We start from the raw sequence: 288,358 nt of genomic DNA on the forward strand, positions 1-288,358 counted from the left end.
AGTCTTTATCTAAGTGCTTGTAGGCCAACCATAGCTGAGGATTCCAAATCTGTCAGTTTAGGGTGGTAATCCATAACAATATGCTGAGTCTTTCAAACCTGAATCCCACAGGGTAATGCCAGAAGAAAGTGTTGACTGTACAGAATTCAAGAGTTTAGGAACTTAACTCTACCTCTGCACTTATTAAGCGACACTTAAGAGGTTTATACTTTGTTTTCTCTGCTTGATTACCAGTATTTCACTTTCAATCATACAGAAAAAAATCCCCTCTTCCCTAGAATCCAAACCGCTGTACAATTGATACACTTGGACTTCTGCCAGACCTTGGAATACAAAGCTGCTTCTGATGCGGCATAAGCTTCATATCAAGGCACCTTTCTGCAAGTCCGGGGCTGCAATCACACCTCGTTCACGGCAGTACCTTAAAACTCACACCTTTCTCATAGGACATGAAATTCATTTTAACTCACTTTAGGTCTACAGAAATTCACTTTCTTAATGCCCATCTTCTGCTGGGAAAACGAAGGCTCCCTTTGCCCTTCTGCAACCTCCACCTAGAGTGTGTTTCTGTCAGTCCTGATGGAAGAAGTCTTTGCTACTGCCTCCAGTACAATGGCGACTGGTAGAAATGTGTCCCGGGAACTCTTCTGTTTGTGCTGCTACCAAGGGTGCAAGGTCTCTGGTGAAGCATTTATCAGGGGATAGCACGAGGACGTGGGCGCAAAGGCCTCTGGGTGGAGCAGTTAACTGGGAGTGGCACGAGGAAGCGAACGCCTCCGGGTGAAGCAGTTGTTCAGGTAAGGCCTCTGAGTAAAACATTTGGGAGGTGTTTCTGTTTCTTGGCCATGGAGATCTTTGGGGGCATCTCATGCCTTGCGCTCTGTGGGCTTCTTGCCAAAGGTAAGAAGGGGTTAAGTACAACAAAGATTAGAAATAGTCAATTATATAATGGTACACTATAATACAAGTACCATTGCCTGGGTCTTTCAGCTTTGTATATACCAAAACTTTGGGTCTATGATTACTTGGTTTAAAATAATCTATCTTCAGTAATTTCTCACATGTACACATTGTAATTAGATGAGGTTCATTTGTTTCTTCTGCCTCTAACTGCAACAGGGCACTTTCCTGTTAGTCAGGTGAAGTGAGTGCTGTCTCCCGTGCTTACCCCTTCAAGTAGCCAAAGCTTTGTTCTCCTGCTTCTTACAAATAATTTGGAACTCTTTGAAGTAGGTTACCTATGTTTTATAGATGTTGTTTACTAAAGGATATTGCCATATCTTAATGTCAATCAGTCCTGTTGGTTTCCAGTCTCCATAAGTGTGGGTAGCCAAGTCTGCCATCGCATAGTAAGGAAATCAGTGGCTTGAAATAGAAATTTATTGTCTAGCATCAAAGAGCTGAGGGGAAAAAAGGAACATGACTACTGCTAAATAATGTTGAGGAAAAAAATTATTATAGTGATGTGGTTGACCATAGCCAAGATGGAGTGCCTTCTGGAAAAAAATCTAGAAGAGACATGAGAAGACTGTCTGGGCCATCTGAGGAGAGGAAGAAGGAAAGAGGGGAACAAGTTGAAGCAATGAGGAGACACAAAGTTTCAAAAAGCAATTAACCAACATCATATTTCTATTTTATAGGGAAGAAAAGACAAACCCCTGGGGCTGGGGAAATTTAGGGTGTGGGCTGAGGCATGCCAGCCAGGAGAGACCAAATGACTGAGGGATGTAGAGAGAACCTGGCTGCCAGTTTGATCTTTTAAATAGACACTTTAGTTATATGTTTCAGGGTTTGAAACTTAACAGTTGCCTGGGTTGTTCAGCCAGAATGCTCTTAGAAACTAGGTTGCTACCACTTACCTTCAGCTGTTGGATGGCCATCCACAGTCTTTTGGTTTGTAGAGTCATTGTTTCCAATTCTCTCTTTGCATGCATTTTCTTTACTTCTGATTTCCCCTTACTCCCTTTCTGCTCTTCCTGTTGCAAATATTGCTTCTCCCATGAACATCAATTGTTTAGTGTCTGCAGACATATGACCTCAAGATGATTAAGCCTTCTAAGACCTTTACTTTTGTTAGACTTAAATGTCTCCACAGACTCATGTTTTAATTCTCAGTAGTCCCTTCCCTAGCTAGTATTGCTGTCTGAAGAGACTAAGGAAACTTTGAAATGTGAAGCCTCAATCCAATGAGTTGCTCAGTGGGAGATGGATCTTGGCTGTTTTTGATTTGAGATTGTTTTGGGGGAGAGGACACTGTTAGTCCTCTTTTTTTGTACTCTGAACCTCTGTCCTCTTCCCACACTCTCCTGCAATGGAAAGACATTCTCCTCAAGTACAAAGGGCCCACCTATATTGAATAAACCCTGTGAAAGTTAGTTAAAATAAATGATTTCTTAATTTTGTTGTGCCAGGCATTTTATTTCATCAATGATGAAGTAACTAAGACAAATCTAATTTCAAGGAAGGTCATAATCCTAGCTTTTGGAGGTAGGGCACCAATGAATTTTTTAGGAGAGCACTATTTAATCTACAGCAGCATACAGCTTACTGTTTTTTCCTGGACAGAAATAATTCCTCTGAAAACCCAGTTGAAAGTTCAGTTGGAACTGTGCTTTCCTCGCAACCATGGAAGCCTGACATTAATTCCCGTAAGCTTTGAGGAGGAGAGTGATGTTATGATTAATGCCTGTAATCTTATCACTGTACAATGGATCTTGCACTCATCACTACCTTAGAGACTAAGTCCTAGTAACCTAGAATGCATCCTTGTGGCATTAGGACACAGAATTAAAGTCCTTTCCCTTGGAGATATATAAGCAAGAGTGAGTTCAGTTGTGACTTCTGTCTTTTATGCTTTCTTTGTCTCTGATTCTACTAAAAGGGCATCTGTTTGTTTTTTTAATGGAACTGCGCAGAAATATCACATGAAAAATGATGGGAAACTTTACTGAAATATTTAACAGAGGTTTAAAATGTGATTAAATTCTTGGCTTCAACTGGCCAAGACCAAAAGCAGTAATGCAAATATCAATATTTATCAACCAATAACCAAATACTGAATTCAAAACGTGTGAGAGATTTTAGATTATTTTCAACGCTGGTATTTTCTGATTTCCCAAACAGCACACATAGTTTATTGCAGATCTTGGAACAACGTACAATTTAAGATTTCAGTGATGTATTGGCATAGGGTATAAAAGTTGTCTACATGGATGCAAGGAAGCTTGAGTGTTAATTGTTCTGGTAAAGAGGGTTGACTTTTAGACGGTTCGTTTAAACTGGGTTAAACACACAGCCGGAACTCAGAGTCAAATTGTGTTCTCGTGCTTTCAGTGATCTCTCGGTGAGTTATTGCCTGTGGAGTGAGGTCCTTACAGCTTCCATGTTGTAGACTGTTTCATTAGCTTTTCCAAACGGATGTCCACACAGACAGTTTAATTCCATCAGTGATCCTCAGTCCCTGATTAGGAAATTGTCAAAAGACAAAATGAACACAGGAAGGTAGACGGTCTGTGAGGAATGACAACTAAGTTTTACCACTGAGCTCTCAACATGGAAACATACATGTATGCACTGAAACCTACATGCTCATGAACACACACAAACCAATACAATCTCTCCTTATCACACAGCTTCTTCTGACTCTTCTTTTTTACTTTTGTAGGAGACAGTCTCAGGGTCTAGTGCTCATACTGAGTCTGGCGCTTTGATTGATTTTGTTTGGAATTCAGAGCAAGTGCACGTTCATCTCTCTCACTTTAATGAAATTCTCACTGTCTTTCAGGTCACAGAAAGCCTGTTGCCCCACACCCGAATACAGTGGTCGGCCCTTGGCACTAACTGGCCTGTCCTAGCGTTAGCACAGTGCATCACTGCGTCTTCTGTGATGCTGTGTTCAGCTGCTCCTGGTGATTCATTCTAGACTTTACCTCATGTCCCAGTGGCTACTTCTGAGTCCGGCTTGCTGAGACTCCTGTCTGAGGTGATGATTTTGATGGAAATTCTGTGCAATTCTTTTGATGATTTTCATGAACATTGGCATTCTTTTCATTGTGGTGCTAATTTTATTCAAATAATTAAGACACAATATTTTTTATAAAATTTTTTATTTATTTCAGGCATATGAGTATACTGTAGCTGTCTTCAGACACACCAGAAGAAGGCATTGGATCCCATTACAGATGGTTGTGAGCCACCATGTGGTTGCTGGGAATTGAACTCAGGACCTCTGGAAGAAAAGTTACTGCTCTTAACCACTGAAAAATCTCTATCTCTCCAGCCCCACAATCTTTTTAATATTACAGAGATTGATTGTAATTTAAATAACTAAGTAGAATTTTTATTGTTTTCTTTATGGAATTAGTGAACCCAAAAGCTGCTTGACATATTCTGAACTAGTTGCAAAAGTATCAGAACAACAGAAAGATTTTGTATATAAATTTAGCTAGATGGCTGCTCAAAGGCTGAACTGGAAAAGACACTTGTTTCCAAGGCTGATGATTTGAGTTCAATCTCTGGGAATCATCTACTGGTAGGAAAGAAAGGACTCCTACAAGGGAAATGGTAGAGTCTCAGAAGATGTCTTCATTGCTAGGAGAGAAGGTCAAGGATTGTTCATGATCTTTCTGTCTTGGTTCTGGTGATGGGTCAAGGATGAAAATTAGTTTTTATCAATAGCAAGAACCATTCCCACGACTAAAATGTCACAGACATTGGTTTTACCTGTAGAGATTAATTTTTTTAAATTTTATTTTTAAAATATTTACATACATTATTTGCTTTGTCTTTTTATATAGATTATTTCTTCTGCTCAAAAAGAATACTCAGGATGTAGCAATGGAAATAGAAAACTTCAGGAGTAAACTTGGATTGGTAAGTCCTAACCTGTATCTGTAAGTATGTAAAACAGGGATGTAGAGAAATTAAAATGAAAACTTTTATGAAAGCCCAGGAGTCCATATAGTAGAAGAATGAATTTCCAACCATAAACCCCATTGTCTTAGGTTCCACAGAAGTAGCATGCTGGTTGTTCCACCCTGTTTTCCTGAAGACATATCTGTAATTTTATTCTGATTTAATAACTATCAATTTTATATGATTATGGCATCAGTATTCCTTTATATACATGTACAGGTGTATTTTGGTCATGCACCCCTCCCCCATTGTTTCTAATACTGCTTCTAATACCTGGTAAACCTACAATTCTTCTCAATGAATAGCCTTCCCCTTTTCAGATCTTTCTTTGTTTTGTGTGTTTGATGAACTAGTTTTAAATAGGGTTGCTATGTGACTGGGGTTGGAGGTTATTCACTAGGACATAAACATGTCCCTCGGAAAGAGCACAGCATTGAATGTGGCAATCATTGAATGTTAAAGACTTTTCAGTATAGAACCTGACAAATGACCCCTTATTCTCATGTAGGTGGATTGATAAGTCTAATGGCCACATTCTCTCATAAAGTCAGTGCTTCACAGCAATTAGTCCCATCACCTGTAACTCATATTCTTTCTTCCCTCTTTCCATGGTGTCTTCTTAGCATTGAAGGATAGCTATTCATGTTCTGCTTAAGGCTGGGCACACAATGGTTGAATACTCCCAGCACTTTAATCATTTTTCAATATCATTATGATTCAATAATCAATAATATGTTTATTGTTGTCACCAATTTCCTTTGCATAAAATACAACAATCACCCATGTAATGGAGAAAGGGAAGGTGTGAGAAATCATTCCACCCTTCTCCAGCATTCTAGTCAGAGAGACATTTCAGAAGCCTTTAGGCATTAGTGGGACCACAAAACCCAATATCAGATCCCTCCCAAGTGACTCAGCGTGACCAATAGCAGAATCACCAGCATCCCTCAAAATGGGAACTCCATTCTAGCCCTATTGGTTGATGGAGAACCATCAAGTTGACTGTCTGAGTATGACCATTCACACAAGATCTCCAATCTGCTGCCGAGTGTCTTTGAGTCACAGTGTGATTTACTGTGAAACTATTTGGGCAACTTGGGGAGCTGATGGAAGCCAGAACTTTTGCATCTTAAAAACATGCATGCACAAATTAAGGATGCTTTTATTTTTAACGGTCTGAGGGTTGTACTCCCTTGTCTGTTTCCTAGGCCTTACCACTCTCTGTGTGTGTTCTGGCATGCTGGGAGGTCATGTCTTCTATAAACATGTGAGGTGACCACTCTTGGCATTCTGCAGTCTGGCGCATTGACAATCTGGTAGCTGGATATGGATGAAGAACCTGTGGAGAGGGGACAGAAAAGGTGGGCAACTTTTGCAATGTGAATAAATAAAAATCTTAATAATAATCTTCATTATTATTAATGATATTATAAAGAAAAAAGGGCAAATAGAGCCTTGAAGTTGTCCGCTGGCCTTCACATGCAACTGCATCATTGCTACATTAACATTCACAAATTATTCAATCTAAAAGGCATTCTGATAATTAAGAAATAAGGAGGTGTAAAACTTTTACACACTGTGATATTCTACCCTGGTGTTCTTAAAAAGAGAGCTAAAAGGTTGTCAAATGAATGGTGACCAGTGGGAGGGGCAAGTAACTAGGGTGGGGCAATTAAAGAGGAAGGGTCAAATAAGGAGTGACTGTAAGGAGCATCGCATGAATTATTTGAGACAATGGCACTATTCTTTCTCTTGATCACAGCAGTTTTCATACAATTCTATTTGTTTTGATTCACAAAACTGAATTTGAAAAGGTCCAATTTTACTGTGGATTACTGAAAATAAACTTGAGGTGAGCATCCTGTCAGAGTCACTGGGTCACAAATATACAAGCACTATTATTGAAATAAATAAATAAATAAATAAATAAATAAATAAATAAATTTTATTAGGGAACTGAAGTCTCAGATAGAATAGCCATAAAAGTCAGAGGTCAATGAAATGAATTCTTTCTACGCCAGTTCTATCAATTCTGTATCTTTCCCCATTTGATGTCAGTTTTGAGTATTTTCTTTTGTGTTTATAGTATCAGATGGTAATAAGTGCCACCATGGCTCCTGGGGGAAGGAAATGTCATACAAATAGGATGTAGTAACCAACTACCAATCCATACTGCCTAGTAACAACAAGATCTGTGGAGGACAAATGAGGGATCTTCCATTTTTGATTCTAGAAGGAACTAGAGTATCAGGAACCTGGGTAGAGGATGTGACAAATCTTTAAATTTATACTAGGGGGAATTAAAGTGGCCTACAATGTTCAGGAAAGTTAAAAGATGAGAAGATAGAGTTCTCTGTGTTAGGCAGATAAGGGCACTTGGTATAATCCTCATGACTATAATATTTTGAAATTTCAAATAGGCCAAACATAGTGAGAAATTCACAAAAGAGTGAGATTTGGAGAAAGTGAAAAGGATGAGAAGGATCAGAGGAAACACACAGAGAATCACATGGAAGGGAAAAAAATCTATAAATGTTCACAGAAGACACAATTCTAGAGGGAAATCCATGTTTAGAAAGAAAGGAAACAATATCCTTCAGGAGGGTAACGCTTTTTTTGTTTTGTTTGTTTTTGTTTTTTGTTTTGTTTGTTTTTGTTTTTTGTTTGGTTTGTTTTTGTTTTTTGTTTTGTTTTGATCTTTGTTTTGTTTTCTGAATCAGACTCTCACTACATAGCTTTCTCCATCCTGCAACTTTACTATGTGGACAAGGCTGGCTTGGATTCACAGAGATCTATCATCCAAAGGAGGGGTTGACATCAAGTGCCAATACTTTAATAGATGTCTTTTGGCTTCTAAAATAGCAGTTACAGATTTTATGAGGAAATATCTCTCTGTAACGGTGTTGTTTCTTTGTTTTATGTTTTGGTGTTTGCAGTATTTTATCACTTTGCTGACTTGCTCATGGTAGCTAACATGGAACCGTTTATGTACCATGTCTGTGAGATCACTGAGAAGGGCATGGGCAGAGCTTTAGGCTCTTGTGATATTGCACTGTGTCCTAAGGAGCTAAGGGTCAGGCCACGACAGATGAGACACTCTGTGGAGAATGGCTTGGATACCTGAGCCACAATATTAATACCCCAAGCATACAATGTGTATGCTTTTTTTAGTGCAGTCATAACACAGACATCACTACATGCGTGCATGATGCCCCCAAGAACATACCATTAACTTAGAAATGGCTAACACATTCCATCAGGTGCTAGGCCTGTTATCAAGAAGCCCAATATAAGAAATAGGGTAAGATGTGAGTTTACAGCACAAGCCCAGTTGCCATGGGTCTAGAAGAAGTAAGTTTTAGGTTGACCTCACAATGCTTTGAGTGAACTGGTAGCCAGGATGCCACTGGAATAAGGCCCAATAGAAGAAACGCAATACTTAGCAGCCCAATGGCATGCTGCTCCATTGTTGTCTGGTTCATGGGACACCAATCCCATGCTGACATCAGGGAGGACCGGTAGCCATGCACAACAGGTACGCCTCCTGTACCTCCTTGGCAATAGAGGGTCCCATAGCATGGTGATGTCTAATACAGGTCGAGTACTCAGGATCCCATGTCATAGTGGTCTGCAGGCTGTAGTTCTAAAAGCACAGGCACTGGCAGACCAAGGACACTCTACATGCAGTGCTCTACATGAAGGATTGGGGAACGCAACACTTTCATTTAGTCTATGCCTTCTTTATCTAGCAAAACTCTCACCCATTCCATCCATCTATCCCTCTAGGTGTCTGTTTTCCTACTCTCTTCCTAATATGTTCTTGTCTGATGTCCTAGACATGTCTTCTCTGGTATCCCATTACCTGGCTGTTTCCCAAACTGTCTGTATTCAAGTCTACTCAGAGCATTAGCTGATAAATGGTCTCTCCAAACTATGATACCCGATGACATCTACATTTACAATCTAATTTAATGATTACTGATAGATTCACTTGTAGTCATAGCTACCATTGTGAGAGATTCAGTACCTGGACATTAGATGGAAGTGTGCGGTTTCAGGACACCTCACCCCAGGGTGCAAACAGGAAGAAAAACTTTCCATTTATGTATTTATTTGTGTATTTATCTATCTATCTATCTATCTATCTATCTATCTATCTATCATCTATCTATCTATCTTCACCTTTACATTTGTACCACAGCACCCCTTTCTTCCCAATCTCATCTCACAAGTCACTGACAACTCCCTGCTCCATTTTTTGGAGCGCCTTCATGAAGACCAAGGTGTAATCTGTTACTTATGACTTGGAAGGGCTACGTCCAGTCCATGTATATTGTTTGGTTAATGGTTCAATCTCTGGGAGCCCTCAAGGTTTGAGGTTAGTTGAGTGTCTTGGACCAAAATATGAGCTAGATTGAATATTTTGTACTCCGCACCAATGAAGAGACCATTAATTCTTTTTCTGTCTCTGTAACGCCTCTATTATTTTGACAGGTATGAGACATGGTCCAGGAATGGAGTCCTGTGAGAAGACTTCTGAGTGCTTGTGAGAATATTTCTAAGGGTCCGATGGCCTTGTGACCAAAGTTTCTTCAAGATCCCAAATTGTCCATGGACCATGTTTTCATGCTCCTTCCTGGTGTTTTGGAATGAGTTTACTTCACATTTCTCATTATTGCTTCCTGTTGAAATTTAACTAAGTGTTTAAACTACCCTTTATATGCCTTTATGGAAAAACATAATTTGGCAACTTGTAGCTAGTTCTTGTGATTGTACACAGCTTGAACTCAGGAGAATTATATATTGAACTTGAGAGTGATTCCAATATCTGAGGCTTTGAAAGAAAATGGCTTTAGTATAAGCCTTTAATACACGTTATGTTGGGGTCCATTCTCCTAGGTCCCACTGCCTGTAGAGCACTGGCAGACAGGTGTGAATAAACTGGGGAAACAAAGCCCAGAGGCAGGAGGAACTTAAGGTTACATCGTATTTTAGTATTGAGCTCCTTGAAAACACACAGGTATTATATTTTCAATATTAATGGTACTAGGGCTGCACTATCAATTCATAATTTTACATTGGGTGACGGCAAATGTAAACATTTTTATTGTTAGGTCACAATGCTGTATTTGTCCCTGCCCTTAATCTGCATGTTGGGATGACAGTGACTCTGGAGGAGTTGCAGCACTTGTTATGGGACGCTTACTTTCGGCGTTAATTTTAACAAAAATTAGTTCTATTATTGTCTTAGTTAGGCTTTGACTTCTGTGAACAGACACCATGGCCATGGTAACTCCTATAAGGACAATATTCAATTGGGGTTGTCTTACAGGTTCAGAGGTTCAGTCCATTGTCATCAGGGCAGGAGCATGACAGCATCCAGATAGGGATGGCACAGGCTGAGCTGAGAGTTCTCCATGTTCATCTGAAGGCTGATAACAGAATACTAGCTTCCTGGCAGCCAGGATGAGGGTCTTAATTCCCAAACCCAGAGTGACACACCTACGTCAGCAAGGCCATGCCTCCCAACAGTGCCAGTCCCAGGGCCAAGCACATAGAAACCATCACAGTATAGTTTTGCAATTATAATTACAGTATTTCATCATGTAGCCATCTTTATCTTTGTTTAGACTGGAGTTTGTTCTATAAACCAGGATTCCCTCAAGTCACAGAGCTCCATCTTCCTCTGCATCATGGTTCAGTTCTTCATTTATTGATTAAAGTCACTGCTCCATAGCACACTCATATAAAATAGCACTGTGGTCACTGTTAGTTTCATGTATGATTGTCCCTGTCAGTTTATAACTTTTTCGCATCATCTTATTGAGAACTTGGCGTCGCTTCCCAGGTCTACTGTTAGAGTAAAACCCGTAAATTCTCAGTGCCCATGTACACAGCAGGTGAGGGGGTGGAGAGAGGGGACTTGAGCATCACCCTACACGGACTTGGCTCCTGCCAGGGCAGAGATGCATCGCCCTCAGTGAGGAAGGTCTGCAAACTTCCAGAGACAGTGTCCTTCTACAACAAGGGGGCAGAGTCAAGGGCTGGATGTTCCAGGAACCAACAGCCATTTTTATTTTTCTTGTGTTGCTTAGTTCATGGACTCGTGAGCATCTGGATCTGGCCTTCCTTCTAGGTGAGGATGTAGTAGCCTCTTCATTCAAAGAGACCTGAAAACATGGGTTTACAGTAAAAAGTACAAAGTGTTCTGTTGTCCATTCTGTGTAGTAGGCCACCGATTTCTATTGGCCTGAGCCAGGGAGCAACACCTGAGTGCCTCTCTTCCACTCAGGGTGTATCATTCAAAGAGTTAGCTGTATCTCTGGCCTTGTTTATGAGGCTGGTCTCAGGCTTTGGCAATGCTGTGTGTTGTTGTTGATGATTTTCAGTATCTCTAGCATGGACTTTTGGAAAGTTCATATTTGTGTAACAAAAGTATCTGTTTATTCATAGTACAATAAAAAGAACAATATAGCAGTAACAGTCACAGCACCAGGAGCAGCATCAGGAGCAAGGACATTGTAATTGCAAGATCCTTTGTGGTACCTATGCAAATATAAAAAAAATAGTTGTTCTACACATATGTCCCAGGAGGCAGAAAACTCCATTTCCAGCTAGATATACTTGAATGTATCTGTGTCTTTTCATTTGCTGGAAGTATGACAAATCACTATGTCCTACCAGCAGTAAGCCACCTAGTCATAAGAGGGGACCTTGCTGTTTTCCCACCTATAATTCCCCACCCCTCTGTTGTCTCCTGTGACTGTCTGCATCCTCAGCAAGTTGCTCTCCGCTCTGTGGTATCAGCTCCAGAGACTACAGCACCTCCTACAACACTTGACACAGACACATGGAAGGGTCTCTTAATAGAAATGTGCAGGACTTAAGCTCTGGCTGTGCTGGCTCTGAGCTGGGTTTGAGTCTCTAATTCCTCCTGAGTGTTCCACTCTTTCCTTCACTATATTTACCTCCATCCTCCACAACTCTAGGGCTACCATCCTCTGCTTTCTACATCTCGTTCAAATATTTTAGGACTCCTGTTAGGAGTAAGGACAGGATGGGTTTTTCTATCTGGGCTATATCAATGAATGAATCTTGCTGATACATTATCAACACCTATATTTATGTCACGAATATAGGATTCAAAAAAGAATCCAGTATTCAAAGCATACATGACTAAGTAGAAAAGGGTTTCATTACCATATTACCTACATGTGTTAGCTGGTTTCTCTGTGACCTCCCTCATTTGCTGCCATGATTTTAATTCGCTCAATAGTTGTTAGGATTTTGATTGTTTTGTTTTATTTTGTTTTATGCGTGGAGGCATTTTAAATTACTATTGATGGTACCCTTTTTCCTGCTTTCTCAGGGCAAGACCAAAGTTGAACATGACACACTGATATTTGATATGCTCCTGAGGGTCTGTTTCCCAGGAGGATGGGCGGCTGTCCTCTGAGCAATTTAAGCTGGGTTCCCACCATGGGCTTTCTTGCTGGAAAAGAAACACAAGGAACATGGGCTTGGGTCTAGATTCTGAGTGTTATCCATGCAGTCTGGTAATCATGATTTGTGAAGACGTACTTAATGATTATACACCAGAGCAGACACTAATCTCAGTCCCTCTCCAAGTTCTCTTCCTGAAGTGAAGCATATGGACATTCTAGTGTGCAATTTGCCTGGTAAATTTCCTCTTCGGGAAAGGTCCTCTTCAGTAAAGAAAGTGGGGGGAGTACATTACGTTTTCTTCAGTCTTTTCTCTCCAGACCGATCAGGTAGCTGGTCCAAGAGAAGGTGTGAAGGGAGGGTCCCTCATCCTTCTTTTAATGCAGAGGAAGGTTCGGAGCTTATTCAGGGGATATTAGACAACCCTAGCCTCTATTGTAATTACCTTTTCACTGACAGGTGGACTTCTTTTGTATAATGATGGGATACTTTTTGTACCCCATGAAAAACATTTTGAAGGCAACATTGAGATCTGGTTCCCTTAGGATTTTGACTGACAAAATCTTTGACGTGTGTCCATCAAAGAACAAGCAAGGGTGTCCAATACACATATGAATGTAGGCACTTCATGACACTCACTGCTATTAGTATTTGATGTAGTATAAATGTATGTGTTATGCAAAACAATCCAGGACTCATATTTCAGGAAGAAGTCTGAGATTGGGAACCCCAAATTCTGTCTTTCTGATAGGGGTGTGAATGCTTACTAATTCTTAGAGGACCACTCCAAGGCTCAACTTGTAAATGTGATCTAATTCTGCTCCTTAGAAGCAGAGAAGGTTGGAGAGGTCATGAATCCGTCAGGGTTCATCCCTGACTTTTATGGTGTTCAAATTTGTGCTGCCAATAAGGTCATCTTTTCCAGGATTAAGCAGGTTTTCTTTTCGTGGTTTTGTTGCTCAAAAAGGCCTTGATCTTTTGTATTCCCTATCACATTAAGAACATTTCTAATGCTGCCTTTGAGCAATGTCCCTATGGATTTTCTCTTAAAAGAATCATTGATGATTTTACATGACTGGGCATGCACAGGTGTGTCGTGATATGATGATTGTTGCTCTCCTTGTAGCCTCATTGTTGGTATTTCATTAAGTGGATCTTCCAGCTCTTAAGAGAGTTTACTGTGTGAGTATATTTAAAAAAAACAATATATATTGTTCATGAACAATACCTGTTATTTGAATTTCCTGTCACTGTGAATGTAAATGCATTGTCACTAAAAAGCAGAGGACGACCGAAAGGCCCAAGGTATCAGTGGGAAGCCCTTCAGATAATGCTCCTCACCACCCATGCAGCACAGTATTTGCCTTATTCACACCATTGCACAGCCATCAAAGTTGCTACTCATGATCTGTTTCACTGGAGGATGCGTGCTGTCTGTAAGCATTCTACGCTTGTGTTCTTACTCTGGACGTCTTCACTAGAAAGGGCCTCAATGCACAGAGGAGCCTGTGGTTGGCCTAGGTTCTTTGTGCTATCAGTGATCATAGTTTGAAGTCGGTAAATGTGTGCTTGTTGATAATAATCCCTTAGATCTCAGGATCCACCCAGTCTCTCTGCGAGTCCTGTTTTGTGACAAGTCTTAAGTGATAAGGTCAGTCTTTTTCTGGTAGTGTCCTCTTTACCATGTTTAGGGTAGTAGCAGTGGCAAGTGTAGACACACTGGCTCCCCTCTTGAGAAGCAGAGGGAGCTCAGGAGGTTTTACCTGGGACTTTGTTCCCTCTGTCTATTGTGTTCAAATATTCATTGGCAAATCAAATAATTATGTAGGATTAAATGTGGTTCAATGTATTTTGTTGCTTGAGGGTCTACTTGATACCCTGTATTTCGCACCGCATTTAATATAATTATTATTGCAGGTTTCCTTTCAGGTTTTTTTCTGTGGCCCTTCTTCATATGTCTTCAGCCTGGTGTAGCTACAGGCATGCCAGGACTTCCAGTATTATGAACCTGTTCTGGCATCCTCTGCAATTTACTGATTGTGTAGGTCTTCAAGCTCTGGGGATAGATGATGTGGGGTAGAAGTTTCATGAACATATCTACCCTTCAGCCATTGAATTCTGTCTCTATGTATGGGACATGTATAGAGTTCCAGCATTTGTGCTTCTGAGCACCTGAGGGACACAATATTCAGTTTAATACAAACCATGATTTAACCATGGAAGTGCTAGAGAGGGCATGTTTCACTGGAGGACAGGCTTCTAACATTTGAAGGATTTATGCTTGTTTTCTTCCTATGGGAATCTTCCCTGGATAAGGACCCAATGCCCCTGTGAAGGAGGATGTGATTTTCTCTAGGTTTTGAGTGGAGAGTGGTCACATATTGGGGTTTTTTGTAGTGGAAAGAAAACTCTGAAAGCATTCTTTTTTTTTCTTTATTAACTTGAGTATTTCTTATTTACATTTCGAGTGTTATTCCCTTTCCCGGTTTCCGGACCAACATCCCCCAACCCCACCTCCTCCCCTACTTTATGGGTGTTCCCCTCCCCACCCTCCCCCCATTGCCGCCCTCCCCCCAACAATCACGTTCACTGGGGGTTCAGTCTTAGCAGGACCCAGGGCTTCCCCTTACACTGGTGATCTTACTACGATATTCAATGCTACCTATGAGGTCAGAGTCCAGGGTCAGTCCATGTATAGACTTTAGGTAGTGGCTTAGTCTCTGGAAGCTCTGGTTGCTTGGCATTGTTGTTCATATGGGGTCTTGAGCCCCTTCAAGCTCTTTCAGTTCTTTCTCTGATTCCTTCAACAGGGGTCCTATTCTCAGTTCAGTGGTTTGCTGCTGGCATTCGCCTATGTATTTGCTGTATTCTGGCTGTGTCTCTCAGGAGAGATCTACATCCAGCTACTGTCTGCCTGCACTTCTTTGCTTCATCCATCTTGTCTAATTGGGTGGCTGTATATGTATGGGCCAGATGTGGGGCAGGCTCTGAATGGGTGTTCCTTCTGTCTCTGTTTTAATCTTTGCCTCTCTATTCCCTGCCAAGGGTATTCTTGTTCCCCTTTTAAAGAGGGAGTGAAGCATTCACATTTTGATCATCCGTCTTGAGTTTCATGTGTTCTAGGCATCTAGGATAATTCAAGCATTTGGGCTAATAGCCACTTACCAATGAGTGCATACCATGCGTGTTTTTCTGTGATTGGGTTACCTCACTCAGGATGATATTTTCCAGTTCCATCCATTTGCCTATGAATTTCATAAAGTCATTGTTTGTGGTAGCTGAGTAATATTCCATTGTGTAGATGTACCACATTTTCTGTATCCATTCCTTTGTTGAAGGGCATCTGGGTTCTTTCCAGCTTCTGGCTATTATAAATAAGGCTGCTATGAACATAGTGGAGCACGTGTCTTTTTTATATATTGGGGCATCTTTTGGGTATATGCCCAAGAGAGGTATAGCTGGATCCTCAGGGAGTTCAAAGTCCAATTTTCTGAGGAATCTCCAGACTGATTTCCAGAATGGTTGTACCAGTCTGCAATCCCACCAACAATGGAGGAGTGTTCCTTTTTCTCCACATCCTCGCCAGCGTTTGCTGTCACCTGAGTTTTTGACCTTAGCCATTCTCACTGGTGAGAGGTAAAATCTCAGGATTGTTTTGGTTTGCATTTCCCTTATGACTAAAGATGTTGAACATTTCTTTAGGTGTTTCTCAGCCATTCGGCATTCCTCAGCTGTGAATTCTTTGTTTAGCTCTGAACCCCATTTTTAATAGGGTTATTTGTCTCCCTACGGTCTAACTTCTTGAGTTCTTTGTATATTTTGGATATAAGGCCTATATCTGTTGTAGGATTGGTAAAGATCTTTTCCCAATCTGTTGGGTGCCATTTTGTCCTAACCACAGTGTCCTTTGCCTTACAGAAGCTTTGCAGTTTTATGAGATCCCATTTGTCGATTCTTGATCTTAGAGCATAAGCCATTGGTGTTTTGTTCACAAAATTTTCTCCAGTGACCATGGGTTCGAGATGCTGCCCTAGTTTTTCTTCTATTAGTTTGAGTGTGTCTGGTTTGATGTGGAGGTCCTTGATCCACTTGGACTTAAGCTTTGTACAAGGTGATAAGCATGGATCGATCTGCATTCTTCTACATGTTGACCTCCGTTGAACCAGCACCATTTGCTGAAAATGCTATCTTTTTCCATTGGATGGTTTTGGCTTCTTTGTCAAAAATCAAGTGCCCATAGGTGTGTGGGTTCATTTCTGGGTCTTCAATTCTGTTCCATTGGTCTATCTGTCTGTCTCTGTACCAATACCATGCAGTTTTTATCACTATTGCTCTGTAATACTGCTTGAGTTCAGGGATAGTGATTCCCCCGGAAATCCTTTTATTGTTGAGGATAGTTTTAGCTATCCTGGGTTTTTTGTTATTCCAGATGAATTTGCAAATTGTTCTGTCTAACTCTTTGAAGAAATGGATTGGTATTTTGATGGGGATTGCACTGAATCTTGTAGATCGCTTTTGGTATAATGGCCATTTTTACTATATTAATCCTGCCAATCTATGAGCATGGGAGATCTTCCCATCTTCTGAGGTCTTCTTCAATTTCTTTCTTTAGAGTCTTGAAGTTCTTATTGTACAGATATTTTACTTGCTTGATTAAAGTCACACCGAGGTACTTTATATTATTTGGGTCTATTATGAAGGGTGTCGTTTCCCTAACTTCTTTCTCGGCTTGTTTCTCTTTTGTGTAGAGGAAGGCTACTGATTTATTTGAGTTAATTTTATACCCAGCCACTTTGCTGAAGTTGTTTATCAGCTTTAGTAATTCTCTGGTGGAACTTTTGGGATCACTTAAACATACTACCATATCATCTGCAAATAGTGATGTTTTGACCTCTTCTTTTCCGATCTGTATCCCCTTGAGATCCTTTTGTTGTCTGATTGCTCTGGCTAGAACTTCAAGAACTATATTGAATAAGTAGGGAGAGAGTGGGCATCCTTGTCTAGTTCCTGATTTTACTGGGATTGCTTCAAGTTTCTCTCCATTTAGTTTTTTTTTTTTAATAAGCAAAGGCGAGGTTTATTATGGAGATCTATTACAGGGATCTCCGGGTCGACACGTATCCTGCGCAGGAGACAGAGGTGTCGACCCCGAAGCTCAAAAGTCAGGGGTTTATATAGGGAAGGCTAGGGGGTTTGGCGCGGTTACACACAATTGGCTAATTTCTGGCGTGGCTACAAGTGATTGGCTCATTTAAACATGGCAGTGAGATTACAACACAGCAGGAGAGTACGTATTGACTGGAGCATACAGGATTTTAGGAGCTAGGGGCGTATCAGGGTTTGAAGGACATCTGGTTAAGGTGTGACTCTGAGTAAGCTGGGGGAGGTGCCCTTCTGCCAGATGGTTTGGGTCAGTCCTGATAACTCGGGCTGGTTCCTGCATTCCTTTTCTTTATCTTCATGGTCTGTTAGTCCTAGCGGCAGGGCGGGGCTGCCTGGACTTGCTTTTCACAGTGTTTAGTTCTGAGTCTGAATTTTGAAACTTATTCTTTTAACTTCGTATTTTTAAACCTTAAATCTGTATAATTTTCCTTTCATTCCCCTCTTCTTCTACTAAGTAATTCTAATCTTAGAATTTTGATATCAAGTCTCGTATTTGGTCTCACCAGTTGTCCTAACTGACTGGTACTGTTGTCTCAGAACCATCAACCGCACAGCACCCACTCGATTTTTAACAAAAGCAATTAACCTGTATGTCACGCAGGGTCCAAAAACTAAAACCAAGAAAATTACTAGTAATGGCCCAGCTATATAGCAGAAAGTAGGGTAGTCATCCAGGAAGACCGAGTGAACCAAGACTCAAACCAACCTTGTTGAGCATCTCTATCTTTTTGTAGGAGTCAAACCTATTAACTAGTTTCTTTAACACACATGGACCTATAATCAGAAGCAGAAGCAAAACTAAGAAGGGTCCCATAAGGGAAGATATCAGAGTAGTCATCCAAGGAGATCTACTAAACCAGATCTTGAACCATCCCTGATGCGCTCTGACTTTTGTCTAACCTTTCTCTAAGTTTATTCATGGAGTCTTTAATTACTCCTGAATGGTCTGCATAGAAGCAACATTCTTCTTTCAGTATAGCACACAGACTCCTTTAAGGAATATCAGGTCTAATCTTCTCCTATTCTGAAGGAGTACCTCTGAGAGGGAGGTTAGGTATTCTTGGAGGTCAGCTAAAAAGTCTTTCACTCTTTTTATATCTGAGTCAATGGCAGTTCTGAATTCTCTATAAGCCTTGCATTGCAGGGCAATGGCAGATGTCCTTGTGCTGCCCTTGCAGCACCCAGATAGCCTTAAGTAATTCTCAACTCTTTTTTTTTCTAAGTCTTTAGCATCAGGATTCCAATCTGGACACTATCTAAACCTACACACCAAGGTCATGACTAGCTTTTAGAACTTCTAAACTTATACAGATTGTGATCCCTGAGGCACAGTCCCAAGAAGTGTTAGGAGTACTAACATATGCAATGTTACATCATTTGTAATAGAAATCAAGCCTATCCCCACAGCTATCTCGATAGAACCCAGGGCAAACATGAAATTAAGTCTAGGGAGCTTTTTGAAGATCTGAGTGTCCCTCTAGGTCCCAGCTCTCAGCCCCAACAGCTAGTACTCGGCTGGTGAGGGCTGAGAATTGATGGCTGTCAGGGTGGTCAGCAGCACCAGGTACTGTCCTTTCCAGTGAGGCTCGAGTATCTGGGTTTGGTGCCATCGTATGTAGCCGAGTCTCCGACCTGGAACTGATGAGATGTCTCGGGGGTCCCCAGGGCATAGGCTGCTGCCAGCTCTGAGCAGACTTCTTTCTATATCACCTGAAGGTCTTTTAGCCTGGCATACAAATCATTATTACTATGACATGTTGGTTCAGCAACATCATCTAATACAGTCAGAGGAGCTGAGGCCCCATATAAGATCTCAAAGGGGGTAAGGCTGAATCTGGAAGGGGTATTTCTTGCTCTGAAGAGAGCAAGAGGGAAGGAGTGCCACCCAGTCTGTGCCAGTCTCCATGGTCAATTTAATTTGGTCAGGGTCTCTCTTAGAGTTTTATTTATTTACCTGTCCTGAACTTTGAGGTCTGTAAATACAATGTAATTTCCAATCGACCTCTAAATACTTGGCCATACCCTGGCTTACCTTGGCAACGAAAGTAGGGCCATTGTCTGACCAGATTACCTTGGGCATTCCAGACCTGGGGAAGATTTCTTCCAGTATCTTCTTGATGATTGCAGAGGCCATCTCTCGTTTGGTGAGGAAAGCTTCTATCTATTCCTGAAAAAGTATCTACAAGCACTAGGAGATACTTGTGATCATATTTTCCTGGTTTTATCTCAGTGAAGTTCACTTCGACTTTTCACTAAACTCTCTAGGTCTCTTTGCCCTGTTTGCTTGCTAAGCATTCACTTATTGACATACCTTATACTTTTTACTGCTTTGACATACCTTATACTTTTTACTGCCTCTCTGGCTAAAATCTTAAAATCTATTACATACACTTAACTATTTGGACAAACTTTTTATCTCCTAAATGAGTCCATTTCTGTATTTGGCAAAGTGAGTCTTTTGTTTGTTCTCTGAGGAATATCGTTTTCCCTCAAGAGTGCCATTGTCTTTTTTTCATTTAAGCAATTTGGGCCTTTTCTTCTGTTGTACATTCTAAGTGAGGCCATCCCTTAGTCCAATCCCAGTTCCCAGTGGCTGTCTCTTGCAGGCCTGTAACCAGGATAGGCTCCTGCATAGCCATTTCCCGAGCCACTTTATCTGCTTTGTTACTGCCCCATGCCACTGAATCTCTTCCCTCCTGATATCCTGAGCAATGAATAGTACTCACAGTTGTTGGCTTCACCAGGGCATCCAAGAGATGGCAAAGACATCTGCAGCACTGATGTGCGGGGGGGTTGAGGTTCAGCCATCCCAGATGACATTGTGTTGCCCACCATGGCAGCACCCACTTATCTCTGACCTTCATGAAGAGAACTGTTCCCGTCTGTGGACAAGGTCCTCGGCTTTCAGCAGGGGTCAATCAACCAGTCACAGAGGTCTTTCCTCCACCCATGGGCTTCTGCCAGTGCTTGACACTCATGTTGCAGAGGCTCCAGGTCAGGATTGGGCAGCAAGGTGACCAGATTGTCCCCAACCAGTGGAGAATCTAGTCCATCGCAGCTGACCAGTGGTCCCATCTTTTGGGACATTCTATTCAAAGGCAAAATATCAGCCACTCTATCACAGTTTAAGTCCTGGATTGGGTGATAATTGTCAGTGCCTGGCTGGCAGGAACGGTGTGTTCCAGGCAGACCGGCACTAAGCCATACATCTCCCAGCATCAAGTACTGGTGCACTGAGACAGGTCTTAAGCCCCACGTACACAGTCTGCAGATATGCATACACATGGCCTCACCCTTCAGCCCACGCAAGTCATTTTGGAAAGCAAATTTCTCATGAGCAAGGGATGGGGGCAGTCAGGGATGACCATGAATTAGTGGGTTACCCAGCCCATGCCAAGGTCCACTGTTCTTCGGGCAGTCCATAAGTATTGTTCGTTACCAGTAGCCCCCTGTACTCAAGGTCTTTGGATACTGGGCCACTGGGGGGGGCATAGGAATACAGAGCACTGGGTCCCTGTATCCACACTTCTCTTCTATCTCTGTGCATAGCCAGCACTCTAGGACCAAGAAGCTCTCCAGTGGCCCCTCTTGTTCTCTCTTGGGCAGTCCCTGATCCAGTGTCCTTTTTCTTTGCATTAGGCACACTGATCTTTAGCCAGGAATTCTCTTCTGTTGCCAGGTACTATCTTCCTAGGCTCCCTAACTACTGTGGCCAGTATATGTTCCTCTCCTGTCTTTTATCTCTCTTTAGCTCTCTAGCTTCCTCTTCTTTTTGTCTCTTTTCTTCCCTAGCTTCCTGCTCTTTTTACCTTCTTTTCTCTTTCTAACTTATACTAACTCTCAGCAACTTAGCTTAACCCTTCAAGTTTCTGTAACTTTCTCTTCATATCTTTTCCTTATCTTAGCCAGATTGGTGGGGCATTTTCCAGCCCCCCGGAGACCCACCCTTGGAGCCTGGGGGCAGACCCGGAGCACTCCCTACCTTTAGGGGTATTGAAGTCAACAGGCAGAAGTGAGGGCCTTCCATCCATGTCTGGAACATTCTTTCTGGCCTCTAGTAGGATTCTGTCTTTCCTCAGTGGTAAAGAAGACCTGTAACAGTTACTAACAAGCATCTCAAGTGGGATGGTGAGAAAACAAGAAGGTAATCTTGAGACTCTCCATTTAGTTTAATGTTAGCAACTGGTTTGCTGTATATGGCTTTTACTATGTTCAGGTATGGGCCTTGAATTCCTATTCTTTCCAGGACTTTTATCATGAAGGGGTGTTGAATTTTGTCAAATGCTTTCTCAGCACCTAATGAAATGATCATGTGGTTTTGTTCTTTCAGTTTGTTTATATAATGGATCACGTTGATGGTTTTCCGTATATTAAACCATCCCTGCATGCCTGGGATGAAGCCTACTTGATCATGGTGGATGATTGTTTTGATGTGCTCTCGGATTCGGTTTGCCAGAATTTTATTGAGTATTTTTGCGTCGATATTCATAAGGGAAATTGGTCTGAAGTTCTCTTTCTTTGTTGGGTCTTTGTGTGGTTTAGGTATAAGTATAATTGTGGCTTCATAGAAGTAATTCGGTAGTGCTCCTTCTGTTTCAATATTGTGGAATAGTTTGGATAGTATTGGTATGAGGTCTTCTATGAAGGTCTGATAGAATTCTGCACTAAACCCATCTGGACCTGGGATCTTTTTGGTTGGGAGACCTTTAATGACTGCTTCTATTTCCTTAGGAGTTATGGGGTTGTTGAACTGGTTTATCTGTTCCTGATTTAACTTCGGTACCTGGTATCTGTCTAGGAAATTGTCCATTTCCTGCAGATTTTCAAGTTTTGTTGAATATAGGCTTTTATAGTAAGATCTGATGATTTTTTGAATTTCCTCTGATTCTGTAGTTATGTCTCCCTTTTCATTTCTGATTTTGTTAATTTGGACACACTCTCTGTGTCCTCTCGTTAGTCTGGCTAAGTGTTTATCTATCTTGTTGATTTTCTCAAAGAACCAACTTTTGGTTCTGTTGATTCTTTCTATGGTCCTTTTTGTTTCTACTTGGTTCATTTAGGCTCTGAGTTTGATTATTTCCTGCCTTCTACTCCTCCTGGGTGTATTTGCTTCTTTTTGTTCTAGAGCTTTTAGGTGTGCTGTCAAGCTGCTGACATATGCTCTCTCCTGTTTCTTTCTGCAGGCACTCAGCGCTATGAGTTTTCCTCTTAGCAAGCTTTCATTGTGTCCCATAAGTTTGGGTATGTTGTACCTTCATTTTCATTAAATTCTACAAAGTCTTTAATTTCCTTTTTTATTTCTTCCTTGACCAGGTTGGCGTTGAGTAGAGCATTGTTCAACTTCCACATATATGTGGGCGTTCTTCCCTTATTGTTATTGAGTACCAGCTTTAGGCCGTGGTGGTCTAATAGCACGCATGGGATTATTTCTATCTTTCTGTACCCGTTGAGGCCCGTTTTTTGACCAATTATATGGTCAATTTTGGAGAAAGTACCATGAGGAGCTGAGAAGAATGTATCTCCTTTTGCTTTAGGATAGAATGTTCTATAAATATCTGTTAAGTCCATTTGGTTCGTGACTTCTCTTAGTCTGTCTACGTCTCTGTTTAATTTCTGTTTCCATGATCTGTCCATTGTTGAGAATGGGGTGTTGAATCTCCTACTATTATTGTATGAGGTGCAATGTGTGTTTTGAGCTTTAGCAAGATTTCTTTTACGTATGTAGGTGCCCTTGTATTTGGGGCATAGATATCTAGGATTGAGAATTCTTCTTGGTGGATCTTTCCTTTGATGAATATGAAGTGTCCTTCCTTATCTTTTTTGATGACTTTTAGTTTAAAATTGATTTTATTTGATATTAGAATGGTTACTCCAGCTTGCTTCTTCCGACCATTTGCTTCGAAAGTTGTTTTCCAGCCTTTCACTCTGAGGTAGTGTCTTTCTTTGTCTCTGAGGTATGTTTCCTGTAGGCAGCAGAATGCAGGTTCCTCGTTGCGTATCCAGTTTGTTAATCTATGTCTTTTTATTGGGAAGTTGAGGCCATTGATGTTGAGAGATATTAAGGAATAGTGATTATTGCTTCCTGTTATATTCATATTTGGATGTGAGGTTATCTTTGTGTGCTTTTCTTCTCTTTGTTTTGTTGCCAAGATGATTAGTCTCTTGCTTTTTCTAGGGTGTAGCTTGCCTCCTTATGTTGGGCTTTACCCTTTATTATCCTTTGGAGTGCTGGATTTGTAGAAAGATATTGTGTAAATTTGGTTTTGTCATGGAATATCTTGGTTTCTCCATCTATGTTAATTGAGAGTTTTGCAGGATACAGTAACCTGGGCTGGCATTTTTGTTCTCTTAGGGTCTGTATGACATCTTTCCAGGATCTTCTGGCTTTCATAGTTTCTGGCGAAAAGTCTGGTGTGATTCTGATAGGTCTGCCTTTATATGTTACTTGACCTTTTTCCCTTACTGCTTTTAATATTCTTTCTTTATTTTGTGCGTTTGGTGTTTTGACTATTATGTGACGGGAGGTGTTTCTTTTCTGGTCCAATCTATTTGGAGTTCTGTAGGCTTCTTGTATGCCTATGGGTATCTCTTTTTTTAGGTTAGGGAAGTTTTCTTCTATGATTTTGTTGAAGATATTTACTGGTCCTTTGAGCTGGGAGTCTTCACTCTCTTCTATACCTATTATCCTTAGGTTTGATCTTCTCATTGAGTCCTGGATTTCCTGTATGTTTTGGACCAGTAGCTTTTTCTGCTTTACATTATCTTTGACAGTTGAGTCGATGATTTCTATGAAATCTTCTGCTCCTGAGATTCTCTCTTCTATCTCTTGTATTCTGTTGGTGAAGCTTGTATCTATGGCTCCTTGTCTCTTCTTTTGGTTTTCTATATACGGGGTTGTTTCCATGTGTTCTTTCTTGATAGCTTCTATTTCCATTTTTAATTCCTTCAACTATTTGATTGTGTTTTCCTGGAATTCTTTCAGGGATTTCTGTGATTCCTCTCTGAGGCTTCTACTTGTTTACTTATGTTTTCCTGTGTTTCTCTAAGGGAGTTCTTCATGTCTTTCTTGAAGTCCTCCAGCATCATGATCAAATATGATTTTGAAACTAGATCTTGCTTTTCTGGTGTGTTTGGATATTCCGTGTTTGCTTTGGTGGGAGAATTGGGCTCTGATGATGACATGTAGTCTTGGTTTCTGTTGCTTGGGTTCCTGCGCTTGCCCCTCGCCATCAATTATCTCTGGTGTTACTTTGTTCTGCTATTTCTGATAGTGGCTAGACTGTCCTATAAGTCTGTGTGACAGGATTGTTGTAGACCTGTTTTACTGTTTTCTTTCAGCCAGTTATGGGAACAGAGAGTTCTGCTTTCGGGCGTGTAGTTTTTCCTATCTATAGGTCTTCAGCTGTTCCTGTGGGCCTGTGTCTTGTGTTTACCAGGCCGGTTGCTTGGACCAGGAAGGTTTGTCTTACCTGTGGTCCTGAGGCTCAAGTTTGCTCGTGGGGTGTTGCTTATGAGCTCTCCGTGGCCGCAGCAACCAGGAACATCTGCGCCGCCCTTTCCAGGAGCTTTCGTGCACCAGGGTTCCAGATGGCGTTTGGTGTTTTCCTCTGGAATCAGTAATGTGGGCATAGTGTAGTCTCTTCTGGTTTCCCAGGCGTGTCTGCCTCTCTGAAGGTTTAGCTCTCCCTCCCACAGGATTTTGTGCAGAGAACTGTTTATCTGGTCGGTCCCTTCAGGTTCAGGCAGTGTCTCAGACGCAGGGGACCTACTGCTCCTGTGCCCTTATCTCCAGGAACCCAGAGGCCATATCCAGTTTCCTCTTGGGCCAGGGATGTGGGCAGGGGTGGGCAGTGATGGTGGTCTCTTCCGCTCTGCAGTCTCAGGAATGCCCACCTGTCCGGACTGTGAGCTCTCTCTCCCAAGGGGTTTGGGAGCAGTGATCTGCTGTGGGCAGGGATCCGTGGATTTGGGAATCCCGCTAAAATCCGGAAGTATCTGGTCCTAGAGGAATTTTGCCTCTGAAAGCATTCTTAATCGCAGAGAAAGATTAAAGGGGATGCTGCTCTCAATATTTCACGAATACTATCTCTGAGGTGAGGATAGTGTCCATGTTGTTGGGAAGCTTTAGTTGTGAAGGTCTTCAGGGAAGATACAGTAGAAGGCACACTCTGCCTTCATGTCTTTTTTTAAAGCATAGAATAGAGTTTATTCAGGGCATAGGGAGGGAGTTAAGAGGGTAGGGCAGAGACAGGCAGAGAGAGCTGGAGGGAGAGACAGAGACAGAGACAGAGAGAAAAACAAAGAGACAGAGAAAGAGAGAAGAGAAATGTAGAGAAGTAGAGAAAGAGAAGAGTAGAGGCCGGCGATGAGCACATGGAGAGATGGAAGGTGGAGAGAGAAGGGACAAAGGGGCAAGAGGATAAGAGAAAGAGAGCAAGAGAGGAGAAAAAGAGCAAGAGACCAAGAGGTGCCCTCATGTTTTTACTTTTCAGCTCCGGGCAGTTTAACTAGAGTGGTTGGCATAAAAGTGTGAGTGGAGGGTCACTTGTACTCTCCTGAAATGCAGTGGGGAATTGGAAATTGTGCATGGGGTCATTGTACAACTCTACTGTCTACTGTGGTCACATTGACACTGCCTGGTGAAATTCTTCATAATGAAATATTTTCTGAAACACGGTTGGACTTTGGTTGCTTTAAAGTACCTCTGACTTACTTTATTTAGCAACCCATTAAGTTTTTCTAATGCCAGGTAGGTGTCTGGTATCCCTTTGGATTTCTTCTGAGGAAATCTTTGTTGTGTTCATTATGGATCAGCCATGGGTGTGCCATAATGTTCAGAATCACAGGACAGTATGTGATTTTCTCTTTAATTGTTGATGTAGTAGATTTTTAAACTCTTGGGAGAGGTGATCAGGCAGAGAAGTTTGCATTTGGTAAACCTGGCTTTTTGAGTTTTGAATTCTTTCTCTGACATGGGAGATATCATATAACTAAGTAGTATAGTATCAATACAGGCCACAGCCTGTCAAGGGAAGCCCTTCATACTCTGTGTGCCAGAACACCTTGGGAAAACCATATCTAGTGATGGCATGAAGCTTGGGACCTTTCGATTTGTAGAGGAGAGCCCTTTCTAATCTACTGAGATATTGTCATGTGTATAAAATTAAAAGTTAGACATACCTAAAGAAGTAGTGAAAATACAACTGAAGGGCTTGGGAATATAAGAGCAAATCAAGGCCAAACAGGAGTAAATAATGATCCTAGGATCATAATTTTATTGTTTTAAACCATATTTTATATCCTGTATTTCACACTCACTCCATATTAATTATTTATAATTCAGACTTGGATTCTGGCTCCCTCTGGATTTCTTCTAGAATCCTTTCTAATTGTCTTCAGCTTGGTGTATCTACAGGTGTGCCAGGCCTTCCATTATTACAATTCTCTTTTTGACATCTTCTGTCTTGAACTGATGAAATTCATCATGAAACTCTATTTGGTGATGTGATAATAGTTGAAGTGGGGGTACAAGATTTCAGCATGAAATCTACCATTTATTATTTGAATTTTCTGTCAATGTGAATGGGAGATACCCAATTAGTTCCCAGTACTATACACCTAAACTCCAGATGTCAGTGGTAATTACATCCAAATATGTGCAACACAGCCTTTCTGGAATACAATATTCAGTCTAATACAAACCCTGGTTCTAATCCTGTATGTGATCCAGAGGGTGTGTTACTTGGAGGATGGGCTGCTAACATTGGAGGCTTTTATGCTTGTGCTCTTACTCTAGTCTATTTCCCTAGAAAATGAAGCGATCCTCCTCTAAAGGGGGACATGCTTGTGTCTAGGTTCTGAGCTATGAGTAGTCACATCTTGGGATTTTTCATATTTGATGTTTGTGAAGATGAATACTCTGTAACCTTCTCAGTATCAGTGAATCCTTAGAGCTGTTGCTGCTGCTGTTCTCTGTCTCTTGGGTTCTCCTGTTCCTCAGAAAAGGACAATATCCATGCTGTGGGAAGCTTTTGCCTTATACATTCTGTTAAAGAAAGAAGGAGTAGACATCACAGTGTTTCCTCATGCCATTTCCTCCCATCTCCAGGCAGCTCTGGTAGACCAGGTGAAAAGAAGGTTTGAAGGAAAGGACACTTCCCCCTCAGAGTCAATGGGAAGTTGGGAGGTTGTGTGTGTGATTGTCTACAACTCTGCCCACTTCAATTTGCACTGCTCAGTGACCTCCTAACTTTTAATTCATTGTTTGCCATTACAGGGACATATTGTTGTTGCTTTAAAGAATTTTGGACTTCCTGGGTTCAGTAACCCTTTTAAAAGATTCTAATGGGATCAGGGTTACTTTTAGAATTCTTCTAAGGACCTTTGAATTTTCTGCATCTACGGTTGAGAGGTATCCAGTCTCTAAAACGTAGAGGATCAAAACAAGTCCTGTATTTTCATAGATAACCCACTGTATTTTGAACACCGCAGGAGATCAAAATGCAGAGGTTCCACTGGAGAGCTGAGTTTTCTCCTCACACCTAAATCACTAAATTTAAGGGGCTCTTTATAAGCTACTGAGATGTTTTCTTGCTTAATAACTCACTTAAATATATGGTGGATATGTGAAGGATAGACATATCCACAAGTGTCCCCTACGTAGCATATTGCAGCCTCCTCCTCTTCCTCCAGACACCCATATTTAGTGCCACATATCAGAAGGTTAACTTTGCTTCCTCTTCCACATCCAGGTAGGATTTTCATCCTTGTCTCGATGACCTGCATCAGTTGTTTGATATGAGAATGATGTAGTGATTTCAGGACCTCAGTATCGGACATGATCAGGGAGTCTATATTTGCCTTCTCTAAGAATTTGGATGAACACAAGGTCTTAGTCCTAAGATAGAAAGCCAAAGGTCCCTGAAACAGTGCCCATGACATAATTTTTGGGAGATGTTTTCTTCAAAGGAACTGGCCTTAAACTCATTTCATATTTTCACTATTTCCTTCTCTTGGTAGAAGTGATAAGGTATACAAGTGAATAAATATATAGATAAATGATGTCTTCCTGGAATAAATCTGTTCTAGGAATGATTATATTTACAAATCCTAACACTACACATCAGAGATACCTAAATGAACTGTAGTGCTAGGGAACTGCTAGTGATACCCCCATATCCACCAAATAAAAGACAGGAGCTGTTCTGGTGCAGTTCTCACAGCAGGGCCTTTATTTTATATGAGCTAGCTCGGGCCCCTCAGCTTACTACTAACTGACAGGGAGGTTTTGCATGTAGAAAGGAGCCCTGAATGTCTACTGGTCAAGGCTTTATAATAAACTGCAAGCGGGGTGGGTTGTGAGTGTGCAAGCATTGAATTGGACAGCTACCCTGGCCTTTAACATAATTGGCTGGTGCTCGGGATCATATCTTAAACTTAATTCCTGCTTTCCCTGCATTGTTGTTCCTTAGACAGGGGCTGTGCTTGTAATCTGGGGGTGTGTATTTCTTGGGAGAATAATCTGGAGACACTGGGCTTGTTGGGGTTTAAACCTGGAGCCACAGGTCTTGTGGCTAGTTAGCCTAGAGTCTGAAGGTAGGCTCAGGTTTTCTTCAGGGATGGTAACTTGGAAACTAATGCCAGGTATCATCCTTTTAGTTTACCTGAGTTCAAACTTAAGTCAGATCCTCCAAAAGGACATCTGAATTTAAAAGATTTGGCCTCTCCTGCCCCCCATTTCCCTTATGACTAGAAGGCCCAACCATGGGCTTTTATGAGAACAGTTACAGGGCTACGTTTTGTGCTGTCACTGGAGCATGGGCAGGAGCTCATCAGTGGGAGACAGCAGGGAGTTCTGAGGTTCAATTCTCCTCCTGCTATCCAGGCTATTTCCAACTGCAAATGGATGTGCAGTGCATCCACACTGTAACTCTGTAGCACATGAACCCTTTCAGTGACTCTAGTGACTCCTGGCAGTGTGTGTTGACTATGGCCCAATCTCCAGGTTATAGGTGGTGGAGCTCCAACTAGACAGTTGGCGTATTTTATGGAAAGCACAAAGTTTAAGCCAAACATATTTGTGTACCCACTGGATACCCTCGAAACCATATAATAATTAGTACTCATCTGCTTCTGTTACAACTTCTGTAAGTAGGTGAACTGAACATAACTTTAAAATGTGTGAGCCCCATCTAGTATGGGGAGTTCTGTACTCTATAGATAATTAAGAGAAGAAGAGTCACCCAGTTACTGTTAGTCTTTAAGATTAATTTAGCTAAGGTCTCCAACAGTGTTTATTTTATCTTCTCTACCTCTCCTGAACTCTGGGGTCTGTAAGCACAATGAAGTTTCCAATTAATCACCAGAATATTAGCTAATCTCTAATTTAACTGCGACAAAAATATAGGTCGATTATTTGACCCTACAAGCTTAGAAAAACCATATATTGCAAGAATTTATTTTAGTATTTTATATAAGCATCTGCACATTCTAGTATTTGGTGGGGGAAAATCTCAGTCCATCCTGAAAAGTTATCTATATGCACCAGAAATACTTGCATCTGATTTTTCCTGAGTTTACCTCAATAAAGGGTGTTTCCTGATAGACTCCTGTTTTTGTGCTCTGCTATTGAGTACTAAGTTTCTGTTAACTGGCAACCACATAGGTCAATTGACAGGCACAGAGTGAATGTTTTCTGATCAAACATGTTGCCATTACATGCTCTTAAATTTGTTTCTTAAGGCATGCCTTATTTCCTGTTTTATTATCTCATCAAAAAGCATCCTACTGAGTGGTTGGGAATTTTTTCCTTTGTTACTCATTGTGAAGACATTGGTGATGTGTCTTCTTCATGGCTTAGCCATGGGTATGCTATGACCTTAATAACAGTGGACCCTCTTTGTGTCATTCGAAGTCAGTAATAGATTTAATAGATTTTTATAAGAGGTGATTCAGAATGCAAGATTCAGGATAAATTCTGCCAATTGTTCTTGGAATTCTTCGACATCCTGAATGGGACATGGCTCAGCACCGATCACCCCAGGGATGGACATTGCAATAGGAATCGTTTCATGCTTTGTGCTACTAAATCCCCAGCGCACAATACGCACTCCAGGGCTCGCTCTGGTACTCCTAGCACAGGTGCTCCTGAGCGTCTGTTTCCCTGTATGAGAAGATGCTGAGGCTTCTCAGCTTGCGCGCTCACCCAGAGACACTTGATACTTGCTAGGAGGATGTGCTTATGTCTAGGTTCTCAGTGCTATCAGTGATGACATCTGGGATTTTTCCTGTTTTATGTCTGTGGAGATTTTCTTGTTGACAATAAATCCTCAGAATTCATGATGCTCTAAGTCTTTCCTCAAGTTGTGTTCCTGAAAGGAGGCTCATGTACATGGTGGGATAGGTTATGTAAGGGAAGCTCCTCTTCAAGAGGACAAAATGAGAAAGGTAGGGGTAATGGTTCAGTCCCTTAGAGGCAGAGGCGAGTTGAGAAATTGTGTCTGTTTTATTGTACAACATATGTAGAGTCCTATCCTATACAGTACTCAGATTTGATCTGCCAGACTGACTTCATATTCGTGATTAAATATATTCCCTTTACATGCTCATATTCAAAGTGCTTTGAAGCACTTTTTTTTTTTTTATTAACTTGAGTATTTCTTATATACATTTCGAGTGTTATTCCCTTTCCCGGTTTCCGGGCAAACATCCCCCTCCCCCCTCCCCTTCCTTATGGGTGTTCCCCTCCCAACCCTCCCCCCATTGCCGCCCTCCCCCCATAGACTAGTTCACTGTGGGTTCAGTCTTAGCAGGACCCAGGGCTTCCCCTTCCACTGGTGCTCTTACTAGGATATTCATTGCTACCTATGGGGTCAGAGTCCAGGGTCAGTCCATGTATAGTCTTTAGGTAGTGGCTTAGTCCCTGGAAGCTCTGGTTGCTTGGCATTGTTGTACTTTTGGGGTCTCGAGCCCCTTCAAGCTCTTCCAGTTCTTTCTCTGATTCCTTCAATAGGGGACCTATTCTCAGTTCAGTGGTTTGCTGCTGGCATTCGCCTCTATATTTGCTGTATTCTGGCTGTATCTCTCAGGAGCGATCTACATCCGGCTCCTGTCGGTCTGCACTTCTTTGCTTCATCCATCTTGTCTAATTGGGTGGCTGTATATGTATGGAGCACCTTTTATATCCTGGATTTAGTATTCAATTAAAAATATTCTAGTGTGATTCTGAAAGTCCTCTCTCAGAATTGCTTTTGAGGATGATGGATTTTTGTTGTGTTTTTATTGCTTCTGTTTTTGTTTTTTCCTAGCACATTCACATTTCTTATGGCTTATATGACTATGGGACATTTTGTGGATTCAAATATTCATAGCTGATTAGTTAAAATGTCCTCCAACTTGTAGACAAGATAGGGAGAATTGAAACTTTGAACAAAAATTGCCATTCAATTTTTGGGTTCCTTGTGATTTTAAGCAGAAGTCATACAGTAAAAAAAAATACAGGATGACAGTGAGCTTTGCAATATCAGTGGAAAGAACTTTATACTGTGTGCCTCTGGACACCTCTATTGAATATTATTCAGTATAACAAACACCCTGGCACAGTCATCAGATGTCATCATGAGTGTGTGTTTCCATGAGCATGGGCTGACATTTTCTAAGGCTTCTATAACTGGTCTCTCATCCTGAAGTTTCTTGCTGCAAAATACAATTGAGCCTCCCTAGGAGGATAAGCTTGTGCCTAGGTTCTGAGAGTTCCTAAGGCTCACAACTTGGATTTGTTGAGACGGCAGCAAAGGAGAGATAATCTTATAAAGAAACTAATGAAACATGAAAAGGGAGACGTGACTAGTGTCCTCCATCTGAACTTCTGGTTTGGCCAGGAAAGTGGGTCAAAGAGCAGATGGGAGAGTGGTAGGAAGAGCAATGAAAGGTGCACTTCAAGTCCAAGCTATAGTAGGAAAAGAGAGAAAAATCTATAATCCAACATGCAGTAAGGTCCCTAACATTGGTCTCTTACAAGAACTTATGGTCATCAGAAAGTTCTCAGCTTTTGAACTGCTGGAATAAAAGAGGCTTTTAAACAAGGAACAAAAGAGCTTGGTGCCACCTAACTCATGGTGCTACAGGAAAAGATAGGAATTAAATATAATCAGTGTGAGTGCTGGGAAAGCTGAGTAATGTAACTTTCCACCATTCCTTAAGGCAAAAAAAAAAGTAACCCGAGACTGTGTGAGGGAAACAACTCATTACTGGTTTGACAAGTCAAATCCATTAGAATCATATGGTTAACTCCATGGCATGCCCTAAATATCAGGGAATGGAAGACCGAAAGAGAGGGACAAAATCTTCTGTGAAAAATCAGAAGAGACTGTGTTTGGCTCTTTTACTAGGACAATGAAATTGTATTCATTTGACTCCTAAAAGAAAAGGTTTATCCAGTGGACTGATCCAGTGTATTATAAAATGTTAACAACCTTGCTGCCCCTTTAAAAATAGTCAAAGCTTTTGCTGATCTGAATGTGTTAGAGGAAGAAGGAAACTGTCTGGAAAATGAGAGGGCGCCCTTGATGAGCTAAGACTATGGAAAAGTAGAGGAAGAGGTCTGTCTGGGCTCCTTAAAGAAAAAGTAGAATGATTTGTATGAAGTAGGCATTCTATCCCTCAACAGCAACAACAAAAATACTCACTCCTGGAATGGCAAATTTTGTGCTAAAGGGCTTCTGGATTGCTTAAAATTCCAAGGAACAGTAGGCTGATGGCATCTGTGAGAGAATATTTAGGTGAAGATTATCAGGTCAGAGGCAAACATTCCCAACGAATAAGCAGTGTGTATTTCCTTCTTGGAAAGGTTCAGGATAGGCGTGGGGATGATTTGCTCAGGTATAAACTCTGAAAGAGTGACATTTGTGGAATGGGGGAAGCTAAAGCTATATGAGACAGCTACAGTGCTAACCAAGCACTCCACACACATATGAACCTAGCGGGTACAGCAGGCAAGAGCACAGTCAGCTGTCCCTTTGTTCCTGAGTAGGTTGATCCCATTAAGTCAGACCTACTGAGCTAACAATGGATGGAGATATGTAGATGGCTCTATGAAAGAGCTCCAGGATCTAGTAATCTAACAGCTCAGAGAAATGACTGAGCATTACAGGGAGCTAAGTCAGTTAGCGGCTAATGTCATTGTTTTATACCTACTTTAATCTGTGGAGGAAGTGATACTGATACAACTGGATAAAACGTTTCCATAGTGAGTTAGACTTTGCTTATGTTCAACTTTAGTATCTTCTAGGTTGTGAACTTCTGAGATTCATGGTCCCGTGCTTAGAATAGATGAAAGAGACAGTTTGAGTGCTTCAATAAGGTCATTTTTTAATCCCTCGGTTTGGTAGGGGATGCTGGTTCATGGCCTTCTCCTGCCCATCCTCTGGAAAACATTCTCTTACATGAATGACACAAGGGTAATCTTTGAGTGTTTTGCAAGCTATTGGAGAGCCACCCAAGTACATGGGTAATTCTGTCTACCTCACAGTCCTAGTGGGGCTCGGTTAATTGAAAGTTAAAAGTACAAATGGTATCTTACCTGTATAAAAAATGATACTCCCAGAAGGCATGTGGTAACTAAATGTAAACCCAGTGCAACGGATCAGCAACACACCTGAGAGTTGATGGCCATGGAAACCCTTGAGGGCCCACAAAGCATACATTCTATTGCTACTAATGCAGGTTATATGCCAGAAGTAAATAGAAAGACAGTTTGCTGAAGACAATTTGTTGACTATACGACATAGGAATGAAGCTGGGACTGATCTGGTAGGTAATCATAGTGAAAGAGGGTGCCATGCAGGTTGTTGGTAGAGATCTGTCACCAGCATTCCTGTTTCCCTATGTACCGTGCTGTTAAATTAGTGACAAGCCAAACAGGATGTTCCTCTCATTCTGTAGTGGCTGGGTTAACATGAAGAAGTCCAAATGTCTTCTGATTGGAATAAAGGCCCACTCAATAAGAGGGGGTTTATCTGATACTGTAAGTCTGGACATAAACCTTTAGATGTGCTGGTCACAGGTCAAAATGGGGAACAGTTTCTGTTCTTTTATTAGATGGATTAGATGTTGCTGCCATATTGCCTTCTAAACAAGAGGGCTTTTAATGCCATACATTGTCAAATTGTCAGCATCAACTCAACCATCAGTGAAGCTCTTGAGATCAAGGGACTGTTTCTGTGATACAGTGGCCTAATTCTTAGCCATAAGTAGATAACTGTGACCTTCCTTCCAAGGCTCAGGGACCATTGCAGAAGAGGTGGCAGAAAGAATGTGAGAGCTGTAGGATGGGGATAGAGTGCTATATTGCTGCTTCCTGGGTGTTTGAACAATTACACCCTACAGGGATGCTCCTTATCCAGAAGGTAATCAACAAATTAGCTTCAGAAAGTCCCTGAAATGAACAGACTCACTAGGACACCCCTCTCCAGAGTAAACATTATTGGTTACTGGGAGTTTCTTCAATGATGCAAGGCTTCTAAGAAGACTTGCAGTCAAAGCAAGCTCTAAAGACTCTCAGATCAGATCAGGTGCCTTGCAGAAACAAAGTAGCTGAACTAGCTACAAGAGGTACAGATGAACTGAGTCACTTTATAGTATATGCTGAGCTTCCTCACAGAACACTCTCCCACTTGTGATATCTGTAGGCTGTGCAGTGTACTGCCACTTCCCAGCCTTTGTGAGATCTCACCTATGCTTTGTCGTGCTTGATGATGACTCTGTATTTGAATAATTTCTACTTCTGTAAGTAATTTTTCCCCTAGAATTCTGTAAGTAACCCCAATAAAACTCATTGTTCACCAAGATGGCATTTGTTCCTATCTATTCTTTGTTCTGTCCTGTGCTCCATATCTGGGATAAATAGTCATTTGAGTTGTGTCTCAAAAGATATGCCTCACTCTAACTCCATTTCAGTTCCACTATATGTATGGTAAGGCACAGCACAAAATATGGCACATTTTAAAGGACTTAGTCAGGTGTATTGCATCTTTAATGCCAGTATGTAGTAAGAGGAAGGAGGAGGATCATACATGTTAGGCTAGAACACCTGCCCATTTCCTGCACAAGCTGGAAAACCACATTTGCACTTCTTCCCCAAACCTGATTCCACAGAGAAAACTCCCTGCCAGTTGCAGCAAACTCTGGACCAACATATCATCAAGCCTAATCTCTTTAGTTTCCAGCAAACCACCCAGGAGTGCGTACACAGGGGTTCAGTTTTTTACCACATTTGGACATAATCCCAGCTCTTACCTTCCAAGTCACCACCACGCCAAGACCCATAAGAGCCCTCCCTTGTCTTGCTTTAGCCTAGAAGCATGAGTTCCCTCTTTTTCCCCTGTGAGATCTCGGACAGCCGGTGTTTTTATATGTTTTTATCTACTACTAATCTGCCCTAATCTGGCCTGTATCTGTCTCACTGAGGGACAGAACAAGCCATTTAATAAACTTGGGTCAGTCTGAATTTTATACCCAGTTCCATGTCAGTCTTTTCTGTGAAGTGGCACCCTGTGTCAATCACAAAAAGAAACAATGAAAGAAAATACCCTAGACACAGGACTTTAGGAAACATAAGTTTCTTAGATGACCACACAAGAAAAGGAAAGTGAAGAAATCTTCAATATTTCCTGAATTTATTATACAGTTGAGATTCTTATCAACTCCATGTAGATAGGGACCAAAGTACAGAGCTCAGCAGAAGTAAGTTCCTATACAGAATGAACCCTACAGATCTTTTTCAAACATTTCTTTTTGTTTCATGTGCATGTGTTCTTTGCATGTTTACATGTGTGCTGCCTTGACTAACCCATGCTTGCAAGGCTAGAAAATGGCAATGCTCATTGAAACTGACATTATAGAGTGTTGTGATCTGTATGTGTGTTTCAGGTGTTGATTCCAGGTCATCATCATCGTCTTCTTTTTCTTGGATATTTCTTTAATTACATTTCAAATGTTATTCCATTTCCCAGTTTCCTGTACATAAGCCTCCTATCCCCTCCCTCTCCCCTTCTTCTATAAGGGTGTTCCCCATCCCCATCCCCATCCCCCTTTCCTGCCCCCCCACATCAATGACGGGCTGCAGAGTACCTGGACGAGAATGAGGGACAAGAGACTCAAAGAAGGACACCAAGACAAGAGTTTGATCAAGGCGACAATTTTATTTTTCCCCAAGGCTGAATTTATACCATAACATGGGTAACAGAGGGAGGGGAGAAGTAAGAAACATTTACGCAGGCCAAGGACCCAATATTCGTGTGGTCAGGGAATAGGCTGATGTTGACAGGATGTCAGAAAGGTCACAGGTTTGTCATATCTATTAGTCAGCAGGATGTTGGTTTTTCAGAAAGGTTACAGGTCATCACATTGGGTATCTTGACGAATCATATTATTATTCATTTTGACCACCAGATTTGTATTAGTCTTCTGCAGCTGGCTGGGGATTTTCCATGAACCCAGTCATGCTTAATTCTAACCATAATAATAACATCAACAATGGAGGGCTTCAAGGGTATCGCTCCCAACACCTCCCCCAAATTCCCTTACACTGGAGGTCCAACCTTGGCAGGATCCAGGACTTCTCCTTCCTTTGGTGCCCAACAAGGCCATCCTCTGCTACTTATGCAGCTGGAGCCCTGGGTCAGTCCATGTATAGTCTTGGGGCAGTGGTTTAGTCCCTGGGAGCTCTGGTTGGTTGGCATTGTTTTTATTATGGGATGCAAGCCCCTTCAGTTCTTTGGGTCCCTGAGCCCTTTCTCCATACCTTGTCCATCACAACAGTACTGTATCCCCATGTGGAATGTTTACAGAGACTAGAGACAGAAAGGGTCTACTTTCCCAAGGAAACTACCTTGCAGAGATGCACAAAGGGAAAAATCATTCCAGCTGATGACACAAAAACCTTTTTGCTTCTGAGCAGTAAACAACTGGCCTGTGTCATGGTGTAATAGTCTCACATCATTTTGTTTTCTTTCCCTTCGGCAATAGAACATATTTGTTAATCACTTATGCATGTATACATGCTTTATAATAGCATTATCTGTGTGTGATGGTCATATACAGCATGGATTTTGTGTATGTGCAGTGAAAGCACAACTGAAGAGAGGTCATCTAGATTAGAGGCAGGGGCCTTTATCTGTGGAGTCATCACCAGAAGCCTTGATTTTATTTCTCTTCATCCCACCCACTTTGTCTCTCTCTCTCTGTCTCTGTCTCTGTCTCTCTCTCTCTCTCTCTCTCTCTCTCTCTCTCTCTCTCTCTCTCTCTGTTTTTGTTTCTGTGTATTCAGGTGCTTGTGCTTTTTGTTGTGTGTGTGTGTGTGTGTGCATGTGTGTGTCTGTGTGTGTGTGTACACATCCTTCTCTAGTTGGGTGTGCATACTGTGTGGTTGGAAAGTACATTCAAGGGTGTAAATAGTCCATGACAGATCCCTAAAATCATAGGATAATTTTATAGAATTTGTTTTTTCTTTTACCTTTACATGGTTTCAAAAGATCAAATTTCTCTCACCAGACTGAGCACCAAGGATCTTTATTAACATAGATTCCCTGCAAGGCTCAGAAATTAGATGCTTATAACACAGTTGGAAATCATGGAGCAAAAATATGTAAACAGTAATAGGAAAAGGATATGTCCTCAACAGATAATACACACTGTACTGTCAGGCCCATTGTAGTACTTACTACCAATAAACACAAATTGATTCTACATAATAAAATTATGAAACCACATGTCCTATCACATTCAGGCTGCTGCGGACAACATTCTATGACAAAAACAAATATAAATAAGTGTGAATTGGTCACACAAATAAACGGCTGAACTTACTTTAGTCATTTGTTGTTATCTGGTGATCTCAAGAATCAGGCATATCTAGGAGTTACAGAGAATACTCACATCTCAGAGCAGATGGTCTCACCAGTTAACTGACCTTCTTTGTAAACAGGGACCTACACCATATCTTATACCTGTTGTAATATATGCAACTCAAGATAACCTACTCACTCACGTTTATATCACCAGCATAGCTTCCACTGGGCAGTAGTATACTGAAAGTTAAATTTGGGAGAGTCAGATCTTACACGCACATTTTCAGCTCTAGCAGATTTTATGCCTCCATTTCCTGCTCTTGATCATAGTCATCAATTATATCAATGATAATGTGATATAAAGACAGATCAAAAACTTCAGGTGAAAGATTGTCAGAATGGAGAAGAATAAGATCCAACTCTGTCCTACCTAGAAGAAAGAGAGCTGTAGGAAAAGACGTCTATTGTTTTGAATTGTGCTTTGATGCTTCAGTCCTACATTGGGGACACAGGACAGTCAGGAGAGGTGGAGGGAGAAGGGAACTGGGAGAGGCAGATGAGTGGGAGATGAGGGGGAAGATATAAGGGGGCAGTATCTGGTACTGAGGGGATCTGAGAGAGGTACAGAGGGTCAGGAAATCAAATAAAAATATGTAGCAGTAGAGGATGAGAAAAAGGGGGTAGTGACTGGAGGCTCCCAGATACCAGGGAAGGAGAAGGCTCCCTGGACCCCAAGAGGCTGACATTAGCCAAAATGCTCAGGGAACAGGAGACAGAACCTGTAGAGAATACCTCTAGGTATTGTCTCCCCCAGTCAAGGGATAGGGCCACCCACCCATCTCAAAGTTTTTAACCCAGGAATGTTCCTGTCCAAAGGAATGACAGGGACAAAAAACTAGAACACAGATTGAAGGAAGGGCCATCACAGGACCACCCCACAGGGGATTTATCCTGTATGCAGACACCAAACCCCAAAACTGTTGCTGTTGCCAAGAGGCACTTAGCAACTGGCCAATGCAGATATAGTCCCTTGGAGCCATCCATCAGACTGAGGTCAGGGATCTGGTGGGGGGCTGGCAGAAGGTCTGGAGGGGCTGAGGAGGATTACAACCTTGTAGAAAGAACATCAACTGGCTGGACAACCCAGAGCTCCCAGGGACTAGACCACCAACCATGGAGCATACTGCAAGGGATTCCAGGCTGCAGATCATAGGTAGCAGAGGATTGCCTTGTCTCATATCAATGGGAGGGGAGACCCTTGGTCCTGTGGGATTTTGGTGCCCCAGCATCGTGGGGAAGCTGGAGCAACAGGGCTGGAGAGGATGGTTTGTGGGGTAGTACACTCACATAGGGAAGGGGACAGAGGAGAGGGCAGATACTGGAGGAAGTGTTTGTGGAGGGTAACCCGGAAGTAGGATAACATCTAAGATGTAAAGAAGTGGAATGATTAATAATAACAATAACAACAACAACAACAAATTGTGCTTTGCAAGCTATAGCAGCAACTGCTGAGCAAGCAAGATGTGCTTAATTGATATTAAACATGATTTTGCTGTGACCAGGAGAAAGAATCTGGTCAGGCAGGTGACAGGCAGACACCTTAAAATAGTAGTTCTATACTTTTTCATCATTCAGAAGTTGGGATTGTCCAGCAATTCTGTCCTGGCTGTAAGGCTGAAGTGCAAATAGTGTTTAGGAACTCAGGCTCTGATTTCTGATCCTCTTTCCGACCCTTTACACAGGAATGACCACAGCATTATGGAAGATACATGTGAGGGTGAGACTGAAACTCTAGACCCGACACCTTTCTAGGTGCCTTTCTTAGAGGCAGCACATAGTTGATTGCACTCTTGTTCCCTCTGACAGGCTTTAGAGCATCTTCATATGAAGAGATCAGAGAAGTACTGCTCTTCTTGGACTTGAACAAATCCTGAGTGGACAGATGTGCTGACCAACATACCTGCCATGGTCTTGTCAGGAAAGCCCTAACAGGCCCTAGAGCAGCACCACTGAGCACAGTGCACCACATCTTGGCAATGGCTCCTGGCAGACAGCCTTGCTTGCTTCCCCTCCTGAGTGTCTTACTCCAGTCCTACAACAGTGTTCTTTCTAAAATCCCTTGTCTTTGGCCTTGAAAGTCATTCTTCACATATAAGATACTTGCCAAGGGTGGATTTGTAATCCTAGATAAAATACAGGATTGAGGTCAAATTAGTATGAATATGCAACATAAAATAGATTATTTTATTCATTGTGATTTGATTATGGTTGAACATCCTGCAATTCATCCCAGATCCTCCCAACCTTCCCACTTATCCAAATCCATACCCTATCCCTATATCTTCACAAAACGAGCAGCCATCTAAAAAGAAATAAGATGATTATAAAAAAGCAAGGCAAAGGAGGTTGGGGATTTAGCTCAGTGGTAGAGCGCTTGCCTAGCAAGCGCAAGGCCCTGTGTTCGGCCCCCAGCTCCGGGAAAAAAAAAAAAAAGCAAGGCAAAATTAAAACATCACAGTAGGACAAAACAAATGGATAAAAAAGAAGCTAAAGAAAAAACTTAAGAAACACATACAGATACAGAAACACACACATTTGTATGCACAAACAACCACCCACCCAAACACAGAATCAAAATCCTGTGTATGTAAGCAATAGTCCCACAAGTTAAAAAGACTAAAAGAAAAACAAACAACTAAAGCAAAAACCTAAACCAAAGCCTTGTGAAACAAGCAGGCAAGCAAGCAAGCAGCAATTCCTAAGAAGCACTGAATTTATTTTGCATTGTTTGCCTAGTTTTGGGCATTGGATCTACCCTTAAACATGCTTCGTAAACCCACTGACACTTATTTGGAGAGAACTAATCTTTTTCCTATGTAAACTGTTATCAATGGGAGATAGTTTCTGGGTCATGCATAGAGGTTTCTGTCTATTTCTCCTCACAGCCCTGAGACACCATGTGGTCCTGATATGTGCATGCATGTCGTGTCTGAGAGTTCATATGTGTGTCAAGTTGTTTTGCTGAACAAGCTTTGTTTTTTTCTTTAGTTTGTCACTAATTTTATATTCACTTTACATCCTTATCGATGTCCCCCTTTGAAACCTCCCTCACACAGGTCCCCTACACTTCTATTGTGACAAAGTAGAGCCCACCTCCCCCTCCCATCTCCTTAGACTGGCACATCAAGACTCTGCAGGTCTTAGCACATCCTCCTCTAAAGAGGCCAATGAAGGGCTTCTTGTTAGGGGAACTGGATCCACAAAGAGGCAACAGCTTTAAGGACAGCCCCCACTTTAGTGTTTGGGGGTCCCACAGGTAGACTGAGCTGCACATCTGCTACATATAGATTTGGTAGAAACCAGGGGAAAGCTCTTGGCATTCTGCTTTCACATCCAGGTAACTAACAAATTCCAGTAAACAGAGCAGGCTCTGTTAGGTCAAAAATACAAAATGAAAGAATTTAAATAGTCATGTTATTAATTAGTCATTTAAATAATATGCTCTTTTTTTTAAGGAAAACATTCAATTAGTGCTAGCATAGAGTTCAAAGGTTTAGTCCGTTGTCACCGTGGTGGCGTGTAAGGTGACACACAGACTGACGTGATGCTGGAGAAGGAGCTGGGTCTACATCTGGATCAGCAGGTAGCAGGAAAAGAGAATGAAACTGGGTCTGACTTGAGTGTCTAAAACCACAAAGTGCAATCCCATGACACACTTCCTCCAACAAGGCCACATGTACTCCAGCAAGACCTCATCTCCAATATTGTCACTCCCTTTGAGTCTATGGGAGCTGTTTTCATTCATATTCCATACCCCAGTGTGAAATCATAGGTGCTACATACAGCTACTACACTTGGCTTCTATGTGCTTGCTGAGAATTGAACTCAGGACCTTATGCTTGTGCAGCGAGTACTTTACTGACTAAGCTCTCTCCCCAACCCCATGGGGCAGCTTATGTAAGTGGAGTAAACCCCAGGGAGGAAGCTCTGAACTCATGATCTAATGGCACACAAGGGTACTATCTGTTGAGACCATCACTCTGGGGCAGAGTCTCAACATACAGCTTTGAGGAACAAAACATTCAGACCTGGGCATCCCTAACTCACCAGAGAGAGACCTGGTAAGCACTTACACTGCTTCTCCCCTCCCTGCAGTGGCTTGAATGTCAGATGTCCCTCAGGCTCAGATGGTCCCCAGTTGGGAGCACTGTTAGAAGTGCTGCCCAGTTGAGGAAATGAGTCCCTGGTGGTGAAACTGGAGATATTACAGTTACATGAGAAGGGACCTGGGAGAGGAGTGTGTGTGTGTGTGTGTGTGTGTGTGTGTGTGTGTGTGTGTGTGTGTGTGTGTGTGTGCTGTGATCAGGATGTAAAGGGAATGAATAAATAAATTAATACTAATATGACAATTTCCACTTTCTGTCTGCTTTCTGCTTCCTAATGAGACACATTGTGACCTCACATCACTGCTATTGTGCTGATCCCTACCCTCAGATTATAAGTGAAAATTTGCCCTCTGCCCTTAAGTTGCTTAATATCAGCATTTGGTTATGGTAAACTGAAAAGTAAGTAACTCACTCCCTGTCCTGGAATGTCAGATTCATTCTGCAGGATCTGGGAATGACATACACAGAATATTTAATTATTTGGGGTGTGTGAGAGAGAAGGTGAGAAAGATTGGTGGGAAGGATAGATATGGAGGCCATAGGCAGGAGGGGAGCCAGAAGACTAAGTATTGAGAAGAGTGTGGGGTACAACAGGGTCTGCTTTCTGGGACTGATCAGATTCCACTCTCTCCTCTTAGATTCTCTGTAGAATGTCAAACCTCAGCTGCCTTCATGGAGAAGACTCCTGTACTGTGTTCACATCCATGGTCCAGAGGCCCTTTGCCAGGCAGCTCAGCCCACACCAGGTTCAGGATGGTGGGCAGATCCTCTAAGACAGTGATTCTCTATTTGGGAGTCGCATATCAGGTATCCTGCATATCAGATATTCACATACTATTCATAACATTAGCAAAATTAAAGTAATGAAGTAGCAACAAAATAATTTTACAGTTGGGGGGTCACCACAACATGAGGAAGTGTATTCAAAAGTTGAAGCATCATCAAGAAGGTTGAGAACCATTGCTCTACGGACTAGAAGAGCTTTAGGCCCATGCTAAACCCAGTGCAGACAGTTGTCTGAGGGTGGCAGATGTCTGAGGGTTCCTCTTCCTCCCAACGTTCATGCAGTGGGAAGGATATGAAGTGGGCCCAGGACTCAGCTAAGTACAAGACCCAGTTGCTAATGGAGACATTCTGGGTCCACTGGAGAAAAGGGCCTAATGGGTCAGGATTTGGGATCAATCCAACCTATAGAGCAGTACCCACTCTAAGATGAGCAGCATGAGTGACTTTGGGGAGGAAGGGAAGGCAGAGAGCAAGAGTATCCTGGCCCACAGATGCTAGTGTCTTTCTAAGATCAGTGGAGCCACACAGATCTGAGGAAGAACTGGACTGGGCCTATCTCCACCATTGACACAGAGCTTGTTAACATTCTTTCTAGGCTCCTCCTAGCAGTTACCTGGCGTTAGCCAGTTAGGTATGGCTTACTATGAAAGGGGCTGTTTGAACCCCTCCTCGCTTTCTTATTCTCTCTCTCTTCTTTCCCTGATTCTACTCTTTTCTATATTTTTATGGTTAAGGAAATTATTTGTTACATTCATGAATACACATATATCAATAACACAAGGAAGAGCCAATTAGAATGATTAGTAAGAATTCTATACAGTTACATAAGAAATCTGTTAGAGATTCGCAGAGTAGAAAAAGAATAGAGTTAGTAGGAATTTATGCAAATGTAAAACTAATGTGAAAGAACCCCAAAATGCTCAGTAGGATTGTTTGTACCTCTCAATACAGTGGATATTTCCCACTTTTATTAAATAAAACTGGTTTTTTGTTTTTGGTTTTTTGTTTTTGTTTGTTTTGGGTACAAACTGACAGGCAATTTTTCAAGGTTTAAAGTTACTCCCCGCGCCCTCTCACTCTCTGCTCTCTTTCTCTCTCACTCATCTGCAGCTTGGGGCTGCACACTCTGCAATCCCTTGTGCACTCTGCTTTTGTCCTTTGTGCTTTTCTTTTCTCAAACTTCCACACTCACACACCCCTCTGCTCATTACTCTTTCACTCTCACACACACCCTTCATACAGACCTTACACGTCTCTCCTTTTACTGTCACACAATCTTCACACACACACACACACACACACACACACCTCACATTCTCTCTTCACTCACTCCTCACATGCTCTTCTCTCTCTCTCTCTCTCTCTCTCTCACACACACACACACACACACACACACACACACACATACACACACACACAATCTCATGTACACATCATTCTCTCTCTACTCACTCCCACGTGTTCCTTACATGCTTGCACATGCTCATACATGCTCTCATTCTCTCCCTCACTTGCTCCCTCACTCGCTCTCGTATTCGCTCTCTAGCCTTTCTCTTGCCCCAGTCTTTTATTGATGCTCCAAAAGCAGGGAGCAAAAAGACATTGCATAATCATTGCCAAATCAAATTCAAAAGAATAACCACATCCCACAAAAGATTAAGAATTACAATTGTTCCCCAAAGTCTCAAGCGTCCCCTATTCCCAGGCCTGTGGCCAAAATAATGATTGTAAACTTGTCATTATTGAAACTTTAACTTTTGACTTATTATACTTCAGAGCTCAGAGCTCCAAGGTCAGCTGCTTTCATTCTCCTGGGAAGCCTAATGATAAATGACATGGGCAAAGCTGCCAGGCAGTGACTAGAAAGAATCAGTTAATCCTTAACTCAGTAGCTCCACTACCTTTCTGTTCCTTTACATTGCACACAATGACTCTTGCCAGAGTCAAAGTATTTTGACTTAGTTTTACTAGAAACTTCCTTATCCAGGAACCACTCTCAAATGTTATGAAAAACTTATATCCTAACTTCAATAATTTTCCCTTTCTTGGGGTCTCAATATTGGCTGTATTTCATTTTCTTTTCCTTTTCTTTATATTGGATTTTTTTATTTACATTTCAAATGTTATTCTCTTTTCCGATTTCCTGGCCATAAGCCCCCTATCCCATCCCCTTCCCCTTCTTTTATAAGAGTGTTCCCCTTCCACAACCACATCCCTTTCCTGCCTCCCCACCCTGACATTCCCCTACTCTGGGGAGGTCCAGCCTTGGCAGGACCAAAAGCTTCTTCTCCCATTGGTGCCCAACATGGCCATCCTCTGCTATATATGCAGCTAGAGTCATGGGTCTGCCCATGTGTAGTCTTTGGTTGTGATTTTGTCCCTGGGAGCTGTGGTTGGTTGGTATTGTTGGTCTTATGGGGTTGCAAGTTCCTTCAGCTCCTCAATCCATTTTCTAATTCCTCCAATGGGAACCCTGTTCTCGGTTTAATGGTTTGCTGCTAGCATTGCCCTCTGAATTTGTCACACTCTGGCAGAGCCTCTGAGGAGACAGCTATATCAAGCTCCTGTCAGCATGCACTTCTTGGAATCTGTTTCCGTGGAGGACGCGTGGCTAATCTTGAGTCTTGTATGCTGCTGTGCTTACTCTGAGATTCTAAGACGGAAAGGATATAATGCAGGACTGTGGACAGGAAAGTAAATCACTTTTCATTGAAGCCTTGAATACCAAGGAAAGACCTCTCTGGCCCACTTTCCTCTGCATCTGGCAATAGTAGTAGATTTTTAACTCTGAAACCGGGGCCATCTTGACTGAGGAATGGGTCCCTTGTGAGCTGATTTCTCTTTTCATTGGATATTTTTTATTTACAGTACAAATGTTATCCCCATTTCCCGGTTTCCCATCCATAAATCCCCTACCCCCCGCTTCTTGTATGAGGATGTTCTTCCACCCAACCACCCACACCTCATACTAAATTATTGGTGGGAAAAAATATAAAATTTGAACTCACTTAATGTCTTAGAAAAACATTTATGGAAAATGTTTGAGATTGATAAATGCAAGTAATGAAAATTAGAGGATGTAAAGCAACTTGAATCGGTGATTTAAAAATAAAAATGCTTCAGATGAAAGATGTTTAAAGTTGGTAAATGAAAGTTATAATTATTTTAGGTTCTAAAACATTATTTTAAGGCATATGAAGTTATAGAGATATAAGAAAGGTATAAAAAATGGGAAAGGGTTCATATTTCCACTGCATACTATTGCTATTTCAAATTCCAAATTTTATCATTGAACAATGGGTTGGGGATTTAGCTCAGTGGTAGAGCGCTTGCCTAGCAAGTGCAAGGCCCTGGGTTCGGTCCCCAGCTCCAAAAAAAAAAAAAAAAAAAAAAAGAAAAAAAGTATCATTGAACAATGGAGTTCTGATAAGATAATGGAACGCTGGCAGTTTTCATTTCAGCCACAAGCTCAAGATGTTCATTTCAATTTGGTTGTGTTTTGAATATAAACAAACAAAAAGATGCTTCTACTTCTGCTAAAAACTTCTCTGTTCAAGCTTCGTATGTGGCTTTCTGTCAGGACAAGAAAATGTTCTGTGGCTTTTTTTTTTTTTTTTTTGGTTCTTTTTTTTCGGAGCTGGGGATCAAACCCATGTTCTGTGGCTTTTAAGCCTATATCTTTTACTAGGTCTTAGAGGCATGAGTTTACTTCTAGTTTATAACAAACACAAGTTACTTACTGTTTCTAAAACATGGATTTCAATACAATGGCAAGAAATTATGTTTATCCTTTAGTAAGCAAAAGTTAGCACAAACTTCAGGAAATCAAGAAACCACAGACGTGGATCTGCCTACCACAGATTAAATGGACTCCAGATCAGCATCCCTGCTTAATTTTTTTTACATTAAAAAATGACATTGTTTTATTTTCCCAATCAGGTGTGGGCTGCATGTGTGGTATGTGTGGTAGGCTTAGCCCAGGTGTGGATGGGGTGTGGGGGTGCAGAAGGTGATGACTTGCTGGCAGGAAGTGAATGGACAGGGTTAGATATTCTTCTTGGAAGTCTGAAGGAAAGACTCATGGCATGCTATAGCTAAGCCACCAATAAGGTTGGGAAACTCTTGGGAATCTAGGTGCCCATCACTGTTGAGGTCCAGCTTATTCATCATGCAGTCAAAGACACTGGGGTCTTTCTGGTTCTTCCTAATGGTGGCCAGCTCTGTGTTCATGAAGGAAAGGAACTCAGTTTTGGAGAGTTGACAGCTATTTTTATCCTTCCCATTGTACTTTTGGAAAAGAGCAATCAGGGACTCAATGCATCTCTCTGTCTCTGTAGGCATTAGTGCCAAGTTGAGGAGCAAGGCACAGCTGCAACTGAGGTTGATGGTGACTGGGACAAAACCCCTGTTTATTCTTAAAAATGGGATTTTCCTCTTGGTGTTGGGATTTCTTACCTTCCTCAACTACTAGACAATTTCAATTTCTGTTGCGAGTCTGCACTCATCTCAGCACTCTTTCACCTGGCTGACAGACTCCATCCAGGGATCCAGGGATCACCTGTGGGACTGCTGAACTCTGGAAATGCTAAAAGCTGATGTTAACCAGTCCAGCTGGTGTGATAGTTCCTTCTCTTTCATCAGTACCAGCGTCTGATAAATCCCCCATTGACTAGCATCTCAGCCTTCCAGTATCCCTTTGCCCATCCTAAGGTTGGCAGGAAACAGATACAGAGGAGTGATATGACATCCATTGTCCCACTTTACAGGCTGAATGCTAGATCACAAAAGAAGTTCCCAGGGCACACCGTGAAAACGAGCCCTCTTCATGATCCTGTTCATCCTGATGGCTGTGAAAAAAGATGGAACCCAGTCCCTGACTCATCATTCTCATTAGAGTTTGCTTCCTGGACCCATCAATGAGTCGGTCATCAGACAACACTCCCAGGACACGTTAAATATCAGACTGGCAAAAGTTCTAGGGACTAGTTTTCTATTTTGTATTTCTCAAGAGGGGTCAAGGACACCACAAAAATCCATAGAATAAAAAAACCTGAGGTCAGACACCCTGAGACTGTAGGACAGACTGCCACTTCTGCATACTCCTGCCCACATCCCTGGTCCAATGGGAAACTGCACAGTGCTTCTGGACACAGGAAAACAGGAACCAGTCAGTCCCCGGTACCTGCGGTTCTGGTCTGCCCGAAGGACTGAACTGAACCGGCCAAAGAACTCCCTGCACCCAAATCCTGTGGGAGAGAGAGCTGGATCCTCAGAAGTGCAGACACTCCTGAGAAATCAGAGGAGACAACCCTCTTCCCACATTCCAGACCCAAGAGGGAATCACCTAGTACCAACTGTGCCTTCTGGGTGCAAGGACCTAGGAACAATCAGGGACAGGACCCTTCTGATTCCTGCCCATGCCTAGAGCTGAAAGACAATCAACAGGCTCCTTGTTTAAAAAAAAAGTGCTGACTGTCTAGGATCCTGAGAAGCAGGCAACACATCCCTCCAGGGGATCCACCATCTGAAATAAGGGACTGCCTGCAGTAGGCCAGGAAAGAGACATCTCAGTCTCCAGGACAGCTCTTTGTAAAAAACAGTTGTTTCCATTTCTCCTAATCAAAGCCCTGGACTACGACTTTATAGATTTCATTTGTGTGTGACTTCTTTACAGTGGGCCTTGGTGTGCATAATTATCCTATTATATCTGGCTTTCCTATTTCTTTTTCCTTCTGCTCTGGTGAATTCTATGAAACTAAATGTTCCCTGATGTAATGATTCTTAAACAATTAAAAATTGAGGCTTAGGGGTATAGCACAGCACAGTCCTAATGGCCTAGGTGAATGCTATGTGTTCTCATCTTGGAAACAATCTAATAATTGCACAATGGTAGTTACAGGTTAATGCTTGACTTGCAAAGAACGTGTGAAGAAATTATTAGAAAATGAATTAAAGCAAACATTGGGATCCCCGAAAAAGGGAAAAAAACTATTCAAGTTATGAAGTAAGTTTTGCACAACATTTGAGAGTGGTTCCTGGATAAGAAAGTATAGAATATGTAAAATCTTATGCTAGCACAGCTAAGTCAAAACACTGGGACTCTGAAGAGAATCATTGTGTGCAATGGGCAGGAGCAGAAAGCTAGTGGAACTTCTGAGTAAAGAGTTAACTTGATTCTTTCTGGCCATTGCCTGGCAGCTTTGGTCCTGTCATATATCATTAGAGCTTGACAGGAAAATGCAAGTAGCTGACCTCAGAGCTTTGAGCTCTGAAGTACAGTAAGTCAAAAGGTAACGTTTAAATAATGATAACTTTGCAATTATTATTAGTTTGGCTACAGGCCTGGGACTAGGGGAAGCTTGCAACTTTGGGGAACAATTGTAATTCTTAATTCTTTGTAGGATGTGGTTATTCTTCTAAATTTGATTTGGCAATGATTATACAATGTCTTTTTTACCTGGTTTTGGAGTCAATAAAAGACTGGGGCAAGAGAAAGGCTAGAGAGATAGTGAGTGAGGTGAATGTGGAGAGCATGTGTGAGCATATGAAGAGCAATTGGAGAGCAAGTAGAGAGTGAGGGGTGTGTATGTGTGTGTGTGTGTGTGTGTGTGTGTGTGTGTGTGTGAGAGAGAGAGAGAGAGAGAGAGAGAGAGAGAGAGAATGAAAAGAGCATGTGAAAAGTGACTGAAGAGAGAGTGTGAGGTGTGTGTGAAGAAGTATATATGTGAGTGGTGTGTGAGGTGTTATGAAGAGTGTGTGGGAGTGAAAGAGAGTTGAGTAGAGGTGTGTAGGCGTGTGAAATTTTGAGAAAAAAAGAGAAAGAGCACACAGGATAAAGCAGAGTGTACAAAAGAATGCAGAGTATGTGCAGCCTCGAGCTGTGATCAAGTGAGAAGGAAAGAGAGCCGAGAGAGAAGAGAATAACTTTGTGTTGAAAAACTTCCTGTCAGTTTTTACCCCTCCCAAGAAAAGGCTGTGCTTGTCTGAAAGTGAAAGCGTGGTGGTAGAATCACTGTGTCTGTGGGATACACACACACACACACACACACACACATATAGATAAATACATAGATAGATAGATAGATAGATAGATAGATAGATAGATAGATAGATAGATAGATAGAGATATATGCATACACACATAGTATTATCACTAATGTCAAAATAACAGGAACTAACAATCCTTAGCCATGTATATCTCTCAACACCAATGGACTCAACTCCCCCAATATAAAGACGCAGGTTAACAAAGTATATGTATAAACAAGATCTTTCACTTCGCTACATATAAGGAAACACTCCTCAGCACCAACAGTAGACACAACCTCAGTATAAAAAGGGCTGGAAAAAGGTTTTCTATGCAAGTGACCCAAGAAACAAGCTGGAATAGACATTCTAATATCTAATGTCTAATAAAATAGACATCCTGGCCTACTGCACACAGTCCCTTATTCCAAATTACAGGTCACCTGGAGGGATGTGTCTCCTGCTTCTCAGGATCTCAGACAGTGTCCTTTTTTACAAGGAGCTGCTGTAAACTCCTGAGAATACCCAGCAACCACATGGTGGCTCAGAGCCATCTGTAATGGAATTCAATGCCCTCTTCTGCTGTGTCTGATAATTGTATACATAAAATAAATGTTTTTTTTAAAAAGGAAAGTATCTTCAACAGCTGAGGCTGATCTTTTTGGATTTTTGTGTGTAGAACAATGCAATTAAATGCCTATTTGTCACTGCACAAAAATCCAGTCTAATGGATCAAAGACCTCAACATAAATCACGATACACTGATTCTAATAGAATAGAAAATTGAGCATAGGCATCCATTCTGGTATAGGAAAAAACTTTGTGAGCAGAACATCAATGTTTCAGTCACTAAGATCAATAAATAAAGAAAACCACAAGAAACTGAAAAGGAAAAGGACACCAACAATAGGACAAAGTAGAAGACTACAGAATGGCAACTGACATCCAAAAGAGGGCTAAAATCCAAAATACATAGGGAGTGCAAGAAGTTAGACACCAACAAATCCAATAACCCAATTTACAATGGGGTACAGAGCTAAATGGAGAATTCTCAAAAGAGGACTCCCTAATGGCTGAGAAACACTTAAATGTTCAATGTCCTTAGTCATCAGGGAAATGCAAATAAAAATAACACTAATATTTATCTTTATACCCATCAGAATGGCCAAGATAAACTCAAGGGACAGCACATGCTGGTGAGGGTGTATAGCGAAGAGGACACTTCTCCATGCTGGTGGGAGTACAAAATTGTACAACCACTCTGCGAATTAATCTGGTGGTTTCTCAGAAAACTAGGAATAATTCTACTCATGACCCAGCCATACAACTCCTGAGCATACACCCAAAATATGTTCCACCATACCATAGGATCCATGCTCCATTCTGTGCATAATAGCTTTATTTGTAATAGTCAGAATGTAGAAACCATCCAGATGTCCTTCAACAGAACAGTTAAAAAAATGTAATTTGTACAATAGACTGCTATTCAGATATTAAAACAAGGAAAAATAATGGATTAAACTATAAAAAAATCAGACAACCTAGTGAGATAACCTAGACTCAAAGGGACATACCTCAATTGTACTCACTTATGAGTGGATTTTAGCCACAAATTATAGGATCGCCATGGTACAATCCACAGACACAAAGAAGCTAAATTACAAGGGTAAAAGGAACAATGCTTGACTCTCACTCAGAGGGGGAAATAGCAGTCTTTAGTTGTGAATGGAGAGGGGCAACTGTGTGGGAGAGGGGACGTGAGGGGAAGGCTGGGGGAACATTGCAGGGGGAAGAGGTGGAGAGCTGCAGCTGCAGGCTGATGGAGGACATCTCTAGGATGTGGCAGAGATGTGGAATGGGGGAAGGCTGTAGGGAGTCCAGGAGGATGACTGTAGCTGAGACTCACTCCTAGCACTGGGTGATATGGAGCCTGAGGTGACCACCTCCTGTAGTCAAACAAAACCCCTAGTGAAGAAATGTTGATACCAACTCACTTACAAAACCTTTTGCCTACAGGCGGTGCATAAACAATGAAGGAGGAGAGCCTGAGGGCATAACCTACCAATGACTTCACACCCATCCCATGGACAAGAAGCAATCCCTGACACTGTCAACGATATGGTCATGCTTATAGACCAGAACCTAACGTAAGTGTCTTCTTACAGGCTCCAGACAGCAACTGTATAAGTTGAATCTAACCCCCAAACATTAGAGAGAGCTCCAACAGTCTTGTGGAGGATTTGCATGGGGGATTGGGAAACCCAGAGTGCATAAGAACTCCACAGTAGAACAACAGAGTCAACTGACCTGGACACTTGGGTGTCCCCAGAGACTGAACCACCAATCAAAGAGCACTCATGGGCTTGTATTGTGTAGCATATGTGCAGCTTGATATTCAAGCAAGATCCTCAAGAACTAGAGCAGGGAGAGTGCCTGACTCTGTTGCCTGCCTGTGGATACTAGTCCCAAAACTAGGCTGCTTATTCTTATGGAAATGACAAAAGCAAAAAATGACTTCCTCTTTACAGTCTGAAAAAGAAGACAATATTTTACTGCTGTAATGTTGTAATGTTACAGCTAATATTATTTGCACATCAACAAGATGGCTCAGTAGGAAATGTCTAAGATATACAATGCTGGCAACCTGACCTTGATAATCATATAATGATGACCAAAATAGATAATGGTGTTACCCAGTCTCCACATACCTGTCATGGCTTAAAAACCCATAATCACATTATATATATATATATATACATACATACATACATGTACACACACTGGCACAAGGAGAGGGAGAGGGAGACAGGGAGAGAGGGAGAGAGGGAGAGAGGGGGAGAGGGGGTAAGAGAGAGAGAGAGAGAGAGAGAGGAGAGAGGGGGGGGGAAATGCTTTATTAAAAATAACTCTTGGTGCTATTTCATTATCTAGCATCTCTAATCCCCCTGGAAGGCACACTTCAAGTTGAAGTGCCCAATGGTAACAATGGGAACATGAAGAGGCATCAAATGCTATGTGCACATCCACAACAGGGAAGCTATGCTGTGGGATATACAGCTGATGGCGAATCATCTTACTTCATTATATCTCTGGCAGATAGATGAAAAACTATTTTGAATACATATGAAGAATACAATGTTTGCTATATTCCCTTCTATTGAGCATTTTAACATTAGAACTGTTAAAATGTGTTGATAATGGAGCACACATTAGGGTACATATTCTATATTTTATCTTGTATTCAGGAGGCTGACACATGAGAATCAGGAGTTAAAATGTAGCCTTGACTAATGATTGACATCCATTTCAGGTTAGATAACAGCACATCTGAAGAGAGTTTGTGACAATAGTGTTGCCACTTTGATGGTGATCCCATCCTCCTCTGAAACTGTAAGCAAAATTAAAATCTTTTATGAAGTGCCTTAGACACTGTGTTTTATCACAGCGACAGAAAAGGCACTAATACACACCCATAAAGTTTTACACCTGAACGAGTAACTCATGTAATGGAAGAGCATTGCATCAGCAAGTGCAAACAAAATAAAGAGGGGCATCATATCATAATGCTTGAATAAATTGTTGGGACTTGTCACATTTTATTCTTCAGAAAAAATTTGCCTTTTTAATTAAAATATTATATTTATTTACATTCCAAATGTTGCCCACATTTGTGTTCTTCCCCCACCCACATGCATTCCCTGCACCCAATCCCCACAACCTCACCCTCCCCCCAGCATCCCAGTTCCATGGGGCAGCAAGTCTCTACAGGATCAGACTCCCAGAAACCAGACCAGGCAGTCCTTTGCTATATATGTGTCTGGGGCCAAGGACATGCCCATGTATGCTCGTTGGTCGGGGTCTTAGTCTCTAGGGGCTCTGAAGGTCCAGGTTAGTTGATACTATTGTTCTTCCTATGGGGTTGTCACCTCCAGCTTCTTCAATCTTCCCACTAACTCTTCCATTACTGTCCCTGACCTCTAATGGTTGGCTATAAGTATGTACATCAGTCTTAGTTTCTGGTAGAGCCTCTCAGAGGACGGTCAGGCTAGACTTCTATTTGCAAGCACAGCATGGCATCAGTAATAGTGTCAGTGTCTGATGCATGCCCATGGGATGCGGCAGGTCACTCGATGGCCTTTCCTTCAGTCTCTGCTCCATTTTTATCCATGCACTTCCTTTATACAGGAACAATTCTGGGTTACATTTTTGAAGATGGATGGGTGGGCCCATCTCTTTTGGGTATATGGCCATGAGTGGTACAGCTGGGTCTTTAGGTAGATCAATTTCCAATTTCCTAAGTAACTGCCAGAATGATTTCCAGAGTGTTTACACCAGTTTGCAATTGTACCAGCAGTGGGGGAGTGTTCCTCTTCCTCCACTTCCTCACCAGCATGTGCTGTCACTTAAGTTTTTGATCTTTGCCATTCTGATGGGTGTAAGGTAAAATCTCGATCATTTTGATTTGCATTTCCCTGATGACTAAGGATGTTGAACAACTCTTTGCTTCTCGGCCATTCAAGATCTGTCTGCTGAGAATTCTGTTTAGCTCTGTCCCCATTTTTTAATGGGGTAACGTGTTTTGGAGAGCTCAACATAAAGCCAGATACACGGAGTCTAAAAGCAGAGATATTGGATATAGCCTCAAACTCGTTGGCACAGGAGAAAATTTTCTAAACAAAACCAATGACTAAGGCTCTAAGATCAAAACTAGACAAATGGGGCCTTATAAAACTGAAAAGCTTCTGGAGGGCAAGGACACTGTCAATAGGACAAAACAGCAACCTACAGATTGGGGAAATTTCTTCACTAACCCTGTATCCAATAGACAAGTAATATACAAAATATATAAAGAATTCCAGAAAAATCTTGTGTAACTTAATGTAAGTGTGTCAGCTATAGATATTACCAAATCCTTTATAGTCATAGTCTCCCTTCAATAAAAGTTGGTTAGGTCCTCAAAGACGACTGTAATATGGAAAGGCTTTAAAAGATGGATTATACATTAAGTGTTTTACTCTTGTATGAAGATACCATGAAGTACAAAATAATACCCCACTGATTACAATGATGACTTTCTTTGCAGTATAACATTTTTTCATGACTTTTCACACTACTACATCAACTAATTAATCAACTGTATATTCATAAGATTCCTATCCAGTATATGTTCCTTTATGTATTTGCAAAGAGCTGTGTTGTGAAAAGTCTTTATCACATTGATTACATTTGCATGGTTTCTCTCCAATGTGGTTTTTTTATGTATTCAAAATGACTGTGATATATAAATGTTGGGAACAAGCAAAAGAAATATGTCCTAAGTATTGCCTTTTTGTTATCAACTTCTTTGTAATCATAAGGTGAAACTAAGTTCAAATTCCCAGGCCCTAGGGCAGCTGGAGACTTCCAAATAGTAGACCAGCTTCCATTGAGCATCTTTTGTTCCTGAAAACATAATGAGTGCCCCTAATAATTTCTTGTTCTATTCATCTGTTACTCTTCAAAACATAATGCCTGTTCCTAACCACAATAGAACAGTGGATATGATTGATTAGATTGTAACACCTACGTTCTGTATCAGATGACATAGTAAACTCCATGAACAAAGCCCCTATCACTAAATCCTGTTTGGTGGGGAAATGTAGCTGTAACTTGGCACAGACCTTTCTGGTTTTCACTGTGGCTCAGTGTGAGGAGGTGAATTGGGAGGGTCACAGTTCAGCCTTCAAGTATGTTCTCTGGCCTTGATCCAGCAGCAGCAGCTTCACTACAATAAATTCTAGTCATTTTCATTGCATGAGTTTTGAGTTGTGTTGGATCTCAGCGGACCATATTACACATAGGCTTTTCCACATTGCTACACTCACAGACTTTCTCTACAGTGTGAGTACTTTCATGATGATGAAAACTGTAGAAATGTGCAAAGGTTTCACCATATTAAATACATTTATAGGGTTTCTCTTTGATGATTATGAAGACTTGTGGAATTTGAAAAGGCTTCACCATATTAAATACATTCAGAGTTTCTATCCAGTATGGATTCTTCCATGATGATGACTACAGATGTGTGCAAAGGCTTCATTGCTTGCACTCATAATATACATCTCCAGTAGATATTCTTTCATGTATTCAGAGAAGACCATGAATATGCAATGGCTTTACCACATTGGTTGCATTCAAACAGTTTCTCTCCAGTATGTGTTGTTTTATGTATTTGCAGACTAGGTTGGTTTGGAAAGGCTTTAACACATTGATTATATTCAAAAGGTTTCTCCCCTGTGTGTGTTATGTATTTGTTTATGATGCAGGAGACCACTTGTACATGAAAAGGCTTTACCACATTGATTACACTCATAGGGTTTCTCTCCTGTATGTGTTCGGTTATGCACTTGGAGACTATTATAATATGCAAAGGCTTTACCACAATGCTTGCATTCATAGGGTTTCTCTCCATTGTGTACTCTCTTATGTTGTAGGAGATGATTGTTTCGTGCAAAGGTTTTACCACATTGGTCACATTCAAAGGGCTTCTCTCCAGTGTGTGTTCTTTTATGTATATGAAGATGACCATAACGTTTAAAGGCTTTACCGCATTCATTACATTCATATGGTCTCTCTCCAGTATGTGTTCTTTTATGATACAGGAGACTACTTGGACATGAAAAGGCTTTATCACACTGACTACATTTATAGGGCTTCTCTCCTGTATGTGTTCTTTTATGTCTTTTGAGACTATTGTGACATACAAAGCCTTTACCACACTGATTACATTCATAAGGTTTCTCTCCTGTATGAATTCTTTTATGTCTTTGAAGAGAACAGTGTCGTGTGAAGTCTTTACCACATAGGTTACACTTATAGGGCTTCTCACCAGTATGTATTCTTTTATGTCTTAGGAGATGACGATTTCCTGAAAAGGTTCTACCACATTGGTTACATTCAAAGGATTTCTGTCCAGTGTGTGTCCTTTTATGTATTTGAAGATAACGGTGAAGTACCAAGGCTTCACCGCATGGAATAAACTGAGAAGACTGCTCTTCAGTATGACTTCTCTCATGTCTGCAAAGACAATTGGCAAATATGAAAGCTTTCTCACATCATTACATTGATGAATCTTTTCATCTACAATTTGTCTAATTGTAAAGAACAACCTGATAGTAATGTATTATCACTTTGTTTACACGTATGGAGTATGGAGTTCCCTTCATTGTGTGTTCTCTTGCATCTATGAAGATACATGGACTGGGAAGAGCATTGACTGCATAGCTGACATTTATAGGATCCTTTTTCTATATGAATTTGTTCACATATCTGAAGTGAACAGGAAGAACTTGGAGCTTTCCCACAATGATTGCACTCATAACTTTTGCTATGGTGACAGTAACACGACATTTGCAAAGTGAACCAAGGCAAACAGAAAATTTTTCATGTCCCTAATACTCATAGCAATAGTCCCCAGCAAGTTTGTTGGAGGTGCACTTATTTGTAAACTTGTAGCACATGTAGAAAGCCTACTCAAAGTGGGGAGTACTACGTTATATTCTAATTGTGCTGAAAGAGAGAGAGCATTGCTGCTTCTTTCAATATATTCCTATTTTCACATGGCGTGTAACATTGTAACATATAACATGCCTTTTAAATACCAATAAAGTCCCTCCACAGCAGCATTCTTGACTGTCATAAACCATCCATCTTCCTAAACTTAGCAACACTGTTACAAGTATATTATTGACACCAGCTTTAGTGTGGACTATTTGCTTATTAGAAGATTTTGGACATATACTTATCACCTAGTCAATATGTATATCCTTGAAATATCTAAGTTGTAGGAGATTAAACACACTGGCAGTTTACAGCATAGCTCTATTTCGCTATGATTTAAATGGTAAGATCTGTTAACAAATTGTTTTCTACTTAGAGGAATGGCTTGAAAACACAAAATGGATATCTGGCATGGACATATGTGGTTTGTCATTAATTAATAATCATCCATAACTTAAAGTAGTGCATTTTTTACCATGTTGCTTGTCTTTAAAATTTGCAAGACATACTAAAATTTCTTCCAAGCAATATTTTTATCAGTTTACACATGAAAATTACCTTCCATGTCTTCTAGAACTTTGAAAATGTTCTTCAATATTAAGATGTTCCCAAACGTAGCCTAAAATATAGTACCAGAGAATGTATGTTACTCTATTAGAAATTAGGCAAAATTTCAGTGACTAAAACTTCTGTGAATTTTAGAACCATGCCTGATTTATTCACCACATTTTTACTATTCTCAGCTGATATTACAAGAACAAGTAACAATAACAAAGAAACACTTGTCCCTACATTTTAAAAAGTGAAAGGAAATTCATTCTTACCTATAGCAGCAAGATTCCTATAGGTCTCCAGCATCACATCTTTGTAGAGACTCTTCTGAGAAGGATCCAGCAAAGCCCACTCTTCCTGAGTGAAGTTGACATGCACATCATCATAGGTCACTATACCCTAAAATATCCCATACATATGTACATAAGAAAACATATTACTGAGAACATTGTAAATGTATACTTCATTGAGAATATAGTCTTAATTTTGGGGATTACTCCTCTTAATTCCTGAGACAAATGCTCTAATGAAATCAAGTCATTTTAGAAGAAAACTTAATAATAATTAGGGTTTACCTCTGTCATTTCTGCACCCCTTGAATAGAATAAAGTCTTGCAAGAGAAATGGGAACTTACAGACATAAAGACAAACAAGAAAATAGTTCAACAGTACTGAGCACATATCTGACCAATTGTGATGATAATTACTAATAAGGAAGTGATGAGAAAACTGGTGCATTCACTCCGGCCTTTAATCCCAGTCGTCAGTGGCAGACCCATGGCATGGCAACCTGGTCTGTGCCTTAAGTTCCAGGACATCAACAGGTACATATTAAGATGCTAATTCCCCTGCAAAAATCAATCAATAAAAGAAACAAAAAGAAAAATAGAAAAAACCCAGAGGTCTACACTGAAGTACCTACAGAGAATTGTACATTCACTACAGGTCTGTAGTCATCTTCCAAAAACCTTAAGTAACCCAGTTTTAACAGTAAAATTAATAAGTTCTTAATAAAAGTGAATGTATGTTTAAAAAGTTACAAATGGAGAGAAGAAAATATTAGCTATATAAATCTTGATCATGAATGAGCAATATAGGGCAGAGATGTGGCTCACCAGAGGTATTCCCTGTCTTGCAAATAATTGGGGTAAGTTCCCAATATTTGCATGGAGGCACACAAATATCCATTAGACCAAGTTCAAGAGTTATAAAGATATCTTCTGCCTGCTGTGAGCATCAGGCACAAAGGATGAACTTACGCATGCGTACAGGGAAAATACATTCATTCAAAAAATTCAGAACAAAACCCACAGGTAGAAATGATGACACACACCTGTAATCCAATGAACATCCACATAGTACTAATGACATGAATGCCTGACACCCTGTGAAATATAATAGACTGTCTGCGAGTTTCACAGTTCAAGTGTACCTGAAGTTCAGCACATGTGCATATGCTTGCTCATACAAAATCTACATTCCAACCCAAACAGCTAACATAAAAACAAAACAAACTAGGCATTTTGCCCCACATCTAATTCCAGCACTCTGGAGAGAGAGGCAGACGGATCATTATCATCTGCCTGTTCAGCAAACCTACTTTCAGGACAGTCAAGGCCACACAGAAATACTTTTGTCTTCAAAATCAGAATCATAAACACAACTCAAAACATAAAAATGTCAGGCTAGGGAAAGGAATGTCTTAGCTCTGAATAACAGTCGCTTCTATTGCATCTTATGTGACCTAGGGACAGAGTCTGTAATGATGAGGACATGAGAGCAGAAGAAAGAAGCTGACTGCTAAGTTTCAACCACGACACAGTAGACATAAAGAACAGGAAGTGGGTCGAGTGTGTTGAGTATATTGTGACTCTGGTCACTCTAGGTTCATGGTCTTCCTCTCATGAAGCTATATATCAGGCTGGAGGTATGGCTCAGTGGTGACGAGCACTGACTGCTCTTCCAGAGGTCCTGAGTTCAAATCCCAGCAACCACATGGTGGCTCACAATCATCTGTAATGAGATCTGCTGACCTCTTCTGGTGAGTCTGAAGACAGCTACAGTGTACTTATATATAATAAATAAATCATATATTTTTTTTCAATGTTTACAAAAGCCTCCGAACTGTTCAAACTTCCAAAGAATCCTTTGACATTCAAGGCCATCTTGTGATTGCCACATCTTGTAAAATCAGACGACAAATGATGTTTTTCAAATATTTACTGGCACAATAAAACCTTTTCCATTCCAATATAGAGGAAGATTATACACTGGACCAAGACAAGAAACCTAAGAGGGCAAATACTAATTCCTGCAGCTCTGTCTCAGACACATGGGGCTTCAGGTTCAAAGTGCTCATCTGGCTCTGTCCCTGCAACTCCTCACGCACCTCTCAGTTCCAGGTCTTTCACTCCCTATGTGCATCCAATTGGGCGGCTGGGCTACTGCTTAAAGCATGAGAATGGTGCAACACTGGAGAAAATATTGACTGCTAAAAGTATCTCCTTCGCTTATGATAAAGAAAAGCATGTGCTTTGGGATCACTTAGAAATCATTTGTTTTCAGTGACTAATGACTGGATACAAGTCTGTACCAATGTGAGAAAATGCTAACTTTTAAAACCAAGTGCAAGTACGTAGACTTAAAAAAAAAAACCAGATTATGCTTTGTACTATAGACCTAAACAACTTGTTTTAAGCTAACTGCTGTATAAGTCATAGCAGTTTTGAAATTATATCTATTACCATTTTACGTGCATGTTTGTGAATAAGAGAGAAAAAATGCCTTCCATGTGTGCACAAATGATACACAAGGGAATAGGGTATCAGACCATTAGATCTGTAGAGCGGGTAGGTAAGAGCCTCCCAATTTGGGTTGGCTGTTGGCATCTGACCTCAGGTCAACCCCAAACTGAACAGTTGCTGACTGACCATGCACATAGTACATTTTATCAAAAACAAGCAAACAGTCTTTCATAGATAAACAACAAAAACCTAAGTAAATATAGAAGCAAATAAATGAGCCCTGGGAACCTGACGCCTGAGTATTAAGCGTTAGTAAGAAACTAGGTAAGATGCCACCAGACCGTCCCCATGTTCTGCTGCCTGAAACCCAAAACTCAAGGTTGCCCTTAGGACTGCAGCTTCCTCTCACATGTCCATGCTTCCTGTAGATACAAAAGAGCATTCCATCTTCTCTTCTTGTGCCATCTCTGTGTCTGAGCCCTCGATTATAGGCAGAAACTCCCTGCTGAAACAGGCCATGACTGCCAGAAGACTAGGCATTCTGTCCAAAGACCTATCCACTATGTTACCCCAGACCCAGTTCTCATAGCTGCTGAAGCACTGCAGCACAGGATCAGGGAAAGCTTCCTGTCCCAGTTTCCACGGTGCCAATAAATGCCACAGACAATCCCCCAGTGCCCTTCTTTTCCTGCCCTATCTGTCTCTGTGTCCCAGCTCCTGCTCAGCAAGACGCACCTTCTCAACCATGTGGCATGCTTGCCAGAAGACCACTGAGGCTGTCCTTAGCTCTAACACACGATCTGTCACCCTCGACACTACGTTTACAGCACTGGACAGGAACACAAAAGGCAGCTTCCCCTCTCTTCTGTTCAGTGTCCTGTGGATTACTAAGATCATCTTTCCCTTGAGTCTTCATCCCCCAACCTCCAAAACCAGCAAGCTTTCCGCCATGAGCACAGTCAAAAACAGAGCAGTAAATGAAGCAACACTCAGCCAATAAACTCTCTCAAAATCCAGAGAGCCAACAGAAACCGAGGATCGAAAGTCCCACCAAAAGAAGACAAACCCAGAAACCAGAACCTAGACCTATAATGACACCAAACCTAGATGCCTACATAGCAGCTTAGGAACATAACCAATGACAGCCAGGAAAATATGTCACCAAGGGAGCAAAGCTATCCTCCCACGGATAATCCTGAATATCCCAACAAAAATGAAAATACAAGGGAAAGACCTTAAACATATGGATGTGATAGAGGCCCTCAAGAGGAAATAGATAAATGCAGGAAAGATCATCAAACAACAGACAATACCAAGAAATTCCATCAATATAGAAATAAAAACAGGCAAACAGTTGAAGAAAATGTAACTGTTTATAATGGTAAAATGGAAATAGAAATATAAAGACAGCATAAAATAGAGGTTCTGCCCACACCCATACCACGTGGTTGCTCATCTCCATTCATTCTCCTGGGCCTCTGGGCTTCTTTCCTATCTTTCTCCCATAACTGATCCTGATCCCCTTTTCCTCTCTCCTTCTCTCCCACCCTGGTCTCTCCCTCCCTCTGCCTCGCATGATTATTTTGTTCTCCTTTCTAAGTGGGATTGAAGCATCCTCACGTGGGCCTTCCTTCTTGTTAAACTACATACTTTCTGTGAGTTGTATCATGAATATCTGAAAAGTATGGCTAAGATCCATTTATCAGTGAGTATATAACATGCATGTCCTTTTGGGTCTGGGTTAACTATCTCAGGATGACATTTTCTAGTTCCATCCATTGGCCTACAAAATTCATGATGTGCTTGTTTTTAATAGCTGAAAGTTCCAGAGACCTGTGATATGACAGGCTTTCAGGACTCAAATGCACAACAGTGGGGATAGTTAACCTGAAAAGACCACTCCGTGCTAGGAGGGTAAGGTGGGGGTGGGTGGGTACAAAGGGTGTGTGTGAGTAGGGGAGCATCCTCTCAGATGAAAAGAGTAAGGGGAAAGGGGTGAAGAACTCTGGGAGGGAGGACCATTAAGGGTGTCAATATTTGGAATGTAAATGAAAAAATAATTTAATAAAAGAGGGGAAAAGTAGTTTTCCTAGAGAAGAAAATGATACATCTCAACAATGTATTCAAACATTATGATATGATACCCCTCTTAATTTGGTTTGTACTTCCAAATACAATACTCTTCAATTACATGAAATTACTAATCCCGGTGTAAAACTTTATGGGTGTAGGCAATGGGGGTGGGTAGACGTTTGAGTGGGGAAGCACCTTCAGAGTGGCTAAGGAGTGGGATGGGATGAAGAACTCTAGGCAGGGGAACCAGGAAAAAACGCAACATTTAGAATGTAAATGAATAAAAAAAATAATAAGAAAAAGAATAATAAAAATTTTAAAAAAGCACAAACTGAGGGAATCCTGTAAGCCAAATTTTAGGACTGCAAAGAGGAACTACAGGGTAAAGGTTCACCCACAGAACACAGACGGAAGAGAGAATCTCAGACACGGAAGGTACATTAGAAGGAATGGACACAAGGACAAAGAAAACATTACATCTAAAAATTTATAACAGGGAAGTTGATTTCAAGGCTATATGTCATGTGAGAAAACTCACAATTCTTAATAGTATTTTGAGGAAATAGTATACACATTGACAGTGTGATTTCTGTATTTACAACAGAGATACAATAATCAAGAATGCATACAACATTTGTGAAAGAATGTGGGGAAGGAGAGAAAAGGCCAAAAATATATTCAAACATATAAAAATGTATTCAAGTTTTCATCAATACCTAAGGAAACTACACCAGGAAAAAGTTGAACTTGGCCAATGTTCCTTGTGATTGTATATGTAAAGAAATTAAATAAACACAGACTTCATGATCCCGATAAAAATAACCCAAAGTCACCTCCAAACTGTTATACTTCTATCCCTCCAGTGACTGCAGATCTGTCTTTCCAACTCCCCATGTTCTAGAGTTCTCTCTGTACATGAAGGTGATCAGGAAGGTGGGCTATGACTCTGCAATCCCTCATGACCCCTTATGACTTCAGGTAAAAGTAGCCCCACTGAAGTGCAATCTGTCTTATCCACATACCCAACACCATGGACACCTGAGAAATTCTGCACCTTAGAGACTCCTTTTGAACTCTGGAATTGAATTTTGGTGCATCATGCCACTGTGAGTGAAGGTAGTAGAAAGGTAGAAGGATCCTAACCAAATATTACTGAAGGATAATCCCTATCACCTCCTTTCTACTGATTCCTAAACTATTTGTCCCCCAGCACTGAATGTGGAAGGGTCAGAAATTTGAGAAACCAGACCTTCAGACTTCTAATATGTCTTCCTACTACACATCAAAAACAATGCTTGTATGTACAGCCTGGATAATGACATTATACATTATAAGCACCACAGATTTCCACAGTCAGTGTACTAGAGTGTCCCGCTCTGATTGTAATCCAGATTCAGTAAGGGTCAGAGGCCGAGGACCTCTGCTGAGATCACCACACAGACCTAATTAAAAAGAAAGTGTCTATGAATCTTATAGCAAGGAGCAGTTAATGAGAAGTGAATGAAAAAAAAGGATATGACTACTCCCAGGGATGATGGAGTAGAAAGATTATTTTATGTAAAAGAGAACAGAACAAGAGCTAGGAACATCTGGAAGATACAGAACAGATGTGAAGCTGAGCCATGAGGAGAGAGGGAGGAAGGGAGAAGCAAGATCCAGACAAAGAGATGAGGATGACAGATGAAAATGACCACGTAACCGTGATGGTTGGATTACAAACAGAATGGCGGCTGGGAGAAGGGGAGCCCTGCCCTGGGCTAGAGAGTGAGGTACGTCAGCCATGTGACATAATAGGTAGGGACTGAGGTCTGCTGAGAGAAGCTGATAGCCAGCTGTGTTTGATTTCTTAAATCCGCTCCTCAACCATTTATTCCAAGGTTTCTGAGTTAACAGTAGGGAGAAAAAAGAAAGAAACGATTTAATTATACTTTCGAAAACTATTTAAAAAACTTGAAACACTTTATGGTCCAGTATTATTCAGATACTAAACATATGTACTAGGGCACACCCAGTGTTAATCCTGTCTTTTCTCTCACATTGGGTATTTTCTAACAGGGAAAATAACATTCCTTTTAGGAACACAGCACTCGTTTGTCTAGATCGTGTGTTGCTTGAACTACTATAAATATAGAGATTTGGTTTCTAGAAATGAGTTCAGTCCTTCATCCAGATTCCTGATTGCCCTGTTCTGTGAAACCCCCCACCCCAGAGATGGCCAGTTTGGAATTTTACTGATTTCCTGAAATTGATTACCTGACTACTCATGGCTGTCCCCAACTACTGTCAGAGCAAAAAAGCCCGCACCTTCCCTTTGCCCCTCCACTCTGTGCTGATTATACCAGCTTCAAAGTTGGCCAGTGAAATGAATTTTCTTAAAGATTTATTCATTTTTATTATATGTAACACACTGTAGCTGTCTTCAGACACACCAGAAGAGGGCATCAGATCTCATTACAGATGGTTGTGAGCCACCATGTGGTTGCTGGGTTTCGAACTCAGGACCTCTGGGAGAACAGTCAGTGCTCTTAACCTCTGAGCCATCTCTCCAGCCCAGTGAACTCAATTCTCACACAGGTCCCTCTTTATTTGTAATCCCCTGACCCCAATCCAAGGAGGTTGGAGGACACTCATTCACTAGTCTCTATCTCTTCTCACTCAAGTGTCAGAGTACAATCAACACCATGCCTTAATGTTGGTTGTCACCTTATAAAGCTACCTTGAGCACCTTGTTAAGGGCCTGTTCTTTGCTATCTCATGAGCAGCCCAGTGCCTGACTGTAAACCAGAGTTGTCTCATTTGTTCTGGTTTGGAGACAAATGTCTGGACAATCCTGGTAAACAAACACATGCATACTGTTCTCTAACAGGCCCTGGTAGCATACTTTATACCTGTGGCTTACTGTTGAGGCAGTCTTCCCTCAGCTACAACCTACTTGGTGTCACTATAAGAATTGGGGGCTAACTACCCAATTCTTGACTGACCCTGGCCTCCAACCTCATAGGTAGCAATGAATAGCCTAGTAAGAGCACCAGTGGAAGGGGAAGCCCTTGGTCCTGCCAAGACTGAACCCCTAGTGAACGTGACTGTTGGGGGGAGGGTGGTAATGGGGAGAGGATGGGGAGGAAAAGCCCATATAGAAGGGGAGGGGGAGGGGTTAGGGGAACGTTGGCCAGGAAACTGGGAAGGGCAATAACAATCAAAATGTAAATAAGAAATACTCAAGTTAATAAAGATTAAAAAAAAAAAAAGAATTGGAGGCTAGAGAGATGGTTCCATGGTTAAGAGTACTGACTGCTCTTCCAAAGGCCATGAATTCAATTCCCAGCAACCATATGGTGGCTCACAACCAACTGTAATGGAATCCAACACCCTCTTCTAGCCTGTCTGAAGAGAGCAACAGTGTATTCATATATATAAAATAAATCTTTTTTAAAAGGAATTGGTAAATTCTACTCATCTACATCGCAGCTTAATATTGGGAGTGCTACCCAACATATGAGATGCCTCGTACAGCCTCCATAAAATTAATTCCAAATGCTACAGGCAGAACTTAGAGAAGATAATAGAGAAACTAGGGTTCTCAGATTTGACATCCTGTCAAGTGTTTTTGTGCACGCAACCCCCCTACCCCAAATGCTTTGTGGAGATGCAGCCCCCATAATAAATTTATTCAGAGGCCACCGCTGGGTCCAAGAAACCACAAAGTGGAACCATAAAGCACCTCACAGGTGGCCATATCTGTCTGGTCGCTGCTTACAGTCCAGCTGCTGGGAAGACACACACACCCCTTACTAAGCCGCTTGCTCCTCCCCTTTGTGGCGGATGACCCTTCCCTTACCATGTCTGGAGTTTCGAGCTTGTCTGAACTCCCTCACAGCACCCAGCAGAGGAACTCAGAACATAACACGCAGAAACGTTTGAGCCGGCTAAGGATCAGACAGGAACTTGCAGGCTTGGTGCCAGGAAGAGCCTCCTCCTCTTCTGACTGGCAGACCCGGTTGGAGGTTCTGATTGGCTAGTGAGTCTTGAGGGACATGACCACCACCCTTAGAACTCTAGCTTACTCTAGAGGAAGTACTTAGTGGTTCCAGCTGCGACCAGTTCTCCTCCAACAGATTTGCATTTCAGTAGTACTAATGTTGGAAAGCCAGGCGTGGTGGTAGACACCTGCAATCCCAGCCCTTGGAATGATACAGAAAGATCAGGAGTTCAAGGTTATCTTCACTACAGATTGAGGGCAGGCTAAGCTATGAGAAAGTGTCTTAAAAATACATAATATAAAATATAATGCAGCCATAAAATTATGATCAATAAGTACCAAAAGCATTTAATCAAGAAGCATATGAGTGGGAGCCACAAAACACTGGGAAGAGGCAATTTTGAATGAAAACATAGAGAGCGACTTGGGAGAATCCAGGCTGCGTGCTCGGAAGTCATGAGCACTGGACAAAATGAAGTGTAGCTAGAAGTATTGAGAAGCAGAAGAGCCTGGAGAAATGGACCTGAATCAGCAATCTCAAGTGTAAATGGCCTCAAGAATGACCAAGTAGCATTGGACACAACCACTGAGGTTTTCTAACAACTGGCCAGTAGCAACATCAGCATTGGGTGCCCCAGGAGACTGATTCAGTAGGGGTAGTTGGACAATGTCCTTGTCACTCTCTTCAGCTTTAGCAATAGCACCAGGTGTCTTGTGGCCACAACTAAAGCATTGGATCATTACTCTTCTGATGGGCACCAGGGTCGCTGTGCACAGCGACCAGCAGCCTTCAGGAAAGGTCTGCAGGTCCTGCCTGCAGTGTCTGTGGAGCACCGTTCTAACTCTTTCTTACTGCTCACTCCCTTACACTGCCTTTCAAACAGCTCAGATCTTGGAACAGTGCACATTCCCAGTCTTCAGATGCCCAGAATATGTGCTGTGTCTTTCTTAACCCCTCTCTCTCTCTCTATCTCTCTTTCTCTCTCTCTCTCTCTCTCTCTCTCTCTGTGTGTGTGTGTGTGTGTGTGTGTGTGTGTGTACAGATACCCCTATAGTACAGAAGAGAGTGATGGATCCCTTAGAGTTGGAGTTAGAGGCTGCTGTGAGCTGCCCCACATGGGCACTGGGAACTTAACTTGTGTCCACTATTATATTACCATGACAACACAACCAAAGTCACTCTTATGAAATAAAGCATTCATTTGGGGATTTACCTACAATTTCAGAAAGTTACTTACAATGTATTTACAATTTCCATGATAGGAAGCAGACAGGCATGGGGCTGTAACAGAAGTTGAGTGCGTTATAACTGTAGGTAGCAGAGGCGGGGGTGGGGGGGGGCGGGGACAGAGACAGAGAGAGAGGCTAGAACTGCTGAGGGCTTTTGAAACCTTACCCCAACTGACACATTCATTTCCTCTATCAAAGCCACACATTATAATCCTTCAAAACGTTTCATCAACTGAATACCAATAGGCAACATTCTCATTCAAACAACCCCAAGTCTATGATTCATTTGCATGTTTTTTAATTTGTTAATGCTGGAAAGCCCATGCTATACTAGGTGAAGCCATTTCTGGACACAGGATTCTGGATTGTATAAGAAAGTGGGCTGAGCAAGCAAGTCATGGGGAGCAAGCCAATAAGCAGTGCTCCCCCATGGTCTCTGCTTCAGTTCCTGCCTTGAGGTCCTATCTTGACTTCCTCTGGTGATGGATTAGAAGTGTAAGCCAAACAAACCCTTTTCACTACAAGATGATTTTAGTCAGCGTTTCTATCATAGCACCAAAGACGCAAACAAGTGCACATCCATTGCCCAGCACATAGGCAGATGTTTGCTGTGTGGATAGATGGGTCTCAACTAGCTCAAACATAATGAAAACTTGGGAATCCTCATGGGGTAGATCTGATAGGAGTGGACCCATCTACATTCAGAACCAAGATCAGAAAGACATTGAGCAAATGGGACCAGGAGAAGAAGACAACCATCAAATGCTGGCAGAGAAGATGCTCCGAAGGGAGGATTGCTGAAGACAAACTTCCTTTCACTACTAGCTTGGGTACCAGTCCTAACAACAACCAAGGCCCTGAATAAAAACATAGCATCATCAGACCACATCTCAGACCGATGGTGCAGTGGAGAAAGGATTAGTAGGTCCAGACCCAGTACTCAGCACACAGTGGGACAGTGTGAACTGACCCATCGATCCAGTGAGCCTTCACCTGCCAGGCTCTGTCCCTGGTATTCTGTATGTACAGTCAGGCTTCACATCCACAGAGTCAAGCAACTACAAGCTTAATATATTCAAAATAAAATGACTGAGTTTATACTTAAAAAAAGTCATGATTATATACGATCACATATATATATATACACAAATATATATTCACACACACATATATGTACACACACACACACACACACACACACACACACACACAGCAAAGCCAGCTGAGTAGTCAGTTAATGGGATCTCCAGGGAGGAAGCAATGATTAAAAAGGAAAAAGACAGGGCTGGACAGATGGCTCAGCAGTTGAGAGCACTCACTGGCTGCTCTTCCACAGGTCCAAAGTTCAATTCCCAGGAACCACATGGTGGTTTACAACCATCTATAATGGGATCTGATGCACTCTTCTGGTGTGTCTGAAGACAACTACACAGGAACCAGATGTAGATCTCTCCTGAGAGACACAGCCAGAATACAGCAAATACAGAGGCGAATGCCAGCAGCAAACCACTGAACTGAGAACGGGACCCCCGTTGAAGGAATCAGAGAAAGGACTGGAAGAGCTTGAAGAAGCTCGAGACCCCAGGTGAACAACAATGCCAAGCAACCAGAGCTTCCAGGGACTAAGCCACTACCCAAAGACTATACATGGACTGACCCTGGGCTCCAACCTCATAGGTAGCAATGAATAGCCTGGTAAGAGCACCAGTGGAAGGGGAAGCCCTTGGTCCTGCCAAGACTGAACCCTCAATGAATGTGATTGTTGGGGGGAGGGCGGTAATGTAGGGAGGATGGGGAGGGGAACACCCATAGAGAAGGGGGGAGGGGCTACGGGGATGTTGGCTGGGAAACCGGGAAGGGGAATAACAATTGAAATGTAAATAAGAACTACTCAAGTTAATAAAGATAAAAATTAATATAAAATTATTTTTAGACAACACTATAGCATGATCCAAGCTTGTTCTGAGGCTAAAGCAGGTTTTTTTATATCATTTGTTTTTATACCATTTTAAGTACATGCAAGTAAGGTCAATTTTAGATTAAAGGACACACAAGGCAATAAACAAGGCAAAAAATTCCTGCCTGAGCTTACTTTCATGTCCTGGCTAAATGTCAAATTCCTGCAAAGTTTCTAGAAAAGCTCTCCGTGTGTGTGTGTGTGTGTGTGTGTGTGTGTGTGTGTGTGTGTGTGTGTGTGTGTGTGCAGGTGTCTGCATCCACAGAAGCCAAAAAACTGCAGGAAATGGCTGGGAATGGAATTAGAGCAAAAGCATATTCTAGGGTGAAACCTGAATTCTTTTTAGCAACATCTTACCTTCTCAGCTATCTCTCTAGGCAGTTCGTTAATTTAAAATTTATTTTTTTCACCTTTTTATTATAATGTATTAGTTCACTTACCCCTTCTCTTTCTGGCTGCATCACTCCCCAAATTGTTTGCAGTTAATTTCTTCCTACTTAAATATGAGTGAGTAAGTATGCTCAAATAGGGGCTGGAGAGATGGCTCAGCGATTGAGAGCACTGACTGCTCTTCCAGAGGTCCTGAGTTCAGTTCCCAGCAACCACATGGTGGCTCACAACCATCTGTAATGGGATCTGGCACCCTCTTCTGGTGTGTCTGAAGACAGCAACAGTGTACTCACATACATAAAATTAATATTTAAAAAAAGAAAAAAAACAAAAAATGTATGCTCAAATATATGCATAAAGCATGCTGAGTTCATTTCTGTTGTTTGTGTGCATATGGTTGCAAAACTGACCACATTCTACTGGTTGTTTTGAATACCATAGAGGGGAGCTCATCTTTTCCTGAAGCTAATTGTCCCACTTGCAGGAGAGTTCTACTCTTTAATGAGCAACAGGATGGGATGGTGGGGCCATAAAGGTCCTTTCAAACACAGGTCACTAGGGAAAGCAGGAATGTTAAACAGGCAGGGTCCTCTTCACTATGATAAAATACCTACTTTCAATGCAAAAGACTGAGAGTGGCTTTTATCAAAGAACTGGGACCCTTTGCCATCCTTGGAGGCTGACCTCACCTACCTTTTGCTATAAAGATAGACCTAACTGACCCAAATTACCCAGAATGATTATCCCAGACTCTTGCTTCCTCAGACTCCTACCCATCATTAGGGGAGATGTCACGGTGTTTTATGGTTAGGTGACCTTTATGGTATTAGTCAGAGGACACAATAAATTCTAGGTCTTTTAGCTATAGAAACCATTCCCTTGGTCACATGTTCCTTGTCATTGTTTCTATATAGTCACACCTTCAGATTCACTGTATACCTGGAAGTATAATGATTAGACTGGTTGTGGCCTTTAAATCTTTCCTAAATTGTCCCGTGTTCTAAAGATGCTGGCAAAGATTCCTACGGTATTAGATTCCCCCAGGTCAGATCTCATTGACAAAGTCCATCCACACTGGGTTTCCATTCTCATCTCTTACCATGGTTTGCTTTCCTATCTGATAGCTGCAGGGATCCTCTCAACAGAAGTTAGACCCTAGAGTGACTTAGAATGCCTTGGAGAGAAAACATTACAAGGGATAGAAAACTTGGGATAGAAAATCCCTCAAAACCACACACAAACACATAGACACACACACACACACACACACACACACACACACACAGAAAGAAGAAACAAAATGAGTAACATAGATAAAGGGCGCACTGGAGAAGTGGAACAATTCAATAATTCTTTTTTTTATTAACTTGAGTGTTTCTTATTTACATTTTTGAGTGTTATTCCCTTTTCCAGTTTATAGGCCAACATCCCCCTAACCCCCCCCTTCTTTATGGGTGTTCCCCTCCCCATCCTCCCCCCATTGCCGCCCTCCCCCAAACAATCACGTTCACTGGGGGTTCAGTCTTAGCAGGACCCAGGGCTTCCCCTTACACTGGTAATCTTACTAGGATATTCAATGCTACCTATGAAGTCAGAGTCCAGGGTCAGTCCATGTATAGTCTTTAGGTAGTGGCTTAGTCCCTACAACCTCTGGTTGCTTGGCATTGTTGTTCATATGGGGTCTCGAGCCCCTTCAAGCTTTCCAGTTCTTTATCGGATTCCTTCAACGGGGGTCCCATTCTCAGTTCAGTGGTTTGCTGCTGGCATTCGCCTCTGTATTTGCTGTATTCTGGCTGTGTCTCTCAGGAGCGATCTACATCCGGCTCCTGTCGGTCTGCACTTCTTTGCTTCATCCATCTTGTCTAATTGGATGGCTGTATATGTATGGGCCACATGTGGGGCAGGCTCTGAATGGGTGTTCCTTCTGTGTCTATTTTAATCTTTGCCTCTCTATTCCCTGCCAAGGGTATTCTTGTTCCCCTTTTAAAGAAGGAGTGAAGCATTCACATTTTGATCATCCATCTTGAGTTTCATGAGTTCTAGGCATCTAGGGTAATTCAAGCATTTGGGCTAATAGCCACTTATCAATGAGTGCATACCATGTGTGTTTTTCTCGGATTGGGTTACATCACTCAGGATGATATTTTCCAGTTCCAACCATTTGCCTACAAATTTCATAAAGTCATTGTTTTTGATAGCTGAGTAATATTCCATTGTGCAGATGTACCACACTTTCTGTATCCATTCCTCTGTTGAAGGGCATCTGGGTTCTTTCCAGCTTCTGGCTATTATAAATAAGGCTGCGATGAACATAGTGGAGCACGTGTCTTTTTTATATGTTGGGGCATCTTTTGGGTATATGCCCAAGAGAGGTATAGCTGGATCCTCAGGCAGTTCAATGTCCAATTTTCTGAGGAACCTCCAGACTGATTTCCAGAATGGTTGTACCAGTCTGCAATCCCACCAACAATGGAGGAGTGTTCCTCTTTCTCCACATCCTCGCCAGCATTTGCTGTCACCTGAGTTTTTGATCTTAGTCATTCTCACTGGTGTGAGGTGAAATCTCAGGGTTATTTTGATTTGCATTTCCCTTATGACTATAGATGTTGAACATTTCTTTCAGTGTTTCTCAGCCATTCGGCATTCCTCAGCTGTGAATTCTTTATTTAGCTCTGAACCCCATTTTTAATAGGGTTATTTGTCTCCCTGCGGTCTAACTTCTTGAGTTCTTTGTATATTTTGGTTATAAGGCCTCTATCTGTTGTAGGATTGGTAAAGACCTTTCCCAATCTGTTGGTTGCCGTTTTGTCCTAACCACAGTGTCCTTTGCCTTACAGAAGCTTTGCAGTTTTATGAGATCCCATTTGTTGATTCTTGATCTTAGAGCATAAGCCATTGGTGTTTTGTTCAGGAAATTTTTTCCAGTGCCCATGTGTTCGAGATGCTGCCCTAGTTTTTCTTCTATTAGTTTGAGTGTATCTGGTTTGATGTGGAAGTCCTTGATCCACGTGGACTTAAGCTTTGTACAGGGTGATAATAATGGATCGATCTGCATTCTTCTACATGTTGACCTCCAGTTGAAACAGCACCATTTGCTGAAAATGCTATCTTTTTTCCATTGGATGGTTTTGGCTCCTTTGTCAAAAATCAAGTGCCTATAGGTGGGTGGGTTCATTTCTGGGTCTTCAATTCTGTTTCATTGGTCTATCTGTCTGTCTCTGTACAAATACCATGCAGTTTTTATCACTATTGCTCTGTAATACTGCTTGAGTTCAGGGATAGTGATTCCCCCGGAAGTCCTTTTATTGTTGAGGATAGTTTTAGCTCTCCTGGGTTTTTTGTTATTCCAGATGAATTTGAAAATTGTTCTAACTCTTTGGAGAAATGCATTGAATCTGTAGATCGCTTTTGGTAAAATGGCCATTTTTACTATATTAATCCTGACAATCAATGAGCACAGGAGGTCTTTCCATCTTCTGAGGCCTTCTTCAATTTCTTTCTTCAGAGTCTTGAAGTTCTTATTGTACAGATCTTTTACTTGCTTGGTTAAAGTCACACCGAGGTATTTTATATTATTTGGGTCTATTATGAAGGGTGTCGTTTCCCTAATTTCTTTCTCGGCTTGTTTCTCTTTTGTGTAGAGGAAGGCTACTGATTTATTTGAGTTAATTTTATACCCAGCCACTTTGCTGAAGTTGTTTATCAGCTTTAGTAGTTCTCTGGTGGAACTTTTGGGATCACTTAAATATACTATCATATCATCTGCAAATAGTGATATTTTGACTTCTTCTTTTCCGATCTGTATCCCCTTGACCTCCTTGGGTTGTCTGATTGCTCTGGCTAGAACTTCAAGAACTATATTGAATAAGTAGGGAGAGAGTGGGCAGCCTTGTCTAGTCCCTCATTTTAGTGGGATTGCTTCAAGTTTCTCTCCATTTAGTTTAATGTTAGCAACTGGTATGCTGTATATGCCTTTTACTATGTTTAGGTATGGGCCTTGAATTCCTATTCTTTCCAGGACTTTTATCATGAAGGGGTGTTGAATTTTGTCAAATGCTTTCTCAGCATCTAGTGAAATGATCATGTGGATTTGTTCTTTCAGTTTGTTTATATAATGGATCATGTTGATGGTTTTCCATATATTAAACCATCCCTGCATGCCTGGGATGAAGCCTACTTGATCATGGTGGATGATTGTTTTGATGTGCTCTTGGATTCGGTGTGCCAGAATTTTATTGAGTATTTTTGCGTCGATATTCATAAGGGAAATTGGTCTGAAGTTCTCTTTCTTTGTTGGGTGTTTGTGTGGTTTAGGTATAAGAGTAATTGTGGCTTCATAGAAGGAATTTGGTAGTGCTCCATCTGTTTCAATTTTGTGGAATAGTTTGGATAATGGTGGTATGAGGTCTTCTATGAAGGTCTGATAGAATTCTGCACTAAACCCGTCTGGACCTGGGCTCTTTTTGGTTGGGAGACCTTGAATGACTGCGTCTATTTCCTTAGGAGTTATGGGGTTCTTTAACTAGTTTATCTGTTCCTGATTTAACTTTGCTATCTGGTATCTGTCTAGGAAATTGTCCATTTCCTGAAGATTTTCATGTTTTGTTGAATATAGGCTTTTATAGTAATATCTGATGATTTTTTGAATTCCCTTGAATCTGTAGTTATGTCTCCCTTTTCATTTCTGATTTTGTTAACTTGGACACACTCTCTGTGTCCTCTCGTTAGTCTGGCTAAGGGTTTATCTATCTTGTTGATTTTCTCAAAGAACCAACTTTTGGATCTGTTGATTCTTTCTATGGTCCTTTTCGTTTCTACTTGGTTGATTTCAGCTCTGAGTTTGATTATTTCCTGCCTTCTACTCCTCCTGGGTGTATTTGCTTCTTTTTGTTCTATAGCTTTTAGGTGTGCTGTCAAGCTGGTGACATATGCTCTTTCTTGTTTCTTTCTGCAGGCAGTCAGAGCTATGAGTTTTCCTCTTAGCACAGCTTTCATTGTGTCCCATAAGTTTGGGTATGTTGTAACTTCATTTTCATTAAATTCTAAGAAGTCTTTAATTTCTTTCTTTATTTCTTCCTTGACCAGGTTATCGTTGAGTAGAGCATTGTTCAACTTCCACGTATATGTGGGCGTTCTTCCCTTATTGTTATTGAAGACCAGTTTTAGGCCGTGGTGGTCTGATAGCATGCATGGGATTATTTCTATCTTTCTCTACCTGTTGAGGTCCGTTTTTTGACCAATTATATGGTCAATTTTGGAGAAAGTACCATGAGGAGCTGAGAAAAAGGTATATCCTTTTGATTTAGGATAGAATGTTCTATAAATATCTGTTAAGTCCATTTGGTTCATGACTTCTCTTAGTCTGTCTACGTCTCTGTTTAATTTCTGTTTCCATGATCTGTCCATTGATGAGAGTGGGGTGTTGAAATCACCTAATATTATTGTGTGAGGTGCAATGTGTGTTTTGAGCTTTAGTAAGGTTTCTTTTACGTATGTAGGTGCCCTTGTATTTGGGGCATAGATATTTAGGATTGAGAGTTCATCTTGGTGGATGAATATGAAGTGTCCTTCCTTATCTTTTTTGATGACTTTTAGTTGAAAATTAATTTTATTTGTTATTAGAATGGCTACTCCAGCTTGCTTCTTCCGACCATTTGCTTGGAAAGTTGTTTTCCAGCCTTTCACTCTGAGGTAGTGTCTGTCTTTGTCTCTGAGGTGTGTTTCCTGTAGGCAGCAGAATGCAGGGTCCTCGTTGCGTATCCAGTTTGTTAATCTATGTCTTTTTATTGGGGAGTTGAGGCCATTGATGTTGAGAGATATTAAGGATTAGTGATTATTGGTTCCTGTTATATTCATATTTGGATATGAGGTTATGTTTGTGTGCTTTTCTTCTCTCTGTTTTGTTGCCAAGATGATTAGTTTCTTGCTTTTTCTAGGGTGTAGCTTCCCTCCTTATGTTGGGTTTTACGATTTATTATCCTTTGTAGTGCTGGATTTGTAGAAAGATACTGTGTAAATTTGGTTTTGTCATGGAATATCTTGGTTTTTCCATCATGCTAATTGAGAGTTTTGCAGGATACAGTAACCTGGGCTGGCATTTGTGTTCTCTTAGAGTCTGTATGACATCTGTCCAGGATCTTCTGGCATTCATAGTCTCTGGGGAAAAGTCTGGTGTGATTCTGATAGGTCTGCCTTTATATGTTACTTGACCTTTTTCCCTTACTGCTTTTAATATTCTTTCTTTATTTTGTGCATTTGGTGTTTTGACTATTATGTGACAGGAGGAGTTTCTTTTCTTGTCCAATCTATTTGGAGTTCTGTAGGCTTCTTGTATGCTTATGGGTATCTCTTTCTTTAGGTTAGGGAAGTTTTCTTCTATGATTTTGTTGAAGATATTTACTGGTCCCTTGAGCTGGGAGTCTTCACTCTCTTCTATACGTATTATCCTTTGGTTTGATCTTCTCATTGAGTCCTGGATTTCCTGTATGTTTTGGACCAGTAGCTTTTTCCGTTTTACATTATCTTTGACAGTTGTATCGATGACTTCTATGGAATCTTCTGCTCCTGAGATTCTCTCTTCTATCTCTTGTATTCTGTTGGTGAAGCTTGTATCTATGGCTCCTTGTCTCTTCTTTTGGTTTTCTATATCCAGGGTTGTTTCCATGTGTTCTTTCTTGATTGCTTCTATTTCCATTTTTAATTCCTTCAACTGTTTGATTGTGTTTTCCTGGAATTCTTTCAGGGATTTTTGTGATTCCTGTCTGTAGGCTTCTACTTGTTTATTTATGTGTTCCTGTGTTTCTCTAAGGGAGTTCTTCATGTCTTTCTTGAAGTCCTCCAGCATCATGATCAAATATGATTTTGAAACTAGATCTTGCTTTTCTGGTGTATTTGGATATTCCATGTTTGCTTTGGTGGGAGAATTGGGCTCCGATATTGCCATGTAGTCTTGGTTTCTGTTACTTGGATTCCTTCGTTTGCCTCTCGCCATCAGATTATCTCTAGTGTTACTTTGTTCTTCTATTTCTGACAGTGGCTAGACTGTCCTATAAGCCTGTGTGTCAGGGGTGCTGTAGACCTGTTTTCCTGTTTTCTTTCAGCCAGTTATGGAAACAGAGTGTTCTGCTTTCGGGCGTATAGTTTTTCCTGTCTACAGGTCTTCAGCTGTTCCTATGGGCCTGTGTCCTGAGTTTACTAGGCAGGTCGCTTGGAGTAGGAAGGTTTGTCTTACCTGTAGTCCCGAGGCTCAAGTTTGCTCGTGGGGTATTGCTTATGAGCTCTCTGTGTGGGCAGCAACCAGGGAGATCTGCGCCGCCCTTTTCGGGAGCTTCCGTGCACCAGGGTTCCAGATGGCGTTTGGTGTATTCCTCTGGAGTCAGAGATGTGGGCCGAGTGTAGACTCTTCTGGTTTCCCAGGTGTGTCTGCCTCTCTGATGGTTTAGCTCTCCCTCCCACAGGATTTTGGTGCAGAGAACTGTTTATCTGGTTGGTCCCTTCAGGTTCTGGCGGTGTCTCAGAGGCAGGGGACCTGCTGCTGCTGTGCCCTTATCCAAGGGAACTCAGAGGCCATTCTCAACTCTGCCATCTTGTCCTGCCACAATTCAATAACTCTTAAAGTCATTTCAAGTGTTTAGAACCTGTGCCATACAATCATTTTCAAAATGAATATTGCAAAGCCTGATAGCATGTGTTATCAGTCCCAGCACTTTAGAGATAAATTCCTATCCAGGAATGTTCTACATTGTCACTTGTATTGCATAACCCATCTCAATTATCAATTAGATTTTTTTCCAAAAAGGTTGGATATGGTTGCTCTGCCAAGAACTAGGGAACATCTAAAATGATGTGAAGTAAATTTTTATTTTTATTCTAGGCCAATATCGCAGGCTCCTTTGAATTAGGACTGAGAAAAAAATCCTGAGTAAATAAAGAGGAACTTTTTATATTCAAACTGGAGGCTAAGGTATATAGTAAGTGATTACTAAACTGGAATTGCTCTGCAGCTATAAATTCAATTAAATATCTGCCAGTTCTAAAAACATACAATGAACAATAGAAACAATTTATACTGTGTAAATCTCAAGATTATAGAGGAAAAACAAATCGAAAAACAAAGTGATCTTCAACTTGGAAAAATCAGGGAAAACACCATAGTTATCAATATGGAAATTAATCAAATTTTATCTTTAGGATAAATTAGGAATGAGAAGAAGAAAATGTCAGCTGGATCTTAATATATTTAATTTTGATTTGTTATCTTTGAGACAAGATCTCATTTAGAATCCCAGTTGACCTTGATTCACTAAGTAAACTGTAATATACACTACACACTAAATCTGTAATAAAGAGCAGTATATATTTAATCCTGCACTTTTGTGCCACCATTCCTAGCATGACAGATATTCCCCCCTTGGGATATTTTTATTGGATTTTGTTGTTGTTGTTGTTCTTTACATTTCCCGGTTTCCTCTCCATAAGACCCCTATCCCATATCCCTACCCACTTCTTCTATGAGGATGTTCTTTCTCCCCTTCCTACCCTGACAGGGGGAGGGGGAGGTCTAGCCTTGGTAGGACCAAGGGCTTCTCCTTCCATTGGTGCCCAACTAGGCCATCCTCTGCTACATATGCAGCTATAGCCATGGGTCTGTCCATTTTTACTCTTTGGGTAGTGGTTTAGTCCCTGGGAGCTCTGGTTGGTTGGCATTGAAACCCTTCAGCTCCTTCAATCCTTTCTCTAACTCCTCCAATGGGGACCTTATTCTCAGTTCAATGGTTTTCTGCTAGCACTCAAATCTGTATTTGTCATGCTCTGGTAGAGCCTCTCAGAAGACAGCTATATCAGGCTAGGTTATTTGGCCCTCTGGAGTCTAACTTTATTCTGATGGATGACATATTTTTATATTATCCTTACCATACAAGGGTGTTATTTTGTCTTTGCTTGTAATGGCATGCATTTGAAATTAAAATCGAAGTATGCTGCTTCCACTATTACCTTTCTTTCTGCCAACCCCTATCCAACAATTCCTCAACAATATCCATTCAGACAGTATACAGTCGTGCATCACAAAGCCTATCTACCAAGACCAAATAGACATTAAGTAGAATTTATCACTGAAATTCAGGGATGGTTCATTTAATCAAGCCAATAAATGTAATAAAAGACAAAAATATTACTGGTTGCTGCCGCCGCAGAGAGCCCTTGGGCAGCACCCCGCGAGCAAACTTGAGCCTCGGGACCACAGGTAAGACCAACTTGTCTGCTGCAAGAGAGCTGCCTGGTGAGATCGGGACACACAGAGGCAGAGTTCATCTAGGACCGGGCACGTCCTGTGTTTGCCGGAGGTCCCACGCCCGCAGATCCCGGGCCCGCAGCAGCTCTCTGCTCCCAGACCCTGTGGGAAAGAGACCTCACCGCCTGATCAGGTGGGCACTCCTGAGGCTGCAGAGCGGAAGAGACCACCAATACTGCCCACCCCTGCCCACATCCCTGGCCCAAGAGGAAACTGTATAAGGCCTCTGGGCTCCCGTGGGGGAGGGCCCAGGAGCGGCAGGACCCCTGCCTGAGACACCGCCAGAACCTGAGGGAAACAGACCAGATAAACAGTTCTCTGCACCCAAATCCCGTGGGAGGGAGAGCTGAACCTTCAGAGAGGCAGACAAGCCTGGGAAACCAGAAGAGACTGCTCTCTGTACATACATCTCGGACGCCAGAGGAAAACACCAAAGGCCATCTGGAACCCTGGTGCACTGAAGCTCCCGGAAGGGGCGGCACAGGTCTTCCTGGTTGCTGCCGCCACAGAGAGCCCTTGGGCAGCACCCCGCGAGCAAACTTGAGCCTCGGGACCACAGGTAAGACCAACTTTCCTGCTGCAAGAAAGCTGCCTGGTGAACTCAAGACACAGGCCCACAGGAACAGCTGAAGACCTGTAGAGAGGAAAAACTACACGCCCAAAAGCAGAACACTCTGTCCCCATAACTGACTGAAAGAGAGGAAAACAGGTCTACAGCACTCCTGACACACAGGCTTATAGGACAGTCTAGCCACTGTCAGAAATAGCAGAACAAAGTAACACTAGAGATAATCTGATGGCGAGAGGCAAGCGCAGGAACCCAAGCAACAGAAACCAAGACTACATGCCATCATCGGAGCCCAATTCTCCCACCAAAACAAACATGGAATATCCAAACACACCAGAAAAGCAAGATCTAGTTTCAAAATCATATTTGATCATGATGCTGGAGGACTTCAAGAAAGACATGAACACACTTAGGGAAACACAGGAAAACATTAATAAACAAGTAGAAGCCTACAGAGAGGAATCGCAAAAATCCCTGAAAGAATTCCAGGAAAACACAATCAAACAGTTGAAGGAATTAAAAATGGAAATAGAAGCAATCAAGAAAGAACACATGGAAACAACCCTGGATATAGAAAACCAAAAGAAGAGACAAGGAGCTGTACATACAAGCCTCACCAACAGAATACAAGAGATGGAAGAGAGAATCTCAGGAGCAGAAGATTCCATAGAAATCATTGACTCAACTGTCAAAGATACTGTAAAGCGGAAAAAGCTACTGGTCCAAAACATACAGGAAATCCAGGACTCAATGAGAAGATCAAACCTAAGGATAATAGGTATAGAAGAGAGTGAAGACTCCCAGCTCAAAGGACCAGTAAATATCTTCAACAAAATCATAGAAGAAAACTTCCCTAACCTAAAAAAAGAGATACCCATAGGCATACAAGATGCCTACAGAACTCCAAATAGATTGGACCAGAAAAGAAACACCTCCCGTCACATAATAGTCAAAACACCAAATGCACAAAATAAAGAAAGAATATTAAAAGCAGTAAGGGAAAAAGGTCAAGTAACATATAAAGGCAGACCTATCAGAATCACACCAGACTTCTCGCCAGAAACTATGAAGGCCAGAAGATCCTGGACTGATGTCATACAGACCCTAAGAGAACACAAATACCAGCCCAGGTTACTGTATCCTGCAAAACTCTCAATTAACATAGATGGAGAAACCAAGATATTCCATGACAAAACCAAATTTACACAATATCTTTCCACAAATCCAGCACTACAAAGGATAATAAATGGTAAAGCCCAACATAAGGAGGCAAGCTATACCCTAGAAGAAGCAAGAAACTAATCGTCTTGGCAACAAAACAAAGAGAATGAAAGCACACAAACATAACCTCACATCCAAATATGAATATAACGGGAAGCAATAATCACTATTCCTTAATATCTCTCAACATCAATGGCCTCAACTCCCCAATAAAAAGAAATAGATTAACAAACTGGATACGCAATGAGGACCCTGCATTCTGCTGCCTACAGGAAACACACCTCAGAGACAAAGACAGACACTACCTCAGAGTGAAAGGCTGGAAAACAACTTTCCAAGCAAATGGTCAGCAGAAGCAAGCTGGAGTAGCCATTCTAATATCAAATAAAATCAATTTTCAACTAAAAGTCATCAAAAAAGATAAGGAAGGACACTTCATGTTCATCAAAGGAAAAATCCACCAAGATGAACTCTCAATCCTAAATATCTATGCCCCAAATACAAGGGCACCTACATATGTAAAAGAAACCTTACTAAAGCTCAAAACACACATTGGACCTCACACAATAATAGTGGGAGATTTCAACACCCCACTCTCATCAATGGACAGATCATGGAAACAGAAATTAAACAGAGATGTAGACAGACTAAGAGAAGTCATGAGCCAAATGGACCTAACGGTTATTTATAGAACATTCTATCCTAAAGCAAAAGGATATACCTTCTTCTCAGCTCCTCATGGTACTTTCTCCAAAATTGACCATATAATTGGTCAAAAAACGGGCCTCAACAGGTACAGAAAGATAGAAATAATCCCATGCGTGCTATCGGACCACCACGGCCTAAAACTGGTCTTCAATAACAATAAGGGAAGAATGCCCACATATACTTGGAAATTGAACAATGCTCTACTCAATGATAACCTGGTCAAGGAAGAAATAAAGAAAGAAATTAAAAACTTTTTAGAATTTAATGAAAATGAAGATACAACATACCCAAACTTATGGGACACAATGAAAGCTGTGCTAAGAGGAAAACTCATAGCGCTGAGTGCCTGCAGAAAGAAACAGGAAAGAGCATATGTCAGCATCTTGACAGCACACCTAAAAGCTCTAGAACAAAAAGAAGCAAATACACCCAGGAGGAGTAGAAGGCAGGAAATAATCAAACTCAGAGTTGAAATCAACCAAGTAGAAACAAAAAGGACCATAGAAAGAATCAACAGAACCAAAAGTTGGTTCTTTGAGAAAATCAACAAGATAGACAAACCCTTAGCCAGACTAACGAGAGGACACAGAGAGTGCGTCCAAATTAACAAAATCAGAAATGAAAAGGGAGACATAACAACAGATTCAGAGGAAATTCAAAAAATCATCAGATCTTACTACAAAAACCTATATTCAACAAAACTTGAAAATCTGCAGGAAATGGACAACTTCCTAGACAGATACCAGGTACCGAAGTTAAATCAGGAACAGATAAACCAGTTAAACAACCCCATAACTCCTAAGGAAATAGAAGCAGTCATTAAAGGTCTCCCAACCAAAAAGAGCCCAGGTCCAGACGGGTTTAGTGCAGAATTCTATCAAACCTTCATAGAAGACCTCATACCAATATTATCCAAACTATTCCACAAAATTGAAACAGATGGATCACTACCGAATACCTTCTACGAAGCCACAATTACTCTTATACCTAAACCACACAAAGACACAACAAAGAAAGAGAACTTCAGACCAATTTCCCTTATGAATATCGACGCAAAAATACTCAATAAAATTCTGGCAAACCGAATTCAAGAGCACATCAAAACAATCATCCACCATGATCAAGTAGGCTTCATCCCAGGCATGCAGGGATGGTTTAATATACGGAAAACCATCAACATGATCCATTATATAAACAAACTGAAAGAACAAAACCACATGATCATTTCATTAGATGCTGAGAAAGCATTTGACAAAATTCAACACCCCTTCATGATAAAAGTCCTGGAAAGAATAGGAATTCAAGGCACATACCTGAACATGGTAAAAGCCATATACAGCAAACCAGTTGCTAACATTAAACTAAATGGAGAGAAACTTGAAGCAATCCCACTAAAATGAGGGACTAGACAAGGCTGCCCACTCTCTCCCTACTTATTCAATATAGTTCTTGAAGTTCTAGCCAGAGCAATCAGACAACAAAAGGAGATCAAGGGGATACAGATCGGAAAAGAAGAAGTCAAAATATCACTATTTGCAGTTGATATGATAGTATATTTAAGTGATCCCAAAAGTTCCACCAGAGAACTACTAAAGCTGATAAACAACTTCAGCAAAGTGGCTGGGTATAAAATTAACTCAAATAAATCAGTAGCCTTCCTTTATACAAAAGAGAAACAAGCCGAGAAAGAAATTAGGGAAACGACACCCTTCATAATACACCCAAATAATATAAAGTACCTCGGAGTGACTTTAACAAAGCAAGTAAAAGATCTGTACAATAAGAACTTCAAGACACTGAAGAAGGAAATTGAAGAAGACCTCAGAAGATGGAAAGATCTCCCATGCTCATGGATTGGCAGGATTAATTTAGTAAAAATGGCCATTTTACCAAAAGCAATCTACAGATTCAATGCAATCCCCATCAAAATACCAATCCAATTCTTTAAAGAGTTAGACAGAACAATTTGCAAATTCATCTGGAATAACAAAAAACCCAGGATAGCTAAAGCTATCCTCAACAATGAAAGGACTTCAGGGGGAATCACTATCCCTGAACTCAAGCAGTATTACAGAGCAATAGTGATAAAAACTGCATGGTATTGGTACAGAGACAGACAGATAGACCAATGGAATAGAATTGAAGACCCAGAATTGAACCCACACACATATAGTCACTTGATTTTTGACAAAGGAGCCAAAACCATCCAATGGAAAAAAGATAGCATTTTCAGCAAATGGTGCTGGTTCAACTGGAGGTCAACATGTAGAAGAATGCAGATCGATCCATGCTTATCACCCTGTACAAAGCTTAAGTCCAAGTGGATCAAGGACCTCCACATCAAACCAGACACACTCAAACTAATAGAAGAAAAACTAGGGAAGCATCTGGAACACATGGGCACTGGAAAAAATTTCCTGAACAAAACACCAATGGCTTACGCTCTAAGATCAAGAATTGACAAATGGGATCTCATAAAACTGCAAAGCTTCTGTAAGGCAAAGGACACTGTGGTTAGGACAAAACGGCAACCGACAGATTGGGAAAAGATCTTTACCAATCCTACAACAGATAGAGGCCTTATATCCAAAATATACAAAGAACTCAAGAAGTTAGACCACAGGGAGACAAATAACCCTATTAAAAAATGGGGTTCAGAGCTAAACAAAGAATTCACAGCTGAGGAATGCCGAATGGCGGAGAAACACCTAAAGAAATGTTCAACATCTTTAGTCATAAGGGAAATGCAAATCAAAACAACCCTGAGATTTCACCTGACACCAGTGAGAATGGCTAAGATCAAAAACTCAGGGGACAACAGATGCTGGCGAGGATGTGGAGAAAGAGGAACACTCCTCCATTGTTGGTGGGTTTGCAAACTGGTACAACCATTCTGGAAATCAGTCTGGAGGATCCTCAGAAAACTGGACATTGAACTGCCTGAGGATCCAGCTATACCTCTCTTGGGCATATACCGAAAAGATGCCCCAACATATAAAAAAGACACGTGCTCCACTATGTTCATTGCAGCCTTATTTATAATAGCCAGAAGCTGGAAAGAACCCAGATGCCCTTCAACAGAGGAATGGATACAGAAAATGTGGTACATCTACACAATGGAATATTACTCAGCTATCAAAAACAACGACTTTATGAAATTCGTAGGCAAATGGCTGGAACTGGAAAATATCATCCTGAGTGAGCTAACCCAAACACAGAAAGACATACATGGTATGCACTCACTGATAAGTGGCTATTAGCCCAAATGCTTGAATTACCCTAAATGCCTAGAACAAATTAAACTCAAGACAGATGATCAAAATGTGAATGGTTCACTCCTTCTTCAAAAGGGGAACAAGAATACCCTTGGCAGGGAAGAGAGAGGCAAAGATTAAAACAGAGACTGAAGGAACACCCATTCAGAGTCTGCCCCATATGTGGCCCATGCATATACAGCCATCCAATTAGACAAGATGGATGAAGCAAAGAAGTGCAGACCGACAGGAGCCGGATGTAGATCGCTCCTGAGAGACACAGCCAGAATACAGCAAATACAGAGGCGAATGCCAGCAGCAAACCACTGAACTGAGAATAGGTCCCCTATTGAAGGAATCAGAGAAAGAACTGGAAGAGCTTGAAGGGGCTTGAGACCCCATATGTACAACAATGCCAAGCAACCAGAGCTTCCAGGGACTAAGCCACTACCTAAAGACTATACATGGACTGACCCTGGACTCTGACCTCATAGGTAGCAATGAATATCCTAGTAAGAGCACCAGTGGAAGGGGAAGCCCTGGGTCCTGCTAAGACTGAACCCCCAGTGAACTAGACTGTTGGGGGGAGGGGGACCATGGGGGGAGGGTGGGGAGGGGAACACCGATAAGAAAGGGGAGGGGGGAGGGGGATGTTTGCCCGGAAACTGGGAAAGGGAATAACACTCGAAATGTATACAAGAAATACTCAAGTTAATAATAAATAAAAAAAAGACAAAAATCACATTATCATCTCAATAGAGGAATGAAAAGTCTTTGACAACATCCAACAAGGCTTAGTGATAAATGTTCTAGTCAATGGACTGAACAAACCTACAGCTTTTCTATGCACAAGCAACAAATACACAATTACATGCTGAACACAATACCATTTGCAAAGCTGCATAGAAAATTAAATACTTAAACCTCACCAAGGAAGTGAAATATGTCTACAATGATAAAGCATCTGATGCTCACTAATTGGTGAATTTAGTAATATGAAAATAATCATTTTGCATAAAGCTATTTAGTATAACCCTAATGAGTCACACATCATTCAGAAATAGAAGATTCTATCCTAAAACTTATATGGAACCAAAAAAGACCCAGAGAAGCAAACAATCCTGAACCAAATGATTCTGTAGAGGTTAATGTTCTATAGCTCCACATATATTACAGAGATAAAACAAAATTGCACTGGCACAACAACAGACACGAAATCCAGTGGAGGTAAGTTGAACACACAGATACGCGTACATGTAACCTCAGCTATTTAACACCTGATCAAGATGCCAAAAATATGAACTGGAGAAGAAAAGGGTGTTTAACAAATGATCCTGGGAAAACTGGATGTCTACACACAAGAGACCAACCATATTTAAAAATGTTAATTTTGAAATGCTTCCTAGAACATGATGTCACATACATTGAATACCTCGTGTGTGTATAGAAAAAATCATTTTCATCTACCTCGTAGATATGTATAAAGTAAGATATCCAGCAATCCACTGTACATCTCATAACACAGATGGGTGTTCTACGGGTATGTGTGTGTTATTTGATGCTGCTTCTTCATGTTCTAATTACTTATGCACTTAGCCCTCCATCTTGAAGAATTGAACTCTAAGGGAATTACGTAGACATGAGAGATAATGTTAGTGCCAAGTGATTTATTTTAAAATAGCCATAATGTTGGTGTGTGTGTGTGTGTGTGTGTGTGTGTGTGTGTGTGTGTGTGTGGTGTAGTGTGATCATGGGTTTGTATTCCATGACAGATATGTGTGGCATAGAAGAAAACTTTGTGAGGACATGTTGGTCTTCATTATATGGTGGTCAAAGTCAGGTTAACAGCATTGCATACCACAGTCATTTATCTTCCTAATGAGGCACCTCAAGTGCAATCACATAAGATTTGTAGAAACACTGATTCAGTAAAATATTCTCTCCTACTTACATAGCTATCTTGTCAAGCATATTGTCATTTAAGGATAGAAGGAACACCGGAAAAGTTTAATAAAAACGGTTTTTGCAAATGAACATGATATTTATACTGTACCCGCACACACACACTTTTGAGATTTTTGAGACAGTGTTTCTGTAGGTATTTCTGGCTGTCCTGCATCTCTTTTTGAGATCTGGCCGACCTCAAACTCACAATGATCCACCTAACTCTGCCTCCTGAATGCTGGGAAAAAGAAATATACTACCATGCCCTGTTGCCTTTTATTTTGTCATTGTTGTTGTTGCTGCTGCTGTTCTTGTTGTTGTTGTTATTTTTGGATTGTCTTAGTTTATTCTGAGGACTAAACATTTGTTCAGAACACTTTCTCAGACACACAAATGATGCCAGAGAACTCTTGACTCACTGGTTAAAGTCAATTGCTGCTTAAGCCTGATGACCCTAGTTCAATGTCTAGGGGATCCATAAGACTACTACATTTTCTGTTTCTTCAACACCTGGACTATAGCATGCACATACGAGCACACACACACACACACACACACACACACACACACCTACATACATACACACACACATACAAACACACACACACCTACATACACACACACATACACACACACACGCACGCGCACACACACACACCTACATACACACACACATACACATACATACAAACACACACACACACAGAATTTTTAGCTGAAAAATAGGGCCAATGGGGGGTCACATTCTGACAATATTGCTATTTGGTTTTGATCTCTAGAACTCACATAGAGGAAGTAATAATTGACACCTATAAGTTGCCCTCTGAGTAAGAAATACACACTATGGCACAAGACTGTACACACAGAACATTTTTTAAAGATTTATTTATTTATTATATATAACTACACTGTAGCTATCTCATTACAGAACTCATTACAGATGGTTGTGAGCCACAATGCGGTTGCTGGGATTGGAACTCAAAACCTCTGAAAGAGCAGCCAGTGCTCCTAACCACCTAACCACTGAGCCATCTCTCCAGCCCCCATGCATAACATTTTAAAAAGCTAAAATTACCTACAAATTTGCTTTATCCTGAGTGAGGTAATCCAATCACAAAAGAACACACATGGCTCTTTGATAAGTGGATATTAGCCCAAAAGCTCAGAATACTCAATATACAATTTACAGACCACATGACACTCAAGAAGAACAAAGACCAAATTGGATGCTTCAGTCCTTCTTAGAAGGGGAAACAAAATACTCATGTGAGGAAGTACAAAGACAAAGCATGGAGCAAAAATTGAAGGATAGGCCATCCAGAGACTGCCCCACATGGGCATCCATCACATATATAGTCACCAAACCCAGACACTATTGCAGATGCTAAGAAATGCATGCTATCAGGAGCCTGATATAGCTGTCTCCTGAGAGGCTGTGTCAGAGCCTGACAAATACAGAGATGGATCCTCACAGCCAACCATTGGACTGTGAACAGAGTCCCAAATGGTGGAGTTAGAAAAAGGATTGAAGCTGCCGCTGCAGAGAGCCCCTGGGCAGCACCCCACGAGCGAACCTGAGCCTCGGGACCACAGGTAAGACCAAATTTTCTGCTGCAAGAAAGCTGCCTGGTGAGCTTGGGACACACGGAAGCAGAATTTCTCTAGGACCGGGCACGTTCTGTGTTTACCGGAAGTCCCACACCCGCGGATCCCGGCCCGCAGAAGCTCTCTGCTCCCAGACCCGGTGAGAGAGAGACCCAACCGCCTGGTCAGGTGGGCACTCCTGAGGCTGCAGAGCGGAAGAGACCACCAACACTGCCCACCCCTGCCCACATCCCTGGCCCAAGAGGAAACTGTATAAGGCCTCTGGGCTCCCGTGGGGGAGGGCCCAGGAGCGGCAGGACCCCTGCCTGAGACACCGCCGGAACCTGAAAGAAACAGACCAGATAAACAGTTCTCTGCACCCAAATCCCGTGGGAGGGAGAGCTAAACCTTCAGAGAGGCAGACAAGCCTGGGAAACCAGAAGAGACTGCTCCCTGCACACACATCTCGGACTCCAGAGGAAAAAGCCAAAGACCATCTGGAACCCTGGTGCACTGAAGCTCCCGGAAGGGGCGGCACAGGTCTTCCTGGTTGCTGCCGCTGCAGAGAGCCCGTGGGCAGCACCCCACGAGCGAACTTGAGCCTCAGGACCACAGGTAAGACCAAATTTTCTGCTGCAAGAAAGCTGCCTGGTGAACTCAAGACACAGGCCCACAGGAACAGCTGAAGACCTGTAGAGAGGAAAAACTACACGCCCGAAAGCAGAACACTCTGTCCCCATAACTGACTGAAAGAGAGGAAAACAGGTCTACAGCACTCCTGACACACAGGCTTATAGGACAGTCTAGCCACTGTCAGAAATAGCAGAACAAAGTAACACTAGAGATAATCTGATGGCGAGAGGCAAGCACAGGAACACAAGCAAGAGAAACCAAGACTACATGGCATCATCGGAGCCCAATTCTCCCACCAAAGCAAACACGGAATATCCAAACACACCAGAAAAGCAAGATCTAGTTTCAAAATCATATTTGTTCATGATGATGGAGGACTTCAAGAAAGACATGAAGAACTCCCTTAGAGAACAAGTAGAAGCCTACAGAGAGGAATCGCAAAAATGCCTGAAAGAATCGCAAAAATCCCTGAAAGAATTCCAGGAAAACATAAATAAACAAGTAGAAGCCCATAGAGAGGAGACACAAAAATCCCTGAAAGAATTCCAGGAAAACACAATCAAACAGTTGAAGGAATTAAAAATGGAAATAGAAGCAATCAAGAAAGAACACATGGAAACAACCCTGGATATAGAAAACCAAAAGAAGAGACAAGGAGCTGTAGACACAAGCTTCACCAACAGAATACAAGAGATGGAAGAGAGAATCTCAGGAGCAGAAGATTCCATAGAAATCATTGACTCAACTGTCAAAGATAATGTAAAGCGGAAAAAGCTACTGGTCCAAAACATACAGGAAATCCAGGACTCAATGAGAAGATCAAACCTAAGGATAATAGGTATAGAAGAGAGTGAAGACTCCTAGCTCAAAGGACCAGTAAATATCTTCAACAAAATCATAGAAGAAAACTTCCCTAACCTAAAAAAAGAGATACCCATAGACATACAAGAAGCCTACAGAACTCCAAATAGATTGGACCAGAAAAGAAACACCTCCCGTCACATAATTGTCAAACACCAAAAGCACAAAATAAAGAAAGAATATTAAAAGCAGTAAGGGAAAAAGGTCAAGTAACATATAAAGGGAGACCTATCAGAATCACACCAGACTTCTTGCCAGAAACTATGAAGGCCAGAAGATCCTGGACTGATGTCATACAGACCCTAAGAGAACACAAATGCCAGCCCAGGTTACTGTATCCAGCAAAACTCTCAATTAACATTGATGGAAAAACCAAGATATTCCATGACAAAACCAAATTTACACAATATCTTTCCACAAATCCAGCACTACAAAGGATAATAAATGGTAAAGCCCAACATAAGGAGGCAAGCTATACCCTAGAAGAAGCAAGAAACTAATCGTCTTGGCAACAAAACAAAGAGAATGAAAGCACACAAACATAACCTCACATCCAAATATGAATATAAAGGGAAACAATAATCACTATTCCTTAATATCTCTCAATATCACTGGCCTCAACTCCCCAATAAAAAGACATAGATTAACAAACTGGATACGCAACGAGGACCCTGCATTCTGCTGCCTACAGGAAACACACCTCAGAGACAAAGACAGACACTACCTCAGAGTGAAAGGCTGGAAAACAACTTTCCAAGCAAATGGTCAGAAGAAGCAAGCTGGAGTAGCCATTCTAATATTAAATAAAATCAATTTTCAACTAAAAGTCATCAAAAAAGATAAGGAAGGACACTTCATGTTCATCAAAGGAAAAATCCACCAAGATGAACTCTCAATCCTAAATATCTATGCCCCAAATACAAGGGCACCTACATACGTAAAAGAAACCTTACTAAAGCTCAAAACACGCATTGCACCTCACACAATAATAGTGGGAGATTTCAACACCCCACTCTCATCAATGGACAGATCATGGAAACAGAAATTAAACAGTGATGTCGATAGACTAAGAGAAGTCATGAGCCAAATGGACTTAACGGTTATTTATAGAACATTCTATCCTAAAGCAAAAGGATATACCTTCTTCTCAGCTCCTCATGGTACTTTCTCCAAAATTGACCATATAATTGGTCAAAAAAACGGGCCTCAACAGGTACAGAAAGATAGAAATAATCCCATGCGTGCTATCGGACCACCACGGCCTAAAACTGGTCTTCAATAACAATAAGGGAAGAATGCCCACATATACGTGGAAATTGAACAATGCTCTACTCAATGATAACCTGGTCAAGGAAGAAATAAAGAAAGAAATTAAAAACTTTTTAGAATTTAATGAAAATGAAGATACAACATACTCAAACTTATGGGACACAATGAAAGCTGTGCTAAGAGGAAAACTCATAGCGCTGAGTGCCTGCAGAAAGAAACAGGAAAGAGCATATGTCAGCAGCTTGACAGCACACCTAAAAGCTCTAGAACAAAAAGAAGCAAATACACCCAGGAGGAGTAGAAGGCAGGAAATAATCAAACTCAGAGCTGACATCAACCAAGTAGAAACAAAAAGGACCATAGAAAGAATCAACAGAACCAAAAGTTGGTTCTTTGAGAAAATCAACAAGATAGATAAACCCTTAGCCAGACTAACGAGAGGACACAGAGAGTGCGTCCAAATTAACAAAATCAGAAATGAAAAGGGAGACATAACAACAGATTCAGAGGAAATTCAAAAAATCATCAGATCTTACTATAAAAACCTATATTCAACAAAATTTGAAAATCTTCAGGAAATGGACAATTTCCTAGACAGATACCAGGTATCGAAGTTAAATCAGGAACAGATAAACCAGTTAAACAACCCCATAACTCCTAAGGAAATAGAAGCAGTCATTAAAGGTCTCCCAACCAAAAAGAGCCCAGGTCCAGACGGGTTTAGTGCAGAATTCTATCAAACCTTCATAGAAGACCTCATACCAATATTATTCAAACTATTCCACAAAATTGAAACAGATGGAGCCCTACCGAATTCCTTCTACGAAGCCACAATTACTCTTATACCTAAACCACACAAAAACACAACAAAGAAAGAGAACTTCAGACCAATTTCCCTTATGAATATCTGCAGTCCCAACCTTGGCCATTGCTTTGCCTTGAGGAACAGTGTGTGGCTGCTTATGCATCAAACTTGCTTAGTAATAAAAATGGGCTGGGTCTTTGGGGCACTGAACTCACAGAGGTCAATTATTTGTGTGGCCTCCTGGTTACTGAGCTAACAAAGTAGTTAGTAGTTGTTCCTGGAGGCTACTTGACCTGTCCTGGGGACAGCAGATGCCCTAAATTCCATGGGTATTGTTACTACCAAGGAAGGGTAGTATCTGAGCAAGCCAGTATGAACTGGATCTGTCCTGAGGTCCAGCATCCAACTTTCAGGATACTAAGCAGTTGTGCTTGCATACGTGAGTGTGTGTGTGTGTGTGTGTGTGTGTGTGTGTGTGTGTGTGCACTTTTGTGGGTGCTTTCCTTCTTTTGGTTTTCTGTTGTACAATTTTTCCTGTGTTTATTTGTCTGTAGTTAACTTCCTTGGGTTGTACTTTTCCTTCTGGTATCTTTGGTAGGGCTGGATTTGTGGATAGGTATTGTTTAAATATGGTTTTGTCATGAAATATCTTCTCCATTTATGGTGATTCAGAGCTTTACCTGCTGTCATAGTCTAGAATGAATTCTGTGATCTTATAGAGTCTGCGAGGTAGCTATACAGGACTTTCTGGCTTTTAGAGTATGTCTTAAGAAGTCTGTTTCAGTTTTAAGAGAGCTGTTTTCAAACCTTACTTTGCCTATTTCCCTTGCAACTTTCAATATTTTTCTTTGTTATATATGTTTAGTGTTATGTTGTGGGAAGTCATTCCTTTCTGGCCCAATCTATTTGGTGTTCTATAAGCTTTTTATACATTTACATGTATCTCTTTAGGGGGGGAATAATTATAATTTGGTTGAAAATAATTTCCTTTGAGCTGGGAATCTTCTCCTTCTGTTTCTACTATTCTCACCTTTGGTCTTTTCATAGTGTTCCAGACACCCTGGGTGGTTTTAGGTTTAGCATTTTCTTTGTCCTATGTATCAGTTCCTTCTCTTGTATCTTTCCTCCCTTCCATCTCTTATATTGTACAGGTGATGCTTCTAGCTGCAGTTTCTGTTGGCTTGCTTACATTTTCCTTCTTTAAGATTCCTTCACTTTGTGTTTTCTTTATTGCCTTTATTTCCATTTTTAGGTTTTGAACAATTTTATTCATTTCCTTTACCTGTCAGTATTCTCCTGGATTTCTTTAAGGCACTTATTCATTTTATATTTAAAGGCCTCTATTGTCTTTGAAGGATTTGATTTGAGGTCACTTTCTTGTGCTTCATCTGTGTTGGAATATCCAGTGTTTGCTGTACTTGGATACCTGGCCTCTGGTGATGTCACATTGACATGGCTGGCTTGTCCTTACACTGGCCCCTAGTTTTCTAGGTTAACAGTTTTTATAGTTTTAGGTGCTGATTTCTGAGTTTATCTTTGTTAGATGGATTAGATGGACAGGGTTTGTTTTTTGGCTGTTTTTCCCCCTTGAATTATGTTTCTTTTCTGGTCTTTTGCTTTAGTGGCCTGCAGTTCTCATGACCAACTAGACGTCAAGTCCAGTAGGGTATCTCTACTGGGGTTTTTGTGCTTTGGGTTACCTCTGAGATTTGGGGAAACAACAGTGCCCCTGAGGTCCTTAGAACTGGCATGGCCTCAGGAAAAGCAGAGATTATCTGCTGAAGTTGTAGGCTTGAATATGTAACCCTGGAAATGGGTGTAGTTTAGGGTGGTTGGGTGAGTTTAAGGGGAGTTAGGGTGCAGGGGATGGTGTCTTACCTGTGACCCCTCATGACAACACTGCTTCCAGGAAAGCTGCCAGAGTTATGGGCAAGAATATGCAGCCTGTGGAATAGGGTGTTATTTGGGGCTTTTGGAGCAGTTTTAAGAGGGGGATGGTGGGCAGGGGATAGTGACTTACCTAGGGTCCCTGGTGCTTGCATGGTCTCTGGGAAAGCAGCCACAACTTGGCATCTCTTATGAAGAAACATTTAATTGGGGCTGGCTTACAGTTCAGAGATGAAGTTCATTATCATCATGATGGGAATCAGGATGCCATGCAGGCAGATGTAGTAATGGAGAAATAGCTAAAAGTTCTACATCTGGATTGATAGGCAGAAGTGAGTGACAGGGATGTTGGACCTGGCTTTAGCATTTGGAAACACAAGGCTCACACTCAATATCCCACTTCTTCGAGCAGGGCCACATCTCTTTTAACATGGCCACATCTCCTAATAGTGCTACTCCCTGTGAAGCTATCAGGACCATTTCCACTCAAACTACCACATTCCACTTCCTTTCTCTAAAAGGCCTATAGCCATATTGTAATACAAAATGCATTTACTCTAATTTCGAAGTCCACATAATCACAGTTACCCGCACTGTTTTAAACTCCAAAGTTTAGTCTTTTTTTTTTTAGTTTGATGCATTTTAATAGCAAACTTACAGGAACAGCACAGCACAGAAGACGACAGCATTAACAACATGTACTTGCACGTAGGACAACTCTGTTAGAAAAGTCTAGTGAATGGATGGAACCTACTGTATGATAAAACGCTACAAACAGCATTTAGTTTTCGTTAATAAGAAATTTATTTATTTAAAAAAATCCAAGTGCTGGCATTGTCAGAAAGTTTTATTTATAATTGTTATAAAGTTGAAGTGTTGAAATGTGTTCACTGAAACATTTTGCTTGCATTAATGCTTTACACCTTGCATTTATCTTAAAAATTCACACACAAATGAATGTGGAGAAACTACCAATACCTGATTCTGTCCCCTATGTTACCGCTTGCAATCATAAACTTAGGTACCTTTGACACCAAGGAAAAAATATCTAACATTCAGAACTACTGATAACAGGAATAAGTGGACAACACTTTTTTTGAGAATGAAATGTTTAACATCATAGTGGACACTTAAGCACGTTCTAAGCATATGGGGCGTGCTAGCTGGATATCTTTTGGCATAATTGTTCCAGGTTTGGCATGGATAGCGCACAGGTTGGTATCTTCAAAGGCAAACCAGATAGGCCTCACTTGCCTCCTGCAAAGCACCAATAGCTGCGCTCTGGAAGCGCAGATCTGTTTTGAAGTCCTGAGCAATTTCTCGCACCAGAAGGTGAAAGGGGAGCTTGGGAATCAGAAGTTCTGTGGGCTTCTGACAGCATCTGATTTCACTGAGTGCTACAATACCAGGCCTGCAATGATGAGGTTTCTTCACGCCTCCAGTAGAGGGCGCACCCTTATGAGCCAATTGATTCCTGAGTGCTTTAACACAGGTGGATTTGCAGGAAATCTGCTTTGTAAGAGCTATGGTATGGGCACCTCCTTACTTACCCCCCTTCTCCTTTGGTTGAACTCCGCAAGCAAGAGGCTGCTCTGGCCTTAGAGAATGGCAGCACGGCGAAGGCTGTGAACACAATTCTTAAAGTCTTTTCTGAGACCTGTGCAATCGCTTAACTGTATTCTCCTTCAAAATCAAGATGAATAAGCCAGTCACAAAATTCCAACAAATAATGGCACAGGGTAAACATCACCATTCTCAAGGCGTTTGAGTAGAGCATAGCGAGAAAATACTGGGTCAAGGCAAGACTGAAAACACTGCATCTCCACATCTGATGTCAGATCACTCATCAGCTCTTTTCAGCCTTGTTGACTGTAACATCCTTCTTTTCTTGGGCCGATTCAACCTCCTGTTATCAGCATTCCTTGGCAGGTAACCCAAGACTATGGAATCTTCAACATTTTAGGGTCTCCAAGGCAATCCATGCTTTGCTTTCAAAGATTCATGCAATTGGCTTCTTTAAGCCTCCATGCAGGAACACGCCTAACATGTTTGGCCTCAGAGACTTTCCTTAGATGTGGAGAGAGATTCCCCAACCCCTTTCTTCTGTCTTTGACACTAAACTCATAACCACATTGCTGAAGCTGCCAAGTTCTGTTACTTGCTAGAGCTGGTACATAGCTCCCTTATTAAAATACATTCTTCCTTTTTTCAAATACATTTCAACCAGCTTTCTGAATTTAAGTGGTTTTCTTCACTGCATAAGCTTGGATGTCCTGGAAATTGCTCTGAAAACCAAGGTGGCTTTGAACTCTAAGAGTTGTTTGCTCTGCCTCCCCAATGATGGTATTAGGTGTATGCCAAGCACTAACCTGTTCATAAACTCCTTTTCATAAGCTGAAAGCTTGGCTGGGTTGCATCTTACCTGGATGTAGATTACTCACTGAATAAAGCTTCTCTTTAATCCTTTTGGATCTTCAAACACAGGATATAGCTCCATTAAACTTTCTGGTGCTCCCTTCCTCAAATTGTACATTTTGTATTTCTCCCTAGATCAGTTTGCTCCTTTTCATTACAGAACATCATATGACAGGCCAATAAGAGCCACACGGCACAGTCAATGGCAGGCTGTTTTTAAATGTCTTCTACCAAAACATACATGCCAAAGTTAATGCATAACTCTTCAACTGAGTCTTGGGTGTGTTTTTGCAGCAATGGCAGAAAGTAGAGATGTTCCTAGCCAAAATATCATAAGAACTATCTCTAGGCCATATCATTCTCCTCTGCATCCTCTGGAGATGAGCTCTTACAGTTTACATAACCCTCTGGTCCACTTTCTTTCATGTTCCTCGTAGTGTGAACCATTAAGCCCTGCTTAAATTGTTCAATTGCACTTCTTTTACAAAGCCCCAAAGCTTTCCATATTCTTCCAAACAAAAGCATGGTATGGCCTATCACAGCTATGCCCTGGGCTCCCGTACCAATTTCTGTCTTACTTTGGATTTTATTGCAGTGAAGTAGAACTATAACGATGGCAACTCTTACAATGGAAAACATTCAGTTGGAGCTGGTTTATAGATCAGGTGCCATTATCATCATGGCATGAATAATGGTAGCAGAGTGGAGTTCTACATCTGGATTGTAAGGCAGCTGGAAGAGAAGGGGACAGTGGGCCTGGGTTGAGCATTTGAAACCTCAAGGCTCACCCCCAGTGACACACATCCTTTAACACGTCCACATCTACTCAAAAAGGCCACACCACTTAATTGTCACTCCCTATGAGTCTATCGTGGTCAATTTCATTCAAACCACCGCAGTGCTATCTCAAAAATGAGTATTTTTCCTCATCATCCTCCTTTCCCCCTTCTCTTCTTCTTCTTCTTCCCCCACCATCAGTCTTAAGTGGTACCAGCCAAAGATCAGGGATGCACTCCTGCATTCCTGTACACTCTGGATTTCCTCACACTTTATCTTTAGCTCTGGAACGCGCTTCTACCATATGATTTCTTGGTGATGTCCATGCAATAGGAATGGCTTTCTTCTGTCCTCTTCCTTCACTCTTTTTTTTTTTTAGATTTATTTATTTATTTTGTATATGAGAACACTGTAGCTGTCTTCAGACACACCAGAAGAGGGCATCGGATCCCCTTACGGATGGTTGTGAGCCACCATGTGGTTGATGGGAATTGAACTCAGGACCTCTGGAAGAGCAGTCGGTGCTCTTAACCACTGAGCCATCTTTCCAATCCCTCTTCCTTCACTCTTGTAGGAAGCTCCTAATATTTCCAGCTAGTCTGTCATCCTTTTCTCACAATACTTGGATAAAATTGTTCATGAGATTCTTTCAAGAGATTTGCTAAATTATTTTATTCATTTGACTAAAGACTCAAACACAAAGCCCTGATATGACAGCAACAGAGCATGAGCCTAACTAAGCCTTGATTTATGTATCCTTAATTCATATAAAAAATCCTTGACCTATTGCTATCATTTAAAACCAACTCTGTCAGGTAAATGTCTCCATATGTGAAAAGATCCCCCACTTTCACATGTCATTTTGCAAACACACTCATTGTTATAGTAATAAAACTATATACCTTTTACATTTTTATGTTTGTGTGTGTGTGTATGTGTGTGTGTGTGTGTGTGTGTGTTTATATGAGTTTTATGTGCACCAAGTGCTTACAGGAGCACCGGGAGGCCAGGCCAGAAGAGCAAATCTGGTCCCTGAAACTAGTGCTACAGGTAGTTGCCAGCTACCATGTGTGTGCTGAGGAACAAACCAGAATTTTCTTAAGACCAGGAAGTGCTCTGAACCACTGCACCATCTCTCTAGTCCCATTGTTTTATTGATGACAGTAGAACTTGAACTTCTATTTTTGGTAGCACATGTTAATTATACAAAGTGAGAGTGTTAAGTATGATAAATGCATGCAAGTATGTACTAAAATGGGACTATAACAACCCTTCTATTTCTTTCTCATAACCCTGTCTACATCCATAGAAGGTCCCTGCCACTTTTAAAATTTAAATTCTTTTGTTTCTTAACATTCCAAATGTTGCCTACTTCCTGGTCGCACAATGAAGAGTTTTTTTTAACCCACCTGTCCTCCCCTTTGTCTCTGAGAGGATGCTCCCTACCCACTTAACCACCTACCCATTCCCACCCTATACCCATAGCATTCCCCCTTTCCTGGGGAATCAAGTCCCTATGGGATTAGGCACATCTTCTCACACCGAGGCCAGACAAGGCAGTCTCTGCTGCTTCATATGTCCCAGGGGACACAGACCAACCCATGTATCTTTGCTTGGTTGTTAGTCTGAGGGAGCTCTGAGGGGTGGGTACAGGTTAGCTGACACTGTTGTTCTTCCTGTAAAGTTGCCATCACTGTCAGCTCCTTCAGTCCTTCCCCTAACTCTTCCATAGGGGTCCCTGACCTCAGTCCAATGGTTGGCTGTAAGTACTTGTATCTGTCTCCATTAGCTGCTGATAGAGCCTCTCAGAGGACAGTCAGGCTAGGCTCTTGTCTACAACCAGAAAATGGCATCAGTAAGACTGTCAGGGTTTGGTTCCTGTGCATAGCCTAGATCTCAAGTTGGCCAGTGACTGGAAGGCCTTTATATCGGACTCTGATCCATTTTGTCCTTGCATTTTCTCAAGACTGGCACAATTCTGGGTCAAAATTCTGAAGCTGGGTTGCTGACACTTCTTTCCACTGGGGGCTCTCTCTATCTACTGGAGGTGGTCTCTTCAGATTCCATATGCTCACTGTCGGGAATATGTGCTAAGAGGAAAACTCACAGCTCTGAGTGCCTCCAAAAAGAAGCTGAAGAGAGCGTGCACTAGCAGCTTGGCAGCTCACCTAAAAGCTCTAACAAAAAGAAGCAAATATACCCAAGAGGAATAGAAGGCAGGAAATAATCAAACTCAGGCCTGAAATCAACCAAGTAGAAACAAAAAGAACTATACAAAGAATCAATAAAATCAGGAGCTGGTTCTTTGAGAAAATCAATATGATAGATTAACCCTTAGCCAGACTCACCAGAGGGCACAAAGAAAGTGTCCAAATTAAGAAAATTAGAAATGAAAAGGGGGACAGAACAACAGAGTCTGAGGAAATTTTAAAAAACATCAAATCCTACTACTACAAAAGCCTGTATTCAACAAAACTTGAAAATCTGCAGGAAATGGACAATTTCCTAGACAAATACCAAGTACCAAAGCTAAATCAGGATCAGATAAACCATCTAAACAGTCCCATAACTCCTAAAGAAATAGAAGCAGTTATTTAAAGTCTCCCAACCAAAAAGAGCCCAGGACCAGATGGGTTCAGTGCAGAATTCTATCAGACCTTTAAACAAGACTTACGACCAGTACTGTCCAAACTACTCCACAAAATAGAAACAGGATCACTACCCAATTCCTTCTATAAAGCTACAATTATACTTATACCTAAATACACAAAGACACAACAAAGAAAGAGAACTTTAGACCAATTCCCCTTATGAATATCGACGCAAAAATACTCAGAAAAATTATAGCAAACTGAATCCAAGAACACATCAAAATGATCATCTGTCATGATCAAGTAGGCTTCATCCCAGGGATGCAGGGATGGTTCAATATATGGAAATCCATCTACATAATCCACTAAGTAAACAAAATCAAAGACGAAAACACATGATCATCTCATTAGATACTGAAAAAAGCATTTGAAAAAATTCAACACCCCTTCATGTTAAAAGTCTTGGAAAGATGAGGAATTCAAGGCCCATAATTAAACATAGTAAAAGCAATATACAGCAAAGCAGTAGCTAACATCAAACTAAATGGAGAGAAACTTGAAGCAAGTCCCTAAAAATAGGGACTAGACAGGGCTGCCCACTCTCTCACTAGTTATTCAATATAGTACTCAAAGTCTTAGCCAGAGCAATCAGAGCAAAAAGGATGTCAAAAGGATACAAATTGGAAAGGAAGAAGTCAAAATATCCCTATTTGGAGATGATATGATAGTACACTTAAGTGACCCCAAACATTCCACCAGAGAACCTAAACCAAATAAACAACGTCAACAAAGTGGCTGAATATAAAATTATCTCAAACAAATCAGTAACCTTCCTCTACTCAAAGGATAAACAGGTTGAGAAAAAATTAGGTAAATGACATCGTTCACAATAGTCACAAATAACATAAAATATCTTGGTGTGACTCTAACCAAACAAGTGAATGATCTGTATGACAAGAACTTCAAGTCTCTGAAGAAAGAAACTGAAGATCTCAGAAGATAGAAAAACCTCCAATGTTCATGGATTGGCAGGATTAATATTGTAAAAATGACCATCTTGCCATAATCAATCTACAGATTCAATGAAATCCCTATCAAAATTCCAAATCAATTCTTCATAGAGTTATAAAGAACAATTTGCAAATTCATTTGGAATAACAAAAAAACATAGGATAGTGAAAACTATACTCAACAATAAAAGAACTTCTGGGGGAATCTTCATCTCTGACCTCATGCAGTATTACAGAACAATAGTAATAAAAACTTTATAGTATTGGTACAGAGACAGGGACATAGATCAATCGAATAGAACTGAAGATCCAGAAATAAATCCACATACCTATGGTCTCTTGATCTTTGACAAAGGAGCTAAAACAATTTAGTGGAAAAAAGAAAGCATTTTCAACAAATGGTGCTAGTTCAACTGGCGGTCAGCATGTAGAAGAATGCAAATCAATCCATTCTTATCACCCTGTACACAGCTCAAGTCCAAGTGGATCAGGGATCTCCACATAAAAACAAATACAGTCAAACTAGTAGAAGAAAAAGTGGTGAAGAGCTTTGAGCATGTGGGCACTGGGGTAAACCTCCTAAACAGAACACCAATGGCTTATGCTCTAAGATCAAGAATCCACAAATGGGACTTTATAAAATTGAAACGCTTCTGTAAGGCTAAGAACACTGTCATTAGGACAAAACAGCAACCATTAGTTTGCCAATTCTACCTCCAGTAGAGGGCTAATATCCAATATATATGAAGAACTCAAGAAAGTTAAAAAAAATGGGATATAGAGCTAAACAAAGACTTCTCAAGTGAGGAATTCCAAATGGCTGAGAAGTACCTAAAGAAATGTTCAACATCCTTAGTTCAGGGAAATGCAAATCAAAACAACCCTGAGATTCCACCTCACACCAGTTAGAATGACTAAGATCAAAAACTCAGGTGAGAACAGATGTTGGTGAGGATGTGAAGAAAGAGAAACTCTCCTCCTTTGTTGTGGGATTGCAAGTTGGTACAACCACTGTGGAAATCAGTCTGGAGGTTCCTCAGAAAATTGGACATTCCACTACCTGAGGACCCAGGTATACCTCTCTTGGGCATATACCCAAAAGATGCCCCAACATATAAAAAAGACACGTGCTCCACTATGTTCATCGCAGCCTTATTTATAATAGCCAGAAAGAATCTAGATGTCCCTCAACAGGGGAATGGATACAGAAAATGTGGTACATTTAAACAATGGAATACTGCTCAGCTATTAAAAACAATGACTTTAGGGGTTCTGCTGATGGGCAGGCAGGAGCACAAGGCCACCCTGGAGTGGGAGAGTAGGTGCCAGTAGAGCTGGTGAGCCCTGCACTCCCTCCCCAGGCCATGGAGGCCATGGCAGGCAGGGATGGGCTCAAAGAGGGGCGGCTGAGGGCCTGGGACCTGGGGAAGATGAGCGCCCTCCTAGAGCAGAAGAAGCAACAGGAAAGGCTGCTGTAGGCAGCGGCCTTGCAGGACATTCAGAAATTGCAGAAACTGGTGCAGAGTGGGATGGATGTGGACTCCCAAAATGAGATCAAAGGCTGGGCCTGTTTACGCTGGGCACGTAAATGTAACCATGGGCAGATGGTATCCTACCTGTTATATTAGGAGCTGACAGAGAGATTCTTACAACAAAAGGAGAAATGCCTGTACAATTCACATCAAGTAGAGAAATCAGGAAGATTGTGGGAGTGGAAGAAGAAAAGAAGAAGGAGAAGGAGGACGAGGACTAGGACGAGGAGGAGGAGGAGGACGAGGAGGAGGAGGAGGGGGGAGGAGGACGAGGAGGACGAGGAGGACGAGGAGGAGGAGGACGAGGAGGAGGAGGACGAGGAGGAGGACAAGGACGAGGACGAGGAGGAGGGGGAGGACGAGGAGGAGGACGAGGACGAGGGGAGGGGGGAGGAGGGGGGGAGGAGGACGAGGAGGACAAGGACGAGGAGGACAAGGGCGAGGAGGAGATCCCCTAGCTGAAGAAGGAGTCAGAACTGCCTTTTGATCTTAACTATCTGACCAACCCAGCCTTCCCTCTTATCTACACCCCTGCAGCAGAAGGCTCCATCCAGCTGCAGAATGGGGTCCTCTCCCCACCTCCAGTGCCCGCCCCCTGCAGATGGCTCACCTCCGTTGCTTCCCCCACAGACCCCCTTCTACTTGGGGCCTTTCCTAGGGAGCCACACCTCTTTGGCACTGGTCCAGAATGTTGCTATTTCTAGCCCTTTTGCCATACTTAGAATACCACAAAGCACAAAACTTGGTCTTGTCTGTCAGCAACCAGTGGGGTAGAACCGCTCCCTGTTCTCTGTCCCATCCAAGACACAGGTGTCTCTAGAGCCACAAAATGCTGTACCATATGCAGGACCAGTGCCAGCATCCTAGCCACGTTTCTTCACCGGAGCACTTCCATTAAATATGCGAGAGCTGGTTCTCAAGGTGAGGTACAGAACCCATCTCTTCATGAAAATGAGTTCATTGAAAGTGAACTTGATCGATAGAAACTCACTTACCTAGAATTGTTCAGAGTGAGTTGCTGTGAGCTGAGTGTTAATCCAGACCAAGTGGAAAAGATAATAGTTACCCAATACTCTGTTAAGAAAGAACGAAGATGTTGCACAAATCCAGGACTTCCAGGAGCTGAAACTGGCTCTGATGATAAGTGAGAATAATTTTCTGTTTAGAAACGCTGCATCCTCCCTGACTGAGAGGCCTTGATACAACCCGAGAGCTTCAAACCTGACAAACTAATGCAGCAGGGACTTTATCACTGAGTATCATAACAGTATGTGTCACCTCTGGGACAAAGGACAAGCCATTGATCAAAAAGCCTTGGAGGCCCGCCAGGGTCCCTGGAGCCACTGCGTAGTGTTCACTAACATCCTGCCTGGGCAGGCGGTAACCTCATCCCCCAGCAACGGTGCCGCTCTTACAAGCCTCTTGGTGGACAATAACCCTATTGCTGAATCTTTGAGCAGCTGGAAAATAGTCTTGAGAGGCAGAAGCTGAAGTTACCAGAGCCAGTGTTTTTTGTTGTTGTTTTGTTTTGTTTTGTTTTATTATTATTATTAAATTGGGTATTTCTTATTACATCTCAATTGTTATTCCCTTTCCCGGCCTCCAGGCCAACATCCCTTCTAACCCATCCCCCTCCACTTCGAAGTCAGTGTTCCCTTCCCCATCTTCCCCCCATTACCGCCCTCCCCCCAACAATCACATTCACTGGGGCTTCAGTCTTAGCAGGACCAAGGGTTTCCCCTTCCACTGGTGCCCTTCTAGGCTATTCATTGCTACCTATGCAGTCGGAGCCCAGGGTCAGTCCATGTATAGTCTCTGGGTAGTGGCTTAGTTCCTGGAAGCTCTGGTTGGTTGGCATTGTTGTTCATATGGGGTCTCAAGCCCCTTCAAGCTCTTTGAGTCCTTTCTCTGATTCCTTCAACGGGGGTCCCATTCTCAGTTCAGTGGTTTGCTGCTGGCATTCGCCTCTGTATTTGCTGTATTCTGGCTGTGTCTCTCAGGAGAGATCTACATCCGGCTCCTGTCTGCCTGCACTTCTTTGCTTCATCCATCTTGTCTAATTGGATGGCTGTATATGTATGGGCCACATGTGGGGCAGGCTCTGAATGGGCGTTCCCTCAGCCACTGTTCTAAACTTTGCCTCCCTATTCCCTCCCAAGGGTATTCTTGTTCCCCTTTTAAAGAAGGAGTGAAGCATTCGCATTTTGGTCATCCTTCTTGAGTTTCATGTATTCTGGGCATCTAGGGTAATTTGAGCATTTGGGCTAATAGCCACTTATCAATGAGTGCGTACCATGTGTGTTTTTCTGTGATTGGGTTACCTCACTCAGGGTGATATTTTCCAGTTCCATCCATTTGCCTATGAATTTCGTAAAGTAATTCTTTTTGATAGCTGAGTAGTATTCCATGGTGTAGATGTACCACATTTTCTGTATCCATTCCTCTGTTGAAGGGCATCTGGATTCTTTCCAGCTTCTGGCTATTATAAATAAGGCTGCTATGAACATAGCGGAGCATGTGTCTTTGTTCTATGTTGGGGCATCTTTTGGGTACATGCCCAACAGAGGTATAGCTGGGTCCTCAGGTAGTTCAATGTCCAATTTTCTGAGGAACCTCCGGACTGATTTCCAGAATGGTTGTACCAGTCTGTAATCCCACCAACAATAGAGGAGTGTTCCTCTTTCTCCACATCCTTGCCAGCACCTGCTGTCACCTGAGTTTCTTATCTTAGCCATTTTGACTGGTCTGAGGTGGAATCCCAGTGTTGTTTTGATTTGCATTTCCCTTATGACTAAAGATGTTGGACATTTCTTTAGGTGTTTCTCAGCCATTCAGCATTCCTCAGCTGTGAATTCTTTGTTTAGCTCTGAACCCCATTTTTTAATAGGGTTATTTGTCTCCCTGCGGTTTAACTTCTTGAATTCTTTGTATATTTTGGATATACAAAGGCCTCTATCAGTTGTAGGATTGGTAAAGATCTTTTCCTAATCTGTTGGTTGCCGTTTTGTCCTAACCACAGTGTCCTTTGCCTTACAGAAGCTTTGCAGTTTTATGACATCCCATTTGTCGATTCTTGATCTTAGAGCATAAGCCATTGGTGTTTTGTTCAGGAAATATTCTCCAGTGCCCATGTGTTTGAGATTCTTCCCCACTTTTTCTTCTATTAGTTTGAGTGTATCTGGTTTGATGTGGAGGTCCTTGATCCACTTAGACTTAATCTTCGTACAGGGTGATAAGAATGGATCAATCTGCATTCTTCTACATGTTGACCTCCACTTGAAACAGCACCATTTGCTGAAAATGCTATCTTTTTTCCATTGGATGGTTTTGGCTCCTTTGTCAAAAATCAAGTGACCATAGGTGTGTGGTTTTATTTACATGCAGAATTAAATAGTTGTCCAAGCAGAAATTGAGAGCTCAGACCTATTTCTAGCCACTCCTGTTGACGTGCACCTGAAGGGCCGGGCACTTCTCCTTGGTGTTGCATGCTCATGACACTCATGAAATTTTGAACTGACTAGGGAGGAAGACTAAGGGAAAAGAAAGGAGCACAGGTACTGGACAAAGGGATTCCACTGTGTCCTGTGGCTGGGAGGTCTCATATAGCATATTTATAAATGTTACTCAGGTTTAAAGTATTTAAAATATAGTTACCTAATTGTAAATAGGAGGAGCTTCACCTCCTGCAGTTTTCTTTTATGACCACTCATGACTGCAGCTGTCTATTCAGTCATCTTTGCATCTCCCCTCTACAGTCACTAGGGGGCTCTCTAATGCTTTCCAAAGGAGCCACCACCTTGCTCAGAGGCAGCTCCTGTCGCCCCTATCTAATTGCACCATTCAAGAAGAGAACAAGTTCTGCTGGTCCATCCACCACTCTCACCCCCACCAGGAATGAAGAGCAGCTTTTGAGCCTGATTTGTTGCTGTTTTAAAGGTTATTGTGGGAAACCAAACTAAAGGAGTTAGCATCTTTATTTTTGTATCAAAGATAAAGGTTATTTTGGAAATGATTAGGGTTTTTGCATAACTCTGAAGTCTGTTCCTTTTGTATACAAAGTGTTCAATATCCCATTACAACCACAGTCAGTTGTGAGGACCTGATTAGACTCTAGAGTGTGGTGTACGGATCTTCTCCAAGAGTTCATTCAAGAGTCTTCGCTCCTCAGCATCATTAAAGTTGAAGCCTCTGTTGACTTAACTTTAAATAGGACCTGGCCCACCCAGGAGAGCAGGACTGGAGCAGTGGTTGTCCAGGATCCCTGCTGTCTTTAGCTTTTTCCCCACAGAGGCTATAGTTTCCAAAGAAACTTGACTTCCTGGGTATTAATTTTATTAGAACACTGCAGTAGACTGGAAAGATGCAGATGCACTAGAAGAGAACTTTGTTGAGGTAATGACCTCCCACTGTCGCCTGAGTGCCTAAATGAGTTTGAGTGTTCTTCAAAGCCAGTGTCATGGTGTCACTGTGGAGTAACTGCATGGTACCCACCCCTGGCACAGCCGGTGACTTCCACTGAAGAGTGTCTGCATAGCAGAGTGGCCATTGCTCACCACCCCTTTTCCCAAGTGCTTTACTGAAGAAACCTCCCTTGTGTTTCAACCAATCAGACACTACTTCTTAGAAATACTAACCATTTTTCCCGTCTCATTTGCTTTGAAAAACTTCAGTAATTCAGTTAAGTGTGATTCTATCTTAGAAGAAATAAACTCAGCTTTAATTCATGTATAAGTTCCTGGGGTTCAGACTCCTTCAGCCGCCCTAGTTGATTGGCTGGGAGGTGGGCTACACAAGAACAATGGAGAGCTTCAGAGTGACCAAAGGTCATGTCCCACATGGCTCTGCCCAGTGTCCCATCCTTTGCCACAGTTCTCTGGGGTCAATGTCTCTGGCAGTGGGAAGAAACTGCATGGTTGTTCTTAGGTGAGTCCCAACTTTTAATCTATGCATCCAGAGAAATATTTTTATATGCTTTGTGTAATTGATAACAAGGGATTTTCTTGTAACTGAATGCACCTCTCCTCCTCCACTGCATATTTAAAGCATGTGTTCACCTCTCTAAACCTTCACAGAAGACATTTCGTCATGTGTTGTTGACACTTTAAACATAACAGGTATTATTAAAATTAAATGTTAACTGAAAAATTACTTAATGAAATTCATAGGCAAATAGATGGAATTAGAAAATATTATCCTGAGTGACATAATCCAATCACACACACACAAAAAAAAAAAACCACAGAGGGTATGGACTCACTAATAAGGGGATATTAGCACAAAAGCTTGGATTATCCAATGATACAATTCACAGACCATGGAGCACAGGAAGGACAAACACAGTGTGGATGCTTCAGTCCTTCTTAGAAGGGGTAACAAAAATATTCATAGGAGGAAATACAGAGACAAAGTTTGGAACAGAAACTAAAGGAAAGGCCATTTAGAGACTGCTCCACTGGGGATCCAGCCCACATACATACAGCCACCAAACCCAGACAATATTGGGAATGCCAAGAGGTGCATGCTAACAGGAGCCTCACATAGCTGTCTCTTGAGAGGCTCTGCCTGAGCATGACAAATACAGAGGCAGATGCTTGCAGCCAACCTTTGAACTGAGAATGGGGTGCACAATGAAGGAGTTAGAGAAAGGATTGAAGGAGATGAAAGAGTTTGCAACCCCATAAGAACATCAATACCAATCAATCAGAGCTCCCAGGGGATAAACCACCATCCAAAGAGTATACATGACCAGACCCATGGCTCCAGCTGCATATGTAGCACAGGATGGCTTTTTTGGGCATCAGTGGGAAGAGAAGTCCTTGTTCTTGCCAAGACTCCACCTCTCGTGGTAAGGGAATGTCAGGGGACGTGGGAAGGAGTGGGTGGATGGGTGGGGAAACACCCTCATAGACGGGGAAGGGGCATGGAATAGGGGGTTTATGGATGGGAAACCATGAAAGGGGATAACATTTGAAATATAAAAAAAATCCAACAAAAAATTAAAACAGAGCATAGGATCATTTAAAGGACAAGGCACATAAAATATTTATTTCATAATTATATGGTCTTAAATTTGTCGCTTTAAGGCAAACTGTCCAACTTTCTTTTTGGTGTCAAAAACACAACATATGCTTATTTTGTTGCTTCCCCTGTAAATCCAGCAGACGGCGCTCTGGTTTCAGTCTTTCAATTGTCTTTGCTTCTGCAACCCCTTTCATCTCTATGTACTGATGTCCTGACTTCTCACCAGCTTTAGCTGCCCTGCTGTTCCTTCTTCCTTGCTCTCTTTGAAAGTGTGGTCTCCATCCTGGACCTCGGCCTGAGTCATTTTATTGTAGAATTCATCTGGACTTTTTTTCAAGACCCTTCCAGAGAGCTCTGAGAAATTCCTGTTTTTTGACGATAGCCATTTGCATGAAGTTTGTAATTTTTCTTTTTCTTCAGCTAACCCAGGCATTTTTAGAAAAACAGGCTTGCTTCGTTCTCGGTGTTCTCGCTGCTGAGTCTGGGCTGCCTTGTGAAAACCGCCAACATGCTCACTAAGGTCTAGGAAACGCTTAGCAAACTCCACCATCGCGACCACACCACCTAGTCTACTGTGTCTGCACCATGGCCTTATTTCATTGCTTTAAAGCTACTTTTACTTCTTGGATTTGGTACCAAATTCAAAATATTTCTGATGCTATTTTAGGAATCTTCTTTCGGGATTTCTTGTGAGGAAATGGCTGAGGTTTCCTTGATCATGGCAGATTCACATTTCCTAAGACTTACAGGATTGTGAGACTCTGTGACTTCCAACATCCATAACTGATAGATCTAACTAGATCCTATAACATTTTATAGATTTGACCAAGAACTCTAGCTTGACACAAATGATTCCAGGTTTGTCTCTGAATCACTTAGACATACCTCGTCCTCTGCGTTACCATACCCTTAGCTCCTCTAGAGTGCCTTCCCATTTTACAGATATTCTTTCCTTGATGAAATGAAAATTGAAATTCTGAAGAAAATCTGCCATTTAACTTTTGGGTTCTCCATCAATTAGAATAGAAATTGGGAAATAACCAAAATATATAGGAGAACTATAAGATTCAGAATGTCAGTAGAAAAACCTTCATACTGCGTGACCCTGGACACCTCTAGGGATAGTTATTTAGTATGAGAAACACTGTGGCTCAGCCATCTGATGTGATCATGATGGTCATTTGTATAAAGCATCTATTGAAATAGGAAAAGGGAGATGTGCCTAGCATCCTCCCCATCTAAGCCTGTGGTCTGGCCAACAAATTGAGGAAAATAACAGATGAAAGAAAGGTAATTAGGGAAATAGAATATGCTATTCGAGTCCAAATTTTAGTGGGAAAGGAGAGAAAAATCTGTAATCCAACAGGCAGTAGGGGCCTTACCATTGGTCCCGTACAAGAACTTGGGGTCATCAGCACATATTCAGCACTTAAACTTCAGGAATCAGGGAAAGTTTTTTAACAAAGAATAAAAGAGCTTGGTGCAACCTAGCTCAAGGGGCTTTGGTACAAGAAAAAAAATCAAATGGAATCAGGCGGGTAGCTGTGGAAGGAGGAAAACTGAGTAATGTAACTTTCCATCCTTCCTTAAGAGAAAGAATACATGACTTGAGACAGTATGAGGGAAATAAATCCCTAAGAGATTGGCATATGAAAGCCAGTAGTAATACTTGGTTAACTCCATCTGAAGTCCTCATAAGTGTCAGGGGCTAGAAGATCAAAAGAGGAGGGACAGGAGGTATTGAGGGACCTCAGAATAAGACACAGTATATTTGAACCCCAGTTCACCAGGACAGATAGAAAAGCATTCATATGAGGAGTTTAACAAAAGTTTGATCCAAAAAAAATTGACATTAGGAAAGAACTTTTAAAATTTTAATAAACAGTTTCAGTGGCAATAACTTTGTACAGTAGAAAAGGCTTTTGTAGATCTCAGGACTTGGAACATCAAGGAAAGAATATCTGTAAAATGGGAAGGCACTCTAGAGGAGCTAAGGGTATGGTAACGCAGAGGACGAGGTATGTCTAAGTGATTCAGAGACAAACCTGGAATCATTTGTGTCAAGCTAGAGTTCTTAAGAAAAACACTGCTGAAAGTGCCCAGTTAAAAGCTAAAGGGCTTCTTGAATGCTTTAAAGCAGGAGGAGTTGGCAGATGGCGTCTGTGATAAAATAGTTCAGGTGGAGATGATCAAACCAGAGGTAGGTAGGTGATTATTCCTGAAGACTAAGCAGAGTATATGTATTTTTAACAAAAGTTCATGCTATGGACCCACAAATAGTCAAATTTGTTCAATGGAGAAGCTAAAGCAATAGTAAGAGCTACAGTGCCAATCCTGCACCCTTCAGACCTAGGAATCTAGTGGGTGCAGAAGGCAAGAGCAAGGCCACATGTCCCATTAGTCCTGAGTAGGTCTAATCACATTAAGTCACACCGACTGAGTTGATTGTGGATGGAGAAATGTCTGAAGACTCCAGGGAGGAGCTCCGAGATACAGAAACATAACAGCTCAAAGGAAATCACTGAGAGTTACAGGAGCTAATGAAGTTAGCAGTTTTTCTCCATGTTTTGTATCCACCTTGAACTGTGGAGTTGATACTGACAAAACAGATGAAATCTTCCATACTGTATTTGATATTGCTTATGTTCAATTTTAGTATCTTCTTAATTGTGAACTTGTGGGGTCACCTGACACTTGTGTAGAACAGATGAAACAGACAGTTTGAGTGCTTCAACTGGGTCATCTTTGTAATCCCACTATTTGATATGGGACAGACATTGCTTTGTATTGTCCACCCTCTGGAAAATGTTTTGGTCCATGGATGACACAATGCTGAGGATTGAGTGTTTTGCAGAGTTGACAAGACATTGGAGAGACACCCAGGAACAATACAGTCCTACCAGGCTATGTTACTTGACAGGAAAAAGTACCAAAGGGACCTTACTTGTGTGAAAAATGATACTCCCAGAAGGCTCATGGTAACTAAATGAAAATCCCATTGCAGGAATTGGCTACTTACCAGAGAGTTGATGGCTATGGAAACCCTAGAGGTCCCACAAACCATAAAATTCTTTGCTACACTTGTTGGATTTATGCCAGAACTAGGGAGTAAGACTTTGCTGAAGACATTGCTTTGACCTGACCATCACCATATAGGACACACTGGCTGGGATTAAGATGGGACTCCCACCCTGCTGGTCCATTTCATAGTGTCAGAGGACAGCATGCGTGTTGCTGGTAGAGAACTGTCACCCACATTCCTGCTTATCTGTGGACCATGATTCCTAACATACTGACATTGCAGACAGAGATGAGGGGAATGCTCCTCTCATGTAGTAGTGACAAGGCTGTTACAGGTAAGACTAACAGCTTTCTGATTGAATTTAAGGCCCACTCCATAGGAGGGAGTTCATATCTGATACTGTAGGCCTGAACAAAAACCTCTGGATGGGGTGGTCACAACAGGGAGGCAACTTCTATCACTTTATTAGATGGATTATATGTGCCTGTCAAAATTCCTTTTAAATAAGCTTGTTTTTATGTCATACATCATAGAAGCTCTCAGCATCAACTCATAACCACCACTGCAGTTCTTGTGAACAAATAAGTGACTGTTGTTGTGGTACTATGGCCTAATTCTTAGACATAGCAGATATGTAAGATAAGTAAGTCACCCCTAATTCTTAGACGCAACAGATATGTAAGTCACCCTTCCAAGGCTCTGGGACCATTACAGAAGAGGTGGAAGGAAGAATGTAAGAGCTGCAAGATGGGGGTGGAAAGCTGTGGAGCTGTTTCCTGGGAGTTTGAACCATTACACCCTACAGGAAAGCTCCTTAGCCAGAAGGTAACCAGCACAAAGTAGCTTCAGAAAGTCCCTGAAGCTGAGTATATTCATGAGGGCACCCCTTTCAAGAGTAAAATAATTGCTGCAGAGAGTTTCTTCAGAGAAGCAGAGCTGCAGTGAAGACTCTTAGACAAAGCCAGCTGCAAAGGAGACAAACCAGACGAGCTGCCTAGAAGCAGAAAGCAGCCAATGTGCCTAGAAGATGTATAGACCAACTGAGTCACTTGAAAGGGCAACCTCCAACCAACCAAGCTACCCCTAAAGAATGCTCTCCAACCTGTTGAGGAGACTGTAGGTTATAAGGTTCCCAGGTTGTGTGAGATGTCACTTGTGTTTGGTGGACTTTGCTAATGCCTCTGTCTTTGAGTCATTTCAGCTTCTGTAAATAACCTCTCACCCATAATTCTATAAGTAACCCCAATGAAACTCATGGTTTACCAAGTTCGACTTTGCTGCTCTTTGTACTTTTTTCTGTCCTACTCTCCCTGTGTGGTGAATAGCAATCTATGTTGTGTCTGCTTCTACAAGAGACTTAAGTTCCATTCCCATCCCACCTCATTGAAAGGAAAAGCACCTAATACAGTGCATTTTAAAGGACTCAGCCTGGAGTCACACATCTGTAATTCCAGTAATTAGAAAGAGGAAGAAGATCATATGTTTGAGTCCAGTTTGTATTTTATACCAAATCCTATATCAATTTTTCCTATGTATGTTCACCCTTTGTCAATCACAAGAAAAGAAAGAAAGAAAGAACAAGAGAAAGAATGAAATGAAAGAAAGAAAGAAAGAAAGAAAGAACAAGAGAAAGAGAGAAAGAAAGAATGAAATGAAAGAAAGAAAGAAGGAAAGAAAGAAGGAAAGAAAGAAGGAAAAGGAAAGGAAAAGGAAGGAAGGAAGGAAGGAAGGAAGGAAGGAAGGAAACGATTAAAGAAAATTCTCTAGACACAGGACTTTAGGAGATATATCAGGTAAGTTTCCAAGTTGACCACGCAAGAAAAAGGAACTGCAGCATTCTACAACATTTCCAGAACTGAATTATAAAACTAAGAAGCTGGTCAAATTAGTGCAGACAAGGACCACACTACAGAACTCAACAGAAGACAGTAACTGAACAGAATGAATGCTAGAGTTTTTTTTAAGATTTAGCTTTGTGTGTGTGTGTGTGTGTGTGTGTGTGTGTGTGTGTGTGTGTGTGTGTGTGTTTTCTCCATGTTGAAACATGTGCTGCCTTGAGTACCTGTGCCTTCAAGGCTAGAAAAGGACAGTGCATCCAGTGTACCTGACATAGGTGGTTACGATCTATATGCATGTGCTAGATATTGACTCCTGATCTGCAAGAACAGCCAATGTTCCTAATTCCTGAGGCATTTCTCCATAACCAAGCACCTGTGATTCTACAGAGGCCACCTTAGGCATTTGTCAGATTACCAAAAAATACAGATGTATGAGAGACCAACTGAGGGTTTGAGACAGAACATCTGAAAAACTTTTAGGAAAATGTGTGATGCTCACCGAGGGAGTGTGCATTGTCATTAGATGGGATCAACAGATTCATAACCCAAAGGCCAAAGGGGAGACTGATCACACAGGATGTTCCTCATGTAAGAATGAACCATAGCCTGACCACAGTGCTTCCATAAATCACAAGCACTAAATCAGGAAGACTCAGCTGTCTGTAAGTAACTGTATTGCATCCCCATGTGAAATGTATACAGTGAAGTAGACACATAAAAGGTTCTTTTTCACAATCAAATTTGTTCACAGAGATGCACCAGAGGAGAAATCATGCCATCTGATGTCAGGTGACCAGTGCTGCTGACCAGTGACCCACATATAGATTGGAAGTATGTCACATGATAATATCTTTCATTTTGTTTAGTTTTAGTTTTGTTATTCATTTCCTTATGTATTTATAATTTTAAATTGCATTGTGTGTGTGTGTGTGTGTGTGTGTGTGTGTTGGGACATATGAAACACAGATTGTGTGTGGAAGAACAATTTGTGGGAGTCAATATGAACTAAGGTCATAATGATTAGAAGCAGGTGCTTTTGTCTGGGAAGCCATCAAAAAGAAAATAACTAGTATTATCTCTCTCTCTCTCTCTCTCTCTCTCTCTCTCTCTCTCTCCCTCTCTCTCTGTGTGTGGGGGGTGTGTAAATATATGCGCGGTTAGTTGTGTATAATGTGTGTGTGATTATAAAGTACATTACACAGTGAGCATGGTCCATGACACATACCTGAAATCAAAGGATAATTTTGTGGAGTTAGTTTTTCTTTCCACCTTTACATGGATTCAAATGATCAAATTCATGTCATGAGGTTGAGTGCCAAGTACCTTTACCACTAAGCTGATTGTCAGGCTCATAAATGAGATACTTAGAACATACTTGCAGATCAGCCATGTAGCCCAAATATATAACAAGTAAAGAAAGTGTATATCCTCACCACATAATATACATTTTACTACTGTCAGGCCCATTCTAGTATTTACTACCCCAAGATGCAAGTAGATTATAGATATTACAGTTTACTAAAACATGTCTCCCCTCACATTCAGGCTATTCCTGGTGCCATTCTATGTCAAGCAAACATAACCAAGTATGAAGGAGTCATACACATATACCTTGTGTTTATTTTAGTCACCTGTTGTCAGTCTGGTGAACTCAAGAGTCAGGAGTCTTTAGGAAGTCCAGAGAATACTCACATCTCAGAGCAGTTGGCCACACCAGTGAACTGACCTTCATTTTGCACAGTGACCTCTCCCACATCTTATTTTTCTGGCACCACTCACATTATATACAGCACATGGAATAACTTATTCATCAAAGTTCATATTATCAGCCCAACTTCCACTCAGCAGTACCCTATTGAAAGTTATATTTAGGATAGTCAAATTTTACATGCAGATTTTCAGTTCTGGCAGATTTTATCCCTCCCTTTCCTACTCTTTTTTTTTTTTTTTTTCTAACTCCTTCCAGTCTGTTCCCAGAACCTGACTTTTTTTTTTTTTTTTTTTTTTTATTAACTTGAGTATTTCTTATATACATTTCAAGTGTTATTCCCTTTCCCGGTTTCCGGGCAAACATCCCCCTCCCCCCTCCCCTTCCTTATGGGTGTTCCCCTCCCAACCCTCCCACCATTGCCGCCCTCCCCCCATAGACTAGTTCACTGGGGGTTCAGTCTTAGCAGGACCCAGGGCTTCCCCTTCCACTGGTGCTCTTACTAGGATATTCATTGCTACCTATGGGGTCAGAGTCCAGGGTCAGTCCATGTATAGTCTTTAGGTAGTGGCTTAGTCCCTGGAAGCTCTGGTTGCTTGACATTGTTGTACTTTTGGGGTCTCGAGCCCCTTCAAGCTCTTCCAGTTCTTTCTCTGATTCCTTCAATAGGGGACCTATTCTCAGTTCAGTGGTTTGCTGCTGGCATTCGCCTCTGTATTTGCTGTATTCTGGCTGTGTCTCTCAGGAGCGATCTACATCCGGCTCCTGTCGGTCTGCACTTCTTTGCTTCATCCATCTAGTCCAATTGGGTGGCTGTATATGTATGGGCCAAATGTGGGACAGGCTCTGAATGGGTGTTCCTTCAGTCTCTGTTTTAATCTTTGCCTCTCCCTTCCCTGCCAAGGGTATTCTTTTTCCTCATTTAAAGAAGGAGTGAAGCATTCACATTTTGATCATCCGTCTTGAGTTTCGTTTGTTCTAGGGATCTAGGGTAATTCAAGCATTTGGGCTAATAGCCACTTATCAATGAGTGCATACCATGTATGTCTTTCTGTGATTGGGTTAGTTCACTCAGGATGATATTTTCCAGTTCCAACCATTTGCCTACGAATTTCATAAACTCGTTGTTTTTGATAGCTGAGTAGTATTCCATTGTGTAGATGTACCACATTTTCTGTATCCATTCCTCTGTTGAAGGGCATCTGGGTTCTTTCCATTTTCTGGCTATTATAAATAAGGCTGCGATGAACATAGTGGAGCACGTGTCTCTTTTATATGTTGAGGCATCTTTTGGGTATATGCCCAAGAGAGGTATAGCTGGATCCTCAGGCAGTTCAATGTCCAATTTTCTGAGGAACCTCCAGACTGATTTCCAGAATGGTTTTACCAGTCTGCAATCCCACCAACAATGGAGGAGTGTTCCTCTTTCTCCACAACCTCGCCAGCATCTGCTGTCACCTGAGTTTTTGATCTTAGCCAATCGCACTGGTGTGAGGTGAAATCTCAGGGTTGTTTTGATTTGCATTTCCCTTATGACTAAAGATGTTGAACATTTCTTTAGGTGTTTCTCAGCCATTCGGCATTCCTCAGCTGTGAATTCTTTGTTTAGCTCTGAACCCCATTTTTTAATAGGGTTATTTGTTTCCCTGCGGTCTAACTTCTTGAGTTCTTTGTATATTTTGGATATAAGGCCTCTATCTGTTGTAGGGTTGGTAAAGATCTTTTCCCAATCTGTTGGTTGCCGTTTTGTCCTAACCACAGTGTCCTTTGCCTTACAGAAGCTTTGCAGTTTTATGAGATCCCATTTGTCAATTCTTGATCTTAGAGCATAAGCCATTGGTGTTTTGTTCAGGAAATTTTTTCCAGTGCCCATGTGTTCCAGATGCTTCCCTAGTTTTTCTTCTATTAGTTTGAGTGTGTCTGGTTTGATGTGGAGGTCCTTGATCCACTTCGACTTAAGCTTTGTACAGGGTGATAAGCATGGATCGATCTGCATTCTTCTACATGTTGACCTCCAGTTGAACCAGCACCATTTGCTGAAAATGCTATCTTTTTTCCATTGGATGGTTTTGGCTCCTTTGTCAAAAATCAAGTGACCATAGGTGTGTGGGTTCATTTCTGGGTCTTCAATTCTATTCCATTGGTCTATCTGTCTGTCTCTGTACCAATACCATGCAGTTTTTATCACTATTGCTCTGTAATACTGCTTGAGTTCAGGGATAGTGATTCCCCCTGAAGTCCTTTTATTGTTGAGGATAGCTTTAGCTATCCTGGGTTTTCTGTTATTCCAGATGAATTTGCAAATTGTTCTGTCTAACTCTTTGAAGAATTGGATTGGTATTTTGATGGGGATTGCATTGAATCTGTAGATTGCTTTTGGTAAAATGGCCATTTTTACTATATTAATCCTGCCAATCCATGAGCATGGGAGATCTTTCCATCTTCTGAGGTCTTCTTCAATTTCTTTCTTCAGTGTCTTGAAGTTCTTATTGTACAGATCTTTTACTTGCTTGGTTAAAGTCACTCCGAGGTACTTTATATTATTTGGGTCTATTATGAAGGGTGTCGTTTCCCTAATTTCTTTCTCGGCTTGTTTTTCTTTTGTATAGAGGAAGGCAACTGATTTATTTGAGTTAATTTTATACCCAGCCACTTTGCTGAAGTTGTTTATCAGCTTTAGTAGTTCTCTGGTAGAACTTTTGGGATCACTTAAATATACTATCATATCATCTGCAAATAGTGATATTTTGACCTCTTCTTTTCCGATCTGTATCCCTTTGATCTCCTTTTGTTGTCTGATTGCTCTGGCTAGAACTTCAAGAACTATATTGAATAAGTAGGGAGAGAGTGGGCAGCCTTGTCTAGTCCCTGATTTTAGTGGGATTGCTTCAAGTTTCTCTCCATTTAGTTTAATGTTAGCAACTGGTTTGCTGTATATGGCTTTTACTATGTTTAGGTACGGGCCTTGAATTCCTATTCTTTCCAGGACTTTTATCATGAAGGGGTGTTGAATTTTGTCAAATGCTTTCTCAGCATCTAATGAAATGATCATGTGGTTCTGTTCTTTCAGTTTGTATATATAATGGATCACGTTGATGGTTTTCCGTATATTAAACCATCCCTGCATGCCTGGGATGAAGCCTACTTGATCATGGTGGATGATTGTTTTGATGTGCTCTTGAATTCGGTTTGCCAGAATTTTATTGAGTATTTTTGCGTCGATATTCATAAGGGAAATTGGTCTGAAGTTCTCTTTCTTTGTTGTGTCTTTGTGTGGTTTAGGTATAAGAGTAATTGTAGATTCGTAGAAGGAATTCGGTAGGGCTCCATCTGTTTCAATTTTGTGGAATAGTTTGGATAATATTGGTATGAGGTCTTCTATGAAGGTTTGATAGAATTCTGCACTAAACCCATCTGGACCTGGGCTCTTTTTGGTTGGGAGACCTTTAATGACTGCTTCTATTTCCTTAGGAGTTATGGGGTTGTTTAACTGGTTTATCTGTTCCTGATTTAACTTTGATACCTGGTATCTGTCTAGGAAATAGTCCATTTCCTGAAGATTTTCAAATTTTGTTGAATATAGGTTTTTATAGTAAGATCTGATGATTTTTTGAATTTCCTCTGAATCTGTAGTTATGTCTCCCTTTTCATTTCTGATTTTGTTAATTTGGACGCACTCTCTGTGTCCTCTCGTTAGTCTGGCTAAGGGTTTATCTATCTTGTTGATTTTCTCAAAGAACCAACTTTTGGTCCTGTTGATTCTTTCTATGGTCCTTTTTGTTTCTACTTGGTTGATTTCAGCTCTGAGTTTGATTATTTCCTGCCTTCTACTCCTCCTGGGTGTATTTGCTTCTTTTTGTTCTAGAGCTTTTAGGTGTGCTGTCAAGCTGCTGACATATGCTCTTTCCTGTTTCTTTCTGCAGGCACTCAGCGCTATGAGTTTTCCTCTTAGCACAGCTTTCATTGTGTCCCATAAGTTTGAGTATGTTGTATCTTCATTTTCATTAAATTCTAAAAAGTTTTTAATTTCTTTCTTTATTTCTTCCTTGACCAGGTTATCATTGAGTAGAGCATTGTTCAATTTCCACGTATATGTGGGCATTCTTCCCTTATTGTTATTGAAGACCAGTTTTAGGCCGTGGTGGTCCGATAGCACGCATGGGATTATTTCTATCTTTCTGTACCTGTTGAGGCCCGTTTTTTGACCAATTATATGGTCAATTTTGGAGAAAGTACCATGAGGAGCTGAGAAGAAGGTATATCCTTTTGCTTTAGGATAGAATGTTCTATAAATATCCGTTAAGTCCATTTGGCTCATGACTTCTCTTAGTCTGTCGACATCACTGTTTAATTTCTGTTTCCATGATCTGTCCATTGATGAGAGTGGGGTGTTGAAATCTCCCACTATTATTGTGTGAGGTGCAATGTGTGTTTTGAGCTTTAGTAAGGTTTCTTTTACGTATGTAGGTGCCCTTGTATTTGGGGCATAGATATTTAGGATTGAGAGTTCATCTTGGTGGATTTTTCCTTTGATGAATATGAAGTGTCCTTCCTTATCTTTTTTGATGACTTTTAGTTGGAAATTGATTTTATTTGATATTAGAATGGCTACTCCAGCTTGCTTCTTCTGACCATTTGCTTGGAAAGTTGTTTTCCAGCCTTTCACTCTGAGGTAGTGTCTGTCTTTGTCTCTGAGGTGTGTTTCCTGTAGGCAGCAGAATGCAGGGTCCTCGTTGCGTATCCAGTTTGTTAATCTATGTCTTTTTATTGGGGAGTTGAGGCCATTGATATTGAGAGATATTAGGGAATAGTGATTATTGTTTCCCTTTATATTCATATTTGGATGTGAGGTTATGTTTGTGTGCTTTCATTCTCTTTGTTTTGTTGCCAAGACGATTAGTTTCTTGCTTCTTCTAGGGTATAGCTTGCCTCCTTATGTTGGGCTTTACCATTTATTATCCTTTGTAGTGCTGGATTTGTAGAAAGATATTGTGTAAATTTGGTTTTGTCATGGAATATCTTGGTTTCTCCATCAATGTTAATTGAGAGTTTTGCTGGATACAGTAACCTGGGCTGGCATTTGTGTTCTCTTAGGGTCTGTATGACATCAGTCCAGGATCTTCTGGCCTTCATAGTTTCTGGCGAGAAGTCTGGTGTGATTCTGATAGGTCTCCCTTTATATGTTACTTGACCTTTTTCCCTTACTGCTTTTAATATTCTTTCTTTATTTTGTGCGTTTGGTGTTTTGACAATTATGTGACGGGAGGTGTTTCTTTTCTGGTCCAATCTATTTGGAGTTCTGTAGGCTTCTTGTATGCCTATGGGTATCTCTTTTTTTAGGTTAGGGAAGTTTTCTTCTATGATTTTGTTGAAGATATTTACTGGTCCTTTGAGCTGGGAGTCTTCACTCTCTTCTATACCTATTATCCTTAGGTTTGATCTTCTCATTGAGTCCTGGATTTCCTGTATGTTTTGGACCAGTAGCTTTTTCCGCTTTACATTATCTTTGACAGTTGAGTCAATGATTTCTATGGAATCTTCTGCTCCTGAGATTCTCTCTTCCATCTCTTGTATTCTGTTGGTGAAGCTTGTATCTACAGCTCCTTGTCTCTTCTTTTGGTTTTCTATATCCAGGGTTGTTTCCATGTGTTCTTTCTTGATTGCTTCTATTTCCATTTTTAATTCCTTCATCTGTTTGTTTGTGTTTTCCTGGAATTCTTTCAGGGATTTTTGCCATTCCTCTCTGTAGGCCTCTACTTGTTTATTAATGATTTCCTGTGTTTCCCTAAGTGTGTTCATGTCTTTCTTGAAGTCCTCCAGCATCATGATCAAATATGATTTTGAAACTAGATCTTGCTTTTCTGGTGTGTTTGGACATTCCATGTTTGTTTTGGCGGGAGAATTGGGCTCCGATGATGGCATGCAGTCTTGGTTTCTGTTGCTTGGGTTCCTGCGCTTGCCTCTCGCCATCAGATTATCTCTAGTGTTACTTTGTTCTGCTATTTCTGACAGTGGCTAGACTGACCTATAAGCCTGTGTGTCAGGAGTGCTGTAGACCTGTTTTCCTCTCTTTCAGTCAGTTATGGGGACAGTGTGTTCTGCTTTCGGGCGTGTAGTTTTTCCTCTCTACAGGTCTTCAGCTGTTCTTGTGGGCCTGTGTCTTGAGTTCACCAGGCAGCTTTCTTGCAGCAGAAAATTTGGTCTTACCTGTGGTCCCGAGGCTCAGGTTTGCTCGTGGGGTGCTGTCCAGGGGCTCTCTGCAGCGGCAGCAACCAGGAAGACCTGTGCCGCCCCTTCCGGGAGCTTCAGTGCACCAGGGTTCCAGATGGTCTTTGGCTTTTTCCTCTGGCGTCCGAGATGTGTGTGCAGGGAGCAGTCTCTTCTGGTTTCCCAGGCTTGTCTGCCTCTCTGAAGGTTTAGCTCTCCCTCCCACGGGATTTGGGTGCAGAGAACTGTTTATCCGGTCTGTTTCTTTCAGGTTCCGGCGGTGTCTCAGGCGCAGAAGTCCTGCCGCTCCTGGGCCCTCCCCCACGGGAGCCCAGAGGCCTTATACAGTTTCCTCTTGGGCCAGGGATGTGGGCAGGGGTGAGCAGTGTTGGTGGTCTCTTCCGCTCTGCAGCCTCAGGAGTGCCCACCTGACCAGGCGGTTGGGTCTCTCTCTCACCGGGTCTGGGAGCAGAGAGTTCCTACTCTTTTTTATGATGATCAATTATATCAGTGATGATGCAATATGAAGACTAAAAACATCAGGTGAAAGGCTGTCAGACTGAACAAGTATAAAATCCTACCTGGCAGAAAGAGAGCTTCTATAAAAAGACTTCTATTGCTTTAACATTTGGTTTACAACATAGACACTAGGCAAAGAATGATGGAGCAAGAAGGGCTATATTGATATCAAATTGATTTTGCTGATACTAAGAGAAAGAAATTGGTCAGGTAGGTGACAGGTAGAGACCTTAAAAGAGTAAGTTCTACATTCCCTCCTCAGTCAGAAGTTGATATTCTCCAGCAGTTCTGTCTTGACTGTAAGGCAGAAGTGTAAAAGGTGATTAGGAATTAAAACTCTAATGTCTGGTCATCTTTCTTCCCCTTTACACAGAAATAACCACAGCTTTATGGAAGATAGATGTGAGTGTAAGACTGAAAATCTAGTCCAGACACCTAGATAAATGTGTCTTTCTTGTAGGCAGCACACAGTTGAGTCTTACGCTTGCACAGGATGACCTTTCTAAAAGTCCTCTGTAGTTGCCTATGAAAATCATTACTCAAACATTTGAGATATTGACCTGCAGCATTTATAATCCTAAATAAAGTACAGGGCCAAGATCAAATTAGTATGAGTATGGGATTTAAACAAAATTGACAATAGATTTTTTATACATAATTTTCTGATTATGGTTCAACGTCCTCCAATTCTTCCCAGATTCTCTATATATTCCCACCCTCCCAAGTCCACTACCATCTCTTCTTCAACAGAAAAGAATCAGGCATCTTAAAAAGAAATAAAATGATAATGACCAAAAATAAGACAAAATGAAAACAAATCACAATAAGAAAAAAGCAAACAAAGGGGCAAAACTAAAGCCAAAGAAAAAGCCCAAGAAATATATATAGACACAGAGACACACACATTCACATGCACAGAAAAATATCCCACAAAACCACAAAAAAGAGTATGTAGCAAAATTCCTGTAAGGGGGGTGAGGGTACGGGGCAAAACAAAGCACCAGGAAACAAACAAGCAAGGAAAGAAACAAAAAAGTCCTTCCAAAATGTCTCTGAGTTCATTTTGCATCAGTTATCTACTTCAGGGCATGGGGGTCTGCTCTTAAGTGTGTTTTGTAAACCCACAAAGACTCCTTTAGAGAGAACTAATTTTTCCTATGTAAATTTTTATGAACTGGAGATAGTTTCTGAGTTAGGAATGGAGGTTTGGGTCCACTTTTCTCACCTCTGGAATCTCATTCAGCTCAAACCTGTGCATGCTGCCACAGTCTATATATAAATATGTGTTTTTATATATAAATAAATATGTGTATATAAAAATAAATATTATATGTACATACATGTGTGTATACATATTTGTAGGGAGCTGCGATGTGCCGCGCCTCAAAGATGGCGCTGGTTTCCGCCTTCCACCCTCCCGAGGGTGAGCGCTCCTTGTAGTAAACAAGTCCTTATTTGGCTATGCCTGCCTGGCCTGCTAGCTTCCGAATAGTGACAGCCTATCTGCATGACCCACGTGGCTTGCTAGGATTGGCCAGCGCTAGCTATTTAAGTGTGGTGCGGGGGCTCCCGGGGTCAGAAGATTATATTGAGGTTCCTGAGTAAACTGCTTGAAGAAGATCTCCTCTGGTCGTGTCTTTCTTGCTGGTCGAGGTTGGGTGCGGCAAGTGGTGGCCCGTACGGGGACCTCCTGAGATCAGAACTTCTTGCAGTCAGGGCAGTGCTGGAAAATTCCCAAGGTAAGGTGTGACCATAGGGACCACAGGAAATAAGCGGCTATAAAGTCTCAGGGTAGTGAGCAAGTAAAGTTCGTGATAGCAGCGAACTGAAAGTAAAGTTCGAGGTAGCTGCGAACTGAAAGTAAAGTTCGCGGCAGCAGCGAACCAAAAGTAGCAAGACGCGCGGTGAATTTAGCTGTAGCAGCATAGAAAGTTTTTGTCATGGGGACCTCACAGTCTCGTCCAATTTTTCTGGCTCTTCAAGAGCTGTTTGAGCGAAAGAAACTAAAAATAAAAAGGAGCACCATAGAGAGATTTCTGAGCGAATGCGATGCCATTGCACCCTGGTTCGCAGTCTCTGGTAATCTTACTGTGGCAAGTTGGGAAAAATTAGGGAAAGACCTTGATTTTGCCTGGGAACAGGGGATTCTAAGACCTGGGGTCCGTCCAGTGTGGTGCTTAGTGTGTAGTTGCCTTGAGGATCAAAAATGTTGTCAGGCAGCTATAGAGAAGGGGCAAGTTGCCCTAGAAATGCTTCAAGAGGAGAGGTCAGAAAAGCAGGGAAGCACAAAGGAGACAGACTCAGAAAAGACAGATACAGAGGAGGAAACAGACAAAACAGATTCAGAAGAAGAGTTACAGGAGTTGATAGATCAAATGTGGAAACAGTCTCTAAGGAATAGATAGAAGAAGAAAAGGAAAAAGCCTAAAATGGCGGAGGAACCTCCTGGGTGGTTCCCCTCGGCTCCTCCTCCCTGCAATGTTGTAGAGGGAGGAAGTAGAGTTTCGGGTAGTACATTCTGCCCAGAAGTGTGGAAGGCAGTCGGCACAGAACTACATCTGGCCTATCCTGTTAATGTGGATGCTAATCAACAAAGGTATCATGAGCCTTTAGACTTTAAGGTGATCAAGTCCCTGGTGGAATCAGTCAGGACATATGGCATTACGGCCTCATTTACCATAGCTCAGGTTGAGGCCTTACACAGATTTTGCATGACTCCTAGTGATTGGACTAACCTTGCTCGGGCCTGTCTTAGTCCAGGACAGTATCTAGATTGGAGAGCTTTTCTAATTGAATATGCCAATGAATAGGCTGTTGCCAATTTAGCGGCAGGAAGTGGGCGGGCAGCCTGGGCAGAGACATGGAGACTTAGTTAAATTATTAGAGGGTAAGGGTTTGTTTATTGCCCCCAAAAAGGTACAAAAAGGCAATCTTGTAAATTATTTAGGAGCAAAAGTAAGCCCTTATACCATTATCCCCCAGAAGGTTGAATTGAGGAAAGATAATCTTAAGACTCTTAATGATTTTCAAAAATTATTGGGAGATATTAATTGGGTTACATGTTACTTAAAATTACCAGATTATGAATTAAAACCATTGTATAATACTTTGGTTGGAGATTCAGCCTTGGATTCTCCTAGACAATTGACTGATGAAGCAAGGGAAGCTTTAAAAAAGGTTGAAAAAGGATTACAAGGCGCAATTTTACATCGATGGAAGGAGGGTACAGACATTGTGCTATGCATTCCAGCCACCTACATGCAGCCTACAGGATTGTTGTGGCAAGATGGCCCTCTGCTTTGGGTTTATCCCAGAGCTTCTCCAGCTAGATCAGTAGAGTATTATCCAACAGCCGTTGCAGGATTAGCCCTGAATGGGATCCAACAGTGCATACAATTTTTTGGTGTTTCCCCAACCTCGATCATAGTGCCCTATACAGGTCAGCAGATGAAGATCTTGTGTGGCACTGTGGATGATTGGGCTATATTACGCTGTGTATTCCATGGAGAGATAGATAATCATTATCCAAAACACCCTTTGCTATCCTTCTTTAAGGAACATCCCGTGATCTTTCCTAAGGTTACCTCCAGTGTTCCTATACAGGGGGCGCCAAACATTTTTACAGATGGATCCAAAAATGGCTGTGGAGCCTATATGGTTGACCATCAAGAGCCAATTTTGTGTCAATATCAACCCGGCTCTCCACAAGTAATTGAACTCAAAATTGTGCTGGAAGTTTTTAAAAATTGTTCTTTTGCCTTTAATTTGCTCTCTGATTCATCATATGTTGTTTATGCAGTTAAGATGTTAGAAGTGGCTGGTCCTATTAAAATTAGTAGCACGGTATGCCAGCTGCTGAGGGAACCTCAGGAATTGATCTGGGAAAGAGGTCGCAAGTTTTTTGTCCAACATATTAGAGCTCATACAGGTTTGCCTGGTCCTCTCAGTGAGGGAAATGATCTTGTGGATAGATGTACCCAAATGGAGTTTATCTTCTTAAGCTCATCATTGGATCAAGCCCGACAGTTTCATCAACAATTTCATGTGCCTACCAAAACCTTACAGCAGAAGTTTCATCTGTCGCGAGCAGATGCTCGACAGATAGTTTTAGGATGTCAACAGTGTATCACTTTCCATCATCCCCCTAGTGTGGGGGTTAATCCCATAAGCTTACTGCCTTTAAAGATTTGGCAAATGGATGTAACTCACATATCTGGATTTGGGACTCTAAAATACATTCATGTTTCTGTGGATACTTGTTCAGGTGTTATTCATGCTACCCCTATGAGTGGGGAAAAGGCACGCAATGTTATTGGACACTGCCTAGAAGCCTCAGCTGCTTGGGGAAAGCCTCAACACTTAAAAACTGATAATGGCCCAGCATACACTGCCCAATCTTTCAAATCCTTTTGTAAACAGATGGATGTGCAGTTGAGCCATGGCCTGCCTTATAATCCCCAAGAACAAGGTATTGTTGAGTGAGCTCATCATACATTAAAGGAATGCATAATTAAACAAAAAGGGGGAATAGGCCATGGCAGAACTCCCAAGGAACAGATATCCTTAGCCCTTTTTACTCTTAATTTTTTAAATTTGGATGATGATGGCCTTTCTGCTGCTGACCGACATCAGTGTCGGGCAGGCATGTTGAAAGGTTATGTGAAATGGAAAGATGTGATCACTGGCTTATGGCATGGGCCAGATCCTGTGTTGTCGTGGGCAAGAGGGTCTGTTTGTGTGTTTCCTCAGGACCGGAAAGATCCGTTGTGGGTCCCTGAAAGATTGACCAGGAGATACAACAAGAATGAAGATCCTGCTGTTGCTGACACTTCTCAGTGTGACCCAAATGCTGGTCCAAACGGAGCCCCGGTGGAGGATACTATCAGTGTTTCCGAGACTCATGCCGATACCGATACCTCATGACCTTTAAGCCCACTCCTCTAATTTGTCTAAAGAGTTGTCAAGTTATCTTTTAGGTAATTGGACTGGAGAATTCAATTTCTTAATGGATCAGCTACGTGTAGCCATCGTGACCATGAACTCCACACGTGCGGATGCTAGACTGGCTACGGGATTGTCATCTTGGATTGCGCTGCTATGAATCATCTGAGGGAGTGGGTGGGTATGGGAGCCCTAGCTGGACTCTTGCTGCTGGTCTCCCTAGTGAGCCTGTGGTGTCTCTGTAGAATGAGGTTTGTTCAGAGGTGGCACACGGCTATGATAGTACAGGCATTTACAGCCATTGAAGCAGGACAGTCCCCTCAAGCCTGGCTTACTGTCATTCAGAAGACCTAGTTGCACCTCGCCCCTGAGTATGTGTGAGTGACCCTGCCCAGTGACAGGCAACTTCCCTTCTACCTAAGGCATGGAACCTTGTGGGCGACGAGGTGTCCTGAGATGGGTTTAATGAAGGGATGATCCTAAGACGAGGGGGTTGCCACGCTCAGCGGTGCCTTTGCCTGCTTGATTAATTAAACAAAAAGGGGGAACTGTAAGGAGCTGCGACGTGCCACGCCTCAAAGATGGCACTGGTTTCCGCCTTCCACCCTCCCGAGGGTGAGCGCTCCTTGTAGTAAACAAGTCCTTATTTGGCTATGCCTGCCTGGCCTGCTAGCTTCCAATAGTGACAGCCTATCTGCATGATCCACGTGGCTTGCTAGGATTGGCCAGCGCTAGCTATTTAAGTGTGGTGCGGGGGCTCCCTGGGGTCAGAAGATTGTATCAAGGTTCCTGAGTAAACTGCTTGAAGAAGATCTCCTCTGGTCATGTCTTCCTTGCTGGTCGAGGTTGGGCGCAGCACATATTTTTTCCATTTAGTCATTTACTTTTTATCTGGATCATTGCCCTCACTACTCTCATTCGCATCCTCACACAGTCCCTCCCTACATCATGCACTCCCCTTCTCCTCTGATCACTGGTGATGCCCCCAGACCTGATTATCTCCCACCTAAACATCAAGATCCTGCAGGGCTAGGCTTATCCTTTCCGCTCAGGCCAGGCGAGGTAGCCCAGTTTGGGGGACAGGATCCAAAATTACGCAACAGCTTTAAGGACAGCCCCTGCTCCAATTTTGGGGAGAACTGCAGACAGACTGAGCTTCACATCTACTACATAACTGTGTTGGGGGGATATGTCTAATGTGTGTATGCTTTTTCCTTGGTAGCTCAGTCTTTAAGAACCTCCAAGGGTCCAGGTTAGTTTACTGTGTTGGTCTTCCTGTGGGGTTTTCATCACTTCTGGGCACTCAGTCCTTCCCCCAACTCTTCCATAAGACATCCCTAGCTCTTTCTAATGTTTGTCAGTTGGCTTCTGAATGTGTGTCAGTTAGTTGCTGGGTGGAGCCTTTCAGAGGACATTTATGCTAGGCTCCTGACTGCAAGCATATGAGTATCATTGACAGTGTCAGAGTTGATGTTTGCTCTTGGGATGGGTCTTCCATTCCCACTGTCACTGCTCCATCATTATCACTGCATTTCTTTTACACAGGACAAATTTTGGTCGCAAGTTTCCTGAGTGGGCTGGTGTCCTTATCTCTCCACCTGAGGTCCTGCCGGCCTATAGGAGGTGCCACTGAGATCCCATTTGGGAGTCTCAGCTAAAGTAAACCTCATAGACTCTTGGGAGCCTCTCCCAGCCCATGTCCCTGGCACATTCTAGAGATGATCCTCCAATCCCTGCCAGTCAGCCACTGGTTTCCATTCATCACTCTGTCCCTTGGTCCCACTCTCCTGTCTCTCCCCATACGCCACTCTCCAGGCCACAGCTTAGCCTGCCTCCCACCTTGTTTTTTTATTTCTCCCAACCCCACATATTCTTACAATCTTTCTGCCTCCTCCACCACAGAGTTTCCTGTATGGGAGAAATTTAATTGAGACATTGCAAGTAGAATAGATTGTTTCAAGAATATCTTTGCACATTGTCCTTTTAGAGGTTTTATACTTATATTCTGTCATAGTACAAGAGGAAACTTCTCTAATGATGGCTGAGTTAGACACTAAAATATAAGTGTGTAATAAAGTCATTTTCTTGCTACATTTCTTTACCAGAACAGTTGTATTCTGTTTTCCCCTATGTCTCTGGTCCACCTACTTTCAGATTCCTGGTAGATGATTTCAGTATAACATTTTCTCTAATAGACAGATCATCTGGACCAAAACAAAACAAGAAACAAAAAATAGAAAAGAAACAAACAAAAACAACAGGGAAATATCAGAATTAACTGACATCATCGTTAAATGGGCTTAACAGTTATCTATATAATATAATACACAAACACCAAGGATTACACCTTCTCCTCAGAAGCAAATGGAAGCTTCTTTAAAACAAGTTACATCCTAGAAACAGAACAAACCTTTAAAATGTTGCAAAGACTGAAATAACTTTCTGTCTTAACTGACTAAATGTAGCAAAACTTAAAATTGAGAGCAAACAAATCTCTAGGAAATTCACAAACTTACAGATATAAAACAACTCATTACTGAATAGTAATTGGGAAAAAAAGGAAATAAAACATGTTGCCTGAACCAAATGAAATAGGGAATGCAAGACAACAAACACTGACACAGTCCCAGGAGGAAAACTAATAATCTACATGCTAACATTAAAAAAAAATTTAAGAAAATCATAAATAAATGACTTAATGATACAATATATTGTTTGAAATGAAATCAAATCATAACCCAGTGGATGGCAAGAAAGTATGAAAATCATGTACAAATCAAAGAAAACAATACAAAGGATGAAGAAATTGAGAGCTTATTCTTAGATTGACAGGTCCTGTGCCCAACTGGTCAATAGAACAAAGGGCCCTAATTCAACAGAATAGAAAATGAAAAGAGAAATAATACAAGAGGCCCCAACAAAATTCATCAATTATAAGGAAATACTGTAGAACCATGCATTACTTTAATCTTGAAAACCTAAAGGATTATTTAAATTTTTGATTCCACCAAAATACTTCACTTACACCAAGAAGTCAACAACTTAAATAGACCAGTAACAGGGGAAGAGTTTGAAGTTGTTAATAACAGGCCTTCCAGCTAAAGAGCCATTAAATATAAAAACCAGGGCCAGAGATCAACAACCAACCCTTCTTAAACTATTCATAAAACCAAACCAAACAAACAAACAAACAAAAACTCTACTAGAACAGAAGCAATACTCTCCTAACTGCTCCTATGAGTCCAGTGTCACCATGTTCCCTCTAATATCAAAACCATGCAAAGACACAGCATTAAAATAAAGTGCCAGGCCAACAACCCTGATAACCTAGGCACAAAACTGCTCATTAAGTCCTTGTAAACAGAGTGCAGACGTGCGTCACAGATTTTATCCACCATGATAAGTTGGTGTCCTCCCTGAGTGCAAAGGTGGCTAAACATGTGCATGTATGTAATGTAAGAAACCACATTAGTAAATTTAAAGACCCCAAACACAGGACCATCCTAGTAGACACAGGAAAGCCTTTTAGAAATCTTACATGCCTTCATGATGAAAGTTCTGGAGAATATAGAACCAGAGAGACTGTACCCCACTGTAGTAAAAGCTATGTATGAGAACCCACAGTCAACATCAACTGAAATTGGGAAAAGACTGCATCAGTCCCACTAACGTCAGAAATGAGATCCATGTCTACTACTCCCTTTTGAATGTGGTGCTCAAAGTACTCGTTGAATCTATAAGAAAGAGAAAAACATTGAACAGATAAAAATAAGAAAAGATGATCAACTATCTCCATTCACAGATGACCTGATACTATACCTTAGTGACCCCCAAAGTTCCACCAGAATACTTCTATGATAAAGTTACTTGGCAATGTGGCAAGTTATAGAATCAATATCTACGGGATATTAGCTTTTCTATACATCGCAGCAAACATAAAGAGAAAGAAATAGAAAGCACTCTCACTCTTCATAGACTCAAAGAAAATAAATTATATTGCAATAAATCAGACCAAGGAAGTGAAGGGAATCTATAATGGAAGATTTAAACCTTGGCAGAAAGAGAGGAAAAAACAGTTGAAAATGGACAGATAGCCTATGCTTCTGGATTGGCCCAGAGAATGGGAGAAAACCTTTGCCAATTTTCCACCTGACAGAGGGTTAATGTCCAGAATATATAGAGAACTAAGAAGAAAAAACCCATAAACATTCAAAAGTGAGGGTTACTCCTGCATGTAGGGAACAAGTAAGTCTTTGATTCTTCTGCCTCCCCTTAGGCTGTTTTACTTCTGTTGGGTTGCGTTGCTCAGACTAAATGTGGTAGTTTCGGTTTTATCTTATTATATTTTATTTTGTCATCTTTGGTTGCTGTCCCCTAGAAGCATTTTCTTTGATAATGAGAGACAGTAAGGATCTGCAGTGGAGGGGAGATAGAAAAGGAATGGGCAACAGAGAGAGGAAAAAGTATAATCGATGCATATGGTATAGGAAAAGAATCTATTTTCAATAAATGAAGAAAATTATAAATTGAGGATTGAATATAAACTTCTCAAAAGCCCAGTTTCTTGTTGATCTAGTCCCAAAAGACAGGAAATAGAAAAAAAAAAACCTGAATGTCCCTCAACAGAAGAATGAATAATGAAACTGTAGTACATATGTACAGTTAGCTCTAAAGAAAAATAAAATAATGAACTTACTGTATTGGACTAGAAACGTCCACAGTGAGTGACATAACCCAGATACGTAAAGAAAAAGTCTTATGCTCTCGTACCACAAAATCTTACTTCCAAGTGTTCAGATGTGACTATATATCCTGGAGTAACCGCAGAATATAGGAGAGAGAGAGAGAGAGAGAGAGAGAGAGAGAGAGAGAGAGAGAGAGAGAGAGAGAATAGTTAGATAGTTAATTTATTTACATTTCAAATGTTGTCCCCTTTGCAAACTCCCCATCTCCTCCCCTTTGCCTCTAAGAGAGTGCTCCTCCCCCACCCACCTACACACTTACTCTCACCTCACCCTTCTAGCACCCCATACACTAGGGCAACAAGCCTCCACAGGACCAAGGATCTCCCCTCCCATTGAGGCCAGAAAAGGCAATTCTTTGCTACATATGTAGCTGAAGTCGTGGATCCATCCATGTTTGGTTGGTGGTTTAGTCCCTGAGAGCTCTGGGAGGTCCTGTTAGTTGATATTGTTGTTCTTCCTATGGGGTTGCAGTCCCTTCAGTTTATGTTTTTATTGGCAAACATTAATTATACAAAGGGCAAGTTTTCATTATGATAAATGAACATGGGCATTAATGCAATTTGACAATATTTAACTTTTCTAATTCTTACTGACCTATCCTCATCCCTGGAAGGTCCCTGTCATTTTTTAATACTTCACTATCAGTTTTACAATGTATTTTGGTGATGTAAAGGGTTATAATTTACCCTCAATGTACAAAAATTTTCTTTTTCCTTTTCTTTTTAGGAAGGAACTTTTTTAATTAAAAAAAAAACATTAAACCTGAAGAACACTAGGAATACATATAAGCCTGTCCCTTTTTATGAAGCTACAAATTTGTCACTACCCACCCTACTCATAAAATTGGTATTCTACTTATAAGGTGTTTTCTCTACAAGAACATTTAATATTGAATGGAGCAACACAAAATGATAGAGAGTAGTAACCCCAGTAACATCATGACAATTGATACCAAACTTGCTGTTCACTGATGAAAAGGAAAACATGTTATTTGTGTTACTCTATAAACAGAAAACCAGCATGTGTTTGCTATTATCATTTCCATAAGAATAAGCTCTTCTAAAGGGGCTTGCAATCACAAAAGAATAACAACCAGAGCTCCCAGGGACTAAACCACTACCCAAAGACTACACATGGATGGACCCATGGCTGCAGCTGCATATGTAGCAGAGGATGGCCTCGTTGGCATCAATGGAAGGAGAAGACCTTGGTCCTGCCAAGGTTGATCCCCCAGTGTAAGGAAATGTCTAGGGGAGGGGATTGGGAAGGTGAGGGGGATGGGGAGGGGAATACATTTAGAAGAAGGGGAGGAGGATGGGATAGGGGGTTTATGTCTGGGAAACCAGGAAAGGGAATAACATTTGAAATGTAAATAAAAAATATCCAATAAAAGAAAAAAGACAATGATCTCTTCTTGGCACTAAACTGTATATGGAAATTGTGACCCAACCCCAAATGCCCTGGTCCGGAACACTACCACCTTTTCCATGCACTCTCCTTGCTTTAGAGAAGGAGCTCTATTTTATTCTCACTACATCAGAACCTTAGGGAAGCTCCCAAAGCCTAAGCCTCAGGCTGTTAATGGCACTGGAGAGTGAGAAGGAGCTGTGCCATTCTCCATACATGAAGGCCTCATAAGAAGCCTTGCTTGATCAGGCCAGTCCTCAACACAACACTGTTTTTAGTCTCAAAGAGTTGTCACCAGGAGTGGTTTTCCCATGTGGCAAAACTAGGCTTTTCTTAAGAAGAAACCGTACTCCAGACTCCCAAGTGCCTCCAGTCTGGAGTTGCGGCCTTCCCTGCTCTCCCCTGACCTAAACCTGCCCAACCATGTTTGGCCTGTGGAGAAACACTGTAATCCCCTTGAACCTGTGCCGCTGTTGCACTACCCTCTGCGGCTCTCAGGCAGGGATGGCCAAGGAGGCCCAGGCCCAGTGCAAGTAGGGAGGGGAGGCCGCTCTGCTGTCTTGCTCCCGGTTGTTGCTTGACCTCTGCCCATGGGCGCGGAGAACCCCGACCTCACCGCGTCAGCAGGGAGGCGGCTGCCCAAGTCCCTTGGCCTCCTCACGGTGCCTCCAGAGCAGATGGCCTCCTTGGCCACCTCCATCATGTCTCCAGAGGAGGAGCTGGAAGGGTGTGAGCCCGAGGTGCTCAGCAAATGCCCAGTGGTCCTGCCCCTACTGGAGCACGTGAGCGAGGCAGCTAAGAGCTCCAGGGCAATGCACTCCAAGCCACCCCCCACCCCCCACCCCCCCACTCCCCGACCCCCCGCCGCCTGAGCAGGAAACTGAGGAACTGTACAGCCAGTCGCTGGAGATCATCTCCTGCTGCCTGCGGGAGCAGAGACAGGCTCCAAGGACCTGAAGCCTCTGGGAGAGGACCCCGCGGGGCGGGCTGGAGGGCACTGGAGACCCTGCAGCGCATGGGCAACAGCACCCAGCTCAACCAGGAGACAGCCTTCCAGGGCATGCTTCTGAAACTGGACATTAAACACGAAGACAATGTTAAATCTTTTTCTCGAGTGATGACTCATGTTTTCAAAGATGGCGTAACAAACTGGGGCAGGATTGTGACTCATTTCTTTTGGTGCCTTTGTGGCCAAACACTTAAAGAGCTGAAACCAAGAAAGCTGCATCCACCTTTAGCAGAAAGTATCACAAAAGTTCTTGTTCTTGTAAGGACGAAGCTTAACTGGCTTGTGAAACAAAGAGGATGGGATGGGTTTGTGGAGTTCTTCCACTTACAGGACCTAGAAGGCAGCATCAGAAATGTGCTGCTGGCTTTTGTGGGTGTTGCTGGAGTAGGGGCTGGTCTGGCATATCTAATAAGGTAGCTTGTGAGTGCAATAGGTAACTCTAAAACCTCCAGCCACCAACTACATGCTTCCGTGAGAACAAATGTGTTTATGAAGGTGCACTTGAAGCTGCCTGGGATTTTAACAGGGCAGAAAGAAAGTGGCTACAGATTTGTGGCTAACGAGAATAAATACATGGGAAAAGTGCTCCCTCTGGAAGAGTCACTGTCTGAATGAAGTGAAGTTCGCTCTCAGCAAACTTTGGGAGGCCATGGAGGACTTCTAGAATGAATGAAAGGGTGAACAGAAAGGTTTGATTTCCTTGTCTGGAGATGGAAGAGGGGCCAGTCACCAGGTTGGTCCTAGAGTTCAATAAGTATGCAGCATCCATTACTCTGCTCCTAGTGCTGGCAGAGAAGCCCTGACAATGGTGGTGACTTGTGTAAAATGGATGTTTAACCTACAAGTAACCAATCTCTGGCTAGAAGCCGCAGTGCTGTACAAGAGGGTGAAGGAGGAGGCGCTCTAAGCAGGCCCAGGTATGCTTAAGTTTATTAGTCTAGTGATGGCCAAAAGGTACTTGACTCAATAAGGTTCATTAGTTAGTTATGAAACTGGACCGCCTCAATTTTTAAGAAAACTTATGAAATGTTTTTGTCTGTGAAAATTGTATATATTTTTACAGAAAGTCTATTTCTTTGAACATTAAGAAGGGAGTCTGGGGTTTAGGTTTTGCATGCCCTTTTGAAATTTGCAACTTCTCTAGTTAGAAATGTATTTCTTACAGGTTTTTAAAACTTTGTCTTGATCACTTCTAGTGTATATGCAGAGCCAGTTGTGTGTGTGGAATGGTTATAGTAGAACAAATCCGAGTTATAAATATGCAGGGTTGATTATCCAATCTGTTTTTGTATTTAAGGATCACAGGTAGATATAAGACATTTAATCCCCTGTTGACTTACTAAATTGTAAAATTCTTTGGGAAAGCAGACTAATCTTAACCACGGTGCTCTTCTCAGGGTTTACTTGTTTAACACAAGTTTAAGCTTGGTATGAATAAAACAAATATGTATTTCTTTTCTACAAGGAGAAGAAGAAGAAGAAGAAGAAGAAGAAGAAGAAGAAGAAGAAGAAGAAGAAGAAGAAGAAGAAGAAGAAGAAGAAGAAGAAGAAGAAGAAGAAGAAGAAGAAGAAGAAGAAGAAGAAGAAAAACAGACCTCGTGCCACACCAAACATTAATATTGGTGGTGACCATGTATTGCCCCCTTGAGCCACTTGTTAGAAGTCTGTTCTTTGATATCAAGATGGGCCTTATGGCTTATTATAAGCCAGAGTTGTCTCCTTTGTTATGGTCTGTAGACAAATATTAATCCTGGTAAAGAAACACATGTATACTAGCATTCTATTCTCTAACAGGCCTGATAAGCATACAGTGTATCTGTCCAGTGTTTTAGAGGCAATCGTCACTCGAGGCATTCTACTTGGTGTCACTCAATTTTGATAAATCCTTTCCATTATTAATTTTACTGTTCTACATCACAGCTTAATATTGGAGAGCTACCCAACATATGAGATGCCTTGTATTACAACCTCCACAAAATTAACTCCAAATAGATCTTACACCTTCATGTTAACAGCTAAACGCTAACTGCTAAGGCCAGAACTTACTGAAGATAGCAGAGAAACTAGGTCTCTCTGAGTTTGGCATCCTGCCAAGGATGTTTATACACAGAAGCCTTTTCCCCAAATACTCTGTGCAGATGGAGCCACCCTAGTGAACTTATTCACAGACCATCTCCTGATCCAGGGAGGGAACCAAACCACAAGGAACCTCACAAGTCATTGCTTCTGTCAGGCTGTTGTTTACCACAGAGCCCCAGGGACAACCCACCACACCAGCTCCCTCCCATTTGTTGGAGATGGCCCTGCACTTACCATGTGCTGACTTCTAAGCTTGCCTGAGCTCTCTGCGTAGCACCCAGCAGCTGTACTCAGAACAGAACAAAAAGAAACACTTCTGACTGCTCAGCTTCAGAGAGGAACTTGCAGGAAACCATCCAGAAAAGCCGACCTTTTACTCTGATTGGCAGGTCCACTTGGATGTTCTGATTGGCTAGTGAGTCCTTAGTGACACAAGCACCACCCTTAGGGTTAAAGTGTGCTGAGGGGACTCAGTGGAGTAGTTCCAGGCCAAGGCTACTCCTCACAGACCAGTCCCTTTGGAGATTTGCAGAGCTTTGCATTTCACACAACTTTTATCTGTTTTCCCACCCAGGTCCAGGGAGGACCCATTACTCCAGCTTCCAGATGTTCAGTCACCTGCTTCTCCCCTTTGTGGACAGTGCCTCTGTCCTCCCATGTTGCAGCTTTGGAACTTGCCTAAGCTCAAATCACAACACTCAGTAGGCACTTCCCCTTCTTCTACCTAGAATTAAGGCGCATAACTTGCACAGCCCATTTCTAAATTTGCAGTGAGGTTATCTGTGGTACCACCATCTGCATTGGTGCCCGAAATATTAATGATTAAGGAGCGATTTTTTTTGTTTTGTGTCTTCTTCTGTGTTCAAGTAAACTGCTAATCCTTTTTGCGTGATAGTCATGAAACAACCCTCAGAGCAAAGGAGGAATCATATGACCAACAGGGTGGAGCATTCTTGTTAAGCAGCACATCTTCCTCAGTACCATAAACAAACAAAGAACAACAACAAAACCCACAGCTATATTAGTAAAGATTCTCTAGATAAAGAGAACTGATAGATTCAATCTCTATCATTTTGCAAATGGATTTATTAGATTGGATTAAGAGCTGTGTTGTTCTACTAGACCACCTTTCCTGTCTACCAGTGAAAACTTGAAGAATCCAGTAGTGGTTTAGTCCATGTGGCTGCATGCTTCATCTGGTCTTCAGTATATATCAGAATTCCTAAGAAACAGGCTCTAATACCAGAAAAAAACAAACAAACAAACAAACAAACAACCTTCTTAGGCAGAGGTAGGGCAAGCAGACAAAGAGAACGAGGTATCTATCATCTTTAGTGTCCTTAATATATGTAAGCTGTGGCTCAGATTAAAGATGGATCTTATTAACTCAAAAGATCCAGATTAAAGAACGGTTTTCCAAATTCAAAAGCTTTAAGAAAATCCCCCACAATAACCAACAATTTTGTTTTAGATAATTTCTGATAGAGTCACGTTGAGTACTATGAATTGCCAGTCCAACAATCTAGACAGGAGTGGTGAGAAAGATTTTCCCTCCTGTGGCAGTTAAAGAAAGCATGGGAGCCATTTCCAAAGCAATGATTTTCTTCTAAAAGAGGAAGTATTTAGACTTAGTGAATGTGGATACCTTCACATATAGGTTTGCCTTTTCTTAGCATGCTAAGTTACATCCTCTTCTGTACACTGTTATAATGCAAAAGAATAAATATTTAGGAGAATTCTTAGCTCAAAGTCATGCAGAAACAAATGCAAATCATGAAAATGATGGACAACAGTGCCTTTCTGGAGTTTCCATCTTGCAGTACAAGGTCTTAGCTAACATCAAGCAAATGACATTGTAAAGCCTATGGCTAAAGAGCCAATGCTACTAATCATGACCTGTGATCTAAGCAATGACTATACCAGTGCCACTATTCTCACATATAAAAAGGACAAAGAACACAACAGCTAAGGACCAACCTTGAATAGGTCTGGGTTCCTAAGAGAAGGTTGTTTGAGAGCAGCAGGGAAACAAACAAACAACCTGAAGTCAAATCATGGGTCCAAGCTGGTGGCTTATGTTCTGCTGAAATGGTTTTCCTGGTGCGATGTGAGATGGATTCCTAGCACCTCCTCTGGTGTGTGTGTGTGTGTGTGTGTGTGGTGTGTGTGTGTGTGTGTGTGTGTGTGTGTGTGTGTGTGTGTGTGTTTTGCTCCACTCTAAACAGTTTTTTCTTGTTATTCTACAAACTCTCTGGTTTAGACAGTTAGCTTTCTGCAGAAGAAAGCGCTCTGCTAGTGAAAATTCTGATAGTTCTATGGATAGTTCATGGGTTTTCTGACCAAAGTCAGAAAAACTATTATCTAGTGGCCAAGTCAAAAAGAAAAATTCTAAAAGTAATTCTTAGGTTATCAAAATTAGAAAGCAAAAATCAATACTAACAACAATAACAATAATAAATCTGAAAGAGCTGTGTTCGCTCTTCAGACAACCTTATCTGAATAGCTGCTAGAAAACATTTAAGAGAGCTGCTTCAGTTGTCTAATACTTTGGAATTCTGACCTCAAAACTCCCATTAGCAAAAAATTATGGGGGAGATTTGTTTGCTCTCCAGAGAGATCTAGATAGTTCACTCAACTCAGTACAGAATTCTATGAGACCTTCATAGAGGACGTCTTACCAATACTGTCCAAATTATTCCACAAAATTGAAACTGACGGAGCACTACCAAATTCCTTCTATGAAACTACAATTACTCTTATACCGAAACCACAGAAAGACCCAAAAAAGAAAGAGAACTTCAAACCAATTTCTTTTGTGAATATGGATGCAAAAATACTCAATAAAATTCTTGCAAACCAAATCCAAGAACACATTAAAACGATCATCCATCATGATCAAGTAGGCTTCATTCCAGGGATGCAGGGATGGTTTAATGAATGAAAATCCATCAGTGTAATCCACTATATAAACAAACTCAAAGATAAGAACCACATGATCATTTCATTAGATGCTGCAAAGCATTTGACAGAATTCAACACCCCTTCATGATAAAAGTCCTGGAAAGAACAGGTATTCAAGGCCCATATCTAAACATAGCAAAAGCAATATACAGCAACCCAGTAGCTAACATCAAACTCAATGGAGAGAAACTTAAAGCAATCCCACTAAAATCAGGGACTAGAAAAGACAGCCCACGCTCTCCCAACTTATTCAATATAGTACTCGAACTCCTATCCAGAGCAATCAGAGAGCTAAAGGAGGTCAAAAGGATATAAATTGGGAGGGAATAAATCAATATATCACTACCTGCAGATGATATGATAGTGTACTTAAGTGACCCCAACAGTTCCATCACAGAACTACTTAACCAGATAAACAACTTCAGCAAAGTGTCCAGGTATAAAATTAACTCAAACAAATCAGTAGCCTTCCTCTACTCAAAGGATAAACAGGCTGAGTAAGAAATTAAGGAAATGACACTCTTTACAATAGTCCAAAATAATATAAAATATCTTGGTGTGACTTTAACCAAGCAAATGAAAGATCTGTATGACAAGAACTTCAAGTCTCTGAAGAAAGAAATTGAGGAAGATCACAGAAGATAGAAAGATCTCCCATGCTCATGAATTGGCAGGATTAATATAGTAAAGATGGTCATTTTGCCAAAAGCAATTTACAGATTCAATGCAATCCCCATCAAAATTCTTACTCAATTCTTTATGGAAATAGAAAAAGCAATTTGCAAATTCATTTGGACTATCAAAAAACCCAGGATAGCAGAAAACTATACTGAACAATAAAAGAACTTCTGGGGGAATCACCATCCCTGACTTTAAGCAGTATTACAGAGCAAAAGTCATATGGTATTGGTACAGAGACAGGTAGGTAGATCAGTGGAACAGAATTGAAGACCCAGAAATGAACCCACATATCTAGGGTCACTTGATCTTTGACAAAGGAGCTAAAATCATCCAATGGAATAAAGATAGAATTTTCAACAAATGGTTCTGGTTCAACTGAAGGTCAGCATGTAGAAGAATGCAAATCGATCCACTCTTATCACTATGTACAGAGCTTAAGTCCAAGTGGATCAAGGACCTCCACATCAAACCAGATACACTCAAACTAATAGAAGAAAAAGTGAGGAAGAGTCTCAAACATATGGGCACTGGGGAAAATTTCCTGAACAAAACACCAATGGCTCCTGCTCTAAGATCAAGAATCAACAAATGGGACCTCATAAAACTGCAAAGCTTCTGTAAGGCAAAAGACACTGTCATTAGGACAAAACAGCAACCAACAGATTGGGAAAAGATCTTTACCAATCCTACATGTGAAGGAGAGATAATATCCAAAACATACAAAGAACACAAGAAGTTGGACTCCAGAGAACCAAATAACCCTATTAAAAAATAGGGTACAGAGCTAAACAAAACATTTTAAGCTGAGGATTATCAAATGGCCAAAAAGCACCTAAAGAAATGTTCAACATCCTTCTTCATCAGGGAAATGCAAATCAAAACAACCCTGAGATTCTACCTCACTCCAGTCAGAATGGCTAAGATAAAAAACTCAGGTAACAGCAGATGCTGGTGAGGATGTGGAGAAAGAGGAACACTCTTCCATTGTTGGTGGGATTGCAAACTGGTATGACCACTCTGGAAATCAGTCTGAAGGTTCCTCAGAAAATTGGACATTGCACTCCCTGAGGACCCAGCTATAACACTCCTGGGCATATACCCAAAATATGCTCCAACATACAACAAAGACACATGCTCCACTATGTTCATAGCAGCCTTATTTATAATAGCCAGAAGCTGGAAAGAACCCAGATGCCCTTCAACAGAGGAATGAATTCAAAAAAATGTGGTACATCTACACAATGGAGTACTTGTCAGATAACAAAAACAATGACTTTATGAAATTCATAAGGAAATGGAATGAACTAGAAAGTATCATCCTGACCTGAGTGAGATTACTCAATCACAGGAAAACACACTTGCTATGCATTCATTGATAAGTGGATATTAGCCAAAAAGCTCAAATTACCCAAGATGCAATCTACAGACCACAGGAAGCTCAAGAAGAAGGATGACCAAAATGCAGATGCTCCAACTCCTTCTTAAAAGGGGAAAATATATGTCCATAGGAAGGGATATGGAAGCAAACTTTAGAAAAGCAACTTAAAGAATGGACATTCAGAGCCTGCCCCACATGTGGCCCAAATATATACAAAACTAGATAAGATTGATGAAGCAAAAAAAAAAATGCATGCTGAAAGGGACCAGATATAGATCTCTCCTGAGAGACACATCCAGAGCATGTCCAATACAGAGGTCAATGCTAGCAGCAAACCACTGAACTGAGAACAGGACCCCCTGAGGGGAATTAGAGGAAGTATTGAAAGAGTTGAAGGAGCTTGCAAACCCATAAGTACAACAATGCCAACAACCAGAGCTTCTATGTACTAAACCACTACAGAAAGACTATACATGAACTGACTCAGGGCTCCAACTGCATATATAGCAGAGTATTGCCTTATTGGGGCACCAGTGGAAGGGGAAGCCCTTAGTCCTGCCGTTGTTGAACCCCCAGTGCAGGGGAATATGGGGGTGTCAGTAAGGGGGGTGTATGGGGAAAATACCCATACGGGGGAAGGGGAGCGGAGGGGATGGGTGCTTATGGACGGGAAACCTGGAAGGGGAATAGCATTTGAAATGTAAGTAAAGAAATATATCTAATAAAAAAATAAAAGAAAATTTAGATGGGAAAAGATAATATCAAATTTAAATAAGGAGAATATTAAAGATAAAAAAAAAAAAGCACTGTTCATACTTTTTTCCTTCCCCAACACTCACATGGCAGCTCACCATGGTCTGTAAATACTCTTCCATAAGAAACATAAATCAAAATAGTTAGGTATACTCTAGCACTTGGGATTGACTTGTATAGTTTCATAAAGGATATGTTTTCTAAAAGTCCAAACATATAGATTCAAAATTTAGCGATATAAAAATAAACCTCTATTACCAAGGACCAAGAGGGATGTTCTAAAAGAAGGGATGTCTGGGAGCAGCAAAAACAAAGGAGTGACAGTCAAATCTTAGATCCAACCTAGAGGCCTATGCCCTGCTAGAGACAGCTTTCCAGCCTGCTTTCTCTCTGTTCTGCTTCCTCTGGAGATCTCCAGACAGCTCTCTCTAAGTTCTGCTAAAGACCCTTCTCCAAGCAGTTCTCTCTTGTTATTCTATCTCTGGATCCTCACCTCCTGCATATAAGCACAGGCTTTTCTATATATCAATTCAGTCCTTTTCACCTTTCCCTTTGACTATCTTAAGAATTAGCATCCTGTGACCCAGGCCCTTAATTCTTAGAAATCAGCAATTCTGATTTTCTTTTTCTTTTAACATTGCAAAAGCATTGAGAGATCTGCTTGCCTCCGTTAAGCACAGAGGCTAAACTAGCTGGGTGGGACCTAGTCCTGAAATTAGCATTTCTACCATACCTGGGCCTAACCTTGCTCTGTCCCAGGCTGATCCTGAACTCAGGAATTCCTCTGCCTTTGGAAGCATAAAGTAAACAACTTAGCTGGGTGAGACCTCCTGTGATCACCACTTCCTAATCTGTTTATCTCCTATCTCCTTTTTTACCATCTTTCTTGGCTCACAGCCTTACCTTTGTTCCTTTATATTTGTGAAGCCCCTCATAATTCATATTCCATTCTTATTTTTTCAGAAATCGTGTTATTTTGAATCCCTGGTTTCATAGGATTTTTCCACAGCTTTAAGGGCTGTCCTAAAGGTCCCAGCATTTACCATTTTGCCAAGAGATTAACCACACCCTTTCCTCCTGGACTTGTGTTGTCTCTGATTATCATCGAGTCATTAATATTAATAGGGAGGACATTCATTAAAGAGGAATGTAAAATATGTACTTTATTATACAAACAAGTCTTATGCCCATTGAAGCCACTGACATTGTTGGAGACCCACATCACATCTACTGCCCTGTACTAAGAGCAAGAACCATGTCATTCTGTCCTCACCTAGGCCATTCAGGACCTGGCACTCTGTCTTCTGACAGAATATGAAAATATTATTTGTTGAAAACTGTTTTCTGAGAGTAAATGGCAATATGTGACATAAGGAATGAAAGGTATATATTCCATTATGATAGGAGAGAATTGGGACAGTGTTGGAAATCTAGCTTGAAAAAAGGGAGGTGGCTCAATGGACTAGAACTGAACACCCAGAAAATAATGCACACATCTATGGTCACTTGATGTTTGACAAAGCCACTAAAACCATACAGTGGGAAAAATAAACAGCATTTTTCAACAAATGGTGCTAGTTCAACTGGAAATCAGCAAATCAAAGAATTCAAATTGATCCATTCTTATCATCCTGTACAAAGCTCAAGTCCAAGTCAACCAAGGACTTCCACATAAAAGCAGATACAATCAAACTAATAGAAGAGAAAGTGGGGAAAAGTCTTGAGCACAGTGGTGCAAGGGAAAATTTACTGAACAGAACACCAAGGGTTTATGCTAAAATAAAGAATAGACAAATGGGGCAGAAAGGAAGAAAATCACAGACATCTGTGAAGTCAGCAGAAACTATCACACCTTGGGAAAAACTTCAGGGGCAGAAAAATAAACATTACACAACAGAAACCTATGATATCTCAAGAAAATTATTGACCAAGCTCACAGTTGCATTCAAACTGATAATCAGAGTTCCATATTTTGGGAAGACTTGGGTTCTCAGAATCTGTAGAAACCTCTTCCTAAAGGTATTGTCCATAATCCATTACAAGCTTTCCTAAGCCTATTCCTGGTTTTAGGGAAGATATTTTGGGTTTGCTCTATGCCTCATAACCTTAGGGAATACTGCTGAGGTCTCAAGCTGTAATTGGTCTTTCCAAGGATGTTCTTGGGAACATCCTTCTTTGTCTCCTCATACATGCATGCTTAAGGCAAAGCCCTTGCTTGGTCAGTCCAGCCCTCAACACAACTGTGTTTTTCCTTTTCAAATAGGTGTCATCCAGCATCCTGTTGCCTATGTGTAAGAAACATGCTTTTATCAAAAAGGAAAGTGGACCTTTATGCCACACCAGGCCTTAACATCAGTTGTGATCCTGTAATGCCTCCCTGAGCAGTGTTTTAGAGGCCTATACTTTAATATAGATATGGGCCTAGTAGTTGGTTGTAAGTCAGTGGTCTCCTTTGTCAGTTTTGGAGACAAATGTCTTGAAATCCTAATGAAGAAACATGGATCTTAGTGACCTAATCCCTAACATATCTGGTATACTCATTATTTTTGGGGTATTTTATTTTGTGTAATTTACTATTTCCTAAACATTGACAAATCCTTTATATCATCAACTGTATTCTTCTACAACACAGCTTAGTAGTGTACTGCTACCCAACACATGAGAAGCCATTTACAATCTTCATAAACTTAACCAGAATGAAACTTACACCAAACTGTTAAATTCAGAGTGCAGAACTTGTGGAAGATACTGGAGAAACTAAGCCTCTCTGACTTTGTCAGTCTGCATATCTAGGATGCACCAAAAGCATGGTGACCTTAACTACAAGGGTATTTGTACACACAGCTCCCTCTGTCCAATACTCTGAAGATGCAGTCCACTGAGGCGAGATATTCAAAAGCTGGCAGCTGGGTCCAGGGAGATGTATGTACTGCTTGGAACCCACAGGATACTGGTTCTCTCCTCGGGTTCCCATCCCTCCTCAGGGAGGACCAGCCTCCCAAGTTCTCTTGACTTACCATAGGATCCTTCCTACCTGGGGATGGCAGTACCTTGCTTACTAAGCCATGGCTTTCAAGCTCACCCATGATTCCCTCAGATCTCCTGCAGCTGCACTCAGAGCAACACACAATCCCATTAGCACGGGCTCAGCTAACAAAGCCAAGCCTGCATCCTGGCTCTCTGAAGAACCTTGCATCACTTCAGACTGGTCTGACTGGAGGTCATGATTGGCTAATAAGGCCAGAGTGACATGAGAACTGTCCTTAGAGTTAAGTTACAGCAGGGTGAATAAACAAACACTGCACAATGATTCCTGGTGTTGGCTCCCACTCTAGACTACAACATTTTCAAATTCTGCAGGGATATCCTTTTCTATAGCACATGCCTATGGCCTCCAGTGGCTAATCCTTCTGTCTTTTTGCACTCCATCCCAACTTCTTTATCTTCCTTCTGGACACAATGTCACTAGCTCACACAGCCCATTATGTAACATGGAGTGGATCAGTTTCCCTGACCCACATGAGAAGGGTGTCCAGAATATTGATGGTTAATAAGAGTTTAGGACACAAAGGGTGATGTTTGTTCAGAGTTTTCAAGCAGTGGTCAGGTAAATTTGAAGGTTCTGTGTACCTGGTAATCACAGGGACTTCACACAATCATGAGGCCATAGCCAGGCCCAGGTGACAAACATAATGATGGATCTTTCTCCTACCAAGAATGTGGATGATGGCATCATTGCTTTGGCAGGTTTCTTTCTAAATTCAGGTCAATTTCTTGAAAAATAAACATTTGTAAAAAATGTATGGTTCATGATAAGTTGAATATTTAAAGAAAAAATGAAACAAAAAAGAATGCCTTTATGAATACTAATGTTAGCCAGCAAATCCCACAGTGGGTAGATAAAAATAACAGAGGTTTATTAGTCAAGATTACTCACATGAAGAGGACTGGTAAAATGAATACATATATTTAGAAAGTGCATTATTAGAATGTTTCAAAGGCTGTGGTTCAGCCAATTCAAGAATGGCTGTCTACCTATGGAAAGCTGAAGAATTTAGTAGTTGCTCAATACCTTAGCCTGGATGTCTCAGCTCGTCTTCAATAGGTACCAGAATTCAAACTAACAGACAAACAAACAAAAATAAACAAATCCCCCTACTTTCTAATGTCCATAAAGTAATGAACTTTCTTGCCGGATCTAATGCAAGAGTGCAGAGAGTGAAATCTTCCTTCTTAAATATTCATTATATATGTAGGCAGTCGATAGAAGTGTTGGCCTGGATTAAAGATTAATCTTATGATCTCGATGGATCCAGATTAAAGAAGTGCCTACCCACTTCAAAAGCTTTATTTAGTAAAAATCCCTTGCAATTGTTTGGGGTATTTTAGTTGATTCCAGATGTAATCATTTTGACTACAAGAATAGCATTCACAAGAGCCAAGACAGAAGAGCTAAGACAGATTTCTTACCTATAGAAGGGAAGGCGAACATGGGAGTCGTCTCCAAAACAATATTTTTCTTCCAAAAGAAAGCATGGGGATTTTACTTAGAGTGTCTAAACAAGTTCATGTAGAGTTCTGTCTATCCCTATCCTTGGTCAATTAAGAAATCCACTTCTGGACACGGTCACATAGTAAGAGCATAGGCACTTTTGGCCATTATTTGATTAAAGTTATGCAGAAACATATGTAAGTTATAAAAATGATGGACAGAAATGTTTCTAGAATGTTCATCTTGTAACAGAAGGTCATAGCTGAAAGTCAAGTAAATGACACTGAAAGTCGATTTCTTGAGATCCAATGCTACTTGCTAATCATGATGTGTGATCTAAAAGACAGATGTATTGTATCAGTGCCTCAATTAAACCTAATATGAAGGACAGAGGACACACATAGAGAAAAGCAGCAATGAAAAGTTACCTAACAGCACTGTGGACATTGCTAGTCTATCCTCAGAATAAAACTGCTTTTGCCTTTGAGCAGTCAGGCTCAGAAGATTGCCAAAGACTGCTTCAGTGAAAGATCATAAAGAGTTCATTTATCGAGACCTGGCTGCTGTCTGTCTCACGGCTAAGACATCTTTATAAAACTTCCCTTCCTTCCTTCCTTCCTTCCTTCCTTCCTTCCTTCCTTCCTTTCTTCCTTCCTTCCTTTCTTCCTTCTTTGCTTTTATCTTTCTTTCTTTTGCCCTTCTCTCTTTCCTTCTTTCCTTTTCTTTCTTCTTTCTTCTTTCTTCCTTCCTTTCTTCCCTTATTTTTTTAATTACTATGGTTGTTTGTCTGTATGTATTTCTACACCATGAAGAGTCCACAAAGAGGTAACAGATCCCCTAGACTAGAGATTGTTAGGAACCACAAATATTCTAGGACAGGACCCTGAGGATGTTAAACACCACTCAGTTCTATTGAATGCTGAACCTACTCTCTAACTCCTATTTTTATTTAGCATTTATGTTTTTTGAAATTCAAATATAGTATGGCCTTCCCTCTTCCTTTGGGGTTGCCAGAAGTGATTAAACCCTCCACCCCTTATGGAGGAGAGATCTGAGATAGTGAAATGGATAGTGGCTCAGACTCTGAGTCCTGGCACTAGCCAATGACCTATCTGTCCAAGAAATTAGACCAATTTACCAAAGCCAACCATTTGCACATCATCTTGTCCAAGGACCTTCTGGTCAAAGATGCTGCCAATCTGTCATTGAGCCAAATCCTGACCATCACCAACACTAGAATGATTCATTACTAGCCTCTCCTCTAAAATGTTCCCAGGATATCCTTTGAGGCACCAGCCTCCCTAAGACCAGCTCTCCTGCTGCCTGATACAGACCTTGATGGGTCTCTGCATAACTGCTTGGTTATATTGTCCCCCATCCATGGAATGAGACGAGATATTCAGGATACTCCCTTGATGGACAAAGAGGTTAACATGGTTCACCAATGACAACAGCTTCATTCAGGCCAGAGAGAGGTATACTGGGCCAGCAGTGGTTCCAAACACAGAGATCACAAGTGTGGGGTCACTCCTGGAAGGAATGTCAGCCCAGAAAGCTGAACTGGTAGCTTTAACCAATGCTTTAGAGCTGGGAAAAGACAAAATGCCTTTGCTACTGCTCATGTACATGGGCCTATTTATAGGGAGAGAGGCCTTCTGATGGCAGAAAGAAATACTATAAAACAAAATGCTTTCCCTACTTAGAGTCTTATTGGGGCCCAAAAAAGCTGGCCATCATCCACTGCTTGGGACACCAGAAAGGGAAGGACCTAGTTTTGGAGGACAACAATAGGGCAGATCAAGCAGCCAATCATGCTTGGACCTCTTATTCCCCTGACTGCCCTGGGTCTTGGGAATCCTATGCTCCATGACCACCCTGCTTATTCAAAAGATGAGATAATCCGGGCTAGGAATTTGCCATTCCACAACATTTTGACAGATGGTGGAGAACAGCAGATTACAAACTCATTGTGCCAGAAGAAATGGGACTGTGCATATTTAAGATCTACCACTCTTCCCATATTTGGACTGAGGAACACAGGATTTGAAAAGACATGCTACCATCAGGATTAGAGATGGCAACTCAAAGCTAGCTGGGATTGTCTATTACTGTAAAGCTTGCCAGTGAGGCAGGAGGCCTAGAGTCTACGAAGAGATAGAAGTCTCAGAGGTAAAACCAGAAATATTTAGATATAAATATTTACTGATGTTTCTAGATACCTTTTCAGGTTGGATTGAGGCTTTCCCCACCAAACATGAAACTATATCCTCAACAACAAAGAAGATCTTAAAGAACATACTGCCAAGGGATGGGATTTCTGAGATGATGGGGTCAGACAACAGACCACCTGTTGTATCCCAAATAAGTCAGAGACTGGCTAATATTCTGAGAATTGATTGAAAACTATATTGTGCATATAGATACCAGAGTTCCAGATAGGTAGAGAGAATGAACAAAACCTTGAGACCGTAACTAAATTGACCTAAGAGACTAGAAATGACTAACTTTATTTCCTTTAGCTTTCTGCCAGGTAGGAAACTCCCCTTACCAGATGGATCTCACTCCTTTTAAAATCATGGTCAAGATACCTTTCATAACCTCATTGTTATTAACATACGAGGAGAGGTCATCCCTGAGTTTGAGGATCACCAATTGCTAGACAATCTCAAAGATGTCCAGTAGGCTTATAAACATGTTTGGCCTAAACATTGTGTGCTCTATGAAACAGGTCCCCCTCCAGCCAGGGCTCATTGAGCCTCATTAAAAGACTCAGGTGTTACAAAGACCCAACAAAGAAAGAGAACTTCAGACCAATTTCCCTTATGAATATCGACGCAAAAATACTCAATAAAATTCTGGCAAACCGAATTCAAGAGCACATCAAAACAATCATCCACCATGATCAAGTAGGCTTCATCCCAGGCATGCAGGGATGGTTTAATATAAGGAAAACCATCAACGTGATCCATCATATAAACAAACTGAAAGAACAGAACCACATGATCATTTCATTAGATGCTGAGAAAGCATTTGACAAAATTCAACACCCCTTCATGATAAAAGTCCTGGAAAGAATAGGTATTCAAGGCCCATACCTAAACATAGTAAAAGCCATATACAGCAAACCAGTTGCTAACATTAAACTAAATGGAGAGAAACTTGAAGCAATCCCACTAAAATCAGGGACTAGACAAGGCTGCCCACTCTCTCCCTACTTATTCAATATAGTTCTTGAAGTTCTAGCCAGAGCAATCAGACAACAAAAGGAGATCAAGGGGATACAGATCGGAAAAGAAGAGGTCAAAATATCACTATTTGCAGACGACATGATAGTATATTTAAGTGATCCCAAAAGTTCCACCAGAGAACTACTAAAGCTGATAAACAACTTCAGTAAAGTGGCTGGGTATAAAATTAACTCAAATAAATCAGTTGCCTTCCTCTATACAAAAGAGAAACAAGCCGAGAAAGAAATTAGGGAAACGACACCCTTCATAATAGACCCAAATAATATAAAGTACCTCGGTGTGACTTTAACCAAGCAAGTAAAAGATCTGTACAATAAGAACTTCAAGACACTGAGGAAAGAAATTGAAGAAGACCTCAGAAGATGGAAAGATCTCCCATGCTCATGGATTGGCAGGATTAATATAGTAAAAATGGCCATTTTACCAAAAGCAATCTACAGATTCAATGCAATCCCCATCAAAATACCAATCCAATTCTTCAAAGAGTTAGACAGAACAATTTGCAAATTCATTTGGAATAACAAAAAACCCAGGATAGCTAAAGCTATCCTCAACAATAAGAGGACTTCAGGGGGAATCACTATCCCTGAACTCAAGCAGTATTACAGAGCAATAGTGATAAAAACTGCATGGTATTGGTACAGAGACAGACAGATAGACCAATGGAATAGAATTGAAGACCCAGAAATGAACCCACACACCTATGGTCACTTGATTTTTGACAAAGGAGCCAAAACCATCCAATGGAAAAAAGATAGCATTTTCAGCAAATGGTGCTGGTTCAACTGGAGGGCAACATGTAGAAGAATGCAGATCGATCCATGCTTATCACCCTGTACAAAGCTTAAGTCCAAGTGGATCAAGGACCTCCACATCAAACCAGACACACTCAAACTAATAGAAGAAAAACTAGGGAAGCATCTGGAACACATGGGCACTGGAAAAAATTTCCTGAACAAAACACCAATGGCTTATGCTCTAAGATCAAGAATCGACAAATGGGATCTCATAAAACTGCAAAGCTTCTGTAAGGCAAAGGACACTGTGGTTAGGACAAAACGACAACCAACAGATTGGGAAAAGATCTTTACCAATCCTATAACAGATAGAGGCCTTATATCCAAAATATACAAAGAACTCAAGAAGTTAGACCGCAGGGAAACAAATAACCCTATTAAAAAATGGGGTTCAGAGCTGAACAAAGAATTCACAGCTGAGGAATGCCGAATGGCTGAGAAACACCTAAAGAAATGTTCAACATCTTTAGTCATAAGGGAAATGCAAATCAAAACAACCCTGAGATTTCACCTCACACCAGTGAGAATGGCTAAGATCAAAAACTCAGGTGACAGCAGATGCTGGCGAGGATGTGGAGAAAGAGGAACACTCCTCCATTGTTGGTGGGATTGCAGACTGGTAAAACCATTCTGGAAATAAGTCTGGAGGTTCCTCAGAAAATTGGACATTGAACTGCCTGAGGATCCAGCCATACCTCTCTTGGGCATATACCCAAAAGATGCCTCAACATATAAAAGAGACACGTGCTCCACTATGTTCATCGCAGCCTTATTTATAATAGCCAGAAACTGGAAAGAACCCAGATGCCCTTCAACAGAGGAATGGATACAGAAAATGTGGTACATCTACACAATGGAATATTACTCAGCTATCAAAAACAACGAGTTTATGAAATTCGTAGGCAAATGGTTGGAACTGGAAAATATCATCCTGAGTGAGCTAACCCACTCACAGAAAGACATACATGGTATGCACTCATTGATAAGTGGCTATTAGCCCAAATGCTTGAATTACCCTAGATCCCTAGAACAAAGGAAACTCAAGACGGATGATCAAAATGTGAATGCTTCACTCCTTCTTTAAATGAGGAAAAAGAATACCCTTGGCAGGGAAGGGAGAGGCAAAGATTAAAACAGAGACTGAAGGAACACCCATTCAGAGCCTGCCCCACATGTGGCCCACACATATACAGCCACCCAAGTAGACAAGATGGATGAAGCAAAGAAGTGCAGACCGACAGGAGCCGGATGTAGATCGCTCCTGAGAGACACAGCCAGAATACAGCAAATACAGAGGCGAATGCCAGCAGCAAACCACTGAACTGAGAATAGGACCCCCGTTGAAGGAATCAGAGAAAGAACTGGAAGAGCTTGAAGGTGCTCGAGACCCCAAAAGTACAACAATGTCAAGCAACCAGAGCTTCCAGGGACTAAGCCACTACCTAAAGACTATACATGGACTGACCCTGGACTCTGACCCCATAGGTAGCAATGAATATCCTAGTAAGAGCACCAGTGGAAGGGGAAGCCCTGGGTCCTGCTAAGACTGAACCCACAGTGAACTAGACTATGCGGGGAGGGTGGCAATGGGGGGAGGTTTGGGAGGGGAACCCCCATAAGGAAGGGGAGGGGGGAGGGTGATGTCTGTCCGGAAACCGGGAAAGGGAATAACACTTGAAATGTATATAAGAAATACTCAAGATAATAAAAAAAAATAAAATAATAATAAAAAAAATTGAAAAAAAAAAAAAGATTCAGGTGTTTTCTACTTGACCACACCCACATCCCTGAAGGTCAATGTGATTGCATCTAGGAAACACCATACCCCCAATTGCAGTTGAAGACAACACTGATTGACAGGAAGAAAGAGCTGCATTACTCTCCCGTCTCCCATTGTTGGGCCCCTAGCCAAGGCCCAGGGACACCATGAGAAAAACAAACTTTATAATGGGCTGAGACAAATAATGTACACTAATATAAAAAAGCTTGAGACTATTCAGCTTAGGGTCATAAAGAGTCACTACCAGTCTCTCTATGACGACACCTATACGCTTTAGGAGCTCCCATGATGGGACCTTCTAATTACCAGAGAAAAGGGGAGAGACCAGAACTTTTGGGTTCAGACTTCATCTTAGAGAACCTGACATTAGGTTGACCTAACAGGCCCGTACATAGCACCAGTTTCCAGGCACAAGAAATCTACACCTCCAGGTTACAAGGCTACCCTTGACGTTTTACTTCCTAACAACCACCAATCAGGAGGAAAACAGAAGTTAAGTTTATGGTTTGTCTCCCAGCACCAGCCAATACGGTAAAGGACATAATGGCCCCCACAATCAGGTGTACCAGGCTACTTAACCCCTTCTTCCCTCTATAAATGCTTGCCTGGAGCTGGGCTGGGGGCTCCATTTTCCCATCTGGCTGTGTCAGTGCTGCCGTGGTACCCAAGCTCAAACTTTCAATAAGGAGACCCTAATGTGATTGCACCAGAATCAACTCCTTGGTGGGTTTTTTGGGGGGCGGTGCGGGGGGTTCACAGATGCTTCCTGGCACAGTAGGAGGACTGCCAGTCACTACTCAACAGCTGCAGGCAGCTGCTTTGAGTTTATTCTTCTTAGCCTTTTTATACTCCACAGTACGGTAGGAAGCAAAGACACAATGTAACAGAAACAATTGCGGAAATAAACATGGGCATCTGTTCCCATTCAAAAGTCTCCCTATTCCTTCCCCTCAGGAAAATAGAATCTTCAGCTCCTAGCCCTTCAGCCTTAAATGCAGATCCTATCACCATCCCATGGCTCTCAGGCCTGGAAATCTGCCCACAGGCTTGACCTGCCTTGACTCTGCCTGGTAAGTAGACTTTCTCTCTCTCCTTTCCCTGTTTTAGAGAAGCGGCAAACAACTTCCAACACCACAAATATACACACATGCATAACTAAGGCTATGTAACTGGCATTTTGTTTTGATGTATGTATGTATGCATGCATTTAGTTAAGTATTTATGTATTTATTTATCTATTTTGGTTTTTTGTGATAGAGGTTCTCTGTGTAACTGAGATCTGGCTGTCCTAGTCTCAATTTGTAGACCAGGACTGCTCCAAATCACAGAGACCCTCTGCCTCTGCCTCTGCCTCTTGAGTGTTCACATTTAAAGGATATGCTGTCATGCCCAGCCCACCTCATTTGATTTTAATGCTTTCTATTGATCAATATCACTAAATGTATGCTGAATTATTTGTTCAAATAGTTCCATTGGAAATGAATTACCTCAGTTCCTAGTACTCTTACTACAAAGAAAATGACCAAGTTATTTTTTCCTAAATGTATATCATATAGACAGTCGAATTTGTATGGTTGTCACAATTATTTGTGTTGCTTCCTTTTCACATCAAAATTAGTGAAGATGTAGTGCCCACGAGGACAACCTTCCACAAATCTTGTAAGTTTCCTCTGTATATAACAAATTGGATGTGATTATGGGCTTTTAAACCATGACAGATATGTGGAGACTGGATGACAGAATTATAGTGCCTACTTTGGCCATCTTCATGTAATGATCAAGGTCAGGTTGCCAGCATTGCATACCGTTGACATTTCCTACTAAGCCATCTCAATGATGCACAAATAAAATGAGCTCAAACATTGCATTAGTAAAATATTCTCTTCTTATCAGATGGCAAACAGCAAGTCACTTTTTGCTATTTCCATTTCCATAAGAAAAAGTATCCTGGTTTAGGGAGTAACATCCACAGGCAGGCAACAGGGTCAGTGACTTTCTCTGGTCTAGTTTCTAGGGATCCAGCCCACACACATACAGCCACCAAGCCAAGACAATATTGTGGAGGCCAAAAAGTGCATGCTGACAGGAGCCTGATATAGCTGTCTCATGAGAGGCTCTGCCAGAGCCTGACAAACACAGAGGCAGATGCTTGCAGCCAACTACTGAACTGAGAATGGAGTCCCCAATGGAAGAGTTAGAGAAAGGACTGAAGAAGCTGAAAGGGTTTGCAATCCCATAAGAACAACAACAATATCAACCAACCATACCACCTCAAAGTCTCAGGGACTAAACCACCATCCCATGAGTCAGAGGGATGGACCTATGGCTCTAGCTGCATATATAACACAGGATGGCCTTGGCAGGCATCAATGGGAGGAGAGGCCCTTGGTCCTGTCAAGGCTCAGTACATCAGTGTAGAGGAATGTCAGGGTGGGGAAGTGGAAGGGGATGGTTGTGTGGGTGGGGGTGCACAAAAGCAGGGGAAGTGGGGATGGGATAGAGGGTTTCTCCTGGGGAAATCTGGAAAGTGGATAATATTTGAAATGTAAATTTAAAAACAGCAAATGAAAGAAACATTTAAAAAACTTGAGGTACAGCAGCAGAAGCTGCCAAGGCCACTGCAGAATATCCTTCCGACATTTACTGAAGAGCTCCATGACTGTGCCCTAGAACCTAAGTCAAGCATCCTGTGGCCTGAAATGACTTCCCATCCTGAACAATGGACCATGTGTAGGAACAAACCGGGTGAAGCAAGCAATTAAACCAAAAACAACCTGAGTAATCACTGAGCAAGAAAAGTCACCAGATCCTGAGCAGAAAAGCTACCCATCTCTGATCTCCATAAGATCAAGACATGAAATTCTAGCAATCCTGATCCTGGAAATGCCTACCCTTAGAAATCTCTGCCCACTAAGGAATCCAATGTAAGCCTTGACTGCTGTTCAATTTGCTCTTGCTTGTTCATGGAGCAGAGATGTTTCTTTCCCCCCAAATCCCCCATGTGAATTTTGCTGTAATTTTACACATCAGGGTGGAAACACACACTCAACCACACACAAACACAAAAGTGCACACACACACACAGACAGATTGAGATTGAGAGAGACAGAGACAGAGAGAGACAGAGAGAGACAGAGAGAGGGGGACAGAGAGAGAGAAGAGAGAGACAGAGAGATCATATATATCTTGTTCTTTCCTGTCTGGAATCATCTAGATGTTTCCCAAAGCACCCCTATCTAAAACATTCTTTTTCACAGGAGACTAATGCTCCAGTGAGGGGGGACCCCAACATTCTGAGCAAATTCCTCATACCCTGAATCTAAATGAACTCTCTGTCCCTTAAGGTGCCTCTTGTCTAGTCATTGGTCTCAGTAAAATGAACAGCAACAGGTAGAGCCCCTTGATGCTAAGAAGTAAGAAAAGTCACTGTGGGTTATGCCAGCTCTGAGTGGTCACTAATGCTGTGATATCACAGAGAGCCATTGTGAGAAATGACCAACAGCTGATCATATAACTCACTGTCTGGACTGTTTTGTGTCCTTCTGTACAGAGAGTGGTTTGGTGGACTGTGGGACTTGGAGATTGGTGGTCGGATTGAAATTGGAGGTCGGTGATTGGATTGGATTTGGATTTGGTGACTGGAGTTTGACATTGATCATCAGCTACACTTACACCCACAGGGTGAGTTGTTTCCTGCTGTTTTCTTTCCACAAGCTCAGAGTTTTAGTTTCCTGTTTATGGGACTTTATTCATCTGTAGGGTTTATTTACAGTTTTGCCTTCTTGATTTTTGTTTGTTTAATTTATTTCATTTTGCTTCCTGGATTAGCATCCATTCTGTTTTCCTCCTTTCTTCCTTCTTTCTCTCCTTTCGCCTTTTTTCTTTCTTTCTTCCAGTCTCTCTCATTAGTTTGGTTTGGTTTTCTTGTTCTTTGGAGACTGAGTTTCATTGTGTGACTTTGGCTAATCTGAACTTTCTCTGTAGACCAGGGCAGCCTAAGAGATTTGCCTGCCTTGCCTCCCGAGTGTTATGAAATGTGGGGACAAACCTAAGTGGCACCCTGCCTACCTGTCTAAGTTAGGGTCTTATTGCTGTGAACAGACACCATGACCAATGTAAGTTTTATAATGGACAACATATAATTGGGGATGGCTTACAGGTTCAGAGGTTCAGTCCATTATCACCAAGACAGGAGCATGGCAGCACTTAGGCAAGCATGGTACAGGAGGAGCTGAGTTCTACATCTTCACCCGAAGAAAGCCAGGAACAGACTGAGAGCTTCCCCAGGCATTAGGAAGAGGTTCTCCAAGCCCACCGCCATAGTGACACTCTTCCTCCAACAGGCCACACCTTCTAATAGTCCCACTCCCTGGGCCAGGCATATGCAAACCATCACACTGGCCAACATCCGTATTTCTTTTCCTGACATCTCTTGACTTTGTCACTTTCTGGTACTCTACAGCTCATCCTACCTCTTATCCTCCAGTCCTCTCATAGTTCCCCTTTCCTTTAACTCTGCCACCAACCACCAAGATACTGCATATCAGGAAAAATTTGTGGTATTTATCTCTGTTGGGCTGTGTTATTCCATACATAGCAGTGACCTCAAGGTGAATCCATTTTCAGAAAAAAAATTGACAAATTTTCATTCTTATTCATAGGTGCTGTGCTACTCTTGCCCTCATCCCGTGTATATACTAGGGCAGCTTATATCCCTTACCTTTCTGGGTAAGGCTATCTTGATCAAGTGCAGCCTTTCACTCAGTGCTTTCCCTTCATAATGGACGTCTTAGGTAAGTTATTCAAAGGGTTGTCCTTTGAAATGGGGATCCTTGTTCTCCTGAGGAAAATGTTGTCTTCCATTGTCCTTGCTTTCTTTTTACTGTGAGCCTTCTTCCTTCTTTCCATCCACTGTGTTTGTCTTTGCTATGTTCTGGTTTCCCTGTGCCCTGGAGCCATAACCAGACTTTTTTTGAAGGTATCTCTGACAGTTAATTTTAGAATCTTAAGTAGTAAGTTTTCCTAGAAGTAATTCTAATTTGTTTCTCTGTCATCTTTACATGCTGTAGTTTCTGGGGACTCAGATGAAGATGAGCAAATTGTGATGAAGTCAGGGGAGCTTGAGGCCAGTGGCCACGAAGGGAACATCCTGGCACAGAATTACTATATACTGGGCACCCTAGATGAAGGGTCCTTCGCTCAAGTCAAGGTCGGTCTCCACCTTACGACCAAGACTCTTGTAGCCATCAAAATATTGAAAAGGGGCACAAGAATAGACTTCTTAGTAATCTCTGAGATTGACCTAATGACCTCACTATACCATAATCATATAATAAGTCTTCTCCAGATCATTGACACCGAGCGCAAAACTTTCCTTGTGATGGAATACGCAGCCCAGGGATCCCTGCGGAAACTCGTCAACAAGCGTGGGCATCTGGATGAGGAAGAGGCACGCAGCATATTTAGGGAGTTGTGCTTGGCCGTCAACTATATTCACAGTCAGAATATTGCCCACCGTGACATCAAGGCGGAGAATGTCCTATTAGATTGGGAGGGGCATGTGAAGCTTTCTGACTTTGGCTTAAGCAAAAGACTGACCTCTGGGGAAAAAGCCAAGGGCTTTTGTGGCACGGCACAATATTGTGCTCCTGAAGTGTTTGGTCACACACAATATGATATGCTCCCCGCCGATATATGGAGCATGGGAATTTTATTATATTACTTAGTTCTTGGAAATCTCCCATTTAGGGAGACAGTGCACAGCAAGATAAAGTATCAAATACTGTCCCGGAGCTGTTGGATACCATATCACCTCTCCCCACAGCTCCGAAACCTCTTGAAGAGATTAATGACAATAGACCCCACAATGAGACCATCTACAACAGAAATATTGGCCCACCCTTGGCTCTGCCATGATCAAGAGATATTGATCTCTTTAGGGGAAATCCCTAGATATCCTGAGTCCAACATTGCTTTTACCATGTTCCTAATGGGATTCAACATTCAAGAGCTCATAGATGCTTTGAGGGAAAGGAAATATAATGAAGCCATGGCTACATATCTTATTTTAAAAAAGAAATCACCCTGGCAGCCCCAATTTTATCATGATGGAGGGCAGAGTGGTACACTGGACCCTAGAGAAGCTGCCAACCTTTCTTGGCCTATAAGGAGAGTAACGAGTGCCCCTAGCCTTCCCGTGTTCACTTCGCACACATACTCTGAGGTGCCTGCAGGTGGAATAAGAGTCTGTAAGAGGAGGCACAGTTCACTTCCTACCCTTTCTTCACTTAAGACCAAATTCCTAGAAAACACTTCACCACTGCAGGTGCTTATGCCTCAAATCAGAAAGGGGACATGTAGAGAGAATGAGGGCAGCATCGATTCCACTGCTTCATCTCCAAGAGAAGGAAATGCAACAACACAAACAACAACGACGATGACAACGACGACGACAGAAACAACATCAACAACAATGACAATGATAACAACCACTACATCAGAAACCACTTCATTACTGTTCGCATCCTCACAAACCTCAACTTTTGAAAGCAGGCAACATGCAGTCAGTGAGAGCTCTGAGTCTCCAGACAGAAGTAGCAGCACATCCTCTTGGGGGTCCACAAACAGCAGCCCCTTCCCCAGTAAGAAGATCCAGGAAGAAAATACAGGCCCCGAATCATTGCAAGTGACCACATTGTCTTCCATAAACACAGACCAGAAGCAACTCAGAATGCAGTGCCAGGGTGTGCCCAGAGTCCCTCTGAGAAGGTCGGGATGGAAGGGCCTGAAGAAGAGGATTGGCAAAGCCCTAAGAACCTTGTGTTGTTGCCTCCCAGTGACAAATAACAAAATCATGGCAGCCAATGAAGAGAGCCGCAGAGATTCAGACTAAGACAAGTAGGTGGGGTGTGATGGGAAAGGATACACTCTCTAGTTCTTTCTTCCCTTGTCAGCATGCACATTGAGGGGTTTGGTGACATTGTAGCTATCATGCCAGAGTGAAAAGCCTATCCTGCCCTTCATCCTCTGAGGAGTCCTCCAAATCTTGAGCTACCTGTAGACAGCAGAAGACAGTGGCCCATTGCTAGGCAAGGATGCTGGAGAGGGATTCATGGAGCACGTGGGAAGAAGCAACCCGAGGGCCCATGTCAGCATAGGGAGAGCACAGAGAAGCATAAGTCCTACAAATCTATGCTAAGATTTTTTGTCTGTTTAAAGTGCTGTAGGACCCTCTGTGTTCCCTGGAGGATGACAGCAGAGAGTGGCGAGGAGTCTGCTGAGGATGCAGACAGTAGCAGGGAGGATAGAGTCAGGATGGAATTTCAAGTGGCTGTGTGACAGTGGGACAGAGGTCCATGTTGCTGACTTAAACTAGAGCCACAATGTTGTTTTTCCCTGAAGTCTGAAGGAAGATTCTGGGAAGAAAGTCTGAGTGTTGTTCCTTCTGCCTATTCTCTGCACAGAGTTCCACCCTGGGCTGCAGTCCCAGAATAGCCATGGTCCAGTACAGTGCTTTTCATAGCACTCAGAAGCCCCTGGAAGAAACATCCATGCAGTACTGGTAATTAGCAAGAAAACGGAGAAGAAACACGAGACTCCAAAGAACCTTCAAGCACAGTGAGAGTGTCAGCCCTGCTGCCTGTCTTCTGGTGTACTTGTGAGCTGAGGAGACAGTGGTCCTGGAGGCACTCAGAGGACTATGTTCCATGTCTCCAAGAGATCTGTGTGAACTGGTTACAGGCAGCAACAGGACTGAGAAGCAGCGAAAGCGCATCTGGAGCAGAGAGGAGAATTCAGAGGGTGCAGAGACCGCTCAGCCCCACAGCTCTACTGCAGTCCTCCATAGCACAGTCACGACGAGATGGATCCTGAAGCCCTCACAAATCTACCAGCTCTAGTCACTTATTTTATATGGTGCACTCAAATTTGAGTCATTTGATAGGTATTCTTTACATTCTATACACACACGCGCACACACATACACGCACACACACACACACACACACACACACACACACACACACACACACACACACACACACACAAATGCGTTTTATTTGAAATGGAGAGAATCCCCATTCCAAACCAGGTAATTTCATAATTTGAATGATTCTGCCTTCTGGAAACATTTCTCCAAATCAGCTTTCTCTTTTCTCCACTCCCTTCTGACACTTTAACTACCTATTGTACTGCTTTCTAGGAGTCATCGGAAGCCAGTATGGGTCTTGTTCCCCACTTTGGGCAAGGGCACCTAGCCATGTGCTAAGTGAGGCTTACCTATGGTCTGTCTTTTGAGGCGATCCAAGGTGAGGTCTGAAGTGCTTGAGTCCAGAGAAGGTGCTGGTAAGAAATATTGCGAGATGGGGTGGGGCAGGGATATGTTGATGGTAAAACAGATGAGATCCCCTGATATGACAGTGTGGAGTTTCCTCTGATTGGCCCATGGTGACTTGCCCCATTTCCACCAAGTACAAAGACACAGGGACCGCCAATTGTGTTAAGGAGGAACTGGATTTCTCTATCCTCTGGCCCCACTCTCTATTGCAAACTATTTGTTGTATATTGATCATTGTTACCACAGAACTTACTCTTGGCATGCTCAGATCCTTGCTACCTCTGCCACCCCTGCTGCTGCTGCTTCTGCTTCTGCTTCTGGTGCTTCTGCTTCATTGTTTTGTCCATTGCAGGCTGGGAAGGGCCAGGAGCTTCTGGAGCCTCATGCTCAGGAAACTGCAGAAAACACCAGTAATGTCACTCAACACAGAATAACCCTTGCAGCCAGCAGCACCTGCAGGGACTTGGGAAAGGCTATACCTTTTTGAGCAAAGAAAACCTGGGTGGAAGAGAGGCACACAGTTGGCGCTTCTTGGCTCAGGCCATATGGGAAGGGACGGCCATTTACAGATTCACAACTGGCCTTTTCTAATTCTTTGAATAACTCCTTATTTTCAGATCTCTTTCAGGGAAGAGGCTCCTGTTGATTGATACAGATGTAGGGCAATGGCAGATCCACAAGGGCATGGGTCAAGAAGTACAAGAAAAGAAAGATGTGTTCTGATTCCAGGAGCATATAGCACCTTATCCTGACCAGGGTGGATAGAACAGTGGAGAGAACACTATCTGAGGCAGCTTGAAGAACTTCCTCACTGGGAACAGTTCCTTTCTGTTCTGGCAAGATCCAAGTGACCAGGGTAAGGTCTTCTCATGTCCCATCCAACTATCGCCTCCACTCCTGTACGAATGGGACAAGGAGAGATAGCTGGGGGCTGTTGCAGTAAAAAATGAAAAAGGGTGGAACAGTTTCCATGAGTGCCCTAGTGCTCTAGCTAATTCAGTCTTCAGGAGGCCATTGGAACTGACACTAATTTATCTGAGTCTCCACGCTGCCCCCAAGTACTTTCTGACCTGCTGTCCATGAGCTGTTCCTTCCATTTTGGTACACTGGCAAGCCGCCCTACCCTCACTCGCAGCTCTCTTGGCAAGTTGCCACTATGCCAGCCATACGTATCCCAATTCTGTGGCAGGCCCGGTGTATCCCACCACCATATACTCTCTTGCACTCAACTAAGTTACCCCAAGAATGAACAGACCACACAATGTCCTCTGATCCAATAGTTAAGATATAATTTGCCATCTAGACAACATGAAATCCTGTACACACCCATCCCTTAAGAATAGTTATAACAACCTTTATCCATGAGCAGAGAAAATTCTTAATATCAGCTGCCATGTTCTCTCAGTTTTCCCTTCTCACTCCGTCCCTCTCTTGTCTTCTCCCTCCCTTCTAAAATCTGTTTTGGCCTCCCTTCTTGTCTAATGACAGGCCTCGTTTTGTCTTCTGTCACCTGCATAATGACATCAACCAACAGGGGGCTCTTTATGTTGGTACCACCCACAGCAGTGACATCACCACATGCATGCAGAACTGATCAGTTTTCAAAGGACCCAGAGTTTGAAAGCTGTGTGTTTATTTATGTGTGGTTTCTTTTTTCTATTTAGGCCTTGTGTGTCTGGGTGAAGATCAGCCACCCAGGATATGGACAGAGAGCTGGGCACCATGCTGTACCTGCAACAGAAGTGTGACCCACACAACAACCTGTAATAAAACTTTCTGCAAAGGAATGATGATTTCTTTTAAAATAAATGTTATCTGCTTAAGTTGCCCAATGCCACCACTAATTTTTAATATACCATCTCAGCATACGAGTAGACTTGGTGAACTGAACCCATGTAATTGATGAGAATCCACCACATTCATTGCCTGCAGTGTATCTCCTGACTTCTTGCTCTCCACTGGTTCATTTCCATTTTTATGTCAACATCTTCCAATCATTTTAGCATCTCTTTTTAGGTTGTTCTATTCAATATTTTCCTGGTTTTTTTTAATTGGGTATTTTTAATTTACATTTCAAATGTTATCCCCTTCCCAGTTTCTCTTCCATAAACCCCCTATCCTACCCCCTTCCCCCTTCTTCTATGAGGGTATTCCCCGACCCAACCACACACCCCTTCCCACCTCCCTGCCCTGACATTCCCCTACACTAGCTTAGCAGGACCAAGGGCTTCGCCTCCCATTTGTGTCCAACAGGGCCATCCTCTGCTGCATATGCAGCTGGAGCCATGGGTCTGTCCATGTGTACCCTTTGGATGGTGGTTTAGTCCCTGGGGGCTCTGGTTGGTTGGTATTGTTCTGATGGGGTTGCAAACCCCTTCAGCTCTTTCAGTCCTTTCTCTAACTCTTCCAATAGGGTCCCCATTCCCAGTTCAATGTTTTGCTGCTAGCATTCGCTTCTGTATTTGTCACAAGCCTCTCAGGAGACAGCTGTATGAGGCTCCTGTCAGCATGTACTTCTTTGGATTTGGTGGCTGAATGGGCTTGATCTCCAGGTGGGGCAGGCACCAAATGGCCATTCCTTCAGTCTCTGCTCCAAACTTTGTCTCCATATCTCCTCCTATGAATATTTTTGTTCTCCCTTCTAAGAAGGACTGAAGCATCTGCTCTTTGGTCATTCTTTTTCTTGAGGTTCCTATGGTCTGTGGATTGTATTTTGGGTAGTTCTAGCTTTTAGGCTAATATCCACGTATCAGTGAGTGCATATCATGTGTGGTTTTTTTTTTGATTGGGTTACCTCATTTGGGATGATATTTTCTAGTTACATCCATTTGCCTAAAAATTTCATGAAGTCATTGTTTTTGATAGCTGAGTAGTACTCCATTGTGTAAATGTACCATATTTTCTGTATCCATTCCTCTGTTGAAGGACATCTGGGTTCTTTTCCAGCTTCTTGCTATTATAAAAAGAGGTTGCTATGAACATAGTGGAGCATGTGTCCTTGTTATAGGTTGGAGCACCTTTTGAGTATATGCCCAGGAGTGGTATAGCTGGGTCTCAGGTAGTACTATATCCAATTTTCTGAGGAACCTCCATACTGACTTCCAGAGTGGTTGCACCAGCTTGCAATCCCACCAATTATGGAGGAGTGTTTCTATTTCTCCACACCCTTGCTGGCATCTGTTGTCACCTGAGTTTTTGATCTTAGCCATTCTGACTGGTGTGAGGTGGAATCTCAGAGTTGTTTTGATTTGCATTTCCCTGATGACTAAGGATGTTGAACATTTCTTTAGGTACTTCTCAGCCATTCAATATAGCTCAGTTGAGGATACTTTTTTAGTTCTGTGCCCTATTTTTAATAGGGTTATTTGATTCTCTGCACTCTAACTTCTTGACTTCTCTGTATATATTGGCTATTAGCCCTCTATCAAATGTAAGATTGGTAAAGTTCTTTTCCCAATCAGTTGGTAGTAATTTTGTCCTAATGACACTCCTTTGCCTTACAGAAGCTTTACAATTTTATGTGGTCCCATTTGTCATTGCTTGATCGTTGAGTATATGCCATTGGTGTTCTGTTCAGGAAATTTTCTACTGTGCCTTTGTGTTCAGGGATCTTCCCCACTTTCCCTTCTATTACGTATATCTGGTTTTATGTGGAGGTCCCATATCCATTTGGACTTGAGCCTTGTACAAGATCATACAATTTGCATTCTTCTTCATGCTGACCCCCAGTTGAACCTGCACCATTTGTTGAAAATGCTATCTTTTTCCACTGGATGGTTTAAGCCTCTTTGTCAAACATCAAATGACCATAGTTTGTGTGTTCGTTTCTGGGTCTTCAATTCTATTCCATTGACCTACCTCCCTGTTTCTGAACCAGTAGCATACAGTTTTTATCACTATAGTTCTGTAATATAGCTTAAGGTTAGGATGGTGATTCCCCTAGAAGTTCTTTTATTGGTGAGGATAGTTTTTGCTATCCTGAGTTTTTCATTATTACAAATGAATTTGTGAATTGCTCTAACTCTAGGAAGAATTGAGTTGGAATTGTGATAGGAATTGCATTGAATCTGTAGATTGCTTTTGGTAAATGGCCATTTTCACTATGTTAATCCTACCTCTCCATGAGCGTGAGAGATGTTTGAATCTTCTGAGGTTTTCTTTGGTTTCTTCAAGGACTTGAAAATCTTGACATATATTTCTTACACTTTCCTAGATAAAATTATACCAATATATTTTATATTATTTATGCCATTGTGAAGGGTATGCTTTTCTTAACTTCTTTCTGAGCCCATTTAATGCTTTTATTAAGGGCTACTGATTTCTTTGAGTTAATTTTATACCAGTCACTTTTCTGAAGCTATCACCTGTAAAAGTTCTGAGGTACAATTTTGGGAATCATTTATGTATGATTATATCTTCTGAGAATACTGATACCTCTCCTTTTTCTTTTTTAAAGATTTATGTATTATATAACTGTCTTCAGACACTCCAGAAAAGGGCAACAGATCTCATTGCAGATGGCTGTGAGCCACCATGTGGTTGCTAGGATTTGAACTCAGGACCTCTGGAAGAACAGTCAGTGCTCTTAACAGCCATCTCTCCAGCCCGACTCTCCTTTTTCAGTTTGTGTTCCCTTGTTCTTCTTTTCTTGTCTAATTGCTCCAACTAGAACTTCATGGACTATACTGATTTCGTAGGGAGAGAATGGCCATCCTTGTCTTTTCCCAGAATTTAGGGGATCACTTCAAGTGTCCATTTAATTTGGTGTTGGCTGTTGTTTTGTCCAACATTACATTTATCATGTTTAGGTATTTTGCAATGAATTCCTGATCTCTCCAAGACTTTTAACATGAGTAGGTTTGATTTTATTATAAGCTTTATCAGTTCTCTTGCTCATGCCCATATAATGCTCTCTGGACAGCACTGAATGTCAGCTCACGATTCTGATCCCATAGCTTTTGGAAATATGCTGTGGCAGCAGTCTTTACCCAACTGCTTGAATGCCAACAATAGCTGAGGATTCCAAATCTGTCACTTTATGGTGATAATCCGTAATGATAGTGTCTTGATCTTTCAAACCTTTCTGAGTATAAAGATTCCAACAAGGTAAACCCTCCTACACCAGAATAAAGGGCTGACTGTGTAATTCATGCGTTTAGCTGCTTATCTGTTACCTCCACCCTTATTAAGCAACACTGTGGGACGTTTGGACTTTCTCTGCTTGGTAGTCCGTATTTCACCTTCTATCGCACAGGACCAAATTCTCTCTTCCCTAGAACACAAACAGCTGTGCAACTGATACACTTGGACTTCCGCAGGACCTTGGAATACAGAGCTCTTTCTCACATGGCATAAGCGTCACATCAAGTCACTTTTGGTTTCTACAAGTCCATCGCTGTAATCACACCTCGTTCACTGGAGTACCTGAAAAAATCACACATTTCTCATAGGATATGGAGTTCATTCCAACTCACCTCAGGTCTTCAGAAATTCATCTTCGTAATCCCCATCTAACACTTGGAAATCTAAGGCTCCCTTTGCCCTTCTGCCACCTCCAGCTAGAGTGTGCTTCTGTCACTGGGATTGGCAGAATTCTTTGCTACTGCCTCTGGTACAATGGTGATGGGTAGAAATGTGTGCCAGGAACCCTTCTGTCTATGCTGCAACCCGGCCGCAAAGCCTCTAGTGAAGTAATTAGCAGGATATAGCACAAAGGCGCAAAGACCTCTGGGTAGAGCTGTTGACTGGGAGTAGCGCGAGGAAAAGAAGGGCGCTGGGTGAAGCAGTTGCTCAGGTACTGCACTAGGGTTCAAAGGCCTCTGAGTAAAACAGTTCGTAGGTGTTCCTGTTTCTTGCCATGGAGATCTGTGGGAGCTGTGGGCTTTTTGCCATAGGTAAAAAGGGGTTAAGTAAGAGAAAGATTAAAAATACTCAACTGCATTACGGTACTCTATAATACAAGTACAATTGCCTGGGTCTTTTAATTTTGTATGTACGAGAACTTCCGCCCTAAGTTACATTGGTTTAAAATAACTTATATTCAGTAATTCCCCACATGTACACATTATAGTTAGATAAGGTTCACTTGTTTCTCCGGCCTCTAACTGCAGCAGGGCATTTTTTCGTTAACCAAGTGAAGTGAGTGCTGTCTCCTGTAATTATGTCTTTAAGTAGCCACAGCTTTGTCCTCCTTTAAGGACCACATGGAAACATGCATGTGTGCACCAAAACCTACATAGTCATGAACGCATACAAACCAATACAATCTCTCCTTATCACTCTCTAACCCCGCGCCCTTCTGCTTTTTGTAGAAGTTCCTCGTCACTTATGCTTGTACTGAGTCCTTGAGCTTTCATAGATTTTGCTGGAAATCACATCAAGTAGGCTTTCATTTTTCCTTACTTTATTAAAATTCTTGCTGTCTTGCAGGTCCCAGAAAGCCTTTTTCTCCGCATTCAAATTCAGTGGTCAGCCCTTGGCACTAACCAGCCTGTCCTAGCGTTAGCACAGTGCATCACTGCGTCTTCTGTGATGCTGTGTTCAGCTGCTCCTGGTGATTCACTCTAGACTTTACCTCATGTCCCAGTGGCTACTTCTGAGTCATGCTTGCTGGGACTCCTGCCTGAGGTGATGATTTTGATGGAATTTCTGTGCAATTCTTTTAAAGTTTTTTTTTTATTTTCATGGATGTCTGCATCCTTTTCCTTGTGGTGCTAATTTCACAATCTTTTTAATATTGAAGATTGATCATAATTTAAATAACAGTAGAATTTTTATTGTTTTGTTGATGGAATTAGTGAATCCAGAAGTTGCTCGACATATTCTGAACTAGTTGCTAAAGTATCAGAACAATCGCAAGATTTTGTATATAAACTTATTTAGATGGCTGCTCAAAGGCTAAACCTTGATAGACATCTGCCACCAAGGTTTATGAGGGGACTTCAATCTCTGGAACTCGTTTATTGGGAGGAAGGAAGGGACTCCTACAAGTTTTCCTCTGACCTTCACAAGTGAACTGTGCCTGGTGTCCACCCACATACAAACAACTACTCACATTTATATAAGGAGTGAAAGAATTTGAAAATCTAATTAAAATAACCACTTTCCTTGCTTGCTTAAATGATGCTGGCCTCTTTTTGGACCACTCAATGATTTATTCACAGAGAATGATAGAAACATCATTTACAATCAATAAACAAATGAGGCTGGCCAAGCCCTAGATTACAAATTGATTTAAAGGGAATAATTAATCTAATCAATACCATCAATGCTGATAAACACGGTATCAAATTTGTTCTGGGTTAAACTGAACAGAAGATCCTATGATTGGTTCCCACAGGAGAACACACTGTGGTGTATGCTGCTAAGTGCTTTGCCATGAAATAAGGCTAAGGAATTTAATAACAAAAAATGAAATATTCTGGAACTAGACCAAGCTCCCTAAATGGCACTAACACAGATAATTTAAGGCAGCGTACACAGGTCTCAGAGCACAGTTGAGCCCTGCAGCTTAATTTATTAAGAGATGTGAGTGATTGACTTCTGAGGCAAGGAAATAGGAGCAAATAAGGGACTTCTCTTACAATCCCATAGGATATTTCTCTGGCAATGGATCGTCACAAACGTGTGAAATGTTTGCCTGGGGAAAACACACAGAACGAAATGTGATGCCAGAGCTTACTGCTGTTTTGTCACACGAGTGTTTTCGACTAAGATAAGCCAACTTCCCAGATTCCCAGAGAGGTAGGTATTCAGCGGAAATGACTTGGGTTTGGCACCTCTTAGATACTTAGTACTCTTTTTTTTTTTTGAAAAAAATTTATTGGATATTTTTTATTTACATGTCAAATGTTATTCCCCTTCCTGGTTTCCTGCCCATAAACATAACTGTGTCTTCATAGAAGGAATTTGGTATTGCTCAGTTTGTCTCTATTTTGTGGAATAGTTTGGATAGTATTGGTATGAGGTCTTCTATGAAGGTCTGATAGAATTCTGCACTAAACCCATCTGATCCTGGGCATCTTTTGGTTGGAGACTTTTAATAACTGCTTCTATTTCTTTAGTAGTTATGGTACTGTTTAGATTGCTTATCTGTTGCTGATTTAACTTTGGTACCTGGTATCTGTCTAGAAAATTGTCCATTTCCTCTAGATTTTCCACTTTTTGTTAGATATAGGCTTTTGTAGTAGGCTCTGATGATTTTTTTTAATTCCTTGAGTTCTGTTGCTATGACTCCCTTTTCTTTTCTGATTTTGTTAATTTGGAAAAAACTCTCTGTGCCCTCTGGTTAGTCTGGCTAACAGTTTATCTATTTTGTTGATTTTCTCAAAGAATCAGCTCCTGGTTTTGTTGATTCTTTGCACAGTCCTTTTTGTTTCTACTTGGTTGATTTCAGCCCTGAGTTTCATTATGTCTTGTCTTCTACTCCTCTTGGGTGTATTTGCTTCTTTCTGTTCTAGAATTTTAGGTGTTCTGTCAAGCTGCTGATGAATGCTCTCTCCTGTTTCTTTTAGCGGGCACTCAGAGCTATGAGTTTTCCTCTTAGCACTGCTTTCATTGTGTCCCCTAAGTTTGAGTATGTTGTGCCTTCATTTTCAATAAATTAGAAAATGTCTTAAATTCTTTCTTTATTTCTTCCTTGACTAAGTTATCATTGAGTAGAGAGTTATTCAACTTTCATGTAAATATGGGCTTTCTGTCGGTTTTTTTAGTTTCTTTGTTTTTTGTTTTTGAGAACCAGCCTTAGTCTGTGGTGATCTGATAAGATGCATGGGATTATTTCTATCTTCCTGTATCTGTTGAGGCCTGTTTTGTGGCTGATTATTTGGTTAATTTGGAGAAGGTACCATGAGGTTCTGAGAAGGCATATCCTTTTTGTTTTATGATGAAATGTTCTATAAACATCTTTAAAGTCCATTTGGTTCATAACTTCTGTTAGTTTCTCTATGTCTCTGTTTAATTTCTGTTTCCATGATCTGTCCATTGATGGGAGTGGGCTGTTGAAATCTCCTACTATTTTTGTGTGAGGTGCAATGTGTGCTTTGAGCTTTATAAGGTTTCTTTTATGAATGTAGGTGCCCTTGCATTTGGAACATAGATATTTAGGATTGAAAGTTCATCTTGGTGGACTTTTTTCTTTGATGAATATGAAGTGTCCTTTTTTTTTTTTGATGACTTTTGGTTGAAGTTTGATCTTATTCAACATTAGAATGGCTACTCCAGCTTGTTTCTTGGGACCATTTGCTTGGAAATTTGTTTTCAGTCTGTTACTCTGAGGTAGCGTCTATCTTTCTCTGAGCTGTGTTTCCTGTGTGGAGTAAAATGCTGGGTCTTCTTTACGTATCTAGTCTGTTAGGATATTTGGTACTCTTATCAGTGACTGTTAGGAACTTACTCCACAGGCAGCTTTCTGTCTCCCAGGATGAGGACATATATGTAAAATTCAGACATTGAGAGGAGCTATTCCTTGTGCTCCAAGCATCCATGAATTAAAAGTGTAAAGTCCCAGAGTATGTCTTCCTTGCTAGGAGAGAGGGTCAGGGATTGTGCATGATCTTTTGGTCTTGGTTCTAGTTATTGACCAAGAATGAAAGTTAGTTTTTAATCAATAGCAGGAGCCATTCTCTCACCTAAAATGTCACAGAAACAATGGTTTTACCTTTAGAGATTATTTTAAGCAAAATTCATTTTAAGCTATTTACATATTTTACTTGCTTTGTACTTTCATATAGATTATATCTTCTGCTGCAGATAGAGTACTCAGGATGTAGCAGTCGAAATAGAAAACTTCAGTAGGAAACTTCCTTTGGGAAGTCCTAACCTGTATCTGTAAGTATGTATAACATCTATGTACAGAAATTGAAATGAAAAGTATTATGTAATCCCAGGAGTCCACATACTAAAGAATGAATTTCCAACTATGGGATTGTCATGGGATCCAGAGAAGTCGCATGCTGGTTGTACTGCCCTGTTTCCTGAAGACATCCCTGTAATTTTATGCCCACCTTAATAGCAATCAATTTTATATACTTATGGCATCAGTATTCCTTTATACATGTATAGGTGTATTTTGGTCATGCCCCTCCATTGTTTCTAATCCTTCTTCTAATACTACTAAACCTCCAATTCTCAATGTGTAGCTTTCCAATTTTCAGATCATTCTTTATGTTTTGTGTTTGATGAACTTGGTTTAAATAGGGTTGCTATGTGAGTGTGTGAGTGTGGGTGGAGTTTATTCATGAGAACATAATACCACTCCAGATGAGAACAGCATCCCTCTTCTTACCAGTCATTGAATGTTAAAAACATTTTAGTATAGAAGTTGACAAATGATTCCTTATCCTCATGATCATAGGTGGATTCATGTGTGTCATGGCCATGTTATATCAAAAAGTAAGTGCTTCATAGCAACTAATCCCATTATGGGCTCTTGTATACTTTCTTCCCTCTTCCATAGAGTCTTCTTGCCATTGAAAGATAGATATCCATGTTCTGCTGGGCACTCAATGGTTGTATATTCCCAGCACTTTAATCAGGCATGAATCTGTGAATAGGTTTACTGTTTGTCACCTATTTTCTTTCCCTGAAATAGAACAATCACCCATGTGAAATGAAAAGGGAAGGTGTGAGAAATCATTCCACCCATCTCTAGGGTTCTCCTCTCAGAGACATTTCAGAAGCCTTTTGGCATTGGCGGGACCACAAAACCCAATATCAGATCCCTCCCAAGTGACTTAGCATGAACGGTAGCAGGATCACCAGCATCCCTTCTAAAGGGAACTCCATTCTAGCCCTATTGGTTGATTGAGAACCATCAAGTTGACTGTCTGTGTATCCACATTCACACATGATCTCCAATCTGCTGCCGAGTGTCTTTGAGTCACAGTGTGATTTACTGTGAAAGTATTTGGGCAATTTGGGGAGGTGATCTTTTCCCTCTTAAAAACATGCATGCCCAAAAGAACAAGGCTTTTTTTTTTCAGTCCGAGGGCTTATACTCCCTTGCCTGATCCCTAGACCTCACCAGTTTCTTTGTGGTAGTGTGTCCTGGCATGCTGGGCAGTCATGTCCCCTATATGTCAATAAGTCTTCTAGAAATATGTGCAGTCCTCATTCTTGGCCTCCTGGAGTGTGGAGCATTGACAATCTGAGATCTGGATAGGAGTAAAGAACCTGGGGAGAAGGTACAGAAAAGGTGGGCAACTTATGGAATATAAGAAAATATAATAATAATGATAATAATAATAATAATAATAATAATAATAATAATAATGAAAATGACACCTAGAGCCTTAAGGGTTAATACATGAGGGTGTCCTCTGGCCTCACATGCACCTGCATACATTGCAACATTTACATGCACATGCACAAATCATTGAATGTCAATGTCATTAAGATAACTGAAACAAATTCAGTGTAAAAACTTTTACACACTGTCTTTTTGTACTCTGATGATCTTCAAAAAAAAGAGCTATAAGGACATCACATGAATGGTGACCAGTGAGAGGGGTAAGTTAGGCATGTGTGGTAATTAAGGAAGGAGGGTCAAGTAAGGAGTGGTTGTAAGGTATGTCACAGTATTTATTTGGGATAATGGTACTATTCTTTTTCCTAATCACAGTGGAGTTCAAAAAAAATCTATATATAGTTTGACTCACAAAACTATATATGAAAAAGTTCAATATTACTGTGTATTAATGAAAATTATCATGAGGTAAGCACCCTCTTAGAGTCACTGGGTGACCATAATACAATCTGCACCGCTCTCACCAAAAAAAGAATAAATTTCAGTAGGGAACTAAGAACTCTGATAGAACAGCCATAAAATTATAAGGTCAATGAGATGAATTCATTGCATCCCAGTTCCGTCTTTCCCCATTTGATGTCAGTTTTGAGTATTTTCTTTTGTGATATATAGTATCAGATGATATAAGGGCCAACATGGCTGCTGGGAGAAGGAAATGCCATTCAAATGGGATGTAGTAACAAACTACCATCCATACTGCCTACTGACAATGAGATCTGTGGAGGACAAATGAGGGATCTTCCATGTTTGAATCCAGAAGAAACTAGAGCATCAGGAACCTGGTTAGAAGATGTGACAAATCTTTGAATGGATACCAGGGGGAATTAAAATGGCCTATGAAGTTCTAGGAAGGTTAAAGGATCAGAAGATAGAATACCCTGTGTTAGAAAGACAAGGGCATGTGGTATAATCCTCACGACTGTTATATTCTGAATCTTCAAACAGGCCACACATAGTGAGAAGTTCACAAAAGAGTGTAAGTTGGAAGAAGGCAAAGAGTTGAGAGGGGGTCAGAGAGGAACACAGAGAGAAACACAAGGAGAGGGGGTCAGAAAGGAACACAGAGAAACACAAGGAGAGGGGGTCAGAGAGGAACACAGAGAAACACAAGGAGAGGGGGTCAGAGAGGAACACAGAGAAACACAAGGAGAGGGGGTCAGAGAGGAACACAGAGAAACACAAGGAGAGGGGGTCAGAAAGGAACACAGAGAAACACAGGAGAGGGGGTCAGAAAGGAACACAGAGAGAAACACAAGGAGAGGGGGTCAGAGAGGAACACAGAGAAACACAAGGAGAGGGGGTCAGAGAGGAACACAGAGAAACACAGGAGAGGGGGTCAGAAAGGAACACAGAGAAACACAGGAGAGGGGGTCAGAAAGGAACACAGAGAAACACAAGGAGAGGGGGTCAGAGAGGAACACAGAGAAACACAAGGAGAGGGGGTCAGAAAGGAACACAGAGAAACACAGGAGAGGGGGTCAGAAAGGAACACAGAGAGAAACACAGGAGAGGGGGTCAGAAAGGAACACAGAGAAACACAGGAGAGGGGGTCAGAGAGGAACACAGAGAGAAACACAAGGAGAGGGGGTCAGAGAGGAACACAGAGAAACACAAGGAGAGGGGGTCAGAGAGGAACACACAGAGAAACACAAGGAGAGGGGGTCAGAAAGGAACACAGAGAGAAACACAAGGAGAGGGGGTCAGAACGGAACACAGAGAAACACAAGGAGAGGGGGTCAGAAAGGAACACACAGAGAAACACAAGGAGAGGGGGTCAGAAAGGAACACAGAGAAACACAAGGAGAGGGGGTCAGAAAGGAACACACAGAGAAACACAAGGAATGAAAAAAAAACATAAATGTTCATGAAGATTCAATTCTAGAGTGAATTCCTTGTTTTAGAAAGAAAGGAAACAATACCCTTCAGGAGGGTAAAGCTTTTTTTGTTTGTTTGTTTTGTTTTCTGAATCAGCCTCTCACTACATAGATGTCTGGAACTTTTATTATGTAGACAAGACTGCCTTGGGATTCACAGAGATCTGCCTCCCAAAGGAGGGGTTGACATCAAGTGCCAATACTTTAACAGATGTCTTTTGGCCTCTGAAATGGCAGTTACAGATGTATGAGGTAATATTTCTCTGTAGCTGTGTTGTTTGTACGTTTTATGCTTTGTTGTTTGCAGTATTTGTTCACATTGCTGACTTGATAATGTAGCTAATACAGAAACTGTGTTCTCTATATATCATGTCTGTGAGATCACTGAGAAGGGCATGGGGAGAGGCTTAGGCTCCTGTGATAGTCCACCCTGTCCTAAGGAGCTAAGTAAGGGTTGGGCCACCGCACATGAACCACTATGTAGAGAATGTCTTCGGTGCCTGACCTATCACATCAATGCCCCAAGCATACAATGTGCATGCTCCTTTAATGCAGTCATAACACATAAATCACTATGTGCATGCATGATGCCACCAAGAACTTACTGTTAGCTGAGAGGCTGCAAACACACTTCATCAGGTACTAAGCCTGATATCAAGAGGCCCTATATACAAAATAGAATAAAATATGAATGTACAGCCCAAGCCTATTTGCCATGGGTCTAGCTACCCATGTGGTTACTGGGAATGAAATGTACAGTGCTGAGCCATCTATCCAGCCCCCTGACTCAGGATCTCAGGCAGGTGAGAAACAGAGTGCCATTTAGTTTTCATCGATTGATGCAGGGAAAGAAGTCTACTAAGACTGACAACTTTATGCTATGAAACCAACAGTTAGGTTCTCTTCTTTCATTTTACAGTGGGCGAATCTAAGGTCCAGAAACAGGATACAATTTTCTCAAGGCATCGTATCTATTTCAGCAGCACAACCAGACAAAAATTTTGAGTTCTTGTTTAATACCCAAGGTATGATCTTCAAAATAATTGCTCAAATGAGTGTGGCTGGGACAGAGAGGCAGTCAGAGCATCTGCTGGAGTCGTATTGTGTTCTGACATCCTGCCCCTGTCAGGACTGATCCTTTACTTCTACTGCAGTCCATCATGCAGATGTGTGTGGAAAGGCTTTGGGAGCCTGGTGACTTGGTCCTTGCTCCACACAGTGAACACAAAAGGCAGAGAGGGCATGAGTGCTAAGAAGAGACACAGTACTTAGAAAGGCAGTGGAGACGAGTCTGGGACATGGAGCCATGGGAAACCTACCACCTTCCCATGGCTCTGGCCTTCTGTCACTCCTCTAAGTTTGTGGAAGTGATTTGTCTGTTCTTGTCACCTACAGGCTCTCATGATCTTCTCTAAGGAAGATCATGAATGTGAACACATTTACTATTCTAGAGCAGAAGAGCATCTGATGGGATTGGATGTGGTTTCGGGAGGGTTCTGAAGAACATGCATTAGGATCCTGTGTTCTCAGTCTTGAGTCTGTTTTGTGGGTAGATGAAGCACTTGTTGATAATTAGCAGTCAGAAAAAAATGGCACGATTCTGTCTCCATGTCCCTTCTCAGTAGGAGCACAGCTCTGTAATGAGAACCAACTGGAAAAGAACTACACAAAAACTTGCTACTGTGCCAAGCTCACCTTATCATGCTTATTACTCATTTATATTTAGTCCTCTTATGGAGACCCTGCAGCAGCGTGACAGAGGACTGTGATGCTCCCAGGTGATCTGTCTGGAACAGACATCACTGTGTTTGAGACATAGAGAAAAGGGGATGAGTTACAGATCCCTGCAGAGTACACACACAGGGACTTTTGGCTGTGCTCATATTGACCATAGGTAAGGGAAGGGAAACTAATAGCCTGTATGTAACACATTCTGCTGGGGCAAAAGTGCAGTCTGTGCAAGGAGATGAAGTGGTTTAAGGAACATGGATGTGCTGGCTAGTTATGGGTCAACTTGACACACACTAGAGTCATCAGAGAGAAGGGGGTCACAATTGAGAGAATGTCTCCGAGAGGAGGCCATGTGTTATCAGCCAGTAAGAAGCACCTGTCCATGACCTCTGCATCAGCTTCAGTGTGCAGGTTCCTGTGCTGTTTTAATTTCTATCCTGATTTCCTTTGATAATTTATGTAGTTTAAATATTATACACACACACACATATACACATACACGTGCACACATACGTGCACACACACATATATTCTTCACACACATACACACATATAATATGTACATATACATGCGTATGTATCTGTACCACAGAATAGTTGCATTTAGCTTATGTAGAAAATGAAATATTATTTCAAAAAAGGAACCTTACTATTGAAGAGGGACTTTGTTTTGTCTACCCTTTGTGTGACATTCTGGGTAGTACATCTATAGGGATAGTCTTGAGTATAACTCCCTGTGCATACCTCAGACAGCTTCTTTGAGATGCACAATTATATCAATTAATTGTATCAATTAAACAGTCACTGCATTCCAAGTCATTTTTAATGTTAATAAATGAAACAATTTTTTTTAAATTTCACACATTTTATTTTACTCTGTCAGAACCAAAACTTGAGCTAGATAGTCTATCTTGTATTCTGCTCAAATTAAGAGTCCATTAATTCCTTTTCTATCTCTAAAACTACTTTATCATTTTGACAGGTATCAGATATGGTCCAGGAATGGAGTCCTGTGAGAAGATTTCTGAGTGCTTGTGAGAATATTCCTAAAAATTCAGACAAAGGCCTTGTGACCAAAGTTCTTTCAAGATACCAAATTGTCCATAGACAGTGTCTTCATGCTCCTCTCCAGTGTTTTGGATAGGAATGAGTTTACTTCAGATTGCTCATTTTTGCTTGCTGTTGTAATTTATTTAAGTGTTTAAATGACCCTTTTTATGCCTTTATATGAGGCTTTGAATGAAGATGGCTTTAGCATAAGACTTTCATATACCTTATCTAGGGCTCCATTGTCCTATGTCCCACTGCCTGTAGAGCAGTGGCAGACAGGTGTGAATAAACTGGATAAATAAAGCACAGAGGCAGGAGGAAGTTAAGGTTAATTTGTATTTTAAATTGAACTCCTTGAAAACACACACACACACACACACACACATTCTCATTACTCATAGTCCTACGACTGCATTATTAATACATTTATTTAGCTAGTACAATTAAAGAACAAAATAATTTTGCAAGGGCAGATTGCAAATGTTAACATTTTTATCTTTAGATCACAATATTACATTTCTCCCTGTCCTTAATCTACCATCTGCCTGTTGAGATTAGAGTGACTTTAGAAGAATTCCAGCCATTTTTATAGGTGATGATTATTTTCATGGCTAATTTTAATGGAAGGCAGTTCTATATATTTTGCAACTGTAATTACAGTGATTCGATATGTAGTCGCCTTTTCCAGGAGTCAGCATCCATTTGTCTTTATCTTGTTTCTCTTAGTTCATTCACTTGTGAGTATCTCAACCTGGCCTTACTTGTATGTGAGCGTACAGGAGCCTCTTCATTTGAGGAGACCTGAAAACATGGGTTTTCAGTAAGAAACAAAGTGTTGTGTTGTCCACCGCTTGTACTTGGCCAATCATTGCCATTGGCCTGAGCCAGGGAGCAACACCTGACTGCCTCTCTTCCACTCAGGGTGTCCTGTACAGAGTCAGCCGTATCCCTGGCCTTGATTTTGAGGCTGGGCTCATGCTTTGACAATACTGTGTGTTGTTGTTGATGATTTTCAGTATCTCTAGCATGGACTTTTGGAAAGTTCATATCTGTGCGATGAAAACACCTGGTCATTCACAGTACACTGGACACAACAATATAGCAGTAGCAGCCACAGCACCAGGAGCAGCAGCAGGAGCAAGGACACTGTAATTGCAAGGTGAATGAAGGGTTGTGACTCCTGTGGAAAATATACAAAATAATTGTACTAGATGTGTGTTCTAGGAGGGAGAAAACTCTTCGGAGCTCGATCTACTTGAATGTACCTGGGTCTTTCAATGACAAAATGTGACAAATCACCATGACCTACCCGGAGCAAAGCCCCACAGTCAAAAGAGGCGACCATATATGTTTCCCACCAATATTTCTACCCACTCTCTCCTCTCCTGTGACTATTTGCATCCTCAGGAAGGTGCTCTCCAGACTGTGGTATCAGCTCCGGGGACCATAGCGCCTCCTACAAAATTTGACACAGACACATGAAAGGGTCTCTTAAGAGAAATATGCCTGACTTCTGCTCTGCCTGTGCTGGATCTGAGTTGGATTTGGTCCTCTGTCTGATTCCTCCTAAGTGATCCACTGTTTCCTTCACCACCATTTTCCTCCATCCTTCAAAACTCTAAGGCTACCATCCTCTACTTACTACATCTAGTACAAATATTTCAGGACTCCTGGTAGGAGTAAGGATGTGATTGATCTTTTTGGAGTTTTTTGGGGGGCGGGGTTTATTTTTTATTTGCATTTCCATTGCTATCTCCTTTTCTGGTTTGATGTCCATAAACCCCCTATCCAACCCCTCATCTCCCTGCTTCTATGAGGGTGTCCCCCACCCACTCACCCCTTCCCTTCTTCCTTCCTGACATTGAATCTTCCTGATACGTTATCAACACCCCTTCTATGAGGGTGTCCCCCACCCACCCCTTCCCTTCTTCCTGCCCTGACATTGAATCTTCCTGATACGTTATCAACACCCCCTATATATGTGTCTTAGTAAATATTTATGTTAAGAATACAGTATTCAAATCGACATGATTAAGTAGAAACGGGTATCATTACCATCCTACCTTACATGTGTTAGCTGTTTTCTCCAAGACCTCCCTTATTAGCTGCCAGGATTTTACTTTTGATCAAAAGTTGCTGGGGTTTTGTTTTGTTTTGTTTTATGCATGGAAAGGTAAAAACACAAGCTGTGTAGGCATTTTGAATTAGTATTGATGGTACCCTTTTTTTCCTTCTTTCTCAGGGCCAGACCAAAGTAGATCTTGGTACACTGCTAACTTAGATGCTCCTGAGGGTCTGTTTCCCAGGAGGATGGGCAGCTGTCCTCTGAGTGATCTAAGCTGGGATCACATCACAGGCTTTCTTTTTGGAAAAGAGACACAAGGAGCATGGGCTTGGGTCTATATTCTGAGTGCTGTCCATGCAGTCCTGTAATAGTCATGATTTGAGAAGCCATGTTTAATGATTATAATCCCTGGAGCAGATACTGAAGTCAGTCCCTCTCTAAGTTCTCTTCCTGAATTGAAGCATATTCTAGTGTGCAATTTGTCTTGGAAATTTCCTCTTCAGAAAGCAAGCCGTTGGAGGTACACTATATTTTCTTCAGTCTTTTCTCTCCAGACAGATCAGGTAGATGGTCAAGGTGAAAGTGTGAAGGGAGGGGCAACCTTCCTCCTTTTCAGGCAGAAAAATGTTGGGAGGTTGTTCAGAGGATAACATACAACCATGCCCTCTATTTTAATTACCTTTGCACTGCCATGTGTATTTCTTATTTATAATTAAATAACAACTCATTGCATAGTTGTATTTTTGTTGGTTTAAAGCATCCTTTAATTACTTTTTCTTATAACCCATCAAAAACATTTTGAATGCAACATTGAGATCTGCCTCTGTTAAAATTTTGACTGAGGAACTCTTTGATGCACCTACATCATGCATGGGTCTAAATCACCATAAGTGGGGATACTTTGTGGCATTCACTACTATTAGTATTCGCTGAACTATATGTATACGCTTTGGGGGAAATGATCCAGGACACAGGCCTCAGGAAAATGACTGACCTTGGATTCTTAAATTCTTTCTGGCTGTGCTGTGACTGCTCACTATACCTTACAGGACCACTCCAAGACTCAACTTGTAAATGTTCTAGTTCCAGTTCTGCTCCTTAGAAGCAGAGGAGTTTGGAGAGGTCATGAATGTTTCATTATAATGCCTTGACCTTTATTGTGGCCGAATTTGTGCTACCAATAAGGACTCCATTTTCAGGATTAAGTAGGTTTTCATTACATGGCATTGTTGCTCTATAGGGCCTGAGATCTTTTGTATTCAATACCACATTATGAATAATTCTAATGCTACCTTTGGACAAGGTCCCCATAGATTTTTTTCCTGAAAAAAAAAATCTTTGATGATTTTACATCCTGGGGCATCCACAGGTGTGTCATGTTGTGATGATTGTTGCTTTCTTTGTGGCCTCACTGTTACTATGTGGATCTTCAAGCTCTTAGTAGAGTTTATTGAGAGAATATTTTTTTAAAAAGCAATAATTTTTTCTCATGAATGAGAAATGTCATTTGAATTTTCTGTCTCTGTAAGTATAAATTCATTGTCACTAAAGGGCAGAGGATCTCTGCAAGGTGCAGGGTATTAGTGGGAAGCCCTTCACATTGTGCTCCTGACCACTGTGTAGCACAGCCTTCCTCCTTATCCCCACAGTTCCACAGCCACCAGAGCTGCTGTCTCTGAGGATTCTAGGCTTGTGCTCTTACTCTGGACATCTTCACCAGAAAAGGGCCTCAATACAGAGAGGAGCCTGTGTTTGACCCTAGGTTCTTTGTGCTGTCAGTGGTCACAGCATAGTATGAGGTTGGTAAATATGTGCTTCTCAGTAATAATTTCTCAGAGCTAATACTACCTACCCCTAGTCTCTCTGTGACTCCTGTTTTGAGACAAGGCTTAAGTGATGGGGTCAGGCTTTGTCTGGAAATGTCCTCTTTAGCATAGGTAGAGTAGGAGGAGTGGGAAGTGTAGACACACTGGCTCACCTCTTTAGAAGCAGAGGGAGTCCAGGAGGTTTTACCTGGGACTTTGTTCCCTGCATCTATTGTGTTCAAATATTCATTGGCAAATCAAACCCTTACACAGGATTAAATGGTTCCATGCATTTTGTTGCTTTAAAGCATATTGGATACCCTGTATTTGGTGCTGCATTTAAAATATTTATAATTCCATGTCTGGTTCCTTCCAGATATTTTCTGTGGACCTTCTTTATATGTCTTCAGCTTGGTGTAGCTACAGGTGCACCAGAACTTCCATTGTTATGAACCTGTTCTGGAATCCTCTGCAATTCATCGATTATGTAGATATTCAATCTCTTGCAGTAGCTGATGTGTGGTTTAAGTTTCATGAAGGTATCTACCATTTAGTCATTCAGTTCTGTCTCGATGAATGGGACATTCATAGAGACCCAACATGTGTGCTCCTTAGCACCTCAGGGACACAATATTCATTCAGTTCAATACAAACTGGTTCTAACCCTGGAAGTGCTCCAAAGGGTCTGTCTCATTGGACTATAGTCTTCTAACTTTTGGGGGGAGGGCTTTGTTCTCATATTCTTTTTTGAAAAAGGACCCAATACCTCTGTGAAGGAGAATGTACTTTTTTCTAGGTTCTGACAGCCCTGAGTGATAACATACTGGTTTTTTTCATGATTGAAATTTGTGAAGAAGAAAACTCTGAAAAGCATGCCTAACGGGAGTGAATCCTTAAAGTTGATGCTGCTCTCAGTTTCTCAGAAACTCCTATTCCTGAGATGAGGATAATGTTTAAGCTGTAGGGTAGCATTTGTTTGTGAAGTTCTTCTTCTCAGAAGATATAATAGAAGGCACACTCTCCCCTCATGTCTTTTCTTTTCATATGGCAGCTTAACAAGAGTGGATGGAGTGAAAGTAAAAAGGGGAGGGGCACTGGTACACTCAGAAGCAGTGGGAGATTGGGAATTTGTGCAGCGTGCCACAGTACAACTACTGTCTACAGTACAAAGTACTGTCTACTTTGGTCACATTGACACACGTAATGAAATTCTTCACAATGAATTATTTTCTATAACATGGTTGGACTTTGGTTGCTTTAAAGTATCTCTGACTTGCTTTATTCAGTAACCCTTTAAAGAATTTCTATTTCTAGGTAGGGGGGCTGGGTTCCTATTGAATTTGTTCTGAGGAAATTCTTATTGTGTCTTCATCATGGATCATCCATGGATGTACCATAACCGCCAGAATCACAGGACTGTATGTGATTTTAACTTCAGGTATTAATAAACCTTAAGCTCTTGGGAGAGATGATCAGGCATAGATGTTCGTATGCAGTAAACATGACCTTTTTTTTAAAATTCTCTCTCTGACATACTAGATGTCCTGTTATTAAATAGTATAGTATCAATACAGGGTCCAACATGTCAAGGGAAGCCCTTCAGACTCTGTATGCCACAATACCTTGGCAGAATGGTACCCACTGATACCATGAAGCTTGTGACCTTTTAATTTCCAGAGGAGAGTCTTTTTTTCCTAAGCAAACATCACTGAGTTTAATGAGCCCTTTCTAATCTACTGAGATGTTTTCATGGTCAGTATGTCACTGGGCAATATGGTGGCTATGCAAAGCTATGGAAGCCAAAGTAATTTCTGTAAAGATAGGATGGGTCTTTTCCTCTAGATATGAACCTGCAGTGATCTATTTCAGCAGAGTTCCCTATGCTGCATCTTCCATAACCATGTAGGATTTTTTCCTTGTCTCCATGGCCACAGGAGTTGTGTGATGTGAGGATGATGCAATGCTTTCAGGAGTTCAGGCTGAGAGCTAACCAAGGCACCTGGACATGTGTCACTTTTCAAAATTTTGATGGCCACCAGGTAGTCAGTGAAAGGAAAGAAATTCAAAGGGCCCTGAATCTAGGGTGTCATTTTGTTAAAATGTACTCTTTAGAGGAACTGGCCTTGAGTTCCCATATCAGCATCAGAATTGACTTTTGTTCAAAGACATGAAAAGTAGCAACAGCAAATATTGATGTTAGGGAACTGACATCTACACAGAATAAGTCACTTCATGGAATGTTCATAGATATAAATCCTAACATTAAAAGTCAGACATACTTAAAAAGCCTGTTAAAATAAAATTGAAAGGCTTTGGAATATAAGAACAAATCAAGGACAAACAGTGGGTGGTAATAATGAAGAAGGATCATAGTGGAAAATCAAGAAAGGGAAATAAAAATGAAAAGCCAGGCCAAAGAGTAATTTTATCTCATAGCACAAAAACTTGACAGTGTTAGCAAAGGCATCCCTCAACTAGGATAGACACTGATTTCAATCAAATTCTAGGAAATGATGATGTTGCATCAGATGTCACTTGAATCCAGGAAATCCTTGGAAAAGATTTTATAATTGAGACTCTTCTCGGTTTAAAAAAACTAAATAAGTTTATAGGCACATTGGATCTACTGAAATTGAACCAAGATGACAGAAAATGCTTATGCAGATAAATACAAGTCAGAATACCTCTAATAACAAAACCAAAACCTGTATCCTCAGAAAGGATACCCAAGACTAAATGCAGTCACCATGAATTCTCACAAAGGCTTAAAGAGCAGTGACAACATTTGATCCTCAGTCTACTCCCTTTAGTAGAAGGGAATGATGGCATCCATACACCCTCCACGAAGCCATTATTTTGCCAACTTCAAAGATGGATAAAGACAAAATAGGAAGCAAAATTATAATATAAATGCCTTAAAGAATATAGATGGGAAAGCCAAATCCTCAATACATGACTAAAGATGTTACTCAGTCACCAAAGTCCCTTCTAGTTAAGCATGAGCCCCAAGTTCAGCTCTTTAGCAGTGGTATAAAAAGTCAGGTGTGATGGATATACCACAGTGCCTACCAAACAGACCGTTGAGGTTAAAATCTAGCCACAATGTTTTCTTCATTATCAAATATTTATTCATTACATAATCATGCCTTTGTGTGATCTCAAGATTCGATCATCTCCAGAATTTGGTACCCAATTAAAACAATATTTTTAGCATTAGAGTTGTCTCTCATTCTCTTGAGACTTTTTCTGAGCCCGTGATTGATATTTCTTCATTATGGCACAGCCATTGGTATGCTATTATTTCTATGATGTTTGGCCTCTTTGTGGCATCTGAGTCACATCTCATTGTTTAGAACTTTCAGTTTTGACAGAGGTGATGAGGGATAAAAGCATTTCTGTACAAAAATAGCCATTTGATTGTTGAGTGCTCCATCTCTTTGAATGGGAGCAGCAAAGTCATTAAATGCCAGGTCCACACAAAGGCTAAGGATGTCATTGGGAAGCCTTTCATTCTTTCTGGTACTGAAACCCTCTAGGGTACAATATCCGTTCTTAGGCACTCAATGACCCTGTTGACATAGGAATTCCTGGGAGTCTGATTCTCTGGAAGATGGGCTGTTGCCATCTGAGACATATGCATTGGCTCTCACCCTGGGAATCCTTGTTGTAAAAATACATTTCATATATTTTAGGACAATGTGCTTGTGTCAGATTCTGAGAGCTTTTAGAGCTCACATCTTGGATTTGTACATATTTGAATTTTGTGAAGATGTGCTTGTTGATAAGCAATCTTTGTAATCCATTATTGTCTCACCTTTTCTGCAAGTTGTGTTCCTGAGGTGAAACATGTGCCCATACTGTGAGAAAGGTTTTAAATTGGAAGGTACTCTTGGGGAAGGAAGCAACTTGGGAGGCAGTTCAGAAGTTATTTTTCTACCCTGCCCTATAATATTGTCTAATTTCCACTGGTGCTGGGTGAATTTCTCATTCATGATCAAATGTTGGTGTTAAATGATCTTGAGCCATGTTTTATATTCTGGTTTTGGTATTTCATCAAATAGATTTTTAATGAGGAGCTGGACTTTTATTCCCTTGATATTCCTTGTGAGGACATGGGTGATGTGTCTTCTTCCTGACTCAGCCACGGGAATGCCTAGACCTGAATGTCTGTGGGCCTCTTCGTGTCATACAAAATCAATAATTGGTTAAAAAGAACTTTTATCTCTGGGGAGAGGTGATCAAGGAGACAAGATTTAGGAAAATTTCTGCCACTTGATCTTAGGATTCTCTGACATTCTGAATGGGATGTGTCTCAGCACAGAAATCTAGAGGACCTTTCAAATGTTCCACAGGTCAATGGAAAGCCTTTGATGCTATGTGTTACTGAACCAGGGGTAACTCACTGTAAGACACACCCTGGCACAGCCATCACAGGTGGTCCTGAGTCTGATTCCTTGCAGGATGGGGTGATGAGACGTCCATGCTTGTGCACTCACAAGAAAAGCCTTTCTCACTAGAAAAGATACTGTGCATCCTAGGAGGATCACTTTGTGTCTAGGTTCTGAGCACTATCAGTGACGACATCTTGGATTTGTTCCTACTAGACGTTTGTGAAAATGTGCTTGGTGAGAATAAAACCTTGGAACCCATGATGATCTCAGTCACCGTGCAATTAGTGTTCCAGAGTTTTAGAATATGTCCACGCTCCTGCCGGTGATGGTGGGAATGTTTTATATGGAAGCTTCTGTTCAAAAGATAAGACGGGACCCTGGTTCTGCTATTTGGAGACAGAGAAATATTGGGAGGTTGTGTAGTGGTTCATTGTACCTGCCCTCTACAGCAGCCAAATTTGCATTATCAGATGGACTTGTGACTCATGATTAAGTATGTTGACTTGCATGTTTGTAAATGTGTTATTTAAAGCATGTTTTAATATCCTGTATTTCATAACCCATTGACAATATTTCCAATAATGGGTAGTGATGCTTCTTAGAGAATTACTCTGACAAAATTCTCGATGTCTCTTGGTCAAGGCTCAGCTAGAGATATGCCATGATTTCATTGACTTTGGGCATCACTTTGGCATCCACGGTCCTTAAATGGTTAAGTATATCTATTAGCTTGGGGGAGAGGTGATCTGGGATACAAATTTTAGCATAAAAATCTGCCTTTAGATTTGCTCAGAGAAGACAGAATGGAAGAACTCTGTGCCTCCTAGAGCCTTTTCCTCTCTTGTCCAGATAGTTCAGATAGACTGGGTAACAAGAAGGGGAGAGGGGAGAAGAGAAAGGGAAGTGGATTTCCTCCTTAAAATTAGAAGAAGGTGGTGTGGTTGTGAATGTGACATTGTACTACTCTGTCCTTTATTGTGCTCAAATTTGCTCTATCAAGAGGACTTCATTTTCAGAATTAAGGTAAGTTGTCATTACATGGTTGTGCTTTTGACATTTCACAACCTGTTTGACATCCTTTATTACCAAACCCATTGAAATTTTTCTGATGCTACCTTTGGGTAGGGTCCATCTGGATTTCTTGTGCAGAAACCTTTGATGAGTCTACATCAGGAGACATCCACAGTTTTACTATGCACTGATGATTGCTAAGCTAATAGGTTTTTAAACGCTTGGAAGAAAGGATGAGCTGCTCATACAAAGAACAAATTCTATATTCTTATTTGAATTTTCTGTCTCCCTTAAATAAGAAAACTTATCCCTGAAAAGCAGAGGACCCCTCCAAGGCTGCAGATTTCAGTGAGAAGCCCTTCAGATTGTGTGATACTGTGTATGTGTGGCACAAAGTATTCTGTCTGATTCACCCCCTTGAACTGGCACCAGAGGTGCTCCTGAGCATCTCTTTCCCTTCAGGATGGGCTGTTGTCTTTTGTGGATTCTATGCTTGTGCTCTTCCTCCAATTCATCAAGGAAACCATGATTGTGCTTGGGTTCTTAGTGCTGTCAGTAGTAATAGCATTGGTGGAAATGTGTGACTACCGCTGGTTGATAAAAATTACTCCAAGCTTGTGCTCCACTCAGTCTCTCTGCAAGTCCTATTTTTGAGATGAGTCATAAATCAGATCTCTTTTAGGACTGCCCTCTTCAGTGTACATGAAGTAAGGGGCACCCCCTATCTCATACAGCCCTTTTTCTTGTCTCCTAACTGCTCAAGTAGAGGGTCCCTAGATATTATGGCAACTGGAGAAACACTGGTTAGCCTCTTTACAAGCCAAGGAAGGTTGAGAGGTTTTACAGGTGTCCTTGTTCCCTCCCCACAGTGTGTTAAAATTTTCAATGGCAGATGAAACTCTTACTTATGATTAAATATGTAGCCATGCATTTTTTCTTGTTTTGAAGCATATTTGATACCCTGTATCTCATACCAACTCCATGTAAATTATTTGTAATTCAGATTTGTAATCTGGTTCCCTCTGGATTTCTACTGAGGGTCTTTTTGTCTTCAGCTTGGTGCATCTGCAAGGTGTGGCAGGCCTTCCATTTTTATGGCGCTCTTTTGGACATCCTCTGTCAGGAACTAAGTACATTGTCAATGTCTATTTGGTGATATGATAGGTGAAGTAGAGGTAAAGATTTCAGGATGAAATATTCCATTTATTCTTTGAATTTTCTTTTACTCTGAATGGGAGATACCCAGTTAGTAGAGAATACCACTCCAAGGTTCCAGATGTCAGGAGGAAGTGCTTCCAAATGTGTGCCTTTCTGGGACACAACATTCAGTCTAATACAAACCCTGGTTCTAATACTGGAAGTGCTCCAGAGGGTGTGTTTCTTGGAGGATGGGCTGCTAACTTTGGAGTCTTTTATGCTTGTGCTCTTACTCTTGTCTATTTCTCTGGAAAATAAAGCCATCCTTCTACAAAAGGGAATGTGCCTGTGTCTAGGTTCTGAGCTATGAGTGGTCACACCTTGGGTTTTTCATGTTTGATGTTTGTGAAGATGAATACTCTGCAAACCTGCTCAGTATCAGTGAATCCTTGGAGCTGGTGCTGCTGTTCTGTCTCTCAGGATCTCCTGTTCCTCAGATTAGGATAATGTCCATGCTGTGAGGAGCTTTTGCCTTATACAGTCTTTTTAAAGGAAGAAAGATTGGAAGGCACATTATTTCCTCATGCCATTTCCTCTCATCTCCAGGCAGCTCTGGAAGAGTTGGTGAAAAGAAGGTTTGAAGGGAAGGACATTGTTTCCCCTCAGAGGCAACGGGAAGTAGGGAGGTTTTTGTGTGTACTTGTACAGCTCTGGCCTTTCTTGTAGTTACATTTACACTGCCAGGTAAACTTCTACTCTTTAATTGTCTGCCATTAAACAGTCATATTTTTTGTTGCTTTAAAGAATCTGTGAATTTATAGGTTCGGTAAGTCACTAAAAAAATTCTAATGCTTATTTGAGATCAGGGTTCTCTAGGGATTACTTCTGAGAAAATCCTTGTTGAGTCTTCATCATATCTAAGCAATGGATGGATCATAAGTCCAAGCATTATATGACTTTGTATGATTTCATCTTTAGTTACTGATTCATTAGGTCTTCAAGTTCTTTGTAGAGGTGATCTGACATACAAGTTGGCTTCCATTAAAAATCTGGCTTTTGATCTTCAAATTTTCTGCCTCTATGAATGAGTGGTGTCCAGTCTCTAAAAAGTGGAGGATCAAAACAAGTTCTGGGTTGTCAGAGGGAACCCCCCCTTTGCTCTTGAACATCTCAAGAGAAAAGTATTCAGTGGTTTCATTGACGTTCTTATCCCTTTACTCAGAGGTGAGTCTTTTTCCCATACCAAAATCACTAAGTTTAATGAACCCCTTCTAGGCTACTGAGATGTTTAGATGCTTAATAACTCACTTGGAAATATGGTGGATATGTGAAGGTTAGATAGCCATACAGACTTCACCAAATATCATTTGTGCCGCCTCCCCCTCCTCCTCCAGACACCCACATTTAGGGACATGTTTCAGAAGGATTAACTTTACTTCATGTTCCATAACCAGGTAGGATTTCTTCTTGGTCTCCATGACTTGTAGCAATTGTTTGGTGTGAAAATGATGTAACGATTTCAGGAGCTCAGTATCAGAGCTAATCAGGGAGTCTGTACACTTGCCTCCTCTCAGTATTTGGATGAGCACTAAGGTCTCAGTCCTAAGATGGAAAGCCAAAGGTCCCCGAAACAAGGATGCCCATGTCATAATTTTTAGCGAAATGTTTTCTTCAAAAGAACTGGCATTAAGCTCCGTTGACATTTTCAAAATTTGCTTCTGTTGGTAAAAGTGATCAGTTACATTATCAAATAAAGATGTAGATAAATACATCAGAATAAATCAGTTATAGGAATGATTATATTTATAAATCCCAACATTAAACATCAGTTATAACTAAAAGAAGTGTAGTGCTGAGGAAGTGTTTGTGATTCGTGATTCCCCCACACCCTTTCCACAAAAAGCACAGAGAGAAGCTGATCTGATGCAACATACAGCAGGGTCTTTATTCTGTTAGTCTTACCTCTGGCCCCTCAGCTCACCTCTGGCACTTGGGAAGGTTTTGAGGAGAGACAGGTGCCCTGAATATCTATTCAGGTAAGGTTTTATTAGTATGCAGGAAGCAGGAGTCAGTGTGAAAGCATCTCATTGGATCTAATTGGAGAACTACCCTGGACTTTAACATAATTGGCTGCTACTGGGACTCATATCATAAACTTAATTTCTGCTTCCTTACACATGTCATTAGGCAGGGGATGGGCTTGTAATCTGAAGGTACAGATTTTTGGGGGAATAACCTGGAGACACTGGTCTTGTTAGAGGTGTAACCAGGAGATGCAGGTCTTGAGGTTTAGCCTAAAGACTGAAGCTAGACTTGGGTTTTGTTGGACATTTACCTAAGTTCAAACTTAGGTAAGATTCTCTAAAATGCAGTCTGAATTTAAAAGATTTGGCCTCTCATCCCCCTCCCCCTGACCCTTTCCATTATGACCTAAAAGCCCAATAATCGAACTTCCTGAAGCTTTATGGAAAAGTTAGTAACAGGGCTATGTCTTTGTGGTGTCCCTGGGGCATGAGTAGGGACCCATCACTGGGAGACAGGAAAGAGTTCTGAGGCTGAATTCTCCTCCTGCTAGCCAGGGTGTTCTTCTACTGGAATCAAACATGCAGTGCACCCACACTGTAACTCTGTAGCACAGGAACCACTTCAAGGAGGCTCTAGTGACCCCTGGCAGTGTCTGTTGACTAGGGCCCAATCTCCTGGATAAATTTGGTGGAGCTTTAGAAGTAGACCTGTTTTATAGAAAGCAGGAAGTTTAAATGTGTACCCACTGAACGCCCTCAAATTCATATAATAATTCACAATAGTCTATAATAGTCTGTTTCTGTAATAAGTTCTGTCAGCAGGTGAAGCAAACATAACTTTCAAAGGGGTGAGTGCAATCTGGTATGGGGAGTTCTGTACTCTATAAAGGATTAAGAGGAGAAGAGTCACCCAGCCACACACAGTCTTTAAGGTTAATTTAGTTAGTCGTTTTTGAGGGTTCTTTTTATCTTCTGAATTTACCCTGAACTCTGGAGCCTATAAGCACAGTGAAGATTCCACTCAATCTCTAGAATATTAGCTAATCTCTAACTTACCTGGGATATAACTATAGGTCCATTGTCAAAGCCTGTAAGCTTAGAAAACCTATACCTTGGAAGAATTTTAGTATTCTCTTTGGTATCCTCTACACAGTCTCAAGTTTATGTGGGAAAGTCTCAGGCCATCCTGAAAAGGTTTCTATAAATACCAGCAAATATTTGTGTCCTAATTTTCCTGATTTTACCTCCATGAAGTCCATTTCCTGATATACTCCTGGCTTAGTGCTTTGATATTGAATAATGGGGTTTCTTTTACTGGCAGCTGCATTGGTCACTTGACAGACATTATAGTTTTTAACAATTTCAACTTTTTTTGAATTGGCATCTTGAATTCTGATATGGGACTGGTAGACTAGGTCCCGCATTCTCCAGGCCTCTCTGTATGAAGAAAATGGATCTTTTTTAAGTGTGCATAAACTTATTTTCTCTGGTACAATTAGTTTGTAGTCAGGTGTCCTCTGTCATCTTTTATGACACTCAGACATGGCCAGGATTTTGGCACAGATCATATATTCTGTGTGGTCAAAGAGTGTGGAATCTACTGGTTCTGGGGCAATCAAGGGCATGAAGGGCCCAATTTCTAGGGCCACCACTGGGATGTTGTGTTGCCCTTTGGGTTGGAGTTTAGACCTTCCTTCTGTTGTCAGAAGGCTTCTCTCCCTATAAATAGCACCATAGATGAGTGGTAAGAAAGGCACAATGGCTTTTTGTGTCTCTTGTTTTTCTCAGCACTTAATGCCTTGCTCAGAGCTCCAGTTCAGCTTTCTTGGCTGACATTCCTGCCATTACTGGCTTTGCCCATATGATCTCAGTTTTTTAATCCACCACTGTCTGAACATACTAATGTCCATCCTGAATGAGGCTGTTGCCATTAGTGAACCATGTTATCTCTGCATCCATTGAGGGGGTATTTTGGTCCCATGGATGCAGGCCAAAATGTCCAAGCAGTCATGCAGAGGCCTATAGATTAAGGTCAGGGTCTGGCAGCAGAGCAGCTGAAAAGTTATCCTGGGGGCATTCAAGAGTCTGGTAATGAGTCATTCTGGCATTATATTTAACCAGGAGGTGCTTACACTGATATGTAAATGAGATGGGAGGCAGCTTCTGGCAATTGGTTTCAGACTGACCATTAGTTGACACCAGAGCCCTGTGTCTGAGTATGAATCAGCTGTGTCTAGGAAGATCACCTATAGTTGGCATAGTGAGGCCTTCTTAGTGGAGGCTCAATAGTCCAAATTTTTCAGGATCTCTAAGAAGTCCCGTTTGTTTGTTTGTTTGTTTGTTTGTTTGTTTGTTTCATTTCTGTTGCCACCAGGAAGTCATTTATAAACTGATGAAGAGACTTTATCTTAAGGTTTTAGGTAGACAGGATGTTGAACTTTATTAATTATTAACAAAATTCTTATGGGTTTCCTTTTTACTTTTAGGGTTACTCTGGACTTGGAGAGGGGATCCCAATTCCATTCCCCCAATCTTCATCTTCTAAGGAAATGGTTTGGACAGCATTCTTCTTCTTAGGACATTCCCTGTCCCAATGGCTATCAGACTTACAATATGCATATTGTTTCTTTCTCAAGTTGGGGTATTCTCAATCCTTGTCCCACCTCCTTACCTCCTTCTTTTGATGCTATGCGATTTAGGAGTCTCCTAAGATCTTCTGGTTTGGCCATGGCTACCAACTGGATCTCTGCCAGGTTTTGAGTCTACTGCTTTCTGTCCTCTCATCTGATTCTTTTCTGAAATTTTTCTCCCATTAAATATTCTCTCTGCCACTCCCACTAAGTCCTTCAGACTCCTCTTTCGTAACCACCCAACCCTCTGGAAATTTCTCTTAATATATGGTGCTACCTGATTAATAAACCTAGAGCAACTGCTGCCTTTGCTTCCAGTGGTGATTCAGGGTTCATCGTGGTGCATTGTTGAAATGCCTCCATGACCCTCTCTAAGAAATCTGTGTGGCTTTCATTTTTCTCCCTGCCTAATGTCATACAAATTTGTGAACCATCTTGCAGTTGTGTTGAGACCTGCCAAGAGAGCCTGATGATGGACCAAGAGCTTCTTCTTACCTCTAATTGTATTAAAATCTCAGTCTGGGTGATTTAGGAGGAAGCAAGTATCAATAGCTGCTTCTTTGAGGGTAGGCTCTTCTATGTGGCCAGGAACCAGCTGCCTGGTCTCTTTTGTGGTGAAGTGAACTTGTAAAATATGGGAGAGGCAGACTGTCTCATGTTAATATGTTCTTCAAAGTTAAGTCACATCATCAAAGTCATATCTTAAGGAGAAACACAAACACAACACACAAAACTATAAATTTATATGCAAAGCCCCACTCCATAAGAAGGGGTTCATATCTGATACTTTAAGTCTGGACAAAAACCTGGAAATGTGGTGGTCATAAGTCAAAATGGAGAATAGCTTCTATTCTTTTATTAGATGGATTAGATGTTCCTATCATACTGCCTTCTGAACAAGTGTGGTTTTAATGCCATAGATTGACAAAGTTGTCAGGATCAACTCAACCACCAGTGAAGCTCTTGAGATGAAAGGACTGTTGCTGTGACACAGTGGCCTAATTCTTAACCATAAGTGGATAGGTATGCTACCCTTCCATGGCTCAGGGACCATTCTGAAAGAGGTGGCAGAAAGAATGTAAGAGCTGCAGGATGAGGGTAAAATGCTGTGTAGCTGAGAGTTTGAACCATTGCACCCTACACAGAAGCTCCTTAGTCAGGAGGCAAATTAGTCAAAGTAGCTTCAGAAATTCCTTGAAACTAACCAGATTGACTAGGGCACCCCTCTCAAGAGTAAAGAACAATGGCTGCTGAGAGTTTCTTCAGTGAGGCAAGCCTTCAAAGAATCCTTTCTGACAAAGCAAATCTGTAAAGACTCTAAGAAAAGACCAGCTGTTTCGCAGAAGCAGAAAGCAGCTGAACTGACTAGGAGTCTCTTCAAAGTACCTGTTCCAACCAACTGAGGTACCTCAAAGAACACTCTCCCACTTGTGGTGTCTGTAGGCTGTGGAGTGTGCTGCCACTTCCCAACTTTTGTGAGATCTCACCTGTGATTTGTTGTACTTAGTGATACCTCTGCCTTTGAACAATTTCTACTCCTGTAAGTAACCCCAATAAAAGTCTTTGTTCACCAGGGTGGAATTTGTTCCTATCTATACTTTGTTCTGACCTTTTCTCCCTATCTGGGGTGAATAGTCATTTGTGTTGTGTCTCAAAGAGTAAGTCTGACACAAAAGTCTGAAACTCCATTCCAGTTCGACCATCTGTATGGAAAGGCACAGCACAAAATATAGCACATTTTATAGGACTAAGCCTGGTGTCCCACATCTGTAATACCAGTGTTTAGGAAGAGGAGGCAGCAGGATCATAAGTATTAGGCTGGAACACCTGCTCATTCAAAACCCCATTTGCACTCCACCCCCAGTCCTACCTCACATGGAAAACTCTCAATGCCAGGTTGGAGAAAACAGTTGGGCCAACATGTCGTCACTCGTAGTCCCTTGACTTTCCATCAACCCACCCCAGAGTGCTCACACAGGGTCAGATCTTGACCAGGTTTGGCCCCAGCTCCTACCTTACACATCGTCACCACCCCAAGACCCATAAAACCTCCTTGCTTTTACCTAGAAGTGTGAGTTCACTGTCCTTCACCTGTGAGGTCTCTGAACACAATGGAGAGCTGCTTCCTAATAAACCTGCCTTTTTCTATTTTTAATATGCTCTAATCTGGTTTATGTCTGTGTCACCAAGGGAGAGAGAAAAAGTCTATCAACAATCTTGGGGCCAGTCTGAATTTTATACCCAGTTCCATGTTGATATTTTCTATGAAAGGTCACCCTGTGTTTATCACAAAAAAAAAAGGAAACAATGAATGAAAACACCCTAGACACAGGACTTTTAGAAACATATAAGGTAAGTTTCTAACACCACCACACAAGAAAAAGGGAAATGAAGAAATCTCCAATAGTTCCTGAACTGAATTATAAAGTTGAGATTCTGGTTAATGCAATGTAACAATTACCATGCCACAGAGCTCAGAAGAAGAGAGTAACTGCACAGAATGAACCCTCCGGGTCTTTCTTGAAATTTTTCTTTGTTTCATTTTTTTGCTCCATCTTTATTAAATTGGGTATTTCTTATTTACATTTCAATTGTTATTCCCTTTCCTGGTTTCCAGGCCAACAACCCCCAACCCTTCCCCCTCCCCTTCGATATGGGTGTTCCCCTCCTCATCCTCCCCACATTACCGCCCTCCCTCCAACAATCACATTCACTGGGGGTTCAGTCTTAGCAGGACCCAGGGCTTCCCCTTCCACTGGTGCTCTTACTAGGCTATTCATTCCTACCTATGAGGATGGAGACCAGGGTCAGTCCATGTATAGTCTTTGGGTAGTGGCTTAGTCCCTGGAAGCTCTGGTTGGTTGGCATTGTTGCTCATATGGGGTCTCAAGCCCCTTCACGCTCTTTCAGCCCTTTCTCTGATTCCTTCAACGGGGGTCCCAGTCTCAATTCAGTGGTTTGCTGCTGGTATTCGCCTCTGTATTTGCCATACTCTGGCTATGTCTCTCAGGAGAGATCTACACCTGGTTCCTGCCAGCCTGCACTTCTTTGCTTCATCCATCTTGTCTAGTTTGGTGGCTGTATACGTATGAGCCACATGTGGGGCAGGCTCTGAATGGGCATTCCTTCAGCCTCTGTTCCAAACTTTGCCTCCCTATTCCCTCCCAAGGGTATTCTTGTTCCCCTTTTAAAGAAGGAGTGAAGCATTCGCATTTTGGTCATCCTTCCTGAGTTTCACCTGTTCTGTGCATCTAGGGTAATTCGAGCATTTGGACTAATATCCACTTATCAATGAGTGCATACCATGTGTGATTTTCTGTGATTGGGTTACCTCGCTCAGGATATTTTCCAGTTCCATCCATTTGCCTATGAATTTCATAAAGTCATTGGTTTTGATAGCTGAGTAGTACTCCATTGTGTAAATGTACCACATTTTCTGTATCCATTCCTCTGTTGAAGGGCATCTGGGTTCTTTCCAGCTTCTGGCTATTATAAATAAAGCTGCTATGAACATAGTGGAGCACGTGTCTTTGTTTATGTTGGAGCATCTTTTGGGTATATGCCCAAGAGAGGTATGTCTGGGTCCTAGGTAGTGCAATGTCCAATTTTCTGAGGAACCTCCAGACTGATTTCCAGAATGGTTGTATCAGTCTGCAATCCCACCAACAATTTCATTAGATGCTGAGAAAGCTTTGGCAAAATCCAACACCCCTTCATGATAAAAGTCCTGGAAAGAATAGGAATTCAAGGCCCATACCTAAACATAGTAAAAGCCATATACAGCAAACCAATAGCTAACTAAATGGAGAGAAACTTGAAGTAATCCAACAAAAATCAGGGACTAGACAAGGCTGCCCAGTCTCTCCCTACTTATTCAACATAGTTCTTGAAGTCCTAGCCAGAGCAATCAGACAACAAAAGGAGATAAACGGATACAGATTGGAAAGGAAGAGGTCAAAATATCACTATTTGCAGATGACATGATAGTATATTTAAGTGATCCCAAAAGTTCCACCAGAGAACTACTAAACCTGATAAACACCTTCAGCAAAGTGACTGGGTATAAAAGTAACTCTTTGTTTCATTTCTATGTGTTGTTTACATGTTTACATATACACTACCTGCCTTGCCTACTTGATGCTGGCAAGGCTAGGAAAGGGCAACATATCCACTGGAACTGATGTTATAGATGGCTGTGATCTGTATGTGTGTGCTGGATATTGACCCAAGATCATCTTCATGAACAGCCAAAGTTTTATTTTTGTTTTTTTTTTTTTGCAATTTAAAAATTTTATTTTTCTTTGATATTATGTATTTACATTTCAAATGTTAACCCCTTTCCTCCCTCCCAAACCCCAACCACTTCCCCTGCTTTTATCAAATGCTCCCACACCCACCCAGCCAACTCAACCTCAATGACGGCATTACCATGCCTTGGGGAAACAAGCCATCACAGGACCATGGGCTTTTCCTCCTATAGATGGTGGACAATGCCATCCTCTGCTACTTATGTGACTGGAGTCATGGGTCCCTCTATATGTACTCATTGGTTGGTGGTTTAGTCCCTGGGAGCTCTGGTGGGGTCTGGTTGGTTGATACTTTTCTTCTTCCTATGAGAACGCAAACCCCTTCAGCTTCTTCAGTCTTTTTTTTTAACTCTTCCATTGGGGTCCCCTTATTCCGTCCAATGGTTAGCTGCAAGAATCCTCCTCTGTATCTGTGGGGTTCTGGCAGAGCTTCTCAGGAGACAACCATATCTGGCTCCTGTCAGCAAGCACTTCTTGTCATCAGGAATAGTGACTAAGTTTGGTGGCTGCATATCAAATGGATCCCCAGGTGGGGCAATCTCAGATGACCTTTTCATCAGTCGCTGGTCCATCTTTGTCCCTGTATTTCCTCCTGTGTATATTTTGTTCTTCCTTCTAAGAAGGAATGAAGCATCCACATTACGGTCTTCCTTCATTATTAGCTTCGTGTGTTCTGTGGATTGTACCTTGGGTAATCTGAGTTTTTAGTCAAATATCCACTTATCAGTGAGTTCATACCATGTATGATTTTTTATGATTTGTTTACCTCTTTCAGGATGATATGTTCTAGTTCCATCCATTTGCCTATGAGTTTCATGAAGTCATTGTTTTTGATAGCTGAGTAATATTCCATTGTGTAGATGTACCACATTTTCTGTATCCATTCCTATGTTGAAGGGGATCTGAGTTCTTTCCAGGTCCTAGATATTGTAAATAAGGTTGTTATGAACATAGTGGAGCATGTGACCTTGTTATATGTTGGAGCATCTTTTGGGTATATGCCCAAGAGAGGTATAGCTGGGTCCTCAGGTAGTTCAATGTCCAATTTTCTGAGGAACCTCCACAATGATTTCCAGAGTGGTTGTCCCAGTATTCAATCCCACCAACAATGGAGGAGTGTTCCTCTTTCTAGACATCCTCGCCAGTATCTGTGCTCAACTGAGTTTTTTTTTTTATTAACTTGAGTATTTCTTATATACATTTCAAGTGTTATTCCCTTTCCCGGTTTCCAAGCCAACATCCCCCTAACCCCTCCACCTCCCCTTCTTTATGGGTGTTCCCCTCCCCATCATCCCCCCATTGCCGCCCTCACTGCAACAATCTAGTTCACTGGGGGTTCAGTCTTAGCAGGACCCAGGGCTTCCCCTTCCACTGGAGCTCTTACTAGGATATTCATTGCTACCTCTGGGGTCAGAGTCCAGGGTCAGTCCATGTATAGTCTTTGGGTAGTGGCTTAGTCCCTGGAAGCTCTGGTTGCTTGGCATTGTTGTACATATGGGGTCTCGAGCCCCTTCAAGCTCTTCCAGTTCTTTCTCTGATTCCTTCAACGGGGGTCCTGTTCTCAGTTCAGTGGTTTGCTGCTGGCATTCGCCCCTGTGTTTGTTTATTCTGGCTGTGTCTCTCAGGAGCGATCTACATCTGGCTCCTGTCGGCCTGCACTTCTTTGGTTCATCCATCTTGTCTAATTGGATGGCTGTATATGTATGGGCCACCTGTGAGGCAGGCTCTGAATGGCTGTTCCTTCTGTGTCTGTTTTAATCTTTGCCTCTCTATTCCCTGCCAAGGGTATTCTTGTTCCACTTTTAAAGAAGGAGTGAAGCATTCACATTTTGATCATCCGTCTTGAGTTTCATTTGTTCTATGCATCTAGGGTACTTCAAGCATTTGGGCTAATAGCCACTTATCAATGAGTGCATACCATGTGTGTTTTTCTGTGATTGGGTTACCTCACTCACGATGATATTTTCCAGTTCCAACCATTTGCCTACGAATTTCATAAAGTCATTGTTTTTGATAGCGGAGTAATATTCCATTGTGTAGATGTACCACATTTTCTGTATCCATTCCTCTGTTGAAGGGCATCTGGGTTCTTTCCAGCTTCTGGCTATTATAAATAAGGCTGTGATGAACATAGTGGAGCACGTGTCTTTTTTATATCTTTTGGGTATATGCCCAAGAGAGGTATAGCTGGATCCTCAGGCAGTTCAATGTCCAATTTTCTGAGGAACCTCCAGACTGCTTTCCAGATGGTTTTACCAGTCTGCAATCCCACCAAGAGTGGAGGAGTGTTCCTCTTTCCCTGCATCCTCGCCAGCATCTGCTGTCACCTGAGTTTTTGATCTTAGCCATTCTCACTGGTGAGAGGTGAAATCTCAGGGTTGTTTTGATTTGCATTTCCCTTATGACTAAAGATGTTGAACATTTCTTTAGGTGTTTCTCAGCCATTCGGCATTCCTCAGCTGTGAATTCTTTGTTTAGCTCTGAACCCCATTTTTAATAGGGTTATTTGTCTCCCTGCGGTCTAACTTCTTGAGTTCTTTGTATATTTTGGATATAAGGCCTCTATCTGTTGTAGATTGGTAAAGACCTTTCCCAATCTGTTGGTTGCCGTTTTGTCCTAACCACAGTGTTCTTTGCCTTACAGAAGCTTTGCAGTTTTATGAGATCCCATTTCTTGATTCTTGATCTTAGAGCATAAGCCATTGGTGTTTTGTTCAGGAAATTTTTTCCAGTGCCCATATGTTCCAGGTGGGTCCCTAGTTTTTCTTCTATTAGTTTGAGTATATCTGGTTTGATGTGGAGGTCCTTGATCCACTTGGACTTAAGCTTTGTACAGGGTGATAAGCATGGATCGATCTGCATTCTTCTACATGTTGACCTCCAGTTGAACCAGCACCATTTGCTGAAAATGCTACCTTTTTTCCATTTGATGGTTTTGGCTCCTTTGTCAAAAATCAAGGGCCCATAGGTGTGTGGGTTCATTTCTGGGTCTTCAATTCTGTTTCATTGGTCTATCTGTCTGTCTCTGTACCAATACCATGCAGTTTTTATCACTATTGCTCTGTAATACTGCTTGAGTTCAGGGATAGTGATTCCCCCTGAAGTCCTTTTATTGTTGCGGATAGTTTTAGCTATCCTGGGTTTTTTGTTATTCTCTCTAACTCTTTGAAGAATTGGATTGGTATTTTGATGGGGATTGCATTGAATCTGTAGATCGCTTTTGGTAAAATGCCCATTTTTACTATATTAATCCTGCCAATCCATGAGCATGGGAGATCTTTCCATCTTCTGAGGTCTTCTTCAATTTCTTTCTTCAGAGTCTTGAAGTTCTTATTGTACAAATCTTTTACTTGCTTGGTTAAAGTCACACCGCGGTACTTTATATTATTTGGGTCTATTATGAAGGGTGACGTTTCCCTAATTTCTTTCTCGGCTTGTTTCTCTTTTGTGTAGAGGAAGGCTACTGATTTATTTGAGTTAATTTTATACCCAGCCACTTTGCTGAAGTTGTTTATCAGCTTTAGTAGTTCTCTGGTGGAACTTTTGGGATCACTTAAATATACTATCATATCATCTGCAAATAGTCATATTTTGACCTCTTCTTTTCCGATCTGTATCCCCTTGATCTCCTTTTCTTGTCTGATTGCTCTGGCTAGAACTTCAAGAACTATATTGAATAAGTAGGGAGAGAGTGGGCAGCCTTATCTAGTCCCTGATTTTAGTGGGATTGCTTCAAGTTTCTCTCCATTTAGTTTAATGTTAGCAACTGGTTTGCTGTATATGGCTTTTACTATGTTTACGTATGGGCCTTGAATTCCTATTCTTTCCAGGACTTTTATCATGAAGGGGTGTTGAATTTTGTCAAATGCTTTCTCAGCATCTAATGAAATGATCATGTGGTTTTGATCTTTCAGTTTGTTTATATAATGGATCACGTTGATGGTTTTCCGTATATTAAACCATCCCTGCATGCCTGGGATGAAGCCTACTTGATCATGTTGGATGATTGTTTTGATGTGCTCTTGAATTCGGTTTGCCAGAATTTTATTGAGTATTTTTGCGTCGATATTCATAAGGGAAATTGGTCTGAAGTTCTCTTTCTTTGTTGGGTCTTTGTGTGGTTTAGGTATAAGAGTAATTGTGGCTTCATAGAAGGAATTCAGTAGTGCTCCAGATGTTTCAATTTTGTGGAATAGTTTGGATAGTATTAGTATGAGGTCTTCTATGAAGGTCTGATAGAATTCTGCACTAAACCCATCTGGACCTGGGCTCTTTTTGGTTGGGATACCTTTAATGACTGCTTCTATTTCCTTAGGAGTTATGGGGTTGTTTAACCGGTTTATCTGTTCCTGATTTAACTTCGGTACCTGGTATCTGTCTAGGAAATTGTCCATTTCCTGCAGATTTTCAAGTTTTGTTGAATATAGGCTTTTATAGTAAGATCTGATGATTTCTTGAATTTCCTCTGAATCTGTAGTTATGTCTCCCTTTTCATTTCTGATTTTGTTAATTTGGACACACTCTCTGTGTCCTCTCGTTAGTCTGGCTAAGGGTTTATCTATCTTGTTGATTTTCTCAAAGAACCAACTTTTGGTTCTGTTGATTCTTTCTATGGTCCTTTTTGTTTCTACTTGGTTGATTTCAGCTCTGAGTTTGATTATTTCCTGCCTTCTACTCCTCCTGGGTGTATTTGCTTCTTTTTGTTCTAGAGCTTTTAGGTGTGCTGTCAAGCTGCTGACATATGCTCTCTCCTGTTTCTTTCTGCAGGCACTCAGAGCTATGAGTTTTCCTCTTAGCACAGCTTTCATTGTGTCCCATAAGTTTGGGTATGTTGTACCTTCATTTTCATTAAATTCTAAAAAGTCTTTAATTTCTTTCTTTATTTCTTCCTTGAACAGGTTATCATTGAGTAGAGCATTGTTCAATTTCCACGTATATGTGGGCATTCTTCCCTTATTGTTATTGAAGACCAGTTTTAGGCCGTGGTGGTCCGATAGCACGCATGGAATTATTTCTATCTTTCTCTACCTGTTGAGGCCCGTTTTTTGACCAATTATATGGTCAATTGTGGAGAAAGTACCATGAGGAGCTGAGAAGAAGGTATATCCTTTTGCTTTAGGATAGAATGTTCTATAAATATCTGTTAAGGCCATTTGGCTCATGACTTCTCTTAGTCTGTCTACGTCTCTGTTTAATTTCTGTTTCCATGATCTGTCCATTGATGAGAGTGGGGTATTGAAATCTCCTACTATTATTGTGTGAGGTGCAATGTGTGTTTTGAGCTTTAGTAAGGTTTCTTTTACGTATGTAGGTGCCCTTGTATTTAGGGCATAGATATTTAGGATTGAGAGTTCATCTTGGTGGATTTTTCCTTTGATGAATATGAAGTGTCCTTCCTTATGTTTTTTGATGAATTTTAGTTGAAAATTGATTTTATTTGATATTAGAATAGCTACTCCAGCTTTCTTCTTCCGACCATTTGCTTGGAAAGTTGTTTTCCAGCCTTTCACTCTGAGGTAGTGTCTGTCTTTGTCTCTGAGGTGTGTTTCCTGTAGGCAGCAGAATGCAGGGTCCTCGTTGCGTATCCAGTTTGTTAATCTATGTCTTTTTATTGGGGAGTTGAGGCCATTGATGTTGAGAGATATTAAGGAATAGTGATTATTGCTTCCTGTTATATTCATATTTGGATATGAGGTTATGTTTGTGTGCTTTTCTTCTCTTTGTTTTGTTGCCAAGATGATTAGTTTCTTGCTTCTTCTAGGGTGTACCTTGCCTCCTTATGTTGGGCTTTACCATTTATTATCCTTTGTAGTGCTGGATTTGTAGAAAGATATTGTGTAAATTTGGTTTTGTCATGGAATATCTTGGTTTCTCCATCTATGTTAATTGAGAGTTTTGCAGGATACAGTAACCTGGACTGGCATTTGTGTTCTCTTAGGGTCTGTATGACATCTGTCCAGGATCTTCTGGCTTTCATAGTTTCTGGCGAAAAGTCTGGTGTGATTCTGATAGGTCTGCCTTTATATGTTACTTGACCTTTTTCCCTTACTGCTTTTACTATTCTTTCTTTATTTTGTGTGTTTGGTGTTTTGACTATTATGTGACAGGAGGTGTTTCTTTTCTGGTCCAATCTATTTGGAGTTCTGTAGGCTTCTTGTATGTCTATGGGTATCTCTTTTTTTAGGTTAGGGAAGTTTTCTTCTATGATTTTGTTGAAGATATTTACTGGTCCTTTGAGCTGGAGTCTTCACTCTCTTCTATACCTATTATCCTTACGTTTGATCTTCTCATTGAGTCCTGGATTTCCTGTATGTTTTGGACCAGTAGCTTTTTCCGCTTTACATTATCTTTGACAGTTGAGTCAATGATTTCTATGGAATCTTCTGCTCCTGAGATTCTCTCTTCCACCTCTTGTATTCTGTTGGTGAAGCTCGTATCTACAGTTCCTTGTCTCTTCTTTTGGTTTTCTATATCCAGGGTTGTTTCCATGTGTTCTTTCTTGATTGTTTCTATTTCCATTTTTAATACCTTCAACTGTTTGATTGTGTTTTCCTGGAATTCTTTCAGGTCCCAGAGGTTGTGTTCCCTTGAAGGGCTGACTGCTAACATTTGAGGCTTTTTTTTTTTGAGGATATTTATTTTTTTTATTAACTTGAGTATTTCTTATTTACATTTCGAGTGTTATTCCCTTTCCCGGTTTCCAAGCCAACATCCCCCTAACCCCTCCACCTCCCCTTCTTTATGGGTGTTCCCCTCCCTATCCTCCCCCCATTGCCACACTCCCCCAAAAATCACATTCACTGAGGGTTCAGTCTTAGCAGGATCAAGGGCTTCCCCTGCCACTGATGATCTTACTAGGATATTCACTGCTACCTATGAGGTCAGAGTCCAGGGTCAGTCCATGTATAGTCTTTGGGTAGTGGCTTAGTCCCTGGAAGCTCTGGTTGCTTGGCATTGTTGTTCATATGGGGTCTCAAGCCCCTTCAAGCTCTTCCAGTTCTTTCTCTGATTCCTTCAACGGGTGTCCTATTCTCAGTTCAGTGTTTTGCTGCTGGCATTCACCTCTGTATTTGCTGTATTCTGGCTGTGTCTCTCAGGAGAGATCTACATCCGGCTCCTGTCGGCCTGCACTTCTTTGCTTCATCCATATTGTCTAATTGGGTGGCTGTATATGTATGGGCCACATGTGGGGCAGGCTCTGAATGGCTGTTCCTTCTATCTCTGTTTTAATCTTTGCCTCTCTAAACCCTGCCAAGGCTATTCTTGTTCCCCTTTTAAAGAAGGAGTAAAGCATTCACATTTTGATCATCCATCTTGAGTTTCATGTGTTCTATGCATCTAGGGTAATTCAAGCATTTGGGCTAATAGCCACTTATCAGTGAGTGCATACCATGTGTGTTTTTCTGTAATTGTGTTACTTCACGCATGATGATATTTTCCAGTTCCCTCCATTTGCCTATGAATTTCACAAAGTCATTGTTTTTGATAGCTGAGTAATATTCCATTGTGTAGATGTACCCCATTTTCTGTATTCATTCCTCTGTTGAAGGGCATCTGGGTTCTTGCCAGCTTCTGGCTACTATAAATAAGGCTGCTGTGAATATAGTGGAGCACGTGTTTTGTATATGTTGGCGCATCTTGTCAGTATATGCCCAAGAGAGGTATAGCTGGATCCTCAGGTAGTTCAATGTCCAATTTTCTGAGGAACCTCCAGACTGATTTCCAGAATGGTTTTACCAGTCTGCAATCCCACCAACAATGGAGGAGTGTTCCTCTTTCTCCACATCCTCGCCAGCATTTGCTGTCACCTGAGTTTTTGATCTTAGCCATTCTCACTGGTGTGAGGAGAAATCTCAGGGTTGTTTTGATTTGCATTTCCCTTATGAACATTAAGAACATTAACATTCCCTTAAGAACATTTCTTTAGGTGTTTCTCAGCCATTCCGCATTCTTTAGCTGTGAATTCTTTGTTTAGCTCTGAACCCCATTTTTTTAAAGATTTATTTTATTCATTATATCTATATCTATATCTATCTATCTATCTATCTATCTATCTATCTATCTATCTATCTATCTATATATATATATATATATATATATATATATTGATCTCTTTACAGATGGTTGTGAGCCACCATGTGGCCGCTGGGAATTGAACTCATGACCTCCGGAAGAGCAGTTGGGTGCTCTTAACCACTGAGCCATCTCTCCAGCCCCTGAACCCCATTCTTTAATAGGGTTATTTGTCTCCCTGCAGTCTAAGTTCTTGAGTTCTTTGTATATTTTGGATATAAGCCCTCTATCTGATAGGTCTGCCTTTATATGTTACTTGACCTTTTTCCCTTACTCCTTTTAGTATTCTTTCTTTATTTTGTGCATTTGGTGTTTTGACTATTATGTGACGGGAGGTGTTTCTTTTCTGGTCCAATCTATTTGGAGTTCTGTGGGCTTCTTGTACGCTTATGGATATCTCTTTCTTTAGGTTAGGGAAGTTTCCTTCTATGATTTTGTTGAAGATATTTACTGGTCCTTTGAGCTGGGTGTCTTCACTCTCTTCTATACCTATTATCCTTAGGTTTGATCTTCTCATTGAGTCCTGGATTTCCTGAATGTTTTGGACCAGTAGCTTTTTCCGCTTTACATTGTCTTTGACAGTTGAGTCGATGATTTCTACGGAATCTTCTGCTCCTACGATTCTCTCTTCTATCTCTTGTATTCTATTGGTGATGCTTGTATCTACGGCTCCTTATCTCTTCCTTTGGTTTTCTACATCCAGGGTTGTTTCCATGTGTTCTTTCTTGATTGTTTCTATTTCCATTTTTAATTCCTTCAACTGTTTGTGTTTTCCTGGAATTCTTTCAGGGATTTTTGTGATTCTTCTCTGTAGGCTTCTACTTGTTTATTTATGTTTTCCTGCATTTCTCTAAGGGAGTTCTTCATGTCTTTCTTGAAGTCCTCCAGAATCATGATCAAATATGATTTTGAATCTAGATCTTGCTTTTCTGGAGTGTTTGGATATTCTGTGTTTGCTTTGGTGGGAGAATTGTGCTCCGATGATGCCATGTAGTCCTGGTTTCTGTTGCTTGGGTTCCTGTGCTTGCCTCTCGCCATCAGATTATCTCTCGTGTTACTTTGTTCTGCTATTTCTGACAGTGGCTAGACTGTTCTATAAGCCTGTGTGTCAGGAGTGCTGTAGACCTGTTTTCCTGTTTTCTTTCAGCCAGTTATGGAAACAGAGTGTTCTGCTTTAGTTTTTCCTATCTCCAGGTCTTCAACTGCTCCTGTGGGCCTGTGCCCTGAGTTCACCAGGCAGGTCGTTTGGAGCAGAAAAGTTGGTCTTACCTGTGGTTCCGAGGCTCAACTTTGCTCATGTGGTGTTTCTTATGAGCTCTCCGCGGGGGCAGCAACGTGGAGGACCTGCGCTGCCCTTTCCGGGAGCCCCGTGCACCAGAGTCCCAGATGGCGTTTGGTGTTTTCCTCTGGAGTCAGAGATGTGGGCAGAGTGTAGTCTCTTCTGGTTTCCCAGGCGTGTCTGCCTCTCTGAAGGTTTAGCTCTCCCTCCCATGGGATTTGGGTGCAGAGAACTGTTTATCAGGTCGGTCCCTTCAGGTTCTGGCGGTGTCTCAGACGCAGGGGACCTGCTGCTCCTGGGCCCTTATCTACGGGAACCCAGATGCCATATACAGTTTCCTCTTGGGCCAGGGATGTGGGCAGGGGTGGGCAGTGTTGGTGGTCTCTTCCACTCTGCAGTCTCAGGAGTGCCCACCTGTCCGGGCAGTGAGCTCCACATTTGAGGCTTTTATGCTTGTGTATTTATTCTGAGCTTCTTTGCTGGAAAAGATCATGATACATCAAGAAGAATGTGCTTGTGTTTAGGTTCTGAGAGCTATGAGTGGTTACATCTTAGATTTTTCATAGTGGAAGTTTATGAAGATGAAAATTCTGAAAACATGATCAACAGCAGTGAATCCTTAAAGCAGATGCTGCTCTCAATCTCTCAGGAGCTCCTATCTCTGAGGTGAGGATAATGCCCATGCTGTGGGGAGCTTTTGTCTAAGACTTCTTCTTCTTCAGGGAAGAATGTGTAGAAGGCACACTTTGCTCTATACCCTTTCCTCTCATCTCCTACAGCTCTGCAAGAGTGGAGAAAGTGAAATCTTGAAGTAGAGGAGCACTGTTTTCCCACCTTAGAGGCAGTGGGTTGTTGAGAGGTTGTACAGGGATCTGGGTTCTCTTTGATTATTTTTTCCTCTGAGGAAATCCTTGATGGGTCTTTAGCATGGCTCAGCCATGGATGTAGCATAAGTACCAGAATTACAAAATTCCATATGATCCCATCTTTGGTAATTTATTTAGTAGATCTTTAAGTTGAGCAGAGAGGAAATCTTGCATAGAATTTAGCATACAGTAAAATCTGCCTTTGATTTCTGTCTGTCTGAATGGGAAGTGTCTAGTCACTAAAAGTGAGAGGACCTATCCAAGGCTCCACACGTCAGTGGAAAGCCCTTCATACTATGTGTATGCTACAACACATTGAGGGAACAATATTGTGTAATCCCATAGTAACTCTCATCCTTTTCTCGAGAGGTGAGTCGTTCCCAATATCCAAATCACTGAGTTTAATAAGCCTGTTTCAATCTACTGAGATGTTCTCATGCTTAGTAACTGATTGAGCAAAATTGTGAGTATGCAAAGGTTAAGTAGTCAAAGCCCTTTCCCTAAAGAGAGAATAGGCCCTCTTCTCCTCCAGATACACACAAATTTCAGCAGAGTTACAGCATCAGTAAGGGTTCTGTAGAGTCATAGAAACTAGCAAATGTCTCTACATATTAAGGGAATTTATTGTAATGACTTATAGTCTGCAGTCCAACTACCAACCCAACAATAGGCAGCTGTGAATGGAAAGTTCAAGAATCTAGTAGTTGATCAGACTCATGAGGTTAGTTGTTTCAGCTGATCTTCTGTATAAAATGTAATCCTGAAAAGGTAGGTTCCAAGAGACGTGTTGGCAAATAAATGCAAACAAGTGAAGAAGAATTAAGTTATTCTTCTTAAAGATGTCCTCATGTAGGCCTCCAGGAGAAGGTGTGGCCCAGGTTAAAGGTGTGTACCACCACGCCTTAATCTGGAACTTGCTTTGTCCCAGGCTGGTTCTGAGCTCAAAATTGGCTTACTTCTGTCTCCTGAGATTAAAGGCTTATACTACTTTGCCTGGTCCTAAACTTTCCATGGCCATTATGCCTCAAGATCTCCATGTTAAGATCTTTGTCAGAAGCCTGTGTCTTCCAGCCTCAAGAACTGGATCACAGATGTGCCCTCCATTTCTGGATTGTAGTTTATTCCAGATGCAGTAAAGTTGACAACCAGGAATAGTCATCTCAGTTGCCTTTGCAACATATTCCAAACCAGGTGGGTTTTATTCTGGTTTCCATGAACTGAAGCATTTGTGTGATGTGAGAATGATGCAATGCTTTTAGGAGCTTCATCTGAGAGCTAATCAAGAGGATTGTTTACCTCTTCCAAGTATTTTGATAGCTACTAGGTCTCAGTCATAAAATGGAAAGTCAATGGGGCCTGAACTGAGAGTTCCTATGATGTTGTTGTTTGTTGTTGTTGTTGTTGTTGTTGTTGTTAAGGGTTTATTTAGAGAAACTGGCCTTGAACTCCATTGTCATTATCACACTTTTCCTCTGTTCGCAGAAGTGATCAATAGCAACAGCAAAGAAAAACATCAGAAAATGGAAATCTACCTAGATGTCACTTGTATCGAGGTGATCCTTGGGAAAAGATTTTATAATTAAGAGTCATCTCAGATAGAAAATCTTAATAAATTTCAAGGCACATCTGACCTACTGAAACGGAACCAAGATGTTAGAAAATGCTTAAGCAAACAAATAAAAGTCAGAGAACTTCTAATAGGAAGAATAAAACTTGTATCCTCAGAATGGAGACTCCAAACTGGAAGTAAACACTATGAATTCTCCCCAAGGTTTATAGAACAACTGTGTCCTGTGCTTTTTGGGATGTTCCTTGAAGTAGAAAGAAAGGATAGCATCTATAGGCACTCCAAGAAGTCATTATTATGCCATCCCAAAGTTGGATAATGACAAAATAAGAAGCAAAAGTATAACAGTATACTTGAGCCCAATCCTCAATACATGGCTAAGGATATGAATCAATGACCAAAGTACCTTCCAGGCAAACATGAAGCCTCAGCTCTCTAGCACAAGTATAAAAAGCCAGATTTGATGGTCATTATACCACCTTGTCCATCAGACATACCCTTGTGATCAAAATTAAAGTGTGATTCTTTTTATTATTAAATACTTAGCCATTACATTATTATGTTTTGTGTGTATTCAGGATTCTTTCAGCTCCAGCATTCTGTATGTCACTGAAACAATATTTCTGGCATAATGTCAGAAATTTGTCTCTCTCTTGTTTTTCTGAGCTTATAATTGATATTTCTTCTCTGTGGCACAGTCATTGGTGTGTTGCCATGACTTCCATGACTGTTGGCATCTTTGTGGCATCTAACACCATATCTGATGGCTGAGAACCCTCAGTTTCTGAGAGGTAATGAGGAGTTAGTGGACTTTTCAACTTGATTTTTGAATTAAAATCTCCATTACTTTTAGTGTGAGCTGCCCAGGTACTGAAATTGTAGTTTCCCTCCAAGGCTTCCCCTCAGTGGGAAGCTCTTAATGCTATTTTTGCCTTAATGCTATAGGCTCTTAATGCCTATGAGGCACAAATTTCAATCTAAGGCACTCCCTGGTATGATAGCCATATACATTAATGAGGGTCTGTTTTCCTGGAAAATGGGCTGTTATCATCTGAGGTTTCTATTCCTTGGTTTTTACCCTGAGGTTCCTGGCAGCAAAAATGTAATTCTTATATTCTAGAATAATGTGCTTGTGTGTAGGTTGAGAGCTCTCAGGGCTCGTGTTTTGGATTTGTTCATATTTGAATTTTGTGAACATGGGCTTGTTGATAATAAATCCTTGTAATGCATAATGGTTTCAGTCTCTCTGCAAGTTTTGTTCCTGAGGTGAGCATGTGTCCATGCTGTGGGGAAGGTTTTGGATGGGAAAGTACTCCTCTTCCAGAAGATAGGATGGAAAAGATAGTAACGCAGGTCCCCCCACTCCCCACCTCAGATACAGGAAATTTTGGAATCTGTTCAGGAGTTATTGTTCCACACTGTCCTCTAATGTGAAATAATTTCCACTGGTTCTGGATCAGTTTCTCAGTTATGGTCAAATATATTGTCATTACATTGTCTTAAATATGTTGCTTTAAGACATGCTTGATATCCTGGGTTTGGTATTTCATCAAAAAAGACTTCTATGAGGGGTTAGGCTTTTGTTTCCTTAACATTCCCTGTGAGGACATTTGTGATATGTCTTTTTCATTGCTCAGCCGTGGATATGCCAAGAACTCAGTGACTGTGGGCCTCTTTGTGTCAACCAAAGTCAGTAATTATTAAATGAAATTTTTAAAAAATTATTTTATTCATTTTGCATCCCAATCGGTGCCCATTTTCCTGGTCCCTCCCCCATACAACTCCTCTCCTCCTCTGAGAGAGTGGAGGTCTCCTTGGGTATCTCCCTGCCCAGGCACATCAAGTCTCTGCATGATTAGGTGTGTCCTTTCCCAAGAGGCAAGACAAGGCATCTCAGTTAGAGGAACAGACTCCACAGACAGGCAAAAGCTTTTATGAACCCCCCCCACACACACACACACTATGGATGTTGGGGACCCACATGAAAACTGAGCCATACATCTGTATATATGTGCCTACAGCTTTGATCCAGCCCATGTATGCTCTTTGGTTGGTGGCTAAGTCTCAGTGCCCAAGGGTCCAGCTTAGTTGACTTTGCTGGTCCTCCTGTGGAGTTTCTATCCCTTTCAGGGTCCTCGATCGTTCCCCCACTTTTTCATAAGAGTCTCAGCATATGTTTCAGTCAGCTGCTGGGTGGAGACCCTTAGAGGACAGTTATTCTGGGCTCTTGTCTGAAAGCATAACAGTGAATCATTGATGGTGTTAGGATCCAAGAATTGCTGGCGCAATACCCCAGCCTCAAATAGTATGCAAAGGCCAATAGTGTTTATTCTGCAGAAATTACCAGCATGCAAGAGTGGCTTATAGGCCACCTTTTATGCAGGGGTGGGAGAATTTTCCAGAAGAGTTAGGTAACCTCTACTGCTATATATGTGCTTGGGGCCTCAATCCAGCCCATGTATGCCATTGGTTGGTGGCTAAGTCTCTGATGATTTTGATAGGAGGCAAAGTAAATAGGCATTAGTAGAGGTTTTGTTTTGATTTGATTTTTTGATTGGCTGCTATGTTAGTTCCATTATACTTGGTGAGCCCTTGAAGAATGCTGGAAACCAGCTCAGTTCTGGCCTTGTTATCTCCTCAGCCAGGTGTCCCAGGAGCTGACTCAGCTCCAGACTTATCGTCCCTAAATCAGGGCTGTCATTGACTAAAGGCCCTTGTCAGTGACTTCTTCTGAGGAGTCCATTATGCTTCCTGGGGAATTGAAAATGTTTATTACTTAGGTTGTTGGAGTTTTCAATATCAGACACTGGTGCTTGCCCATGAGTCTCAAGTTGGGCTGGTTATTGGTTGGCCATTCCTTCAGTTTCTGCTCAATCTTTGTCCCTGCGTTTCTTTTAGATGGGACTCATTTTGGGTCAAAGGTTTTGTGGATGGGTTGGTGTTCATATTTCTCCACTGGTGGTCCTGCCTGGTTAGAGGAGGTGGCTTCTTCAGGTTCCATATCCTCATGCTGTGTATCTCAGTTGAGCTCACCTGCTTTGATTCCTGGCAGCCTCCCAACCCAGGTCTCTGGCAGGTCCTAGTGATGACTCTAACCCCACCACCAGCTGCAAATTTCCATTCATTCTCCTGGCCTTCTGGCCCTCTTTTGCTTCTTCCCACCCTGATCCTGATGCCTCTTATTCCCCTCCTCATCCCCTCTGCTACTGAGTTCTCTCCCTCCACCTGCCTCCTAAGACTATTTTATTCCCCATTCTAAGTGAGATCCACTCATTTGAGATAAAATAATTCAGGTAAAGATGATCAAGGCAAGAGAGAAATGCAGAGAGAGAGAGAGAGAGAGAGAGAGAGAGAGAGAGAGAGAGAGAGAGAGCACATCGAGAGAGATGGAGGAAGGGAATGGGGAAAGAGTGGGAGCAGGAAGGCAAGAGCAAGAGAGCAAGGAGGGTACAAGCAGCCCCTTTTATAGTGAGTCAGGCATGCCTAGCTGTTGCCAGGAAACTGTGGGGTGGAGCTTAGACAAAATGCTAACAATGGATGTGCCTTGTCATGTTTGTCATTGCCATATTCCCCATTTATCTGGCTTGGTGTGAGTGGACACTGAAAGAGCTTCAGTGCTTATGTGGGTGTCATTACTTTCTGGCTGATAGTCCATTCTGTCGGTCAAGTTTCCCACAGATCAAAATGAAGATGAACTTTCATGGGATGACGCTGTTTAGATGAATTAGTAATTTTATGAAATTCATGATTTGATTAGTTGTTGGAAGCTAGATTGATTTGAATAATTTTGGAAAGTTAGAGTAGTTGAGGTGGAATCAAGAACAGAATGTGCTCCTTCCTCATAGAATGGGAAGAGCTTCAGAAGTTAGAGAATGGAGTAAAGTGAGCATGGCACCTTACAAGCACGTACCTGTAGTGGCACACAGGCATGGCAGATTTGGGGTTGAACGTTTTGTGGGTGGGTTGATGACACCCTCCCTTCTTTGGAAGTCCCACCTCACTACAGGAGGCACCTTCATATCCCCATATCCCCTGCTGCTAGGAACCTCAGCTTGGGTAATTGGCATAGACTCCCCTTAGCCTCCCCCATCCCAGGTCTTCAGTGAGTCCCAGAGGTGCCCCTCACCAATTTCCCTAACTCCTTACCCAAAACCTAACCCAAACCCTAACCTAACCATAACCCTAACCCAACTTGAGGTTCTTATCATACAAGTCTTTCACTTCCTTAGTTAGAGTTACACCAAAATATTTTATATTATTTGTGGCTATAGTGAAGGGTGTTATCTCCCTAGCTTCTTTCTCGGGCTGTTTCTCGTTTGTATAAAGGAGGGCTACTGATTTCTTTGAGTTAATTTTGTATCCAGGCATTATGGGGCAAGTGGACCATTCGACCAAACAGAGGAACTGACAAGGTTGAGTGAGACAAACCCTGTAAGCCTCAGACTTGAGAACGGTAGGAGTGGGGCCACTTCCTGCCTGCCTCTACACGCTCTGGAACAAGTCATCACTGACACTCCACTGAGAGGACCGTGGCAATCAGTCACATAGAACCTGGAGTTCTCCATACCTATGAGGTATCTTGATAGGCTCATTTTCAGCCAATGAGCTCCCCATCCTGGGCATCACTTCCTGCAAAAGTATTTAATCCCTGGTTCACCCTGAGTAAGGGGTATATATTCACATCCACCACCCAAAAAAGCAGTTTGAACAAGCAAGGACTGTCTCTTTATCAAGGACCACTGCAAGGGAGACCTTCATCATCAAGAGCTATGCCTAAATCTCCCAGAGAAGGCCTTCTCTCTCCCAGCCCCTGTATTGCCTGCACTCACCGGGAACCAAACTGGGCTCTGCCCCATCCCTGGCTCTGCCCCCTCCTTTCTGCCTGGTATGACCTGAAGGAAGTGTGAATCTCGCACTCCTATTCCCAACTCCCAGCACTATCCCTATGGCACCTGGATATATAGGAGACTGGGAAGCACAAAAATAGTCCCAGACTCTGCTGTTTCCCTCCCAATCCAAGGACCTCCCATTATGGACTGTTCTGCCTCCAGAGCTGTGTGTAGGTGGCACCAACACCCTTCTGGAACCATAAGCCAGATTTATACCTTTTGTAAGTTTCTTAGACATCGTGTTTTATCACAGCAACAGAAAAGACACTAATACACACTCATAAAGTTTTATGCCTGGATGAGTTATTTCATGTAATTGATGAGAATAGTGAAATCTAAAAGGATTACCTTATTGTTTAAATTCAATTCATAGGGCTTTGTTCATATTAGCACGCAAGTATAAACAAGGAGGGACAGCATCCTGTTTGAACAGATTGTTGACCTTGTCATGCTTTTTCCCTCAGAAACATAATTTTGTGTAACTGAATTGCCCAGGACCAGTTTCAGTTGTTTTGAGGGTCTTGAGACTGGATGGATTGGATCCACACGAAAGAAAGAGTCTCAGGCAGGGGTTGGGGATTTAGCTCAGTGGTAGAGCACTTGCCTAGCAAGCGCAAGGCCCTGGGTTTGGTCCCCAGCTCCGAACAAAAAGAAAAAAGAAAAAAGAAAAAAAAAAAGAGTCTCAGGCAAGGATGCAGGTGCAAACTGACAGTAACTCATTGTTGTTCTGAGGCTGTGCTCGGAGACAGCTTTCAGGTTCTCTCTCTGAGTTCACCTCAGTCTTTTATTGGTTACACATTTCCTTGTTATACAATAGTACATAATCAAAAGCCTTTTCATTATTTTCCTCAAACCCATTATTTTTTCTGAAAAGCCCTATGTAACTATGTCACCAGAAAGCACAATGCACTCAGTGTCTGCAAAAGCAAGTTATACGTTAACTTTTAACTCTCAGAAAACCCTCCACATCTCAGGTCATATGGGCACAAACTAGTGGTTACAGCATTGGCATGAGAATAGAAAGGTGCTAAACAGGTCAGGGTTATAGTAGTAATTTTAGCTTGTTTAACTTTGCAGACTCTCTTCCTCCAGTTTACTGAACTCCTCCAAATATCTATTTCTACAGTATATTTCAAACTCTCCCATATGCAATATTAATTTTTTTTTACAGCTTCCTGCAGGGCTCCTTCACAAGCTCAAATTCTATCTCTTAGAACTTGTACCCTAGTTTCTTTAGGTACGTGATGACAGGGGGTCAAATTAATATGTTCCAATCTTTCCAGGAAAGTCAGTTCACTAATCTAATGACCTGCTTGAGGGGTCCAAACACTTCTACTCCTCTTTTTATGTTTTGTATTATACATGTATCTTCCAATTTTCCTTAATAATATTTCTAAATCAAACTTTCTATTATTAGAAATCTCCTCTCGTGGAGACTCTCACCATTGCTCACTTATCCACTAGACCCAGTTTTTTTCTTCCTCTAACTTGTTCATTGTATGGTCATCCCTGTCCGTAGTGACTCAGGCACAGTGTTGCTTTTCCTTGGGGGTCTTCTTTCTTTTAACTACTAAACCTTCAGGTTTCTCAAGAACATTTCCTGCTTCGAATATTTCCTGGTACAACATAATCATCATAAGTTGGCAATAATGTCCCAGAGAACAATTAAGGCAGTCAACTTCCATACAATCCCTTGTCCCATTATGCCTGAAATGACTGCTTGAATAGCCAGGGCTAGAACAGTTTGTTCCTAATAGACATCAGAGTCATTTCCTTCTCTAGTAGTGGCCTCAATCCTTTTCCCAGAATTTTTTACCTGATTTGTATCTGAGGACAAATATGGCATAGAAAAAGTGCAATGACAGACAAGCATGCAAGAAAGAGCAATGCCATCTGTGTGCTAAAAGCCAGAGGTGCATGATTCAGACTGAAAATGCTCCCGCAGCTGAAACCGTGTTGTGCAGCCATAGTCACAACCATGTTGCACTTGGCTGAATGTAAGGGTGTTAGCTACAGATCTTAGCAAATGCTTAGTCATAGATTCTCTTCGGTATCAGTTCTTTAAGGTCCTCAAAGACTACTGTGATACGCAAAAGCTTTCAAGATTAATTATACTCTAAAGGTTTACTATTGTATAAAGATACTATCAAGTGCAAATATTACCATCCTGAGTACATTTTTGGGTTCCTTTGCAATATGTCGTTTAGTCATGATTTTTAAGACTACTGTTACATACAAAGGATTTACCCTACCACATTGCATATTCATAGGATTTCTCTCCAACATGTGTACTTTTATGTACATACCTGTGTTCTAAAACAGCTTTATCATGTTGATTACAACTTACAAGTTTCACTCCAGGGAATACTTTTAAGTATTCAAAAAAAGTGCCTTTGATATGCAACTGTTGGAAACAAGTAAAAGAAACCTGTCCAAGGTATTGCATTTTTTGTTATCAGCCTCCATTTATTCATAGGGTACACCTAAGTTCAAGTTCCCTGGCCCTGTGGTAGCTGGGGCCTTCCCAATAGCAGACCAGCTTCCATTATTCATATATGCCCATGAAAACATATTGACTGTCCCTAACCACAGCTTCTGTTATTCATCTTTTGTTCCTCAAAACATAATGGCCATTCCTAACCACAAAAGAATAAATGGATATGATTAGTTAGACTGTATCAATTGACATAGACCAACTAGATAAGGAAAGCCCTTATCACTAAATCCTGATTGACGGAAAACAAAATGGAGCTGTAACTTGGCACAGATATTTCTGGTTTTCAAACTTAAAAGCTCTATGCCATACTTGCTCTGAGTGGGGAGGTGGATGGGCAACATGTGACAGCTCAGTTTCCAAGTATGTTCTCTGACCCTGATCCATCCGTAGCAGCTTGATTGTATAAGTTCTTATCACTTGCATTACCTGAGTTTGAGTTTTGTTGATCTCAGAGAACCCCATAACACAAAGGCTTTACCACATTGCTTACACTCACAGAATTTCTCTCCAGTATGAATGCTTTCACGAAAGGCTTTGCCATATTAAATATATTCATAAGGTTTCTCTCTGGTATGAATTATTTCATGATTATCAGGACTAATGAACTGTGAAAAGGCTTTAGCACATTAAATACGTTCACAGGGTTTCTCTCCAATATGGATTCTTTCATGATGATGAAGGCTATAGAAATGAGCAAAGCCTTCACCATACTAAATACACTCACATTGTGGGTTCTTTCAGGCCTTTGAAAATTACTGACATGCAAAGGCTTTACAACATTGACTACATTCATAGGGTTTCTCTGCAGTATGTTTTTTTTATGTATTCAAAGATGACCATGATATGTAAAGGCTTTACTACATTGGTTACACTAATAGGGTTTCTCCACAATATTTTCATTTTTATGTATTTGGATATTACTGTTTTGTGAAAAGCCTTTATCACACTGGTTACACTCAAAGTGTTTCTCTCCAGTATGAGGTCTTTCATGCATCCGGAGACTACTGTAACATTCATAGTCTTTACAACATTGACTACATCCATCAGGTTTCTGTCCTGTGTGAATTCTCTCATGCCTTTGAAGAGAACTGTGACGTCCAAAGGCTTTACCACACTGATTACATTCATAAGGTTTCTCTCCTGTGTGAATTCTCTCATGCCTTTGAAGAGAACTGTAGCGTCCAAAGGCTTTTCCACACTGGTTACATTTATAGGGCTTCTCTCCAGTGTGTGTTCTTTTGTGCACTTGGAGACTATTGTGACACACAAAGGCTTTACCACATTGGCTACACTCATAGGGTTTCTCTACAGTATATCTTCTTTTATGATATAGGAGACCACTTTGATATGCAAAGGCTTTACCACATTGCTTACATGCATAGGGTTTCTCTCCAGTATGTATTCTTTTATGTATTAAGAGATGACTGTTTCGAGCAAAGGCTTTACCACATTGGTTACATTCAAAGGGTTTCTCTCCAATATGTGTCCTTTTATGTATTTGAAGATGACTGTGATGCACAAATGTTTTACCACATTGATTACAGTCATAGCTTTTTTCTCCTGTGTGAATTCTTTCATGCCTCTGAAGATGACTGTGGCGTCCGAAGGCTTTGCCGCATTGATTACATTGATAAGGTTTCTCTCCTGTATGACTTCTCTCATGCCTTTGAAGATAACTGTGATATGCAAAGGTTTTACCACATTGGTTACACTCATAGGGTTTGTCTACAATATGTGTTCTTTTATGTATTTGGAGACTACTGTGATGTGCAAAGGCTTCAAAATATTGGATACCTTCATAAGGTTTCTCTCCAGAATGAATTCTTTCATGTCTTTGAGGATGACTCTGATATGCAAAGTCTTTATCATACTGCGTAAATTCAGAAAGTTTCTCTTCAGTATAACTTCTTTCGTGCCTGCAAACATAATTGGCATATGTAAAAACATTTCCACACTCAATGCACTGATGGATATTTTTATGTATGAATTACTTTTACAATTTGGTCTCACTGTAATGTATTATCACTCTACTGACTCTTCATTATGGGTTGTTTGCATCTTTGACAATACATGGGATGGGAAGAGCATGGATTACATGGCTCATATTAATAGCATCTTTTTTCATATGTCTGAAGAGAACTGAAAGAAGTCAGAGCTCTAGCACAACAATTGTATTCATAAATCTTGCCTATAGTGTAGGTCATACTACATTTGCGGAGTGAACCAAGACAAACAGAAGAATTCCATAGTCCTAGTACTCATAGCAATTTTCTACAGTATAAGTTTGTGAATGTCACCAGTAAAATTAGAAAACCAATTATTTGTAAACTTATAGCATATTTAGAAAGTCTACTCAATGTGGGGAGTACTACAGATCTTCTAATTGTGCTGGAAGAGGGAGAGGTTTGTTGTGTCTTTCAATATTCCTATGTTCACATGGCTTATATCCATTGTGATGTTATGACCACCTATTAAAAGGAGAATAACAAGTAAAGGGTTCCACATGGCAATCACACAGTTTGACCTTTTTTCTCATATAGATGTGGTACAGGGATTAAGGTTTTTCCACAGCAGCATTCTTGATCATAAACTGCCCTTCTTACTAAACTTAGCAACATTATTACAAGTATATGATTGATGCCAACTTTAGTGTGGACTATTTGCCTATTAGAAGGTTTTGAACATATACTTATCACCTATTCAGTATGTACGCCTCACAATGTCTAAGTGGTATGGGATTAAACACACTGGCAGTTCCACAGCATAACTATTGGATATGCTGTGATTTAAATGGTGAGATCTGTTGAGACATTATTTCCTTGCTTTGTACTTAGAGGAATGGCTTGAAAATACAAATTATATACCAGGGACTGAGATACATCGTTTGCCTTATGTAATAATCACCCATAACTTAAAGCAGTGCTTTTTTTTTACCCTGTTGCTTTTCTTTAAAACTTGCAGGACATACTAAAATTTCTCCAGAGGCATATTCTTATCAGCTTGCACTTGAAAATTACCTTCCATCTCTTCCAGAACTTAGAAAATGTCCTTCAGTGTTATGGTCTTTCCAAATGTAGCCTGAAATATAGTACCAGAGACTATGTTATATTATTGGAAACTAGGCAAAATTTAAGTTACTATTTTCAGAGATCCTTAGAACCATGACTGAATTCACCTCATCCTCATTCTCAACTGAAATTACAAAAAATAACAATAACAAAGAGACAGTCACCCTAGATTTTAAAAAGTGGAAGAAATTTCACTGTCTTACCTATAGCAGCGAGATTCCGATAGGTCTCCAGCATCACATCTTTGTAGAGACTCTTCTGAGAGGGATCCAGCAAAGCCCACTCTTCCCACGTGAAGTTCACATGCACATCATCATAGTTCACTACATCCTAAAAGAATCCCATACATGTGTACATGAGAAAGCATGACACTGGCAACACAGTACATGGATACTTCATTGACAATATATTCAAGTAATTCTGGTGCTTACACCAGAATGAAATGACCTCTACTTATACCCTGACACAAATGATAAATGGAACCACAAAGTCATTTTAGAAGGAAACTGAATAATGAATGAGGTTCACCTCTGTCATTTCTGCACCCCTTGAATATGATGAAAAAAAAGACATAAAGATACACAAGTAACCAGATCATCAGTATTAATTTAAGCGCACATCGGCTAAATTGTATGAACAAATACTAACTAAAAGATGGTGTATCACTCATGCCTTTAATCCCAGCATTCAGGAGGCAGACTCAGGTGTGTCTCAGAGTTGGAAGCTAGCCACATGCGTGAAATGAGTGAAATGAGTTAGAGGACAGTAAGTGGTACATATTAATGCCCAACTCCCCTGCAAAAATCAGTCTATAGCTGTTGCCTGAGAGGCTCTGCCAGAGCATGACAAATACAGAGGTAAATGCTCACAGCTGGCCATTGAACTGAGAACAGGATCTCAATTGGAGGAGTTAGAGAAAAGATTGAAGGAGCTGAAAGGGCTTGCAACCCCATAAGAACAGATATACCAACCAACCCGAGCTCCCAGGGACTACCAAAAAGACTACACATGGCCAGACCCATGGCTCCAGCTGCATATGTAGCAGAGGATGGCCTGGTTGGGCACCAATAGGAGAAGAAGCCCTTGGTCCTGCCAAGGCTGCCCCCGCCCCACTCAGTTTAAGGGAATGCTAGGGCGGGGAGGTGGGAAGGGGTGGGTGGATGGTTGGGGGAACACCCTCACAGAAGAAGGGGTGGGGGATGGGCTAGGGGGGTTATGAACTGGATACTGGGAAAGAGGATAACATTTAAAATGTAAATAAAAATACCCCCCAAATCAATCAGTCACACAAACAAAAAAGAACACAGCACAGCGGTATTCACTGAAGTTCCTACAAAGAATTGTACATTCACTCCAGTTCTGTATTCATCTTCTAGAAACCTAAAGTTTAAACTATAACATTAATAAGATCTTACTAAAAAATGAATGCATGTTTAAACAGCTACAAATGGATGAAAACATTAGCAATATAAATGTTGATCAGAAAAAGCAACATAGGGCAGGAGAGATGGCTCGCCAGAGCTAGGACTGGTCATGTCAATAATTGCATTAGGGTTAACTGCCAGTATTTACATGGAGGCTCAAAACTATCCATTATACCAAGTTTAGGAGGTCCTGAATATCAGGCACACATGATAAACATATTCAAGCATATAGGCAAAATACTCAAATTCATTCAAAAAATTTAAAACAAACACAACATGGTAGTAATAATGCCACACTTAAATAATCCATGACTCAGAAGGTCCAGGTAGTATGAATGCCATGAACCCTGAGGAAAATAATATACTCTCTGCTAAATTTCAAAATTTAATATGTAGATGAACACCAGCCCGACAGCATATGCTTGCATGTACAAAAACTAACGGAACAGTTTTAACCACAACACACTAGACACAAACAGGAAATGGGTTTAGTGAATGGTATAGACACACAAATATCATACCTAATAACTTATCCACAATGGCCCGCACTACAAAAATTTCCATATGCTCTTCAGAAAAAGCCACAGAGGAGAGACAAGTGTTCAAAAACACCATCCTATCTAGGAGCCTTTTTGATTCTATCAAGTACATTGTGACTCTAGGATAGTAGTCATCCTATCATAAAAATATATTTAGTCTACATTCCATGATCCTAATAGTCTGCAACAGCCCCTATACTGTTGAAACGTCCAAAGACTCTTGACACTCAGGGTAATCTCTTGATTGCCACATCTTGTAAAATCAAAAAACAAGTTGCATCTTTTCAACATGCATTGGCACAGAATACCATTTGCCATTCCAATAGAGAGGAATGTGTAAGTTGTACCAAAGCAAGAAAACTGATAGGGGCAAACATCAAATTCTGTAGCTCTGTCTCAGACACATTGGGGCTTCAGTTTCAAAGGTCTTAGATGGCTCTACCTCTACGACCTCTCATACATCTCTCAGTTTCAGTATGTCCACTCCTTATATGCACATCTCCATGGCAGATTCCTCATAGCTTAGGAATATAATCATCTTGTGGTCTCAAAATACAACTCAGGCTTCATCCTCATAGCTTCATGCAATGAACTCTTATAATATCCTGACTGGAGCTCAGACTCTGCCAAACAAAGTTGAATAGAACAGTGCTGAACTGAAACCAGAGTGGGAGAATCCATGACCATACATTTCGCATTCTCGTTTCCAGAATCAGCACAAGATGGGAGAGCTTCTGAAAATTGGCTTCTAAATTGAGATGAACCTTGCCACATGTCTTAGTCATGGTTTCTATTTCTGCACAAACATCATGGCCAAGAAGCAAGATGGGGAGGAAAGGGTTTATTCAGCTTATACTTTCACATTGCTGTTTATCACCAAAGGAAGTCAGGAGTGGAACTCAAGCAGGACAGGAAGCAGGAGCTGATGCAGAGGTCATGAAGGGATGTTTCTTACTGACTTTGCTTTCCCCTGGCTTGCTCTCTTACAGAACAAGACTACCAGCCCAGGGACGGCACCACCCATAATGGGCTGGGTCCTACCCCCTTGATCACTAGTTACAGGTGGATCTCATGAAGGCATTTCCACAACTGAGGCTCCTTTTTCTATGATAACTCCAGCTTGTGTCAAGTACACAAATACACAAAACTAGCCAGTACACCACATGTGGACCATAGTTGTAGCAAATTTTATATGAAGTTCCTTTATGGGAATAGGAATCACTTTGTCTACTCCTTCTGTTAACTGAAGGCTTAGCAAGAGGGAGTCTTACTCTCAGGTCACCCTCTTAGGCTTCCAATCCAGAGCAAGGGCTTTTTCTCTTTAATGGTGATAGTGTCCTTGAAAATTTCTGCCCCTATTTCAGCACTGACTGCATCTGAAACTACCTAGTGCTCTTTTTCTCTACAAACCACAGACTGCATTTCTTTCAACCCCACTTGTTGCTTTTTTCCCACTACAGTCCTGAATGAGTCGAGGTAATAACCATCCAAAAGATTCAATATTCCAACTAAAAATCAGCCCCTTATCTTTGAATTTTGCCTTACTCAGTTCCTCAAGGTACGGGCAGAATAACAAACATTTGGGGCCAAAATATCACACATGACCTCTAGCTAAAATTTTCATGACATCGCTTTCCCCCTGAAATCCTATGATGTCAACTTCCTGTGCCTGTATTAGTCTACAGTGTGGTCTGTCAGGTCCCACAAGAACAGCAGATGAAGATCCGTGTGCAGCTTTCTGTGCCTTTGCCATCCCAGTCCTTACGCTTTCCACATTCCTCCAAAAGAGAACATTCCCAGGCTCTGTCCAGAATCAAAATCAATTTTATGTATCTTTTTTTTGTTGTTGTTCTACTTGCTACTCAGGTAATGAATGGTTTTTCTTGATGCTTCTGTCCAGTTATAGCCCATCATTTTGAGAGCTTAAGACAGAAACTGAAGCTAGAAAATGCAGGCCAAAAACCATGGGGAAACATTGTTCTTAGATTGCTCTCTTGTTTGGTCACTGTCCCCTGCTCAGGTAATTAGCTCTCTTATCCAACCCAGGCACACTTGCTTAGGGATATTATTGCCACCTCAGTGAAAGTACCTTCAAACATCAGTCATCAATCAACACAACCTCTCACAGACATACCAACCAGCCATTTTCCTGGGGCACACCCTCAACTGAGGTTCCCTCGGGTGACTGTATGCTTTGAAATGTTGAAAACTGAAGCTACCTATGATGCTCAGAAAATGACAAAGTTTTAATAACCCTAAACCAATGTGCTACCCACACCGATCACTTTAGCGAAGCCCCAAACATTGATGATCACAACTAGAAAACATAGATTTGCCAATAAATGCACAGAGGTGAGTCTTTGAGATCAAGAAAACTAAAACTGTTTCTTCACATAAAGTCCCCCAAACCAGCAAAAACTCAAGGAACTCATAACATATTAAATATTCAGAAGACAAAAAAAGGCGGCACCACTGACTAAAGTAGAAGAAACAAAGAGAGACCTATAAATATGCCACAGCCCTTTAAACAAGAACTATGGGATCACAGTCAAAATCAAAGAAATCACTGGCCAGCACTAAAGCTGTGGACTTTGCCAATAGTAGAAAATGAATTGGGGAGGGAGGCCTATTCTAATTGGAGAGGTTTGCTTAAAGCATACAAATGTTTCAACGTTGGAAAAAGTAATTTTCACTGCTAAAAAATACCTTGTTCTCTTATGATGAAGAAAAGGAAGTCTGTTAGGGTCATTTAGAAATAAATCATTTTGTTTCCTATGATTATGACTGCATACAAGTCTGTGCCAGTTTGAGGTCATGCAAACTTTTAAAAGCCAAATGCAAGAAAGCAGATTTTTTTCAACAGCGCATGGCTTGTACTATACCCCTAAACATCTTGTTTTACACTAAATGCTTTATAAGTATAATCACTTTTAAAAACATATCTATTCCCATTTTATATGTATGGTGTGTATGTGAAAGACTGTCTTCCCTGTGTATACAGGTGGTACGCAGGGGAAGAGGGTTTCAGATTCCCTGGACCACTCTCTGTAAATCCAAAGAGCCAACAGAAACCCAGGAACAAAACTTCCGCCTTGGAAGATAAACCTGGAAATTAGTACCTAGACCTAAAATCAGACTAAATATAGACGCGTAGACACCAGTTTAGGAACGTAATTATTAACAGTCAGCAAAACATGTCATCAACAGAACAAAACTATCCTCACACAAGTCCTAAATATTCCGACATAGGTGAAAGCACAAGACGAAGACCTTAAAAGGAACTACGTGACGATGACAGAGGTCCTTAAAGAGGAATGGATGAAATCCCCTTTATAAAATCTAGGAAAACATAATCAAACAACTGGGGGGAAAAACAACAAGAAATTCCATATATCAAGGGAAGAAAAACCAAGCAAACAATTGGAAAAAAAAAACATAACTGTTCATGACCTATAAATGGAAATAGAAACAATAAAGAAAACACAAACCGAGGAAATCCTGGCAAGGAAACTTTTGGATTGCAAAGAGGAACTGTAAAGGCAAGGTTTACCCACAGACTAGAGATCGAGGTAAGAATCTCAGGCATTTGAAGGTTTAATAGAAAAAAACAGATACACAGGACAATTATCTTTGGATAATTACATCTAAAAATGACTTCTGGTCTGCACTTCCACCGGGGCAGACTGGCCTGTCTGTACCTCTTAACATGCCACAGACTGCAAGTCACTTAGGAGATCTGCTGTAGTCAACCAGGGTAACAGATAAGACATCTGGCCAAATAACCACAGAAGCTGGGACCCACAAGAAGCAGACACAGGTAGCCCCACTTCCCACAAAATCCATCCTCCTTTCCATGTGCACCTCTGCCAGGGCAGATTCTGCTGTCTACCACTCTTAACACCCCACAGTCTGTAGGTCTCCCAGGAGATCTGCTGAAGCCAGGGCCACAGGTCTCCCAGGAGATCTGCTGCAACCCAGTGACACAGAAGACAGGCTCCAGATAGAGATACCCAGGCCACTTAACACTAGAGATAACCAGATGGCAAGAGGCAAGCACAAGAACATAAGTAACAGAAGCAAATATACTTCGATACCATCAGAACCCAGTTCTCCCACCACAGAAAGCCCTGGATATCCCAACACACCCGAAAAGCATGATGTTGACCTAAAATCCCATCTCATGAAGATAATAGAGACCATTAAAGAGAATACAAATAACTCAAAGAAATACAGGAAAACATAGTTAAACAGTTGGAAGCCCTTAAAGAGGAAACAAGTCTCGTAAAGATATACAGGGCCGGCTCCTGGCACTGCCGGCCTCCTCGGTCGGTCGGAGCCGTGGCCATGGCGGCCAGCGCGAGGCGGAAGCAGGAGAAGCACCTGAAGATGCTACAGGGCATGACGGGGCTGCCGCACAACCGCAAGTGCTTCGACTGCGACCAGCGCGGCCCCACCTACATGAACATGACAGTCGGCTCGTTCGTGTGCACCTCTTGCTCTGGCAGCCTGAGAGGGTTAAGTCCACCTCATAGGGTGAAGTCTATCTCCATGACAACATTTACACAACAGAAAATTGAATTCCTGCAAAAACATGGAAATGAAGTCTGCAAACAGATTTGGCTAGGATTATTTGATGATAGATCTTCATCAATTCCAGACTTCAGGGATCTACAAAAAGTGAAAGAGTTTCTACAAGAGAAATATGAAAAGAAAAGATGATATGTTCCACCGGAACAAGCCAAAGTGGTGGCACCGGTTCTCGCTTCTATTTCAGGGTCCTCTATTTCAGGGTCCTCTGCCAGCAGCACAAGCAGCACCCTGGAGGTCAAGCCCCTGAAATCTCTGTTGGGAGAGTCTGCACCAGCACTGCACTTAAATAAGGGCACACCTAGTCAGTCCCCAGTTGCAGGTTGCTCTCAAGGGCAGCAACAGGAGAAAAAGCAGCTTGACCTTTTGAGTGATCTTGGTTCAGACACCTTTGCTGCTCCAGCTCCTCAGTCGACAGCTACAGCCAATTTTGCTAACTTTGCACATTTTAACAGTCATGCAGCGCAGAATTCTGCAAATGCAGAGTTTGCAAACTTTGATGCATTTGGACAGTCTACTGGTTCGAGTAATTTTGGAGGTTTCCCCACAGCAAGTCACTCTCCTTTTCAGCCCCAAACTACAGGTGGAAGTGCTAGATCAGTAAATGCTAATTTTGCTCATTTTGATATCTTCCCCAAATCCTCCAGTGCTGATTTTGGATCCTTCAGTACATCCCAGAGTCATCAGACAGCATCAACTGTTAGTAAAGTTTCAACAAACAAAGCTGGTTTACGGACAGCAGACAAATATGCGGCACTTGCTAATTTAGACAATATCTTCAGTGCTGGGCAAGGAGGTGATCCAGGGAGTGGTTTTGGGACCACGTTGGTTTGGCTCCTGTTGGTTCTGTGGTTTCAGTTCCCAGTCATTCAAGTGCATCTTCTGACAAGTATGCAGCCCTGGCAGAGTTAGACAGCGTGTTCAGTTCTGCAGCCACCTCCAGTAATGCGTACACGCCCACCGGTGATCCTAGCAGCAGTGTCTTCGGAACAGTGCCTGTGGGTGCCTCTGCTCAGACACAGCCTGCTTCAAGTGGGCCTGCTCCATTTGGAGCTACGCCTTCTACGAATCCATTTGTTGCTGCTACAGGTCCCTCTGCGGCATCATCTACAAACCCATTTCAGACCAGTGCCAGAGGAGCAACAGCGGCAACCTTTGGCACTGCATCTGTGAGTATGCCGGCAGGATTTGGCACTCCTGCCCAGTACAGTCTCCCCACCAGCTTTAGCGGCAGTTTCCAGCAGCCTCCCTTCCCAGCCCAAGCAGCTTTCCCTCAGCAGACAGCCTTTTCTCAGCAGCCCAATGGTGCAGGTTTCACCACATATGGACAAACAAAACCAGTGGTAACACCTTTTGGTCAAGTAGCAGCTGCTGGAGTGTCTAGTAATCCTTTTATGACTGGTGCACCAACAGGACAATTTCCAACAGGAAGCTCATCAACCAATCCTTTCTTACAGCCTTACATAGAATAGACACTGCGCTGGAACGAACTTTTATGTGACCATGTTACATCTCTTCGCCTCTAGCACTGTTGTCTTGTTTCTCTCATGTTAAACATGAGAGAAGTCTTTAAAATGCCTGCATTGTGTATTAAACACCAGGTAATATGTGCAAAACAGAGGGCTCAGCAACAATTTTTCACTTGTGAATTGGCAGGAAAAGGTAGCGGCATCATGTAAGTTAAAAATTGGCTAATGTTAACCCACATTCATTATGCTGCAGCACTGTTACATATTTTTCTTAGAAATTAGCTATTTGTGCATATCAGTATTTGTAACTTTAACACATTGTTATGTGAGAAATGTTACTGGGAAAATAGATCAGCCACTTTTAAGGTGCTGCCATCTAGCTTGAAATGAATGATTAAAATCATTTGAAACATTGCTTCTGGAAAATTCAGATTGGAAGGTTCTATTCGTTCTTGAATTTTTCCTTCTGAAGAGCTCTTCTATTCGTACATGGCTAAGTTCTTTAAGGATGTGGAGGACACCTGTCTGCGGCTAAAGCTGATCATGTTTTGCTACAGTTTGCAGGTGAACAAAATAAATACTAGAAAATATGCTATTGTTTTTGTGTTCTTGCTGCAATGCCTTTACCAAAGTGGCCTTAAATAATGAGTAGAGAGTCAAGAACATCTTGAACTCTTAAAGACTTGTAGTGACTAACTTTTTTAAAATGGCCATGTAGAAAATTTATTAAAACTACTACTAGGACTGCTATATTCAGGAATGTGACAGTGGAAAAGCATTTAAATGTAGCTTGTCAGATTCACCATGCTACTTCTAATTTCTCTGCAACTTCTTAATTTTGTGAAATTTGTAAATATGTAGAGAATTTGCATGTATGTGTATTTACAAATATTTTTAAAAGATCTTGAATTCTCAGACTGCAAAGTGCCTACTTTAACTCTTTTCCCTTCTGTGTGCATTGTCTCTGAATGTACTGGAAGCAGATGTGCACTGACCGTGACCGTGACGTGGTCGCACCAGAGGTCCCCTCACTTTCTGGACAGACTAATACTGTCTGTCAAACGTTTGTTTGTGTTTGTTTTGGGGATAAAGGAAAAGGAACCCAATGTTACCGTAAAGTGATGAAATACTTGTGTAAAATGGTAGCAATACTAATATTAGTTTATCTTTTTGTTAATATTCAAATGAACTTGTTTAAATATTTATATGTATAATGCCTCATTCATCACGGGATAATTTGGCCCTTTCATCAAAACCAAATACAACTAAGAATTGAAATGATTAAAACAATTTTCGAACAATAAAAAAAAAAAAGATATACAGGAAAACACAAACATGTGAAAGGATTGAAAAAAGTGGCCCAAGACCTAAAAATGGAAGTAGAAACAACAAAGAAATCAGAAATGGAGGCAACCCTGGAATTGAAAAATCTAGGGAAGAGGTCAGGAGCTACAAATGCAAGCATCACCAAGAGAATGCAAGAGATAAAAGAGAGAATCTGAGGTGCAGAAGACACCATAGAAGATATTGGCACAATGGTCAAAGAAAATACAAAGCAAACAAAGCCCCTGACCAAAACATCCAGGAAATCCAGAACACAATGAAAAGACCAAGCCTAAGAATAATAGAAATCGAAGAGAGGGGTTGGGGATTTAGCTCAGCGGTAGAGCGCTTACCTAGGAAGCGCAAGGCCCTGGGTTCGGTCCCCAGCTCCGAAAAAAAGAACCAAAAAAAAAAGAAATCGAAGAGAGTGAAGATTCCCAACTCAAAGGACCAGAAAACAACTTCAACAAAATCATGGAGGAAAATTTCCCCAACCTGAATAAAGATGGCCATAAATGTACAAGAGGCCAACAGAACACCAAATAGACTGGACCAGAAAACAAAATCCTCCCATCACATAATAATGAAAACACTAAAGGCACAGAACAAAGAATAATAATAGCTGTAAGGGATAAAGGCCAAGTAACATAAAGGCAGACCTATCAGAATACACCAGACTTCTCAACAAAGACTCTAAAAGCCAGATGATTCTGCACAGATGTAATCTAAACACTAAGAGAACGTACATACCAGCCCAAGATACCTTGTGAAACTTTCAATCAGAATAGATAGAGAAACCAAAATATTTCAGGATAAAACCAAATTTTAAAAATATGTATCTACTATTCCAACTCTACAGACAATTCTAGAAGGAAAACTCCAACACAAGAAAGGTATCTATACCAAAGGAAAAAGAAGAAATTAATCATCTCACAACAAACCCAAAAGGAGACAATCACACATACACACACACACACACACACACACACACACACACACACACACAACCACCTCCAACAACAAACATAATAGCTTTAATATCTCTCAACATCAGTGGACTCAATTCCCCAATAAGAAGACATAAGCTAACAGATTGAATACACAAGCAGGATCCAGCATTTTACTGCATACAAGAAACACACCTCAGTGACAAAGACAGCCACTATCTCAGAGTAAAAGGCTAGAAAAGTTTTCCAAACAAACGGTTCCAAGAAACAAGTGGGAGTTGCCATTCTAATAACCAATAAAATAGATTTTTGATCACAAGGTTATCAAAATAGATGTGGAAGGACAGTGCATATTCATCACCAAGAGAAAGCCTCAATTCTGAACATGTATGCTCCACAAGCAAGGCACCCACATTCATAAAAGAAACTTTATTAAGCTCAAAACTCACATTGAACCTCACACAATATTAATGGGAGACTTCAACACCCCACTCTCACCAATGGATGGGTCATTAAACCAGAAACTAAACAGAGACACAATGAAATAGAAGTTATGAACCAAAAGGATTTAACAGATATATATCTACAAAATATTTCACCTGACAACATAAGAGTGTACCTTCTTCTTCTCAGCATCTCATGGTATCTTCTCCAAAACTGACCATATAATTTGTCACAAAACAAGCCTCAACAAATACAGAAAGATCACAGACTAAGGATAGACTTCAACAACAACAAAAACAGAAAGCCAACATAACTATGGAAAGTGAACAACTCTCTACTCAGTGATAGCTTGGTTAGGGAAGAAATTAAAAACGTTCTAGAATTCAATGAAAAGGAAGACACGGCATGCTCAAACTTGTGGGACATTTATATGAAAGTAGTGATAAGAGGGAAATTCATGGTACTAAATGTCTTCATAAAGAAATTGGAGAGATCCCACACTAGCAACTTAACAGCACATCTGAAAGCACTTGAACAAAAAGAAGTAAACACACACAAGTGTAGTAGATGGCAGGAAATAATCAAATTCATAAACATAATAAAAGCAATATACAGCAAACCAACAGCCAATACCAAATTAAATGATCAGGTACTTGAATCAATCCCACTAGAATAGGGAAAAGACAAGGCTATCCACTCTCTCCATATCTATTTAATATAGTACTTGAAGTTCTGGCTAGTGCAATTAGATAACAGCAGATCAAGGCGATACAATTTTGAAAAAGTCAAGGTATCACTCTTTGCAGATGATATGATAGTACACATAAGCAACCCCACAAATTCTAACAGAGAACTCCTACAGCTGAGGAACAACTTCAGCAAAATGACTGGACATAAAATTAACTCAAATCAGTAGCTTTCCTTTATACAAATAACAAACGGGCTGAGAAAGAAAATAGGGAAACAACACCCTTCACAATAGTCACAAAAAGTTTAAACTATCTTGGTGTAACTCTAACTAAACAAGTGAAAGATCAGTATGAAAAGAACTTCAAGTCGCCCAAGAAAGAAATAGAAGACCTCAGAAGATGGAAAGATCTCCTATGCTCATGAATTGATGCTATTAACATAGTAAAAATGGCCAACCTACTAAAACCAATCTACAGAGTCAACACAATCCCCATCAAAATTCAGCACAATTCTTCACAGACATGGAAAGAAACATTCTCAACTTCTATAGGAAAGAAGAAAACCTAGGTTAGAGAAAACAACAATAAAACAACTACTGTGGGAATCACCATCCCTGACCTCAAGCTGTATTACAGAGCAATAGTGATAAAAACAAGCAAACAAACAAACAAAAAAAAAAAAAAAAAAAACATGGTATTGGTACAGAGACAGACAGGTCGATCAGTGGAATAGAACTGAAGACCCAGAAATAAACTCACACATCTATGGACACTTGATCTCTGACAAAGAAACCAAAGATATACAATGGAAAGAAGAAAGCATCTTCAATAAATGGTGTTGGTCTAATTGGCAATCTTTATGTTGAAAAATGAAAATAGATCCATATTTATCACCTTGCACAAAGCTCAAGTCCAAGTGGATCAAGGACTTCAACAAAAAACCAGATACACTCAATCTAATGGAAGAGAAAATGGGAAAGAGCCTTGAACTTAAAAATTAGCACAGGGAGGAATGCCCTAAACAGAACTCCAATGACTCAGGCTCTAACATCAACAATTGACAAATGGGACCTGCTGAAACTAAAAAGCTTCCGTAAGGCAAAAGACACTGTCAATAGAACAAATCGACAACCTACAGATTGGGGAAAAAAATCTTCACAAACCGCACATCCCACAGAGCAATATATCCAAAATATAAAAATATAAAAAGAACTCAAAAACCTAACCTCCAAAAGCCCAAACAGTGCAATTAAAAAATAGGGTACACAGCTAAATAGAGAATCACAACAGAGGAATCTCAAATGGCAGAGAAGAACTGAAAGAAATGTTCAAAGTCTTCAGTCATCATGGAAATGCAAATCAAAAGAGCCATGAGATACTACCTACACCAATTAGAATAGCTAAGATCAAAGAACTGTAATGACAGCACATGCTGTCAAGGATGTGGAGAAAGAGGAACGTTCTTCCAGTGCTGGTGGGATTGCAAACTGGTACACCACTCTGGAAATTGGAAATCGATCTACCTGAAGACCCAGCTATACCACTCTTGGGCATATACCCAGGAGATACTCTACCAGGAGATGTGCTCCACTATGTTCATAGCAGCCTTATAATAGCCAGAAGCTGGAAACAACCCAGATGTCCCTCAACCAAATAATGGATGCAGAAATGTGGTTCATTTTATACTATGGAATACTATTCAACTACTAAGAATGAGGACATCATGAGTTTTGCAGGCAAATGGATGGAACTAGAAAATATCACCCTGAGTAAGTTAAGCCAGACCCAAAAGGACATACATGGTATGCATTCACTAATAAGTGGATATTAGCCAAAAAGTGCAGAATGCCTAGGATATAACCCACAGAACTTAAGAAATTTTACAAGCAGAAAGGCTCAAGTGAGGATGCTTCAATCTCACTTAGAAGGGGGAAAAATAAATGAGGCAGAAGGCGGGAGGGATCTGGGTGAAAATGGGGACAGGAAGGAGAAAAGTGGAACAGGATCAGGTATGGGGGTGGAAGGAGAGAGGAGAGAAGGCGAAAGGACCAGTAGAATGAATAGAAATATGCAGCCTTGGCTGCCTACTCTCTCCCTATTCAATATAGTTCTTGAAGTTCTAGCCAGAGCAATCAGACAAGAAAAGGAGATCAAAGGGATACAGATTGGAAAAGATGTCAAAATATCACTATTTGCAGATGATATGATAGTATATTTAAGTGATCCCAAAAGTTCCACCAGAGAACTACTAAAGCTGATAAACAACTTCAGCAAAGTGGCTGGGTATAAAATGAACTCAAACAAATCAGTAGCCTTCCTCTACGCAAAAAAGAAAAAAGCCGAGAAAGAAACTATATATATATATATAAAATACCTCTGTCTGACTCTAACCAAACAAGTGAAAGATCTATATGATAAGAACTTCAAGCCTCTGAAGAAAGAAATTGAAGAAGACCTCAGAGGATGGAAAGATCTCGCATATTCATGGATTGGCAGGATTAATTTAGTAAAAATGGCCATTTTACCAAAAGTGATCTACAGATTCAATGCAATCCCCATCAAAATACCAATCCATTTCTTCAAAGAGTTAGACAGAACAATTTGCAAATTCATCTGGAATAACAAAAAACCCAGGATAGCTAAAACTATCCTCAACAAAAAAAAGACTTCTGTGGGAATCACTATCCCTGAACTCAAGCAGTATTACAGAGCAATAGTGATGAAAACTGCATGGTATTGATACAGAGACAGACAGATAAACCAGTGGAATAGAATTGAAGACCCAGAAATGAACCCACACACCTATGGGCCCTTGATTTTTGACAAAGGAGCCAAAACCATCCAATGGAAAAAAGTTAGCATTTTCAGCAAATGGTGCTGGTTCAACTGGAGGTCAACATGTAGAAGAATGCAAATTGATCCATGCTTATCACCCTGTACAAAGTTTAAGTCCAAGTGGATCAAGGACCTCCACATCAAACCAGATACACTCAAACTAATAGAAGAAAAAGTGGGGAAGCATCTGGAACACATGGGCACTGGAGAAAATTTCCTGAACAAAATACCAATGGCTTATGCTCTAAGATCAAGAATCGACAAATGGGATGTCATAAAACTGCAAAGCTTCTGTAAGGCAAAGGACACTGTGGTTAGGACAAAACGGCAACCAACAGATTGGGAAAAGATCTTTACCAATCCTACAACTGATAGAGGGCTTATATCCAAAATATACAAAGAACTCAAGAAGTTAGGCCACAGGGAGACAAATAACCCTATTAAAAAATGTGGTTCAGGGTTGGGGACTTAGCTCAGTGGTAGAGCGCTTGCCTAGCAATGGCAAGGCCCTGGGTTCGGTCCTCAGCTCAAAAAAAAAAAAAAAAAAAATGTGGTTCAGAGATAAACAAAGAATTCACAGCTGAGGAATGCTGAATGGTGAGAAACACCTAAAGAAATGTTCAACATCTTTAGTCATAAGGGAAATGCAAATCAAAACAACCCTGAGATTACACCTCACACCAGTCAGAATGGCTAAGATCAAAAACTCAGGTGACAGCAGATGCTGGCAAGGATGAGGAGAAGGAGAAACAATCCTCCATTGTTGGTGGGATTGCAGACTGGTACAACCATTCTGGAAATCAGTCTGGAGGTTCCTCAGAAAATTGGACATTGAACTACCTGAGAACCCAGCTATACCTCTCTTGGGCATATACCCAAAAGATGCCCCAACATATAACAAAGACACGTGCTCCACTATGTTCATCGCAGCCTTATTTATAATAGCCAGAAGCTGGAAAGAACCCAGATGCCCTTCAATAGAGGAATGGATACAGAAAATGTGGTACATCTATACAATGGAATATTACTCAGCTATCAAAAACAATGACTTTATGAAATTTGTAGGCAAATGGTTGGAACTGGAAAATATCATCCTGAGTGAGGTAACCCAATCACAGAAAAACACACATGGTAAGCACTCATTGATAAGTGGCTATTAGCCCAAATGCTCGAATTACCCTAGATGCACAGAACACATGAAACTCAAGAAGGATGACCAAAATGCGAATGCTTCCCTCCTTCTTTAAAAGGGGAACAAGAATACCCTTGGGAGGGAATAGGGAGGCAAAGTTTGGAACAGAGGCAGAAGGAACACCCATTCAGAGCCTGCCCCACATGTGGCCCATACATATACAGCCACTAAACTAGATACGATGAATGAAGCAAAGAAGTGCAGGCCGACAGGAGCCGGATGTAGATCGCTCCTGAGAGACACAGCCAGAATACAGCAAATACAGAGGCGAATGCCAGCAGCAAACCACTGAACTGAGAATGGGACCCCCGTTGAAGGAATCAGAGAAAGGACTGTAAGAGCTTGAAGGGGCTCGAGACCCCATATGAATAACAATGCCAACCAACCAGAGCTTCCAGGGACTAAGCCACTACCTAAAGACTATACATGGACTGACCCTGGACTCTGACCTCATAGGTAGCAATGAATATCCTAGTAAGAGCACCAGTGGAAGGGGAAGCCCTTGGTCCTGCCAAGACTTAACCCCCAGTGAACGTGATTGTTGGGGGGAGGGCGGCAATGGGGGGAGGGTGGGGAGGGGAACACCCATAGAGAAGGGGAGGGGTAGGGGCTAGGGGGTGTTGGCCTGGAAACCAGGAAAGGGAATAAGGATAGAAATGTAAATAATACCCAAGTTAATAAAGATGATAACAATAACAATAATAATAATAATAACAATAATAATAATAATAATAACAACAGGGGAAAATTCCTAAAAATGTATAACAGGAACACTGATTCCAAAGCTATATGTCATGAGAAGACTCAGAATTCTCAATAGGAATATGAAGAAGTAGTACTCTGGGGCAATGTGACTTCTGCACTTCCAACAAAGATATGATAATCCAGAATATGTACAATATTTGTGAAAAGCATTGGAGATGGGGAAAAAAGACAAAAGCATAAGCCTAAAAATAAAAATATATTCAAGTTTTCATCTAAGTACCTAAGGAAACTACACCAGAAAAAAATGTGAACTTGACCAATGTTACCTGTGATTGTATGGGTATATAAATTAAATAAACACAGATGCCATAACTCCTATAAAAATGACTCGAGGGGCTGGGGATTTAGCTCAGTGGTAGAGCGCTTGCCTAGGAAGCGCAAGGCCCTGGGTTCGGTCCCCAGCTCCGAAAAAAAGAACCAAAAAAAAAAAAAAAAAGACTCGAATAGTTTCCTAAACTGTTATTATTTTGCCCCATGTCTCTGTAAATGGAGGTGATCAGGAAGGTGGGCTATGACCCTGCAACCACTCATGACCCCTTGTGGTTTCATGCAGACACAGCCCTTCTGAAGCCCACACAAAATAATGCTGAAGAACAATTTACTGTTTGCTTCATGCCACACGGATTATGTCACAAGATGTGCAATTTGTCCAATCCACCTACCCACCACCACGCACACCTGAGAAACGCCTGTGTCTCAGAAACTCCTTTTGTACCCTGACTTGAATTTCCATGAATCATGCCATTGTGACTGGAAGTAACAGAAAAGTAAAAGATTCTAATCAAATATGGCTGAAGGATTATCCCTATCACCTCCCTTCTCCCAATTTCTAAACCACTTATAAAACTTCTCAGACAGAACTGAGTGTGGAACGCGAGGGTCAGTACTTACGGAAACCGGACCTTCAGTTCCCCAGTGTCTCCCTACTGTGCAGCAAGCACACTGCCTTGGGGTACACCTGGAGAGTGATATCATGAGCACCCCAGCTTTGCACTGCCAGTGTTCACCTTAACCTCCCCATCCCAGGAAATCCACACTCAGGGAGGGCCACAGGACAAGAGCCTCTGCTCAGATCACAGCGCTGACCAACGGAACCAGTCTGACTCACAATCCGTCTCAGTCACAGCAGATCAGACGCTGAGGGCTCAGCAGTCTCGCTCCTCCTGGACTTGGGACACCAGTCTCAACTAATCTGGAACCCTGGGAGCTCCCACACAATAAACATGGCACGGCTTCCGGTCCTCCTCACAGCGTGCTACACCTGCATCTGAGGAGAATCCTGTAAAGGATCTGCATGCTACCTTCTACTGGTGATCCTGACTGCTAGGCCTCCCTCATAAGCTTGGAAAACCCAACTGGACCTCATGACGGTAGCAACTCCTCTCCTGAGGGATCAGAGACCAAATGCCTCAGACAACTGAAGCCTTCCTAAGTCTGCCTTTCCAGCCTAGGTGCAGACAGAGCCCTAGTCTGGGAAGATTATATTTAATGGAATTTTCTAGTCTCTTAGAGCACTTCTTTCCTCTTCCAAGACACTGGGTCCTCTGTTTGCATATTCCATTACACACACAATGTCCAGTCCACCCATCTCTACTTCATAGTTGGGAAGTCCTGCAGTCAAGTTCAAATAGTAACAATAATTAAAGCAAAACATGGTCATGGATTTTACAGCAAGAAGCAGTTAATGGGAGGTGAATGGAGGAAAAAAGAAATAAAAAAAGAAAGGACAAGACTGCTCCTACTTATCATGGAGGACAAAGTTTACTATTCATAAAACAGGAGAACATAGCCAGAACCAGAAACATGTGGGAGAGTCCAGACAAGTGTGGAGAGAGGAAGGAGGGAAGAAGCAGGAGTCAGACCAAGGCATCAGTATGATAACTGATAGATGTAAAAGAGGAGGTAACCCTAACCAGCATGGTTGGATTATATAAGGAATGGCACCCATGAGAAGGGTGGTCCTAGACCTGGGCTACAGGGCAAGGTACGCCAACCATACCCTACGTCAGGTAGGGACTGAGGTCTGCTAATGGAACCTGACAGGCAGGTTTGCTTTGCTTTGCTAAATGGGCTCTTCAGCCATTTGTCCCAGGGTTTCAGACTTAACGGTAGGGGGAAAGGAGAAGGGTGAGATGATTTAATTATACTCCCAAAAATTATTTTTAAAGTTAAAACCTGCTTTATGATCCAATATTCTTCAGGGACTAAACATATGTCCTAGAGCCTCTCAAGTATTATCATATCTTTCTGCTCATATTGTGTATTTTAAGCTAGAAAAAAAAAAACAATATTCCTGTTTAGGCACAGCCACACCAGTTTGTCTGGATCTTATGTTACATGAACTAGTTTAAATAGAGAAATTTGGTTTCTAGAAATAAGTTCAGTTCCTCATCCAGATTCCTGATTACTCTGCTCTGGGAACCTCCTAGACGGTCGGTTTGGACTTCTACTGATTGTCTAAAACTGATTACCTGACTACTCATTGCTATTACCAACCACTGTCAAAACAAAAACGGCCCTTCCCCCTGCCTTTCTGTGCTGGGATTACACCAGCTTCAAAGTTGGTCAGTGAACTCAATTCTTACACAGGTCCCTCTTTATTTGTAACCCCCTCAGCCCAAATCCAGACATTCATTCACTACTCTCCTTTTCTTTTCACTGACCAGTCAGAGCCCAGCCTGAAAGGAGTTGCAGAACAGTCTTCGAAGCACCAGGCCGCAAAGGCAGGATTAGGTGTTCATAGCATGTCTTAACTACGTAGCAGACGGAAAGGCTGAGCTATAGGAGACGTTGCTCTAAACAGACACAAATACGAAATACCTTTAGAAAACAATGAAATTCTTAATGAGTGGGAAACATCTGAGAATAAAATCAAGAGATCAGAACTGCAATAAATACATAAGGAAAGTGATATTTAAGAAGTAGCACCAACAATTGACTTTGTAAAAAGATCAATATAATTGGAAGGACACATAGGTATAAAGACTTAGGAAAGGAGCAGTCTTCTCTGGTAGAGGGAAAGGCATTAACGTGATAGTGTTTGACCTTGCCCCTGTGTGCAATGTTAGCTGCTGAGATCTTTAACCTGACACACAGGCAATGGCATGTGTTTAAAATCTATGAGCTGACTTAACTGTGCCAATCAGGATTGCACATACCTATATAAGTCCCATAAATAGAAAATATTCATTCGTTCCAACTAACCTAGTCAACGCGTACACCCACCAATAGGGTCTGTTTTCATTCACATGTATATTAGTCAGGGTTCTCTAGAGCCACAGAACTTATGGAATGTCTCTATGTTAAAGGAAATTATTAGAATGACTTAGTCTGCAGTCCAACTAACCCAACAATGGGCAGCTCTGAATGGGAAGTCCAAGAATCCAGTAGTTGATCAGTCCGAGGAGAGTACGTGTTTCAGTTGGTCTTCTCTATAAGCTGGAATTCTGAAGAAGGTTCCAACAGATGTGCTGGCGAATAAGTAAAACCAAGAGAAGGAGGAAGAAGGAGGAAGAGGGAGAAAGAGGAAGTAGAGGAAGAGGAGGCGGCCTTCCATCTTTCATCCTTATGCAGGTCTCCAGCAGAAGGTGTGGCCCATATTATAGGTGTGTACCACCATGCCTGGATTTGGAACTCGCTTTATCCCTGGCTGGCCTTGAACTCAGATCTTCTTCCTCTGTCTCCTGGGATTAAAGGTGTGTATTACCTTGTCTGGATCTAAGCTCTGCATGGCCCCTATGTCTCAAGATCTGGACCATAAGCTTGTGTCATCCCAGGTCAACATCCGAGTCAGAAACCTGTCTTCCAACCTCAAGATCTGGACTGCAGTCCATGCATAAATTAATACATGCTGTAAAATTACAAAGTCATTCACTCTGCCTGAGGTAGGTCCTTTGCATAATGGTGACGCCTGCAGCTGACTCTTCAGCGTTAGTCTGCGGTCTAGCTACTGCCCATCCTGTTTCATCTGACAGTGTACACAGTAAACTGTTCCTCCTGAAGGCAGAAGGCATGCTCCACAGGCAAAATACTTTTCCTCTTACTGAAATGGACAGTTCATTACGTAACTCAAATGAGGAATCTTAAAACACTGTCATGGGTACAGTCAGTCCTTTAACTCGAGAATTTAGGAATTTTATTAACAGGAAAACAAGTTCATTGACTAGAAAGCATGAGACTAGGATCAAAGGTACCTGAGTCAACATGGCTTGTCTTAGAAACATTTCTATAAAAGGGAAAAAGATGCAACTGTCCTAGAATTAATATACTGTCTCCAGAAGAAATCACTCCACAAATGCTTTCAAGATTAATTAAGAAAAATCTCTTTAGTGATAGCATACCTTCAGCTCTGGCTAATGCTGAGAGCGGAGACAGCCAAGACCAGACTTGACATTCCACATATGCTGTTAACCCTTAAGTCTCTTTTAGGTTCAGGCTCAGGTTATGTTTTAAACGATCTAAATATGGACTAGAGACTGCAAGTCCCACAGATGGGAGATTTACAAAGAAATGATATAACCAGAATTATTTCTTACGTATTCCAGTGCACTGAAAAAGCAGACTACTCTTCGGTGATGGAGTCCTGAGTTGGAGGTGCCCGAAGATAGAACATAGGAAAAGTAGAAGGAAGAATATGTAAAAAGCTGGGATGGAGAGGTCTTATACAGCACTGTCTTATGTCAAGTAGGCTTCTGAAGAATAGAATCTTGTATACTTTTTACAGGGGGAAAATGGAACAAAATGGAAGACTTCTGTGAAGTCAGCACAAACTACCATACAATGGGAAAAACACCGGAGGAATCTAATAAAAGAAAGCCAAAAAGGGGGGAACAGAGAACATCTCAAAAACATTACTATTGGCCAAGTCCAAGGTTGATGGGGACTGAGAACCATAGCCTCATGTGGTAGGAAGGGCTGGGATCTCAGGATCTGAAGCAACCCAACCCCAAAGGCCCTGGTCCAACCACTACCTGATTTCCCAAGCACCTTCCTTGCTCTATTTTACTCTCACTACAACAGAAACATGGGCAAGCTCCTAAGGCCTAAGCCCCAGGCTGTTACTGGCTCTGGAGAGTGAGAAGGAGCTGTGCCAGCCTCCATACATGAAGGCCTCATAAGAAGCCTTGCTTGGTCAGGCCAGTCCTCAACACAATAGTGTTTTCTTTTCTTTCTTCCTTTTTTTTAAAAGTGAAGTTCTTAAAATATATATATATATATATATATATATATATATACACACACACACATATAGATACATACATACATACACACACACATATATATATGTATGTATGTATATATATATATATATATATATATATATATATATATATATATATATATCCAGCCCGTCCGTTTTTCCTTTTCAAAGAGTTATCATCCAGTGTAGTCTTGCCCACGTGGCAAAACTATGCTTTTCTCAAGAAGTGGACCTTTATGGCACACCACGGCCTTAATGTTGGTCATAACCCAATACTGCCCCCTTGAGCAGCTTGTCAGAGGCCTGCTCTTTGATATCAGGATAGGTCTAGAGGCTGATTGTAAAGCAGAGTTGTCTCCTATCTTATGGTGTGTAGACAAATGTCTAGATAATCCTGATAAACTAACACATGGATATTAGCATCCTTTTCTCTAATAGGCCGTTTTAGTACATATCTGTGTGATGTTCGAGAGGCAGTCCTCCCTCACCTACATTCTACTTGCTGTCACTATAAGCATTAGTAAATCCTTTACATCACCAATTCTACTCTTCCACATCACAGCTTACTGTTGGAGTGCTTTTGGACACATGAGAGAGGACACGCGAGATGCCTTTTACAGGCTCCACAAAATTAACTCGAAATGGATCTTAAACCTACATGTAAAACGGCTAAATGCTAAGGGCAGAACTTAAAGAAGATACTAGAGAAACTAGGGCTCTCCGAGTTTCGCATCCTGCCAAGGGTATTTCTACACACAAGCCCCTACCCCAAATGTTTTGTGCAGATGCAGCAACCAAGTGAAGTTATTCCCAACCCACCGCCGAGTGCAGGGAGAGAAGAGGACCAGAGGGAACCTCACAAGTCACCACAGCTTCTGTCAGGCTGCTGTTTACCACCGAGCACCAGTGACGACCCAGCACACCGGGCCCCTCGGCTCAGCCGCCTGCTCCTCCCCTTTGTGGGAGAAAGCCCTGTACTTACCATTTCGGGACTCCTGAGCTTGCCTGAGCTTCCCGCACCCAAGAGCGGTACACGGAACACATCAAGCAGAAACATTCACGACTGTCAGCTTCAAAGAGGAACTTGCACGATCGCACCCGGAAGAGCCCGCCTTCTCTTTGGATTGGCCGATCCGCCTACATGTTCTGATTGGCTAGTGAATCTTGAGTGACATAAGCACCATCCATAGGCTTAGAGTGTGCTGAAGGGACACAGCGAACTAGTTCTAGGCACAGGTGGCCAGTCCTTTTCCGTATCTGTAGAAATTTGCATTTCAGTACCACTTGTGTCTCTCCTCCAATTGCCTACCGGTCTGTTTTCCCACCCTGGTCAGGGGAGGACCCACAACTCCAATTTGCTATTGCTCCGTTACCTGCTCCTCCCCTTTGTGGGACACCTTGTAAATTTGGAGCTTGTCTGAGTGAGCTCCAATCACAACTCTCAATTAGGCACTTGACCTTCTTCCTCTAGGAATCAAGGTCCATAACTTGCATAGACCATTACTCAGCTGCAGTGGAGTCATCGGTCTGTCCCACGGGTGGAAGGGTGTCCAGAGAATTATAAAGAGGAATTATAGGAGACATAATTTTTATTTTGTGTCTTCAATCTGGATTCAGGTAAACTGCAAGTACTTTTCACTTGATGAATATGAGCAACCCTCAGCATAAAGTAGGAAACACGTGACAAACACTGTGGAGTACTATTGTTACCCAGCACAGCTTCCGAAATGGGTAGGGAGAAACAAACAAATAAAAAGACAGCTAGAAAGTCCACACTCGCATTAATAAATGTTCTCTTGATGAACAGAACTCATAGAATCAGACTATTATCTAAAAATTGAATTTACTAGGAAGACTCAAAGGCTGTGTGGCTCAACTAAACCAACAATGCCCGCCTGCCTGTGGAAAGTTAAAGACTCCAATAGCGTTTCAGTCCATGTGTCTGCAAGCCGCAGCGGGTCTTCAGTATACATGAGAATTCTGAAGAAATAGGCTTTAATACCAATAAAAAAAAAAAAAAATGAAGCTGGTAGCTAGAGGTAGAGCAAAAAGACGCAGAGAAAGAGGTATCTATCATCTTCAGTGTCTTGTATATCTGTACAAAACCAGAAGCTGTGCCCTATTTTAAAAGTGGATTTTATCTCAGAAGATAGAAAGATCTCCCATGCTCATGGATTGGGAGGATTAATAGTGTAAAAATGGCCATCAATCTACAGGTTCAATACAATTCCCATCAAAATTCCAACTCGATTCTTCATAGAGTTAGAAGGAGCAATTTGCAAATTTATTTGTAATAAAAAAAAAACCCACAGGATAGCCAAAAGTATCATCAACAATAAAAGAACATCTGGGAGGAATACCATTCCAAACCCTGCTATATTACAGAGTAATAATGATAAAAACTGTATGGTATTGGTACAGAGACAGGGAGGCAGATGAATGGAATAGAATTCAAGACTCAGAAAAGAACTCACACACCTATGATCCCTTGATCTTTGACAAAGGAGCTAAAAGCATACAGTGGAAAAAAGATAGCATTTTCAACAAATGGTGCTGGTTCAACTGGACATCAGCATGTAGAAGAATTCATTCTTATTGCTCTTTACAAAGCTCAAGTTCAAGTGGATCAAGGACCTCCACATAAAACCAGATACACTCAAATTAATAGAAGAAAAAGTGATGAAGAGCATCCAACACACGGGGGCTGGGGAAGTTTTCCTGAACAGAACACCAATGGCTTATCTCTAAGATCAAGAATTGACAAATGGGACCTCATAAAACTGCAAAGCTTCTGAAAGGGAAATGACACTGTCATTAGGACAAAATGGCAACCAACTGACTGGGAAAAGAAATTTACCAATCCTAAATCAAAATATACAATATATCCAGCATATACAAAAAACTCAAAAAAGATAGACTCCAGAGGATCAAACAACCCTATTAAAAATGGGGTACAGAGCTAAACAAAAAAATTTTAACTAAGGAATATTGAATGCCAAGGAGAACCTAAAGAAATGTTCAACATCCTTAGTCATGAGGGAAATGCAAATCAAAACAAGCCTCAGATTTCACATCACACCAGTCAGAATGGCTAACATCAAAAACTCAGGAGACAGCAGATGCTGGTGAGGATGTGGAAAAGAGGAACACTCCTCCATAGTGTGTGGGACTGCAAGTGGCTAGACCTACTATGGAAATCAATCCAGAGGTTCCTCAGAAAAATGGACATAGTATTACATGAGGACACAGCCATAACACTCCCGGGAATACACCTAAAAGATGCTCCAACATATAACAAGGACACATAGTCCAATATGTTCACAGAAGTCTTATGTATAATAGCCAGAAGCTGGGAAAGTCAGATGTCCTTCAACAGAGGAATGGATACAGAAAATGTGTTACATCTAAACAATGGAGTACTACACAGCTATTAAAAACAATGACTTCATGAAATTCTTAGGCAAACGGAACTAGAAAATATCATCCTGAGTAACAAAATCACAGAAAAAATATACAAGGTATGCACTCATAAGTGGATATTAGCCCAAAAGCTTGGATTACCCAAGACCCAATCCATACCATATGAAGCTCAAAAAGGACGTTCAAAGTGCAGATGCTTCAGTCCTTCTTACAGTGGGGAACAAAAATATTCACGCGAAGAGATATGGAAACAAAGTTTGGCGCAGAGACAAAAGGAATGGCCATTCAGAGCCTGCCCCACCTAAGGATTCAGGACAAATATGTACAGCAACCAAACCCAGACACAATTGGTAATGCCAAGAAAGGCATGCTGACAGGAAGCTGATAAAGCAGTCTCCTGAGAGGCTCTGCCAGAGCATGACAAATACAAAGGTGAATGCTCCCAGCGAACCATTGAACTGAGAACGAGATCTGCATGAGAGGAGTTAGAGAATGGATTGAAGGTGCCGAAGGGGTTTGCAACCCCATAAGAACAACAATACCATAGAAGCAGAACTCCCAGGGACAAAACCATTACTCGAAGAGTATACACACAGCCACCTAAGGCTCCAGCTGCATATGTACCAGAGGATGGCCTTGTTGGGCACCAATGGGTGGAGAAGCCTTGGTCCTGCCAAGAATGAACCCCCCATTCCCCTGCAGAGAAATGTCAATGTGGGGAGGGACACAGGAGTGGGTAGGTTGGTGATGGAAAGCAGAAGACATTTGAAATGTAAAAAAAAATCCAGTAAAATTAATTAATTTGTTATGAAATATACACTGCCCATTAGGTTCTTATCTTTATACCCCAAAATTATTACATCTTTCACAAAATCCAGTAAATTATTTTTAAAAAGTGAATTTTATCAACACAAAGATACAAATTAAAGAAAGGTTTGCCCACTTCAAAAGCTAAATAAGAAAATCTCAACAGTAGCAAACTGTTTGGGTTTTAATTCCAGATCTACTCAAGAACAGACAACACAATAATTTGGACAGGACAGCTGAGAAAGCCCCCCCCCCTCAAAACCCCTAGTGGCAGGCAAGGAAAGCATGGCAGCCATTTCCAAATCAATAATGTTCTTCTTTTTTTTTTTTTTTTTTTTTTTTGGTTCTTTTTTTTTTCGGAGCTGGGGACCGAACCCAGGGCCTTGTGCTTCCTAGGTAAGCGCTCTACCACTGAGCTAAATCCCCAGCCCCATAATGTTCTTCTAAAGAGAGAAGCATTAGGACTTTGTTAGGGAATAGAGATGAATTCACATATTGATTTGCCTGCTTCTACATTCTGCACATGCTATGTTAAATCCTATTCTGAATTTGGTTACGAGGTAAAAGCAGAGATTTTTAAGGACATTCTTAACTCAAAGGCAGAGAGAAACAGCTGTAAACTATATAAGCGGTGGACGGAAATGCCTCTGGAATGTTCTTCTTGTACGACAAGGTCTTAGCTGGAAATCATGTAGATGACACTGTGAAGCCACATTGCTCTGGAGCCAATGCTACCTGTGAATCATTGCCTATGATCTAACCAATAAATGGATCAATGCCACCATTCCCACGTATAGAAAAAACAGAGAACACAGATGCCAAGGACTGACCTTGACTGGGTCTGGGTTCCTAAGAGAGGGCACTTTTGAGAGCAGCAGGGAAACATGGGTCTAAGTTGGAGGCTTCTGTTCGGCTGAGATACCTTTCCAGATGTGATGGCTTCCCCGGCTGCTTTCTCTCTGTGTGTAGGCTCCAGCTGCTCTGCTCTAGACAGATTTTACTTTCTATTCTAAAAACTCTCTGGTTGAGACAGCTAGCATTCTGCTTGAGACAGCTCTCTCTGCTAGTAAAAATTCTAAAAGCTCTCTGGATAGCTCATCCAGTCATCCTTTTCTGACTTTGGCCAGGAAAACTGATCTCAAAAGTTCTTGGCTCTTCTTACCAAGTCAAAAACACGGTTAGAAAAATCCAAAAAGTAATTCGTGGGTTCTCAAAATCAAAAAGAAAAGAATTCTAGGTGTTCGCAGTCTTTGCGGGGCCGCCTCCGCTCTCTAACACCAGCGCCGCGTCTCCTTCGCTGAGCTCCAGCTGAAGGAGAAGTGGGGTAAGTAAGGAGGCGCCCATACCTTGGCTTCTGTAAAGCAGACTGCCTGCAGATCCACCAGTGCTAAAGCACCCAGGAAACAACTGGCCACAAAAGCCGCTCGCAAGAGTGCGCCCTCTAGTGGACGCGTGGAGGAACCTCATCGTTACAGGTCTGGTACTGTAGCACTCAGTGAAATCAGATGCTGTCAGAAGTCCACTGAAATTCTGACTCCCAAACTCCCCTTTCAGTGTCTGGAGCGAGAAATTGCTCAGGACCTCAAAACAGATCTGTGCTTCCCGAGTGCAGCTGTCGGTGCTTTGCAGGAGGCAAGTGAGGCCTATCTGGTTGGTCTTTTGAAGGTACCAACCTGTGTGCTATCCATGCCAAACCTGGAAAAATTATGCCAAAAGATATCCAGCTAAAATGCCACATCCACTCAGACCGTGTTTAAGAGTCTACCATGAGAGGAAACATTTGTTCTCAAAAATATTTTTTCTTCTTCTTCCTGTTATCAGTAGTCCTAAATGTTAGATTATTTTTTCCATGGGGTCAAAGGTACCTAAGATATGAGACAAAACATAGGGGACAGGATCAGGAATTGGCAGCTTCTCCACGTTCATTTGTCTGTGAATTTGTAGTATTAATTCAACATGTAAAGCATTAATGCAAGCAAAATGTTTCAGTGAACACATTTGAATAGTCCAAATTTATAAAAATTATAAATAGACCCTCGGATCCCGGCCCGCAGCAGCTCTCTGCTCCCAGACCCTGTGAGAGAGAGACCCAACCGCCTGGTCAGGTGGGCACTCCTGAGGCTGCAGAGCGGAAGAGACCACCAACACTGCTCACCCCTGCCCACATCCCTGGCCCAAGAGGAAACTGTATAAGGCCTCTGGGCTCCCGTGGGGGAGGGCCCAGGAGCGGCAGGACCCCTGCCAGAGACACCGCCGGACCCTGAAGGAAACAGACCGGATAAACAGTTCTCTGCACCCAAATCCCGTGGGAGGGAGAGCTAAACCTTCAGAGAGGCAGACAAGCCTGGGAAACCAGAAGAGACTGCTCTCTGCACACACATCTCGGACCCCAGGGGAAAAAGCCAAAGACCATCTGGAACCCTGGTGCACTGAAGCTCCCAGAAGGGGCGGCACAGGTCTTCCTGGTTGCTGCCGCTGCAGAGGGCCCGTGGGCAGCACCCCACGAGCGAACTTGAGCCTCGGGACCACAGGTAAGACCAACTTTTCTGCTGCAAGAAAGCTGCCTGGTGAGCTTGGGACACACGGAAGCAGAATTCCTCTAGGACCGGCACGTTCTGTGTTTACCGGAAGTCCCACACCCTCGGATCCCGGCCCGCAGCAGCTCTCTGCTCCCAGACCCTGTGAGAGAGAGACCCAACCGCCTGGTCAGGTGGGCACTCCTGAGGCTGCAGAGCGGAAGAGACCACCAACACTGCTCACCCCTGCCCACATCCCTGGCCCAAGAGGAAACCGTATAAGGCCTCTGGGCTCCCGTGGGGGAGGGCCCAGGAGCGGCAGGACCCCTGCCAGAGACACCGCCGGACCCTGAAGGAAACAGACCGGATAAACAGTTCTCTGCACCCAACCCGTGGGAGGGAAAGCTAAACCTTCAGAGAGGCAGACAAGCCTGGGAAACCAGAAGAGACTGATCTCTCTACATACATCTCGGACGCCAGAGGAAAACACCAAAGGCCATCTGGAACCCTGGTGCACTGAAGCTCCCGGAAGAGGCAGCACAGGTATTCCTGGTTGCTGCCGCCGCAGAGAGCCCGTGGGCAGCACCCCACGAGCGAACTTGAGCCTCAGGACCACAGGTAAGACCAACTTTTCTGCTGCAAGAAAGCTGCCTGGTGAACTCAAGACACAGGCCCACAGGAACAGCTGAAGACCTGTAGAGAGGAAAAACTACACGCCCGAAAGCAGAACACTCTGTTCCCATAACTGGCTGAAAGAAAACAGGAAAACAGGTCTACAGCACTCCTGACACACAGGCTTATAGGACAGTCTAGCCACTGTCAGAAATAGCAGAACAAAGTAACACTAGAGATAATCTGATGGCGAGAGGCAAGCGCAGGAACCCAAGCAACAGAAACCAAGACTACTTGGCATCATCGGAGCCCAATTCTCCCACCAAAACAAACATGGAATATCCAAACACACCAGAAAAGCAAGATCTAGTTTCAAAATCATATTTGATCATGATGCTGGAGGAATTCAGGAAAGATGTGAAGAACTCCCTTAGGGAAACACAGGAAAACATTAATAAACAAGTAGAAGCCTACAGAGAGGAATCGCAAAAATCCCTGAAAGAATTCCAGGAAAACACAATCAAACAGTTGAAGGAATTAAAAATGGAAATAGAAGCAATCAAGAAAGAACACATGGAAACAACCCTGGATATAGAAAACCAAAAGAAGAGACAAGGAGCTGTAGATACAAGCTTCACCAACAGAATACAAGAGATGGAAGAGAGAATATCAGGAGCAGAAGATTCCATAGAAATCATTGACTCAACTGTCAAAGACAATGTAAAGCGGAAAAAGCTACTGGTCCAAAACATACAGGAAATCCAGGACTCAATGAGAAGATCAAACCTAAGGATAATAGGTATAGAAGAGAGTGAAGACTCCCAGCTCAAAGGACCAGTAAATATCTTCAACAAAATCATAGAAGAAAACTTCCCTAATCTAAAAAAAGAGATACCCATAGGCATACAAGAAGCCTACAGAACTCCAAATAGATTGGACCAGAAAAGAAACACCTCCCGTCACATAATTGTCAAAACACCAAACGCACAAAATAAAGAAAGAATATTAAAAGCAGTAAGGGAAAAAGGTCAAGTAACATATAAAGGCAGACCTATCAGAATCACACCAGATTTCTCGCCAGAAACTATGAAGGCCAGAAGATCCTGGACTGATGTCATACAGACCCTAAGAGAACACAAATGCCAGCCCAGGTTACTGTATCCTGCAAAACTCTCAATTAACATAGATGGAGAAACCAAGATATTCCATGACAAAACCAAATTTACACAATATCTTTCTACAAATCCAGCACTACAAAGGATAATAAATGGTAAAGCCCAACATAAGGAGGCAAGCTATAACCTAGAAGAAGCAAGAAACTAATCATCTTGGCAACAAAACAAGGAGAAGAAAAGCACACAAACATAACCTCATATCCAAATATGAATATAACAGGAAGCAATAATCACTATTCCTTAATATCTCTCAACATCAATGGCCTCAACTCCCCAATAAAAAGACATAGATTAACAAACTGGATACGCAACGAGGACCCTGCATTCTGCTGCCTACAGGAAACACACCTCAGAGACAAAGACAGACATTACCTCAGAGTGAAAGGCTGGAAAACAATTTTCCAAGCAAATGGTCAGAAGAAGCAAGCTGGAGTAGCCATTCTAATATCAAATAAAATCAATTTTCAATTAAAAGTCATCAAAAAAGATAAGGAAGGACACTTCATATTCATCAAAGGAAAAATCCACCAAGATGAACTCTCAATCCTAAATATCTATGCCCCAAATACAAGGGCACCTACATACATAAAAGAAACCTTACTAAAGCTCAAAACACACACTGCACCTCAAACAATAATAGTGGGAGATTTCAACACCCCACTCTCATCAATGGACAGATCATGGAAACAGAAATTGAACAGAGATGTAGACAGACTAAGAGAAGTCATGAGCCAAATGGACTTAACGGATATTTATATAACATTCTATCCTAAAGCAAAAGGATATACCTTCTTCTCAGCTCCTCATGGTACTTTCTCCAAAATTGACCATATAATTGGTCAAAAAACGGGCCTCAACAGGTACAGAAAGATAGAAATAATCCCATGCGTGCTATCGGACCACCACGGCCTAAAACTGGTCTTCAATAACAATCAAGGAAGAATGCCCACATACACTTGGAAATTGAACAATGCTCTACTCAATGATAACCTGGTCAAGGAAGAAATAAAGAAAGAAATTAAAAACTTTTTAGAATTTAATGAAAATGAAGGTACAACATACCCAAACTTATGGGACACAATGAAAGCTGTGCTAAGAGAAAAACTCATAGCGCTGAGTGCCTGCAGAAAGAAACAGGAAAGAGCATATGTCAGCAGCTTGACAGCACACCTAAAAGCTCTAGAACAAAAAGAAGCACATACACCCAGGAGGAGTAGAAGGCAGGAAATAATCAAACTCAGAGCTGAAATCAACCAAGTAGAAACAAAAAGGACCATAGAAAGAATCAACAGAACCAAAAGTTGGTTCTTTGAGAAAATCAACAAGATAGATAAACCCTTAGCCAGACTAACGAGAGGACACAGAGAGTGCGTCCAAATTAACAAAATCAGAAATGAAAAGGGAGACATAACAACAGATTCAGAGGAAATTCAAAAAATCATCAGATCTTACTATAAAAACCTATATTCAACAAAACTTGAAAATCTTCGGGAAATGGATAATTTCCTAGACAGATACCAGGTACCGAAGTTAAATCAGGAACAGATAAACCAGTTAAACAACCCCATAACTCCTAAGGAAATAGAAGCAGTCATTAAAGGTCTCCCAACCAAAAAGAGCCCATGTCCAGACGGGTTTAGTGCAGAATTCTACCAAACCTTCATAGAAGACCTCATACCAATATTATCCAAACTATTCCACAAAATTGAAACAGATGGATCACTACCGAATACCTTCTACGAAGCCACAATTACTCTTATACCTAAACCACACAAAGACACAACAAAGAAAGAGAACTTCAGACCAATTTCCCTTATGAATATCGATGCAAAAATACTCAACAAAATTCTGGCAAACCGAATCCAAGAGCACATCAAAACAATCATCCACCATGACCAAGTAGGCTTCATCCCAGGCATGCAGGGATGGTTTAATATACGGAAAACCATCAACGTGATCCATTATATAAACAAACTGAAAGAACAAAACCACATGATCATTTCATTAGACGCTGAGAAAGCATTTGACAAAATTCAACACCCCTTCATGATAAAAGTCCTGGAGAGAATAGGAATTCAAGGCCCATACCTGAACATAGTAAAAGCCATATACAGCAAACCAGTTGCTAACATTAAACTAAATGGAGAGAAACTCGAAGCAATCCCACTAAAATCAGGGACTAGACAAGGCTGCCCACTCTCTCCCTACTTATTCAATATAGTTCTTGAAGTTCTAGCCAGAGCAATCAGACAACAAAAGGAGGTCAAGGGGATACAGATCGGAAAAGAAGAAGTCAAAATATCACTGTTTGCAGATGATATGATAGTGTATTTGAGTGATCCCAAAAGTTCCACCAGAGAACTACTAAAGCTGATAAACAACTTCAGCAAAGTGGCTGGGTATAAAATTAACTCAAATAAATCAGTTGCCTTCCTCTACACAAAAGAGAAACAAGTCGAGAAAGAAATTAGGGAAACGACACCCTTCATAATAGACCCAAATAATATAAAGTACCTCGGTGTGACTTTAACAAAGCAAGTAAAAGATCTGTACAATAAGAACTACAAGACACTGAAGAAGGAAATTGAAGAAGACCTCAGAAGATGGAAAGATCTCCCATGCTCATGGATTGGCAGGATTAATATAGTAAAAATGGCCATTTTACCAAAAGCAATCTACAGATTCAATGCAATCCCCATCAAAATACCAATCCAATTCTTCAAAGAGTTAGACAGAACAATTTGCAAATTCATCTGGAATAACAAAAAACCCAGGATAGCTAAAGCTATCCTCAACAATAAAAGGACTTCAGGGGGAATCACTATCCCTGAACTCAAGCAGTATTACAGAGCAATAGTGATAAAAACTGCATGGTATTGGTACAGAGACAGACAGATAGACCAATGGAATAGAATTGAAGACCCAGAAATGAACCCACACACCTATGGTCACTTGATTTTTGACAAAGGAGCCAAAACCATCCAATGGAAAAAAGATAGCATTTTCAGCAAATGGTGCTGGTTCAACTGGAGGTCAACATGTAGAAGAATGCAGATCGATCCATGCTTATCACCCTGTACAAAGCTTAAGTCCAAGTGGATCAAGGACCTCCACATCAAACCAGATACACTCAAACTAATAGAAGAAAAACTAGGGAAGCATCTGGAACACATGGGAACTGGAAAAAATTTCCTAAACAAAACACCAATGGCTTACGCTCTAAGATCAAGAATCGACAAATGGGATGTCATAAAACTGCAAAGCTTCTGTAAGGCAAAGGACACTGTGGTTAGGACAAAACGGCAACCAACAGATTGGGAAAAGATCTTTACCAATCCTACAACAGATAGAGGCCTTATATCCAAAATATACAAAGAACTCAAGAAGTTAGACCGCAGGGAGACAAATAACCCTATTAAAAAATGGGGTTCAGAGCTAAACAAAGAATTCACAGCTGAGGAATGCCGAATGGCTGAGAAACACCTAAAGAAATGTTCAACATCTTTAGTCATAAGGGAAATGCAAATCAAAACAACCCTGAGATTTCACCTCACACCAGTGAGAATGGCTAAGATCAAAAACTCAGGTGACAGCAGATGCTGGCGAGGATGTGGAGAAAGAGGAACACTCCTCCATTGTTGGTGGGATTGCAGACTGGTAAAACCATTCTGGAAATCAGTCTGGAGGTTCCTCAGAAAATTGGACATTGAACTACCTGAGCACCCAGCTATACCTCTCTTGGGCATATACCCAAAAGATGCCCCAACATATAAAAAAGACACGTGCTCCACTATGTTCATTGCAGCCTTATTTATAATAGCCAGAAGCTGGAAAGAACCCAGATGCCCTTCAACAGAGGAATGGACACAGAAATTGTAGTACATCTACACAATGGAATACTTCTCAGCTATCAAAAACAATGACTTTATGAAATTCATAGGCAAATGGAGGGAACTGGAAAACATCATCCTGAGTGAGCTAACCCAATCACAGAAAAACATACATGGTATGCACTCATTGATAAGTGGCTATTAGCTCAAATACTTGAATTACCCTAGATGCACAGAACACATGAAACTCAAGAAGGATGACCAAAATGTGAATGCTTTACTCCTTCTTTAAATGGGGAACAAGAATACCCTTGGCAGGGAAGAGAGAGGCAAAGATTAAAACAGAGACTGAAGGAACACCCATTCAGAGTCTGCCCCACATGTGGCCCATACATATACAGCCACCCAATTAGACAAGATGGATGAAGCAAAGAAGTGCAGGCCGACAGGAGCCGGATGTAGATCGCTCCTGAGAGACACAGCCAGAATACAGCAAATACAGAGGCGAATGCCAGCAGCAAACCACTGAACTGAGAATAGGACCCCCGTTGAAGGAATCAGAGAAAGAACTGGAAGAGCTTGAAGGGGCTCGAGACCCCATATGTACAACAATGCCAACCAACCAGAGCTTCCAGGGACTAAGCCACTACCCAAAGACTATACATGGACTGACCCTGGGCTCCAACCTCACGGGTAGCAATGAATATCCTAGTAAGAGCACCAGTGGAAGGGGAAGCCCTGGGTCCTGCTAAGACTGAACCCCCAGTGAACTAGACTGGTGGGGGGAGGGCGGCAATGGGGGGAGGGTTGGGAGGGGAACACTCATAAGGAAGGGGAGGGGGGAGGGGGATGTTTGCCCGGATACCAGGAAAGGGAATAACACTCGAAATGTATATAAGAAATACTCAAGTTAATAAAAAAAAAAAAAAAAAGAAAAGAAAAAAAAAGAAAAAAAAAAGAATGCCCTTAAAAATCTCTGCTTTTACCAGTGGAAGGGGAAGCCCTGGGTCCTGCTAAGACTGAACCCCCAGTGAACTAGTCTATGGGGGGAGGGCGGCAATGGGGGGAGGGTTGGGAGGGGAACACCCATAAGGAAGGGGAGGGGGGAGGGGGATGTTTGCCCGGAAACCGGGAAAGGGAATAACACTCGAAATGTATATAAGAAATACTCAAGTTAATAAAAAAAAAAAAAAAGAATGCCCTTAAAAATCTCTGCTTTTACCTCGTAACCAAATTCAGAATAGGATTTAACATAGCATGTGCAGAATCAATATGTGAACACATCTCTATTCCCTAACAAAGTCCTAATGCTTCTCTCTTTAAAAGAACACTACTGATTTGGAAATGGCTGCCATGCTTTCCTTGCCTGCCACAAGCGGGCTTCGGGGGACATCTTTCTCAGCTGACCTGTCCAAATTATTGTGTTTTCTATTCTTGAGTAGATCTGGAATAAAACCCCAAAGAGTTGGCTATTGTGGGGAATTTCTTTAGTTGCTTTTGAAGTAGGAAAATGTCTCTTTAATTTGTACCTTTGGGTTGATAAAAACCACTTTGTAAAAGTAATTTATTGCATTTTGCAAGAGGTGTAATAATTTTGGGGTATAAATATAAGAACCTAATGGGCAGTATATTTTTCATAAAAAATCAATTAATTTTACTGGATGTTTTTTATTTACATTTCAAATGTAACCCCACCCAACCACCCACCCCTATCTCCCTCCAGGGTAATGAGGGGTTCATTCTAGGCAGGACCGAGGCTTCTCCTCAGACTGGTGCCCAACAAGGCCATCCTCTGCTACATATGCAGCTGGAGCCATGGGTCAGTCCATGTGTCCATGGATAGTGGTTTAGTCCCTGGGAGCTGTGCTTGATTGGTATTGTTGTTTTTATGAGGTTGCAAAGCCCTTCAGCATTTCCAATCCTTTCTCTAACTCCTCTAATGGGAACCTCGTTCTCAGTTCAATGGTTGGCTCGGAGTATTCACCTCTGAACTGTCATGCTCTGGCAGAGACTCTCATAAGGGAGGTATATTAGGCTCCAGCATGCATTTCTTGGCACCTGCAATATCGACTGGGTTTGGTGGCTGTGTGTACGTATATGGGCTGGATCCCTAGGTGGGGCAGGCTCTGAACAGCCATTCCTTTAGTTTCTGCTCCAAACTTTGTCTCCATATGTCCTCCTATGAGTATTTTGTTTTCCATGTTCTAAGAAGGACTGAGGCATCTGCAATGTGGTCGTCCTTCTTCTGCTCCATGTGGTGTATGGATTGTATCTTGGGTAATCTGAGCTTTTGGGCTAATGTTCACATATCAGTGAGTGCATACCACATGTATTTTTTCTGCCCTTGGGTTACCTCTGTCAGGATGATATTTTTTAGTTCCACCCATTTGCCTAAGAATTTCATGAAGTCATCATTTTTAATAGCTGCATAATACTCCATTGTTTACATGTATCATGTTTCCTGTATCCATTCCCCCGGTGCAGGACATCTGGTGTTTTGCCAGCTTCTGTCTATTACAAATACGGCGGCTATGAACATGGTGGCTCATGTGTCCCTCTTATATGTTGGAGCATGTTTTGGGTGTGTTCCCAGGAGTGGTATAGCTGGGTCCTCAGGTAGTACTATGTCCAATTTTCTGAGGAACCTCCAGACTGATTTCCATACTGGTTACCGGATTTCAATCCCATCAACAATGGAGGAGTGTTCCTCTTTCTCTACATCCTCACGAGCATGTGCTGTCACCTGAATTTTTGATCTTACAAATCCTGACTGGGGTGAGGCTGAATCTCAGGGTTGTTTTGATGTTCATTTTCCTAGTGGCTGGGGACGTTGAACCTTTCTTTAGGTGCTTTCCGGCATTTGATCTTCCTCAGCTGAGAATTCTTTGTTTATCTCTGTACCTCATCTTTCAATAGGGTCATTTGATTCTCTGCCATCTATCTTCTTGAGGTTTGTATGTATTGGATATTGGCTCTCTATCAGATGTAGGGTTGATAAAGATCTTTTCCCAATCTGTTGGTTTCTGCTTTGTCCTAATGACAGTGTCTTTTGCCTTGCAGAAGCTTTGCAATTGTATGAAGTCCCATTTGTGGATGCTTGTTCTTAGGGCACAAGCCGTTGGTGTTCTCTTCAGGCAACTTTTCCCAATGCGCATGAGCTGTGAATTTTTTGCTTTAAAGCCAGAGCCACATGGCCACAGCTACTGAGTTTTGCTGCTTGCTTGAGCTGGAACATGCCCTCCTTGTTCAAGTACATTATCACCAGCTTTCTGTCTTCCAGCTCCTTCATGGCCTATGCTTAGCTGTCCTGAAACGTGCTCTGCAGATTGACCTGGAGCTCAGAGATCTGTGAGGCTCTGTCTTTTGAATTCTGGGATCACAATCTTGTACCACCACACCTGGACTCAAGCTTTTCTGTTTTTGGAACTTGCTCTGTGCCAGGCTGGCCTTGAACTCAGAGACCTGCTTGCCTCTGTCTCCTGAAACTAAAGGTGTGTATTAGCATGCTTAGACCTAAGCTTTGTTGGTTGGGATCTTGCCTGAGTGCCACTACCCCCTTATTTTTCTTATCCCTTTGATCGCCTGATTCAGATTCATTTCACTTCCTGGTGTACTTCATGACTCGAATCATACATTTCATATTTTCCCTTTCTCTCCTTCTCCTTTGCAAAACGCTCTTCTTAAGACTAAACAAGAGAACAAAGTCTTGGCTAGAATGTCTTCTGGGAGCGAGACTTCCTTTGTCAATGCCATTACTATAAATCTCTTTACCTTGATCTCAGACAGACTCTTCAGACAAGGGCATGGAGCAGCCGTCTTCTTCACCTAAAAATACAACAAAAACAGTCTCTAGGCCACATGCTAAAATTCTTCTCCAGTGAAACCTCTCGGGCCAGGTCTGTGCAGTTTAAATCACTCTCAGCAACTGTCTTCCACACTCCTACTAGGACAGCCCATTGCTTTCAACTCTGTGCTGTCCCTCCAGCACACCCACACCCAGCCACATTGTCATTTGTTCTTATCCCGGGCAGGTAAGATCTCTGAATTCTTTTGCAACGTTAAAGAAAAATAAAATGTATTTGCTGTCTCCTAAGTATCAAGTAGCTGGGTAAGAGGCTGCTGATACATCAGATGATCAAAAGGGACCCTGGAATAAATAACCAAATTCACAGGTAATAAAAAGAAAAAACAAACTGGGCTTTCCGTTTGCATGTGATGAGCTAGCAGGAAGTGATAGCAGTACCTTTAAATTTTTTTTTCCCTGTGGTAAAAGCTGAGCTATCTGGAGATCACTGGAGAGTAAATACAGCTCTCAGAATTATTTCTACCAGGATTTCTGAGGAGTTTTGGAAAACCCTGGTTTTCTTGGAGCGTTGACACAGCGCTTTTAAATGTTTCCTAGCAGCTATCAAGAGAAGACTATATGAAGAGTGAACACTGCTCTTTTAGAATTTTTCTTTCGTCCAGAAAATGTTAACAGGTTTTATTTATAATTTTATTTTTTTTTATTAACTTGAGTATTTCTTATATACATTTCAAGTGTTATTCCCTTTCCCGGTATCCGGGCAAACATCCCCCTCCCCCATCCCCTTCCTTATGGGTGTTCCCCTCCCAACCCTCCCCCCATTGCCGCCCTCCCCCCACCAGTCTAGTTCACTGGGGGTTCACTCTTTTTTTTTTTTGGTTCTTTTTTTCAGAGCTGGGGACCGTGGGGGTTCAGTCTTAGCAGGACCCAGGGCTTCCCCTTCCACTGGTGCTCTTACTAGGATATGCATTGCTACCTATGAGGTCAGAGTCCAGGGTCAGTCCATGTATAGTATTTAGGTAGGGGCTTAGTCCCTGGAAGCTCTGGTTGCTTGGCATTGTTGTACATATGGAGTCTCGAGCCCCTTCAAGCTCTTCCAGTTCTTTCTCTGATTCCTTCAACGGGGGTCCTATTCTCAGTTCAGTGGTTTGCTGCTGGCATTCGCCTCTGTATTTGCTGTATTCTGGCTGTGTCTCTCAGGAGCGATCTACATCCGGCTCCTGTTGGTCTGCACTTCTTTGCTTCATCCATCTTGTCTAATTGGGTGGCTGTATATGTATGGGCCACATGTGGGGCAGGCTCTGAATGGGTTCATACAAACCTTTTAAGTTCAACATGTGACAAGATTTGAAAATATAAGCTAATGTTCCAAGTTTTAAATTTGTGCCTGTGGAAAAAAATTATTTCATCAGAATAAATTCCTAAAATAGAGGCCTCTGAAGCAAAAAAATAAAAAATGTGTCTAATGTCTAACCTCATTGTTTTCACTAGCCGTGTAAAGCTGTAGCTGTTTATTTTGGAAAACTGAATCAAAGAAGAAGCTTCTTTTTTTGTTTGTTTTGTTTTGTTTTTGTTTGTTTGTTTTATCTTTTCTCTTTTTCGGAGCTGGGGACCAAACCCAGGGCCTTGTGCTTCCTAGGCAAGCGCTCTACCACTGAGCTAAATCCCCAACCCAAGAAGAAGCTTGTTATGCTCTATAATGACATACCATTTAGGAATCAAGAAAGTTTCCAGTCTCTATGTTTACACGTCTTATTTTGATACTGAAAGAGCTTTAATTCAGAAATTGTAATTTCTTATTTTAAATCATTAAGAATAATTAATAAATGCAAGTTAATAGTCACTTTATAATGACCAAATTCTTTAATATGTTTAGAACTATATTTGTAGTCAGTTTGTAGTCATGATAAATATAATCAATTACAGGCTTAAATCCTATTTAGCCTTTTGTTTCATGATCAAATAACTAAAACCAGACAAAGATTGTTGAACTCAGATATGTTTTGTACATTCTTGCCCTCAAACCTGCCAGATATGTGTGGAATATGGCACCTAAGAGGCCTAATTGTTCTATGACAGAGACACTCAGATCTTAATAATGACCTCTCAGGTCTCCAAGAAGATAATACATGCAGCAGAAAAAGACTCCACCTGATTGTGTTAATACTAACCACTGGGAATGAAAGCCTCACCCACTCCTAGTGCATGAAGTGGAAACTTTAAGGGTTCTTTGGAAAGTCATTTGTGTTGAACGGTGTTTCTTCGATGGGGCAACCATGTGAAGGACTGTTTTGTTAAAGTGGACACAGGTGTGAAAGACTAAGGCAGACTCATGAAGTAATGTTTTGCTGAAGCAGACACAGGAAAGAGGATGTTCTGCTACAACAAGCATGTGAAAGGGCATGTGACAAAGGAGTCTTTGCTAAGAACAAGCATGTATTAGTCTGCCTTACACTACTTAGTTGAGCTGGATTTGTTGGGACTCCATAGAGAGAACATCAAAAACCTTCTCATGGTGTTCTGCAGTTTCCTGTTGGCTTCTTTGGACTCAGGCTGATTGGCAGTGATGTCATCTGAGACAGACGAATGTGCTGAGGCAAGACCCGTGGAGGACATGTGATGTTTGGAGGGTATAAATAGGACTCCACAAACAGTGAGACCACAATGGTGGCTGAGCTAAGCTCTACAATGCTTGTGGGTCTCGAATCTTCACTGATCTTCGCTTCCCTGAGAGAGGCATAGCTGAGAACTTCGGGCATTCCTCCTCATCCTCATGCAGACTTGAGCTGAAGCTGAGGCCGAGGCTGAGGCTGAGGCCTGGCTGTTCCTGCTAGGTCCTGTCATTGCTGCTGCTGACCCAATATTTCCCTGAGGTGTTTTTAAGTGGTTCTGGCTACCACTGCTAACCTGTAAACCGAAGTACTGATTTCCAGACATCACGGATGGAAATTACTCCAAGGAATTTTTTTAAACAGGCTCACTTCCTCCATATCCATCTTTTCTATTACTTCTGGAAGGTGGTAGGATAAACAGAGGTTAAAGAGTTTAAGAACCATCATTAAAAAATAAGCATTAAAAAATTAAAGTTACAAAGGCATGGCCAAAAATGTGGACAACCAAGTCACAGAGACTTGGTCGCCCCTCTTTACCTAGGTAAGTTGATATCAGTTCCTGCCATTCTCCTTCTCCATAGGAAGGTATACCTCTGTACCCATTGCCATAGAGACCCCAGGAACTTGGAATGACTGTCTAGGTAATGGACTATGGATTAGCCTCTGTTATTTAAATCGATACGTGGGCTATTATAATTTATCCTTCTCAGGCCTCTGGTCATATTAACAAGTAAACTGTAGTTTTGTCAGTCATGCAGGAGCGGACAATCAGCTCCTTCCTCCAAGGCTACAAGCACCTTGTTAGTTCATTAGTCCTTGTTCGTTCATTCATTAATTAAAGCTACTGGGTCTTTGCTTTAAAAAAATGTAAGCAGGTTTATCTTGCTTTCAGGTTTCATGCTAAAGGATACACAGGTTTTAGATCTCACTTACTACTAAAATAACCTGTTTTACAATGACTTTTTCAATAATAATTACTTATTTATCTGAAAAATGATTAAAATTGTCTCAAAGTCCATACAAGGTATAAGCATATAAAAACTTAAAAAAGTTCTAAGGATCTCAAAAATGATTTCAGATTTCCCTCCCTTTCTGGGTTATTATTGCCCTGGGATTTTAGAAGCTCAAGATCTGATGGAGAACTGACAACTTATTACTTAGTCGGAAGCTTAGAATTCTGAGTTTTCTTTGGTTATATTCTAGATATAAATTAAAGATGCTTTTACACCTTAAGAAATGTTCAACATCCTAAGTCATCATGGAAATGCAAATTAAAACAACCCTGAGATACCACCTCACATAGTGAGTCAGAATGGCGGGGGGGGGGGGGACAGGTGACAGTAGATGCTGGCAAGGATATGGAGAAATAGGAACTCCTTCATTTTTGGTGGGATTGCAAGCGATACAACCACTCTGGAAATCAGTCTGGAGGTTCCTCAGAAAATTGGACATAGTACTACCTGAGGACCCAGCTATTCCATTTCTGGGCATATACCCAAAAGATGCCCCAACATATAACAAGGGCACATGCTCCACTATGTTCATAGAAGCCTTATTTATAATAGCCAGAAGCTGGAGAGAACCCAGATGTCCTTCAATAGAGGAATGGATACAGAAAATGTGGCACATCTACACAATGGAGTACTACTCAGCTATCAAAAACAATTACTTCATGAAATTCATAGGCAAATGGATGGAACTAGAAAATATCGTCCTGAGTGAGGTAACCCAATCACAAAAAAAAGCACATGGTATGGACTTATTGATGAATGGATATTAGCCCCAAAGCTTGAATTACCCAAGTTACAATCCACAGACTACATGAAGCTCACGAAGAAGAAAGACCAAAATGTGGATGCTTCATTCCTTCTTAAAAGAGAGAACAAAAATACTTATGGGAGGAAATACAGGGACAAAGAGCGGAGCAGGAACTGAAGAAAAGGTCATCCAGAGTCTACCCCACCTGGGAATCCAGCCCATCTGCACCCACCAAACCCAGTCACTATTACTGATGCCAAGAAGTGCTTGCTGACAGGAGTCAGATATGGGTGTCTCCTGAGAGGCTGTGCCAGAGCCCTACTGATACAGATGAGGATGCTTGCAGATAACCATTGGACTGAACAAGGAGACTTTAATGGAGGAGTTAGAGAAAAGACTGAAGGAGCTGAAGGGGTTTGCAATCCCATAGGAAGAACAATATCAACCAACCAAATGCCACCAGAGCTCCCAGGAACTAAACCACCAACCAATCAATGAGTAAGCGTGGAGGGACCCATGACTCCAGCCACTATGTGGCAGAGGATGACACTGTCCAGGAACAATGGGAGGAAAAGTCCTTGGTCCTGTGAAGACTTGTCTCCCCAGTGTGGGGTAATCCCAGGGCATTGAGTTTGGAGTGAGTGGGTGGGAGTGGGAGCAACTTCATAGAAGGAGGAGCAGGGGGAAGAGGGTATGGGAGAGGGAGGAAAGGAGATAGCATTTGAAATGTAAATATATAAAATATTCAAGAAAAAATAAAATTTAAGAAAATGATGCTTTTAATCAGGCTAAAACATCTCTGTCAAATCTATATACCTTGTGCTCTGAACAAATATATGTACATTTATATATTCATATTCAACATATATATGCCTTTTAACCTAAAACCATATTTTTTCTAGAACACAAATTCTCCTGTTGTTTTACAGACACATGTTAACTGATTTTTCTACAATATGGATTTCAATATAACTGTAATGCTAATATATCTTCTTTTATAAACTAAAAATTCCTGTAAAATTCAGGGAATCAAAGAAGTCATAAGACTTGGGTCTACCTGTCACAGGTCAAGTGGACTCTAGATTAATTACACCCTAAGTTTCAGCATCTGCCTATTCCTGAGAATGGGATTTGCCCCTGGTCTTGGGAATAAGTCCAAGCTATGTGGACTGGGGCCACCTTGGTCCTAGTCTGTTGCTCTGCAAGGTAATGTCCTTGCTGTCTTTCTGACTACACCTTCTAATTCTCAAATTAAAGGGCTCTACGATTGCAGTTTTAAAATAACTTCTTTGAGTTGTGTAGGGGACTGTCCATAGCAATAACAGGGAAAGGATTTGAATGTAGAGCATGGTTTCTGTCCTCGGAGCAGAATTGAAAGAACGGTTTGTTATACACACCGGGGAGTAAATAGTGTAGGCAGTAGCTAGATCAGAGGCTGAAATTTAAGGCATTCGGCTTCCTGGGTCACCATTATGAGGAAGGACCTGATGGGGCAGAGTGAGTGATTTTATAATTCCTCAGCATATATTATTTCATGTCTATGAATGACGGCAGGCTAAGGTGATCAATGAATAACTTAGAGAGCTTAGTTTGATCCAAAGAATACTGAATTTCCTATTAGGGAACTCACCTCTGGTGACATGTACAGTCCTGGTTGGCACCAATAACTCAGCTCAGAGGTTTGAATCACAGGCTACTTACAGATTGGAGCTCTAATTTCCACTAACAGATCTAATACCATTAAATGTATGTGGAATTTTGTTCTAATACTTGCATTAGACATGAATTTTTCCTTAATGTTTATTTAATAAAAGACAATGATCAAAATTATTCCTCTAAGAGTGTCTCATGTAGGCAGATGATATGTTATGATTATCCAAATATTTGATTTAAGATTCTTTTCTACAGATAAAATTCCTGGAGACTCAGTAGTCACCTGTAGTACCATCCACAATGCATGTAAGATTGCTGTGTGTATAGCGAATAAACTGTTGTACTATGTCCTCTCCAAATTATGTAAAGAACAAAACAAAGAAACGAGCACAACAGTGACTAATGCAAGGAAGAAATAAGATTCTCTCATTCTGGGAATTTTTAACTGATATATGGGAGCTAGAGATGCTGAGGCCTACATGGTTCAACACTGCCCAAGTTAGACTCTCACTGTGAGTGACAGGAAGTAAGCAGGAGAGTTTGTTCCTAATAATCTGTCAGCAATCCTTAATACCTATGGGAGATGGCAGGGAACACATAGTCAAGCTGTTGATCGGATGCCTCACTGGGATTATGGCAGACTCTACAGAATTGTGAGGGGCACCGGACAAAACTTTTAACCCTAAGAACTCTTCCCTCTTGGTCTTTTGAAAAGTCCCTTTAGAATTCCAATGGAAACACTTCTATTAATCGTGCTTAAATCTGCATTGGTTGTAATCTTAACCATTGGGGGTGGGGGGACTCTCATTCATGTAATAGCCCAGCTCAATGATATGTTTCAGGTTATACTATGTATCTTTATGTTTCTCATGAATCTGTAGTTATAGACAGATATGTGCTGTTCTGTGGGATAAAAGAGGCTATTATTTCTGCAGCCAAGAGAGCTTGAAGGTTTCTCAACCAATGAAATGAACCGACTGAAGCAAATCAGAAAAGGCAGGTTCACTGAGAGGCAGTTCTCAGGAGAATTCACTGATTTCACATGCGGAGGTCAGTGACGTCACATGCCTGGGCTAAAGCAAGGGGGGGTTTATGGGTTTGGGGCATGGGATGATGAACTAGGAACTAGGAGCTCTGATTATGCCCATGTAAGGTTAAAATAGCTGAGCCCCTAGGTGGGCACACTTGGGTGAGTAATGAGAAAGCAAAGACAAGGGAAGATGAAGTGGTAGCCCAGGATATTCTCCTTGAGGGTGGGCTTGGGGAGAGAAGAACAAACAAGGTTTCTTAGCTTGTTCAGGGGATAAGCAGGGGTTCCAACCAAACAGAAACACCTAAGTCCTTTGTAGTCCAGGCATCATGATCTCAAGATGCTAGAGAAAGAGCAACAGAGCTGACATTTGCCCTGCTAGAATTTAGACTTGCTCTGGTTTGACTCATTGCTGGACTCTGATTCTTCTTTTGGGATTTTTTTCTTTCTATGACACTTTATGAAAAATATAATGTAGAATGTAGAATGCAAAATAATAAAATTATTATGGCCCCAGAGAGCATTGTAATGTTTGTACTGCTGGAGAGGTCATCTGGTGGATATAAGCTGAGAGAAAAAATAAAATTGCTAGAGATTTGCTTTATCCTGTGCGTGTGTGTGCGTGTGTGTGTGTTTGTGTGTGTGTGTGTTTCATTTTAGCTGGCCCCAGAGAGCATTTTGTTGGCCTCAGAGAATTAAGATGTTTTTCCCTCAGAGAAAAATTGGCTGAGTGACAATTCCCTGCCTCTATGCCCATTCTCAATTTACCCCACTTGTAATTCAGTAATAGGAATGATCCCAAAATTGACCAGTCAAGACTGCCAAGAAGCAACTCAGCTAAGAACATGCTCCTTTACTTCTAACCAGACCAATATCAATCACTTGGAAGCTCCATCTTCTGTAGAAGACTGTCATGCTAGGAATGATGGCCCAAGGGCACAGGATTAAATATATACCAGTACTTAAAGATTCAATGTGTGTTATCCATTATACTTCAGGTAGTGAACTAAGTCAGCTGGGGTACTAGATGAGACTTAAATTGAGAAAACCAATCAAAATTATATTCACTATTTTTTCTTTTCTTTCCTTTTTCTTTTTTCTTAAATTATTTTATTTATTTACATTCCAAAAGTTACACCTTACTTGTCCCCCCTCCCTGAATTCTTGATCCCATCCCTCATTTCCTACCCCCTCAGGGTGTCCCCACAGCTGTGCAACCACCCCCACCTCAACCCCACTAACATCTCTCTTCCCTGGACCATCAGGTTTCCACAAGATTATGCACATCCTCTCCCACTGAGGCCAGACAAAGGAGTCCTCTGCCACACATGTGCCCAGGGCCCCTGAGCACATGGTTTTTGGCTTAGTCTCTGAGAGTTCTGAGGGTTCCAGGCTGGTTGACACTGTTGTTCTTCCTGTGGGGTTGCAATCCCCATCAGCTCCTTCAGTCCTTTCCCAACTCTTCTACATGGGTCCCAACCTCAGTCCAATGGTTGGCTGTAAGTATCTGCTTTTGAGTTTAGTTTTTAGTTTTTATCTGTTTTTAGTTTTAAGTTTCTGGTAGTCTCTCAGAGGACAGCCATGCCAGGCTCCTGTCTGCAAGCACAATATGGCATCAGTAATAGGTTCTGGGTTAGGTGTGCTGACATGGGATGGATCACAAGTTGGACTGGTCATTGGGTGGCCTTTCCTCAAATGGGGACCACGTTTCTCTACTGGAGGTAGAATTTCACTACTAAGCCATTTGCTTAACCTTATGCTTGCTTGCATTTAATTATTTATTTTTGCTTTGTTTTGGTTTTGTTTCGTTTTGTTTTCAAGGAAGTATATAGTAGTGTCTTAGTTTGGGATTTACTGCTGTGAACAGATACTATGACCAAGGCAACTCTTATAAGGACAACATTTAATTAGGGCTGGCTTACAGGTTCAGAGGTTCAGTCCATTATCAAGATGGGAACATGGCAGAATCCAGGCAGGCATGGTGAAGGAGGAACTGAGAGATCTACATCTTCACTGGAAAGCTGCTAACAGAATACTGGCTTCCAGGCAGCTAGGATGAGGGTCTTAAAGCCCACACCCACAATGACACACCTACCTCAAAAGGCCACACCTACTCCAACAGGGCCACACCTCCAAATAGTGCCACTCCCTGGGCTAACCGCATACAAACCATCACAAATAGACACCTGTAAGTTATCCTACTACACACTCATCATGGAACAACATGGAACAAGTGTATACACACGGTTAGCTTTCTTCCTTTAAAAAATTAATTCTTTAGGGGTTGGGGATTTAGCTCAGCGGTAGAGCGCTTGCCTAGCAAACGCAAGGCCCTGGGTTCGGTCCCCAGCTCCGAAAAAAAAAAAAAAAAGAAAAAAATTAATTCTTTATAAAATATATCCCCACACAACATATCGTCTTTCCACTCCTCCCATTCCTACCCTCCCTCTCACAATAATCCACAACTTTTCTATTTCCTTTCAGAAAACAGCAGGTGTCCCCAGGATATGAACCTAACACAGCATAATACATTGCAGTAGGATTAGTCAAAACCCCTCATGTCAAGGCTTGACTAGGCAACCCAGTAGGAGCAAAGGGATATGAAGAACAGGCATTAGGATCGCAGATACCGGCCGCTCTGGGTGTCCCCTGGCCCCAGAGCCCAAAACCTGCCTGCTGAGCCACAGCCCTCACCCGGTCCCCGGGACCTGCATGCTAAAGGCCGCCTCCTCCGCTGCACACAGTGCGGGCCAGGGGCGGAGTGCCTGGAGGGGCGGGGGGCGGGAGGATTGGGTGAGGCCGCAGGTGGAAGTGGGACGGGGAGACAGCGTGGTTCCCCTGGCCGCACCTAACGTTGCGGCGAGCGCAACGGAGCCTCTGCCGCCGCTGTCCTGCAGGGCTCAACCTCCGCATCAGTTGCCTTCATTAGCGGCTTTTCTTCCTCCTCCTTCCAATCCTCAGAACCAAAGATTGTAAAGGGGGTCCATTGAGGGCTCACGTCCGCGCATCCTTTTCGGCCACCTAGACCCTTCACCACCAACCTTCAATGGTGACGGCGAGCTGGATCTGCAGTTCTACTCCAACAGACCAGGTGTTGGCGGGACTCCAGGACCCGGGTCGCCTGGGATAGGAGCAGTGGACAGGCGAACAGCGCTTCCCCTGTCCTGTGTGCAGAAAGTGCTTCCCATTCAATTCCATCCTGGCTTTGCACCTGAGAGCCCATCCTGGCCTCCAACCCTTCCAGTACCCACATTGTGGCCTCCGCGCAGCGCAGCGGGCTCTGCTGAGCTCACACCTCCGATCACACCAGCAAGAGCATCCACTCAGCCCCGCTGCGTGGCTGTTGCTGGAGTTAGAGGAACGCACCCTGCTTCGTGAAGACTCAGGAGAGCCAGAAGCACAGGGGGCATGCAGTGCAGCCCTGCCAGCGAGGGCCTGGCGCCTCATCTGCCTTCCGTTGCCCTTTCTGCAAAGGCAAGTTTTGCACCTCAGCGGAGCGGGAACGCCACCTGCAAATTCTTCACAGGCCCTTGAAGTACAGCTTGTGCAGTTTTGGTTCCAGCCAAGAGGAGGAGTTGCTGCACCTCAGTCTGACTGCTACGGGACTTCCGAGCGCCCCCTGGTAGTTACTGCTACGCCTGAATCCCAGCCTCCAGCGCAGCAAGAACCCAGTTCTACCTGGAGCCTGAGCTTGTACCTAGGCCAGAGCCTGAACGTGAGGCAAACCCTGCCCCAACTCCTGCACCTCCGGAGGAGCCCCCTGGCCCACCAGAGTTCTGTTGTCAAGTGTCCTGGTTTCTCAAGGGTCACATGAGCAAGCACAAGGCCTCTCTTGATCATGTGTGCCCTGTATGTGGTCGCTACTTCAAGGTGCACACCAGCAAGCTGGGTCCTTTGTATGCTCCAGGCCCTGGCTCTGTGCCTGCCAGTGCCCCTCAGGCTCCTGACCTGAGCCTGCTGGCTTATGAGCCACTGAGCCCTGCACTCCTCCTGGATGTTCTTTCCTTCAGTCTCTGCTCTACACTTTGTCTCCATATTTCCTCCTGTGAGCATTTTTGTTTCCCCTTCTAAGAAGGACAAATGCATCCACATTTTGGTTTTCCTTCTTGAGCTTCATGTGGTCTGTGAATTATATCTTGGGTATTCCCAGCTTTTGGGCCAATATCCACTTACCAGTAAGTGCATACCATGTGTGTTTTTCTGTGATTGGGTTACCTCACTCAGGATGATATTTTCCAGTTCCATCCACTTGCCTCTGAATTTCATGAAGTCATTGTTTTTGATAGCTGAGTAGTACTCCATTGTGTAGATGTACCACATTTTCTGTATCCATTCCTCTGTTGAAGGGCATCTGGGTTCTTTCTAGCTTCTGGCTATTATAAATAAGGCTGCTATGAACATAGTGGAGCACGTGTCTTTGTTATATGTTGGGGCATCTTTTGGGTATATGCCCAGATATGGTATAGCTGTGTTCTCAGGTAGTACTATGTCAAATTTTCTGAGGAACCTCCAGACTGATTTCCAGAGTGGTTGTAGCAGCTTGCAGTCCCACCAACAATGGAGGAGTGTTCCTCTTTCTCCACATCCTCACCAGCATCTGCTGTCACCTGAGACTTTTATCTTAGTCCTTCTGACTGGTGTGAGGTGACAGAGGTGTTTTGATTTGCATTTCCCTGATGTCTAAGGATGTTGAACATTTCTTTAGGTGCTTCTCAGGCATTCAATATTCCTCAGTTGAGAATTCTTTGTTTAGCTCTGTACCCCATTTTTAAAAAGGCTATTTGATTCTCTGGAGTTTAACTTCTAGCCCTCTATCAGATATAGGATTGAAAAAGATCTTTTCCCAATCTGTTTGTTGCTGTTTTGTCCTATTGATAGTGTCCTTTGCCCTACAGAAACTTTGCAACTTTATGATGTCCAATTTGTCGATTCTTGATATTGGAGCATAAGCCATTTGCATTCTGTTCAGGAAATTTTCCCCTGCCCCATGTATTCGAGGCTCTTCACCAATTTCTCTGGTTTTATGTGAAGGTTCTTGATCCACGTGGACTTGATCTTTGTACAATGCAAATCGACCCAAGAGCAGACTTTCTATGAACATAGGAGAGCAAGTGTCTATGAGATATGAGGGAGAATCACTGCAAACTAATGTTTTTATTTTCATTTTCTAATTGCTGTGACATAAATATACTATGAAAAAAGAACATTCTAGTATTATTTATTTTTCCAGTATGTGTTTTTTTCTCTTTCTGTGTCCTATATTTTCTGACTCATGGGTACTTAAGCTGAGATAGCAAATGGGAAAGTATACTAATCCTTTTCTATTTCAAGCTGCCTCACTCAAAGACAGCCATCTCTAAAAAGGAGAACTTAGCCTGGTTATCATGCTTGCCTCATATCTGGGGTGAGAAATGTAATAGTGATTAGCAGATTATACATTTGGAAACAGGGTTAAGAGAAAATTTCAAAGAAGTTTATCCCACAAGACACATAAAGTCTCAATTACCGAAAGTCATTAAGGTGACTGACTCCTCTGGCATGTGAGTTTGAATATATCCATTTCAGAAGTTTCGCTGGATGAATATGGAGCAGACAGGCTAAAATCAGACACACAAACACGCAAGGGGAATTCAGTGATGTCCCTAGCATGCCTGAGTCAAATGTCTAGGAGTGGATGATCCGTACAAGCCCTGTCTTCTCGATGACTGGTAAATAGGAAGAGGTTTCCAGATCCGTATCTGTCAAGCAGCTAATATGAGAGTGTAATCTACTTCTCTCCTACTTAGGATCTTATTAATAGAGACGCCATGACCAAGGACTCTTCCAAAGGAAACCATGTAACTGGGGCTGGCTTACTACTTCAGAGGTTTAGTCCATTGTCATGACTGCAGAAAGCACGGCAGCAGGTAAGTTGGTTCTGGAGAACAAACTGAGAGTTCTACAACATATTCCACAGGCAGGAGAAGGAGACTGCAAGATCAGGTTTAGCTTAAACATAGAGATCACAGAGTCTGGCTCCACAGTATGCTTCTTCCAACAAGCCCACATCTCCTAGTAACGCCACTCCTTATGTGCCAAGCATTAAAACATTTGAGTCTATGGTGGCCATTCATATTCAAGCCACCACAGTAACCATGAAAGTAAAAGTAGGAGCTTAGAACTGCTCTTCAGGGGCAAGGGAAGAAAATCTTTACTGTCATTTTTATTTATAGATGGGTAACTCTCAGTAAAAACTCCCTCTCTGTGTCAGTTTATTCTTTGGGTTCTCTTTATTTCTGGGCCTTTATTTATTTATTATATATAAGAACACTGTAGCTGCCTTCAGACACACCAGAAGAGGGCATCAGATCTCATTACAGATGGTTGTGAGCCACCATGTGGTTGCTGGGATTTGAACTCAGGACCTCTGGAAGAGCAGTCAGTGCTCTTAACCACTGAGCCATCTCTCCAGCCCATTTCTGGGCCTTAAGAACAAAGTGTCATTAATGTTCTGTACACAGGTCTGGTTTGAATATAACCTATGGGAAAAAGAGTGCAACTTACAGAAAAATATCAGAGTATTTTATTTTTCTACAACTCAATCTCTTTACAGCATTGGGGTTACTAAGTTTTCCAGATTTTTGCATCTACTTGCAGATGCACCTAAACTGATTGTTTTATTGGTCCCACCAAATCTAGCAAGAAACCATGCAAAGGTTGTGCAACAAAATGATCCCCAAATGGATCCTAAACTTCATTGTTGAATATATGTGCAGAACCTCTTGAAGATACCAAAAAAATTTCACCTCTGAGTTTGGCAAACTGCCTTACACAGCTTTAGTCAAGGTGCACTGCACAGTGATTCCAAATGAGTAACATGTCTTTAGGCACAGACACTGCTCCCCATATTGTAGAAAGCGCAGTTTGCCGAACAACTTCATTCAGAGGCAGTGTCCTGACCCAGGGTGTTGCAAAGACCACTTGGGCAACAGCTGGATATTGTGTCTCACCTCTATTTCCCTCCGTACTCCTCCATGTCTCTGGAAAGCAGCCCCTAGCTCACTATGTCAGGTCTTCTGAGCTAAAAGGGGCTCACATAGACACTCCTCACAGATCACAGCAATGGTTTTACAGTGTTCCACATGTTCCCACATGAGTGGTGGAGCAAGCCTACAACTTGGAACCTAGGAGAGTTCTCTAACCCTTCAGGCAGACGGGTACACGGGAGGTCATAATTGAGGACCTTCCTTGAGGAGTCAAGTACTAAAGACACACAGCAGGTCCTTATGGACCCTGGCTTCCCCTAACCCCCGAAAAAGACTAGTTCCAGTTCTGCAGAGACTTGCAATTCAGAATTATTCATTCCTGGCCTCCAAAACCTGACCATGGTGTCTCCCCTTACTTAACCAAGCTCCCAGGAGCAGTTCAGTCATAAAGGCTAGATGTCTCAGCTATATAAGCAGGAAACTAAGAACTTTGCCCTGATGCCATTCAAGGAATGAGCTTGCTAGAGAGAGCTTGGGTAAACCAAAAAGTACAAGAGCTTCCTTTTTCCCTGTTTTGTATATAGACCACTAACAAGTGTAGACCAAATTAAAGGTGGATCGTCTCACCTTAAAATAACAGAGTAATGGTCAATTTATCACTTAATGTAATTTTATTAAGAAAAAACCCTGTTTCCGGTTTCCGCTGGAAGCTGACCAGGTGCCACAGTTCTCTGTACCCAGATCCCGTGAGGAGTGAGATGGACTCTCAGATGTAGGGACAACCCTGAGAGTACAGCTGAGACCACCATTTCTGCTTACATTCCTGGCCCAAGAGGAACACGCCTGAACCCCTCTGGACACAGGAACCAAGGAACAGTCTGGGACAGGAGCCTACCAGTTTACCTGCATCCTGAGCTGACTCTGTGACACAGCTCTCTGTACCCAGATCCGGCCGGGAGGAAATGGACCATTTTCTAGACAGACCAGGTACCAAAGTTAAATCAGGATCAGATAAACCATCTAAACAGTCCCATAACTACAAAATCAACAGAAGCAGTTATTAAAAGTCTCCCAACCAAAACAGGCCCAGGACCAGATAGATGGGTTTAGTGCAAAATTCTATCAGACCTCCATAGAAGATCTAATACCAATACTGTCCAACTGGACAAAATAGAAACACTACCCAAGTCCTTCTATGAAGCCACAATTATGGTAATAACTAAACCATTCAATGACCCAACAAAGAAAGAGAACTTCAGACCAATTTCCCTTATGAATATCAATGCACAAATGCTCAATAAAATTCTCACAAACCAAATCCAAGAACACATCAAAATGATCATCCATCATGATCAAGTAGACTTCATCCCACGGATTCCGGGATGGTTCAATATATGGAAATCCATCAATGTAATCCACTATATAAAAAAAACTCAAAAGAAAAAAGAAAAACAACAACAATGATCATCTCATTAGATGCTGAGAAAGCATTTGACAAAATTCAACACCTGTCAAGTTAAAAGTCTTGGAAAGTCTTGGAAAGATCAGGAATTCAAGGCCCATACCTAAACATAGTAAAAGCCATATACAGCAAACCAATAGCCAACATCAAACTAAATGGAGAGAAACTTGAAGGAATCCCACTAAAATCAGGAACTATACAAGGCTGCCCACTCTCTCCCTCCTTATTCAATATAGTTCTCAAAGTCCCAGCCAGAACAATCAGACAACAAAAGGACATCAAAGGGATACACATTGGAAAGGAAGAAGTCAAAATATCAGTATTTGCAGATGACATGATAGTATACTTGAGTAACCCCAAAACTTCCACCAGAGAACTACTAAGTCTGATAAACAACTTCAGCAAAGTGGCTGGATATAAAATTAACTCAAACAAATCAGTAGCCTTCCTCTATTCAAAGGATTAACAGGCTGGGAAAGAAATTAGGGAAACGACACCCTTCACAATAGTCACAAATACTATAAACTACCTTCGGGAGGCTCTAACCAAGGAAGTGAAAGATCTGTATGACAAGAACTTCAAGTCTCTGAAGGAAGAAATTTTAGAGGATATCAGAAGATGGAAAGATCTCCTACGTTCATGTATGGCAGGATTAATATTGTATAAATGGCAATTTTGCCAAAAGCAATTTACAGATTCAATGCAATCCCCATCAAAACACCAATTCAATTCTTCATAGAGTTAAAAAAGCAATTTGCAAATTTATTTGGAATAGCAAAAACCCAGAATAGAGAAAACTCTCCTCAACAATAACAGAACTTCTGGGGGAATCATCCTCCCTGACCTCAAGCAGTATTACAGAGCAATAGCCATAAAAACTGTATGGTACTGGTACCGAGACAGGCAGGTAGATCAATGGAATAGAATTGAACACCCAGAAATAAACCCACACACATATGGTTACTTGATCTTTGACAAAGGAGCTAAAAACTTACAGTGGAAAAAATGTAGCATTTTCAACAAATGGTGCTGATTCAACTGGAGGTCAGCATGTAGAAGAATGTAAATTGATTCATTCTTAAGGCCCTGTTCTAAGTTCAAGTCCAAATTGATCAAGAACCTCCACATAAAACCAGATACACTCAAACTAAGAGAATAAAAAATGGGGAAGAGCCTCAAACACATGGGCACTGGGGAAATTTTCTGGTACAGAACACCAATGGCTTGTGCTCTAAAATCAAGAATTGACAAATGGGACCTCATAAAATTGCAAAGCTTCTATAAGGCAAAGGACACTGTCATTAGGACAAAACGGCAACCAACAGATTGGGAAAAGATCTTTATCAATCCTACTTCCAATATATAGGAATAACACAAAATTAGACCCCAGAGAATCAAATAACCTTATGAAAAATGGGGGTACAGAGCTAAACAAAGAATTCTCAACTGAGGAATATTGAATGGTTGAGCAGCACCTAAAGAATGTTCAACATCCTTAGTCATCAGGGAAATGCAAATCAAAACAACCCTGAGATTCCACCTCATGCCAGTCAGAACAGGTAAAATAAAAATCTCAGGTGACAACACATGCTAGAGAGGAGCTGGAGAAAGAGGAACACTCCTCCATTGTTGGTGGGATTGCAAGCTGGTACAACCACTCTGGAAATCAGTCTGGAGGTTCTTCAGAAAATTGGACATTGAACTGCCTGAGTATCCAGCTATACCTCTCTTGGGCATATACCCAAAAGATGCTCCAACATATAACAAAGACACATGCTCCTCTATGTTCATAGCAGTCTTACTTATAATAGCCAGAAGCTGGAAAGAACCCAGATGTCCTTCAACAGAGAAATGGATACAGAAAATGTGGTACATCTACACAATGGAGTACTACTCAGCTATCAAAAACAATGACTTCATGAAATTCATAGGCAAACAGATGGAACTAGAAAATATCGTCCTGAGTGAGCTAACCCAATGACAAAAACAAAACAAAACAAAGCAAAGCAAAACAAAACAAAATGCACATGGTATGCACTCAGTGATAAGTGGATATTAGTCCAAAAGCTGGGAGTACCCAAGATTCATTCCACAGACCACATGAAGCTCAAGAAGAAGGATGACCAAAGTGTGGATGCTTCAGTCCTCCTTAAAAGGGAAAACAAAAATATTCATAGGAAGAGATATGGAGACAAAGTTTGGAGCAGAGACTGAAGGAAAGGCCATTCAGAAACTACCTCACCTGGGGATCCAGCCCATATACATACAGTCACCAAACCCAGACAGTATTACTGATGTCAAGAAGTGCATGCTGACAGGAGCCTGATATAGCTGTCTGCTGAGAGGTTCTGCCAGACCTTGACGAATACAGAGGCGAAAGCTAGCCGCAGACCATTGAACTGAGAACAGGATCCCCAATGGAGGAATTAGAGAAAGGACTAAAGGAGCTGAAATGGGTTTGCAATCTCATAAGAACATCAATACCAACCAACCAGAGCTCCTAGGGACTAAACCACCATCCAAAGAGTACAAATGGACAGACCCATGGCTCCATAAAAGTTGAGAGGATTTTTCACATTCAAAGTGTTATAGAGTTAGTTGTAGAGCAGTAGTTCTCAACTTTCCTATTGCTTTGACTCTTTTATACTTTCTCATGTTCTGGAGCCCTTCACTATAAAATTATTTTGTTGCTACTTCATAGCTGTAAGATTGCTAATGTTATACAATGTAATATAAATATCTGATACATAGGATATTTGGTATGTTCCCCTGTGAAATTGTCATTTGAACCAAAAGAGGGTTCAAGACTCACAGGTTGAAAAGCTATGTTATGGAGCCTACTCACTGTATATTTATTGTATTGTAACACAGATTAGATTGACCCAAACTCCCTGTTCCCATATAATATCCTAATAAACACCTTTTCAAGCCATACTAGCAGAATAAAGAATATTATGAATCAGTATATTTAATATATATTATTGGAAACACTATGTAAGTGCATTACATCCAAGTAAGGAAATCTCTGTTACAGACTTTAGGTAGGATCTCAAAACAATGTCAGTCTATGGGTGTATGCATGAACTATAAAATATGCTTAGAAAAACTGTGATCACTGTAAATGTTAAATAAACAGAAACAATCATTGTTTTGATGAACAGTAACTCTCTTCAATATTCTTCAGTGTCTTATTTTCAACTGGTAATTAATTTCATATGTTCTCGATATTTTGATTATTTTCTTTTCTTTGTTTATTTTAGCTTTTTAAAATGTTCTGTGTGTATAGTCTTGTGCTAGAGTGTGTATTTCTCACTCAGAGGGCACCATACAGTTATCGATTATTACTTCCTTCATGAGTTCTAGAGATCAAACCTAGATGGTCAAATTTTTCAGCAAGTGACTTCATTGGCCGTTTTTCATTTAAAAATTATTTATATATGTGTTGTTGTTGTTGTGTGTGTCCATGTGTGTGTGATTGTGAGTGTGTGTGTGTGTGTGTGTGTGTATGCATTTGTGCATATGCCACAATTGAAGTGTAGAGATAAAAGAAAAACATAGTAGTAATATGGGTCTCTTAGAGATTGAACTAGGGTCATCAGGCTTAACAACAATCAATTTTGTCTAGTGTGACAATTCTCTGGCATCATTTGTGTTTCTGAGAAAGTGTTATGAGCAAGTGTTTAGTCCTAAGAATAAACTAATACATTCCAAAAATAACAACAAAAGCATGTTGGTACATTTCTTTAATCCCAGCATTCCTGAGGCAGAGGTAGGCACAACTTTGTGAGTATGAGGTCAGCCTTGTCTCAAAGAGAGATTCAGGACAGTCGTCAGGGATACATAAAGAAACACTGTCTCAAAAATCCGAAAGAGAGTGTCTGTGTGTGTGTGTGTGTGTGTGTGTGTGTGTGTGTGTGTGTGTGTGTAGGGAGTGGCAGTATTATATTGTGTTCATTTGCAAATAGAATATTTTATTAGATTTTCCTGTGTTCCTTCTATCCTTAAATGACAATATGCTTGACAAAATGATTGTGTGAGTTAGAGATGATGTTTTACTGAATTAATGTTCCTGTTAATCTTATGTCATTGCACTTGGGATGCCCCATTAGGAAAATAATGTGTGCAATGCTGGCAACCTGACCTTGACGACCATATAATGAGGGTCAGTAGAATGTCCACAAAGTTTTCTTCTACTTCACACATATCTAACGTGGACTACAAACTCACATCATAACACACACACACACACACACACACACACACACACACACACACACACCACTATGGCTATTTTAAAATAAATCACTTTTCATTTACATTATCTGGCATGTCTATGTAATTTCCTTAAGATGCAATTAAGAGCTTGAAGGGGCTTGAGACCCCATATGAACAACAATGCCAACCAACCAGAGCTTCCAGGGACTAAGCCACTACCCAAAGACTATACATGGACTGACCCTGGGCTCCAACCTCATGGGTAGCAATGAATAGCCTAGTAAGAGCACCAGTGGAAGGGGAAGCCCTTGGTCCTGCCAAGGCTGAACCCCCAGTGAACGTGATTGTTGGGGGGAGGGTGGTAATGGGGGGAGGATGGGGAGGGGAACACCCATACAGAAGGGGAGGGGGGGTTAGGGAGATATTGGCCCGGAAATCGGGAAGGGGAATAACAATTGAAATGTAAATAAGAAATACTCAAGTTAATAAAGACAAAAAAAAAATAAAATATACTTAGTCTAAATTCAATGATCCTTATTGTCTACAACAGCCCTTTACAGTGTTCAAAGGGCTCCTTTGACACTTAAAGCAATCTTTTGAATGCCACATGTGTTTTAGGGTCACTTGGAAATCATTCTTATGATTAATGACTGAATACAAGTCTGCAATAGTGTAAGGAAATACAAACATTTAAAACCAAATGCAAATAAGTAGATTTTTCAAAAACTGTATATATTTTGTATTATAAACATAAACAACTTGTTTTAAGCTCACTGCTTTATAAGTCATAAGCACTTTTGAAAGCATATCTATTCCCATTTTATGTGTATGTTTGTATGTGTGAGAGATAAAATGCCTTCCATGTGTGTACAGAAGACACACAAGGAAAGAGGGTGTCAGTCCCTTGGATCTGGAAAGCAGGTAGGTAAAGGCCTCCCAACTCGGGTTGGGTGTTGGTATCTGAATGCAAGTCAACCCCAAAATGAATAGTTTCTGCCCACCCACATAGTACTTTTTATCTAACAAGCAAACAGTGTTTCGTAGATGGACAACAACAAAAAGCTAAGTAAATAAATTAGCCCTGGGAACCTGATGCCTCACTATTAAGGAACCAGGTAGGATGCTGCCAGACCAGACCAGTTTCTGCTACCTGAGACCCATTTCTTAGTTAGGATTTTACTGCTATGATCAGACACCATGACCAAGGCAACTCTTATAAGAACGACATTTAATTGGGGCTTGCTTACATGTTCAGAGGTTCAGTCCACTATCATCAAGGTGGGAACATGGCAGCATCCAGGTAGTTATAGTGAAGGAGGAGCTGAGAGTTCTACACCTTCATCTGAAGCCTGCTAGTAGGATACTGCCCTATAGACAGCTAGGATGAGGGTCTTAAAGTCCACACCCACAATAACACACCCACTCCAAAGAGACCACACCTACTCCAATAGTGCCACTCCCTGATCAAAGCATATACAAACCATCACATTCTACCTTCTGGCCCCCATAGGTTTGTTCAAAAATCACATGAGTCTATAGGGGCCATACCTATATGTACCATAATGCAAAATACATTAAGTCCAACTTCCAAAGTCCCCATATTTTATACCAGTCTCTACAATGTTAAAAGTCCAAGTGCAAGCAAGGTCTCTTCTGAGATTCATCACAATCATGTAACTGTAATGCCCAAAGCAAGTCAGGAAAACAGCTGAACAAAGTCCAAACTCTGCATCTCCATGTCTGATGTCAGATCTCCAACTCCTTTTCATCTTTGTTGACTGCAATAAACTTCTTTCTCCTGAGCGGGTTCCACTCCCTGTTAAAAGCATTCCCCAGCAGATATACCATGGTTCTGGCATCTCAAACCCAAAGGGGTCTCCAAGGCAACTTCTTGTTTTAATGTCTGGGATCCACACATGATCTTCTAGGCTCCTCCTGAAAGACCACCGGGTTGGGGAAGACCCCCACTCAAATCTTGAGACAACACAACCCCCAAAAACTCACAAGGAACTAGTCTTGATGTAATTGAAAAGCTCTCAGGGAGAACTTTCCCTCGGGATGGAGACCCTCCAACTCCAAAGACCAGACCGAGACACCACAGGATGTAATCAGCAAGAGGATTTGGTTTATTGTCGGGATACACAGGCACAGGCACCTGCGGGCGCTTCAGTCACTCGGGGGACTGGCGCGTCCCACGGAACCAAGGATGGGCTTTTATAGGATTTTGGGGAGCAGAAGCAAGCATACAGAAGCAGATGCATGGTTACAGGGATATAATTGGTGGATTCTAATGTGGCAAGGGTTCAGCCCGGGGGCAAGTTTCCTAGCTACCTTCCTGAAACATAAGGACTGACTTGGCCCCCCAAGGGTTCAGCCCGGGGGCAAGTTTCTTAGCTACCTTTCTGGAACATAACGGCTGACTCGGCCCCCCAAGGGTTCAGCCCGGGGGCAAGTTTCCTAGCTACCTTCTTGGAACATAACGGCTGACTCGGGCCCCCCCACCAGGGTGTGGGACCTCTCCCGGGGCTTTTCTCATTGTCAGGTGCTCAACTGCAGTCGTCCTGTTGCCAGGCCTTCAACCAAACACATCCTGCTTGGCAGCTGCTTTGTACTCAGTGTTTTAACCTTTCTCTGAACCAGTCATCTTAAGTACAGCCTTGTAAAATGGCGTTACTGCTGTTAAGCTGGGGTCTTTCATTCTCCCATTTTTTTTTTTTTTTTGCTAACTTTGAGTGAAATCTTTCACTCGACTTGGTCAAGAAATTTCTGTCTGGTGGGGGCTTATTCCCCCACTGACTCTAGGCCACAAAAGGGCTAGGAGGAGCCACGTAGGAGGTTTAACTTTAAGGGGTTTGGAGTGCGCTGAACTCTCCATGTCTGGGGTGTAGTGTTGTGATTAGTCAATTCCTCAGACCGGACTGCCTTGACGTGTGGTGCGTGGATCTAAGGAGGACGGTGTAGGGTCCTTTCCACCGTGGCTCGAGATTCTTGGTCTGGTATCTGCGCACCCACACGGTGTCTCCAATCTGGAATGGGTGTGGCACCACCGGATGCTCAAGCTTGTCCTGGTAAGCAGCGGCCAAAGGTCTCCAGACGTCTCTCTGCACAATCTGTAGGGCCTGTAAATGGGCCCTCAGAGAAGGGCTGTCAGCAAAATCAGCAATGTTTGAATCAAAGAAATGGACAAATGGGGGTGGTGCTCCATACATTATTTCAAAAGGAGTTAGACCATGGGGGCCCGGGGTATTCCGGGCCCGATATAGAACTAGGGGAAGGAGGGCCACCCAATCCTTTGAGCCAGTTGCAAGCGTAAGTTTGGATAAAGTCTCCTTAATTGTTCTATTCATGCGTTTTACCTGACCTGAACTCTGGGGTCTATAGGCACAATGTAATTTCCAATCAATCCCCAGCAATTTGGCCACCAACTGACTTACTTGGGAGACGAAAGCGGGCCCGTTGTCCGACCCCAACGCTTGAGGCATGTCATACCTGGGAAAGATTTCCTCGAGCAGCTTCTTGGTGACCATTTTTTTAGTCTCGTGCTTCGTGGGGAAGGCTTTGACCCATCCTGAGAAGGTGTCTACAAACACTAGGAGATACTTGTATCTATATATATCTGGTTTAATTTTAGTAAAATCAATTTCTCAATGGATGTCGGGACGGTGTCCCCTAGGACGAACTCCTTGTCCAATCATGGTCCTTCCCGGGTTAACCTGAGCGCACGCTTTGTAACTCTCAGTCACCTTTTGTATCGCTTTGTCCCAATTCAAAAAAAAACACAGATTTATCTCTTCTCGATCTAGTAAGGTTTTTATCTTCTTATGTAAAAAGGAGATCAATTTAAAAGTCCTTTGTAGACCCACTGTTTTAGTTGAGGGTGGTAGATGGCCCCCATTTTTTTAGGAGCTCTATGTCCTCATGGGCATAAACCCAACTAGTTTGTCCCACTGGTGGGGGAGTGGGTTGGTCTGGGCTATTTAAGGACAAGATTTGTTTGTTCATGGCCGCTTCTCGCGCCGTGGCATCGGCCAGCCGGTTTCTTCATGTCTCTGGGTTGTGTCCTTTCTGGTGTCCTGGACAATGTATAATACTCAGTCTTTTGGGCAAGAATAGGGCTTCTAAGAGGGCCAGAATTTTAGCCATATCTTTACCCTCAGATGTGAGCAGCCCCCGCCTCCGGTAGATCTCCCCGTGGATGTGTGCCGTGGCAAAGGCATAACGGCTGTCTGTATATATATATTTAGCCTCTTACCTTTTGCCATCTTGAGCGCCTGAGTCAAGGCGATGAGTTCAGCCCGTTGTGCGGAGGTACCAGCAGGCAGGGCTTTCGCCCAAATCACTTTGTCCTCCGTAGTGACCGCAGCTCCAGCCTTTCGTTCTCCCTCTGCCAAGAAGCTGCTGCCATCTGTGTACCATGTGTGGTCAGCATTCTGAAGAGGCTGGTCCGATAGGTCCGGCCTGGTTCCATGTACTTCTGTGAGGATTTGTAGGCAGTCATGCTGTTCTGCCTCCTCTGGTAGGGGAAGCAAGGTGGCAGGATTGAGGGCAACTACGGGCCCAAACTGAACCCGTTCTGCATCCAGTAACAAGGCTTGGTGTGAGAATTAGAGAGCCAGCGGTCTGGGGGCTGCTTTACCAAGGCCTCCACTGCGTGGGGTGCTAGGATGGTGAGTGGCTGTCCCAAAGTCAATTTTCCAGTGTCCTTGATCAGGACAGCAATAGCAGCCACCATCTTTAGGCACGGTGGCCAGCCGGAGGCCACAGGGTCCAATTTCTTAGACAGGTAGGCCACAGGGCGTTTTCAGGGTCCCAACCTTTGTGTTAGGACCCCTTTAGCATACCCCTGTTTCTCATCGATGAACAGTTCAAAAGGTTTGTAGGAGTATGAGGGTGGGATGCTGAACCCTAAAGTCAGGAGCAAATTGTAAGGGTTTGGAACAGTCGGATGAATATCTTCTACCCTCTTGTTGACCTCTCTCAAGTCTTGTACTGGCCTATAATCTCTAGTGTCGGGTTTCTTAACAGGCAGAAGAGGCGTATTCCAAGGCGACCGGCAGGGGACTAGGATGCCTTGATCCAGAAGCCTCGTAATGTGAGGCCTTATACCTTGATAAGCTTCATGTGACAGGGGGTATTGTTTTATGGAGACTGGAGTTGTAATTAAGGGGGGCTGTTGGAGCGCCAACCCTAACCCACCAGTCTCTGCCCAAGCCAGTGGAAAATTCGTGACCCAAGTGTCTATTTCTAGGGATTGTGGCTTGTCCTGTCCCAGTTCATATAGTCTATATTCATAGAACTTGAAGGGGAGTTCCGTGGGGGCCAGTTATTCGGGCCCCTCTTTCCTCAAAATGAATTTGTGCTTTTAGTTTGGTGAGCAGGTCACGGCCCAGCAGAGGGTACGGGCAGTCTGGAACATGTAAGAAGGAATGGGTCACCTTACCAGTAGCCAGCTGAACCCGGCGGTCCGTAGTCCATCGGTATTGTTTCTCACCAGTAGCTCCTTGTACCCAGGCCGTCCGGTCGCTGAGTTGTCCTGAAGCTTGAGTGAGGACTGAATGTTGGGCTCCTGTGTCTATCAGGAAAGCAACCGGCTGCCCCCCAACTTTAAGCGTTACCCTGGGCTCAGGGGGGGGCTCCTGGCCCTGACCTCCCTAATCTTTATCTAGAGCCAAGAGGGAGGTTTGTGGTCGAGGCTTTCGGGGTCCGCCAGGCTTCTTGGGGCACTCTCTGGCCCAGTGCCCTTTCTCTTTGTAATAGGCACATTGATCTTTATCCAGCTTCAGCCCCTTTCGAGCTCCCCCCTATCTCCCTTCCTTTCTTGGCCCTGAACTACGGCGGCCAAGATTCGACTCAATTCTCTCTCTTATTAAAAATCTTTTCAGCTTCTTTAAGTAAATCCTGTAATGTATAGCCCTGCAAATTTTCTAACCTCTGTAACTTAGTCCTGATATCTGGAGCAGCCTGCCAGATGAAGGACATAGAGACACTCGTCATTTGTCCTGGGTCATCTGGGTCATAGGGAGTGTACATACGGTAGGCCTCCTTAAGTCTCTCTAGAAAGGCGGAGGGAGTTTCCCCTGCTTCCTGTAATACCTGTTTTACCTGAGCCAAATTAGTAGGGCGTCGTATAGCCCCTTGGAGACCCGCTAGAAGCAACTGGCGATAAAGGCATAGGTGTCCCTTACCTTCAGCTGTATTAAAATCCCAGTTTGGTCTCTTAAGTGGGAATGCAGCATCAATTTTCTCAGGCAGCTGGGTGGGACGCCCATCATCTCCCAGAACATGTTTTCTGGCCTCTAGGAACACTCTTTGTTTTTTTTCTGAGGTTAAGAGAGCCTGTAAGAGCTGTTGGCAGTCATCCCAAGTAGGCTGGTGGGTAAGTAAAACAGATTCTATTAGGTCGGTGAGTGCCACCGGGTCTTTGGAGAAAGAAGGGTTGTTTTGTTTCTAATTGTAAATGTCAGCTGTTGAAAACGGCCAGTATTGGGTCTGGCCACCGGTTCCCTGTCTAAGTGGGAAAGCCTGGGAGGTTGAATCTGGCATCACCTCGCGCTTATTGCGCAATCTCCCTGCGACAGGGGAGAAACCCTTATCAGACTGTGGCCCGGCAACTGATCTGGCCGGCGGCTCTGCCTCCTCCGTTTCAGCCGGGCCTGTCAGAGAGAAGATCTATGAGAGGGGAGTTTGGGTCTGCCGGGAGGACAGGTTTCTTAGAAGGCTCTGATTTCACAAAGGTAGAGAGAGGAAGACGTGGCCGGCGGACCGGGCGGGGCCGAGGGGACAGGCTGGGGGTTGAGGGGAGGCCAATTCGGGTCCACGAAGGGTTCCGCCCGGGGGGGGTTTAAGGCGAGACTCTCTCAAGTGATAATATAAGAAACCTGGTCAGGATGTCCGTGGACGACCCAATCTTTAACCTGTAAAATAATGATCTTATTAAATGTGCCATTCACTGGCCATCCCGCTCCGAAAGTGGGCCACTCGGATGTGTAGAGAGTCTGTCATTTTTCTTTTTTTAACCTCGACGGACTGGTTGTGTGCCCGGTCGTGGACGTCTTTCCAATGATCAAGAGTGAGACTTAGGGGCGTTGTTAGGGACTGTCCCATGTTAGTTCTAAGGAAGATTAGAACACAGAGAAAACAAACAACACCAACAGTCAAACAAACAACAGACAGGCGTGCTGCACGGCTTTGGTACCAAACTGAAAGCAAAAAGTCAGATGGAGGTGGCAAAGGTCCGGGGCCCTCTGAAAGCCAAAAATACAGACAGAGGTGCCGTTAGTCCGGATCTTTTTCCTCTCCCAGATTGGGCCCCGAAAAGTCGGGCCCCTAACACCCTTGGAACGTCTTCCAGGGCTGCGGGGCGAGAAGTCCGAGCTCGTCAGCTCCTTCTTCGTCCCGCCCAAATTCCAAACAACCTGGCTGAGCGCTCACAGAACAGACCTGGCTGAGCGCTCACAGAACCTGGCTGAGCGCTCACAGAACAGACCTGGCTGAGTGCTCACAGAACAGACAGAATAAGGCAGAACGAGACAAAATCAGACAGACAGACAGACGCCGGCCGGCTTACCTCCCAGTGGGTGGTCGGTGGTCCCTGGGTGGAGGATCTCCTTTCCCGGCCAACGCACCAAATGAAAAGCTCTCAGGGAGAACTTTCCCTCGGGATGGAGACCCTCCAACTCCAAAGACCAGACCGAGACACCACAGGATGTAATCAGCAAGAGGATTTGGTTTATTGTCGGGATACACAGGCACAGGCACCTGCGGGCGCTTCAGTCACTTGGGGAACTGGCGCGTCCCACGGAACCAAGGATGGGCTTTTATAGGATTTTGGGGAGCAGAAGCAAGCATACAGAAGCAGATGCATGGTTATAGGGATATAATTGGTGGATTCTAATGTGGCAAGGGTTCAGCCCGGGGGCAAGTTTCCTAGCTACCTTCCTGAAACATAAGGACTGACTCGGCCCCCCAAGGGTTCAGCCCGGGGGCAAGTTTCCTAGCTACCTTCTTGGAACATAACGGCTGACTCGGCCCCCCCACCAGGGTGTGGGACCTCTCCCGGGGCTTTTCTCATTGTCAGGTGCTCAACTGCAGTCGTCCTGTTGCCAGGCCTTCAACCAAACACATCCTGCTTGGCAGCTGCTTTGTACTCAGTGTTTTAACCTTTCTCTGAACCAGTCATCTTAAGTACAGCCTTGTAAAATGGCGTTACTGCTGTTAAGCTGGGGTCTTTCATAATAAACAAGAGGTGTATTTGAGGAACCAGAGCTCTGGGGACGACATGTATCTCACACAGGAGACAGAGGAGTTGACCCCGAGCCCAATTAGGGGGAGATATTTATAGGGAAAATTACATAGGCAGTTGGCAACAGTCACACAAAGCAATTTCATTGGTTGGTTTACATTGGCACACATGATCTAACTTGGGCTCAGTTCAACTCTAGACCACCCTGCTCCTGGGGCAAGCTGACCCTAGCTCTTGTTTTTCTCAGGACTGTTGAGTCAGGCCTTAACAAGCCAGATGGTTTGTAATGGCTATGGCCAGGCTACATCCCCAAACATATTATGTTATTCTTTTGTGAGGTGCACTTGTCCTCACAGCAGGGTCAGTGGGGGATAGTTTAAAATCTTTATTCTTTCACTCCAAATGGCTGGCATCACTTCTTCAGCTCTACCCTCTGTAGCACTCTAAGCTCAGGTTGTTCAATTTCCACTGCTGCTGCTGTTCTTGGTGATCATCCCATGGTACTGGCATCTCCAAAACACTGTGGTCTTTCGCTGCAACTAGGCCTCACCAATAGCCTCTCATAGACTGTTCATGGTGCCAAGACTCAAATCCTTTGCATGGCTCCTTCAGTCCTGGGCCATTAACTACAACTGAGGCTATATCTTCACCAATGTCGTTCCATGGCCTCTCATAGTGCTGAGCCTTAGTTGCTCTTCATGACCCCTTCATGCTTTCAAACCCTATACCACCTGGGTGACTCTTACACATTTACCAAGTCCAGCTGCAGTACAAGGTACAACCTTGGCTATCTCTAGAACACAGCCTGTTTGTGCCCTCAGAAAGCGCTTCCCAGAAGATTTCACCTCAATGATGCTAATCTCTTCTTAATTACAATTCATTTCTTAGCCCTAGCTAACCAGCATCAATTGTTCCAGTAGTCCCTTCTATTTTTCACTCTAAAGCCTGATCCAAATAGCTAAAGCCACCAAGGTCTGCTGCTTGCAGGAGCTGGAACATGGACACCCCTCCCTTATTCTATTACCAGCTTTCTGTTTTCTAATTGCCTCACTGCCTAGTCTTGTCTTTCCTGGAACTTGGTCTGTAGAATTACATTGAACTCAGAGATCCGCATGGCTCTGTCTCCTGTAATGCTGGGATTAAAGGCGTATACCCCAGGCCTGGATTTAATCTTTCCTTCACCTAGAACCTGATTTGTCCCAGCCTGGCCTTACACTCAGAGATCTATTTAGCTTTGTCTTCTGGGATTAAAGGTGTGTACCACCATAGCTGGATCTAAACTTAGCTGGGTATGATCTTGCCCCAAAATCCCTTTATCTGTTATCTCCTAGAACATAAGATTCACCTCCATTTCACTTCCTAGTGCCCCTTTAATACTTGAACCAAATATTTTATATTTTTCCTTTCTAAGCTTGCTACGCTTGTTCAAAACAGTCCTCATGAGACTTAACCAGAGAACAAAAAGTCTCTGCTGGGATTTTCTGAGACTTCCTTTGTCAATGCAATTAATATAAATCTCTTTATGCAAGCAGACTCTTCTGACAAGGGCAGAAAGCAGCCACATTCTTCACCAAAATAACAAAAAAAAAAGTCTCTAGACCACATACTGAAATTCTTCTCCACTGAATACTTTTGGGCCAGGTCTTCACAGTTGAAATCAATCTCAGCAACAAATTCAAGGATACCCCTTTAAGCACCATTTAAAGCATTCCACTGCTTTCCAAGCCCAAAATCCACATTCTTCCAAACAAAAGCATGGACAGGCCTATCATAGCAATACTCCAGTTCCTGTTCCCAACTCCTGTCTTAGGGTTTTACTGCTGTGAACAGACACCATGACCACAGCAACTCTTACAAGGAAACATTTATTTGGGGCTGGCTTACAGGTTCAGAGTTTTAGTCCATCATCATCAAGACGGGAACATGGAAGCATCCAGGTAGACATGGTACAAGAGCTGAGAGTTCTACATCATCTGAAGGCTGCTAGCAGAATACTGGCTTCCAGGATGAAGTCCACACCCACAAGGCCACACCTGCTCCAACAGAGCCATTCCCTGGTCCAACTATATACAAACCGTCACAGATCCAATGCTCAAGGTTGTCCTTAGGACTGTAGCTTCCCATCATATGTCTGTGCCTCCCATAGATCCAAAGATCATTTCTATCTTCCTTTCTGTTCTTGCACTGTCTTTGTATTTGAGCCCTCGACTCTACACAGAAACTTCCTACTGAAAACCATGCCAGAACTGCCAGAAGACCAGGCATTCTGTCCAGAGGCTATCCCACTATCTGTATTCTAGAACCAACTCTCATACTTGCCCAAACACTGTACCACAATAGGAGGAAAAGCTTTTTCTCCCAGTTTCCATGGCCCCAATAAATACCACAGAAAATCCTCAAGTGCCCTTCTTCTCCTGTCTCACCTCTATGTTCCAGCCCCTGCTCAGCAAGATACACACCTTCTCAACCATATGCCATGCTTGCCAGAAGACCACTTAGGCTGTTCTTAGATCTAACACACTATCTGTTGCTCTAGACGCAATTTTCAGTTTTCCCTAGCACTGGACTATATAACACAAAAGAAAGCTTCCTCTCTCTTCTGTCAAATGTCCTATGGATTACTAAGATCATCTTTCCCTTGTTTCCTCTTCCCCCAACCTCCAAAACCAGCAAACACGCGCCCTTAAACACTCCCAAAAACCAAATCAGTAAATGAGCAACACTCATCCAACATACTCCCTGAAAGGGCAGAGAACATAAACCTAGGATCAAAACTCCCTCCAAAAGAAAACACAGAAATCAGCACCTAGAACTATAATCACAACAAACCTAGATGACTAGACACCAGTTTAGGAATATAACAGCCAGAAAAATATGTCATGATAGAACAAAGCTTTCCTCACACAGAAAGTCTTGAAAATTCTACCATAACTGAAAGCACAAGAAGAAGGCCTTAAAAGCAACAGTATGAAGGTGATAGAGGTCCTTAAAGATGCAATGTATAAATCCTGGAAAATATGATCAAACAACTAGACAAAACCAAGAAATTCCATAAATGAAGCAAGAAAAACTAGCAAACTGTTGAAGAAAAAAACAATAGTTCATGGGGTAAAAATAGAAATAGGAATATAAAGAAAATACAAAGGACAGGTTCACCCCGCCCACCACACCCAGCAGCTGCAGATTCCCATTCGTTCTCCTGGTCCTCTGGGCTTCTCTTCTGTCTCCCTCCATACCTGATCCTCACCCCCTTCTCTCCTCCTCTTCTTCTACTCAGATCCCTCAGTCCCTCTCCGGGGAGCATACATGGGCTGGTCTGTGGTTGTAGAGGGCCGCAATAACATTTGCCACCACAAGATGGCGCTGGCTTCCACTGCGCCCCACGTGGAAAGCCAGGATAGCTTTCGCCATTACAAGATGGCGCTGGCCTCCGCCGCGCCAGCCGACTTCCTTTCAGGAAGTTAACTGTGTGCACATGTGCAAGAGTGCCTTCGTGCCAGGTCTTTGCCCACTCCGGGGCGTGCCTATGAGACCATGGGTAAGCGACAAATCAGGTGTGGACGCGCCGCACTAGGGTGTATTTAAGCAGCGCCATTCTGGGCCCCGGCTCTCTCCTCTTCAAGATGCAATAAACGCTTTGCTGCAGAAGGATCCTGATGTCCGCGCGTCGTTCTTGCTGGCGAGACGTTGGGCGCGCGACATGTGGTCCCAGGCACATATGTAACAGAAGAGAGCCTCTTCCGGTGTCAGTGGGAGAAGACGCACCTAATCCTGTAGATACGTATGCTCCAGGGAAGGCTGATCCTGGGGATTATGAAATAGGGCAGGGGTTAAGTTATGGGGTTGGTAGTTGCTTGGGTAGGGGAGCACCTTCTCAGAAGCAAAGGAGTAAAATGGGATGAAGAACTCTAGGAGGGAGGGATGGGGGGAGCAACATCCTGAGCGAGTGAACCCAGACACAAAAAGACATGTTGTGCATTTGAGTTCTGGAAGCCTTTTACATCCCAGGTCTATTGGTCTTTCAGCTATTAAAAACAAGGACACCATGAATTTTGCAGGCCAACGGATGCAGCGCAAAAATATCATCCTGAGTAAGTTAACCCAGACCCAAAAGAAATGTAAATAAATAAAATAATGTAAAAAAAAAACCAATAAAAATAAAAAAGAAAGCACAAACTGGGGGAATCCTGTAA

General features: G+C 41.8%; 3 protein-coding genes, 4 long non-coding RNA genes and 5 pseudogenes across 22 annotated transcripts in view; 8 read left to right on the plus strand and 4 right to left on the minus strand.

The window, feature by feature from the left end:
- The first annotated feature begins 733 nt into the window (after positions 1 to 733).
- LOC120101738 (uncharacterized) lies at positions 734 to 57,378 on the plus strand. Of its 3 annotated transcripts, XR_015683871.1 has the most exons (7): positions 737 to 797; positions 3,785 to 3,982; positions 4,797 to 4,872; positions 6,123 to 6,275; positions 52,361 to 52,491; positions 53,655 to 53,734; positions 57,238 to 57,378. It is a non-coding gene; the product is annotated as an uncharacterized LOC120101738 (long non-coding RNA). The 3 variants fall into 3 exon arrangements; XR_015683872.1 differs by lacking the exons at positions 52,361 to 52,491; positions 53,655 to 53,734; positions 57,238 to 57,378 and adding exons at positions 9,409 to 9,460; positions 10,545 to 10,659; XR_015683870.1 differs by lacking the exons at positions 52,361 to 52,491; positions 53,655 to 53,734; positions 57,238 to 57,378 and adding an exon at positions 9,409 to 9,739 and having other exon boundaries at positions 734 to 797.
- Positions 36,700 to 166,809, minus strand: 3300002I08Rikl1 (RIKEN cDNA 3300002I08 gene like 1). Of its 2 annotated transcripts, XM_087654991.1 has the most exons (6): positions 166,555 to 166,809; positions 161,334 to 161,475; positions 58,708 to 58,834; positions 58,442 to 58,502; positions 57,213 to 57,400; positions 36,700 to 40,549 (listed from the first exon to the last, which is right to left on the minus strand). In XM_087654991.1, exons 2-6 carry the CDS (start codon positions 161,340 to 161,342, stop codon positions 40,512 to 40,514), a joined length of 423 nt encoding a protein of 140 aa, XP_087511117.1. In that variant the 5' UTR covers positions 161,343 to 161,475; positions 166,555 to 166,809; the 3' UTR covers positions 36,700 to 40,511. The 2 variants fall into 2 exon arrangements, with proteins under 2 accessions (XP_087511117.1, XP_087511116.1); XM_087654990.1 differs by lacking the exon at positions 36,700 to 40,549 and having other exon boundaries at positions 53,912 to 57,400.
- On the minus strand, positions 46,957 to 47,695 carry LOC100362296 (protein S100-A11-like; annotated as a pseudogene). The gene has a single exon (XR_015683867.1). The product of XR_015683867.1 is annotated as a protein S100-A11-like (transcript).
- On the plus strand, positions 103,058 to 104,464 carry Ankrd40-ps3 (ankyrin repeat domain 40, pseudogene 3; annotated as a pseudogene).
- Mcl1-ps1 (MCL1 apoptosis regulator, BCL2 family member, pseudogene 1) lies at positions 132,892 to 134,993 on the plus strand (annotated as a pseudogene). Its single transcript, XR_015683866.1, has one exon. The product of XR_015683866.1 is annotated as an MCL1 apoptosis regulator, BCL2 family member, pseudogene 1 (transcript).
- On the plus strand, positions 156,280 to 162,908 carry Smokxl3 (sperm motility kinase x like 3). Its single transcript, XM_087654986.1, has 7 exons — positions 156,280 to 156,426; positions 157,407 to 157,538; positions 157,815 to 159,642; positions 160,209 to 160,834; positions 160,946 to 161,088; positions 161,698 to 161,936; positions 162,745 to 162,908. The coding sequence occupies exons 2-3, from the start codon at positions 157,526 to 157,528 to the stop codon at positions 159,635 to 159,637; spliced, it is 1,836 nt and encodes a 611-aa protein (XP_087511112.1). The 5' UTR covers positions 156,280 to 156,426; positions 157,407 to 157,525; the 3' UTR covers positions 159,638 to 159,642; positions 160,209 to 160,834; positions 160,946 to 161,088; positions 161,698 to 161,936; positions 162,745 to 162,908.
- Positions 166,810 to 166,819: 10 nt separating the features above from the next.
- On the plus strand, positions 166,820 to 177,372 carry LOC102554820 (uncharacterized). Of its 2 annotated transcripts, XR_015683874.1 has the most exons (6): positions 166,820 to 166,874; positions 168,674 to 168,823; positions 170,812 to 170,908; positions 174,357 to 174,511; positions 175,179 to 175,284; positions 176,973 to 177,372. It is a non-coding gene; the product is annotated as an uncharacterized LOC102554820 (long non-coding RNA). The 2 variants fall into 2 exon arrangements; XR_015683873.1 differs by lacking the exon at positions 174,357 to 174,511.
- On the minus strand, positions 172,109 to 241,157 carry Zfp120 (zinc finger protein 120). Of its 10 annotated transcripts, none has more exons than XM_087646135.1 (5): positions 241,046 to 241,157; positions 218,853 to 218,979; positions 218,599 to 218,659; positions 217,376 to 217,497; positions 172,109 to 172,252 (listed from the first exon to the last, which is right to left on the minus strand). In XM_087646135.1, the coding sequence occupies exons 1-5, from the start codon at positions 241,118 to 241,120 to the stop codon at positions 172,152 to 172,154; spliced, it is 486 nt and encodes a 161-aa protein (XP_087502261.1). In that variant the 5' UTR covers positions 241,121 to 241,157; the 3' UTR covers positions 172,109 to 172,151. The 10 variants fall into 10 exon arrangements, with proteins under 10 accessions (XP_087502261.1, XP_087502257.1, XP_087502265.1 ...); XM_087646131.1 differs by lacking the exon at positions 172,109 to 172,252 and adding an exon at positions 175,216 to 178,220; XM_087646144.1 differs by lacking the exon at positions 172,109 to 172,252 and adding an exon at positions 184,023 to 189,167.
- On the plus strand, positions 206,287 to 208,750 carry LOC148006565 (uncharacterized). The gene is made up of 2 exons (XR_015683876.1): positions 206,287 to 206,428; positions 208,111 to 208,750. It is a non-coding gene; the product is annotated as an uncharacterized LOC148006565 (long non-coding RNA).
- Positions 224,909 to 226,925, plus strand: Agfg1-ps1 (ArfGAP with FG repeats 1, pseudogene 1; annotated as a pseudogene).
- Positions 241,158 to 265,993: 24,836 nt separating the features above from the next.
- LOC148006566 (zinc finger protein 219-like) lies at positions 265,994 to 267,410 on the plus strand (annotated as a pseudogene).
- Positions 267,411 to 286,014: 18,604 nt separating this feature from the next.
- Positions 286,015 to 288,358, minus strand: part of LOC147995747 (uncharacterized) — a 4,194-nt gene continuing 1,850 nt past the window's right edge. Inside the window, exon 2 of the long non-coding RNA XR_015683875.1 lies at positions 286,015 to 287,969. This is a non-coding gene — a long non-coding RNA (uncharacterized LOC147995747). The remainder of the gene's footprint in view (positions 287,970 to 288,358) is intronic.

The sequence above is a fragment of the Rattus norvegicus genome, chromosome 3, assembly GCF_021556685.1.
Source record: "Rattus norvegicus strain SHRSP/BbbUtx chromosome 3, alternate assembly SHRSP_T2T, whole genome shotgun sequence".
Taxonomy (NCBI): Eukaryota; Metazoa; Chordata; class Mammalia; order Rodentia; family Muridae; genus Rattus; species Rattus norvegicus.

Coding starts and splice junctions, on each gene's coding strand:
- 3300002I08Rikl1 (XM_087654990.1), bottom strand. Junction 58,503..58,707: donor TAGGAATCTTGCTGCTATAG/GTAAGAATGAAT, acceptor ACTATATTTTAG/GCTACGTTTGGGAACATCTT. Junction 57,401..58,441: donor AGTTCTAGAAGACATGGAAG/GTAATTTTCATG, acceptor TTGTCTTTGCAG/ACATGAGAGAAGTCATACTG.
- Zfp120 (NM_001431867.1), bottom strand. CDS start 241,120: ATGTTTCTGCTTGATGTGTTCCGTGTACCGCTCTTGGGTGCGGGAAGC. Junction 218,980..241,045: donor AGCTCAGGAGTCCCGAAATG/GTAAGTACAGGG, acceptor GGATTCTTTTAG/GATGTAGTGAACTATGATGA. Junction 218,660..218,852: donor TCGGAATCTCGCTGCTATAG/GTAAGACAGTGA, acceptor ACTATATTTCAG/GCTACATTTGGAAAGACCAT.